The sequence below is a fragment of the Saimiri boliviensis genome, chromosome 1 (assembly GCF_048565385.1).
Source record: "Saimiri boliviensis isolate mSaiBol1 chromosome 1, mSaiBol1.pri, whole genome shotgun sequence".
NCBI lineage: Eukaryota > Metazoa > Chordata > Mammalia > Primates > Cebidae > Saimiri > Saimiri boliviensis.
Window position 1 is genome coordinate 160,901,281 of NC_133449.1, and position 288,358 is coordinate 161,189,638.

General features: G+C 44.9%; 4 protein-coding genes, 1 long non-coding RNA gene and 1 pseudogene across 11 annotated transcripts in view; 1 reads left to right on the forward strand and 5 right to left on the reverse strand.

Moving 5' to 3' along the window:
• Positions 1-13,323, reverse strand: part of PCYOX1L (prenylcysteine oxidase 1 like) — a 13,371-nt gene extending 48 nt beyond the window's left edge. Inside the window, exons 1-6 of the mRNA XM_003934001.4 lie at positions 13,178-13,323; positions 9,044-9,250; positions 7,493-7,667; positions 5,269-5,480; positions 3,453-3,593; positions 1-2,682 (exon numbers count right to left, since the gene is read on the reverse strand). The exon at positions 1-2,682 is cut by the window's left edge and continues 48 nt beyond it. Of these exons, the coding sequence (XP_003934050.1) occupies positions 2,021-2,682; positions 3,453-3,593; positions 5,269-5,480; positions 7,493-7,667; positions 9,044-9,250; positions 13,178-13,265 (1,485 nt within the window). The 5' untranslated portion in view covers positions 13,266-13,323 and the 3' untranslated portion in view covers positions 1-2,020. The remainder of the gene's footprint in view (positions 2,683-3,452; positions 3,594-5,268; positions 5,481-7,492; positions 7,668-9,043; positions 9,251-13,177) is intronic.
• Positions 13,324-16,802: 3,479 nt separating this feature from the next.
• On the reverse strand, positions 16,803-25,666 carry GRPEL2 (GrpE like 2, mitochondrial). Its single transcript, XM_003934000.4, has 4 exons — positions 25,505-25,666; positions 22,726-22,879; positions 21,556-21,637; positions 16,803-20,368 (listed from the first exon to the last, which is right to left on the reverse strand). The coding sequence occupies exons 1-4, from the start codon at positions 25,579-25,581 to the stop codon at positions 20,004-20,006; spliced, it is 678 nt and encodes a 225-aa protein (XP_003934049.1). The 5' UTR covers positions 25,582-25,666; the 3' UTR covers positions 16,803-20,003.
• Positions 25,667-29,447: 3,781 nt separating this feature from the next.
• AFAP1L1 (actin filament associated protein 1 like 1) lies at positions 29,448-102,115 on the reverse strand. 2 transcript variants are annotated; one of them, XM_074379515.1, is made up of 20 exons: positions 101,961-102,096; positions 89,870-89,963; positions 73,882-74,010; positions 73,177-73,260; positions 72,018-72,115; positions 70,736-70,844; positions 66,656-66,754; positions 65,435-65,646; positions 63,085-63,264; positions 61,055-61,147; positions 57,132-57,225; positions 56,746-56,895; positions 55,117-55,328; positions 53,032-53,177; positions 52,305-52,377; positions 49,858-49,969; positions 42,495-42,659; positions 38,705-38,883; positions 35,728-35,856; positions 29,448-31,225 (listed from the first exon to the last, which is right to left on the reverse strand). In XM_074379515.1, the coding sequence occupies exons 3-20, from the start codon at positions 73,922-73,924 to the stop codon at positions 31,202-31,204; spliced, it is 2,202 nt and encodes a 733-aa protein (XP_074235616.1). In that variant the 5' UTR covers positions 73,925-74,010; positions 89,870-89,963; positions 101,961-102,096; the 3' UTR covers positions 29,448-31,201. The 2 variants fall into 2 exon arrangements, with proteins under 2 accessions (XP_074235616.1, XP_039324982.1); XM_039469048.2 differs by lacking the exon at positions 89,870-89,963 and having other exon boundaries at positions 101,961-102,115.
• A 10,758-nt stretch (positions 102,116-112,873) lies between these two features.
• On the reverse strand, positions 112,874-228,410 carry ABLIM3 (actin binding LIM protein family member 3). Of its 6 annotated transcripts, none has more exons than XM_074379555.1 (23): positions 227,786-228,172; positions 186,903-187,040; positions 173,772-173,955; positions 171,764-171,876; positions 165,090-165,216; positions 161,449-161,542; positions 155,352-155,439; positions 141,767-141,825; positions 139,157-139,228; positions 134,985-135,140; positions 133,341-133,370; positions 132,734-132,863; positions 131,878-131,976; positions 130,431-130,478; positions 127,961-128,095; positions 126,450-126,511; positions 125,078-125,225; positions 123,441-123,470; positions 122,780-122,838; positions 121,896-121,956; positions 121,098-121,105; positions 120,444-120,524; positions 112,874-115,025 (listed from the first exon to the last, which is right to left on the reverse strand). In XM_074379555.1, the coding sequence occupies exons 1-23, from the start codon at positions 227,796-227,798 to the stop codon at positions 114,912-114,914; spliced, it is 2,049 nt and encodes a 682-aa protein (XP_074235656.1). In that variant the 5' UTR covers positions 227,799-228,172; the 3' UTR covers positions 112,874-114,911. The 6 variants fall into 6 exon arrangements, 1 of the variants encoding a protein (XP_074235656.1); XR_012512141.1 differs by adding an exon at positions 228,244-228,410 and having other exon boundaries at positions 114,936-115,025; positions 120,444-121,105; positions 227,786-227,885; XR_012512142.1 differs by lacking the exon at positions 131,878-131,976 and adding an exon at positions 228,244-228,410 and having other exon boundaries at positions 114,936-115,025; positions 120,444-121,105; positions 227,786-227,885.
• On the forward strand, positions 189,937-206,626 carry LOC141580105 (uncharacterized). Its single transcript, XR_012512153.1, has 4 exons — positions 189,937-190,007; positions 193,418-193,590; positions 205,856-206,019; positions 206,121-206,626. It is a non-coding gene; the product is annotated as an uncharacterized LOC141580105 (long non-coding RNA).
• A 53,994-nt stretch (positions 228,411-282,404) lies between the features above and the next one.
• On the reverse strand, positions 282,405-283,200 carry LOC101035496 (translationally-controlled tumor protein-like; annotated as a pseudogene).
• Positions 283,201-288,358: the final 5,158 nt, after the last annotated feature.

The following is a 288,358-nucleotide window of genomic DNA, read 5'->3' on the forward strand; positions in this document are numbered from 1 at the left end:
TAATAAAAACTTTTTTTTTTTTTTTTTTGGAGATAAGGTTTTGCTCTTGTTGCCCGCGCTGGAGTGCAATGGTGTGATTTGGGCTCTCTGCAGCCTCCACCTCCTGGGTTCAAGCAATTCTCCTGCCTCAGTCTCCCAAGTAGCTGGGACTACAGGCATGTGCCACCACGCCCAGTTAATTTTGTATTTTTAGTAGAGACAGGGTTTCTCCATGTTGGTCAGGCTGGTCTCGAACTCCCGACCTCAAGTGATCCACCCGCCTCAGCCTCCCAAAGTGCTGAGATTACAGGCGTGAGCCACCGCACCTAGCCACAAATAAACAAACTTTTATTGCTTAAGTCAATTTGAATTTGGTTTTCTACTCCTTCACCAAAAGTCTTCTTACTTGGCCGGGTGCAGTGGATCACCCGAGGCTAGAAATTTGAGACCACCTGGCCAACATGGTGAAACACCATCTCTACTAAAAATACAAAAAGTTAGCCACGTGTGATGCCTCATGCCTGTAATTCTAGCTACTTGGGAGGCTGAGGCATGAGAATTGCTTGAACCTAGGAGGCAGAGGCTGTAGTGAGCCAAGATCAGGCCATTGCCTTCCAGCCTGGGCAACAAGAATGAAACTCTGTCTCAAAACAACAAAAAAAAGCCTTCTTACTGATGTGTTAATTTCATAATTTCCATAGTTATAAGTGCATACTACTTGTATTTTCTTTCAATGAACTACCCATTACCATCACCCTGGCACAGTAAAAATCACCTCAGAGCCAGTTTGGGCCTCCATCAACTGGAAGGGTATTTTGCCCATGCATTTGGCGGTGTTGTTACTCTGGGCACCCAGGCCCTTTCCCCTAAAGCCTGATTTAGCGAGTCTTTAAGTATCTGCACCTTTCTCAAGGCCCTCTACCCTTCCCCAGGAGATTCTAACGTAGTGGTTGGTCCCTGGGCGCCTAAGACTTAGTTCTTCCATTACAGAAAAGGACGGGTCCAAAAGGAATGAAAAGGACTTTTACTTTCTTTTCTAAAATGAGTGATTTTTAAAGGTTTGTAGAAAAAGCAAAGCAAAACATAATTTTCCTCTTATTTCAAGCTACTGTCTGATGAGCAAGTACCAGGCTAACCTCTGAAGAAGCCTACCCTAACACCTTCTTTTCTCTTTCTTCTGCTGGGATGAACACCTAGGGGTGAGATAGGACCTCTCTCTCTACCAGCTGGGGACTCGTCTTCTTTGCATGGCTGCATTCCTCAATCTCTGCAGAAGGAAGAGAAGAGTCAATTCCTCCAGGTGCCAAGGAAGAGCTTCCCTGTTCCTACAGCCTCACAGGTTTCTCTGTTCCCACTGGTTCCAGGAAACTTGGAGATACGCTGATCACTGTTCAGGCACACATCTCTTCCTTGGGTCCCACCACAGTCATCTCCTCCAATATGCAGTGACGTTGACAAGCTTGGAGATGGTGACTAGTGAGTTCTGAACTAGGTACCTCAAATCTAGCAAGTCCACACAGTAAACAGGAGCTATGGTCATTTCTTAGGGTTTCTGATCTTCTCTTTGACATTATTTGTAACCCTCTGGTTGTAAATGTTTCACTGTAGGTTGCCTCAACTGATTGTCCACTGTGGGAGCATGTAGTGAAAAGCAGTAAAAAAATTAGACTCATAGTTCTCTGCTTTATAATCTCTCCCGAAGTCTTCTGGTTCCTAGTTAAAAAACCAAGTCTGAAGCACCTTGTGAAGATGAACTTTTATTTCTTCTTAAAAAAAAAAAATAAATAAAACAAATATACTAGCTTGGATTTCCTTTCCTTTTTTCACTTTCCCCCTTAAAAAAAAGCAGCAGCCATTGTGAGGACCCTTAAGTTAGGCAGACAGTAGGTCAACCGGACCCACACTGGAGGGAAAAGATGCTTGATACATGAGGGGTCAGAGAGGCCTGGCGGGCGAGCATGGCTTATTCAGTCCTGGGCTGCTGTGGGGCGTGATCCATCTTCAGGGGGGGCTGAAAGTTCCTAGGCTTTCCCTGGAGCCCTCACAGTTCAGTCTTGACCTTGTGCATCAAATCTTTTTGATCAATCTTATCTAGGTCCTGGTACCAGCGGTTGTAAGCCAGCAAGGCCACATTCTTGGCAGCCACGGCCATCACCTCCACGGAGCTGGCTGCCCACTCCAGGGCATTGAGGTAGAAGAGCTGGTCATGGAGTGCAAACCTTGGGAGCGTGGGGCGGGAGCCATAGAGGGGATGGGCTTGCCACTCAGCTATCTGCACCGAGTAATAGGAACGGAAGAGGGTCTTCAGCTGGGTTCGAAAGAGGGGCTTGGGGGACTGGACTCGCCAAACAGCTGCCTCCTGGGGCTGCTTTCGCCGGAAGCTGGTAGAAATGTTGACAGGGCAGATGTTGTCCAGAGTGCAGAAGAAGCTGGGGAAATCTGTGGTAAGGATGTTGGCAAAGGGGAAAAGCTTAGGGTCTGGGAAACCGAAGTAGGAAGAGTTGAGGTAGCCATGGACCAAGGAGACAACGGTGGGCTGGAAAGAGCCCTGCACGTCATCAATGGGCGGGTGGAAGCCTTCAAAGGTTAAGTTGCTGCTGCTGTTGTCCAGGTGCAGGGGGGTGGCGATGACCACAATGTCATAGAAGTCAGAGCTGCTGCCTACCTCATTCTCATAGGCCACCTGGTACAGGGCTTTCCCCTCTGGAAAGAAAAGAGCACAAAGTAAACTTTCCCCAGCTGGGTGTAGTGGCTGACGCCTGTATTCCCAGTACTTGGGGAGGCCACGGCGGGTGGATTACCTGAGGTCAGGAGTTCAAGACCAGCCTGACCAACATGGAAAACTCCTATCCCTATTAAAAATACAAAATTAGCCTGGAGTGGTGGTGGGTGCCTGTAGTCCCAGATACTTGGGAGGCTGTGGCAGAAGAATTGCTTCAACTTGGGAGGTGGAGGTTGCAATGAGCCGAGATTGCACCACTACACTCCAGCCTGGGCGACAGAGGGAGACTGTCAAAAAAAAAAAAAAAAGTCAACGTTCCCTTGGCTTCTACCCACTGAACTCCCCACTGGGGCCCAGCATTGAGGGTACAAGACCCTGGTGCCCAGGGTGCAGCGGGGCTGCCTAGATGGTGGGTCCTGTTCTCTCCACGCAGGTGTGGCTGCAGAGGAAGCAAGGGACCTGTAGTCCGGAGACTGTTTCTGCTCTGCCTCCACTGCAGACCAGCTGGGGATCTTGGGCAAGGCTGTCATTCAAAGTCCTCATGAGTCAACAGAAAAAGGCTGGGTTGACGCAAGTCTCAGCTTTTTGGAAAACAGCACCCTCTAGTGTCACTGGCAGGGCTGGGGATTCTCAATGCTTTTCTGTACTACTCCCCAAGGGAATCACCGACCAGGGCTGAGGTACAAAGGAGGCAGGAGTGTCCAGTCGCCGGGAATTGGCATGCGTGCCCACTCCTGCTCTGTCTACGCACCTGTGCTGTGCAGGGTCACAGAGGTCACTGCGGCATGGATCACATTGGCCTTGGTGAGCTTCAGCAAACCGGAACAAACCAGCTTATTGCCTCCTTCCACAGACCACAGGCTGCCTTGGGCCCCGGCTAGTGACATGGCTCCTGGGCAAAGTGGGAAAGGGCTGCTGAGAGGTTGTCAGGGCCGTGGGGCAGTAGGGCTGGGGAGTCCAGTACTATTCGACTGGGCAAAACTCTCCCAACCCTGGGCATGGGAGACGGCAAACATACAAATAAGTACAACAAAGTACACAGTGCTTTGGGGGGAAGAACTGTGCTCAGTGAAAGAGCCAGCTCCCGGAGACCACGTATTGTGAGGTCTGTTTTATGCAGAATGCCCAGACGGCAATCCACAGAAACAGAGAGCAGATTTGTGGTTGCGCAGGCTGGGGGGTGCTGGGGACATGAGGGCTAAAGGGCAAGGGGATTCTTTTTGGGGTGATAAAAATGTCCTAAAATTGATTGTGGTGATGGTTTCAGAACTCCCAATGTGCTAAAAACCACTGACTATACACTTTAGATGGGTGAATTACACGGTATGTGAATTCTATATATCTCTATACAAAAATGCTACAAGGAGACACACAAGATACCGAAAAAGTGAGCAGCGAGGTCACACTGAGGGAACACTGAGGCAGGGCCTGAAGGCTGAGAAGGAGCCAGCATGTGCAGAGCCAGATGAATAGTATCGAGGGTACCAGGGAGGTGCTTGCTATTGTAAATCTTTTCATTCATTTATTTAACAAAAATATACTGAATGCCTAGTATGTTATGGATTAAATTATGTCCCCCTGCCAGAGGTGTTGAAAACATTATCCCTAGTACCTGTGACTGTAAGCTTTATTTGGAAATTAGTTAAGATAGGGTCATCAGGGTAGATAGAGCCTAATCCAGTGTGACTGGCATCTTTATAAGAAGGAAATTTAGGCACAGAGACTGACGTACGCACAGAGCGAATGCTAAGTGAAGATGAAGACGGTGATCAGCGTGACGCGGCTACAGGCCAGGAATGCCAAACATTTCCAGGAAATCACCAGAAACGACACAAGACGCATGGAACAGATTTTTTTTCACAGCCCTCGGAAAGAACCGACTTTGCCAACACCTTCACCTCATACTTCTATCCTCTAGAACTGTGAGACAATAAATTTCTGGTGTTTAACCAACCCAGTTTGTGTTACTTTGTTATGGCAGCCCTAGGAAACAAATATAGTCCCTATTCTTCTTTTTTTTTGTCTTCATTAGGCAAAACCTATTCTTTTTTAAAACAACTTGAGTTCTGTGTTTGGGATGTTATCAGTGAACAATAGGCAAGGATTCCTGCTCTTGTGAAGCCTACCTTCTCCACTCTTGTGGTCTGTGCCAGCAGAGAGTGAGCTATACACAGGCCGAGCCACCCCCGTCAGGAGCTGGGAAGAGGAGGTGCTCTAACAGTGGCTCGAAGGCCTCAACGGTAATTCTTGAAACCAAAGAGAAGTGAGCAGACCATCATCTTAGCTCTAACACTTACACACATGCAAGGGATGATGAGGCAACTGGGAGTGGTAGAAACACACTGGACTTGTGATCTGAGCTTTGCTTTCACTGTCTGTGAAGTGGGGTGATACTGTCTCCTGCCAACTCACAGCCAGTGCCAGAATCAAACAGGATGGGGGAGCAGAGTGCCTAGGTGACTGTAATGAGCTGGATAAAGGGGAGGTTATCATGGAGACCTCCAGCCCATTATGAGCACCCTGGGCAGAAGAGGGGCAGGCGGGCAGGTCAAGGGCTGGATGCTCACCTGCAAAGGCAGGCATCGCTGCTGACTGGCCATAGCTGGCCCGCAGGACAGCAGAGACGACGTCATCAATAAAGCGCTGTGTGACGCCCACCTGCAGCAGGGACTCGGCAACAGAGTGCTGGGTCATGTTGACAAAGGTGGCCTCTCCCAGTGAGTAGAGCAGCTCCTCCACACCCGAGAAGGCATAGCCGTGGGCCTGGTACTTATAGATCCTAGAAGACACATAGAGCTGGAGTCCTTGTGGAGGAAGGCTTTTTGCCTGACCACCTGCCCCTGGGTCATAGTGCCCGGGAGGCCCAGCAGGAACCCATCACTTCCTCTACATGGAGCGGTGGGAGAGGAGGCTGGTTATGTTCCCTGGGGCCTGTTCACTGCCTGTGGTGGGCCTATCCCACCTAAAGGGAGTGTGGAAGTATGGAATCTTCACATCACGGCTGTGCCGAATAACAACTGTATCACCTCTCTGAGCTACTCCCTGCCTGAGGTCATAGTTCAGAACCCTTTCTTCACTAAGCTGGGAGTGCCAGGCAGTGGGCTATGGCCCACTCCTGCTGGCACATCCCCACTCCAGTAGTGTCGGCTCTGCCACAGCTTCTAGGACTCGATGGCATGTTGCAACTTCATGCTGATATTGTCACCGTCTCTGCCAGTCCAGCCTGTCCTCTCCTCTGGCTTGATCTGACAGGGCTCCCACTCACCCCCAGGCTCATGTCTTGTCCCTCCGTCACTCATGTAATCTCATTAATCTCATTAGCATGGATTAGAAACATCGATGGATTTCCTGACTGGCGGGCCTTTGAAATGCTGCCCATTCTAGGGCCACTTTTTTTTTTTTTTTTTAGACGGAGTTTCGCTCTTGTTACCCAGGCTGGAGTGCAATGGCATGACCTCGGCTCACCGCAACCTCCGCCTCCTGGGTTCAGGCAATTCTCCTGCCTCAGCCTCCTGAGTAGCTCGGATTACAGGCATGTGCCACCATGCCCAGCTAATTTTTTGTATTTTTAGTAGAGACGGGGTTTCACCATATTGACCAGGATGGTCTCGATCTCTTGATCTTGTGATCCACCCGCCCTGGCCTCCCAAAGTGCTGGGATTACAGGCGTGAGCCACCGCGCCCGGCCTAGGGCCACTTTTAAAAACATGTTGAGTTTGGTTATCAATAGGACACCACAGGGAGGTGTCTACAAAGGAGAAATGTGAGTCTGTAACTGAAGAGGAAACTAGAGTTGACAGGGAGAAGTCATCTCCCATAAAAGGTAGAAGTCAACATTATTGATCTGGATAAAATTGACAAGGGAGAAAAATATCAGAAAGAAGAGCGGTAAGGAAATAAGCTTTGGGTGACATCTGGAGAATATTAGAAAGAAGGGCTATAAACAGCAGAGTTATAGAATGGGAAGGGAGTGGAGAAGTGTCAGGAACCAGGGAAGGAGGGCACAGGCCACACTTAAGTGTCTGACACTGAAGGGAGGCAGACAGCGATGGGGTCTGAGGAACAGCACCTGCACCTGGGGCTGGAAGCAGTGAGCACCTTCGGGAAGGACTTTGAGGAAAGGCGGAGTGACAGCTTGGTGAGTGAGTGAACAGGGAGAGAAGGGAACACCTGCCCTCCACATATGGGACCAAAGGTGATGGGGAGGGGGCTGGAGGCCAAGGATAAGAGGAGTGGTGAAGAAAAGTGTTTATTCTAGATGGAAAAGTGGGGACAACACAGTTCGCAAATGCAGCCCGTGGACTGAAATGGCTGCCAACGTGGAAACACTGAAAGATTTCACACACGACTCTGGATTCTAGCTTGTTCTGAACAGTGAGGAGATCTAGCCACATGAAGTGGGCCTTGTACGCAGCTGGCTGTAGATGGCTGCGGCGGAGGGCTGCCTGCCTCCTTCAGAGGGGGCCTGGTTCTGCTCTCTTCTACCTGCTGATTCACTGACTCACATCCCAATTCAGCCCTTGTTAAGTGACTGAGGTTGCAACCCATGCTTTTATTAAGTGTAGCAGAGGGAGGGTAAGAAAATGAGTGCCAGTGTGACAATACTAGAGAGACCATTACTGGGCCAACTATGGCCACTCCTCATGCCAGGGCTTGCTCTGAGCCTGCATTGAATTGTGCTGGCCCAGCAAAGACCTTTTCCTTTTTCACAAAGTATAGTCGAGCTGGTTCCTCCCCCACCTCTTCTTGGTACCCCCGGGAATGCCATCCCCACAGCTCCACCAGCCCTACCTCATGAACTTCTCCATGACCTCCTCCACCCACATCTGCAGCCTCAGGAAGCTGATGCCATAGTGCCACCAGAGGCGGAAGAGGTTCAGCAGGTACCAGTCGGTCTCCTCCAGCACAAAGTGCTCCCCGCCGAAGATGGCGCTCCTGCCCACCACCTCACGGCGGTGCCTCAGCCCTGCAGAGACAAAGAGGAGCCCCTCAGGTCCCCTCCAAGACTTGGAGCCTTCTTGATGCAAATGGACTGGCTCCATCAAAGGAAACACCCACACTGTGGTTTGTTCATTTGTGCCGCTCGTTTATAAACAGTGAACAGGTGCACTGGGAAAATGGCTCGACTACCTAGTCGATAAATGAATGAAAATGAAAATAATGTAACATTTTACATTTTTTTTTTTCCCAACAGGATCCACAAGGGAGGGAAACTCAGATTTTATGCCCAGAATGTCCAGGGGCTGAGAGCCACTGGGCTTGTTCAGAGATGGTGGCCTTGGGCACTGAGATCACATGGAGGTTATCCTAGCTTCTTACAGCCATCCTGCATGCTACAACTTACAGAGCAGTGGATTCCTAAATACAGATACAGCTACTATGACTTGTTCCTTCCCCACCCCCACAAACCTCACGTGGCACATTGCAACTTCATGCCGATACGGTCACCATCTCTGCCAGTCCAGCCTGTCTTCTCCTCTGGCTTGATCTGACAGGGCTCCCACTCACCCCCAGGCTCATGTCTTGTCCCTCTGTCACTCATGTAATCTCAATAGCATGGACTGGAACCATCGATGGTTCCAATCTGCTCTCCACCTTAACAATATACTTTATCTCGGAGATTGTCCTGTATCTAGGCATAAAAACTTCCCCATTCTGACTGCTGAACAGCCTATTGTGTAGTTAGACAATAATTTGTTTAAACCCAGGTCCTAGCGGATAGGCAGATAGGATACGCTCAGCCTTTTGCTATTATAAACAATGCCGTAATGAATAACTTGGTATCTATGCTACTCTGCACATCTGTAAGACCACCTGCAGCATCACTTCTGAGAAGTGGAGTTTCTGCATGAAACAGAAGGTGTATTTGACAGATGCTGCTGGGTTTCAATGCCAGCTCTCTTGCTGTAATGGCTTTAGCTGAGATCTATACATTATCTGAGCCTCAGTTTCCTTAAGAGGAGATCTAACACTCATCTTGCAGGTTGGTAGGGAGGATCTGAGGTGATGCCTACATACCACCCAGAAGAATGTTGGGTGTCTGGCAAGCACAAGCATGTGGAAGGTGATATGATCACGATTATTTAGAGGCAGCAAATTGAAAGGGCAAGAAACTGGCCTAGGAGTCAAACCTGAGTTCTAATCCCGGCTCTGCAACTAACTCACTGTGTAACCTCAGGCAAGTTCCTTCCCCTCTCTTGTCTCTGCTGCTGCATCTGTAAAACGAGGAGATTGGGCCACATCACCTTCAGGCCTTGATGGTCTGGGAAGTTTGAGAAGGGGCCCAATGCTGTCACCAGCCCCAGGGCGCTGGGCACTGGAGCCCCAGGACTGACCACTCACCCAGCAGCTTGACGAAGTCCTGCATGTGCAGGCTCAGGGAGTGGAAGGAGGCGGCCCCACTCTCGTAGTGCTGCTTGTTGACGGAGATGGTGGCCAGGCGGCCACCCACGGTTCCCTTCTCATACACGTCGATCTGCACCCGAGGTCCAAAGTGCTGCTGGAGGAAATGGGCCACAGCAGAGCCCCCAATCCCGGCCCCAACCACGGCTGTCAGCAGGCCCAGGAGGCAGGGAAGCAGAGAGACAGAACAGGAGAGTGAGACGCTGGGGCCCACCCTTTGCAACCTCCTGCGCTGGTGGTTCCCAGGTGCTTAAATGTTGCAGGCTTATAACATTTCCAAAAGGAAATTTACAGACGGTCAGTGGAGCTATTAATAAGAAGCAAAGGCAAACCTGAAAACTAACATTTACTATAACCCGCATTTCATAAAGAAAAAGGCATTTCAGCAGCAAAAGATGGGCAAAGAACATTGAAAGTCAGCCGGGCATGGTGGCTCACGCCTGTAATCTCAGCACTTTGGGATGCTGAGGTGGGCGGATCACCAGGTCAGGAGATCAAGACCATCCTGGCTAACATGGTGAAACCCCGTCTCTAAAAAAAAAAACAACAACAAAAAACGATTATTGAAAGTCAGATGACCATTTAAAGAGAATAAATTTAGTTTTATACAAACTCACTACTTTGCTTCTAGTTTTCTTATTTCACTATGAATTGGTAAAAAGTTACTGACCAGTTCTGCTCAGTGATCAGTGTTTGGAAACCACTCCTTAATCCAGGGATTGGCAAACTACAGCCTGCAGGCCAAATCTGGGCAGATGCCTGTTTTTGCAAACAAAAGTTTTATTGAAACACAGCCATGACGCCCTTTCTTTTATTTATTGTCTATGACTGTTTTCATTTTAGGTAGAGTTAAGTAGCTGCAACAGAGACTGCATGACCTGAAAAGCCTAAAGTATTTACTCTCTGATCATTTACGGGAAAAGTATGCCAACCCCTGGTCTAGTCCAACCTACACCGGACACTTAAATCATCTCTGTCTGTGTTTGTCAAGACTGGAATGTACCCACCGGGCGCGGTGGCTCACGCCTGTAATCTCAGCACTTTGGGAAGCAGAGGCAGGTGGATCACCTGAGGTCGGGAGTTCGAGACCAGCCTGAACAACACAGTGAAACAGGCAGGAGCCACTGTGCCTGGCCTGACACTAATCATTAAACAGTCCTGTGAGAACTGTAAACAGCTATGAAGCTACTGAATTGGACTACCACTCTACCTATAATTTTTCCCCATCATGTATCTGTATCTGAAACACTACTTTCTTCTCATCAGACAGTCCAGAGGCCTTATCCAAAAAGAAAATGGAATAAACCTATTGTAATTTATCCTTACTGGACCCACTGGGACCCAGAGTACCAGCTGCTGCCAGGAAGTGACAGGCAATCCTCAGATAGCACCAGGTTCTCTATGATCTGGCCTCCGTTTACTTACTCCACTTCCTGGCCTACCCTTCCAAGATGCCACCTTCTTGTCTGTCTAGGCTTCTCTTATTGTGGTCGTACAGCTTTTGTCTTATGCCTGGGCCTTTGCCCAAGCTGTTCCCTTTGATAGGAGTACCGTCACCCTGTGTCTCACTGGCTTTAACAGCACTCAGATGTCACCTATAGCTTGGCTTGACTGACCCACCTGAGGTGAGTCAGGTGTTCCTCCTGTGCATTCCCCACGGCACACTCTGCTTACCCCTAGCCACACTGTATTCAAGTTATTTAAGTACAGAGAGAGAGCGGATGGCCACTATGCCCCCAGATCCTGGCAGACAGTAGAGTTCATGAAGTATTTTTTCTGTGTTGAAAGAATAAACCACTTCCTCTTAGTACTTACAAAGCCACTTCCAAGGCAGCACATAACCTTTTTATTTTAACCACTGTGCTCCCGTCCCCACCATGTGCAAAGAGTCCCAAATTACCAACTTCTCCAGAGAAACTGATATTAAGGCCTAGGAGCTGCCCAAGATCAGGAAGCAGAAGACACCATTTCATTGTGAACCAGCTCATTTAACACAACTGACACTCACTCTCTAATTTACAGTAAGATGTCCTCGGGGACAAAGATAAATCAAATAGGCTTCTGTCCCCCAGGAGGCCGGCACGGAGTGGGCAGACAGACTCCTGCACAATTAGCTACAACGAACCGTGATGAGGTACAACAGGGTACCAGGGAGTCCTGGAGAAAGCAGTGAATTCTGTCCCCGAGGTGGGGACACAGGCTTCTCAGGGAAATAAGATTTCATGCAAGACGCTGGAGGACAATCAGTTTTGTCAGCGAGAGGGCATGCATGCTCTGCAGAGACCAGCATGAGAAGGGCAGCATATGGAACTATATGGGTGGGTTTAGAGGGTCCTGATGCCACATGGCAGATTTGATCCTGCAGGAGCACAAGGATTAAGCCATCCTAACAGGAAGGTATGCATTCTTGTGGGTAGAGTCCAAACCACCAAGGGCGGACAGAGGCTCCTGTGAGAGGGCTGAGGAAAATCTAGAAAGCTAAAGGGCAGCGTGGCATTGCCAAGTGTCCTGCCCTGGATGATTCTTGGGTGGGGCCAGAAGGGTCAGCTGAAAGGAGGCAGGCAGAATGCTCCATGTTGCCACAACGCAGCAATTCTGCTGGCTGGAGGTCCTATCCCTTCCCCAATGGTGAGAAATGTCCTGTCCTGTTGCCTGTTCCAAAGAGAAAGGGGAGTGCCCTGCATATTCCCACAATACACTCCGCTTACCCCTAACCACACTGTATTCAAATAATTTAAGGGCAGAGAGAGAACACATGGTCACTCATGGATACTGCCTGCCTAACTCTTCCACATCCTTCAAAGCCTGGCTCAAACGCCACCTTCTCTCCATGAGGGCTTCTCTGCCTACTCTAGCCTCAGGATTCTCTTTCCATGGAAAGCTCTAAATTCTCAGTCTCAAACTGTTTCCTGGCATGCTTCAGTCTGTCTTAACCCTGTATGGCCTGGGTTGCGGTTCTAGACCCTGTAAGTTTGCGGTGCTTCTATGAGATGTTCCAGGCACTCCTGCCAACTGGGGCGCATGGAGGGTAGCATAGTGGAGTAGGGCCTTTGTCCTCCCACCCCGAAGCCCAGCATCTCTGCCTGTGCGAATATTATGTGCCAGGGACTTGAAAATCTCCACGAGTCATGTAGTTAAAAAGACAATTGTTGAGGGAAGGGAAAAAAAGCTACTGTAAACACATATGGAACTCTAGTCAATGATATGCACGATGAAGTATTTAGTGAAGTGTTCTGATGTCTGCAATTTATTTGGAGATGCATCAAAATGCAGGATGGATTCGTGGATGTCTAGAAGGGTGAGTGATAGTTACGTGACATAGCAAGTATAGTAGCAGTTAATGGCAGAATGTAGGTGGTGGGTATACAGATGACCACTATAAAATTCTTGCTGTACATGGGAACATTTTCAAAATAAAGTATTGGAGAAACCACACACACAATGAACAGCATGACTGTTGTTAAAAGTTCCCTGTTCTGTCAGCAAATCTCCAGCAGACCTAGTGTTCTGTCTCTGCCGGGACTGTCTCCTATCGACCTGGGGTGGGGGTTTGGCTTAGATGTTACTTCCAAGAAGCCCTCGTGGGGCCGCAAAGAGAGATGAAGCGCCCTTCCTCTGCATGCACTGTGCTTTCTCAGCTGAGCACGGGCTTCCCTGTACTGTGAGGGCTCTTCCCACAGCAGGAACTAGAGCACCACATCTGCTACACAGACAGCCCTCAACCAACCTCCGTGAATGACATCGCCCAGCCTCTCTGTCTTCCGTCACCCGGCGCCTTGAAAACAGCCAGGTTCACGGCAGATGCTCAGTGATCCTGGACCTCCCGGTGAGATCCGTGACCAGTCCTGCTCAGGCCTCTTTTCCGTCCCCGGTGGCCCTCTTCACCTGCCACGCCCCAGCCCCATCAGGACCTTCCCTGCCGCGTCCCCTTCCGCCCTCTCCTCCACCCACCTCCTCTCCCGAGGACCCCTCCCTCACCCAGCTGCCCTCCTCTACCCCCACCTAGCTGAGAGCCGAGAACCCTTTACTCGCCGGCCCTCCCCAGCTGGGAACCCCATCGCGTCCTTCCCGCACCGATTTTGCCCGGCGGAGCATCTCCGCCAGCAGCGGCGGCGGCGAGAAGCGCGGTTAGCGCGGCGAGCAGCGGGGCTGCGCGGGCCATGGCGGGCGGCGAGAGGGCAGCACGCCGGGTTCGGCTGCTCGCGGGTTGGCGCTCGGCTCTCCGCCCCGCCCCGGCGCCCCACTGGCAGTCCCGCCTTCCTGCCGCGCCGGACCCAGCCCCGCATTGGACGAACAGCCGTCCCTCTCCAGCACGAGGCCTTCATTAGCTCCGTGTCTCTCGGGGTCGGCTCTCTCATTGGCAGCTTTCCCGTCCCGCCCCCTGCGTGCGGGCTCCTCATTGGCTGGTGCATCCCTGCCCGGCGCAGGTGTGCGCGCCTCGGGACCTCAGCATCAGGACCAGGGCCCAGCTGCGGCTTAAGGGTGAAAGAGGCAGAACTGAAGCTTTGAAGACCTCAGTTATGTCCAGCCTCTGCGTTATTGACTCTGTCTTCTCTGTGTCTCACTGTTTCCTCTTTTGTAACAGAGACGAAGAGTCCTGCTCCACCTTTCTAGGTGGTTGTAACCATCTTGTAAGATAAGAGGTGTGAAGCCCTTTGCAGTGTCTGCAAGTGCTGGAAATTGCTGACCAAGCATGTGGCCAGGGTGGGAAGGCGCTAACCTATTCATATGCTGACATAAGCCCTATGCTTTCGTGATGGCTGTTATTTATGTGTTCGCAGTTTTTATATAGTTGCTATTTCAGACTTGCTAGTTTATCATGCTGTGAAAAACGGATTTCCTCTGGCAGAAAATAAAATTAGGGATGGGTTTCAGAATAAAGAAAATCCGGAGGCTGGGGGTGGCTCAAGCCTGTAATCCCAGCATTGTGGAGGGTCAGGCAGGGGGATCGCTTAGGCCAGGGGTTTGAGACCAGCCTGGGCAACATAGTGAGACTCAGAGACCCGCTTTCTAAAAAAAAAAAAAATTCGTCAGGAGTGGTGGTGCACACCCTGTAGTCCTAGCTATTCAGGAGGCAGGGGTGGGAGGCTTGAGACCAGGAGCTTGAGGTTACGGTGGGCTATGATCGTGCCACTGCACTCCAGCCTTGAGTGACAGAGACCCCGCCTCTAAAAATAAATATATAAAAATAAATACAATCCGTATTTACTCAGTCAGATTATGGCTAAAATAATAAACTGGGCCGGGCGCAGTGGCTCACGACTGTAATCCCAGTACTTTGGGAGATCACTTGAGGTCAGGAGTTTGAGACTAGCCTGGCCAACGTGCTGAAACTCCATCACAACTAAAATGCAAAAATTAGCTGGGCATCGTGGTGGGCATCTATAATCTCAGCTACCCAGGAAGCTGGGGCGGGAGAATCGCTTGAACCCGGGAGGTGGAGATTGCAGTGAGCTGAGATAGGGCCTCTGCACTCTGGCCCGGGCAACACAGTGAGACTCCTACTCAAAAAAACAAAACAAAACAGAAACAAACAAAAACCTGAAGGGATTCAGAGAATGGTGAAAGAGCTTATAGCTGGGGTTCTAAGTCAGCACTGAGACTTAATTTACTTGGGCCAAACTGGATTACTACTGGTAAACTGGTAGATGAATAGTCATGCATTTGTCATAATCTTAAAATTTTCTTTTGGCACTGTCAGGATGCAACACCTTTTAAGTTCATTTCCAGGTGGGAGGTGGGCAGGCCGGTGGAGGTGGTCCAGGCACAGGGCAGTACAGTGCCCCTGGGGCTGGGAAGCCTGTGCTGTTCAGAGTGGCCTCTCTGGGGTGACCGGAAAGCCAGGATGAAGGCTGACATGGCCGGTGCCTCGGCTCCCAGATCTTTCTGGATGACAGCAGCTCCCTCAAAAAGATTCCACATACTCCCTTCAGGCGTCCCCAAACTACGGCCCGTGGGCCGAATCCGGCCCCCCACCGCACTTCAGGAAGGGGCACCTCTTTCATTGGTGGTCAGTGAGAGGAGCACAGTATGTGGCGGCCCTCCAGCAGTCTGAGGGACAGTGAACTGGCCCCCTGTGTAAAAAGTTTGGGGATGCCTGCATTAAACAGCTTTTAAAACAAGCATTCATGGAGCATTGTGTGCCAAGTTCTCTTATGTACTGATGTACTCTGATTGTCATTTTTTTGTAGGGTAAATCATGTTAGTGTTCAAATTCATCTTCTTGACTATGCTTGTAATTTTAGGGTCCTTTGTAATTCTTGAATCTAGAGCTGTTTTCTTCTGTTAGGAAGCCCTTCTAACCCTACCAGCCCATTGACAGAGTGTGTGCTCATCATCGTGAGAGAAATTCAAAAGAGCTGATAAGGGAAAAAGCAGGTAGGCACGATTCTTGTGGCAGAGTGCCAGACTGGGAATGCAGTGGGGAGACTATCGTTTTATCTGCTGTTGTGTAACAAACCATTAAAAATTTAGTGGCTTAAAGTAACAGTCATTTATTTTGCTCACACTGCACCTTAGGCAGGACTCAGTAAGATCAGCTCATCTGTTCCATGTGGTATCATTTGGAGCTGCTCCACTGGGTATGGGAAGATCCACCTTCAAGATAGCTTACTGGCTGGCTGGCAAGATAATGCCGGCTCAGCTGAAAGCTCAACCAGGGCCCTCAGTTCTATTCCACAGGCTACTCCAGCTTGCTCTTGGCATGATGGTAAGGTTCCAAGGGTAAGCATCCCAAGACAGGAAGTGGGGATACCAGTTTTTTAAGGTTTGCATCCAGAAAATGGCAGTGTTACTTCCACTGTATTCTGTTGGTCAAGCAATCACAAAGCTCCAAGGAGACTTAAGAATGGACATAGGCCCTACTCCTCAATAAAGGCATCAAGGAATTCTGGAGCCGTTTTAAAACCACTACGGTGAACTTGAAAGCATGGGCAACATCTGAGTGGATAGGAATAATATACTCATTGACTAGCACTGGGAATGTGGGAAAAATGGTTTATGGAGCTACAGTATACAGACAGGATTGGAAAGACAATGAAAATGCAAGACCAAATCCCAGGAAAGGCTGGCCCAGCAGAGGGCCATTCAGCCATGAGTCTAGGTACATGGAAGCTAGCTGAGAAGCAGAGGTAAAGACGAGGCCAGGCAGTCGGAAGGTAGGATGAACATGGGGAAGCTGAAGGTCAGAACAAGGCCAAGTGTCTGTAATCTGGTGAGAATAGTCAGTAATCCAGCAGTACAAGTGCAGTAGTCGAAGGAAATAAGACACCTAGAACCAAGAAGCAAACCCAAGAAAACAAGTCAATGCTAGAAAGGAAGGCAGAAACGGGACCAGAGGCAGTGGCTCAAGCCTGTGATGCCAGTACTTTGGGAGGCAGAGGCAGGTGGATCACCTGAGGTCAGGAGTTTTGAGACTAGCCTGGCCAACGTGGTGAGACCCCATCTCCACTAAATAGGAATTCAGATTTAAGAAATACATAGGAATCAGAAAGAGGCAAGTCAAGGAGTAAGAAAACACACAAGACTTCAACACTGAGGCAGGGTGTGGAAAGCCCACTCTGCGTCCACGTGGCTGTGCTGCTGTGAGATCTTGGCATACCTTTCCAGAGCATCAACGAGGCAGGTCAGCAGTCATGAAGTACCCATAACATTCCATGTACAATATGAATAGGCAGACAAAGACTCTAAACAGCTGAACTGCGGTTATTTCAATTCGGGTTTTATTAAAGTTGTTTCTGAATATTTTTCTCAGTGATCCTTGTTCTGATGAATATTACATTTCATCTTTAGTTCTGCCCATTTGATTTTGTTTAGTGTTTTAAGAATCTTTATTCATTTATCAAATCCTTTGCCATGAATGAGAGCACCAAATAACATATCAATACACAACTGCCTGATTCCTTTTCAGCAGTAAGAAAAGTCAGTACAAGATTTGTACAATCCAAGTACGAAAACACCAAGATCCCACTTTCAAGTGAGAGTGAGCCAAAGCTTCCTTAGTATCATCTGCAAGCCAGTGTCTTTTCACTATACCATTAAGGTGAAAATAAGAGCACTGAAACAATTTTTTTGCTGTTTCTGTCCAAAAATGTGGGTTTTGTGTGGTGTGGCTAATTTAAAAAAAAAAAGGTGGAAGGAAAATAAGTCAGTGAATGATTAGCTTACAAGCTTTTTCTACTCATCATTAACCAGTCTTCCCTTTTCCCTAGACTTCAGACAGCCATAAAAAGGCAGGAAAAACTATATGCATAATAAAAAAATAAAATAAATATCCGAGAGCCTACTGTAGTAGGCATTTAACACATTCCACATAATTCTCACAATGTTGTGAAAGAATCAAGTTCAAGCCTATGCTCTATTATGCTGCTTTGGCAACCCAAAGCCCTTCAACTTGAGATTCTTACTATTATAGCTTCATCTTCTAATTCTAAATTTACACTTTTAAGTCTGCAAAGCTACTGAATAATAGAAAAACCTAAAGTCATTCTCAATTTACTTGCCAAAATGGGAGGTGTAAAAAGTATTAGAAAATTCTTCTAGCTTGGGCGATATAGTGAGACCCTCCCTGCCTGTTAAACACAAACAAACAACCCCTACCCAAAAAAAACGTAGCCGGACGTGGTGGTGTGCTTGCCTGTAGTTCTGGCTACTTAGTAGGCAGAGGTGGGAGGATCGCTTGAGCCCGGAAGGTAGAGACATCTCTTTAGGTAATCATAACATTCCATGCCTAAAATTATTGTTAATTCTAATTAATAATTCTAACTAGTAATGATAGCTAGCAAAAAAAAACAAAAAACAAAAACACACATAGAGAGCAATTATAATCAGCTCATTTTCTTATTGTCACCATCTGTCAATCTCATAGAAATGAAGGCATAAAAAGACAACTTCCTATCGTGAACCTTGATTGTTCCTTAAATTTACAATATACACTTAGCGGAATGCCAAAAGATGTTCTGGTTTTCAAAGCTTACCACCAATCTTTTGATTGCATTTTAAAAGTGCATATTTACTTGTTTTTTTAAGTGTCTAAATCTGATGAAGATGGTAGGGCCCACAAGGAGATGGCTTTATTGATATGCTTGTATGTTGTCTTATAGTTACCCATAATGTATAAGAGGACAACTTTTTACCACTCCACTGATTGAGGTCATAGAGTTCCAGTGGAAATGGATTTTATGAGTAATAACTTACACCTAAACCTATACAATCTGGATATCCAACATCTGTCTGCTGGGAACTTATCTGCATGCCCAATGATTGACATTAATATCTAGTTGTTCTTTATTCATATTCTCACTGAACTTTAGTCAAGAATCCTTGATTATTTTATCAAGGATTTCAATAATCTTGAAAATAACCAAAGATTATTTTCCTTGGGTTCAGTCCTAAAAAGACTAGATTTTCATACTTCAGAAGCAGAAAGGGTGAGATTCGATCATTAAGTCCTCTTCCAACATTAAAATAATCCATAATCGACTGCCTTCCTAAAGTCTGACTGATGTATCATTCATTCATTAAGTCATTTGTTGGACAAATCTTTTACAAAACACCAGCTGTAAGACTTGAAAAAAAAAAAAAACAAAACAACAATACATAGGCCCATTAACTCTAGGAGTTTAAAATATAAAGTGAGCTAGATGTTTACACAAATGTGACCTAATAGATACAAAAAATAGGAAATAAAAAGCTTGTCAGTATAACGGAGGTAGTGATTTGTGAGTACCAACTTAAAAAAAAAAAAAAACAAAACTTCGTGGGCGCAGTGGTGAACGCCTGTAGTCCTAGCTACTTGGCAGGCTGAGGCAGGATTGCTTGAGCCTAGGAGCTGGAGGTCAGCCTGGGCAACAAAGAAAAAAAAATTGCTACGAGGAGAGAATACTTAAGTGTTCTTATCACCAAAAATAACATACAGCAGGAGGAAACCTAAAAAAAATTTCCACATAATTATTAATAAATAAGAAATCCTGGGAACCTAACACTTTTGTCCTGATCATCACCACTTCCCATCATCTAATAAAGGATTATAAGGCAACATTGACAAAGGGACAGAGAAGTAAAGGCTGGTGGAACCAGAAGTTGTAGATAAATTACCTAAATAGAGCCGTGTGGGTCATTAGCTGTTAGTGCTGCCTCAGTCTGCCTGAAATGATTATATGACAGGGAGGCTGAAAATAATTTGAAGATAACTCATAGTGAAGACAGCACAAGGCTGTTTGGCCATTCTTGCTTGAAAAGGTCCTGGGTATCTCAAATTTCCTGATGCTCCTTGCCTTCCAAGTCTCACCTAGACCTTTAGCCCCAGCAAATGGGGATGAGAAAGGAGTGGGTACGGGGTATCGATGTGAGCATAAAGCCTATCTAGTTGGGATTACAAGGACAAAAGATGGCTAAAAGGAAAAAAAAAAGACAAAAGGTAAAGTTCTGAAAATCTGTATGTATAAAAATCAACAAAAATGATATAAATTTATACAACTATGAGGCTTTATCCCCTCAGTACCCAAATGTTGAACCAATCCCTACTGTATCCTTTATCCACAAAATATAAGATACTATACAATTCCTATTATAGGGACCGCTAGGAAGGAACATGTAGTTGAAAACATATAGTCAAAAGGACTTTGGATTCAAATTCATCAGAGTACCAATTTTCCCGAACATGTTTTGATAAAGGCCATGGGAACACTTGTCACACTGTTCAAATGCCCAATGGTAAGACTTCTGATGAGACCAAACAGGTCATATTAAATCAATAGAATATCTTAGAAATAAAGCCAATATGACTAAATCCAAAACATATCACATGAAGTACCTCATGTACAATACAAACCTAGTTTAATAAATAAAAGAAACATAGGTGACTGCACTCTGGGAGAACATCCAGTTCCTGATGGCCTCTTCACAGTCTTCTCTGAGACTCCACTGCCACTTCCACCCGGGCAAGTCTAATGGTGCGGCCATGAAGTTTGTAGCCATCTTGTCTCACTAATGCCACAGTGCCAGGCTGCACCCCAACGCCAGCTGGCACATGACAGATGAGTTCATGCTGATGGGGGTCATATTTATCACCAATGGGTGTTAGTTTCTCCAGGCCATGCTTGGCAAACACACTTTTCAGCTTTGCTTCTAAAAGCAACAACCCTCGGAAGACCTTCTCCAGAGTGAGCTTCTGGTCCCCTGGCTCTGACTCTTCAGAGATGCATTCTGTAGTCTTCTCCAAAATGTCGGCCACTTCCACCAAGTCCTTACAGAAACTCTGGATTCCTGCAGAGAAGCCAGACATTTTAACTGTTTGTGAGGAAATCACTCTGTCCTTGGGCATAGAGTTTGGGTAATGCCTAGATAGATGGCTAGTATACAGAGCAGTCTAGCAAGTGGAAAGGTTGCCACACAGGACTCAGAGATCATCACTGATTACCACCCCAACCCAACTGACGAATCAGCGTCCCTTAGAAGGCAAATATGACAGGAACCTGACTTGGAAATGGAAAAGACAGAATCCAAGAACTAGGTAAGACTATACCCAGAAGGCTTAAACCTGTCCTTTAAAAACAACTATTTTTATGTATCATGAATTTATGTTGCCATTTGCTTGTAGCATTGACTTATGTACATTTTGAAAATTCCTGCCTGTTCCAGTTGTGCTAAGGCATTACATTCTCAACAGGGACAAGACATGAATTATTTCATGAGAAGGAAAGTAACGATAAAAAAAGAAAGTCAATGACACTATGCTAAGGGGTGCCAAGAATGGTTTATTCTTGAGGACTGGCTAAATAGGGACATGAAAGTAAGATACAGCCATAGATGAGGTAAGTTGGCTATGAAGTTGCTGGAGATGGACCACAAAACTTGTCTGATTTTTTAAGAGTCATATGAACTGTTGCAAAATAAAAGTAAATTCAGTTGTTGAGAAATCCCAATACTCTCAATTCTAAAACTTGATTTTTCTTACAGAAATGAGGGTAAGCAATATCATCATTAGAGACGTCTATGGCACAATACCAAAGCTCCAGTGGGGCAAGGACTTTGTTAATCTGACTTTAATCCAGGGACAGGCTTAAGGGCCTGTGTCAAAACAGGTAGCTACCTTAAAGTCAAAGACATGTTTTTCTTTCTTTTTGAGACTGAGTCTCTGTTGACCAGGCTGGAGTGTAGGGGCATGATTCTGGCTCACAGCAACCTCTGCCTCCTGGGTTCAAGCGATTCTCATGCCTTAGCTTCCAGAGTAGCTGGGATTACAGGCACCCGCCACCATGCCCAGCTAATGTTTGTATTTTCAGTAGAGACGGCAGGGCGGGGGGGGGGGGGTGTCACCATGTTGGCTGGACGGGTCTTGAATCCTGATCTCATGTGATCGGATAGCCTCAGCCTCTCAAAGCGCTAGGATTATAGGCATAAGCCACCACACCCGGCCAAAGATATTTTTTATTGTAAAATAAATCTCTCACCAAATATCTTGGCATCTTCCACACATCTCTGGGTTCGCCTCCTTATGTTTTCACAATCAGCTACAGCTCTCTGGTATCTCACCTGAACATCAAAAGCAAAATCAAAAGGATGAGAAAACAAATGCCTATTGGTGGAAGAGAATGTTTTTGCTTACTTTACAAATTTCACCCTCCTGATAGGTTTTCATAAAACAAACTAGGAGTTACAGAAATCTTAAATCAGCTACTCCAAACCCCTAGTCAAAGCAGAAACCTACTCTTTAGCAGCACTGCTAGGTAGTCATTTAGCCTGCTAGTTCAAACTCCTAATAGTCTTTAACCTCATTATCTTGAGAAAAAGCTTTGTTTTTCACCTTCAGCCAACACTGCCAACCTCCAGCTTCCGTTCATTGACTTGAACTTAGGAAAACTGAGAATAAGTTTTAAAAGTATGTCATCTAGGCGGGCATGGTGGCTCATGCCTATAATCCCAGCACTTTAGGAGGCCGAGATGGGTGGATCACCTGAAGTCAGGAGTTCAACACCAGCATGGCCAACATGGCTGAAACCCCGTCTCTTATAAAAATATAAAAATTAGCTGGGCATGGTGGCAGGCACCTCTAATCCTAGCTACTTGGGAGGCTGAGGCAGAAGAATCACTTGAACCCGTCTGGCAGAGGTTGCAGTGAGCTGAGACGGCGCCACTGCACTCCAGCCTGGGTGGCAAGAGTGAAGCTACGTCTCATTAAAAAAAAAAGTATGTCATCTATTTGGAGGCAGTTATTTTACCCTCTTTAGTCTTTTTCTTTCTCATTCTTATTACAATTGTTGGTTCTTTTAATTACTGTCATAAGGTATGCTTTCCAGCCTCCTTACCTTTTTAGGTGATTTTGCTTTGGAATTCCTCTGGTTTATCTATCTCCCTGTAAGTGTGTCTAATGTCAGATATCTAAATGCTGTGACATAACAGGAAACTGAAAAGAGATGACTATCTTTAGCCAGTGGTGTTTTTGAACTACTACGGTTTTTTTTCTGTCTAGTATACCTAGAAAGAGAGTGGAGGAGGGATGAGGGATAGCACATACAGAGCCAATTAGAGAAAACTTCATTTTAAAAATTGACATTAAAAAACATTATGTGGATATTTAAACTAGAGAGAGGATATGAAGAACAAATAGAAAATCAACTCACCGTTAAATCCTGGACTTCCTTCTCCAGTTTAACAGCTTTTATCCTTAAGGCTCGTTCAGCAAGAGAGGGCCCAAGCTCATCAGGAGGGTCCTCAGAACGGCAGTCCTCACCAGCAGTTCTCTGGATGGCAGTGCTGAATAGAAGTGGCCATCCCCTAAAACAGGAAGGAGTTGGCACATAATTCAGAAATGCTATCATAAGCCAAAATCACAACCAAGTTTAGAGACCAGAGATCTTTCCAGATTGAATCTCTGGAGAAAGTGTTTTCAGTTATAGTAACAAATGAACACTTCAATGAAGTCCTTACTATGTACCAGACACTAGCATCTTTTCTTTTCACAACAATATGTGAGATAAACCCTACCACCATCCCTATTTTACAGATGAAAAAAATGATGCTGAGAGGCTTAAGGCATGATGACGTGCTCAAGATCACATAGTTGGTATTCTGCTGGGTCAGGACACTGAGCACCAAGCAGCAGAAATAGCCAGAACTAGGTATATAAAAGTCAGCATAAGGAAACCAAATGCTAATACCCAGAACCAGAGGAGCATTATCAGAAGTGGGCATTCAAAAAGTCGTAAGTTCTGGTTCAACCTTCCATCTTACAAATGGGGGAAATTAAGCCCAGTAAAGGGACCTTATCAAACTAGAGTTAGGCTTAGAATTCTAAGCCTTCTTCACTACAAGTTATAAGGCTTTTAGGAGAACCCGTTCTGAGAAAGAAATTCCCACCTATATATAAGATCAAGTCAATGAAATACAACACTGTAAGTTACTGTTAGTGAACTATAGACACAGGTGAAAACAGGTCTTTGCAGTCAACTCATTATGTAATCTAGAATTTTGTACACCTAAACTGTTCGAGTTCACACAGAAAGAAATTTGGACTAGGGGCTAGTTTACAGCATATCTTGGACCGTGGCAGTCCTGACCTCCAGGTCAAGGAAGTTTCCAGTGTACCTCTTGGATCTTCGTAATTTGACTTTAAGTAAAATTGTCATGAAAATCAATCTGAGTACAAGAGTTCTTTAAAACCATTTATATGGACTGGCATATACTGTAGAGTGGTCCTTGAGGAGACAGCTGAACAAAGGCTTAAAGTGGGTAAAGGAGTTGGCTTTAAAAAAGGGGAGAGCGTCCTAGGCAGAGCAAACAGCTAGTTTATATGATTTTTTTTTTTTTTTTTTTTAGACGGAGTTTCACTCTTGTTACCCAGGCTGGAGTGCAATGGCGCGATCTCGGCTCACCGCAACCTCCGCCTCCGGGTTCGGGCAATTCTCCTGCCTCAGCCTCCTGAGTAGCTGGGATTACAGGCATGCGCCACCATGCCCAGCTAATTTTTTGTATTTTTAGTAGAGACGGGGTTTCACGATGTTGACCAGGATGGTCTCGATCTCTTGATCTCGTGATCCACCCGCCTCGGCCTCCCAAAGTGCAGCTAGTTTAAAGGTGTAGGCAAGAGGACTTTTATCTCCTTGACTTTCCAAGCCAGTCTTAAATTCAATTATTATAATCTGGTGTGTGATTTTATAGACAGTTCCACATTTTGGGGTCAGAAAATACGGTCACGGTGGATCTGGGGCTAATTACACACAGTGAAACACCTCCTTCTCCCTAAAAAAGTACATTTATCCAATGGAAAAAGCAGGTCAAAATAGTCTCAAAGCCAGTTCAAAAGGAAAATAGCCAAAGCTCAGGCAAGAAGTAGGGGTGGCAGTTGTGGCCAATCTCAATTCCTACTGCTTCAGAACTGGAATAGGGAGACAGCTTATCGAAAGGAACCATTTTTCTTCTGATCATTTCCTTACATGACCAACAAGCTGCCAAAGACTTGAGAACGGAAAACAGAACCAAGTCCCGAAACCCTGAATGCAACCTCTCACTCAGGTGCTAGCGGGTAGGATGTTGGGTCAGGTGTGTTAAGATAAATAGGATTACATATACAGTTAAGCACATTTACCAGATTCTCCCGTAGCTTACTTTACCATTCAGAGGTCCAACCCTACATCCTACTCAACCATTTTTATTCTCTTTCCCAGGAAGAAACAGTGTGTGGGCAACAGACTTTGAAAAAAATTAATTAACATGTCTCATTAAATAACAGCGCCGATTCTAACGCCCTGACCGGTTTCCAGTCCGGGTTCCACCACTTTCCGAATATTTAAGTTTGGAAAAGTTCCTCAACTTTTCTTTTCTAAACCTCAGTTTCCTCAATTATTAAAAGGGGAATAATAAAAAGGACCATCCATAGTTCCGCAGTCGGTCTCGTAAGCGACCAATAAAAGCCGCGGATGGATAAAGGCAGCAAATGGAACTTGTCTCCCGAAGGCTGATGCAATGGCTGTTTCGAGAAACCAAGTTCGGCGGCCTTCTTTTACTGACAGGTACAACAGTGCCCGGGTAACGGAGAAAGGACCGGCCTAAGTTCCCACGGAGTGAGAGAAGAGAACCCCAATTTACCCACAGGTACCACAGACCGGGAGAAGCAGCTGTGAGAGCGGTACATCCCTCCTTGGGGGCTTAGAGACTTGTCACCTTCCAGGCCATGCATGACCTCGGATCTCCCCACCTTCCTCGGCCTAGGGCTGAGGCGCGGCTGGGGGCCTCAGTTTCCCCGTCTGCAAAATGGGGCCGTGAGTATATGGTCGTAGAGGGAGAGGCTTGGTCCCATCGCCTACGCTCAGATAACTCTCGCCTTCCAGCCCACAACTACCCGGCTGGCTCGCTAGCCCCGCAGAGTCCTCACGCTCCCGACCCCTCGCGTGCAACGCTTACTTGCTCTCCCACGCGGCAGTCGAGGACAGTAGGCACTGCACCCGCAGCCGGCCCGCCCACAGCAACCGCACGGCCATGTTCCCGATCTGGGCTGACGGAGGCAGCGCACGCGCACTTGCTGCGAGTGAAGAGACGCTCCCGCTTAAAAACCAGCCTTTGCGGGCGTTTCCTTCTAAGGGCTTCCGGACTAGAACGCTACACTTCCGGTTGCCCTGTGGCCCGCGCCGTTCCCCATCCGGTGGTCCGGAGCGAACCCGACGCTTTCGGCTCTCAGTGTGTTCCGCTAGTAGGCGAGGTCATAGTAGTTACTACAAAGGCTCCGTGTTGGGCGCACGGCAGATCATAGCTGTGCCCGCATGGAGCTTACTTGATGTTATGAGTGATAAACAGGTACAAGCGGGTTGTAAAGTCAGAACGTCGGCGGTGTTTCAAGGTGAGGGGCAGGTGCTGCGGGAGCCTAGAATACAAATCTAGCCATGTGGGAAGTTTTCCCAGAGGAAGGGGTATTTGAGCTGAGCTGAAGGAAGGGTTCAGGCAGAGGGAACTATCTGCAGAAAGCCTAGTAAAGAGAGAAGAGTATTGCACGTAAGGGACTGAAATATACAGAGGCGGGAGGGAAACAGGACTCGTGGTTAGGCAGGGCTAGATCCTACGTGAGCGGTTTAAAACTTTGCAGCCTGAACCATTGCCCATCACTCCTCCCAGACTTTTTCCTCTAATGCCCTTCTTATCGACTTGTTTTTTAAATGGTGTGTATTTTCTCATTTCTTCTCATTAAAATATAAGCTCTTTTAGGGTAGAGATATTGTCTGTTCATTCCTATTCATTGAGCAGTGTCCTAAGGTGTTCAAAATTATTATTTTTGAGATAGAGTCTTAGTCTGTCATCCAGGCTGGAGTCAGTGGCAAGATCTCGGCGGCTTACTGCAACCTCCGCCTCCCAGGTTCAAGTGATGCTCCTGCCTCAGCCTCCTAACTGGGATTACAGGTGCCCACCACCACGCCTGGCTATTTTGTATTTTTAGTAGCGACGGTGTTTCACCATGTTGGTCAGGCTGGCATTGAATTCCCGACCTCAGGTGATCCGCCAGCCTCAGCCTTCCAAAGTGCTGGGATTGCAGGCATGAGCCACCGCCCCTAGCCTCAATTTTTTTTTTTTTTTCCTGAATGCAATTTAGTCTGATTCTGATTGCAATGGAATGTGAAAATAAATAAAATGTAAAAGCTGTTGGAACTTCCCAAATACTTTAAGCTTTGAGAGAGATGTAGTTGTGGTCTGAATCCATGTAGCATGTTTTGTAATGCTGCTTCTTAGAATTATAGCTTAATTCTCTTCCTCATTGTTCTTGTTCTATAATGACTAGGAAAGAGCAGAGACCAGATTTCTCCCCTCTCAATCACTGATGTTTGTAATAGATGGCCTCCTGTATTGTCCTGTACCTAACTGAGACTAAATGGTGCACTGAACAGGGACCCCAAGACAGTTACATTTTCAGGGTGTAATGTGAAATACACCTTTCTTGAAGGAAAAAGACCATCTTAACTACTCAGTTCATTGAAATTATGCATTAAGCATTGCATAGGAAGATGTTGAAATTGTTGAACCTAACAGACTTCTACAGTTTGGAACACTGATTTTCATCCTGTATAAGACAAGACACATTCTTCCCTTCTGGGCTTCCTAGGCAGGCCATCCTCAACCTTTGTGTTTGAATGAACTCTCTTTAAATGAGATCCTGACCTTTTAAATTATTTTAGATTGACAGGGAACATGTGACAAATGCTGTGTTTAAAGAGTCACTTTTGCTGTGTGGAGCAGATTGCAAGGTGTAAGAAAAAAGTTAGGGCAGCCAGTGTGTTCCAGTAGCCCAGGCAAGACAGGGCTGTGTTCTCTCCTGGGAGAACAGAGAGAGACCTTCCTAACCACTCGAAAGTAACTGTGTCCAGCACTATTTTGTGTCTTAGTATTTTATTTCTTTTGCTTCCTTGTTAAAGATTATTCCCTCAACTAGAATGTGAGCTTCTTGAGGTATCTGTCTTACCACTGATTTCTGGTATCTAGTATAGTAGGTACTCAATAAATATTTGTTGAATACATTGGATCATATCAGTGAATATAGGAAGATATGGATGAATTTGAGAGATTTAGGATGAAAAGCTGACAGACTTGCAAGGATGGATTGGTGATTGGGGTCCACGGCACTTGGAGTTGTCAGCTTAGTTAATAGATAGTCTCTAATTTTTTTTTTTTTTTTTTTTAAAGGAATGAGAAGTGTTCCTTGAGTATTCTGAATCTTGTCGTAACATGGGTTATGCGTTTATTGTACTGCAGTTATTTGGGTCATATTTTCTTTTCTGTGTGTCTGTGAGTTTCATGAAGACAGAGCTGGAGTATTTTCATCTTTTTCTCTAATCTGATGCCCAACTCAAATGTGTCATGACCAGTAACTTATATTTTCTTTTTGGCCTTATGAAAAAGGTGACATGGTTTAGGGAGGTATTATGATTCTCTTTTACGTATGAGAAAATTGAGGCTCAGAAAGGTCGGTAAACCTGTGCAGGATCCTCGAATAAGGAGACAGTTACAGTAGAATTCTGATGGACTAGACACTTGGCAGTGTTGGGAAGGATGGAGCTTCAAGTCTACCTTAGACCTGTGGCTCACACTTTGGAAAAGCACAACCAAACAGGGTTTTTTTTTTTTTTTTTGAGATGGAGTCTTGCTGTTGCTCAGGGTGGAGTGCAGTGGTACAGTCTTGGCTGATTGCAACTTCCGCCTCCTGGGTCCAAGAGATTTTCCTGCCTCAGCCTCCTGAGTAGCTGGGATTACAGGCATGTGCCACCATGCCCAGCTAATTTTTGTATTTTTGGTAGACATGGGGTTTTGCCATGTTGGCCAGGCTGGTCTCGAACTCCTGCCTCAAGTGATCCACCCACTTTGGCCATCCAAAATGCTGGGGTTGCAGGCGTGAGCCACTGTACCTGGCCTTTTTTTTTTCTTTTTTTGAGGCATTTTAACAACCAAGAACAAGAATTGGCATCTGCGCCTTAGCCATTTTGCTTACATTTCTCCTAGCTGCCCAACGTTCACCAGGTTGCTGCTTGCATCCATGCATTCACTCATCTATTTATTAAGTGCTAGTGTACTTCTGAATGTTGCAGTACAGGGGGAGGGAGATATATGGATGACACAGAGCTTTAAGAGTAATGGTTCTAAGGTCAGACTTCTTATATTCATGTGCTGGTTCCACCACTTCGTATGTGAGCTTGGGCAAATTACCTATCTGGGCTTCCATTTCCTGAACTGTGAAAACTAGGATAATATAACTTATCTCAGGGTTTTAGTGAAGACTAAAGGGATCGTGCCTGGAAGAGTGGCGAGTTAGCACCAGGACTGGCTACATAATTTAGAGGGCAAAAGGAAAAGCAGAACCCCATGTTTAAATATTATTAAGGCAATAATAGAGCATTAAACTAAGCACAGGGCCCTTTTAAGCATGGGGTCCTGCGTGACTGTACAGGTTGCCTGCCTGTGAAGTTGGCCATGGCTGACACAGTGCCTGACATGTGGTGAGTGCTTGATAAATGTTAATTACTAATTACCCACAGCCACTCCTCTCAAAGTCCAAGATCTGTTGGTGAGAAAAGACACTTAACCCCAAAGTAACTGCATAAGAAAGAGTATGACAGACACTGAAGACACAGTTGGAGTGTTGGGTGACATTCCAGGCTCCACACTTTAAAAAAAACACGGAAAATCCAGAGTATGTGAGCCCCTTTCACTGTGAAAACACAGGTGGAATTTGGATGAAAACTCTCTGTTATGTATTGGTTACTTTTTAGCTTTTGGTGGCTGTAATTATCACGTAAAAGTAATTTCTTCAGTGGGAAGAACACAGGCTTGTGAGTCAGACATTTCTCATATAGCTAATAATAACAGCCACTTTTTTTTTTTTTTTTTTTTTTTTTTAATAGATGGGGTCTTGCTATTTGCTTAGGCTGGAGTGCAGTGGCGATTCACAGGGATGATCATAGTGCACTACAGTCTCAAACTTCTGGGCTCAAGTGGTCCCCCTGCCTCAGCCTCCTGAGTAGCTGGGACTACAGGCGTGTACCACGATGCCTGGCTAGTGAGAGCCATTACTGACTAAGCATTTCCTATTTCTCAGACACTCTGCAAGATGCCTACTATGTATTATCTTATTAAATCTTCCCAAAAATCTTGGGAGAAAGTACAATTGTTAACCCCATTTCACAGATAAGGGAAACAAGAATCGGAGCAGTCAAGTGCCTTTCCCAAGGTCACCCAGCTGGTTATCGGAGGCAGGGCTCAAACCTACCCCTATCTGGATCTGGGCTTATAACCCTTAAGTCCTATGCTCTGCCACTAATCAGTGAGTGATCACTGGGTCAGGTGATTTTTCCTGCTGTGGTCTCCAGCTACTTCAGAGGATGATAAAGTTTGGGCAAGGCTAAAGTCGGTAAAACCTTAAGTGGGTTAAAATATGTAAACTCTATAGCAAGGTGTCCAAGTTTATTCTGAGATTTTCCTTCTTTCTTCTTGAGCTAAGCTCTGGCTTTTAAGTGGTTATATCTTTTTTGGAAGGAAATGTGTTAAAGACAGACCCAGAAAGTACCTAGAGTTGAGACAGTAGTGAGTAGCACAGTAAGGAGACTGCCCAGGACTTGAGGTCCATACTCCCCTTATAAAAGTATCAAGTGTTTATAAAAGGTTTAGCACCCATGTGAGAGAAATAAGCCATCATCCTCTTAATTTCTCTTGGTTTTACTTAATATATAGAAGGGCAGACTAGCGGGCTTCTGAGTGCAAGGTGAGGACTTCATTAGAATAAAGACACATTGCCTCTTGGATTTCTAACCCATAGCCCCAAGAGCCTCAACATCATAGAAGTTAGGTAAGGGACCTGATTGAAAGACCCTGCCCTACAACATCCTGTGGACATTAGAGCTATGTGCTCCTGTCACTGAGTATCACTGTGAGCTTAAAATATGTCAGCTGCTCCATTTTTCATTCCTTTTGAATATTCAGAGCTCTAATTTTAAAACACGCAAATCTGAAAGATTCCAGTAGCTGCACTCTGTGTAAAGCAAATGAGGAATGACTGTAGAATCTGCATGTCCTCTATAGCTTTTGTTCACATGTATGCAGGTAGGGATAATGATTATCGATTGTTCACAACCTCTTTGCCTTGCCCAGGGGTTGTCAGTATTGCCCAATATGAATCCAGTTGTCCCAAGTGTGATCGGATGATCAGGCCTTGTCTCTTTCACTGCACCACCAATGCTTGAGTGCTGCCTCCCTTTGCCTTAAGGACTGGGAGTATGACACTGTGAATGGGAATGGAAAGGGGTTATTCACATGTGCTTTTCATTTCTTCTTCAGAAGGGAAGGCCAAGACACTACAAAACCCTTAGGCTGTGCAGACATCTGTCCCTCTCCATCTTCATTTCCACCCTTTCAAAGTCATAAGGATGCTCTCAATTTCCCTCTTCCCTTCTACTTCTTCCCTCCCCATATCCCCTAAAATCATGCAGACAATAAAGGCTGGTTTTTTGGGTGCCCTGGAGAATGAAGGCTACTTCCTAGTCTTCTCTTGGTGTCTCCTTGTGAAAAAAGCATTTCTTCCTCAGGTGGACAAGCTGATATTTCCTTTGGAATGAAATCCTTATCCTCTTCCTAGGTCTTCTTCATTTCCCATTCCTGAAGCACAGAAAGACAAGACAAATCAATTTGTTGGATGGTCTAGTGTGAGATGGATAAAGACACCGCGCGGCACCTAGTTAGATGAAGATCTCCACTGTCCAGGTTGCACTGGGTTCTAGCCCCTTCTCTCTCTTTCTGTGGCCCTCAGTAAGTCACTTCTCCATGTTGGTCTTTCTTGTCCCTTCATTCATTCTCAACATAGTTGCCTGAATGGTCTTTAAAAAATGTAATTCATATTCAAAACCCTTTGCTCAAAAGCTTCCATCATGTCACAACAAGACTCATTATGTTAGAACAAGTTCTGTGGTTCCTCAGTGGCCCGTAAGGCTTTAGATAAAAGGCTGGTAAATGATAGTCTGTGGGCCAAGTCTGGCCTATTGTCTGTTCTCATATCATCCATCAGCTAAGAATGATTTTCTTATTTCTAAAAGTTTGAAAAAAAAAATCCAAAGAAGATGACTATCTCATGACACATGAAAATTATATGAAATTCAAATTTTAGTGTCTGTAAATTTTTATTGAGACACAGCCGTTTTCATCATCATTTACATATTGTTGATGGCTATTTTCATGCCACATTGGCAGAATTGAGAGGTTATGGAACAGATCATATGGTTCAGAAAGCCTAAAATATTTACTCTCTAGCCCTTTACAGAATAAGTTTGCTGACTGCTGGTCTAGATGATCTGGCCCTTCACTGGTTACTTCTCTGATCTCAGCTCCTAATGCTCACCCTTTTTTCCCTTCACTGGAATCATCTAGATCTTCTTGATGTTCCGCAAATATATCAAGCTTTTTCTCACTTCAGGGACTTCACACTTGCTCTTCTCTCTGCCTGGATCATCCTTCCCTTAGCCTCATGCATGGGTCTCTACCTCACACTCTATTCAGGTCTCTGCTTTTGTGTTACCTTCTCTAAAAGGTCTTCGCTGTCACTGTGCTTAAATCCCTTTGGAAGGTTCATCTTCTCTGGCATCACATTTTTTATTTAGGTGTGGTATTTAAAGTCTTGTCTTCCCAACTCTATGTGACCAGGGACATTTTTGGGTTCCCTGTTATGTAACCAGAAACTAGAATAAGACTGGCATATGGTAGGTCTTCAATAAATATTTGAATGACTGACTAACTGTTGGAAAGAATAAAGTCTCTTCCCTCTCAGGCTCTGAAAGTCAATTACAACTTGAGGATGCAGCTCCAACCTAGACATAGAGCCATGCTTTATATTTTATTTGTTTTTTGAGACAGGGCATCACTTAGTGTCATCTAGGCTGGAGTGCAGCAGTGTGATCAGGTCTCACTGCAGCCTCACCCCTCCTCCTGGGCTCAAGGGATCCTCCCACCTCAGCTTCCAGAGTAGCTGGGACTACAGGCATGTGCCATCAAACCCGGCTAATTTTTTTGTATTTTTGTAGACACAAGGTTTCACCGTGTTGCCCAGGCTGATCTTGAATTCCTGGAGCGATCCTCCCACCCTGGTCTCCCAAAGTGCTAGGATTACAAGTGTGAGCCACTGTGCCTGGCCAAGCCATGCATTTTAAAAGTCTGTGCTGGTGTGATCCTAGATAAAATTCTGCTAATTCCCGAAACAGTGTTGATATGAAGCTAATAAACAGCTGCTTTTTAAATGTATTCTGATATGATATGCAATTTCAGGCCATAAATGATCAGGCGCTGCCTGCCTCAATGGGGAATTCCATGCTCACTCTCCCTCTCTGTGCTCCAGCTGCCCTGGCCTCCACCTGGCCATCAGGCACACTCGACAGCTTTTGGACCTGCTGTCTCTTGCTGGAAAGCTTCTGCTCTAGATCTTCTCATGATGGTCCTTCTCATCATTTGGGTCACTGCTAGGAGAGGCCCTTTCTGACCACTATGTATATTGCTCCAACCCTGCCCCTAGTCTCTGTCCCTTTCCATATACACACACACACACACACACACACACACACACACACACACATATATATATACACACACACACACACACATTACACACATACACACACACACACACACACACACACACACACACATATTTTGTAGATGTATCACTTTCTGGAATTATCTTCCTGTATCAACAGGATGCTTATGTATTATCTGATCCCTTTCACTGGCTTGGAAGTTCCTTGAAAACCAGACCTTGTCTGTCTTGTTCACTGGTTTATTCTACCTCTTAAACTTCAGTCTCTTCTGCTGTGAAATGGGGCCAAGAATGCCCACTTTACTTGGTTATTGCAAAGATGGAATGAAGGAACATGTTCAAAGTGTTTAGCGAAGTGCCAAGCATTTAGCAGGTGCTTAATATATGTTTCTTGAATGAATGGAGTTTTCCATTGCTTTAAACAGGATGTTCTCCTTTTCATTATTTTACTAATTTTTAACTTTTATTGTTTGTTTTGATTTGACTTACTGTGAAATGATTATCACAGTCAACTTTAGTTAACACCCGGTTATCATTTATGTGTGTGTGTGCGTGTGTGTGTGTGGTGAGAACATTTAAAAGCTACTTTTTAAAGCAAATTTTGAGTATACAATATGGTATTGTTAACTGTAGTCACAATACTGCATAGTAAATCCCCCGAACATAGTCATCTTAAAACTGAAACTTTGTATCCTTTGACCAACATCTCCCCAATTCCCCCAGCCCTCAGCCTCTAGCAACCACCATTCGATTTAATTTTAAATTAAATTAAATTTAAATTTTAAATTAATATAGAATTTTATATTTTCATATTTAAAAAAGAGATTGTTCCTTGAAAAGTCATCAGTTTCCACATTTCTTAGCTTAGGATTTCTTAGCTCAGGTTTTTCTATATCACACTATCTTTCCAGTCTCTTCTCCTACCAATTTTTCTTTTTCTTTTTTTTTAAAATAAAGACGGGGTTTCACCATGTTGGTCAGGCTGGTCTTGAACTCCCGATCTCAGGTGATCCACCTGCCTTGGCCTCCAAAGTGCAGGCCATCTCCTACCAATTTTTATTTATTTATTTATTTTTTGAGATGGAGTTTCGCTGTTGTTACTCAGGCTGGAGTGCAATGGTGCGATCTCGGCTCACCGCAACCTCCGCCTCCTGGGTTCAGGCAATTCTCCTGCCTCAGCCTCCTGAGTAGCTGGGATTACAGGCACGCGCCACCATGCCCAGCTAATTTTTTGTATTTTTAGTAGAGACGGGGTTTCACCATGTTGACCAGGATGGTCTCGATCTCTTGACCTCGTGATCCACCTGCCTCGGCCTCCCAAAGTGCTGGGATTACAGTCGTGAGCCACTGCGCCCGGCTTCTACCAATTTTTCATATATTCTGTGCTGCTGCCAAACAGGTCTAGCAAAGGCTTCCTGAGCATCTCTGATGTGCTAGGCATTTGTTTTTCAGGTGCTGCTATGATTTGTGCCTTCCAAAACTGATGTTGAAATGTAATCCCTAATGTGGCAATATTGAGAGGTGCAACCTTTAAGAAGTGATTGGGTCATGATGGCTCTGTCTTCATGAATGGATTAATCCATTCATGAGTTAATGCGTTAATGAGTTATCATGGGAGTGGAACTGGTGGCTTTATAAAAAGAGGGAGAGAGACCTGAGCTAACATGCTTAGCCCCCTCACCATGTGATGCCCTGGGGCACCTCCAGACTCTGAAGAGAGTCCCCAACAGCAAGATGGTCCTCACCAGATGTGGCCCATCAACCTGAGACTTCTCAGCCTCCCAAACTCTAAGAAATACATTGTTTCTTTATAAATTATCCAGGTTCAGGTATTCTGTTATAAGCAGCAAAAAATGGACCAGGACAGGTCCACACTTTATCTGCAATTCTGAAATCCAGAAAGGTGTGAAACCAAAATATTTCTCCACTGTTTTGGTACAGACTTATTTGGTGGCAGAACCTGACCTGACCTGATATGAGGCTGTTTATAATCTTTATTCGCTCCATGTGCTATAAATATTCCGATGTCTTGCTGTGAATTACTAACATGTTTGCATACGTGATACCACCTGAGGACCTGTTGGGGTTTTCACCATATATTAGTGTAGGTACCATATTACCTTTATAAAATCCAAAAAGTTCTGAAACACAGCTGACCCCTAAGTCACACAGAAGGGACTGTGGACCAGCATTCTGGAGGGAGCCATGGTCTTAGAATTGGAAGAGGTGGGTTTTCTTCCCTGCTTTTGCAATGATAGCTTGCATGGCCCTGGGCAAGTCCCATCATCCTCGATTTTCAGTTACCTCATCTATGAAATGGGACCTGTCCTGTCTCAGAATGCACTGTAGGCTCAGAAACCAGACAATTAAGCTTGCTAGAAATATGTGTTAACAATGAGTGAATAGGTTCTGAATAAGATCTGAGGGTTACTCCCTCTGAGGAAGGTTCATGAGTTTTATTGCATAAATTTATTGGCAGTTCTCTTTTTTTCTCACTAGTTGATTTTTTGGTTTTGGGTGAAGTTCCACAGAAGGGGGGCTACCAGATCTCTGATTTGGATGCGCTGAACTATTGCTCTACCTTGGCTTTCTGTAGCACTCTTCCTTGGTTGGCGGCTACGATGGATGGGCTCCTCTTCCTTAGCTCAGAAACACAGTTGACAGGGAGAGATTGCTCTGGAACGCTGTTCTGCGGTTTATTTGCAGTTTCCTGTTGATGACAAGAAATAATTAGATAGGTGAGATCTGGTGATGGCTACCTACACCCAGGCTGCCTTCAAAAGCATGAGGATACTTTTTTATTTTTGAGACAGAGTCTCTTTGTCACCCAGGCTGGAGTGCAGTGGTGCGAGCTTGGCTCACTGCAACCTCTGCCTCCTGGGTTCAAACGATTCATGCACCTCAGCCTCCCAAGTAGCTAGGATTATAGGTGTGTACCACCACGCCTGGCTAATTTTTGTATTTTTAGTAGAGACAGGAGTTCACCATGTTGGCCAGACTGGTCTCAAACTCCTGACCTCAGATGATCCAACCATCTCGGCATCCCACAGTGCAGGGATTACAGGTGTGAGCCACGATGCCCGGCTAATTTTTGTATTTTTAATAGAGATGGGGTTTCAACAAGTTGTCTAGGCTGGTCTCAAACTCCTGGGCTCAAGCAATCCACCCACCTTGGCCTCCCAAAATGCTGGGATTATAGGTGTGAGCTGATGTGCCCGGTTGCATGCGGAACTTTAAAATAAAAGGCACCTGGCAAACATGACAACATTGAACAAGGTGAGAGGAGAAGATACTTGAGGACCTCAGATAATGATAATGACAACTAAAAGTACTGAACCTCACTATGTACAAGCATTGTGTGAATTAGCTCCTTTAGCTTTTCAATAAGCCTATGAAGTAGGTACTATTATTAGTCATTCCATTTTATAGTTGAGGAAATGGGGAAGGTCAAATTGCTGTCCAAGGTCACATGGCTGGTGAGTGTGAGAGCCAGGATTCCAATTCCATAGCCCTACTTTGTGTGTGTGTGTGTGAGACAGAGTCTTGATCTCTCGCCAAGGCTGGAGTGCAGTGGTGTGACCTCAGCTCACTGCAACCTCCACCTCCCAGGTTCAAGCGATTCTCATTCCTGAGCCACCTGAGTAGCTGGGACAGGCATGTGCCACCACACCCAGTTAATTTTTGTATTTTTAACAGAGATGGGGTTTCACTGTGTTGGCCAGGCTGGTTTAGAACTGCTGGCCTTAAGTGATCCACCTGTCTTAGCCTCCCAAAGTGCTGGGATTACAGGCATGAGTTACCATGCCTGGCCCCACAGCCTGACTCTTAACCTCTCTCCTGTATTCCTTCTCAGTTTTGAAATTACCTTTACCCCCTACATTTTCCAGATAATTGCTTAGTGTTAATACCTTACTGGATGTAATTTTTTAAGGGTGACATCTTAACTGCTAAGCCTGCAAGGAATTTGGATAAGGCTTTTATCTCCAAAGAATGTCAAAAGGATTCAAAACAGAGGGAAAAGTGCTCTGGAATGGGAGTATCAGGCCATGCTGGTGAGAGGAAGCAGCTGGGATGAACGAACCAGTTCTAGCTCCTCCACCAGCCCTCTGTGACTCTGGGAAGTTGTTTATCCTTGGCTGTCATGTTTTTCATCTATACAATGAGGTTGGAAACACCCCATGGAAAGGAAGTATAGGGGTGTAAGAAACAGCACTGGCTCAGTCAGCTGTGGTGTGACCAGGAAGCGTGACCGGGGACAAAAATAATAATGACACATTGCCTCCCACAAGTCATACTTATCAGACCAGTTATTTCATCTCTTTGAGTCTCAATTTCCTCACCCAAAAGCAGGCAAAACATTTATTCATTTGGCAAATATTTCTTGTACTCCTGCTATTTTTCTGTAAAGGGCCAGGGATTTAATGATCAAATGGATGTAGTCCAATTCTTAACAAAAATACAATTTAGTGGAGCAGACAGACACTGGACAAGCAAGGACACAAATATATATACACGCATGCATACACACAAATTGTGGTTACGTGCTACAAGGAAGAAGAATAGAGGGAACTGTTGGTAATTTAGACCAACTAGGGTCAGTTTTGCTCTCCCAGGGGACATCTGGCAATTTCTGGAGATATTTTGGTTGTCATTGGAGGTTGGGGTGCTACTGGCAACCAGTAAGTAGAAGCTAGAGATGCTGCTTAACATGCTACTTGATATCCTTAGGTGGGACCTTAACATCCCTAACATCCTGCTGATGCATAGAACAGTCCCTTATGAAAAGGAATTACTGGTCCAAAATGTCAGTATGCTGAGGTTGAGAAACCCTGATGTAGATGAGGTCAGAAAAGTTCTCTCTGAGAAAGTCCCATTGCAGGTGGGAGTATCTTCTCACAGAGTTGCTGGGAGCATTTGAGACAATGGATGCAGAGCCCTGAGGACAGGGCCCGGTACCCTGGAGATCCTAGGAGAGGGTATGTGAAACCATTGTATTTTTTGTAGAGACAGGGTTTCGCCATGTTGCCCTGGAGGGCTCTGGAGCAGGGCTCTGGAGTTAGACTTCCTGGGTTTGGAATCCTGTCTTTCACTTCACTGAGTGACCTTTAGCAAGTCATCCCACATCTCTGAACCTCAGTTTCCTTGTTTGTCAATAACTCCTGTAATACTACCTCATAGGACTGCCATGAAGATTGTGTGAGATCATACAGGTTAAGATGCCTGTAGTAATGGGTCACACATGTTTGTTACTCAGCATATGGTGGCTACCATTATCATCAATAACTCCAAGGCCATCTCTAAGATCACCTTCAGGGTAAAACGTCAAATGGTGGTGCTGGCTGTGGAGACAAGAACAGGCCTGCAAACCAAGATAAATTGCTCCAAGAGTCCTCTTCTTAGCTGTGGTACCCATGGCATGCCCTTCGCCTCTTGGACTCCATTTTCTTGTCTGTAAATAGGCATAAACCCTACCTCCAAAGAATGATCATGAAGGCGATCTGTAGAGAGTGAAGGGATATAGGAGCAGCTGCCTCTGGCATGGAAGGCCCTGGACTCACCACACTCTTGGGCTTGCTGCTCATGGAGAGTCCCAGGGCCGGCCCCCCAGCCAGGGACTGCTGCAAGCGTTCCTTCACAGCCACCAGCTTCAGCTCCAGGTCAATCCGGCGCTCCTCCTTTGCCCGACACTCAGCTTCCAGGGTGGCCACGGCTTCTTCCAGAGCCTTTAATTTTGCTCCTGAATCAAGAGACATTGAAAAGAAACAGCTGAACCTAATCTGAAGTGTCAGGGAATCTGGCAGGGCCTCGGGCATTTGTCTGCCCCTCCTGGAGGGCCTTTCCAACCCCCTGTCTTGGTAAAGAGATGGACTCTGGGCTTGGGGTTCCAGCTCCATGCTGGGTAGTGTAGTTTTTATATGTTTGGTACCCATTTCACCATCTCCTGGAAGTAGTACTCTGATTTTTCACTGGGAAACCACCTTTCCCCTCTCATTCTGTCTCTTCTTTTTTTTTTTTTTGAGATGGATTTTTCACTCTGTCACCCAGGCTGGAGTACAGTGGTGTGATCTCAACTCACTGCAACCTCCACCTCCTGGGTTCAAGTGATCCTCCTGCCTCAGCCTTCCAAGTAGCTGAGGCTACAGGCGCACACCGGCACGCCCAGCTAATTTTTGTATTTTTAGTAGAGATGGGGTTTTGCCATGTTGGCCAGGCTAGTCTCAAACTTCTCAAGTAATCCGCCAGCCTTGGCCTGCCAAAGTGCTGGGATTATAGGCGTGAGCCACCACACTTTCCCCCACCCCCCACCACCATTCTCTATAGTTTGGGTGGGCCTGACTCTACTTCTAGTTCAAGGGTCTGGCACATAACTTAGGTCTGCCCCATAATCACAACACATCTTCTGGTGACAGTGATTGGATTAGGGATGAAAGTGGGACCAACCATAGTCAATCCAGAGGCTTCTGTGGTGGTCATTGGGAAGAGAAGCTCTCTTTGCTTGGGTTGGCTGGGAGGGCTGGATGAGGGCTAGCACTGTGCAGCCATTGTGCAATCACAAGGGGAGAATGAAACCAAAGGAGAGAAGGGCAGAAGCATAAGTGTAAGAAATAAGCTTCCTGGTAACATCATTTAAGTCCCTGGACCCCACTACACCGGATCTCTCCATTTTCCAATTACATCTTTCTTCTTTTCATTTCTCTGCCAGTTTAGCTTTGGTTTATGTTACTTGTAAACAAGGGTCATAACACAGTACTTTACAGACACCAGAGTTTCCAGTAGGATTTTGCTGCTTATTTAATTTATTTTTATTTTTAAATTTTATTAATTTTTTTTTTTCTTTCTTAAAAAAAAATAGAGACAAAGTCTCATTATGTTGCTCAGGCTGGTGCTGAACTCCTGCACTCAGTCCTCCGGCCTCAGCCTCCCAAAGTGCTAGGATTACAAGTGTGAGCCACGGCACCCAGCCTGCTTATTCGATTTAATCCAACAAACATATATTAGTACCTTTCTCATGCTAAGTACTGTGTTGGGTCTTACCAGGTTTAAAAATCAGTTCCATTCTTTGCCCTGAGGGACGCTGCACTGGAGGGTTTTCCAGTAATGCTGAATTCTTTTTTTTTTTTAAACACCTATTATGCCGTGAATTCATAGAAAATAGGTTTCAGCAGCTTAGGCTCCCTCCCATTGGTTCTCACAAAGTGTGCTTCTCTGGGTGGAGCAGGCTGGCGCTTCAGTTGAACCCAGGTACCTTTTTCTTTGGCTTCATTTTCTGATCATTTTCCTTCACGCTTTTCAGGAAGCTTTCTCGGCTCTTAGAGTGCTTATGTGCTCAATACGCACATTAATTCTCTTGGCAAGAATCTTGGCCTTGTTTGTTTACAACAATGCCAGTGGCATGCTGGGCAACATAGACTTCCAGCTTTGCCATGGTAACTCGTGAGGGGCATTCCTTTTCGAACAGCACCTATTCCCTTGATGTCTACAGTATCACCTTTCTTAAAGATTTGTGTATAATAACGTGGCCAAAGGAACAACTTCATGTTTTCTAAAAGACCTAGAGAACACATATTGGGTGCCTCTCCTCTTTCCCTTGGTGTTCATCATTTTGGCGAATTACTGGAAGATGGTGGTTCCCAAATTCCTTATATTCATCATGCACCACGTATTTAATGCATGCTTACCATGTATCAGGCATTGTCCTTGGCTCTGGATATATCAGTGAACAGAGCAGGCAAAAATCCTTGCCCTTATGGAGCTTATATCTGTGTGTGTGTGTGTGTGTGTGTGTGTGTGTGTGTGTGAAACAATAAATAATAAATGTAATAGATAATCTGATAGGTTACAAAGTGATAGTGCCACAGGGGAAAAAAATTGAGCAGGACAAGGGTAGTCAACTTGCTCCAAATCCTGGTTCTGACTCTTAGAAGCTTCTTCTTTATATGGAAACCAAACTGCCTTCTTCCTGTTGATTCTGGTTTTGGCCACACAGAACAAGTCTTTTAAACCAGAAGTTCTCAATCTGAGGCTCACGGAGTCGTAGGCAATCCACAGATAGGCTCCACAGGCAGCCACATGAGCGCCTGAACTTTTTTGCAGCTTTGTGAACTGTGGTGTTTCTTCTTAACCAGATTCGCATAGGGCTACATGTTTGTGGACATGTTTTACAGAAATAGGACTTCTGCTCCCTCCAGCATGTGGAGAAACTTTAGGCTTAAAGTGTGTGTCACACTACAGTTAGAGAGAATGCAAAGGAAACACAGGAGACAATAGGGTGTGGAGAAGCCCAGAGCAGGCAGGGGCTGCTGAGGTCCCTGGGTTTCAGAAGAGGATCCTGGGAAAGTGTCATGTCCATCATTCCCTGCATCAGGACCAATGTCTCACACATATCTGTGAATGAATGAAGGTGGGGTTCAGAATGACATTTCTTATTTCTTTGATTCTAAGACACACTTCTGTGCTTCCTATTTCTTTTTTTTCTGTTTTTAGAGATGGAGCCTTGCTCTGTCGACAGGCTGGTACAGTGGTGCCACCTAGGCTCACTGCAACCTCCACCTCCCGACTTCAGGCAATTTTCCTGCCTCAGCCTCCCATGTAGCTGGGACTACAGTGCCCTACCATGCCCAGCTAATTTTTGTATTTTTAGTAGAGATGAGGTTTCACCATGTTGGCCAGGATGGTCTTGATTTCTTGACCTCGTGATTCACCTGCCCGGCCTCCCAAAGTGCTGGGATTACAGGTGTGAGCCATCACACCTGGCCTTTTTCTTTGAGATGGAGTCTAGCTCTGTATCCCAGCTGGAGTGCAGTGGCGTGATCTCGGCTCACTGCAAACTCCGCCTCCCGGGTTCAAGCGGTTCTCTTGCTTCAGCCTTCTGAGTAGCTGGGATTACAGGTGCCTGCCACCACGACCAGCTAATTTTTTGTATTTTTAGTAGAGACGGGGTTTCACTGTGTTGGCCAAGCTGGTCTCAAACTCCTGACCTCGTGATCCACCCGCCTTGGCCTCCCAAAGTGCTGGGATTACAAGTGTGAAACACCGCATCCGGCCTGTGCTTCACACTTCTAAAGTCAGGTTACTTCTTACCACATGAAGTACACACATTATGATGATGCTTTTTCATCTCTCCAAAACAGGTATTAAATTGATGGCACTTCCTTTAATTAGGAGCAATGACGATGATGATGATGATGATGATGCAGAGAAGAGGAGGAGGACGAGGAGAAGGAGGAGCAGAGAAACCCACTTCTCTTGGGTAGAAAACCAGGTGACCCGTGCAAGAGACCTCCCCTTACTGTGCCCAGTGATGAGCCGGCCACCCATGGGTGCCCAGGACCACTCCCACACAGGTACCTGGGCTGCTCCGAATGGCTTCCCTCAGCTCCCTCTTCTCCTGTCTCAGTGCTATCAGCTCTGTCCGAATCGTCTCTTTCTCTTTCTCCAGCTTCTCTTTTTCGACCAAATACCTCCGGGCATCCTCCTCGGCTCGGTTCTTGCCATACTTGTATTGATTGGCACCTGCAGAGATGTAGGCAAGGGAGAGGCCCTCAGTTCTGACCTCTGGCAGAAGTACTTGGGTGGTGTCAGCTTCTCTCTCAGCCCCAACTGCTTCATCTATAAAATGGAAATATTTAGATCTAGTACCTTAGATATAGTTAGTGTGAATCCTCTAAGGAAAGAAGAAGCAAAAGGGAGGCTATAGAGCACAGGAAGTAAGATCAAGGGCCTTGGAACCAGACGGTCTGAGATGGGGGTGTTTTTGCCCTTCCAGGTTGTGTGACGTTAGGCAAAAGTGACTGGTAGTGTTTTTCGGTGTGTTTCCCCCTTGACCTTAGTTTCCTTATTTGTATATAAGGATATGGATACAATTTACCTCATAGAGTTGTGGTAAGGATTAAATGAGACAATTAATGAAAAGCACTTAGTGTAGTACCTGGCAAATGATAAGTACTTAGTAAGGGTTGGATAATAATAATATTATTAAAAAACAAATTTGTGATGCATAACACACTTGGATTGGGTTTTAAAAGAGCATGTTTTATAGTCAGTTTTCAGATATCTATAAGACGAGACTGTTCCATATAACTCAGATGTCCAGAGATTCTACACTTTGGGCTACAGTCAGGCATTGCCCATTTTATTGCTGGGGAAGGGGTTGGGGGAGGGAGGGACCTGGCAATCTACTGAAGGTTCAACACTGTGGTGGACAATAAAAACAAATAATTATGGCAAAAATTTATTATTTGCTATAGTATACACTACACAGTATATGCTAAGCCATTTACTTGCATTCCCATTTAGTCATCACAAAACTTTTTTTTTTTTTTGAGATGGAGTTTCGCTATTGTTACCCAGGCTGGAGTGCAATGGCGCAGTCTCGGCTCACCGCAACCTCTGCCTCCCGGGTTCAGGCAATTCTCCTGCCTCAGCCTCCTGAGTAGCTAGGATTACAGGCACGCACCACCATGCCCAGCTAATTTTTGTATTTTTAGTACAGATGGGGTGTCACCTTGTTGACCAGGATGGTCTTGATCTCTTGACCTCGTGATCCACCCGCCTCGGCCTCCCAAAGTGCTGGGATTACAGGCTTAAGCCACCGTGCCTGGCCAAAACTTATTTTATTTGTTTATTTTTTTTGAGATGGAATCTCGCTCTGACCAGGCTGGAGTGCGGTGGTATGACCTCGGTTCACTGCAACCTCTGCCTCTGGGGTTCAAGCAATTCTCCTGCCTCAGCCTCCCGAGTAGAGTATCTGGGACTACAGGTGCACGCCACCATGCCAGGCTAATTTTTGTATTTTTAGTAGAGATGGGGTTTCGCATGTTGGCCAAGTTGGTCTTGAACTCCTTACCTCAAGTGATCTGCCTACATCAGCCTCCCCAAGTGTTGGGATTACAGGCATGAGCCACTGCACCCAGCCCACAAAACTTATTATAATTAGTTCTTTTTTATTGTTGAGGAAATTGAGGCACACAGAGGTTAGGTCTCACTGCTAATGGTGGCAGAGCTGAGATTAAACCCATGTCTCCACATCTCTCTAACTCTAGGGTCCATGCTGTGCAGTACTGTTCCAGCTGGGCCAAGGCCATAGTGCAACTTCTGAGGGAAAGTTTTACTTTGTGTGTGTGTGTGTGCGCACGCTATACAGAGCCACACACAGCTCTGTGTAAGTTGGTGCAGAATGAGTCCTGCAGTTTGAAGATAATTGGGGGTCTTGTCTACCCAGCTGTGCTGGGATTGCAGTGGTCACCCAGTTACCCATGCAGAAGTCAGTTCCTGACACAACTACTCTGCAGTTCAAGCCTGATCGTAAATACAGCATGGAGGACCTTCTGACTTCCATTGTTACTGATGAGAAGTCAGCTGTTAAATGTTACTGGGGTTCTTTTATACATGATGACTTGATTTTCTCTTCTGCCTTCTAGATTTTTTCCTTCTCTTTGGTATCAGCATTTTTAACATGATGTGTCTTTTGTAGATCTCCTTGCCTTTATCCTACTTGGACTTCACTGAGCTTTGTGGATGTATAAATTAATGTTTTTCAATAAATTTGGCAAGTTTCAGCCATTATTTGAATATTTTTAATGCTCATCTCTCTCTCTCCTCTCCTTCCAGTACTCCCTATACATGTATGTTTGTTCACTTAATGGTGCTCCACAGTGCTCCGAGGCTCTGTCATTTTTCTTCACTTTTTTTCCTCTCTGTTCTTTGGTTTGCATAATCTCTATTTTTCTATTATCAAGTTCACTGATTCTTTCTTCTACCAGGTCAAATTTACTATTGTGCCCATTGAGTGAGTTTTTCATTTCAGTTATTGTATTTTTCAGCCTTACGATTTTCATTTGGTTCTTCTTTTTACAATTTCTATCTCTTTATTGGTAGCCTCTATCAATATATTATCAGTAATATATTTCATATAACTATAGTATATAGTATAATATAATATGGGATAGTGTATAGTTATATTCCATATAACTACAGTGTAATTCTATATACCTATACTATAGCGTATAGTATAGCGTAGTATAGTACTCAGTGTAGTCTATTTCTTCCTGCAGTATGAAGCCAATTTCTCTGGAACAATGAGAAATACATTTCTGTTGTTTATACATTACCTAGTTTATGGGACCTTGTTATAGCAGGAGGAATGGGCTATTATCAATATATTGATAGAGACTACCAATAATATAGGCTGCTAATACACTGTCATCTTCCTGTAATAACCGTACTATACTGTACTACACTGTAATAACTATCTGTTAATACACTGTCATCTTTCATTCCTTTATTCCTTTAAGCATGGTTTCCTTAAGTTCTTTAAATATATTTATAATGGCTGCTTTAAAATCTTTGTTAAATTCTACATTTGGGCCCTCTGGGGTAGTTTCTGTTGCTTGCTTTTTTTCCCTTCTGTATGGGTCCCATTTTCCTGCTTCTTCGCATGTCTCATAATTTTTTGTTGAAAACTGGTCATTTTAGAGACTATATTGTAGTATCTTTTGATATGCATCCCCCCAATCAGGTTGTTGGGTTATTTTCTTATTTGTTTAGTGACTTGTCTGAACTGTTTTAGTGTAGTCTATTTCCTCTTGCAGTATGAAGCCACTGAAGTTCCTCCTCAGAGGCTACAGCCTTGGCATGTGTACAGTCACTCTGGGGTGACAGTGTATTAGCAAGGATTTCTCTGACTCTTTCCATAATCTCCTGTTAAGCAGTCTGCCTCTGTTGCTATTAGACCCAGCTGTTAGGCTCTACTAATTGTCAGGTGTTTGCTTGATTGCTTTTGACAATGCATCAGTTACTCCACAGTCTGATCCAATTAAATTCAGCCCCTTTATGGGGTAGTTTTAGAGACTCATCTTTAAGATTTGTTCTAACCCCAGGAGGGTTCTTTTTATTAAAAAAAATTTTTTTTAAAGTGTTTGAGACAGGGTCTCACTCTGTCACCCAGGCTGGAGTGCAATGGCATGATTGCAGCTCACTGCAACTTCTGCCTCTTGGGTTCAAGTGATTGTTGTGCCTCAGCCACCTGAGTAGCTGGGATTACAGATGCCTGCCACCATGCCTGGCCAATTTTTGTATTTTTAATAGAGACAGAGTTTTCCCATGTTGGCTAGGCTGGTCTTGAATTCCTGGCCTCAAGTGATCAATCTGCCTCAGCCTCCCAAAGTGTTGAGATTACAGGCATGAGCCATCATGCCCGGCTAAGGGCATTTTTTAGCTCTTTCTGTGGTTCTCTCTGATAAGCTAGTTGGCCTATGGTTTAGTTTATTGTTCTCATGGAGCTACCAGCCTCCTCCTATTTACCACCAAATCTCCATTGTTTTTGAGAGCACCCTTTGGTTTAAACTTTCCCACACTCTGTTCCAACTAAAGTCAGTTCTTTTGAGGAAGAGCTCTGGAGTTCTCTGTTCTTAGGACCTGCCTTTCCCTACTGGCTAAAATCACTGAGTCACTGCTCTGGATCCAGGGGTGGGAACAATGGCCTGTGCTGTAGGTTGAATGTTTGTCCCCTACAAAACTCATGTTGAAATTTAACTGCAATTGTAACGGTATGAAAAGGTAGGACTTTGAGGTGATTTAGGTCATGAGGGCTTTGCCTTCATGGGTGGTATTAACCCCCTTTTGCCTCTTTGCCCTTCCATTTTCTGCCAGGTGATGATCCAGCAAGAAGGCCCTTGCTAGATGTCAACCCCTTGATCTTGGGTTTTCCAGTATCCAGACTGGGAGCTAGTAATTTCTGTTCATTATAAATTACCCAGTCTCTGGTATTCTGTTATAGCAGCATAAAACAGATTAAGACAGCCTGTTTCTCTTGCAGTGACATTCCCGGTATGAGCAGGGTGCTGGGTAGGGATAGTAACCTTTGGTCTTCTCTGCTTGCCTCTCCCAGCATGGAACCTCTGGCCTACAAGTAAGCTAGGATGAGGGCAATCCGGGCCCCAGTATTCTTGGCTTACCCTACCTGGGGCAAAGCCTTTGCTCTATACTCTGGGTAGAGGAAGGGAACTTCTTACCTCTTGACTGCAATCACCTGAAATTTATCCTCTGCAGCATGGAGCTGAGTATGAGAAGAAATACTGGTAGTCTGCCCTTTCTGGGGAGATACTATAGCCCTTGACTGGCAGCTGCAGGAAGAGGGAGCCCTGTTTTCTTGTTCAGACCTGCCTGGAGTGGAGATTCTTTCAAACTGAGTTGAGGAGTAAAGGGGTAGGTTGTGGCTCAAATGCTACAAACTCTCACTGTTCTGAGATTTAGCAAATTTTCTAGAATAAATGTTTCTTCATTTGCTCTTAGGAAAATTTCCAAACTTTAGATAATTGTTGGTTTCAATAAATTCCACCAGCTACAACTGTTTTGCTAGGGAGTGGGTCTATGTGGCTTCTCACACCACCATTTTTCTCAGCAAGCTACCTGATCTCCATGACTCTGGCTTCTTGATATTCATGCCCTTCTGTAGTTCCCTCCCACACTGAACAATGCTGACCTGCGTCACCATTAGGACACTGCAGAATGACCGAGTGTAACTTCTAACCATACGTCATAAAGGACCTTGCAGCATCAGTCTTGCTGTTCCCTCTTGGGTTGCTTGCTCTGGGGGAAGCCAGCTGTCACAAAACAAGGACAAGCAACTCTATGAAGAGATTCCCATGGCAAAGAACCGAGGCCTCCTTCCAACAACCAGCACAAACTTGCTAGGCATGCAGTGAGCCATCTCAGAAGTGGATCCTTCAGCCTGTCAAGCCTTTAGATGACTTCAGAAGACCAGCCAACATATTGAGATCTCATGAGACCCCAAGCCAGACCTACTTATCCAAGCCATTTGGGATTCCTGACCCACAGAAACCATGTGACATAACACATGTTCATCATTTAGAGGAGCTAAATTTTGGGTAATTCCTTATGTAGCAATAGGCAATTAATACATGATCATGGACAAGATTATTTGGCTGTAGACTAGATGTTTATATCTCCCAAAATTCATATGTTGAAACCTAACCCCCTATTGATGGAGTTGGGGCCTCTGGTAGGTGATTAGGCCATGAGGGTAGAGCCTTCATGGGTGGGATGAGTGCCCTTAGAAAAGAGACCCCAGGGAGCAAAAACATGGCCATCACCAGGAAACAGGCCCTCACCAGACACCAAATCTGCTGCCACCTTGATCTTAGACTTCCCAGCCTCCGGAACAATGAGAAATACATTTCTGTTGTTTATAAGTTACCTAGCTTATGGAATTTTGTAATAGCAGGAGGAATGGATGAATGTATGTTCCCTTTTATTTTCTTCAGTTTCTTCATCTAAAAAACAAACTTGTTGGAATTCATCAGTAGTTTTTCACTGTAGTTTCCCAGTGCCGGCAACTTACGACCTCACAGTGATGGCTAACAGGAAAAGTGGAGGCCCAGTGGGCCTCAGTCAGAGTAGCTCCACTTTTACTTTCCTTTTGTAAACTGGGCTTTCATATACGATTTGATTTGAAGAAAGGGTCTGCTTTTTTATGTGTGTTTGTTAGTTTTTTGTTGTTGTCATTGCCATTGAGTGATTTCTTTAATCTTACATGCTTTTTTTTTTTTTTCAGTTTAGATTTCCATTTAAAAATGGTCATTTCGCAAGGCCCTGTATTTCCAGTGCCTCTGAGGGTAGAGTGCAAAGTTACACAAGCACCTTCTGATTGTTCAGAGAGGAAACGCAGGCCCAGAGAGGGGAAAGAACTTTTCCCAAAGTTGCACAGTAATTCAGTGGTCGAGGGAGGAATGAGGAGTGGAATACACATTTCCTGATCCCAGAAGGGATGATCGATACAAATGAAATGGAGCTATAATATAGAAAAGTATTTTTAAAAATAGATAGTAACAAATAAAAGTAAGTTTTCAAAAAGCACAACACAGGACTTGACTCTGTTGAGACGCAGGGGGAAGAAACGTAAAGGAACAAAGAAGAAACTCTTGGAACATGCTGTCCCACAGGAAGCTGGCTTGTTCATAAAGCTAAATCACACAGGAGCACAGATTACTGCTGGAAGTAAAACAGAATTTACAACAGAGTTGCCTGACATACTTAGTCATTATTGCGCAGTGTGGCAATCAGGCAATTCCCTGAGCCCCTGTGGGGGATACCACAGAGCTAGGGTGGGATACCATGGCGAGCTCTGGCTTTCATGGCAGCTGGCTCCAGGGTACTTGGATGGATTCAATTCTCTCTTATTACCCCAGATCAGAAATCACAAATCGTTAGCCTCTGAAACAGATACAGCTTGTCAGCAATCTCTCTCTCTCCTTTCTATTTGGCCTCATTCAGTGCTAAATTAAAAAAAAAATAGTTGCTGATATTAAAAAATAATTAAATTTCACCTAAAGTCTAGATTTGTGGCCTGTTTTAAGTAATCGGCAGATGTGGTGTTAGGGGCCTGGTACTGCTGCATGCGGATTGTCTTCTAGAGCTGTGCAGCAGCCTCCCCTATAGTTGGGACCTGAGCACTCCAGTTTCCCACAGTTCCCCCCGACCCCCAGCTCCCTGTCTTTTTCCCTCTGAGGCCACATGCCGACTGCCCTTTATCATTGTGCTTGCGCTGCGATTTTTCTTAGGGTAGGTATTTCCTGGCATCTCACTTTGCTCATTTATTTACCCATCAGAGGAACTGATTTTGAAATCCCTCCTATAGACTGGTTCCTTCCCTTCCCGCCTAGCCAGCAGGGGAGGCTCACACACAACTCACTGGAGGCGTGGCGTTTGACTTTGACCTGTGGGTCCACGCGATGGGACTTCTCACTGCAGGAGGAGGCATGGCGCTTCACCTGGGCCCCTGTGGGGCGCTCAGGCTCCCCATCCTGGTGGGAGATGGAGGAAGACAGTCAAAGGCAGGCAGGCGCACTCATCACTGCAGAGTATACTGTGGTCTTTGCTCAGCACGGGCTCTTCTTGCTCTGAGATCTTGGCCTTACAGTTTTAGACTTGCACAGCACTCACAAATCATAAAGCAGTTTTTCTAGCAGTATATCATTTGAACCTCATACTTTTCTGCTGGGAAGCAGCAGAAGGCAACCCTAAACTATAGTATCTGCTGAGAGGAAAATTAGAAAGTCTCAAAAGACCGTGGGTGGCTATAATTTATTTATCATAGATATTTTTATCTTTAGAACATTTGGAAGTATCCTGATTTTCTGAATTGCTAACAGAGTCTTCCCTCAAGAAGAAAAGTCTTGGATGAGATCAGCCAGTGACAGAAGTGACATAATTTAATAGACCAACTATACATTGGAGCATGAAGAATATTTACACTAAAAATCCAGTCAAAGCTTAGGAAACCATGAGTTTAAAAATGATAATAATGTAATAAAATAATGATGTTGTCAACAACAGTACTATTTACTCCTCTTTACAACACTTGCCAATGTCTAGACCAGGCGTCCCCAAACTACAGCCCGCGGGCCGCATGCAGCCCCCTGAGGCCATTTATCCAGCCCCCTCCGCCACACTTCAGGAAGGGGCACCTCTTTCATTGGTGGTCAGTGAGAGGAGCACAGTATGTGGCGGCCCTCCAACGGTCTGAGGGACAGTGAACTGGCCCCCTGTGTAAAAAGTCTGGGGACGCCTGGTCTAGACACTATGCCCATTTTTTCTTTTCTTGAGTGCGGTGGTGTGATCATGGCAGCCTCAAACTTTTGGACTCAAGTGATCCTCCCACCCCAGCCTCCCAAGTAGCTGGGACAACAGGTGCACAACACCATGCCGGGCTAATTTTTGCAGAGACAGGGTTCCGCCATGTTGGCCAATCTGGTTTCAAACTCTTGGGCTTCAGTGTTCCACCCACCTCAGCTTCCTTAAGTGCTAGGATTACAGGTATGAGTCACTGCACCCAGCCTAAATGTTTATTTTTTGAGATAGAGTCTCACTCTGTTGCCCAGGCTGGAGTTTGGTGGCATGATCTTGGCTCACTGTAACCTCTGCCTCTCGGGTTCAAGTGATCCTCCTGCCTCAGCCTCTCGAGTAGCTGGGACCATAGGCATGCACCACCATGCCTGGCTAATTTTTGTATTTTGTTTTAGTAGAGACAAGGTTTCACCATGTTGGCCAGGCTGGTCTCGAGCTTCTGGCCTCAAGTGATCCTCCCACCTCAGCCTCCCAAAATACCAGGATTATAGGCATGAGCTACTGAATCCAGCCCCTACCTAAACTTTTTTACTTAAAGTATTATTTAATTCTTGCAGGCATCCAAGAAGGTAGGTTTTACCATATCCTTTTGGAGTCAGCAAGTGAGGACCAGAGAAGTGAAACTCAGCCCTAGCCCTGAGTCTGGGTCTCCAACCTTTATGTCCTTAAGTGCTAAGCTGTCTTGTTACTAAACTCTGCAACTGAGAAAAACCTCAAGCTGCATCCACAAGTTTCTCTCTCTCTGAAGAAAGACCATATGAACAGAAGGATGACTGGAGAAATTTCAAGAAAAGGGAGTCCTGGAGGTGAAAACTCAGTGTGTCATCCAGCACCATCCAAGGCAGAGGCCCTGTCTGCAGACACGTGTGTTGTCCTAGGCAGCTTAATTGCCTCTCTCCTGCTAGCTGTAAGGCCTGGCCAACCCACCAGCGTCTGACTGGTATGTGGCTCTCCTCTCACTTTCTGAGGGAGGAGACAGCACAGGGCATGCTGCCAAGAGCATTCCAGGTCATGCGATGGCTACACAGGACTCACTGTGAATTAATAAGCTGGTATCTCCCTGGTTTAGCAAGCAAAACATGGAGACTGGCCTGGGAGCTGAAGTTCCCAGATTATGAAGGTGACCACGTGAAGGCTTGCAGGTGGCCCCACAGTCAGCATGCGCCCCAGACACCACGGAATCAGTAGGATAAGTTCACAGAGTGGTAAATGGGAGGAGGGCCCCAGCATCTTGCTCAAACTGGAAACGACGCCTCACCTTTCTGTAGTGCTTGACAGTCTACAGAGCCCTTTCTTCCTCCCAACCTGGGGCTCTTCCCACTGCACCACCCAGCCTCCTGTGCCAGGGATTCCTCATCCGGAGCCATGCTCTATGGTAAGAAGGGCTCCCCTTCTAGCTGCGGCTGCTTAAATGAAAAGGATCTCTCCGAGGCAGAAGATAAAGGGAACAGAAAGAGGGAGAGCTAATAAGTGGCCTTTGCCACATTCCTGGGCAGCCCAAGGAAACTGTACCTGCATCTTTTCATAAGGAACATCATCATAGACTCGGGGCTCAGGCCACTGATTCTGGCAGGATCTTGCATATCTAGAAAATAAAAGGGGCAATGACAATGACAGTGATGCTTTGCAGCTTACAGTACTTTCCTGTCCACACTCTCATTGATTCTGGCAGAAACTTTAAGGCAGGTTGGAAGATTACAAAAGCAAGATGACAGGCAGCATTGTGTCCTGGGCTGTGTTAGGGCGTCATAGGCAGGACCAATGTGATTCTCATTCAACGTGCAAGGCAGGTAATTCATCACCACCATTCTATGAGTCAGAAAGCAGAGATCCTAGATGGCAAGCAACCAGCGCAAGCTTCCACAGCTGGTGGTGACAGATATGGGACTCGCATCTGGCTCTTCTCATACCGAATGCCATATACTAGCCAAGTGTCCATGCTCACGTGTGTGAAAGCTTAAAGTCCTGTGGCATGAGGGCAGAGCCCAGGCCACGACTTCAAGGCTTCTCCACTTTGTCTCCTTCCATTCACAGCTTGCCTCTGACCCTGGGCCACCTCCTTCAGCCAGCTCCCCACTCCTTACTGTAAGAGGAAGACACCCATTCCAACTTCCCAAGGAAGCAGAGCTTTCCTTAGCTCCTCCCTTCCCTCCCAGTGCCCAGGGCTAGACTCAGCCTCTGAGAGGGATGGAGACAGGAAAGGTCCTGGGCAAGTGTGGCGGGTGCAGCTGACCCTTACAGGAAGGAGTTGCGCCCAGCACTGACGATGCTGGTTAAGGTCTCCACGTCCACGTAGTCATAGTGCAGCGCCTCCGGGGTGACTCCGGAGCCCATCTCCACCAGCAGCAGCCCAAGCCAGCGACCCATGTCCTCCGAACAGCTTGCCTGAAGGACAGGAGGCAAAGGTGGAGTTCATTTTCACACAGTCAGGACTTCTGGAGATCTGTTGACTTCAGCCAAACCCAGAAATATCTGTAAGTACTGACTATGTACCCGATACTCAGGGGTCAAAGAGGAATAAGATCACAGTACAGATCTAGAAATTCAAGAAGCTTCCTTCTTCCATCCATTCAGGTTTCCATTCAAATGTCACCTCCTTAGAGAGACCCTCCGTGATGACCTCTCTAAGACAGAAGCCTCCCTGCCCTCACTTTCCATTCTCAGAGCCTTCCCAACCATTAGGATATAAAACCACCATTGGGTGTTCTCTGAATTTTTAAAAAATATTTACTTTTTATTAGAAAAGGCCATTTCATATATAACTCAATCAATTTTTTCCTTGCGTTATAATTGCCAAATAATTAAAGTACCGTGTATTCAAAAATCTCCAAGAAGTTGCCAGTCAACTAAACACAGACTTATGTTAATTCCCATTTAAAGAACATCTCATAAAATCAGATTGGCACACAAATGCTAAACTTCAGTAAATAAAGCACATTTTTTGTTAGAAAGCTTCATGTATAAGAGAAATAAGAGACTTAAACTACAAAAAATAACAGTGAGTTAGAGAGGCAGTCTTTTTTGAAATTTAAGAACTGAGAGAGGAAATGGTTCTTGGGCAGAAAACAGGACCAAGAGGTCAGGTTCTAGGACAAGACCAAGAAACCACTGGCTCTCTGTGGACCCCTGGATAAAGTGCGTGGCTGCCCTGGCCTCAGTTTCCTTGTCCGTGATGGGAGAAGTTAGTTTTTGGTTTTCCTCTAGTGTTAACATTTTAAATTTTAAATCGCCAAAGGGTTGCTATGTGGAAGAGAGAGACCACGTATTCTGCATGACCTCAGAGAGGAGGGCTAGTCCGTGGGTAAGAAGGAGAGTGAACTGGCGAAATGTAATCACACTTCATGCACTCATTTGTTCAACAAATATTACTAGAGCCCACAGTAGTCTAGTGCTGGACATCATGCAGAGTTCTGGAAAAACAAAAGTATGCAAAATAGGCCTGGTTATTGCCTTCCTGGAGCTTAAAGATTTCCACTCAGGATGGGGAAAATCTTTCTAAAATTTGAATTGCTCAATGGGAGGGGCGGGCAGCGGACCTCCTCGTCCAGCAGAGGAGGCTACGGGGGGGAGGTCTGAGAGGAGGTTCCAAAATGTGAATGGGTGACACTGGACTAGGTGCCTTTCAGACTTGAGATTTTTTTTTTGAGCTGGAGTTTCGCTCTTGTTACCCAGGCTGGAGTGCAATGGCGCGATCTCGGCTCACCGCAACCTCCGCCTCCTGGGTTCAGGCAATTCTCCTGCCTCAGCCTCCTGAGTAGCTGGGATTACAGGCACACACCACCATGCCCAGCTAATTTTTTGTATTTTTAGTAGAGACGGGGTTTCACCATGTTGACCAGGATGGTCTCGATCTCTTGACCTTGTGATCCACCCGCTTCGGCCTCCCAAAGTGCTGGGATTACAGGCTTGAGCCACCGCGCCCGGCAGACTTGAGATTTTAACGTAAGGAAAAAGAAACAAACCTTAGTGTTCTGGGGCTACCAGATGTAGCAAATAAAATGCAGAATGTTTGGTTTAATCTGCATGGTAGATGAACAACGAATACTATTTGAGTATTGATAAAGCCCCAATCTTGCATGGGACATATCTATATTATTATGAAAACGTGTCAGGTAATATTCGTGGCTTACCTGAGATTTAAATTAAGTGGGTGTCTGGTATGTTATCTTATAATCCTACTCGGGTCACCTGACAGGAATGGGGCTTGCTTTCCTTCCCCTTCAGTCCCCGGGCTGTCAGTAGCAAGGGCTCCCTCACACAAAACACAACACTCAGGCCAGAGTCCCCAGACCAAGCAGCACCTGCCTCCCCCACGTCCTCTCACCTCCAAGATGGCCACCTCCTGCCGGTTGCGCAGGATCCTGAAGGCAAACGGGTGTCGGGGCCCAAAGCCCGGGGCCACCTCACAGCCTTGCAGGGCGATGGCGTTCACATGGGTTTGCAGGTCCGTGTGGTCCTTGTGGAAATACAGAGTGTTGCACTTCAGGCGGCACCAGCGTTCCTTCCAGCCCTGGTTCACCAGCACGTTCAGGTAGCCTGGAGGAGACAGTGGCGTGACGTTCCCACAGCCTGCCCTGGGACAGCATGGGGATGCAAGCCAAATGCATGTGTCTGCTGGAAAGAAGGTCTTGGGGTTCTGGTCAGCTCTCTCTCCCCCGTGGCCTCTGGTGACTTGGGCCTGCTTTTCTCTGAGTTTGTTTCTTAGCTGTGAAATACAGACTGTTAATGGCATTCATACATCTCTGCACAGCCTTTGGACAACAACAAGCTTGATGAAAAGGGCAGGAACTACTGCATAGGATATATAAAAGACACAACTCTTTTGCTTTTCTCACCAAATCAAAACTGTTGCTGAAAGATGGAAAATAATGGACGATGCTGACATCCAGTGGCAGCGTGTGGGAACAAAAATGTCTCGCTTACATAATCCTAAAATTGACCAAGGCACAGCTGCTGTATAGCTAATGACCCACAGGTTTAGAATTCCCTCACAATGCTTTAGACTTAAATTTGTTTATTTTTGCCATAAAAGATTCTGATTCGCTGATTACAAAATATTTCTTTGTAGCCATGTATTTACGTATTTATTTTTTGAGACTGGGTCTCCCTGTCATCAAGGTTGGAATACAGTGTCTCTATCATGGCTCACTGCAGCCTCGACCTCCTGGGCTCACGTGATCCTCCCACCTCAGCCTTCCAAGTAGCTGGGATTACAGGCATACACTACCATGCCTGGCTAATTTTTGTATTTTTGGTAGAGACAAGGTTTCATCATGTTACCTGGGCTGGACTCAAACTCCGGGGCTCAAGTGATCCTCTGTCCTCAGCCTCTCAAAGTGCTGGGATTACAGGGGTGAGCCACTGTGCCTGGCCCTGCCATGTACTTTTATAATATATTTTTTAAGGGTTAGAATAATTACTGCATATCCAAAATATATGATTTTTAAAAACTGGGTTCCACTACATGGAACGCTACATTTACGTGAGCAAAATAATGTTTTCCCCTTCAAATCACTTTTAATTCACATTGAATGCATTTATAACTAAAAGTACCTAAATATTTTTCTCCAAGAAATTTCCCTATAAGATGGATTGTAACTTATACACCTGGCATGCCCTATGCTGGGAAATAAGATACCCCTGTCTTGTTATAGTAGAAGAAACTGGGAAACTGAGGCCCAGAGATGGGCAGTGATTTGGGCTAAGGTCACAGGGAGCATAGAAATACAGTGGTCGGCGGGCTTTTCCTCTCGCTGAGTGTCAGAGCCTCTGGGGAGGGAAGTGACAAGAAGGCCTAGAGTGTGAATGGAGTGGGGTTTAGCCTCCTAGTAGGCTGGGATTCTCTCCCCGGCCTGGGGGTGAGGTGGATGAGGCACGGGGTCTCCTGAACTCTGCCCCAGAAGCCCGCACCCACAGGTCCTGAACACCCTTCCTCCCTGTGCTCTGGACCCACCACAGCAGGGAATCTCCTCGGCGGAGGACGTCTGCAGGTCGTCGGCCAGTTGCTTCTTCTTGGAGAAGTTGATGATACGAGTGATCTTGCGGCCCGCGGCCCTGCTCATTGAGCCCTTCAGCTCTGCCAGGCTGCTCTTCTTCCCTTTGCCTGTTTGGAAAATGGGTCAGGGCAGTAGAGGGAGCTCCAGGTCCCACCCACCCTTAGTCTTCCCCATGGCCTTTTCAGCCTGCACACAGGGATGGACCTGCAGCTCCAGGTATGGCAGGCCAGGCCACTGACGCAGGTCTCCAGAGTGGTCAGGACCTGCTCTGCCACTGTATGCCCATGGGCAAGGCCCCTCCCAGTCCCAGCATTCCCCAGCCTGAGATCCCAGAGGCTCCTACCGTGATCACAGGCCTCCCGGCGGCCAAGGCTAGAACAGTTATCGCCTATGCCCATGCTGTCAGAATCTGAGGTCTGCTTCTCTTGGGACAGCCTCTGAGGAGGGACACAGACAGTCCCCCATAAGAGGGCACATTCAGCAGTACCCAAATGTCCCTTTATTGGTTCAATCTTCCTCCAACTTCCCCAGCACATGACAATTAGCTAACAAATGTTTGTCAGCAACTATTCTGTGCCTGATACCATGCCTGGTATTGGGAAGACAACCATGACTTAGATATAGTTGTGTCTTTGGGCAATTCAGTCTGTTTGGTGAGGGAGGCAATTAATTATAACACTTTGAGATGGATGTCTTAGGAATTTGGACTGTATTTGGCAGGTGACAGGGAGCTGGGAAAGTAAGTGGAACACTAATGTAATCCAAATTGGTTTAGGAAGTTACTTCTTGTGGCATTGTGGGGACAGACAAGAGGGGACAAGACTGGAAGCAAAAGAGCCACTTAAGAGAGTGTCATCTGTGTTTATTGTGGCAAATGTTTACAATAGCAAAGACGTGGAACCAACCCAAATGCCCATCAATGATAGACTGGATAAAGAAAATGTGGCACATACACACCATGGACTACTGTGCAGCCATAAAAAGGATGAGTTCATGTCCTTTGCAGGGACATGGATGAAGCTGGAAACCATCATTCTCAACAAACTGACACAAGAACAGAAAACCAAACACTGCATGTTCTCACTCATAAGTGGGTGTTGAACAATGAGAACACATGGACACAGGGAGGGGAACATCACACACTGGGGACTGTTGGGGGTGGGGGGCTAGGGGAGGCATGGCAGGGGGTGGGGGAATTGGGGAGGGCTAACATTAGGAGAAATACCTCATCTAGATGACGGAGGGATGGATGCAGCAAACCACCATGGCACATGTATACCTATGTAACAAACCTGCATGATCTGCACATGCATCCCAGAACTTAAAGTATAATAAAATAATAATAATAAAAGAGAGTGTCATCCTTGTCATGATAAGACTCAACAAGATCATGAACCAAGTGACAATGAGGATGGAGAAAAAGAGATGAGCTGGCAGACATTTTCAAAACCGTCTTGGCAGGACTTGACTGTTGTGAAGATGTCTGCCAGCTTATCTGGAGTCCATTATGATCCTAACTTCGGGGAGAGGATGGGAAGGGAACACATACCCACACACCCACACATGACATGTCGACAATTTCACTGCCAGCCCAAATTAGTTTTACTCATTACACCAACTCTAGACCATTTATCAATTCATTCATTCAAGGTCCCATGTATACTAGGCACCATGGGATGTACACTGGAAGCAATGATGACTTTTACCACTTATTAGCTGTGGAAATGTGGGAAGGTCCTTCTATTCCCCTCAAGGCTGGGTTTTCTCACTTGAATTCCACCGACTTCAGAGGGCTGCTGTGAGGGAGCCAGCCCAAGTGAAGGCCCACTGACTGTATCATTTCCAACACCTGTGTAGTGTGCTGCCATCCTTCTTCAAGGAGCTAAACTGTGCCAGCCACACTTGGACCAGGATTAAATGACATCCACCCACTTGAGAAGGTAGAATTACAGAGCTCTGAGGTCCCAAAGCCTTTCCTGCCAAGATCCTCTCAAATCAGGTTCAGGGATGCTTCACCATAAGCATAGCACCAGGGGAACAGGGAGGACGGGAGAGCATGTACTCCTCTCAATTTCCGAAGGGCTTCAAACATGACACGTGTCAGAAAGGGGACAGAACCATCAAGTGTAAAGAATCACCTCTTCAAATTGTGAAACAGAAGTTATGGCTCCATGTGTTCTGCAATGGTGTAGAGATGGCAAGGTTTTCACCAAGATAGATAGCAAATACAAGGAAGTACTGGGAGCCCTTTGGAATTAACTGGATGATGCTGCTGCAATCACACGATTCCATGGAGAAACAGACCCACCAATATCATGTCCTCAACCTCACTCTCCACCCAAAATCACACCCTGAACATTCTAGTTACCCTCCCCGTGGACACTCAGCCACAGGAAAGCTCAACTCTACAAGCTTGCCTCTTCTTCCTCTCTACAATTCCTCCAAACTGCACCACAGCACGCACTGGCGAGTGTGTGCACACACACTCATGCACACCGACACTGCTAATGCTGCTTTCCCTCTGGCCTCACTAATGGCAAAGGCTAAATGAGGATAGGGCTGAGCTTCTCCCCCTGCAGCCTGGGCACATGAATACTCACCTTCCACTCCTGGTGACTCCGCCTGATCCCGTACCTTTGCTTCTGTTTCCTCCCCTCAGTCCACCTCTGCCTCAGTGAAATCTTGCCTGTGCTTCAAGACTCAACATAGGTGCTTGTCTTCCCTCATCCTTATCATCCCTACAGCCAGTGAGAGCCCCTGTTCCCCTCATTGTAGCTTTCTGGGATACTCTAATAGGCTGGTGGACTCTCCTTTCTCTCTGAACTCAGCCACACTGGCTGTTTTCATTGCCAGGCTTCTTCCTGCTCCTGCGCCTTTTCCCTCTGCTTACAATACCTTTTCCCTCCTCTTCCCTGCTAATTTTTCATCTTCATCTGAAATGTCACTTCCGCAAAGAAGCCTTCCTGGAGCTCTGAGGCAGGAGCAGGGTCCCTGACACACACTCTCAGGGTACCTGGTACTTTTCCCTCCTGGCACTCACACAGCTTGCCATTTTTAAGTCCGTGTGACTATTTGATTCATGTCTGCTTCCTACTGGGCTGGAAGGGCTGTGAGGGCAGGGCTTGCATCTGTTTCTGTTTAGACTGCATCTCAGTGGCTAGCACAGTTCCTGGAGTGCCCCAGATACTCAACGAGTACCTGTCAATCAGGTGCTGAGGATCCTGGCCTCGAGAGGTGGCGCGGCACAGTCATCAGGAGCTAGAGTATCTGGGTTCAAATCCTGGCTATGTTTCTGATTTACTATGTGACCTTGAGCAAATCTCCGTCTCAGCTTTCTCCTCTGAAAAGGTAACTACCCAGAGAGTTGTCCTGGAAGTCACCTGAGTGATTTAGTTCACTGCAGCGCATGCAGTCACAGTCTATAAATACTAGCCTTGATTATATCATGTAAGGCGTGTGTCGGTGGTTCTTAAGCCTTCACCTCGACTGTCATGCCCATTAAGGGGAGGACTTAGGTCCAAGGCCCTTTGTTACCCACAGTAACCTGGCAATGTGCAGGTACTGGGACATATTTGCCAACAGCCTGACCAACTGGCTAATGCCTGCTTCTCTCATCTTCCAAACAGGAGCAGGCACACTCCTCTTTCTTTCTTCTCTCTCGCTCTCTCTTTTCTTTCTCTTTCTTTTTTCTGAGACAGGGTCTTACTCTGTTGCCCAGGACGGAGCGCAGTGGTGCAATCATGGCTCACTGCAGCCACCACCTGCCAGGCTCACGCAATCCTCCTGCCTTAGCTCCCTGAGTAGTTGGGACTACAGGCACATGCCACCACACCTGGATAATTGTTTTGTAATTTTTTTGTTTTAGAGATGAGGTCTCACTATGTTGTCCAGGCTGGTCTTGAACTCCTGGGCTCAAGTGATATGCCCGCCTTGGCCTCCCAAAGTGCCGGGATAACACACCTTCCTTTTCTAGTTGACAAATTTCAATTTATTTGTCCTGGCACAATTGAAATGTGACCTCCTCCTGTCCTGGCAGGGTGAGCCACTTCTTCTCTGGCTTGTACTGCACCTTGGGCATGGGCACTCATTTGTTCATGGATTCAGGAGACATTTATTAAGTACCTACGGTTATGCCAGCTCTGTGCTGGGCACCTACAGTTTGGCAGGTGCCTGGCTTTCCCCCCAGCCAGTGAGTTCCCCTGGGGTTAAGCCCGTGTTAAGTGGCCACTGCCTGGCCCCGGGAGGACCTAGTGGAGACAGATATACCTTGTCCAGGTCCAGCTTGCACAGGAGAACAGGGGATCTGGGGCCCTCCACTCCTTCAGCTCCCCCAACTGGCTTGCCCACTTCTCGGATGACCTGTGAAGAGGACACACAGCTGTGAACGGGTGGGCAGGGAGGCTGTGGCTACAAAGGAAGAATGGGGTTTATGTGGTGAATGGAGGGTCAGGGCCACTGTGGGGAAGAGAGGGGCTGACACAACACCAGCACATGTGTGGGGCACATCAGGGTTTGTAAAGGCTTTCTCCCATATCTGTCCCCTGGGTTGAAAAGATACAAGGATAGGGACCAAGAGGTTTACTGCTACTTAGTTGTGTGGTCTTGGAAGAGCTACTTCCCTGCTCTGGGCCCTAGTGTCCACATCTGTAACATGGGAATGACACTAGTCCTCTGCTTCCCTCCCTGGGTTACCTGAAGACAGTGGGACCGTGGATGTGAAGAGTGATGGGAGCCATAAACCCTCACAAGGGCGAGGGACCTGCTTCTGTGACCATGTGCACCTTTACAGCAACCTATAGGGCGGCTGGAGTTATCACCTCCATCTCCTAAAGGCATCCACTCGCTCGCCAAGGCCACACAGCAATAAGCATGAGATCAGGAAATAATCACAGCCATCATTTGTTGCTCGCCTGTCTGGTGGCTTTTTGTGAAATTATCTCATTTTATCCCCTAGCAGCCTTGTGAGCCCTGAGTTACAGCTTAAGGATGATGAGCCTTGTAGAGGGAAAGCCACCTGTTAGTTGGGCAGCAGAGCCAGGAACTAAATGCAGGCAGGGCGGCTGCCCACTGTTAACCTCTGGGCTAACGGCCACCCAGGATCGATGTCAAGGCAAGTCTCTTTTAACTCCAGTCTAGGGCTCCGTGTGCCGACCCAACCAGCCCCTGTAGTGTACAGGCTCCCCCAGCAGGCAGGTTCTCTCCCTTCCTTCCCTCCGGAGACAAAAGAAACACCAACTGTTCCATCAGGAGGGCCGGTTATCACAGGAAGGAAGGGGCTGGGTGGGGAGGGAGGTGTTTGGTTTCATTGTTCCAGCAGGAAGATCAGAGGAAGAGAGGAGGTGTCAGGGTGAAGTAGAGGCAGTGCAGGGATAAGGGAATATGGGTGGGGCATTGCTGTCATCCAGCAGTAATTACTGACAGTTACTACGCACTCACTGCCTGGCAGGCACTGTGCCAAGTGCTCTCCAGAATCCTTCCAAGGACCATTTCACAGATGAAAAATACAGGCACAGAGAGGCAAAGTCATTTGCAGAAGGTCACACAACCAGTAAGTGCCACTTAGGCCTGGGGCTTGAACCCAAGTGTGGGTGCCACAAAGCCCCTCCTCCCATGGCATCACTATGGCATCCTGCCTATGGCCTTTGGATTTACTTCTTAGCTTCAAATCCACGCTCCAGGCACTTTGGTTGTGTGACCTTTGGCAAATCACGTAAGTTCTCAAAGCTGTGTCTTAGTTTCCTCATCTGTGAAATGGGGACAATAATATTTTGTCCCACTTTGAAGCATAAATGAGGTCATGCAGGTAAAGTTCTTGGCACAGTGCATGGCACAAAGTAAGTGCTCATTACGTGGTAACTCTCATTGTTTCATGTCGCTGCAGAGGCAGAAGCTGGCCCATGGGTGCTCATTACAAGATGTACATTTCAGGCAAGGAAGGATTTTTCTTTGTTGTTGTTGTTTTAAGAATTCGCTTGTCGAATGATGCAATCAGCTTCTTTTGTAGATACTAAGTTCCCAGTTCTAGGAGGTACACAGTGCAGGCTGAACAAGCCCACAGTAAGGATTTGGAAAGGGAATTCAAATAACTAAAAGGAACACAGGCCTCCAGCATGAAGTCTGCCTCTTGGAGATATCTGAGGCCCATTTCCATACATAAGCTGTATCCACGCACAGGGCACTTGGGCTCAGCTACTGAGCAAGGGTTCTCCCAGGGACAGGAGCCAGCTCTACTGAGGGCTGGCTTGGGGAAGAGAGAAAGGGCGGGAAGGCGGGAGTGTCGAGTGCAGGCCACACACCTTCAGCCACTCCTCGGCCTGCTCTCGGCTCTGCAGGGCCAGCACCAAGACCTCGGTAGCCCCCTGGGTGAAACGCAGCTCGTGCCTCTTGTGCCGGCTGTCCTTGGGCACGTAGATGACGCTGCAGGCATCCAGAGCCAACCTTAGATGCGGCTGCCGGTCCTTGGAGCTTTTGTAACACTGTACAGGGAGAGAAAGGCATCAGGATCTTCTGAAGTAGAGGGTACAGGAAGGAGACATCCTCACACAAAGGCTCCGGGGGAGGCCCGACCTCCCTTTAGAGACTTCCACCACCCAGCTGGACCATTCAGCTGAAGGGTCCAGGCCATTCACCCTGAAAGAGAAGCCTGGTGGGAAGAGGCATCTTTGGGTAATCTTCAGTCACAACTACCTATTTAGGAAGAGGCAGACTGTAGCACAATCCTAGGAAGACCAGGCTAGCCTAAAGAACTAGAGAAGAAATGGGCTGGCTTGGGAGGAAGCCAATTAAAAATCTACCTGGCAGGAACTTGGGAGACAGAATTCTAGAAGAGATGGAGGATTGGCCTTGGGAAGTCAATCGTTTATGAATAATGACTCTTACTTCCCTATTTTTTTGGTAATGAGGCCAGCATTACCTTCATACCAGAACCTGACAATAACTTTATGAAAAAGGAAAATTACAGGCTAATTTCTCTCATGACACAATTGCAAAAGCACTGGACAAAATACTAGCAAATGGATTCCAGACGTATATAAAAAGCAGCACCATCAAGGAACAGTTTCGTCTACAAACAACCCACAGCAAACGTCATTCTTAATGGTAAATTATTGTTATTATTATTTTTAGAGACTGGGTCTTGCTTTATCACCCAGGCTGGAGTGCAGTGGTGTGATCACAGCTCACTGCAGCCTCAAACTCCTGGGCTCGAGCAATCTTCCTGCCTCAGACTCCTGAGTAGCTGGGACTACAGGTGGATACCACCATGACTGGCTAATTAATTTTTTTTTTTTTTTTTTTTTTTGTAGAGATGGAGTCTTGCTTTGTTGCCCAGGCTAGTTGTGAACTCCTAGCTTCAAGTGATCCTCCTGCCTCAGCCTCCCAAAGTGCTGGGATTATAGGCATGAGCCAACATAACCAGCCTTAACAGTAACTTCCCTTTTGAACTCTAGACTGAGACAAGGATGTCTGCTCTCCCACTTCTGTTTGCATTGTGCTGGACGTCCTAGCCACTCTAATATGTTGAGAAGAATATAGAAGGTGTAGGAATGGAAAGAGGTTTGTCATGTCTCTTGGACTGGTGCTGTCTTGGAGTGAGAAAAGGCCATGTTTCAGATGCATACATGTTGAGCAAGGCTTGCCAACAGATCTCTGGGGAGAGGAACTACTCTTTCTGAAATCATGTTCATTGTCTTACTTTGCAATTATAGGAGCTTTTCCTTTTATGACATGATAAGCTGAGAGATGGTAAATATAAAAAAAAAACCCCTTTTTAAAAAAGCAAGTAACAGAACGATGAGTCTTATAGGGGGTTCCTTTGGTAAAAGACAGATGTTGGAAATGAGGGTGGAAATGTGTGTACTTAATAGCGGTTTTCTCTTGGTCAATGACATTATTGACCTTTGGTCAGTAGTTTTTTAAACCACTTTTCTTTTGTTTTTCTGTAGTTTTATAAATAAGCACATTTACTTGCATAACGTAAAACAACACAGATTTAATGATACATTTTTTTGACAAAACAAAAACATGGTAAAGCCTATATCAGGTCTTTTTTTTTTGTTTTTGAGACAGAGTCTCACTTTGTTGCCCAGGCTGGAGTGTAGTAGCACCATCTCGGCTCATGCAACCTTGGCCTTCCGGGTTCAAATGATTCTCCTGCCTCAGCCTCCCAAGTAGCTGGGACTAGAGGTGTGTACTACCATGCCTGGCTATTTTTTTGTATTTTAAGTAGAGATGGGGTTTCACCATGTTGCCTAGGCTGGTCTCAAACTTTTGACCTCAAGTGAGCCAGCTGCCTTGGCCTCCAAAAGTGTTGGGATTACAGGTATGATCTACCGTGCCCAGCCGAGGTCTTTAAATTAGAGAAACAGAGGGGTGGGGGGGGAGGGAGAGAGAGAGAGAGAGAGAGAGAGAGAAAGAGAGAGAGAGAAAGAGAGGGAGGGAGGGAGAGAGAGAAGGGCTGTGTGTGTGTTTAAATTCTGCTCCAGTGGGGAAAGTCCTGTTCTCTTAGGAGCATGGCGGCTTTGAGCTTCTGTGCACAAAGTCAAGCCGGTTATGCCCAAGGCAGACACATCCACATGTATGTAGAGACCTATCCGTATGCAAGACCACGTGAGGCCAAGAGGCGCACGGTTGCTGCTGACCACTCACCAGGAGCTGGTCCTCCCTGATGACCGTCAGCTGCTTGGCCCACTGCCCGAAACGTTTTTTCCGCAGCAGGAAGGCACATATCCTGCATTCCCTCACCAGGTGCATGGAGGCCTCCTCTGAGGGCCATTGGTGTCGGGGCTGCAGGCTCTTCCCTTCCTCCTCCTCTTCATCATAGGACTCATAGGAGCTGCTCATTGCGTCAGAGTCATTGTCTGCAGGCGTCATGGGAAAGTTTCGTCACTGTGCCATCCTGGGGAAGCACTTTCTCACCCCTCTGAAGCCATCCCTGTGCTGGGGCCTGGGGTTAGGAAGGTGTGGGCATAAGGCATGACACTGATAATAACTAAGACCCCTACTTTTTTTTTTTTTTTTTTTTTTTTTAGATGGAGTCTTGCTCTGTCACCAGGCTGGAGTGCAGTGGTGTGATCTTGGCTCACTGTAACCTCTGCCTCCTGAGTTCAAGTGATTCTTCTGACTCAGCCTCCCAAGTAGCTGGGACTACAGGCACCCACCACCACACCTGGCTAATTTTTTGTATTGTTAGTAGAGACAGAGTTTTACTATGTTGGCCAGACTGGTCTTGAACTCCTGACCTCAGGTGATCCACCCGCCTTGGCCTACCAAAGTGCTGGGATTATAGGTGCGAGCCACTGCACCTGGCTGGCCCCTACTTTTGCACTGTGTTGTGCTGATTTATCCCTTGCTTTGCGACTTGGTTACTTCCCTTCTCAGAGCTTCATTGTCCTCGTCAGTTAAGTGATCAGAATAACTGATAGTCCTACTTCAGCTGGCTATTTGAAGACCAATGCATGGGCAGCATTTAGCCAAGTGTTTGGCACCCAATAAATACTCAATAAATTTCTGCTATTGTCATTACCCCTTCATCTTGACCTCTCTTGTCTCTGGTTTTTCTCACAACAACCCAGCAAATCTCCATTTTATAGATCAGGAAACTAGAGACTCAGCGAAAAGAAATTACTTACCTAAGATCAGACTAAGAGTCAGGGAAAGGGTTAGATCCAGGCCTCCTGACTCCCATTCCAGTAGTCTTTCCACTGAGTGCTGGGGTCACTCATAACAAGGACTTTTGGGCCTCTCTGGTGAGGCCCATGGCCTGGGTGAGAGGCTGGTGGGCACATGCACGTGAAAGGACAGGGCAAGTCCTGCTCTTTGCAAGGGCAGAAGCCCTGCCCAGCATCTGGACACCCACCCGGTACTTACAAGAGCTCTTAAGCTCGCCGTTCACCCTGGTTGCTGGGTAGCTGCTGTCAGCATCCTCATAGTAGCCATCCACAATCGAGTGGGTGGGGCTGTAGCCATCTGTGGATTGTCAGAAAGCTGTATTTTGGAGAAATGCAGGCAGACTCCAGGGGGGCAGGACTAGGGGAGACCCTGACACCCACGCTCCTCCTCAGGGAAGAGACAGCAGGTGTCTGAGCAGCTCTGGCCAGGGCATGAGGCCTCTTCTCTGTGTCTCATCTGTTCTAGCTCCCCACAGTCCCTCTGCTCCTGTCACCAGAAACTGCCCTGCTGGGCTATCGTATCTCCCGGCCTGTGTTCATGTTGTTCCCTGTGCTCTCTTATCTTCTACTGAGGACTTCTACTCATCCGTTAAGACCCAGATCAAAGATCTTTCCTCTGACTTTCTTAGGCAGTGAGTGGTCAGCTCCTCCTCAGTGACCCCAGAGCATAGCATTGTGCATGGTGTGTGTGTGTGTATTGGTCACAGCTCAGATTTCTGCACTGCAGGGAGTGATGTGCCAGCTGCCTGGGCTGAGACCTCGCTCCCTGTTCCGCCTTCTCATCTTGTTCCACCTCAGCCCTTCCTCTCACTTCCTAATACATCTGCTCCCTCCTCTTGTGAAAATCATTCACCTTCTAAACCTCTGGGACTGCAAAGAAAACTGGACTAGAGGAGATAATATTGCACATAATAGTGATTGCAACAACGATCTGTGTGGATTTTCACAACTTCCATTTGGAGCTGGGAGGTGGTACGGTGCAGTGCCAGAGTTAGTGGGATGTCTCAAGCTGTATTCTGTGTCAGAATCACCTGGGAGTTGTTTGAAAATGCAGACCCTTGGGCTGTATCCTCAGAGATTCTGGTTCACTGGAGTGGGCTGGACTGAGCAATCTGCGTTAAAAATGACTAATAGGAAAATCCTAAACATACATAGAAACTATACTGAACTCCAATGAGATGGGACAAATTTATTTAATAATTATTTAGAAAGGTTATTTTGATGCAGGCAGTCCCTGGAACATACTTTGAAGTTCAGATGGTTAAGAGCATGTACTTTGGGATCACTCAGAGTTGAGTTCAAATCCTACCTTTATCATTTACTGAGTGACCTCAAAAAGAAACGTCTCTCCTCATTTCAGATTCCTGATGTGTAAAGTGACCTGAGCAATTCCCACCTTGGCTTAGTGATACAATGCATGTCAATACTCAGGACAGCGCCTGGCACACACAGCATGCTGAACAAATGCCAGCTGTTATTACTGTGATTGTGGTCTCCTGTGATTCCCACAAGGCAGGGAGGTGGATATCAGTTCCATTTGACAGATAAGAAACAAGCCACACACAGTTTGCTGGTGACAGAACCTGGATCAGAACTGAGAGTGCCTGCTCAGGGGATGGCGTACACCCCCCACTCCAGGAAGCCTTCCTTCACCCAGTCTAAGTCACTCTCATAGCACACTGCTCTTCAGAACGCTGCTCTGGGCTCCTAGCCCCCTCTGCACATCTGTTTCCTGAGGACAGCTGCACTGACATTCTCAGAGACTGGGACACCCAGTTCTATCTCCCAAGTGAGGCTCGGAGCCCACCTTTCTAGCAGGTACCCTGAGGCCTCAGACACTGGACATCTCTGGGAGGTGAACAGGGGTGTCAGGGTTAGAGGTGTGATGTAGGGAAGGGTGAGGGGGCATGGGAACACATTGCTAAGACACCTAGTAGGGCTGGATGCTGTGCGTGTGAGGAAGGATACTCCCTGAGAGGCTTGGCGTGCTCTCCCCGGACAGGGTTCCCTGCCCTTCCTGAAGCCCTCCCTTTCCTTCTGCCCCAGGATTCCAGCTGCTTCTGGGAGGTGGCTTCTCTGCCTTGTCTGAGAGGGAAGTGAGCTCTCTGGGGAGGTGAAGGAGCCCCATCTAGCCAATAGGCTTGATCTGGGATTTGAGGCCCAGCAGTACTTTGTCCCCCGTCCTTGAGTACGTAAAATAAAGTTACCGGCTTTATATCCCAACAGCTGTTTGCGGTAACACAGAACCTCAGACTATCAACGCGGAAGAGGGCTGTGGATTACCTGGTCCAAGCACCCCAGCCAAAAGGTGCAAACAGCCCAAGCTCCATCAGCTGAGGAATGGATAAGGACAAAGTTGTCTATCTGTACGGTGAACTAGTGTTCGGCCACAGAAAGGAAAGAGGTTCTGAGGTATGCTACAACGTGGATGAACCTAGAAAACATGCTAAGTGAGAGAAGCCAGACACAAAAGGCCACAGATTGTACGATTCCATTTATGTGAAATGTCCAGAATAGGCGAATCCATATGGACAGAAAGTGAATTTGTGGTTAGCAGGAGCTGGGGATGAGCAGGGGCCGGGGGTGGGATGGGGAATGGGGATAACTGCTTAGGTCATTCCCTATTAGGTGTCTGGGGTGATGACAACGTTTGGGGACTAGAAAGGAGTGGTGGCTGCAAACACTGTGAATGCACTCAATGCCACTTGTTGGACAGTTTGAAATCGTGGAATAGTTAATCTTACACGTATTTTACCGCAACAAAAAAATTCACCCACGGTAAAAAGCATAAACAGTAACACAAAAGAGTATGAATGAAAAAATATGTTCCCTTCACCCATAGTTCTATTAATTTCCCACAGGAAAATCCTATTAATAGTTCCTTGCATATCCTCAAAAAATTGTTAACATGGATGCATGCGTGTGTGTATGGGTGTATGTGTGTGTACCCTATTTTAAAAAACAAATGGAATTGTTGTATACAGTATTCTGTGTTTGATGTTTTCAATGACAAATAATAAAACAGATCTGTCTATGCTGATCTGTCTGTGCTCATCAAGCAATTCTCCTGCCTCAGCCTCCTGAGTAGCTGGGATTACAGGCACACACTACCACTCCCAGCTAATTTTTATATTTTTAGTAGAGATGGGGTTTCACCATATTGGCCACGATGGTCTTGATCTCCTGACCTCATGATTTAGAACTGATTAGATCAATTCTAAAATGAATTCATCAGCACAGACAGATCTATTTGATTATTTTTTGGCAGTTGGAGAACATTTCACTGTGCTGCTGAATGACAGAGTAGCAGCATACAAACGTTATCTTACACAAATTCAACTACTCATTCTGAGCCGTCCAAACACGAGCATATAGTTTCTTATATGTAATGTTAAGTTCTTTTACCCAAACAAGTGACTTCATCTGCTCTTCATTCAAAAGAATGTCCATGTGTTGCAGTGCTGGAGGAGACCAGTGAAAAGATCACAGGCTCTCCTTTATGGCCAGTTAAGAGATTTTCAGTGGTAACTTGTACCAGTGCCCACTAAATCACTGTATTGCACCCAGCTCCTAGTAAAAATATATACATATCTTTATTTTTGTAAGTTATATATGTATATGTAATTTTTTTTAAAACAAATATGCTATTATCAGAATATAAATACTACAAAACATTTACATGGAATTTATTAAAAGATGTGTTGAACTCAACAGAAGTAAAACTTCTGATATTTCTGCCTACATCATCTTATGAACCCCTGGGTCCCCCCACTCTACTCTGACAACCTGTGGTTTAGACCACCTGCTTTTTATTTTATGCATTGACCTGACAACCGAATCCACCTATAGGATGTGATTCTACTGAAACGATTTCACCACCCACTCTAGAGGAGCGCTTGGGTTGGCAGTTTCAGTAGGGGGAGCAGTATAGTGGTGGTCATCTGGGTAGCCGTCTCCTAGCACACTGACATGGGTTTATCTGGTTCCTCTTTTTTAAGGGTGGAAGAACAGAGATCCAGAGAGGGCAAGGGGATTTTCCAAGGCCACAGAAATCTGGGACTAGAACCCAAGCCCCCAGCCCCTGGGGCCACACCCAATGGTCCACCCAGACTGTCACTGAGGAGGCCAGGTGCCCAGGGAAGCTTCTCCTCAGCCAGTGGTGACATGGTTGGGACGGTGACAGGCTTGCAGCTCCAGCTCCCGCAGGACACAGAGGAACTTAGATCTGGCTTCTCAGGGAGGGGAAGTCCCCAGCCCCACCAAGGGGACCAGAACTTACTGTGGGAGCTGATGTACTCAGGGGCCTTGCCGGGTCCCAGAGGAAGGGCCTCTTCATAGTAGTCCTCAGGGGGAGGCTTGTTGGGGAGCGGTGGAGGCAGGTCGGCTGCCTGCAAGGGAACAAAAAAGAGGGCTAGGAGAGCAGAGCAGGGTGGGGAGAGGGGGGCTGAGGGAGAAGAAGGCAGGAGCTCGTGGAAGGCAGGAGGCAGTCTGAGTGTGAAGCCATACTTTTTAATAGAATTGCAGAGCTGGCAAAACCCTAGGGCATTTTTACCCAGTGCTTTTGAACCCAGTATTTTTAATCATCAGGGTTCCCCTGGAATGTCTGCAAGTTTTGTGGACTGCCAAAGAGTAGTAGTCAAACTATTTATGGAGCACATACAGAATTACCAAAAGCTACTGTGAGCCCTGCACTACTCTGTAACCACGTCTACACACACACGAGGTGCAGCAGGACAAGCAAGCGTGAGCCCTGTTCTTTAGTGAGGCAGGACCACCTGCGGCTGGGTGCTGAGCGACTGGGCCAGGGGAACCCTGGCTTTACAGCTAAGTTCTGCCACATGTGAGTTGTGGGACACGGGGCATATCACTCATTCTCTCTGAGCCTCAGTTTCCTCATCTGTAAAATGGGGATAACAATCATGCCAACTTCACTGAGTTGCTGTCAGCATGTAAAGGACTTAGGAAGTTGTTAGTGACTGGTACCATCGCTGGTGATGATACCAGTGAATTATACAGTTGACAAAGCTGCTTGTGATTATGAGCCCCTTGCTGTACTTCCATGGCCCCAAGGTTGGGCATCCTACATCTGGTCCAGTCTTTCATTCTGCAGGTGAAAAACTCAGGCTCAGAGAAGAGAAGCGACTTGCCCAAGGCTACACAGCAGTGTCGCAAGGCGGGCAGAGGTCACCCAACTCCTGGTCCGGAGCTTTTCCTATAGCCCGGCTTACGTTATGCAACAGAAGTTGGGGTGGTGATGTCCTTTGGGCCTGAGGGCACAGAGAATTTCACCACATTCCCCCTGCTCAGCACAAACACAGTGACTTCCCAGTCAGGAAGGTGGCAAAATACAAAATAAAAGAAACAAGGAAAATAACATACAGTGAACATGTCCCAGGCCATTGAAATATTCACACAGTGCTGCCTGTGCCCTCACCCAAACCGGAGAGAGACAACAGGGTCCGGAACTGCCAGGAGGGCACCCAGCATGAAGGGGAGAGCTTCCCTTGCCTCTTCCTGAGGGACAGAGGCCCTGAGGTATGGGAACCCAGGTCATGACTCACATTTCTCAGGCACGGGCTCTTGGCTGGCTCAGGGCTGGCTCCTTTGCTGGGCTCCCCCTCATCCTCCGGCATGTTCTGAAGGTCACTCAGGTCACAGTCTACACATGGTTAGGCCATTGAGCAGAGAAAGCCACGGATGAGCAGCCCAGCCCAGGGGAAGAGGGCTGGATTTGGGGTCAGGAGTCCTGAGTGTGAGATCAGGCTCTACCATCCCTCCATTAATAACCCTAAGCAGATGACTTAGGTGTCTGAAACTCATCTGTATGCTGGCTGCAATGATGTCTGCCTTGCCTGTCTTCCAGGATCGTAGGGAGGATCAAATAAAATCCTATTTGTTATGGTACTCTGGAAATCTTTGAGGGTTATGTTACGAAGGCACAGTGTGCTCCCTGTCTATGAGTCCCAGTACTCTCTCGCTGAGGCCCGTATCTTTCTTTTTTTCCTTTTTTTTTTTTTTTTTTTTTTTTTTTTGAGACGGAGTTTCACTCTTGTTACCCAGGCTGGAGTGCAATGGCGCGATCTCGGCTCACCGCAACCTCCGCCTCCTGGGTTCAGGCGATTCTCCTGTCTCAGCCTCCTGAGTAGCTGGGATTACAGGCACACGCCACCACTCCCAGCTAATTTTTTGTATTTTTAGTAGAGACGGGGTTTCACCATGTTGACCAGGATGGTCTCGATCTCTTGACCTCGTGATCCACCCGCCTCGGCCTCCCAAAGTGCTGGGATTACAGGCTTGAGCCACCGCGCCCGGCCTGTATCTTTCTTTCTATGTCGAACAGGGCCGTCTTCCCTCAGGAAAGGGCTGGGACGGCAGGTACTCTGCGTGCAGCCATGCAAGCTCTCATTTCTGCTGAGCCACTGCACCGCTCAGCCTAGTGTCTCTGGTGGTGATCACCTGGGCGTGGCCGGCAAGGAAACAGCCATGGCTTCTCTGGGCTGCATGGCCATCCCGACCATTCCTCAAATCTCTAAGACGAATTCCTATTCCCATGCAGACTTTGATTAGACTTTCAGAGCTGGCAGAGCCCACAGGGGCCAAGGACTTGCCCAAAGCGAATTAATGATGTTAGAGCCAGGCCCAGCCCTGTCGTGGGACCCTGCCACACACACGGGGAGAAAGGGATGGCTCCATAGCTGAGGCTGGGAGAGGGTCGCTTACCAAATTCTTCAAAAAGGGACTCCACGAAGCTGGGCCCCGAGTGGAGGTCTGCTGTGTTCACATACAGGTAGGAGACCTCCTTTGCTGTGAGGACGAAGGGGGACACACCAGCTGTGAAGGTGGAGGGGTCAGGTCTCCCCCACCCCACTCCTATTTCCAGCCCACACGGGACACAGTGCTCAGTTTGCAAAGTGCATTCACGTCCTAAATTATTTCACTGGTTTTCGAACTTTCAGTTTTTATAGTGTTATTGAAGATCTCTTTCTCTAAGTAAAAGGATGCCCAGAAGCCCAGCGTGGAAACAGATTACTGGGGCTGCCAGGCTTACGTGAGGTTGTGTGTGTGTGTCGTGTGTCAGGTGTGGTGGATGTGTGTGGGGCACGGGAGCATGTAGAGTTGTGTGAGGGGCTGTGTGTGTTGCAGATCATGTATGTGCATGTGCGTGTGGAGGGCGGGGGTGAAGAAGTACAAAGAGCACAGCCAGGGCTGTCGGTGGGGAGGTGGGGCTCTGGCGGAGGGGGACACTGGGCAAGAGCATGCATAGAATGCATTGGTGGCTGTGTCCAGGGCTTAGCTTTCCTTCTGCAGCAGCCGCTGGGGTGGGGGTGGAGCAGACGGTCCCTGCATGTTCTGGAGTCGGGGTGAAGGGAGGTTTTCTTGTCCTGCATACGCGGCACTCTCCCGGGAAGGCTGCTGGTGGCTGACCTGGAAGGGGCTGCAGGCTCTGCAGGATGGAGGCCACGGCCATCTTCTTCTCCAGGGCAGTATCGCTGAGGTACTCGTGGTCCAGGAGGCTGAGCAGTCCAGTGAGCTCTGGGAGCAGCTGCTCCAGCACTGCGGAGGAAGGCAGATGGACACAGTCACAGCTCTGTGTCTGGGATCCTGGTCCCCACCTCCTAGAGGAGGGTGGCAGGGGAGAGAGGGCAGGTCCAGGTGCGCAGGCAGACCCGAGGGCTCTCAGCTGTCCCAGCACTGGCCACCCAGCTCCCATGGGAGGGTCCTGCTCAGGTAGTCTTGTGGTGTTTCTTTGAGTCTCCTCCCCACTCTACCTCAGATGGCCTTGGCCCAAGGACTGGACCTCCCCAGGCTCACCTGGCAACGCTGAGCCCAGGCAGTCCCAAGCAGTGGCTCTCAGGCCTCCCTCTGTTCCACATTGCCCTCTACTTTGCTGGACCAGGGTCCTTTCTCACTGCAGCTCAAAGCTCAGCACAGGTCTCAGGTCGGAGGCCCTAGCCATCCAGGGCACAGGCAGGAAAGGGAGCCTTCCTGTCCCATCAGTTGATGCGCTTCAATCTCTGGAACCTTCTGTTTCCGGTGCCTTGGCCACAGCCAAACTAAACATTAACCCTTCTCACTCCATGCTACCACTGCCATTCTTTCTTTCCATGTGACGCCAGTGCTTCTCAAACTTGAGCGTGTGTAAGAATTACCTGGGGATTTTGTCAAAATGCAAATTCTGGTTCAGGAGGTGTGGGGTGGGATCTGAGATTCCGCATTTCTGACCCGCGCCCAGCTGCAGCTGATGCTAGCGGTCCAGGACCATGCTGAGTTGCAAGAGCACAGAGTCCTTTAAGGACTGCGACGTGCCAAGATCATGATGTCATTGATGTCTCCCTGTCCCAAAAAGTAACTTGGGACTTGGTTTGCCTTAGAGCCAAACAGCAGCTTCATCACAGTAGTATTGTCCTGCTTTGCAACCCGCTTGATACGCATGCTAATAGAAGCTAACCTGAGCCGAACAATCATTATCAGTTGTGTTGAGCCCTTTTACATTTTCTTGTCTTATTTAAATCTCATATCAAGCAGTTTATTAGCTCCATTATATGGAGGATAAAACTAAAGCTCCAGGAGGTTAAATACCTTCTCCAGGATCACACAGCTAGCAAAGTCTACAGTGAAGCTGCTTTCTTCATTCTCTTCTTTTAACCACAGAGATATACTGACTCCCAGTATTTGCCTTGCTCCTACCAACAAGCTTTGAGGTAGGTCTCATGATCACCCCTCCCTTGTAGATGAAGCCCTCCCTAAGGCTCAGAGAATATGAATAACTTGCTTGAAGTTACACAGAGGCAAGAAGAAAAGCAAGGACTTCAGCTCCAGCCATGACTCCTAACTCCACGTGCTGTTCCCCACCCTGGGCCCTCCTGAGGGAACAGGACACACTGACCTGGAGCTGCAGGGCCTGGAGGTGTAGCAGGAGATACAGCTCCACACGGAAGACAATAGGCCCCGGAGCCAGATTGCCTGGGTTCAAATTCAGGCTCTGTCATTCATTAGCAAATCACTTAACCTGTGGGTGATTTAGTTTCCTCCTTTAAAGGGGGGATAGTAACAGCATCTGCCTCATAGGGTGGCTGTGAGAGTTAACGACACCAGGCATGCAAAGGGCCTTACCCGGCACAGAGCGAATGCTCACCAGAAGTCAGCTATTCTTGCTGTCATTGAAGAATTTACTGCACTGATCTGTGCTGATCCCTGAGTGCCTGCCTCCCTTGGCAGGCTGTGAGGCTCTAGGAGAAATGGACTGGACTGTGAATCTCTGCTTCCTTATCATCTAGTCTGGGGCCTGCTCAGTGTGGGTGCTCTTCATGTGTCTGACAAGAGACGAATGGACAGATGACACACTAGGACCTTCTTTTAAATATAAACCTGAGTCTAGATAGTGATCCTTGTTAGGAAAGCACGATGCTGCCGTGTCTCTGTGGCAACCCATCACCACCCAAAACTTGTTGACAATGAGCTGAAGGCCGATATGGGCAGCTCCTATCTCATGTGCACTCTCAGCTGCTGGGCACTGAGGGAGGAGGGGCTTTCTGTGCATTTTCCCATCCAATCCCCAGGGCACATCTGTGGATAGTCCAACTGGGACTGCCAATGTCTATTTTTCAGAAGATAACACCGAGGCTGGGGCAGCTATGGGATGGTGGCACAGCTTGAGAGGTGGAGCCAGGCTGATTCCAAGTCTGTGTGATCCCTAGGGATCAGAGTGGCAAAACTCTGGTGGGGGCGCTGCTCCCCTCCGGAGCTCAGGCGAAAGGTCCCTGGATATCCTGCAGCCTCCAGGGCCTGAGCCCCCGCCATGCCACATATACATGGGTTCTGGATGGATATGTTTCCCTCTTTAAAGCAGGTAATCATTTAAAATCATTTTAGCCAAACTTTAGCTGTTTTCAAGGAAATCTTTTCAAATGGAATCACAAACCTCTCTGGCGCCCTCAACAGACACACTGATATGGCTTGGCTGTGTCCCCACCCAAATCTCATCTTGAATTGTAGCTCCCATAATCCCCATGTGTCATGGGAGGGACCCAGAGGGAGGTAATTGAATCATGGGGTCAGTTATCCCCTTGCTGCTGTGATAGTGAGTGAGTTCTCATAAGATCTGATGGTTTTATTAGGGGCTTTTCCCATTTTTGCTCGGCACCTCTCCTTGCTGCTGCCATGTGAAGAAGGACGTGTTTGCTTCCCCTTGATGGTAAGTTTCCTGAGGGTTCCCCAGCCATGCTGAATTGTGAGTCAATTAAACCTCTTTCCTTTATAAATTACCCAGCCTCAGGTATGTCTTTAATAGCGGCATGAGAACAGACTAATAGCACACCAAATGTTGGTTAACTCAATTCCGAAGCATTTACTGGGCACTAATTATGTGTCAGCCTGGTCCCTGGGTAGGGATTAGAAAAAATAAATAAGAGATTGTTTCAATTGTCCCAATGAACATTCTCTCGCTGTCTCTTTTTTTTTTTTTTTTTTTTTTTTTTTTTTTCTTGAGACGGAGTTTCGCTCTTGTTGCCCAGGCTGGAGTGCAATGGCGCGATCTCGGCTCACCGCAACCTCCGCCTCCTGGGTTCAGGCAATTCTCCTGCCTCAGCCTCCTGAGTAGCTGGGATTACAGGCACACGCCACCATGCCCAGCTAATTTTTAGTATTTTTAGTAGAGACGGGGTTTCACCATGTTGACCAGGTTGGTCTCGATCTCTCGACCTTGTGATCCACCCGCCTCGGCCTCCCAAAGTGCTGGGATTACAGGCTTGAGCCACCGTGCCCGGCCCTCTCGCTGTCTCTTACACACACATGTCTTCTCCCTCATAGGTAACTACTCACAAGCGAGGCCACAGCAGATGCAAGAAGGCAGTTGCGGGTGGCCTGGGAACACTCCTGTGGCCTGCAGCCACGACTCACATTCAAAAGCACATGATATCTCTCTGCTTTCCCACAGGATGTTATGGCTCAGGGGTGCACTAGACTGTTTATCCCTATACCAGTCATTCTGGAACTTTTTGCTATCATGGTCCTTTTATACTTTTAAAAATTATTGGGGCAGGTGTGTTGGCTCATGCCTGTAATCTCAGTATTTTGGGAAGTCGAGGTGAGCCAATCACTTAAGCTCAGGAAATTGAGACCAGACTGGGCAACATGGTAAAACACCGTCTACAAAAATATACAAAAAATGAGCTGGGAGTGGTGGCATGTGCCTGTAGTCCTAGCTACTGAGGAGGCCGCGATGGGAGGATCGCTTGACCCTGAGAGGTAGAGGTTGTAGTGAGTCCTGACTGTGCCACTGCACTCCAGCTAGGGTAAAAGAGCAAGACCCTGTCTTTAAAAAATTGTCGAGGGCCCCAAATTGCTTTTGTTTTCTATGAGTTGTATCTATCAATATTTACTGTATCAGCATTAAAACTGAGAAATCTATGAAACCTAAGAACACACAGATACTTATCCCACTAGCCTTCAAAATTACCCCTTCATCACCAGTTGTGCTTGGAAAACTCCACTGTAAACTTGTCGAGAATAGGAGCCAAAAGGTATATAATGTCAGTACTACATAGAAGTTGTTTGGACCTTACAACCCCCTGACAACACCTTGGGGACTGCCCCCAGGCAGCCCCCTCATCCCTAGCTGCACTTTAAAAACTGCTGCCCCCCAATGACTAATTGCTCAACTTTTTGGGTTTTTTAGATCTGTCCCCCTACCTTTTTCCTTCCTTCCTCTCCCCTTCCCTCCCTTCCTCTCTCCACTCTCCCTTTCTTTTTTCCTTTTGTTTTTCCCTCCCTCTCTTCTTTTGTTTCTTTCTTTCCTTCTATCTCTCTTTCTTTTTGCTGTGAGGTTCCAACAATTTCTTGTTGCTATCAGTAAATGCCTAAGTGTGGCCCCTTTCTGGCTTCTAAATGCTATACTGTTTCTACTTTAAGGTTTGCTACAGTTGTTTCCAAAGTAAGAAGGGTTAGGTGCTGTGTGAGTGCTCTGCATTTAAAAACCTGAGCTTTAGCACCCAAGCTTTGTAATACCTTGTTTCCTTCCTGGTCTTTGATGAGATTTTTAACACTGGACCTTGACATCTAAGTGCTCTTCCTTTAACTGAGATTTGATCACCGAAGTTCAAACAGACCAAAGGAGAAGAAAGGGATTGAGTGCATCTGAGAGAAGCAGACGGACAATGAGGGGCTGCCAGGCCTGGTGGGGTTTCTGAGACCTCAACAGATCTGGCAGGCAGCGGGGGCAGAAGGAGGGGAACATGATGCAAAGCGCAGCTTGCACTGAACCTGCCAGAGTCTTTCCCTGGAACTGAGCAGTGACCCTGAGCTAGGCAGTTAATGCACATTATCTCATTTAATCCTCCAATGCTCTACAAAGGAGGAAATGGAGGCTCAGAGAAGTGAAGTTATTCAGCCGTAAGCAGTAAAGCCTGGCCTTGAACCCCTGCCTGTCTGACCTTGCACCTGAATGCTCCATCAGAAGACTTCAGCTCAGCTCAGTGCAGCAGAGGTCAGCAGAGGCTGGGCTGGGAGGAGGTGGGCAGATGTGAATACTGGGCTTCCTCACAGCCCTCCAGTGGAGCACTCGGGACTATGACTTCATGAGGCTCCTGATCTGGGGATACCTTCACCTGTCGGTGAGACCCTCACATGGGGCTGTAATTCCTGCATGCAGGCCCTCTTCTGACTGGGACTGTTTGAACTTTAGAGCTTCAACTGTGAAGATCTCATAGAAGAAAAATAAACTACTCAAAGCAAATACCCGAATTAACAGCAGGGATCTCATCCCAGAGAAAACCTGATATACATCACGGATATAAGAAACCTTTCAGCCAGTGCTGGGCTCTTCCAGAACAATACAGAGCTCACACCAAGCAGCTAGCTTTCAATCACAGTGAATACAGAAGTTTGATGATAGCTTCATCTTTAATGCTACAGAATTCAAACCACAGAGATTTAAAACATCAGAGAATTTAAACAGGAGAGTTCATATGGGTATAAGGCATATGACAAGTGACTCTGCCAGGGCTCATACAGACCATCAAGACAAGAGCCTCAAATTTTAGTAAGAAAAGACTCCTCCAGGCTGGGCGCGGTGGCTCACGCCTGTAATCCCAGCACTTTGGGAGGCTGAGGCGGGTGGATCACGAGGTTAAGAGATCGAGACCATCCTGGTCAACACAGTGAAACCCCGTCTCTATTAAAAACACAAAAATTAGCTGGGCATGGTGGCTCGTGCCTGTAATCCCAGCTACTCAGGAGGCTGAGGCAGGAGAATTGCCTGAACCCAGGAGGCGGAGGTTGCAGTGAGCCGAGATCGCGCCATTGCACTCCAGCCTGGGTAACAAGAGTGAAACTCCATCTCAAAAAAAAAAAAAAAAAAAAAAAAACCTCCTCCAGTGGTATTGTTGAAAATGCACAATCCCAGACTTCCTTTCCAGAGAGTCTAATTTGGTAGGCCCATCCTGGGTCCAGGTACTTTCCTTTTTACAAGTACTCCTGGTGATTCTGATGCGGGCAGTCCCAGGTTCAACCTCTGCAAAATACTCCACCAGAACAAAATGCTACAGAGGACATCTATGAACACAGGGAATATGGGAAAACCTCTCCTATTCCTTACAAAATTATCTTTAGACATCCTCTTCTAAATAACTGAGAGTCAAGGTGGGAATAAGAGCCCCTGAAGATTATAAAAGATGGAGCGTGGAGTCTTGCTTAGAATAGTGCGGTGGCTAGGGCTTTGGGGCTGCACCCATGGATGCTGGCATTCTTGCACTGCCACTTCTGAGCTTTGGAATGATGGCCACATGAGCAATTTTGAGCCCTGGTTTTGTCATAGGCAAAATGAGAATAATAGGATACCAACTGCATAGGCTTGGAAAACTAGGTAAGGCTATGCTTATGAAGCACTTCACGTGGTACCATGCCTCGAACAGGCATTCACGAAATGATAGCCATATTGCATGTTGTTTCTTCATTGTTGTTATTTTCTAATACTCCCCAGAACTATGCAGACTCCAGAGTATTGATCAGATAGCACTAGGAACAGATTTGCTATCGTTGTAACAAGCTCCGCAAGGACAGGGTCTGTGTCTCAGTCAGCACACAGCAGATTCCCAATGAACATTTACTCAATACAATATTTTGAGGGCCTATTCTAACCCTCTTGTATTAAACCTGTAGCAAGTGAGTGTCCAAAAGGTTATTTGACTTAGTTATTCACACAACCAGCTGGGGGAAAACTATTTTGTGTTAAGTTCACATAATACCTGCACAAAGCTTGATGCTTAAGCTTAGTCATAGAAGAGTGGCTAAGAGCACAGGATTGCACAATTTGGGTTCCCCTTCCAGCTCTGTCATTTTCTAGCTGTGGGCTTCTGGGGGAAATTTCTAAACTTTCCTACCCTTCTGATTCTTCATCTGCGAACAGTGGGGGTGATCACAGTAGCTGCTTCACAAGCTCATGGTGAAGATGAAATGAACTGATGTGTATGGTGCTCAGGCACTCGATGGCTGCTCTCTTCATTCATCTGTGACTGCCCCGTGGAGTTTCAGGTGCAGTGGTAAGGCATGAAGGAGGAGGGTATGGGGACAAGAGGGCATGGTGGGATTCTGCAAGCCTCATCCTGTGGACTATTGATGGCTCTGGCCCTGACACTGAGCTTCAGATGGCTATGGCACAAGGAGCTGGCAGAGCTCCTTCCCTCAGGGTGCTGACATCCCAAGGACCCCCTCCATGCAAGGTGAGGAGACAATATCTTCTAGAGGGAGGCGCAGTCATGCAACCCAGGAATCCTGGGTCCCTGCTGTCCCCAGTCAGGAAAAATGTTGTTCCTAGTTCCTAAGCTGTCCCCCTTCTCCTGTCTTTGCTCTTGGTTCAGGTCATCTGTGCTTTCTGAGGGCAGACTCGGGCATCAGGACAGAACTGTCTTTATGTCTCAAGTTTATCAAGAACCACGAATACATTCCATCTATCTTGCTTGGTTTAGTTGAATCCTAGGGAGGTGAATTCCAATGATGGGAAAAAGATACACCAGGAAGAAATGGACTGATCATTGTTTATAAGTTTTCAATCTTTTAAGTGAGACAGAGAGGCTCAGAAACCCAAGATGAGAGATAATTATTTTCTGGGTAGCAAGAAAGTTTTTCAAATAAATTTAGAAACCTACTTAAAATATATCTAAGATTAGACTGCTAAGTCCTTATTGTTCCTGGTGAGTACCCAGCTGGGAGTAAGATCACTTTTCTATCTTCTCCTCATTCCTCCCCACATGACTGAAATCAAAATAAGATGTTAGATAGTAGAAATTAAGCTACCATAAAAAGTACTACCACTTGCTACCTGGTTCACATCCCTGCTGCAGCCTGAGTGAAACCTTTAAGCAAGGGGTATTTATCCCAGCCAGTAAGGACACTAGCACACAGAAGGTTAGATTGATTTAGAAATCACAAAGATAATGAGTTCAAAGCAAAAGACAAGTGAGGAACTAAATTTCAGCAAGTCACAAGAATAATAAACCCCATATTGGCTACTGTCAAACTGGGCCCAATGCTGGGCACCTGGACTCATGAGCTCATTCCTGTGTACCTTTTAGGCGCTGGAATGTCCAAAAATGCTTGGGAAAAGCTTGTAAATTACACATTGATTAAATGCAGAGCAGCAGGAAAATATACAGCTTCTTTTTCCCCCACCTATGTGACCAGGCTCTTTACAGAGATCACAAAGATAACGTATCCTTCTTTGTTTTCCAAGTCAGAGTAAATGCAACCAGCACCGTTTAAAAATGGAAAAGGGGAGCTGTGGGACTGTGGTTTTATGAAGGGTCTACAATTTTTCTTGTGGTTTACCCGCATTCCCTTTCTTATGCAAAGGAAAATGACTCAATTTCCATCTCATGAAGGCCTCTGTTCTGGAGAAAGAACCAGTGCGTTACTTTGAACATTTTTGATCGTGATTTTAGAGATGACTTTCTGCATGCTGTGTTTTTAACAAGTGAGATATTAGTGGGTTATGACCCATCATACCAGAGGGGAGGCAAGTCACCCTGGAAAGAAAGGCAGTATGCTGATCAGATGTGAGCTCAGCGCTTGGGTAGGACGAAGGAAAGGAAGAGCAGCCTTTCCCATGACTTTCAAACCCTGCAGGCTTTTCTAGAGAGACCTCTTGCCAGGCTGTCCCCACGCTCTGTTCCTCAGCTTCTTAACTCAGGACTTGGATGAGCTGTTCCCTTTGCCTATCAGAACTGCCTTCCCCTGCCAGCCAGTAACACCTTCTTTAGCTCTCTACTTAATCCCGACTTCCTCAGGGATGGGTACCTTCCTTGTCCTCGTCAATGCACTATTCCTCCCATTTTATGCCATGGTAGCATCAAGTATGTCTCCCTGTGACACTTCACATGGTGAGATTTTGTATTTACTTATGTATTTTTTAATGACTGTCACTTTCCACAACTTAAGCCTGAGCTCCTTGAGTGCAGGAACATTGCCAGCTTTAGCTAGCGCCAAACATAGGGCAAATGTTTAAGTATACATGGGACAACAAATTCTTGGAGGAAACTTTCTTTTAAGAGTTGATAAAGTCTAACAGTTCATGTGATTTAAAAACCATGTCTGGCCTCACAGTGGCTCAGTATAGTAAACAGATGCTTGAAAAAATAAAGGCAATCAGGCAACAAAAAGTACTCCTAGTACTTAAAAGAAGGCAGAAGCCCGATTTTTCACTTGGCTAGGCTCCTACACGCTATTTTCTTGAATTTGTATCCCTCATGTGAATATAGCTGGCAATTGATTTAGTGATGTATTTTGTAGTTGGTGGGTTTTAATTCTAACATACACATTGAGACATAATGATAACAGATATTGAGCAACCTAAACCACCTGAATTTAATTCCTGTTTCCCAATTTCCAAACTGCGTACCTCTGGGGACACTCACATAACTACCCATGCCTCATGTGCACCATCAGTAAGTGAGCATATCTGCCTCACCAGCAGGAACGGGCCCCGACACGCGACGGTGCCTGGAACACGGTCTGGCACACAGTAAGCTCTCAGTCAATGTTAGCTATCTCCATTACTCTTCCATGACTACTGTAAGTCATACTCTGCGTTAAGTGATTTACATGTATTATTTATATGGATTAAGTCTTACAAGGAGGTGGGTTAGCCCCATTTACACATGAGACGACTGGAAGATCTAGTTGTTATGCCTTCCCCAGTTTTCCTTCAGGGTGCTGCTTCTGTCTGTGTCCAGCTCTGGGCGGACTCTGCAGAGAGGTCACCAGCTCCTCAGGTGAGGCTGGCAGAACTGCCCCTTCACTTCGTGGGTTGAGAAATCTCTTCTTACCCCGTCCACAGACTCTGCTAAGTTGTTGCAAATTTACCCAGACGGGGCCGTTAGGTCATCTCCCTTCCTCCCTCTGAATTTACAGGCACTTCTCTCTGAGTCCAAAGGGAGGCCAAACAGTGGGCAGAACGTGGAAGGAGATGGCACTGATTGGCCTCGCATTGTTTATCACTAAGACAAACACTTCCTGTTGTCCCAGCTTGGACAGGGACGTCCACTGTGCATGCGGGCTGGAAAAGAATGACAAGGGCGGAAAAAAAGCCCAGCTGCAAAGCCAATGCCTCCGTCTTAGTGCTTTCCAAGAGTTAAATATAGCCCCTGTGTGAGGGAGGGCAGGGGTAGTGAGGTCACCTTGGAAGACTTTTGCGTGTGTTCATTACAGCGATCGCAGGAAACTGAATATCCTTTGATGCTTAAGAGAATAGTACAAACTTGACGCCACAGGGTAGAAACACAGACACGTTCATAAAGGGAGAGGGCAAAAAACAGTGGGAAGAATTCGGGACTTAGAGGACTTGGTTTGGGCTCCAACTCCTCCCATTTGCCGGGATGTAATTTGGGGTGAGTCATTTAACCTCCTCAGAATCATTTTCCTCTTCTGTGAGAAGGGGCTTAGAAAGCCCATGCACAGGTTCGTGTGACGGGGAAATGAGGAGTGGCTGGGACAAGGCTGGCAAACCGTAGGGATTATGATTAGAGATGGTAGAGGGCCAGTCTCTGACGTACTGTTATTTCAGGAAGACAGGGAGGTCACCCGGTGCCACTCTTCCCAGGAGTCAGGCGAGGGTGACAGGCCCAGGGAAGCCCGCATCCTCAGTGGCCTTCCTCGCAGCAGCTGTGCCCGGGTTCCCGTCCCCCAGCAGGAGGGCCATCACTTGGGGCACTTGGTTTCTCAGCTCTGGGCCTCCAGGGAAGCCTTAGCTGCTTCTCCCCAAGCCACTTCCAGATCCCATGGGAGGGGGTGGGGGAGGGACACCCGCTTCTGAGGAAATCGCTTTTGGCTGCGGGGCTGGGCTCTCCCAGAATTGTTCCTTTGTCTGCGGATTCCTCCGGGCTGAGCTCACAAAGGAAACGGGTCCAGGAGGAAGTGGAAAACTGTGACACACACGCGCAGTCCACACACAAGATGGCAGCTGTTTCCGCATCCAGCGGCCTGCACCGTCTCCTACACCAATGGCGTGGGGAAGGTCTGGGCTGCCTGATAGTAAAAGCAGGTAGTATTTTCAAGCTCTAAAGTGATGTTCCAGATGTTCTGCTAAGCATTTTGCGTGGAGGACTTCACTTACTCTCCTCATAATGTCCCTGTGAGGTAGGTTCTGTTTTTACCTGCTATTTACACATGAGCCAAGCGAGGCTCAGAGAGGCACAGTCACTTGTCTGAAGGCACACAGCTAGCAGGCTGATTGAAACCTCGACCTCACTCCCGAGCCTAAGTTTTCAATCACAGCAGTAGCTACTTTCTGGCCTTCTTCGTATAGGTGTTCCCTACCTGCAGAGCTTGCTGGAACCAGCAGTGAGTTCCTCTGACCATTCCCTAACTGCTGTTCATCCAGGTCAGGTGCCTGGCCTGGGGCCTAGATAGGGCTGGGGATTTCTGCTTTTGAGATGTCTGAGTTTGAGGACCCATCTCACTAACCTCCCTGGGCTCACAGCAAAGCCTCTGACTAGGGGGATGTGGGTTATATCATTAATAATATTAAAGATAGCTAATAATAACAGCCAACCTGTATTGGAACGCTTCCTACATGATGGGTACTGTGCCTAACACTTTCACTTCTTTTAAAAAATAGGACCTTATGGCTGGGTGCAGTGGCTTACGCCTGTAATCCCAGCACTTTGTGGGGCTAAGGTGGGCGGATCACTTGAGGTCAGGAGTTCAAGACTAGCCTGGCGAACACGGTGAAACTCTGTCTTTACTAAACAAAGACCCCCAAAACCAAAAAACTCACATGCCTGTAGTCCCAGCTACTCTGGCGGGGGGGTGGGGAAGGGGGGCTGAGGCAGAAGAATTGCTTGAACTCAGAAGGCAGAGGCTGCAATGAGCAAAGATCGCACACCTGCACTGCAGCCTGGGCAACAGAGCAAGACGCCATCTCAAAATAGAAATAAATAAAAATAGGACCTCAGGTGGACAAAAATGAATCCTAATCCTTGCTTCATGAGATACTCTCATCATTGGCCCTTGCATGCCATATTTTTAAAATTTATTTATTTATCTATCTATTTTTTGAGATGGAGTCTTGCTCTGTTGCCATGCTGGAGAGCAGTGGCGCCATCTTGGCTCACTGCAATCTCCGACTCCCTGGTTCAAATGATCGTCCTGCCTCAGCTTCCAAGTAGCTGGGATTACAGGCACATGCCACCACGCCCAGCTAATTTTTGTATTTTTAGTAGAGACATGGTTTCACCATGTTGGCCAGAATGGTCTCAATCTCCTGACATCGTGATCTGCCAGCCTCAGCTTCCCAATGTGCTGGGATTACAGGAGTGAGCCACTGCGCCAGGCCATAGTTATTTTTGATAATGGTGTAAGCACCCACAAACCTACCATTCAAAGCAAAAGCCAGTATCTTGACACTATCTTAGGTCTAACTTTATGATCCCACCCTCCTGCCTCCCCGGCCCAATCTCACTGTGTTTATCGCGTCCTTGCTTTCCCTTGTATATAGCTTTAGTACTATAGCACACAAGATGTACTCTTGAAAATATTATTTTAAATTTTTAGTGTTAAAATATATTAAAATAGTATAGTGCTAACAGGTAACCTTTTCTGACTTTTTTCTTTAATATTATGCTGCTAAGATTTATCCATATTGCTGTTTGTCCCTGTGTTCATTCATTTTGACTGTTACATGCTATGCCATTGTGGGAATATTCTCTGTGTCTAACACTCAGTGCCTGTTACCTCATTTGTTCTTTGCAGCAACTCGATATGGTGGGAACTCTTATCCCAGTGTTCCTGACAGGAAACTGAGGCCTAGCAAGGTCAAACTTGCCAGAGGCCACAGGAGCCAGAGTTGGGATCTTTCCGCCTCCCACAGTGCGCTAGGCTTTGGTGCTCTGGAGAAAACACAGGCACTGGAGCCAGAATCTCAGGGTTCAAGCTCCAGCTCCACACTTATACTGGTCGTGTGATCTTGGGCAAGTCGCTGTGTGTCTCTGAGCCTCAATTTCCTCAACATCAAAGTGAGGTGATCATAACCGCCCTGCCTACTTCACACACCTATTGTGAGACCCAAGTCTGATGACGCTGGCGAGAAGCAGGAGCACCCTGTACACTGAAGTTTTGAAAACCAGTAAATCGTGATGGATATAAATGTGCCACCCTCTTACCTCCCACTTCCAATCAAACAACAGACTCATTTGGAGTTCAGAAGAGACTGAATAGTACCTCATTCAGAAAGGCAAAGGATTAAGTGGACAGTTGGCTTGCAGAAACCTCAGTGTGATCAAGGGACCAGAAAATCATCAACAGATGCCGCAGGCTACACTAACAGGAGTATGTGGTTGGCTTTGTTCTATTCAATAGAGTTTAAAAATTATTTTTTACTATTTCTGACCTATTTGCAGTATCTGAGACCCTACTCTGGTGCTGTTTGTTTGTGGTGTTTCCTCTGGATAACCTGTTCCCCAACTGCTACCTCTTAGTATCTGTGTGACTTTGGGCAAGTTACTTCTCTGTGTCTGTTTCCTCATCTGCAAAATTTGGATACTACTACTTATTCCTCACATGGCTGTTGTGAGGATCCATTGAGGTGTTATACAAAGTGCTTAGACAAGTTCCTGATGCATACCAAGTTGATGATATGATTATTATCTAAAATCTTCCCCACACCCCAGAAAGTGCTCGCTTATAACTCTGACAGTTGGTTTAAATGCCGCTTCCTCCAGGAGGCTGATCCAGCCTTCCTGGACAGGTGAGATTTCCCTGTTCTATGCGCCAGAACAGATGACTTGTTCGATGTCCTTCTCCTCGAACTGTGAGTCCATGAGGACTGAGAAGCTGCCTGACTTTGTATCTGCTCAGTGCTCAGCACAGTAGTGGGTACACAGCAGATGCACTGGGGAGGGGCCAGTGACAACCTGGAATTCATTGCAAGGACCACAGACTAGAGAGGCCCCATGAATCCTGCCTCTGACAAACGTCTCGAAGAACAGAAGGGCTCTTGGAGAGTGGGGGAAAAGAAGGGGTGGAACAGATGTACTCCCTGGGGAACTGGGGCCTTGGGGAGCAGAAATGAACCCATGAGTGACAGCTCCAAGACCACAATATTAGGTTTACTGTATAGAAGAACTTTCTGGCAGTCTGAACTAAGAGAGGCAGATAGGTGTCCCTTCCAAGGGGGATGGAGCCCAGGTGGGTCAGTCCATCATCAGGAAGGCTAGGGAGGGGTCAGTTCAGTGGGTAGTTGTGGCATTATGAACCCAGGTGAGAAATACCCAACAGCAAACCTGGGATTTGCCTTCCCTCACCCAGGCAGGTTTCATCACTTCACCAAGTCTGTTTTTTCAACTGTAAGACAGAGATAATAAGAGTGCTTACCTCAAAGGTTGTGGGAAGAAGAAAGGAACCAGTGTATGATGGCTGCATTCATCATGCTAGGTTCCTATGAATCATGCTGTTAAGCGTTCATTGTGATTGCTGCTGCTGCTGGGGTTGTCAGTGTTGAAAGGGAAATCAACCGGGGCCAAGGCTAGATATTCCAGGTGAGAGGCTGAAAGCTGAGCTCAGATGGCCACTCTGACTGTCTGCCCAGGTAAGAAGTCTTCCCTCCCTCCCCTCTCACCTGCAGAAACCTTTCAGTGTTAAACCTGGATTTGGTTCTGGGACAGGCCCCCATGAAACTGTCCCGCAAGAATCCACCCCTGAATAGGCTCTAGGAGACCCCAGGGTGCTTCCTATCTCCATCATTGGGGTCGAAGACCCAAGAAAATGTTGATCAAAGGTCATGGAAATGGATGTTTGGAGTTTTAAAATGCCCCAAATATCTCCTCTGCATTAGACTAACAATTCTGTACAATTAACCCTAACTCAAAGTGGAGAGTTTAAAGTTTTATGTATCTCAGCTTTTAAACATCAAGGTGAGCTGGTCTGATAGTCTGCTGCTCACCTGAGATATTTGCTGCACCTCCTAACCGGCCACCTCTTTCCAATCTCTCCCTTTCCATTCTAATGCGAGCTCGTTGTTGGCTTTAATAATCTCCCCAGATTGCAACACATCGTCATCTCTTCCTGCTCACAACTCATCCACTGCTCCCCAGGGCCCATAACACCAGTTTTCCTTTGTGACACAGATGATGAAAGATCCTCACGTGCTCCATACACTCCCTGTGGCTTATCTCCAATGTCTCTGTAATCTCATCCCTTCCGAGGATGGGCAGGCAAGGAGTGAAAATGAAAGTGTCAGAGACGTAACGTGGATTCCTTTCTAATTTATTAAGAAAGGCAATCATTTCTACACCAGAGTTTTAGGCATTTGCTTTCTTTTTTCAAAAAGTTGACTGCTTCTTATGTGCTGAGTGCTTTTCCTGTAAGAATCCAATGATCCCTCGTTGTAGATAGGAGACTGTTATTTCCATTTTTAGTTGAAGAAACAAATTCAGGGGGTTAAGTGAAAGGAGTAGAGCCAGGATCGAAACTCTGGGCAACTTGACACCACGGTCGGAGCCTTTAGCTCTTGTACTACCCTGTCTCTATTATTAGTAACAGATTGCAAGCCGTACAACCGCCAAGGACTGGGACATACCCAGTTAGCAACCCTGAGAATAAGGCCCTACTCTTTGGAAGAACATGGAGGCCCCATTTCACCTCCACCTGCTCCTCTGGGCTCTCAGCATGTTGTCCTGCTTTGCTTTCTGAACATGCTTCTGGGCTTCTCTTTCCACGGTTTTCTCCATCTGGAATGCTAACCCCGCAGTGCCCCTGGCTAGGAAGTGTCCCTTGAATCTCTTGGTCCTTTATATATTCTCTTTGGTGGACACTGACTAGATATGACCTCGTGTTCCAGGCACGGGTGACCAAGTTTCACTTTCTCTGCCACGCTGGGAGATTGAGGCACCCTGAGCTTCCCCTCTGGAACCCCTGAGAGCAGCACCTGGTTGCTGGCTGGAGGTGAGGAAAAGCCATCAGGCTCTCTGGCTTCCTGGCACACTCCCAGGAGATCAGTTTTCTTCTTGGTTCAAGTGGAGCTAAAAAAAAAAAAAAATCCCCCTTGGTTTCACATCAGCAGGATCTGCTTTCAGCAAACCCTTCAACAAGAACGGGCAGGAAGAGTAAATATTTATTCTACAAATGAATAAATCTGCTTCCATCTTCAAAAGAAAGCCTTAGTATAAATTATCATAATTTCTCCATTTTAAGATGCCACTGATTTGAAGATATTTTCATATTGAACAACAGCTTTTTGAAAGAAAAGAGAACAAAATGAATAAATTAAGATGTCAAGGCCGGGCGCGGTGGCTCAAGCCTGTGATCCCAGCACTTTGGGAGGCTGAGGCGGGTGGATCACGAGGTCAAGAGATCGAGACCATCCTGGTCAACATGGTGAAACTCCGTCTCTACTAAAAATACAAAAAATTAGCTGGGCATGGTGGCACGTGCCTGTAATCCCAGCTACTCAGGAGGCTGAGGCAGGAGAATTGCCTGAACCCAGGAGGCGTAGGTTGAGGTGAGCCGAGATCGCGCCATTGCACTCCAGCCTGGTTAACAAGAGCGAAACTCCGTCTCAAAAAAAAAAAAAAAAAAAAAAAAAAAAGATGTCAATTGTAAGGTATGTTCTGAGTTTTTAAAAAATCTATCTTTGTATCAATGAAATAAAAATACATATGGTCTAATTTAATTTTTATTTTCTTCTTTTGGCTTTGGTGCTGTCAGAAAAAAAACAAAAAAAGCCTCCAAAACTCTTACTAGGCCGTGGTGAAACATGGGCAGATATCAATAATGTGTCCCGGCTAAGTTCCAGCCCCAAACCTGGCTACTCCAGGTCAGCAAGGGCACTCCCTGGTCACCTGTGCACTGTGGCATCCCTGAGGCCCTGCAAAGGCTTTCTCTTTAGCAGAAATATGTCTGTGCTCTGCTGATGCCTGATAACCACATTAGTGACTTGTGGAAAGCCAAATGGGAACCCGTCAGGTGACCATAGGCAAGCCACTACCCCTTGTACCTGTTTCCCCAGTTACAGAATGAATGAGATAGGATTAGATAAGTACTTTCCCAAGGCTCTTCTGATGAAGCCGATGGGATCTGCATAGTTTCCTTAGCTGCTACCCCGGGAGTAGGAGGGATGGAGTGGGCAGTGCTCAGTGTTCTTATTCCCACTTCGCCCATAGCAGCACTGTTGCTTAAGATTTTGTTTGCAAAAGGATTCTGAGGCCAAAAGTAATTTGAAAAACACGGGTAAATGGCATTCTGGGGTCCTCCCAATACTACTCTTGAATACACACTCTTGTATGGTTTAAGAACAGTGCTTCATTCCTCAGTTGGGACACACCCTCAGAATCCTTCTCCCCACAGTGCTCCAGGCAGACACTCCCAATCTCTCTACGGCCTAATCCAGCGGTTGGCCAACTTTTTCTGTGAAGGACAAGATAGTACATATTTTAGGCTTTGTAGGCCTTTGTTTCAAGTACCCAACTCTGTCTCCTTATAGTGAGAAAGTAGCCACAGACAACATACAATGAATAGATGTGGCTGTGTTCCAATAACACTTTCTTTACAAAGACAGGTGGAAGGCCAGATTTTGCCCCCAGGCTGAGGTCTGCTGGTCACCTTAATGGTGAAGGAACTGAAGCCCAAGGGGGGAATTCAGGAACTGGGTTAGGATCCTTATCTCCCAGCAGTGAATTTCTTCCACCATACTACGCTACTCACTTAGCTGTGACTCTTGCCCTAAGTTGAACTGCAGGCATGTGGGGACTACATGGTTGAGGGAATGGTGCCTGGAAAATGCACGTGCTCCATTTCTCTCAGGAGATCAGCTTTCCTCTAGGTTCTTAGAGGGCTATAAAAAGCCCCCAAGCTTGCCTCCTGTGAGGCATGCTGCCCGTCAATTCCCCAGAACTGGTATGACTGCAATGTGGTGCCACATTCTGCCCCTGCCGCAGCCTGACAGCTGTGCCAGGGAGAAGAATCACGCCAGGCCAGCTCTGCACCTCCACTCCCTACTTGGGGCGAGGCTGGGATTCCCCGAGTGGAATTTTAGATGGAGGACAAACCCCGCCTGGGCCCTCCTGGGTCAGTCTCTGTTAATTCGAGGAGAATGAGAGCTTCATGAATGCTGAATACCAGAACTCCAAGGGCCACAGTGGGAAGAGTGTCAACGATAAGAAATAAAACCTCACACGGGCTGCCTGGCCTGTAATTCCCCAATATTCATGGAGAAGCAGCAGATAGCAATGGTAAAGAACTCAGCTATGGAGGTGAGTTGGGCTGCGTAAATAAACAGACCTTTCAAAACGTCAGTTTCTTCATCTATAAAATGGGATTATAACAGTATCTATTGAGTCATGGGGGGCTTTCAGTAATAAGTATACTTGACTATAACGATTAAGCATTTGCTCTGTGTTAGACACTGGCAATATGACACAGAAGATAGTCCTAGACCTCAGGACTCATACACACAGAAAACAGATATTTCAACAAGTATGGTGAAAACTCCTAAAAGCCCAGTCTGAGGAGGGTGATGGTAACTCAAAGTCAGGCAAGAGCTAGAGGTGGATGTGGCAGGAAGACAGATGATGCTGAGCTGCATCTTTCAGGAAGGAGGAGGAGCAGGGTCATCTGTTTAGACCTTTGTTATTGCATCTGTCCAATAGGGTGAGTGTCTCTGCTGTGTACTTCATAGGGCCATCACCAGGTTCAAGAGATGCCACAGAAGAGAAACTCAGGGCTGGAAGGGTCTCCAGAAAAAAGACTTCAGTGGTCAAGTCTCTGTCTGATGAGTCCCCCATTACACAGGTGCCTTCTTGCCCACAGCAGCCACCCAGTGACCGGCTGCTAAGTGAGAGCATGTATGATCACATGGGCAGGAGTTGCCCAACCTCTGCACAAAGCACTCTGTGGATGATGCGCAATGTCCCTGAAGCTCAGCTGAAATGAAGATAACTGGTGAATGTCAAAGTGCTTCTAAAAGTTAAAAACTGTATAAAAATGTGTGTTCTCATAACACGGAAGCGAGCGGCTGAGCCAGGGCTCAGATGTGGGTGTTCTGCTTCCATGTCCAGATCCATTTCCATTCTGGCACTCTGTGCTGGGATGTTTATTGGAAGCTGGAGTTCACATCACCTGGGAGTCCACAGTGGAGGGCAGGGGAGGGGAGGGGAGGGGAAGGAGAAGCCAAGATAAACACAATGCATCTCGGAAGGTCCATTTTGTACAAAGATATTTTAAGGGGCGACAGATGAAGTTAGATATATTATGAACTATAATAAAACATTTGCATTGCTTTTTAAAGATAAAATGAGACATGTCATGCTTTTGAGGTTGCTTTGGGTAACAGACGCAGACCCTAGAGTCCCATTCAGTTGAAAAGTGTGAAAAACAGAACTAGAAGCAAGTGTTTGAGCAAAGTCAAGGGTCAAGATAAAAACAGTGCCTGAAAACAGTAATTATTGCCCTTGTGTGAACATCAGAATCACCTGGGGATTTGGAAAAAAAAAAAAAGCAGATTTCCAAATCTCTGACCCACTCATCAAATCTTTGTGGGTGTATTTTTGGTAGGCTCCAAACGGGTTGATTCTGAGCCCAGCTGGATTTGAGAACCATTGCTTTAGACCAGGCGTCCCCAAACTATGGCCCGCAGGCCACATGCGGCCCCCTGAGGCCATTTATCTGGCCCCCGGCCGCACTTCAGGAAGGGGCACCTCTTTCGTTGGTGGTCAGTGAGAGGAGCACAGTATGTGGCGGCCCTCCAACGGTCTGAGGACAGTGAACTGGCCCCCTGTGTAAAAAGTCTGGGGACGCCTGCTTTAGACAAATAGGGAGTGGTCCTTAAGGCAGGCTGGAGAAGGCAAGAGCAGAAACAGGAAGCTCCTATCCGAGGCAACAGGATACAGAAGCCATCCAAGATATATTTCCCAATAATAGTCAACAGGATTTGAGATTTGATTGTATAAAGGATGAAGGCAAAGGAAGTGATGGATAATGATGAAGGCTACATTTCTGTCCCTAGAGTGAGTATCACTGAAGTGGAGAATCCTGGAGCTGAGAGTGGCCATATCCAACTTCTACTCTGTGAACTGTGTACTCTCACTTTCATTTATTCATCATCTCAACAGACATTTATTGAGCACCTACTGTGCATCCAACATTACATTAGGTCCTGGGGGATGGGCAGAGAGCAAGGAGAGAAGAGCCCTGCCCCAACAGAGCTCATATGAACAGCTAATTCAAGCCCACAGTGAACTGTGATTGTGAAAATGTAAATTCATGAGAAGCGCAGGATGCTCTGAACATCTACAACAGGCATGCAGCTTGGGAGACTGGGAAACATTGCCTTGAGGAAGTCATATTTGAGCAGTGAGCTGAGGAAGAGCAAGGGTGAACCAGGAGAAGGCATAAAGTACTCAAAGCTGCAAGGAGCAAGGCCAGGGTGAGGAGAGCCCAGGGCAAGAGGTAGGTGGGGGTCCAAAGCCAGCTAGTAAAGTGGGCAGACAGCAGAGAGCGCCGGCCCGAGGCAGCACAAGGACAGGAGCTGATGCCTTACAAACAATGAGAAACCACTGAAGGGTTTAAGCATAACCAGACCAAAAGCTGTAAGTAACTGTCCTTAATTGCATCAGGCATTCTCAAATTCCATCCTTAAGCACAGATAATTCATAAGTCCTATTAAAAGTTATAATATACTATACGTTTAAATAGAAGAATGATTTAGGTTGAAACATACACTCCTAGGAGTCCTGTTCTCTACAGTGTGCAAAAGGGTCAAGCTGTGAAAGTTTCTTGAATTTTAGGTGACAGTAGTCCTTAACCTACATATTAAGTAAGCTGGCTGGGCGCGGTGGCTCAAGCCTGTAATACCAGCACTTTGGGAGGCCAAGGCGGGTGGATCAGGAGGTCAAGAGATTGAGAACATCCTGGTCAACATGGTGAAACTCCGTCTCTACTAAAAACACAAAAAATTAGCTGGGCATGGTGGCATGTGCCTGTAATCCCAGCTACTCAGGAGGCTGAGGCAGGAGAATTGCCTGAACCCAGGAGGCGGAAGTTGTGGTGAGCCGAGATCGCGCCATTGCACTCCAGTCTGGGTAACAAGAGCGAAACTCCATCTCAAAAAAAAAAAAAAAAAAAAAAAAAAAAAAGTAAGCCATTCTATGGCTTCCCTGATCTGTGGCCATTCAAACTGACTCACTACATCCCTGGGCAACTCAGATTCTACCATTGAACAGTTCTTTTCATTTGTATACTTCTCTTAGATTGAGCCCTAACTGACCTCTGTTTAATCTCCTTCTGGAGAATCTTTCTATTACCTCTTCTACAGGACAACGGATTTGAGAACTGATTCCATGTCCTCACTTCAACTTTAGTCTTGTTCACAAACATCCCCATTTCCTTCAATAACTTCTCATGTGTTGAGTTGTTAGCATAAAAAGGGAAACAGGAAGGGTCATCCGATTTAGTGGTGAGTAAGATGAGTTCAAAATTGGGTCACCCAAAGGCGGAGTTGACCTTGGAATGGAAATGTACTACAGGTAGGAGGTCATGAGGGACTGGTGATGGATATCTGAGAGGTACCCTTATAGAGGGGTTTCGTTCTTCACAGGAGTGAGTGTAGTGAGAGGGCTGAGATGGTCAGGAGATCAGAGGAGAGAGAGGGACAAGAGCCATTCAAGAAGACAGAGCAAGAAGATAGAGACAGAACAAGAGGCAAGATAGAGCAAGTGGGAGAAGATGGGAAATAACAATTAGTAAGCACCTACTATGGGCCAGGCACTGGGAGCTGGGCAAATATTATTGCACTTCAGTCTCCCAACTACAGGTGTCATTCTTCCTGCTTTACAGACTGAGGGAACAGCTTGGTTGGGTAACTTGTCTTAGTAGTGGAGAGGCTCAGAGGCTATGAGCACCGATAACAGAGGGATGGGGAGGGGGAGGGCAGAAGAGGCTTCCTGGAAGGACGAGGCAGTGGTTATTCAACCTAGACTTATTTGACCCCCAAATCTGTGATGTTCCCATCTCTGCAAATTATGAGAATGCATCAGAAAGGGGTAGAGGCTCAACAAAGCTAGAGCCCAGGAGGTGGGACGTGATGGGGGTGAAAGGCTTACTTTGGTCCAGTGGAAGTGGGAGCCATTCGTGTTCCTTCAGAGAGGGCTCTCAGTGGAGGATGTGATTGGAAGTGTGGTCGCAGGAGGTAAAAGCAGTGTGCGGGAAGAGTTGCTGACCACTTATTTGAGATGTTTGGCTAGGAAAGGAAGGAGGAAAAAGCTGGGGTTTGCGGGGTGGTGTTGCGCAGATGGGTTCGCCATTTTGTTTCATTCTGAGGTTTTCTTGAAGATTAAGAAGGGTATGATGAGCTGATGGTATCTAAAACCAGGACTGTTTTTCTGGACCAAAGATGAGAATGGAGTAATGATACGTTCTTGGCAGAGGGCTGAGAGGGTGGAACTTACTTGGCAGGATGTTCACTCATGTGAAAAGGGGAGTTTGAAACTGGTATTTGAGGGAGAGACAAAACTCTGACAAAAATGAAGAAACCAAACAGCTTTTGTGGGGGACCAAGAAATGGAAGCAGTGCCCACTGACCAGGAACAGAGTTAAGCCCTATGGCCCCATATGACTATTTACACCCATTGCAGAGTGTGCTTGAATTCCAGGTGTTAGATTACATGTATTACTTTTCCCATGACATTCTAAGGGAAGACACTGAAGGGTCAGAGAAATTAAGTGACTTGCCCAAGGCCATGCAAAAAGTTGCAATCAAAACTCAAACCCGAGTCTGTCCATTCTCTGAACCACTCAGCTCCACTGAGTCCCAACACCGACAAAGATGATACCATGAAATATGTTTGGATGAAAAAGTTGATTCGAATATGGATAAGGGTTCTTTTCAAAAGACTATTATCAAAGAAGGAGTAGGAAATGAACTTGGATATCAGGGAAGAGGTATGTTTGCTTGGAAATTCATAGCTTTGGGGACAGAAGTTGGGTCGCAAGTCCCTCCAGGGGAGCACATCATATGGATTAGCTACAGGCTGCTTGGTTAGTGGATGCTGTAGGGAAGACACGGCATTCCTAATTTGGATCTCAAAAGCTGGTTCAAGGGAGGCAAGACACAGTCAAAATGGGTTCTTAGATCATCTGTTCAGCAATGAAAATCTCATTTCGTGAGAAGAAGAGCATCAGATTATTTCTTGAGTTGCCCAGTAGACAACACGATCTCCCCAAGAACACAGAATGCAGCCAAAGAAACTGCTGTCTTGGGTTCAATTAAACCGCAGTAGTTGAAAAAGAACTAGTTGTGAAGCAGACAGGGAAGGAACCCGGGGGGAAATCGATCACGCCACATGACACAGGGAGATCAGACATAATGTTGTTGGGCATATTAAGAAGGCAAATTTTAAAAAGTCAGAAAAAATTCAGACCACAGCCTTAAAGAGATGATGGTTCAAGAGTGATGAAAACTGTGATGACATAACCACAGTCAGTAGGCCTGAAGAGGGAATGTATAAGGGAAAATGAACATTGCGGTCACTGAGAGTGGTCATTTGGACAGTGGTCCAGTTATTGAAGGTCATAAGTGGATTTTCAAGAGACAAGCACCGTTAAGGGATCACCATGATAAAAACAAGAAGATAACGTGTTCCCTGTCTTTGAGGTGTACACAAAGCTGTCAAATTCAGCACTTAAAACAGCACAGGGACTCAAAAAGCAACATCGGAGTTGGAGTAGCTTGTGGAAAATGCAAGTGAAGTTCTATAGGCAGTCTTATTAATGATGAGTCTGGTAAAAAAGGTTGTAATGATTACAATAGTCAGCATTTATTGAGTAGATCCCTTATGCTAGGTATTATTTGTAGATTATTTATAAAAAATTCAAGAAATAGGTGTTACTGGTATCCATAATTTATCCTCATTTGAGGATGGTGCTATTTGCTTTAGATGTATGATATGGGAGGTAGAAACAGAGGTAATTAACTTGTCCTGTAGAAGGTGGTGTCCACAGTCATTGGCTTTACCCGTGTGTTCCTTTCACTGATGGTTGATTCTCTTTGTAGGGTATTTGTGAACCAGGAAACCCTGCTGGAAGGATTGTCATTATGATGTGGTTTCTATGTCTGTTACTGTGTTATATGAATCCTTTTTCTTCCCCCCTGGGAAGACATATACACTGTTAGAAGAGAAATTCTACCTTCCAACTTTTGTTTCCATTCTCAAGTCACTTGACTTTGATGCTGAGCTTTTTATGCTGCAATTGCTTTGAAAGATCTGACTAGTGCAGCTTAAGTGCCATGGAGATGCCTGGGGCCTGAAGCAGGAAGATTTGGCATCTAGGTTCTGTTCTAAGGCTTGGCCTGGTCACCTGCCACCAAGGAGGCAGTCAGCAGCAAGCTTAAGATCAGGACTTTGATATGGAGAAAGCTGGGTTTGAAGCCCAGCTCTGTGTTTCACATGGGGAACGAATCACGGAGCAAATTAATGTCAGTGACCTAAGCTTGTTGTTATGGCCTGAATTGTGTCCCTCCCAAATGCATATGGCGAAGCTCTAACCCCTAGTGTGACTGTATTTGGAGACAAGGTCTTTATGGAGGTAATTAAGGTTAAATGAGGTCGTAAGGGTGGGGCCCTAATCCAAGAGGACTGGTGTCCTTCTAAGAAGAAGAGACACCAGAGATCTCATTCTGCATGCACAGAGAAGAGGTCATGAAGGGACATGGCAAGAAGGTGTCCCTATGAGACAGCAAGAGAGGCCTCATGTGACACTAACCCTGACTGCACCTTGATCTTAGACTTCCAGCATCCAGAACTGTGAGAAAATAAATTTCTGTTGTTGCAGCCACCCAGTCTGTGTATTCTATTATTGTGGCGAATACACAGGCAGAGCCCGCTTTTCTCTGAGGTACCATTAGGATAGCAGGCCCCATCCGATGGGTTGTTCTGAGAGGAGCCACATAAGAGGCTGAGGACAGTGTCTGGCACATGGCAAGAGTTTGATGATTTCAGTTACTATGGTGAATACCGAAGTGTGGTTTTCTCCCCAGTCTGCTGGGCATGACAGTCCCACGTCTCAAATGGTAGGCAGGAGGCCCAAATGAGACCTGTGCCTTTTAAGCCTTCCCTGATGACAGAAGAGAGTACACATCTACCTGGGACAGGGCTACAGGAAAGGTCTGCTGGAATCCATTATTTTTGTGAGACTGAGTTTTACTTGTGTGGCCCACAGTGGAGTGCAATGGCTCAATCTCCGCTCACTGCAACCTCTGCCTCCCTGGTTCAAGCGATTCTCCTGTCTCAGCTTCCCAAGTGGGTGGGATTACAGATACCCACCACTACGCCTGGTTAATTTTTGTAGTTTTAGTAGAAATGGGGTTTCACCATGTTGTCTAGGCGGGTCTCAAACTTCTGACCTCAAGTGATCTGCCCACGTTGGCCACCCAAAGTGCTGGGATAAAAGGCATGAGCCACCGCATCCAGCCTGGAAGACTTTTTGAAGTCTCATGTTTTATCTTAAAATGCAGGCAGACTTTGCATTCTGATTCATAACATGGTTGTGTTTACAATTATTTATCAGAGTAGAGAACTGAGGATCCAGGCAGTTAAACCAATCTTGTGCGGCCCAGCCTCAAGACCACTTTACTTGAGATGGCCTTTGTAAGTCACAAAGAACTGATCTGATGTGAGGAAGTAGTAGTATTCACTTTTGAAAAATCAACATTGCTGTACAAGTAATCCATTTGAGGTGCACTATAAAGTGTGTTGTATTTTACTAATTAAACCACAAACCACTGCTGGAGCTCCTCAGCAGTGGTTTAATTGGTAATATACAGCACACTTTTTGTGCGCCATGTGCCAGGCATGGTGTCTGCAGATCGATCACAACAGATCCACTCCTTGCCTTCCTGAAGCTTACTTCTAGGTAGGGAGAGACTGAACAGTCAGATAACTACATCTATAAAGTTGTGACAAGAGGTGTGAAGGACGATAGTAGGCCAGAAAAGCCTGCAGGAAGAGAGCAGGTTAGAGTCCTCCTAAGCTCTCAGCACCAAGGGATTCCTAGGAAGAGTGCTCTGGAGGCAGCGTTCTGACCTCGAGGTGTTGGTTACCAAGCATTTAAAGTGAAGTGAACTATTGTCACCCTCTATCTTAGGATGACACAGTGCACTTTCCACAAGGCTGAGTAGGCATAGGTATAGAATTTTTTTTTTTACTGGAGATCAGACAGGGTGGTATTTAAAAACTGGCAGGGAGAGGGGTGGTGGAAGGGTGGCGGAGATGGGGCGGCAGGTAGGAGTGTGAAGGGGAGGGTGGATGGTGCCATTTGCTTTAGACATATGATGTGGGAGGTGGCAACAGCATGAATGGGGGGCAGGAGAGGTGCCTCTTCTCTTTGTTTTTCCTCCCTGATGTACACTCTCTGCACACTTGCCTAGAAATCAGTTAACAGGTGAGAACAGCTTTACAAATCTAGGCCTCAGTTGCCAAAGAACCAAACAGAAGGCCCCTCTCTTTCCTGCCTGCACTTCCCAGCCCTTCAAGAAGATGAATGTGGTATTTTGCGATGGGGAGGGTCAGGTGGGGAGGCTGAACTGGAAGCCAGGAGTCCCCTCTGGCCCTCTGAGCTCGCCAAGCCCGACTCTCCCTGTAACAGGAGTGCGGGAGGTTATCCTACACCTGCTCTGGGCTCATCCCTGCCCCGGTACTTCCTAACTGTTCCCATGCCGCTGTTTCCCTCCTTTTTCCTCCCTTGAAGGGCTCACTCAGCACAGCAAACAGGCAGATGGGGGAGAAGCGTGAGATTATCATGGGGAGGAGAGGGAATTTTCCATTATCAATAACAACACTTCACCTGTTGGCACAGCACTCACTGGTTTATCTAGTGCCTTCACACCTGTGATCTCTTTGGATCCCCGAGGCGCAGAGTGAAATCCTGGGGTTCCGATTCCCAGCCTTTGACACTGTTTCCATGTCCAAGTAGGCCCCTTCTTTACAGACACACACACTCCCATCTGGCCACTTTACTTAAAATGTGCTCTGCGGAAGCGGTGGCTCACGCCCTTAATCCCAGCACTTTGGGAGGCCAAGGCCGGTGGATCACCTGAGGTCAGGAGTTTTAGACCAAGAAGGTGAAACCCCTTGTGTCCTAAAAATACAAAATCAGTTAGGCATGATGGTGCACGCCTGTAGTCCCAGCTACTTCGGAGGCTGAGGCATGAGAATCGCTTGAACCCGGGAGGCAGAGGTTGCAGTGAGTCGAGATCGAGCCACTGCACTCCAGCCCGGGCTACAAGAGCGAAATGGTCTCAAAACAAAACAAAAACAAGCAAAAAGAGACGTACACTGGCCTCCAACGAATGCCGCCCTCTTGGCTCACGTCAATCTCAATTTCAGAAGTCCCTCCACTTCGGTGAAACGTCTACCAAATACACTGGAAAAGAGCCGGCAAGGTGCCTGGGAAACTGACTAGTCCAACATTGACGCCGGTCAGGGAGAAGGGCCTGGGCCGAGGACACAGCTGGTCCGGGACAGAGCCACCCACGCCTCCTCCCCCGCTCGCTCGCGCACCCAGGCACACGCGCGCCTGCTCCCGGCGCTCTTCCTTCTCCCACTGCCCCGGGCAGCTGCAAACTTGGGTGCCCTGGGGCTTCTCCCCAGGGGCTTCTCACGGCGGGTGTTGAACCTGTAAACCTTGTCTTCCCCGTTAGAGTGGAAGGCGGCGGGAGGAGCTCGCGGTGCTCCGAATCGAGAGGGGGATCTTTTACGAAGTTACAAATCCTCAGCCTATGAAAACTCCGATTTCACACACGGGAGGCGACTCGACCCCAGGACTCGGGCATTGACACGCACTGGGTCGTCCCGGCAGCCGGAGGCACCTGTGCTCCAGCGCCGCGTCTCCCAGCGCCCTCCGGCCGTTCCGCAGCCCCCGCCCCACCGTCCGCCTCTCTCCCTCCTCTTCCTCTCCGGCTTCCGATCGCCCGGTCTCCCTTTCCCGCCCCGCGCAGCAACAAGTGCGGGCGCCGCGGCCCCTCTTACCCCGGCCTCGGTCCATGGCGTCGGCCGGGCCCCCGGGGCGGGGGCAGCAGGGCGCAGGGCTCCGGCGCGGCTGGTGGCGACGGGCGCGCGGCGCTCTCGGGCCCGCCCTGCGGCCGGCGCTCCCCGCGGTCCCCTCCCCCCGGCAGGATGCTCGCCGGCCGCCCCCGCCCCGCCCGCGCCCGCCCCTCCGCGCCGCTCCCGGAATAGACCCGAGCGCGCCTCTGCCCCCGGGCGGCCGGCCGCTGCCCCGCGGTCCCGCACACGCCCGCGCCGCGCCCTGCCGCCCTCCCTGGCCCTCCGCTGGGGCCGCAGGACCCGCTTCCCCGTCCGCACGCGGTGGTCCCCGCGCCGGCCCGGACCCAGGTGGTGTGCGATTTTGCCCGCGCTCTGCTTCCGACGCGGGCTCACCACCGCACCCCGCAGCCCGCCCCATCCCGGCCCGCGGAGGCCGGCGCAGCGCGTTTTCATCCGATCCCTGCAGCCTGCCGCCTCCGGTTTCCTGGCTTTGGGTTTGTCTTCTTTCGCCGCGGGTCTTTTCTGAGCGCCTTCTAAGCCAGACAGTGGGCCCGTGGCGATGCCGGTGCAGTGTCAGTGGTGTTGCGAAAGGAGAGTGAAATAATAACAAAGATCTTCAGAAAGAAAAGCACCTAGGAACGCGAGAGAGGCTTGCTGAAAGGTGGACAAGGGCTTGGGACACTTTCAACGAAAACGTGAAAACACGCGAGGATGTGGGAGAATTCAGAAAAAGAGTAGAAAAATAAAACGTGAAAACACACAAAACAGAGTGATTAAAAAAATGTGGAAATGAGCACTTTCAGCATACAAAATACAGTGCAATGGAAGTGCAGGCTTCCCAAGATTGTAGAAAATATCGCTATGACCCGTGTGGAACAGTAATGGGATTTAAGTTAAAAGCTGTATGAAGAACGTCAACTTCTTCACCTTATTAGGATATCCCTGTGAAAACAGGTCTCACTCATTTATAGATAATATCAAACGTCTGACTTTGAGACCCTTTGTAAAGTCCAGGACCAATTGTCCTCCCAGACACCGCTCCTCCCACCAAGGGCCAGGCCATGGCTTTCAGCTTTGAGCAGGCCACTGTTCCCTTCTTAGAACATTCAGGAATGGGGAACACCAACCACAAGGCATGGAGGCAAGAAAAAGCCTGGCAGAGAGCATCTTGTACTTTCCCGGACTGGAAATATTTTCTCTATTGGTTTTATGGGTAAATTGAAATTAACATTGTCTTTAAAATCAGTAATTTATGTATTGTGTATGTGTGAGAGCGCTCAGACCAAACGTGGTGTTGTGAACATATGAAAACCTGTGCATGGGCTCTCTTGTTCTATTAGTTTGGTGCAAAAGTAATAGTGGTTTTGCCATTTAAAGTAATGGCAAAAAAAAAAAACAAAACAAACAAAAAAAAACGCTATTACTCTTGCACGGATCTAAATACTACGTAGTATAATAACTTTCCATCAGGGAGGTTTTCTTGCTCATCCGTGTTATGGGAAGCCTCATACTCTAAGTACTCACAGGACTGTTGATAGGGCAAATGAAATGATGATACAGACCCTCTTTATAAACCACAAACAGCTATAAAATATGAGCCATTATTATTTTCTAAGTTCCTCTTTGCTGCTGTCCCCTTTTCCAATTTGAAAAGGTCAGTTTAAATTCTAAAGCAGCCAACCAACAGTTTACAAGTGGATTAGGTTTTAAAAGTTTATTGTTTGAACTCTGAAACACGGAAACAAGTCCATAAATTGTATTTAAGTTCTCAGGCTAGCTCACTAATTCTTCTAAAAACATAATATTTCTTTGAAATGGTTTAGGAAAACAGTATGAGATGTTACTGTTGCAAAAACAGAGACTTTTGTAGAGATTTTTATTTTTATAATATTAAAAAAATATTTAAGATAGAGACGAGGTTTCACTATGTTGCCCAGGCTGGTCTTCAACGTCTGAGCTCAAATGCTCCTCCCGCCTCCGCTTCCCTAAGTGCTAGAATTACAGGCATGGGCCGCCACGCCCTGTAGAGATTTTTAAAGAGAACTTTAAGAAACTTTCAAGGACTTCGGAGATATACTCAGAGAATCGGAACAAAAGAGTAAAAAAGGCTAAGGAAAATTTATGTGTGTCCATGGAATAATTTATGGAGTGGAATTAACTGAGTTGTGGTCTGGGAAGGATATAGAAATAGGAGACCACGGTCTGTGAACAGTTCTGAGAATCAACAAAAAAATTGTTGCCGGGAAGGCAGAGTGGTTCTGGTTTAGGTAATTACTCATAATGTCCACTAGATGGCAATGTTGACTAAGTTGTCTACAGCTTGGTTGCTGTCAAGAGTAACTGAGATGGATGAGAAAGTTATTTGTGGGTTTGGACAAGGAATAACTATTTTTTTTTCCCTGTATGTTTCCTTTAGTGAGGCCTATATTTCTCATAAAAGCTAACAATCCACATTGTCCATAAACTTGCTTAGGCAATATGATTGCGCTCTGTGCAAGTTGCTATTGGAAGAAGAAATGCTAAGTAGGAGTGATTCCCACCCTCAGGGAATCTATAATCTAGTAGAGGAGATAAATATGTACAAAATAATATAATACAAATTATTATATGAAACGTACCAGAGGAGAAATAAAGTGTTCTTAGAGTCCATCAGACAAAGCAAGACTTTTTTTTATTTTTACTAATCACGGAGGCAGTAATGGATGACAGATATTTGGAAGGGGGCAACTAAGAACGTGTAATGAGGGGATGACATTATGAGCAAAGAATGATGAGAGCAAAGACGTTGAGCTGAAAGGCGGCAGGACGTGTCTGTGAAGCAGTTCAGGTTGGCTGGATTGTGCGTTATTGAGGGGCAAGCATCAGGGCAAGGATGGGAATGAGGGTTGTTGGTATCCCCTTTCCATTTCATTTTGAGTGCAACTCTCTGGCAAGGATTTTTAGGAGCTGCCTCATATCTTCCCTTTCACTACCTACTTTGCTCACTTCCAAGTTTTCCAGGTTTGCCTGGTGCGTGTCTGAAGAATTCTGTGGGGGGAGCTCCAGCTCTGTGAGAAGATATCAGATTTGGCCCTAGTGAACAATACCAGGAAGCAAGCTTTCAACTCCCTCCTGCTCCTGGTCTTGTGAAAACAAATGATACTCCCCAGTCTCATTCTTAGCTTATCAAGTGGAACTGGGAAACCCTGGGAAAGAAAAATTTGGAGGCTCAGGACTGTTTGTTCCAGGGAGAGAAACATAACTCTAGCCTCTTAACCTGTCACCTTATCTCCAGGGACTCCTTTCACCATGGCCACCAGAGTGACCATTCCGTGATCCCAGTCAGACCATGCAACTTCTCCCTTAAAAATATTCGATGGGTCCCCTTGGCCATCAGCAGAGAGTCCAGATTTCTTATTATGGTGTTTGGGGTGCCTTCTTCACTGAGCCTGCAATGTGATCTCAGGAGACCTCAGGAAGAGTATGAAAAACAACAGATGGGTGCTCAGATCTGGGTTCCTGAGTCAGCTTTGTTGCTGTGTGAATCTCAGGTCAGCCTGATATATTGGGTCAATAATATATAATTCCTTTATGTGCTTCTTTCCCTGTGCTCCCCTGTCCCCCACAGGACCGCAAATGCTATGAGAGCAGATGCTGTATCTTACTCATTGCCAGATCCCTAGAACCTAGCACACAGTGCCCAGCACCTAGTAAGTGGTAATAAGTATTTGTGGAATGAGTCAGTGAAAACATATGCAAGGATGTGTGAGGCCTGCCAGTATTGGCTATTATTAATGCATGTGTCCTGGGGATCCTGTTTGTCCTCTGGGATTGTCCTATTTGCTTATTGATTTGCAGGGGAAAATGAGCTTGTGACTGGGCATTCCGGAGACATGCTGCTGTGCTGCCCAGACCCTGTGTGCTGCTGTGGATGTGCGGCTTCTCCTTGGCTCAGGGCCCCTCTCCCATGCTCCTTTGTGTGGGGTGAGCCCCAGAGCCCTCTGATCGGGTGTCTGCCTGATGTTGGCTGCCAGATGAAAACCTCTCTTGTTCCACTCAGCACAATGTCGCCATTATAGCCCCTATCCAGTGAAATGACACACGTCTGCTGGTCCACCCTGGGCCCTGGAAAGCAGATAGAGATCTCAGTGGCTGTTTCTGGGAGAAAGAGAAAGAGTTTCATGGATGGATGAAAATTCCTTCTTCCCATGCACCTTCATGTTTCTGCTCCAGGGCACAGGGCTCCTACCTGCGCGGGGCAGCTAGGCTCAGCTTCCACACTTGTTAAAGCCAAGCCCAGTGCTTGTGTCTAAAGGAAAAGGAGCTTTTGTTTTTGTGCTGAAATGCTGCATGAAGCTTACTCCCTTCCTTTGGATTCTTCATCTTAAGTGAGACCTTAGGCTCCTTAAACGAGGCTCGTGCCCTGAAGCACCTACAGGGCTGGGCAGGGAAGGGTGTGCAGGAAGCAGGCCATGGAGGTGGAGGGGCCATGGCAAAGTGGAGCCCTCATCTGAGGGACCAGTCACCAGTCAGCTCAGCTCCGGAGTGGCCAGGTCTTCAGATTTTCCAGCAGAACCCAGAAATCTAGATTTTAGTAAAAAATCTCTTTTGATTTAAAAGTGTTGGTAATGAATTCCAATTGTTTTAAAACATTGCAAAAAACACCCCTGTGGACTTAATCTGGTCTATAGCCCACCCAGAACCCCATGTGGAAACTTGAGGGGAAGTGTGGACCCATGAAGACTTCTAGAGGGTCTTTCCAGCTGGGGGCCTCTACACTGAGGCCTGAGGGGGCCTAACACTGCAGCGTGGACTAAGTCTCTTCTGAAGATCTGGGCTGCACGCGCCCAATTTCAACCGTGGCCGCAGGCTGGTACCAGGTTGCTGAGGTCCAAAGTGGGTTTTATAACCTGGAGCTAGAAAAGCTTTAGAGCCCCAACGAGCCTGACACATTAGCCCATCTGGTTCCTTCATTTGTCAGTTAGGGAAACTGAGGCTGAGAGAGGGGGAGAAATCTTCCCTGAAGTCACATAAGGCTTTAGATTCAGAACCAGGAGTGGTGATGCTGACATGAGGTCTCCTTAGCCCCTCTGTTCAGTTTGTGGGATGCAGTGGTGAAGAGCATGACTTTAGGACAAAGTAGATCTGAGTGTTACCCAGTCCGGCCTCTGCACAGCCAAGGCATGATCTTCAGTCTCTCTGAACCTCAGATTCCTCAATTAATAATTGGGACTACAAACACCTTCCCCACACAGCAGTTGCGATGCTTCAGTGTAACTGTGTATGCAGAGTGTAGAGTGGCTGGTGCCCTGCTGGCGCATGGTATATTTTCTTCAAATGTCAGCTGACACTCTATTCAGGGAGGTGATTTTGTATGAGACAGCCAAGCGCACGGGCATCTCTAAGTTCAAGTCCATACAGCTCTGCCACATACAGCTGTGAAACACTCGATGAGTTACTTATCAAGCACCCAATTTCCTCATCTGTAAAATGGGGATGAAAGTAGTCGCCGGAGGATTAAATGAGATCTGTAAGGTGCTTAGCACAGTGTCTGAGCCATCATCAGAAGTGTTGGTTATTATGTAATTGGTGTGGGTTTCCTCTAAAGAACTTGTCAGATGTTTAAGGAAATATATTAAGGGATACTGAAATCGTGGCCACATACCCAGGCTGCCCCCTGCAGGGAGTTTTATATAATTCCAACCCCTGGAAGTGCAACTGAGTCTATCAGGTTCCTCCTTCCCTACAGAGTGCCCGATGCTACCAGACGGGAGGACTACCAAGCTTCCAAATGCTGCTACCCATGGAGTCCTCTAAGGAGTGGCATTTTGTATGCACATGTAAAAACATTGCATAGTGCTGTTATTTTGTTAGAAGGACAGATTGCTAGGGCCAGATGGACAATTTGTCCTGATCCAGGTGGGCAAGACCCTGTGCATTAGGGAGGCAGTCTCATTTCTTTTGTATGACAAGGAATTCTGTATCCATAAGGAGGTTTTGGAAAACCAGAAGGCTCTAGGTCTGGGCCCTGTGAACACTTTCCAGTAACAGATTGAAGCACGCTTTTACCCTTCCTATGTGTTCCCTAGTGATTCATGTCACACTGCATGCTCCAATCAGGGCAGATGCCTGCTCTGTTTACGTTGCGGGCACTCTCCCCCACACAGACAGCAAGGGAACGCATTCAGGATTTCACTGCCAATATCCATCCACTCCGGGAGCCAGTGTATCTGTCATGACTGCTTTGATGGCAAGTGAGAGAATCACAGCTCCAACCAGCTTTAACCGAAAAGCTGAAAGGGTAGCTGGGTAGTTGAAGGCGTGAAGCTGGCTTGAAGGCAAGCTTGGATCTAGGAAGGCAAGCCGAGAAGTCGCTCTTTTCTCTCCAGCTCCTGGCTCTGCCCTCCTCTGTTTAGTCTTCATCTTCAGGTGATCTGTCCCAATCTGTGGCAGAGAAGGCCACACAGCTGCAGCCCTGAATTCCCTACACCTGGAGATTCCAGGTAGGAAAGGCAGCCTATCTCCTTGTAGTTCCAGCAGTGGCCCACAGGGGGCACTCATAGTCTAGGTAAACCACAGGATCTAAGCCCAAGGTGAGCAGTCAAATGCCTGCTTCCCCTGCAGCCAGGCGCGCACCTGCAGCACACCATCGTTCCTTCCCATTCTATCAAATAAATGTCACGACTTCTATTTTGCACGTCTCGCTTCATTCTTTTACTAGGGCTGGCTGCGACAACAGAATTTCTGCCAGCAGAGCTGGTTTCCTCTGCGGCCTGCCTCCTCGGCTGGTAGATGGCTGCCCCTTTGCTGTCTTCTCACGTGGCTGTCCCTCCATGCATGGCTCCCTGGCCGTCCCCATATGTCCAAATCTTCTTATGAAGACACCAGCCAGATTGGATCAGGCCCTACCCTGACAGCCTCATTTTAATCTAATCACCTCTTTAAAAACCCTATGTCTAAGTAGAGTTACATTCAGAGGTACTGGGGGTTTAGGGAATCAAGATATGAAATGGGAGTGTGAGAACACAGTTCAACTAGGAAATGGCAGGGCTGAGACTGTCCCGAAGGAGGCTGTGTCTAACCCTTACCCATGATGCTTACCCATGACGCTGTACTGTCCCTTCTGGAGCTCATGGCAGCATACCCGGAGGCAAAGGCTTTACAACGCTCAGCAGTGGGGAAAACGAGAGGCTGTAGCTACTGAAAACCTCAGCGAGGTCCAGGGACACCCTGTCTATATGATGCCCCAGGAGGATACCACTGGTATGCGAGAGTCTTGGCTGTCAGTCAAGCTGTGGTTCAGCAAGCCCTGTTTGTTGTCAAGGAGTCTTGGGTTTTCCTATCTGTCTGCAGCATTTTCAGATTGTGTCTCTTGGGCTCCCCAAAGATCAGGTATCATGAGGACTTTGAGAAAATGTGAATCGCCTTCTCTCCTCCCTTTTCCATCCGGTAGAACTGTGTTTCCCGAAGTGTGGAATTCAGACAATTGGTGAAAATGTGAGATGTGTTTAGATGTTACACAAACCAACATATTTGGAGAGTTATGAATTTATGTGAATTTGTATTAAAAACATGTAGCCAGGTGTGGTGGTTCATGCCTGTAACCCCAGCACTGTGGGAGGATGAGGTGGAAGGTTATTTGAGGTGAGGAGTTTGAGACCAGTTTGGGCAACATAGTGAGACACTCCCCCATCTCTACAAAAAATTAAAAATAAAAATTAGCTGAACATGGTGGCACATGCCCATAGTCCCATCTACTCAGGAGGCGGAGGTGGGAAAATCACTTGAGTCCAGGAGTTTGCAGTTTCAGTGAACTATGATCACACCACTGCGCTCCAGCCTGGGCAACACAGCAAGATCCTGTCTCTTAAAAAAAAAAAACAACAAAAAACCAAACAAGCTAACCCAAACAAAAAGACCCATAGAAACAGTCCTACAAACCTGCACTTTTCACTGGCATTAAAACAAAAACATCAGCTACATGTCATTTGAAAGAAAAATATTGAGTAAATAGTATTAAGAAAATAAGTAATTTGACAAAATAATGACAGTGATGCTTGAATGACTCAAATCTGGGAAGCTCCGGATGGTTCCCCTGAGAAGGAAATGCTTCTGACTATGGACATAGATGTCATGCAATTTTAAGCCTTGTGTATCTGCACATTTAGGTCTAATTTTCCCTGAGGCTGACCATAGATGGTGACTTCTTGCCTTTGGCTTCTCTTGTCTGTGTCTCTGGACCAATCATATTGGACGAAGGCAAGTACAGAGGCGAAAGGCTTGGGGGTGGTGGGGAGAGGCTGACCCTCTTCTGCGCAGCCCCTGCACTGTATTCACTTGGAGTCTTGTTACAGGGCTTCTGAGTGGCTTGGCGCCGCCTACAGCTGAGTATGTAGGCAGGTGTTTATCACTGTGCAGTCAAGGTTTTTAGCAACTCAAAGTCTGATATGGAACAATACCTTTAAAACTGAATTCCACATGGAACTGGCATAATTCTGTGAGGTTAATTACTGTTAATTTTAGTAGTGCTTTTGCCTCCTTAAATTTTGCTAACAGTGCTGAATGGCCTTTTACTCCACATTTGGCTCTGTGGCCAGCTACAACTGCTGATACCTTCCACGGCTGGCACCCATGTCCGTGAACTGTATCATGGCTGCAAATTACAACTATGGTATTATTGGCTTTAAGCTCTGACCTTCTGTGGTTTCTGTGGCCTCCCAAATCATAATCTGCTTTACTGATTCAAGGTTGATCTCCAGTGTCCAAAGGGGTTGCATATGTGAGGAAAGGCCCACTTCTAGAATTTCAGTCTGACTCAAAATGTTCTGTCTGTCCATGAAAGGAAGGTGGGTGAGAGCAGGGCTTCTTACTTCACCATGTGTGTGACTCACCTGGGGATCTTATGAAAACACAGGTGCTGATGGGGCAGGTCAGGTGGGGCCTGAGGTTCTGCATTTCGCACAAGCTCCTGGGTGATGCTGATGTTCCTGGTTAGGAACTACACTTTGAGTGTCAAGGCCTGGAACAATTCTTTCTCCACCCAGCATGTTGACAACCACAGTGCAAGCCAAGCACCCTCCTCAAAGCCTGGATGCATGAGCAGTGTCCTTCTAGACTCTGTGCGTGGCTGGCCCCTGCCTTCCCTCCCACCTCTTCTAATCTCACTCTCCCCTGCATTCGCTTCACTGCATCCTCATTGGTATTTTTTGTTCCTCCAAGAAGCCAAGCTCTTGCTCACCCCAGGGCCTTTGCATCCACCGTTCTCTGTGCCAAGAATGCTGCCAACCCCACTTTTCCCCAGGTACTTGGCTTTCATCCTTCGATTAGCATACAAAGTGAGTTCCTTTCTCATGCTACCTATTTGTTGCCTCTGTAGCAGTTATCTTCAAGTGTCATCTCTTTTTCTGTTGCCTTATTTATAATTTGTTTCTTCTCTAGACCAGAGTCCATGAGGAAAGCCCATACCTGCCTTCCACACTGTTGTATCCTCCGTGCTCCTGCCCGGTAGGAGGCGCTTGCTCATGAATATTTGTTGGCTGCATGTGTAGGCATGGGCAGAGATGCATTCTTGAGTATCTTTTTGCACATTTGCGCCACCTGTCTGGGGGGAGCTGTGTTGGGGCTGAAAGTTAGCATTGGTTTTTATTGAAGAATCACAGAACAAGAGCTCCGAAAAGGAGCTACTTTTAATTCTAAGCCACATCTCATCTTCAGAGATGTCGAAATGTGAACAAAGTGTGCATCTGTGAAACAGATAAAATACAGTAAGTCTAGCATGTCTTAAACAGAAGTCACGTCAAATTCATTTATAAAATATTGGACTAAACAAAGGTACTGTGGTAGGACTTCTCAGGACTTTTGGCAATGTGCATCATGAGTCTACGGGAGAAGGGACGGAGTTTGCTCTTTCACGGCACAGTGGCTGCGGCAGAGGCGCTGTGATTCCCTCATCCAGAGGCCACTCGTTTTCTGCCCAGCTCTCTTCTTTGTTGCTAGAGGACCTGCCTCCCCCTGTTGAGGCTGAAAATGCCAAACGCCCAATTTCCCAGCCTTCATTACAGCAGGAGCATGGACATATCCCTAGATTTGGCCAGGTGGGATCCGAGCAGAAGTCTACTGAGGACTTTGGAAAAAGTTTTTCTGACTACAATAGACATGCAGTAGACTTTCTTGTTTTTTGATGTGATTGTGTGGGGACATGATGTCTGGAGCACAGCAGCCTCTTGTAAACATAGGAGACGTGCTGGCTGAGGACAAGAGCTAACATGCTAAGGATGGTGAGCTACAGAGATGCGAACCACCTGGGCTCTGGACCCCATTCCTGAGCTGCTGAATGTACTAACTCTGCACCTTGGACTTCTGGTTGTGCAAGACAACATGTGATCTCACCATTGAAGCCATTTGTAACAAGATGCTCTCTTTACCTGCAGCTGGAGGGATCTTGCTTAATAAGAGTGTTAAGACGGTCTCTCTGAGTCAGGCTGGAAATAACTCTGGGCTCTACCAGTGGCAATTATGGTTTTCTTCAAAGCTATTTACTCAGTTAGGAGATGGAGACATTAATAATGGCACTTCTTGGGTTGTTACAGAAGCTTCAATGAGATAATGGGTGTGAAGTGCTCACATTGAACTTGGAACATTGCTGGTGCTTAGCAATAAGGAACTATTATTATTATTAATTTTGATCACGGAACATCTTTGTTGTTGGAACATCCTCTACCATCTTGAGAGATCCTGCATTCTACAGAAAACAATCTGAGTGATATTTACTTTTACCCAACTTTTTTTTTTTTTCAGGAGAAACTGAGGCCAAAGGAGTGGCTGCTGTTTCATGCTCTTATTTTGAAAAATGTGCAGGGTTCAGCCTTTTCCCATGTGTCATTTCCACACCCACACAAGGAACAACAGAAGGACACAGGTTTGGGGTTGAAATGATGTGCTTTTATGGGAAACAAAAATATCCAACAACAATAACAAAATCCCTCCAATCTCGCCAAGTTCTTAACCACTGACAGTGAGGCAGCTTCAGTGTTTGCATCTTGCTGGGGACGTTTCTAAAGGGTCAGGAGAGTGAAGACATTGGCCAAAAACAGAAGTTGCAGGGAGGGCTGACGTCCTAAATGAGGGCACAGCCAACTTCCCTCTGGCCCTTACCCTATCATCCCTTCCACTTAGAATCTCCTCCCAATCTACAAAGATCCTTCTGCTGAATTTTCCTCAGATGCTGTCTCTTCCAGAAGGCTTTCCTTGGTCTGCTCTAACTGCATATGACTCTTCAGTAACATCACGTACACCTTCTCATTCCTTCTCCGATCACTTTCTGCCTTACATCCGTTATGTTTGGGTACAGCCTTATGATACCCACTGTTAGTAGGCATGCCCCTGAGACCCAGTCCCAGGTAGACTCACCCTGGTGCTCCCCTCCCCCTCCCCCATTCAGTGCTCAGTATTCAGCAGGTGCTCAACATCAGAGGTGCTCAGTGAGGGTTTGTTCAGTTTAAGTCAGTTCTACATTTGCCATGTCACATCACCAGCCTCTTGAGAGTCATTATTGTCATTTTCAGTTCTTCATCCTTCCTCCATGACCTCAAGATGGTCCAACTCCAGGCATCTCCAAGAAGGAACAGCTCCCACCTAACATCGCCCACTCAAGGTGAAAGGTTTGGAGAGGAGAAGAGAGGTTAAGCCTTCTCTCCTGTTCAGGGAGGTGAGCAGGCAGGAAAGGAAGCCACCGGGGAAATCCAAGATGGCCGTGAGTGCTGTTGGCCAACACTTCAGTTTGAAATCTCATAAGCAGCCACTCTTCCAAAAGTTTCCCGGGGAATTATGGCTAACTTTTCAGCACAAGCCGAGGACTGGTGGAGGTATGGTATGGTTGTCCTGCCAGCCCACAGACCAGAGGCATAGACCAAGAACCTTTCTTTGGGACATAGCCTATTTTCTCTCTGGAGGGTAGTGAGAGTTATCTGTCTTGGTTGTTCAGTTGGAGCTCTGGTGGGAACGTTAGCCCTGCGGTGTTGAGTTGTCAGGCACGTAGATTGTAATAAGGCTCAAGAATACAGGCTGCCATCATGGGCCTCTCCTTCTAAGAGGGAAGGGTCAGGAGGTGCTGGGAGCAGTGAGGGAGAGAGGAGGATCCCAAGAAAGCCTGCAGCTCCGATTCTAATAGGTGCCCTGCACTATCTCCCACTTCCGCTCCCTCTCCTTTCCTCTGGTTCTCCAAGTCCAGGTCAGGCAAAGGGGCCAGCTGGAAGTGGTAGAGGGAAGGGAAGGGCCTTTTTCTTTTCCTACCATGAATCCTAGATTTGGACCAGGGAGAGGCTACAATCCAGGGCAGAAGAAGGAGGGTTGAGGAGCTGAGAAGAGGCCTAGGCCCTGTCCACTTCTGTTGACTGGTATAATGACCAGATTTGAGGCTCACACTTTTAACTGCATTGCCCCCAGAGAGCACTGAGCTCCTAATTGGGGGCGTTGAGAAAGTTCCTCATGGGCGCTTAAAGGCGCTCATTGATTTGGGGAGATTGCTGCAGATCTTCCCATGGGAGGGCCCCCCTGGGGCCAATAAGGTGTGGAAACCACGTGGTCAGCATGAGCCCTAGAAGTTTAGGAAAGGGGCCACAAAGCAAAGAGAAGAGAGACTTCTTCAGGCACCTTCTTTAGGAAAGAGAGTTGGACCTTAGGGCACTCAAGTTAGGACAGATGTTTCAGTATAAAAAGGATCCCCAATAAAAGGACAGAGTCCCCTCAAATCCCTTCCCAGAGCCCACAGCACTTAGAAAAGAGAAAGTAGAGAGCATAAAAATATCTCGATGATGTGGGCTTGCCTGACAGCACAGAAAAGCAAGTCTCATGGCAGGCAGTGTGTCCCATTACACAAGAGAGGATTATACCGAGCTTCAGTAGAGAGATTTTACATATATCTTTATATAAATGCATATATATTTATAGAGCCTCTGCCTAGAACAGCCGGGCTTGCTTCTTCAGTTCATTCCTCTTCCAGAGGGCCAGCCGGTCAAACTCGGAGATGGTCATGCCAAAGACTTGGTAGAACTCTTCCTGGGACAGATGGCGCTGAAGGAGGTGGGGCGGGCGAGAATGGGGGACAGAGAGAGAGAGAGAGAGCAGCATGAGGGTGGAAGATGTGGGGGCAGGCGGAGGTAGCAGTGGACGCTGAATGTTCCTTCCCATTTGTGCCTTGCACGGCGTCTGAAGCAGGGGCATGTGTGATGAATACTTGTGAATGGGTGAATATGGGAATGAATGCTTCCCCAGGGAGGACTCTGGAGCTGATCTGTCCGAAGAGGCCTCCCCTGCGCATGACTCAAGTGGGACTTCTGCTTCCACTACACACCCCTTGGTGCCCCTTCTTGACCCCTCCCCTTTATGCATGCCTGCTTCATGCATTTGTATCTGGAAGTGTGTGTGGCTTCATGCTATCCCACTCCCCTTTGAAAGAAAAAGGAGGCATGTCCAAGATTTTAGGGGATATTTCCTCTTACTTATATTTTAACAAATGATCTGGAAAGCTGTTCATCAGGCCAGTCAATGAAAAAAATGACTGCTCATAATTTTTGAAGCAACAAAATATCCTTTTATCTTTTTGTGATATGAAAACAAATATGCTTTATAATCAAGCCCTCGTCTGCATTCTAGAGCAGATTTTCCCCTCTTTCTGGCCTCCTTTCCTTCCTCCCTTGTAAGCAGCTTTAAATGTGTGATACATTGTCAAGAGCTTTTAGTTAGAAATATACAGCAGTTAAGATGTGGCAAAATGCTAACAATTGGTGTATTCAGTGAAGGGTAGATGGATGTTCATTTTACTATTCTTGCAACTTTCCTGGAGGGCATAATATTTTTCAAAATGAAATGTAAAATTAAGTTTAAAAAGAGAAATACATGCAGAAATATATGCATATATACTGCCGGCAAACTTAATGGATTCACTTGAGCTGGCTTCTTGGTAGCAATTACATGAGCTAATTGGGTACTGAAGGAGATTCCGTGAAAATTATGTATGTGACCACACAATAATTAGCCAGTTCTCTGGCTTGTTGTCACTGTGAACTTTTTTTTTTTTTTTTTTTTGAGACAGCGTTTTGCTTTGTCACCTAGGCCGGAGTGTAGTGGCACAATCTCAGCTCACTGCAACCTCCGCTTCCTGGGTTCACCCGATTCTCCTGCCTCAGCCTCCCAAGTAGCTGGGACTACAGGCCCGCACCACCATGCTGGGCTAATGTTTTGTATTTTAGTAAAGACGGGGTTTCACCATGTTGCCCAGGCTGGTCTTGAACTCCTGAGCTCAGGCAATCTGCCCTTGTCAGCCTCTCAAAGTGCTGGGATTACAGGCATGAGCCACTGCGCCTGGCCATGTGAACTAACATTTTCACCATACCTTCAGAATTTCAAGCAAAGGTAATATTGATAATTTTTGGTCAATAATTTTTGAAGTAGTAGAGCTGGGACCAATGTCTAGGCAGAATGCATCACATTCTCACTGCCACTCTTAGCCCTGTTAAAAAAATTCGTAAGTCTTTCTATTATGAAAAATGTCAAAACTACACAAAAGAGAGAAAATAGGACAAAGCCCATGTCCATTATCCGGATCCAGTTATCGTGAGGTTTTCCGTATTTGCTTCATTTATCTATTTTATTTGCTGAAATATTTTAAAGCAAAGCCCAGACATTGGGTCAGTTTATTCCTATGCACTTCCGAATGTGTCTCAAAACACACTGGATGTTTTGTGGTTACACAATGCCATGAACTAACCCAAGAAAATTTAACAAGAATTCCTCGGAATTCCCCGATACCTGTCCATTACAAAGTTCCTGTCTTGCAAATGTCTTTTCACAGTTGGTGTGTCTGAACTAGAACCCAGGCAATGCCCACACATCACATTTTCTTGTTAGATCCCTAAGACCCCGCCTCTTTCTCTGTACCATTGACTTGTCCATGTTTGTGCCACTCAAGTGAGTGATGAAAGACATTTGAGATAGGAGAGATCCCATCTCTGCTCCTTCCATGGTAAAGACTGAGGGAAACTGCACTTTGGAATAATTTATTATTGTTGTTGGAGGGTGATAGTATTGATTTTCTAGTGGAGTTTCTCTACCGTGTTCAAAAATCTTTGTTATGTGGCTTGATATAAAGGAATAGTAGACTCAACCTCAAGTAATGTGTTCACAATAGGACACATTGGAAGGGCTTATCTCCTCTAGGGGCGAGCTGGGGCCTCCTTTCTCCCTCCAGTTCTCAAGGCCCCTAATGCTACTATTGTCCATCTGACTTTTGCCACAGAAAGGTGTTAAAGCGGGAGGGTTAAGAGTGCATCTCTTAGAGCCAGGGAGATGTGGCCATGTGACCATGGACAAGTTACCTGACTCCTCCTGAACTTCAGGTTCTTTTTCTGGGAAATGGGAGCATCCTAGTCTCTGCATCATGAATACCATGAGGGTGAATGAGCAGATACAGGTCCTGTGCTCAGCACTCAGGGGCACACGGAAAAGCACTGTCTGGTCACTCTCATGATCACAGTGATCTTTTCATGCACCTCTTACACCATGTGATCTGTTCCCAGTTTCCTTTAACTTCATTTTCTCCTCCTCATCTTTTTTGTGTGCATTTGACCCTAGACACACTCACCTTCTGCTATGGCCAAACACAACAAGCTCACTCCTGCGTCAGGGTCTCAACACTGGCTGTTCCCTCTGCCCGGAAAATTCTTCCTTCTTATAAAAGCATGCCCGACTCCCTCAACTACTCCGAGTCTTCGCTTAAATGTCATGCATCCAATGAGACCAACTCTGATGATGCTATTTAAAACTGCAAACCCCCTTCTCTTCTCTCCTTTTACTTTTTTCCTTAGCACTTATTACCTTCTAACACACGGTGCCATTTCTTCTTTTCTTTGTGTCAACGATATTGACACAAATAAAAGAGACACATCTTGTGTCTCCTCACACAAGAATGTAAGTTCCAAGAGGGCAGGGGTCTCCTGTTTTGTTCATTGCTATATTGCAGGCATTGCAAACAGTACCTGAATGCTTCCGGGGGCATAGGAGGAGAGCTAGATTTGCTTCCTGCTCTCAGGGGTCCACAGTCTCAGGATTATCCATAAAACTAATGCTTGTAATGGGGGAAGAGAGGGGAGGCAGCACTACATCGATAAGCAAGGCTCAAGGTAAGCTCCCTTGGTTCAAACTGATTCTGTCATCACTAAGTGATCAGATGTAGCCACATGACAGCCTTGATGACCCTCTATTTTCTCCTCTGTAAGGTGAGGATGATTCAACAAATATTTGTTGGATGAATGAATATCTATTCTCTGAGCTCCTTGAGGACAGGGCCACAGTTTTCCTTCTTCAGTCCCCTCCTGGAACTAGTGCAGGAGGCTGGGGCAGTGTCTTTAGCCCGTGTACCTCAGCCCAGGCGATATTTTAGACATCACTGGGCACTTTTGAAAAGTTCTGATACCTGAGCTCTTTCTCTTTCCCCAAATCGTGATTGAATTGATCTGGGGTGGGGCCTCTGTATGTTATTTTTACAAAGCTATGTGGGTGATTCTGATGTTGGGTGATTCTGAAAAATGTTTCCATTACTGAAAACTGGCTTCACTGAGCTGCCCTGGGAGCTGTCCCCTTCAGCACTGATGGTCACTCTCATTTGGAGACAGTGAAAGGAGGAAGCCTTTGTTAAAATGTGAGGAGAATCACCTGCTTCTCGGGGTGCTAACCCAGCGTGCTAGCACTAGAAGAACTCGCAAAGCTTCCTGGCTCACGCGCATTCCCTTCTTTCTGCCCCAACCCTCTACCCTGGGCCAATTCCATGCCATCAAGTCAAGGGCAGCTCATATGCTCTTCCCGAGGAGTGCTGAGCCTCCTCTTTCAGAAGCCTGCACTTAATCCCACAAACGTTTCCTGACACTTCTCCCAGCCCAGACCCTGTGGAAGGACAGACAATGTTTGCCCCTAAGAAACTCAGGGTCAGGCAGAAGAAATGGATACATCCATGATCTGATACACAGGGGAGTGAGAGGTGCTTGATGTACTTTGTATAGAAGGCTGGAGGAGGCCAGAGGACAAGGGGAGTGACCCCTCCTGGAGGAGGGTTGGAGGAGGTTTTGGGGCACAGGGATTGCTTGTGTGGGGCACCGAGGAGCAAGGAGGCTGGTGAGATGGGAAGGACATTGATATGGTTTGGCTGTGTCCCCACCCAAATCTCATCTTGAATTGTAATAATCCCACCTGTCAGGGATGGGGCCAGATGGAGATAATTGAGTCTTGGGGGCATATATTGTTCTCCTGGTAGTGATAAGTCTCATGAGAGCTGATGGTTTTATAAAGGGCAGTTCCCCTGCACATGTTTTCTTGCCTGCTGCCATGTAAGATGTGACTTTACTCCTCCTTCACCTTCCACCATGATTATGAGGTCTCCCCAGCCATGTGGAACTATGAGACCATAAAACCTTTTTTTTTTTCTTTATAAATTACCCAGCTTCAGGTATCTATTAGCTGCACGAGAACAGACTAATACGGACATTCTAGGGAGAGGGAGAGGCAGAGAGAGGCACTAGGCTGTAAGGATCAGAGTGTGCTCCAGCACCAGAGGAGGCCAGAGACTGGAACTCCACAGCAGGTGGTCTGGAGTGCTCGAGTGCCTGGCACCATGCTCAGGCCCACCTCTGCACCTTTGTTTATGCCGTTCTCCCCTCTGTCTCCATCAATCCCAAACTCAACTTGTCTTTCAAGTCTATCTACACCCTTCCTTTTCCCGCAAACCTGTGTTGACCACCTCAGGCCTTAGTGGTCTTCCCTAGACAACAGTAATCTAATGTTCATTGGGCACTTTATGCTCAGTACGTTGCCAGATTCTATGCTAAGGGATTTATGGGTATTGGCTCACTCACCTCTGTTGGCAGCATGAGAAAAGCACACCAATCAATCACCCTCACTTTACAGAAAAGAAAACCAAGGTTCAGTGAGGTTGTCACTTGGCTAAAGCTGCCTACCTAGTGATGGCAGAATCAGAGTTTGAACCTTGGGAGTTTGACTTGAGACTCATTTATGCTTTTGTTCCTTCTACATAATGCTGCCTTGCCCTGTCTGCCATCACAACCACTAGTTTTCTGCACAATCCTGAGACTGAGGGCCCCTTGTGGGCAGGGAGCAAATCTAGCTCTCCTGCAATGCTGCAGAAGCATCAGCCCTAGGTGAGGAGTTACTGTCTCTGTGCACCACAGACGCTAACTGAATTGAAGAGGAGGCAGCAAAGAACAGCATGGGGTGGTTTTGGGGGGGACAGCATGGCGCAATTTTGGGGAACAGCATGGGGAAGTTTTGGGCTGAGGAAATTGGCTCAAGTTCCTGCTTTTTCAAAGAGCTGTGTGATCTTAAAGCCACTCATTTCACCCAGCCTTCTTGAGCTAGGTTAGACCAAGAAACCTCTGAAATTTCTTCCAAGCCAAGAGCTCCTGCTCAGTTTTCTAGACTTACCTCTAAACGGGTCCGGTCTACATCCTTGGGCAGTCGGTTTCTTCCTCTTGTAGTCACCAGCAGCAGTTCATAAGGGTAGATCTAAGGAGAAAGGAGGGTGGTCTCCAGCTTGGGTGAGGGTGGTGGGCTTGTTCCTTTCAGGTATGTTTTGTGTCTGGTCTCTTTGTTCTATCCAGAAAGGGCCAGAAATGAAGTCTAGAGGAAGGGCTGGATCCCGTCCTCCTTGGGGTTGCCCAGAAGCCTTAAGATACCTTCTCTCAAAAGGTAAGGATCCACAGAGTCCCCTAATACTGCTAGGAATAAGTTTGGAGGTATTTGCCATGCAATATATTGCCCATGCAATTATGTGCCCATGCAATAATATAGGCACATGACCTCCCCAATGTAAGTGTCTAATATTTGGTGACTGGGAAGCCACCAGAGTGTCTCTGAAGCCCAGGGAGGGTATGTGATTTCAGTAGGCAAGAGACCTAGGGCAGGATTCAGGGAAAGTGGGCCAAGGAGGGACAGGAAATGTTGGTCTTGAAAGGACCCTTGAGGTTATTTATCTATGTTCCCTTCCCTGCATAGACAGTGCCGCCATCTTCCTGCTGATCCCCAGTGTAGCGGCTCCAAGAATCCTGGAGACCCCCAGGGTCTATGCATATCCTTTACCTTGTACTCTGCAGAGAGAAAAAGAGACATATAGAGAATGGAACCCATCAGTCTTTGCTTTGCATCACTACATGGGCCTCTGTCCTACTCTCTCAGGGGTTCTGGCCTCTATTGTCTCCTCCTCTTGACCACCAGAGACCCTGTCCTTGCCGAATTCACCCTGAAGGATAATCAAGGCTGGTCTGCGTACAGTGGAAGGCTGAAGATAGGGGTTGGGCTGATCTTGAGATGGTTCTAAGGGAAATACAGCCTTTGAGATATTTAGAATAGAGATTAGAAGAATCTGCAATCTGAAACACATGGGCAAGATCCTCTGTCTTCGGTGGGGAATCCTCCGAGGTTCTGATGTGGGCCCCTTCTGCCAGAGCTTGTTTGTAGGAGCTGGTCGAGGTCGGTATGAAAGCATCACTGGCAGAGAGCAGGAAGCTCATGGAATTCTTACTGGGAACAGTGTGCATTTGGCTCTGAGTGCTTCCCTTCAGCAGGGTTGGCAGGCAACCCTTGCTCCACAGTCCAGGGAGAGGAGAGCAGCACTGTGTGATGACTCTGGGAACCCAGATGGGACAGGTGGCCTGGAGATCACCCAAGGCCAGGACTTGAGAGGATGAGGGAAAAGCAGGGGAAAAGGGAGGGGGTAGGAAGTGAAAGGGAGTAAGAACTCGGGGTCGGACACAGCCCAGCGTGGGGACAGAATCTGTAACCATCATTTGCCGAGGATCAAGCAGCAGTTTTGAGTGGTATGTCTGAAGCCCTCTCCCCTGCAGACCCCTTGCAGACCCCCTGCAGGCCTGCACTCACCTCGCATGCCCCAGTTGACCGCGTTCATGCTGTCGTAGTGGAAGAGGTCTGCGCTGGGCGTCTACAGAAGAGACAGAGCCAGGGCTGGCCTGAGTTACGCTCACCTCTGCCTTCCTGAAGCACTCACCTATCTCCAGAAAGTAGACTGGCGCTTGTGGGACCTAAGGCCCTCTCAGCAACCTCCATCTCAAGTTAGGAAAACATAACTCGCTGCTATGTCCCTGTGCTTTGTCCTGGCATACAGTGGATACTCAATATATATCCATTTATTTGGTGAATTTCACTTCAAGCTTTCTTTCCTTGTTCAAATATCCCTTTTTCTAGATTTGCCCTGACAACCCTGTTGGAAATTGCAAGTTGCTCCTTCCATGATTCTCAGTCCTCCTCATCCTGCTCATCATCTTTCTTTTTCCATAGCACCACGCTCAGGGGGCTCAGAAAACTTACAGGCCACGTTAGAGGCCAGTGGGGCATAGCAGTTGGGGGTGGGCTGAGGGGCCAGCTGGCCTGGGCTTGAATCCTGGCTCTACCACTTCTTGTGGAAGAGTGAGGGTAAGTCACCTCACCTCTCTGTGCTTCTATTTCTGCATGATAAAGTAGGGTAAGTGATAGTAACTATCTCTTTGGGTTGTGAAGGCAAAATGAACTAGTGCTTGTAGTGTTTAGCTCAGTCCCTGGCACAGAGTTATCACCCAGTAAGTACTGATTGTTCCCAAGCCTCTTCTCACTAAGGGGTCTCCAGGGAGGGAAGCAAGTCACTGCCATGCAGTTATTTCGGTTAATCCATTACTAGCCCCAGGACCTTTGCCCAGGACTGATGTTGGATTTATTAGCATTTTGGAGACAGTGTCCCCACCCCCCCACCCTGCAGCACAGCTTCTTACCCTATGCAGCCCATTTCTTCTGTAGGCAGGCAGGGAGGCAGATTTGGAGATGAGAGGATCTGAAAAGAAGGAGCCAGAGCAATTACCAGGAGCCTGAAGCCATAGGTCCCTCTCCCCAAGGTCATCTGGCCATCAATGGCCAATATTGCTCCCAACCTTGTAGGAAGGGGTGGAGGCCAGAGGCCACCAACTCCTCCTGATGCTCTCCAGATTTGCAACTTGACTGTCTCAGGGGGCACTTTGGCAGAATTCTAGGTATCCGTCCAAGGCACCCACTCACACACTCTTCTATCCTCGACCTGCACACCTCTATCTTCCTGTGATAGACCCCTGTGTCCTGGCCACAGGCTGGCTTTAAACAAAGGCTCTGGCATTGAAGTCAAGCCCAGAATCCAGGTCAGACGGCTCCCAGGTGGGTGGAAGAGGTGTGTGCACTTTCTTTCTTTCCGGGACCACCTGTTGGGATGTCAATCCTAGTTCTAGAACCCCGCATGGAGACCCACAATCTGACAAATACAATGGGGTGGACTATTAGAGGTCAGGAGCGTGCTGGGACATTGACATTGTATGGTCATTAGAGCTGTGGGGAACTGCAGCTGACACAGTTCTGTTCCTCATGGGACATGATGGGCTGAAGGTAGGGCAGGCAGGCAGAACTTACCACTGTCAGCCAGGTAGTGTGACCGAGGAGCTGCAGGAGAGAAAAGCTAGAGGTCATTGCTCCTGAAGACAGATGAACATGGTGGAGACAGTTCATGGGGACAAAGAGATGTGGCTTCCAAACCCAGTCCCCCTGGCTGGCTGGGAAAAGGGACCTCCCTCAGCCCCTCCTTCCTCACTGGTCAGTTTTCAATTGCTGCCCTTGCACCCCATCTCCCTCCCCTGCCCAGCTCCTCGTCTGGCAACTGGCACAAGGCAGGTGCTCCGTGATTTTTGTGGCACAGGTGTGGTGGAAGAGGGTTGAATTTCAAACAGCACTGGTGCACTGCACAGAGTCCAGGGGCAGGGTTTGAAAACGCTGGCCCTCAGCGGTCAGGCAGGGAAACAGGCTTGGCCGTTCACCTTGGCTCTGCCATTAGTAGTTATTTAATCTCAGACAATTTACTTAATCCAGGTTCGGTTTTCTCATCTGTAAAATGGGGAGTGATAGCGTCTCCTTTATAGGATTATTGTGAAGAATGTGTGACACAATACAGTAAGATACTTAGCGTAGTGCCTGACACATCTATAATACTCCATAAAACTGCCCTTATCATTATTGCCACCAACACAATCATCTTCAGTCTAACTGAGAGTCAAGGGGTAGTAGGGGAAAGAGGGAAGAGCTTGTAGCCTTGGGGCTATTCCAACTTGGGTCTGATCCTGGCTCAGTCACTTACTGGCTTTTGACATGGAGCAAGTGGCTTAACCTCAGTTCTGTTATCAATAAAGTGGGTGATGATAATCCCTCTACCTTGCGGCTCTACCGGGAGCGTTAACGTACCTACAAATGCCTGGCACACAGAACTGTAATAAATGATGCATTTTATTAGCCATAAAGTATTGATCTGAGATGAGATTTCCTGGCAGGACGGCATCCCCCAGTAGTAAGAAAAGCAGGATGCGAGTAGAGTATGTGTGTATGTGTATGTGTCCAGGAATAGGGAGGAGCTTGCAATGAGATTTTCGAGAAGTGTTTGAATAAAGCCCCTGCTTCCATTACTTCAAGTCATGGTAGGCTCACTACCTCAGGAGGCCATCCCTTGCATCTTTCAGCCATTCTGATGATTATAAGATATTTTCCTTTACAGTGAATCTGATTGTAAGTCGGAGCTTCAGATGCCCCAAAGAAATGGGAGTGACTGCTCAGGGCAGAGCATGGTCTTACATGGTGCCCCATACAGCCCCTTCCCAATCTGTATTCTAGACCTCGATGAAGCTCCCAGAGTGGGGACTGTAGGGTTTGGGGCTAAGCTTTGTGGCCAGCCTCTTCTGATTTTTTCATTAGCCCAGGGGATTGAGACTGGGCTGGCTATGTTCCAACAGAACCTAATTTATAAAAACAGGCAGGGAAGCTGATTAAGCAAGCTCTGTTACTGATAAGTTGAGTAATCTTGGGCAAGTCACCAAAGGCTTCCATGCCCTCACTCCCCATCTTTATACGTAGGGTGTTAAGGGCACCCCCTCCCCCCAGGGCTGCTGTGAGGAAGAAGAGAGGAGGCATGAGCTATGCCTCAGGGGAGCCTGGCTCAGCGTGAACAGCTGACACTGGCAGTCAGGGGCGTCCCCGCCCCACTGGGCTTCCAGAGCAGTGCTTACAGCCATTGAGGGACATCTCATAGCCAGATGTGTGCAGGGCCTCCCGGCTGCTGGTGGAGCTCCGGGGAGGGGTCCAGGGGTCTGCATAGGAGCTCGACCGGGCCTTCATCTCTTCCTTCAGAATCAGCCGGCCAATTCCACTCTGGAGCTGAGGGTGGGGGAAGAGCAAGATGAAGTTAGAAGGAAAACAAAGGACACTGAGACGGAATGGGCTTGGGCAAGGCCGAGGCTCGCATCCTCTACAGCAGCCTGCTATCACGTTTGCCTTCCCAGAGTCCCTCCCTCCTTGTGGCACCCGTATGTCCCATTGGAACCTCATCTGGCCTTCCACAAGTTGTCCTGTGGTCTGGATGGGGGTCTGGTGGTGGGCACAAAAGAGCAGTCCTGGCCAGTGACAGGATCCCATTGTCCTGACACAGCGATTGATTCAACCATGGGCAGATAGCCATCTCTTTCTCTTTAACTGAGGTGAAAATCACATGACTTCACATTAACCATTTTAAAGGAAACAATTCAGTGGCATTGAGTGTATTCACGATGTTGTGCAACCACCACCTCTCTCTCGTTTGGAAACACCATTGTTACCCCCAAAGGAGATCCTATGCCCATGAAGCAGTCACTCCCCCATTCCACTCTTCCCAACCCTGGTAACCACCAATCTATGTTCTGTCTCTCTGGATTTGCCTATTCTGCATATTTCATGGAAATGTAATCACATAATACGTGACCTTGTGTCTGACCTCTTTTATGAAGCATAATGTTTTCAAGGTTCATCCACATTGTGACACATATCATTACTTCATTTCTTTTTATGGCTGAATAATATTCCACTGTATGGACATACCACATTTTGTTTATCTGTTCATGAGCTGGTGGACATCTGTATTGTTTCCATATTTTAGCTGCTGTGAATAGTGCTGCCATGAATATGGGTGCATACGTATTTGTTTAAGTCCTGTTTTCAATCCTTCTGGGCATATATGTAGGAGTGGAATTGCTGGATCATATGGCAATTTATGTTTAACTTTTGAGGAACCATGAAATTGTTTTCCACAGGGGCTGGAACAAGGGTTTCACCAGCCATGAACAAGGGTTGCAAGCATCTGCTTACTATTATGTGAAAATAGCTTGCCTGAGCATGAAGCCAGTGCAGAGGCAAGCCCCACAAGAGAAGAGACAAATTTCCCATGGCTGTTTTTGAGCAGTTGGATCTAGTCGTACTTTAAGCTAATTCTACCATTTGATTTTTCAGTTATGCAAAAAGCTATGCATTTCTTTTTTCTATCATAGCGGGCTTGAATTTGTTTGCTGTCACTTGCAGATGTGATCCTCAGTGATAGAAACATCTTATTCAGTGGTGTGGTCTGCTCACCTTGTGCATGCTGCGGTCAAAATCATCCTCCTCTCCAGATGAGAACCTTCTGGCTCGGGGCACTGTCAAAAGATAGATAAGACCAGCTCCAGGATGTGCGCCCCACTCAGCCTGGCTTAAGGCATTTTTTTTTTTTTAAAGAAAAGCCACTTTTCATTGTTTTTAATCTTATTTTTCAGTGGAAACAGTCTCGTCTAAGCTAACCTCCACATCAGCTGAAAGTGGTCTCTGCTGCCTTTGTGGCCTCTGAACACTCATCTCCCGTGGGGACAGATCACTGCCCACTTGGTTATAGTTGTATTTGTGTCTTATCTCCTTTTCTAAATAAAGACTTCTTCAAGTGTAACAGCAGAGTCATCTTTTCATTAAATTTTTAAATTTGTGACACAGGGGCTCACTCTGTCACCCAGGCTAGAGTGCAGTGGTGTGATCGTGGCTCATTGCAGCCTCAAGCCCCTGGGCTCAAGGGATCCTCCGGCCTCATCCTCCCATGGTTCCTGGGACTACAGGAGTACACCATTATGCCCAAAGAATTAAAAAATTTTTTTTGTAGAGACAAAGTCTAGCTATGTCATCTAGGCTGCTCTCAATTTCCCAGGCTCAAGAGATCTTCCTACCTTGGTCTCCCAAAGTGCTGGGATTATGGGCATGAGCCACTGTACCCATCCCCAAAGAGTCATCTCTGAGCTTCCATGAAGCTTTGCTCAGAATGGCCATTCAATTAGTAAAGACAGTGAATCAGAGTGGATCTTGAAAATATCCCCCCATACTTGAGAGGAACAGCTTGGATTGTCTGATTGGGTAAGGTGGAATGTGAGGACCACTAAGACCCCTTACCAGGGTACCTACAGGGGCCTTCCATCTTCCCACATCCTCTCTTTCTCTATCCTCCAAACCATTTTTTACCCTACAGCCAAAGTGTTCTCTCAAAAGCACAAATATGATCATGCCACTCACTGCTTAGGATAAAACCAAAATCCTTACCTTGGTCCACAAAACCCCAGGGGACCTCCTCCCTCACCCCTATGCTTCTCTTCCTCTCTGAGTTCAAAGTTTAAGTGGGTAGCCTTGCCTTTCCTCCGATGGAACCTCCCTCACATCTTGGGTCTTTGCAGAGGTATTGCGACACTCTCTGCTGTGTTACGTCCTTGCCACCCTCCCGCTGGCAGCTGAGTGGCTGCATCCGAGAAGCTTTTGTCATCTTCAGGCTGGACAGCAGGCTCCTGCCATCAGCTTTCCTACCTTCTATGCATCACCTCTGTCTCATGGCTGGGACCCGCGCCTTCTCCACAAGGGCAGGCACCTGGTCGGCTTTGCTCCCCAGTGTATTGCGAGGGTCCATGGCCAGCGTTTAATACAGATTTGTTGAATGAATAAACACCCTCAGTTACAAACCCTCTAAGCACTCTGATTCAGAATGATTGTATAAAGGAGTGGGCAACTGTTCTGAACACCTGTGTCCTTGGCATAGGTGATAGGGTCCTGGCCCCAGGCTCCTATGGGGGTGCTACCTTTGGGGGACCCATGGTAGGTCCAGTACTCAGACTCCGAAGCATAGTAGGGATCTGGCGAGTAGGCGGGACTGTACTTGGAGGCCTGGCTGATGTCTTCACTTGTTTTGCTCTTGGTTGCTGTAGACAAATCACCTGCAAAGGACCCAGGGAGAGTACTTCAGGAAGGCAGAATGCCCTGGCTGGGACTGTGTACCCTTTTCCTATCTATATCAGGCTCTAGACCAGGGGAGTGAGGCCACTTCAAGGTCAGGGCTCTCTGTTAGGATGCGACCTGGAGCACCGGAGCTGGAAAAACGCTGGGGCCAAACCCTCACTTTGTATTTAGTAATCAGAGCACTAGAGAGGGGAAGGGGCTTGCCGAAGACCACACGGCATGTGAGCACCAGAACTGGATCAGAACCGAGCCCAGGGATCTCTCCAGCACATTCCATGGATTCCCAGGTCTGTTCCAGAGTGACCTTTAAGGGTGTAGTTCCTCAATTAAGCTCCTCGACAGGCCCCAGGTGAGCCCCAGCCCTTACCTTCCCGGCCCTTTAGAAGCCTGCCTTGTTATGAATTTGAACTCCATAATATCTCACAACCTGAGATGCCACATTCTGTTCAGGGACTACATGGCCTGAGAGAGGGAGTGCTAGACAGGGACTCAGCAAAGCTGGGTTCTGGTCCCAGCTCTGCCACTTTACTCAGTTGTAACACTGGGCAGGTCCTAACATCTCTGCCTCACTTTCCTCATCTGCAACTGTCAGGATTGGTCTGCTGGCTCAGGTGCCATCCAGCTTTAAGCTTCCACCTGAAGTAAGCCCAGGACAGGGTGACCAGCAAGACCCACTGTGGTCACAACTACTTACAGAGCAGTGACTTCTAGTGGCCCAAACGTGGGTGACAGTCTGGTAGGGCAGAGCGGGGGGCGCTGGGGAAATGTGTGTGGCTACATGACCATTTCCCATGGTCAGCTACAGGAAGCTTTAGGGATAAGCTCTATGCTCTACGGAGCCAGAGTGGCAGTGGGTGGGGGGATCAGCTTCAGCTAGCCCCAGGCTATGCAACCCCACAACAGCACTTGCTTCCAAAGCTTTCAAATTCTCTTTGACCTGGCTCCTGGGAAGCGCCTCCTGGCTGATTGCATTTAGCTTTTTCCTCTGCCCTCTTTTCCAAGCCCAACCCACCTCCACCCCAGACTTCCCTTGAATCTGCTTTAGTGCCACCCCTCAGAGCCCACCTGGAAAATCCCATGAACTCTTGAGAAGCTTGCGATCTGGGGGCCTTTTCTAGGTAGAGAGCCAAACTACTTTTGTCAGGTTTGTGCCTTTCTATGGCTACTCAGGGGACATAGTGTGTCCTTCATGGGCTGGTAGATATGTGCACATGCTCAGAGACTCACCTTGGACTCCCTGCTCAGCCTCCTCTGGAACCAAGGCTGTCTGTCTAAACTGTAGAATCTTAGGCACCCAGAGCCACTATTTAAACATGTACTGCCCCCTCCACCAGCGAAGTGGTTCAGAACCTGGTGCAGGACTGCCTCACTCATCTCCAAGCGCCACCGATTCTGGGCTTCCCTTGGTTATCCAGCTAGACCCTTAAGCAAGTGAGGGTGCCCAGGGTGGCGGCTCCTCTTCTGCAGCTTCAATGGAAGGGATGTGCTTGCTCAATCAAGGCTTAGTAAGTGCTTTGCACAAAAATGAACAAGTGGTGTGAGTGATGAATGACTTGGTGGTTCTCATACTAAGTGCAGGTAGGAATCATGAACAAAGCCAGTTATAGTGCAGATTCTTAGTCCTCACTCTCCATATTCATAACTAAGGGAATCTGGGGCAAGGAAGGGGCCAGGAAAGCCGCCTTTTAAATGTCTCTCAGGTGCAGATGGTCCATAGATCCTTTTTTGAGATACACTAAATCAATGAATGGATGAAAAAAGGAAGTGACCCTCTGCTCCTTACTCATCTACATCTCTGCAAGTCTCCATCCACTCTCAGGAGACTGTGACTGAGAACAACTTAGAGCAGGGGCTCTCAAGCTGGGCTGAGCCTCAGAATCACTTGGAGAAACTGTTACAAATACAAAATTCGAATTCAGTAAGTCTGGGGTGCGGCCCAGGAATCTGTATGCATCCCGTGTTATTCTAATGAATATTTTGAATATTAGCACCTTGGTGTGTGACTCTCCCGGGGTATGTGCATTTTACAAAGATTTTACCAACCATGGAACTTCGGATGCCAGAGAGCAGGTAAGGGAGAGATTGAAAAGGTGGTGGGAAAGAATGGAGGGGACATGAGGCGTTTGTTCTTTTGAAATGACACCAAACTCCTCCTCAATGTCAGCCTGTGTAATGGGGCAGTCGACCAGAAAGACCAAGATGCAGCCCTGCTGCGTTTTGTGGCTCCTGGCGGCCTGTGCAGGGCTGTCTGCATAGATGGTTCCCCTTCCCCCTCTCCTTGTGTGGCCAAGCCCTATCTGCTTCTGATCATACCATGCCGTTTGTAGATTGGGGGTTTCCGGTAGATGTTACTGTCTCCAGCTGCCAGACAGACCAGGAAGGGACAGTGGGGAGGGGGAGAGAGAGAGACAGGAGAAAAGGAGACAGTACTTGGTCACTTGATCTCGGAAGAGAGAGCTAGGCAACAAATCTTTCCAAGGGGCCACTATCTTTCCCCTGGTGACTTTCTCTTCCAACGTTGAACTTCCAACCTCGTCTCAACAGGTTCCAAGTAAGGTGCGGGGAGAGGAATGGATGGATCCGAGTGGTGCTGAGGAAGGGACCCGGGGCTTGAAGGGCGAGCATGCAGTCACAGGGGTGTGTGTGCTCAGCAGAACCCCATGCAGGAAGGTGTCCACTGCCTCCACCAGTGGCCACACCTCATACCATGTGAAAATCCCCAGGATGCTGCAGCCGAATTTTAGCTTGTCCCCCTCCCCCTCCCTCAAAGACAGGATGGGACCCGTCTAGGGCAGCTGAGGAAGGTGTAGATGAAACAGCAGCATGAGCTCTTGAGGGGAGAGTGAGTGAGGAGTGAAAAACGGAGCTTGGTGTCACAAGACTGGGGTCCAGGACTGGCTCTGCTGTGACTCAGAGGGAGACCCTGTCCAAACCACACCTACTCCGTCATCTAGCCCGTCTTCCACTCAGTTCCTATCGCGACCTGCAGTCGCATGACACTATAGTGCTGTTCCCTCTGCCTGGGATGTCTTTCCTTGGCTTCTTCACAAGCTGGCTCCTTCTCATCTTTCAGCTTTAATGTTACCTCCTCCAGGAAGCTGCTCCTGACTGCCCCATCTAGCCTGGCCTCTCTCAGACCTGTCATCTCTCAGGATGGCCTGTTTCATTTACGTTTATGGCACCTATCATTACCTGAAATTATCCTCTAGGTATTTGTTTACTCTTTTATGATCTCTCTCCCTGCATTAGTACGTAAATACCAAATACCACGAAGGCAGGATCTGCTGGGTTGAGCACAGCTGTAACCTCTGGGCCCAGAACAGTGCTTGACTGTGCAGAAGGAATAACAGAAGCTTGGGAAGCCAAGTCACTGGCCCACAGTCATGAGCTTATAAGCGGCAGCGGCAGATTCCATCCCAAGGGCTTTGAAGCTAAAGCCTGTGGCCTTCACTGCTGTGTGCTCCCCCTGCGCCCCTCACAGCCCTCAGACATTCAAGACATCTCACTCGAGCTCCCTGCGTCTTTTCTCCCGTGGACTGCTTCTTTGAGGTCCTAATGGAGATTGGTTCTGTCAAGTGGATGAACTGAAGCCCGCGGCTGTGTTGGGGCTGGAGGACAGGGTTGGTGCAGGTGATTGGTTAGGGAGGGTCCCTCAGGAACCAGTTTCTTGGTGCCTGTGTGGCATGGAGTGGGCGACTCAGGCACCCGTCACCCCATGGAGCATGCATCCGTCCCAGGAATCCGGGCTGGCAGTGCCTACCTGGGATGTGAAAGTGCTTGGGAGCCTGGTAAGAGGTTGGAGTAGAGGACCTCACATCTAATTGGCTATGGTATGGAGAGCTCCGGCCACTCTCGGGCCCTGGAGCACGCAGGCAGTGGTCCCCAGAGAAAACAGAGGCACAGAGAAAACAGGCATTAACGCAGTGGCAGTTAAGGAAGCGGTGAGGTGATGACAGCAGGGATGGGATGGGCTGGGGTGTCCCAGCGTGCTCAGGCTCCGGGGCGGAAGCAGCATGTGCTCTCATGCACCACGTCGGCAGAAACAAGCTTGACTTTGCTTCCTGGCTTGGTCCCAAAGTCAGGTTTTGTGAGGTGTAAAGATCAACTCCACCCAGCTCCAGGAAGACATCTTAGTCTGTCCCTCTTAACCATCCCTGAACCTCCCCGTTCCAGACCCTCTCTTAATTGCTCCTCCATCCAAGTGCTGGCTTCACCCCCAACCTCAGGCGAGTGTGGATGGCCTGACTGGATTGGCCCTCAGGTGAAGGCCAGTCCATACCCACACTTCGGGTCTCTGGGTTGTGCCCTCTGGATGGGGCAGGGCATGAGGATGGTGGAGTCTTCTTCTAGCCAGGGCCACAGGGCCACCTGCCAGCCCCCTCTCCTGGAAGCTCACCACCCACCTGCTGCTTCTCAGTACCACACCCTCCTCCATCCCTCTGCCATCTGAGGGACTCAGAGAGGCCCAGCTGGTCACCTGGGTGGCCAGAGATCTCTAGAGGGCTACACTGTGACAGAGATCTTGGGGGAGCCTTGTGCTCTCTGCAGCAGGGACCCAAGTCACTGCCTTGTCTCGCCGCCTCTTCCTCTCCCTTCAGGGCTTCCCACTTCCTTACCAGAGCGGTAGTAGTGGTGAGGTGAGCGGGAGAAGGTGGGGGACATGCCCTGCCGGTTGTAGGTGGGGGAGTCTATGTATCCCGGGCTGGAGGCCCGTCTCTGCCGGAGATCCAGGTTCTCGTAGATGTCCTGGGGGAGGAAATGGGGCTGTGAGCAAGGCTGGCCGTTAAGTCGGCCTGTGGCCCGAGGGTCTAGCAGGCGGGTGGGCATGACATGGTATCTGGGATTCCAGGGGTTGAGGCATGAATACAGCAACCCCTCTTCCTGAGTTACCCACACAGCCCGAGGAAGACGGCAGGGAATTTCCAGGGCTTTCCCCTATCACTTGCAGGCCCTTGAATGGAATCCATGGGTCAATCCCTGGAATCCTGACCAGGGATCCCAGGAGCCTGAGGGAGGCCATCTCTGGGCAGGAAGGGCATATTTCCATCCTTTACACACTGCCACTTCCTCTGCGACATGCACCCGAGTCTCTCCAGTGCTCCCCTGCTTGCGGGGAGCACCTTGCGCAAGGGCTCATACAACTTGGGGGTGGCTGGGGATGGGTGAAGTCAGCATAAAGGAGCACAATTTTATATCAGCTTAATTCTCTATCATCTGAATTACCTGGGAGTAGGGAGATAATGTTCCCAGCGACTTAGAAGTGAAGAGTTTAAAGGCAGTTGTGGAACCAGCAGAGGGAATGAGAGGAGCAGGAAAGAAAGGACAGAGCATGGTTAGACGTCTCCGCAAAGAGCCTGCTGCATATCCCCTTGGTACCCCTCCCCAGATAACAGTCTCGCTGGGAACTCCAGAGGGTCAGACTGCTGATAGAAGGCAGAAAACCTCAAGATTATGCCCGCCTTTTAGGAAGGGAAAAACCAACGCCCAGAGAGGGAATGCGACGGCTCAGGGCCGCTCAGGGCAGAAGTGGCAGGGACTTGACTTGGACCCAGGCTTCTCTACCGCACACTCAGGGCTATTGTCAGCACACTTCCCTGTCTCTCTACTGGTTCATGACCCCTCTGCAGTTCATGAGGGCAATGCCCAGCACAGGGCACCCAAATATACGGCTAAGCAGGGGTCAGGCTGCTGCCGTCAATGAGGGAGTTGAGCTGGTGGCTGGTGCAGCAGCTGGAGATAGGATGTCTCCACTGAAGAAGGCAGTGGCTCCTCAGCTCCGGCGGCTGGAATGCCTGCCCAGCATTGACACAGCATCTTAATTTTCCAAGGAAGTCAGAAATGCAGATTCTTATGTGAAATCTCCCAGTGTTTACATGTTGACAACGAGTTTTCCTTCTCAAAAGGCACTTTGTGAGTGAAACAAAAATCTGAGGGCTGGCTGCAACTTGTGGTGGGTCCTGGTTTGCCATCTCTAACTGAAGGGTAAGTGACTTCTACTAAACACTTGAGAATCTAAAGACCAGAAACCAGAGAATCTCAGCATTGGGCTCCTCAACCAAATGGAACCTAAATCCCTTAGAGAGGAAGGGGACTTGCCTGAGGTCACAGGGCTAGTTATGGTGGAGCTGGGACAAGAACCTGGCTCCCTGCCCACCAGGACAGACTTCTGCTGCCCCAAATTAACTCAAGGGGCATGTGATAAGGATAGAAATCTTCTAGGATATAGACTGGCAGGACCTCCAGAGTAATTCTGCCCTCCACCCCCCTGCCATCTTCAGAGAACACTTTCTCTTATTTAGCAACCCTTTAATTATTTCAAAAGCCATTTGTTAACCGAGTCTTCATAAAAGTGTCTCTTCGAGGGAAGAGACACAGGGACTAAAGGCCAGGTGAGAAAACCAGAGAACATGCCGAATCAGGGATTATAAACCTAAATGGCCATTGAGCCTGGCAGGAGATGAGCGCCTTGGGCTGAGTACATGAAAAATTCCTACAGGACAAGAAATACAACAACTTGAGTGATAAATGGTCACAGGCTCTCAGCTTCAATGCTGGGATTAACAGGGAGTGGGGCCGCTGGGGAGAATGGGAAGCTCATGTCCTGTCTATAGAGGGTGCTGCTACCCATCTCCAGATGGTGGAAATATAGGTTTAATGTTGTCAGCTCTGATTTTTCAAAAGAAGCCAGAAAGCCAAATTTTGGGATGAAATCTCTTCATTTTAAAAATACTGGTCTTAAATCCCCGTTTAGAAGAGTCTGGGAGCCAGCACTGTGGAGGATAAATAGTCTGTGATGGAGAGGGCTGGGGACCCCGGTGGAACCTCCTTTCCTACAACAGCCCCAGAGAGAAGGGCAAGATGCGATACCTCTCCATAGCCACATCTCTCCAGCATCTCGTCGGACGTGTATCTGGAATGAGGCTCATAGGAAATGAGGTCGGGGCGTTGTACCTCGTAGATGGACTTAACCTTGGGGAGAGCCGCCAGGTCTTTGTAATTAAGGATCTCATTATCCACTTTAGCCTAGGGAAGAGGGAAACCGACAGGAAAGGAATAGAAAGATAAGAGGGAAAAGGGAATGGAGAGAGGAAACAAAAACAAGATGTAGAAGGAACGAGCGTCTCCAGTTTCCACTAAAAACAGAAGATTAGGATCCAACTGAAGAACAGTGGAATGTTAGAATGAGAGTGGTCTTAGAGGTCATCCGTTCCAACAGGGCTAACATTTACTGAGCACGTATTGTTTGTGAGGCCCTGTGCTTTGCAAGAATTATCTCCTCTAGATGTTGTAATGCTATCATTTCTATTTTCCAGTTGAGGAAACGGAGGCTGAAAAGGTAATAAAATTTGCACCACTAAGTTAATAAGTTTGAATGCAGCCTGAACTACACAGCCTGGGTGCTGACTGCCTTCCAGTCCCACAGAGTGAGGAAATCCCAGTTCACAGCATCCTTGAAGAAGAAGATGCAGATCATAAAGACAAAAATAATCATGATAGTATAACACTAGCTAACATTTGGTGAGCACTTATTATAAGCCAGGCTCTGTACCAAGTCCCTTTATAGATTAACTCACAACTCTAGTAGTAGGCACTAATATTATCGTCATTTTGAATAAGCAACCAGAGGCACAGAAAAATCAATTAACTTGCCCAAGGCTACATAGCTAATAAGGTGCAAGAATGCAAATTTCAAAACAGAGAGCGTGCCCTCTTCAGCAGCCTCTCCTGTCTTCTTGGGACAGGGAGTTCGCTGTCTTACACCACCAGAAGTCTACCCTCAGAAAGCTGCTCCTTCCATTGAACTAAAATGAGCCTCTACCTTCTGCTTGACTTTGGCAGCATTCAGCTCTCTAGAGCTGCACAGGTTGAAATATAGCGTCCCCTTGCATGTGACAGCCCATGTCTCATGGCTTCTGAAGCCATGTCCTTTCTATGACCATGTCCTCCAGCTGTTCCCTCTGTGACATGGTGTTGGCTATGATCAACCAGGATCTGTCTTGCAAGATCCTGACGTACTGTAAATTATGACAGAGGCTGCTAGATGGAGAATCCAGAGACTATATTAGTCCGGTAATGTTCTCCCAATGCCATTGGAGCCAGGTACAGTCTGAGGGCCAAGACTACTTTACAGGCAGCGGCATTCGTAAATACATTATAAGCTGTGCTATTTAGAAAACCTACCAAGGCCTTTCTCTCTGGCTTTCAGTTGGGTTTAGCCAATGGGATGCACCAGCAGAGACTAGAGGGCGAATGGAGAGAGAGGCTGGCGTATTTATTCCCCTGGCAACCTTCTTGTCTGGCTGTGGGCTGGGCCCAACTCTATCGGGAGGCTGGGCTTCCCCAGCTCTTGCCAGCTTTGGTAATGCTGTTCCCTTCCCTTGTCTCTTTAGGTCCAGCGTGGTAACGTCATGCTGCTATAGTCCCTGGACACCTCATTATCTCCTGTGGGTCCACGTAACTCTGCCCACACCTCCATCATGAAACCCTCCTCAGTTGAACTCTTTGAGGTAGGCCACCTGATTTCTGCCAGAGCCTGCCTGCCACAGATGCCCACATCTGCACCAGTTCCGGGGGTGTGTAGGTAAAGGGAGCCTTTATTAGCTGAGAGTTCACCTGCCGAAGTAATTGTTGCCTTTTGTCTTGGGTGTTAGATCTTGACCTTGAGAGCTCTTGGCATCTTCCCAACTCGTCTCCACCCGTAACTATTCATCTTGGCGCTTTACCCCAAACCTCAAAAATACTAAATTTATATTTCTTCCTATAGCCACTTTGTTTACAGGGCTATAAAGGAGCCTCAGGTCTGGAGGCATACCGATTGATCAGAGGCATCCTAACATAATTAGCCAGGAAGGAAGGAAGGAAGGAAGGAAGGAAGAAAACACGTGGGTCAAAGCCAAACCACCTGAAGATGATTCTAGAAGTCAGTGGAGACGGAGTAAAGTTTGACAGTTTGAAAGAACCTGCTCATTTCAGGTTCACTGATAATTCTATTTGAATATAAAATCTCAATTATCAATGAAAACCAAATTAAGATCCATCTTTATGCCTGTTATTGCATCTCTCCGAATCAGGTGAATGATTTTTTTTTTCTCCAAATTTGGAAGCCATGCTTGGGATGGGCTGACTGAAAACATGGCTTCCATGACATATTCAGTCATTCCCCACAGCAGCTGAGCATGAGGCACCATAAACGGTGAGAGCAGGAGAGGCTGGAAGGGGAGACACAGGCCAGTGCTGGGATGTGAGGGACAACTGATCTCAGTGCGTAAGCCCCTAGTTGGAAGGCACGAGCACAGGTGTTCCCAGCTGCCATCATCAATTCCATGCTGTAATGGAGTTGCTTCTCAGAGGGGCAATTCTGGGAAACTTTCTCTAGGACTCCAAGGTGGACATCATCAGGGCTTAACTTATTTCACAAAGATTAACAAGGCTCCTCCATAGCACCGGGAGACCGGCTCGTGGTGAACAGTATTACAGTGCAGCAGCTTCCTGAGGTCTCCTGTCCTAGTAACTCTCTTCTGGAAACATGCTCACATTTGTCAATAACATTCTCACTGTGCACACCTGGAAACTAAGCCCATTAATCCTGCCGTGGTCTGGTCCCATTCACAGTGCCAGGGAGACTATCACCTCTCTTGCTTTAGACGGGAATCTTCAATGAGTACAGCCTGTGATCAAAGCAGCTTGCCTTTTTTGACAGCCACATGGTAGTATTGACCCATGTTGAAATTTCAGTCAGTTATAACTCTTAAGTGAGTGTGTGTGTGTGTGTGTGTGTGTGTGTTTTTTTTTTCCATTTGACCAGAGAAGAAAGGAAAGGTGCACATAGTCCTGTCAATGGGCATTATCCAGGGATCAGAGAGGAGCCTTGATGTGGATTTGAAGTAATGATCTAGCAATGGTGGTCAGGGCCAGGAGTGGCTGGTTTGGTGACTGTATCTAGAGCTTCTTGTTAGGAGTGGGTTTTTTGTTACAGACCATTTCCCCCACATTTCTGGTCATCGTGCCTCCTTTGGCTTGTGGAAGGCAGGAACAGTCCAGAGTCAATCAGATTGAGGTTTGTTGCTTGTTTCAGTTCTCCCTGGCTCTGCGTTCCCCATCTCCTTTAGCTTATTTCTGTTTATCCCTCTGCTATGAGTTTAATGTTTCTTTCTTAGGATGCCTTCTCCCAACCAGTCTTAGATTGTCAGATCCCTCTGTTTATCTGTAGCATCATCAGAAGACCCTGTGCTTCTCCTTTCTGGAATTTGTAACTGCAATTGATGATTCATGGCATTATGTGTTCAATGTCATGAGGATAGACAACAAGTCTGTGTAGTTCATCACCATTTCTCCAGAGCAAAGCACTGTGGTCCGCAGAGCAAATGCTTGGCACAGGTTTGTTGAATGAATGAAGAAATGAATTAATGAAAATACAAGGGGCCTCTGAGACCATCTAACTCAACTTCTATCTTTCCTTCTACACCCCTCACAAATGATGAGTCTCTCTGTGTTTGAATGCCTGCAGAGGTGGGAACTCAGACATGTGAAGGTGGGTCTACTCCATCCCTGGACTTCCTACATGATTAGAAAGCTCTTCTTTACATTTGCAAATTATTTACAACCATGTTTCCACATGTGTATGGCTTACTTCTTTCTGCCTCTTTTTCACACACCACTATCTCCACATCGATAATCCACCCAATACCTATTCAGAATACCACTTTGACCCTCAGTTTTTTCTTGCTTGTCTCAGTTAGGTAGTGGGAAAGGAGGTGACTTGTGCTGGTCACAAGGGCTCTTGCTGTCATTGCATTTTCTTTCTCGTGTGCCATGGAACTCTGGGTTTACTAGACTGTGTGCTTCATAAGGGCAGGATCTATGTCCTCCCTGTACCGCACTGAATCCTCAAGACCTGGTACAGAGCCTAGCACATGAAGAGCATGCACCAAATGTCAGTTGGATGAAAACCCGACAGCTCCCTCATCCTTAGCGACTCCCCTTTAGATACCAGGTCAGGAATAAGAAAGGCCCTTTGGTGGTAGAAGAGGGATACATACGCAGATGACTCGGTTAGGTGACCCAATGCTGGATCCAGGTGGTGAGATGGAGGTTTCAGATGTCCGTCTATGCTGCAGGAGAGATGAAGACAGAAGAGGTGAGAAGCTGCAACCCCGGCTTGGTGGGAGGGTGAGACAGGGGGTTAAGAATGCAACATTAGCAATGCCATTAAAGTACTCTCTGGCTACTTCTGTACTTTCTCCTTATTCTCTGCTTTTTAAGTCAAGGTCTGAGTGTGAATGAGACCTAAAATGCAAGGACTTTGGGCTGTCGGGGCGGGATATGGATTTATTTTCTAGGTATTTGCAGCTAGCACTCTATATAGGAAATTACTCATAAAACTTTTCATTTTGAGTTATCCCAGTCAATGTATTTGCTTAAAAAAATAAAATAGGTTAGCATTCATTCCTTGGGAGTTTGTTTATTCAAGATGTGAAAGCGGGTTAAACTTCATGTCATTGTACAACATGCTGACTCTTTACAGTGTATTAATTATGAACTGACATCAACTTAAGTGATAAACTTAAAAAAAAAAAGCTGTCTCTGAACAATAGCCATGATGGATTAATAGCTTCCTTAGCAGAGCAGCATGATGTCAGTCTTAATGCATAGTTGGGTGCCTGTATGATGTAAAGGGATTGGGAATCAAGGACCCACGGGCGAAGTGTGTGGTCTTAGGTATCCTGGATTCCTGATTGTAAAATGAAGATGCCGAGCTTCAGGATCACTTGATTCTCTCCCAGTTTTCTCATTTTACAATTTAAATCATTCTAAGTGGGGCTATAAAGTTTCCTAAACTGTGGATTGTGAACTAGTGGTGGTTCTGGGAAGAAGAATTTAGGTGGAACATTTGATAATACTGAATCATAGAGCTAGAGAGTAAAATCTTTCAATCCCCTTGATTAGATCAAGGAGGTAGTCTCCATTTGGTGCTAACACATTTCAACAACTCTCTCAACAATTGCTGAATTCCTATTTCATTTTATTTTTTATCTTATTTTTGAGACAGAGTCTCGCTCTGTCGCCCAGGCTGGAGTGCAGTGGCACAATCTCGGCTCACTGCGACCTCCACCTCTCGGTTTCAAGTGATTCGCCTGCTTCAGCCTCCTGAGTAGCTGGGATTACAGGCATGGGCCACCATGCCCAGCTAATTTTTGTATTTTTAGTAGAGATGCGGTTTTGCCATGTTGGTCAGGCTAGTCTCGAACTCCTGACCTCAAGTGAACTGCCTGCCTTGGCCTCCCAAAGTGTTGGGATTACAGGCGTGAGCCACCATGCCCAGCCCAATTCCCCTTTTTAAACAAAGAGTGTGCAGGCAACATTGTCTAGCTAGAACTTAAAAGATTTATTCTTAAGAATTATTTCATTATCATTGAATTTATTTTATCATTACCTTCTACTTACAGCAAGTATTACTGGTTTCCACACGGCGATATAAATTTTTATTTTAAAATACGTTTAGTTAATAAAAAGTAGTGACTTGATTTAAAGAAAAATATTAAGTATATAATGAAACAGGTGGTGCCCAGATATGGCAACAGGCATCGGGGCTGTAGAGGATGACTGAAGTTTGGGAAATGCCGCCCGAAAGGAGGAAAATGAAGAAAGGGACAAGTAGGTCTTATATCTTAAATGGAAGAGGTCTTGAAAGAAACAGGAAAAGAAATTCAGGGCTCAAAAAAATAGTTATGCATCAGCCAACCGGCGTTTCAGAAAACTTTCATTAAGTGGATGAGATAGCAAAGAAGACATGCTTAACCCGCCGGTCAGAAGTTGTACACTTGCTTTTCCAGCTGGGGAGACCCTCGCAGGTAGCATAACAGAGTCCCAAGGGCTCAACTTAGTATCAGGGGACCAGGATGTAAAGGCCCCATTCCCCACACCCCAACACACACCGCAGGTGTCCCCTCACGGCTTCAAGGACCCAGAAGCTGGATCCCCCCTGCAGCTGGGGAGGCTCAACCCCTCTCTGCAGTGTCAAGAACGCAGGTTCACAAGCCTCCCTGACATTTGTCAGAGCACAGTCATTCAGAGGGACGCAGGAACTCGGCTGGCCCAGCATGTACCCGAGGATGTCGACTGTGCTCCTCTGCCTGGCCATGCTACTGCAGGCAAACCATCACCTCTTTAGATCTGGTTTTCTCACAGGCAAGGCAAAGATAAAATTCTTGCCCATCTGCCTCACGGGGTTAAAGAAATAAAATCAGACAGTGGCTGTGAAGAAGCTTTGTAAACTGTCAATTACTGTGACATCATTAGCTATTACTATTCACAAATGACCTCAGGCTGGGAAAAGCCATGGTGGGAGCTCCTCTGGGAGGCCACCCTCTTGGTCAGCAATGATAGAGTTACAGCCTTACCCTAGAAACACAAAATTCACATGAATACAGTGCTTTACAGTTTCAGAGTGCTTTCACATCCAGTGCCTTAACCCCCTCAAAAACCCCATGGGGCAGGTGTTACCATTAAGAAAATCCAAGGATATAGGCACATATTTGGGAGCGTGCACACTAAGGAATGCTGACCCTGTCCCAAAGCACAGCTCTCTTAACCTGCGGCAGAAAGTAATGAAGTAGGAGTGCTGGTCTGGGATCTACTAGCTCGCTTACCTTTAACTTCTTCTCTGCCCGGGCTGCCTGTTTGCAGATGGGGTGCCAAACCTCGGAACCTAAGGGGTCAGGAAAATAAAGAAGGCTCAGACCTTTCAAACCCGCCAGCATTCTGAGTCTCTCCCCAGGCCTCACCTTGATTTCCTTCGTGGTCAGCGTTTGTCCCTTACACATCTGCCAGAAGGGCCCCTTTGGCTTTTCCAGCTCCCTCCTGGAACCTCTCAGATCTTTGCGACCACTCCTATCCTTTTGCTGTGTGTCTAAATCCTACCCATTCCTCAAGGTCTAGGGCTCACATGACATCCTCTTGCAAACTTTCTTACCTGCCAGTTGGGGGTGACTTCTCACTCCTCTGTGATCCATAGTTCTTTGTCTTTCTTTCTACACAAACAGCCTTAAAGCACAGTAGCTTACAGATTTTTCATTCCCACTAAACCAACAGCTTCTTCTGGGCAGGGACTGGGCTTTATTCATTGCTACATCTCCCACAGTCCCCGGCACGGGATTTTTTTCTTAGCAGAGAATCTGTACACATTTGTGGGGTGAAAAGATGAGTGGATGATTGGTAGTGAGTGACACATAGCAGGTGGTCAATAAATATTTGTTGAATGAATAAATGGCAGCGTGGATAAAAAAGAATGACAGAGCATGGTGAACTCCAGCCTTCTTTTCTCTTAAAGACTTATGACAGTCTACCAGAGCTATCACATTTGAGGGGGAGGAGGTGTCATGGTGTATATTCCGCTTGAGAGCATTGCCTTGACCTGCTAATTCCTCAGAGACTCCAGACTCTTCAAATTCACTATACTGCTAATGCCCACATTTTATTGAGGGTGGGGGTCCAGTTGGCCAACCCCAAACCCAAAAGGCCAATTTGGAAAGGCATGAGCAACAGGTGGCTGGTCACATGTTGAGAAGCAGCCCCAAATATGACACATTCCCCAAAGAAGGGACAGGTGTCCTGGATTAGAAGGAAAAATAGGAACATATTATCCCTCTGGAGCCATTCCCCTTGTAACCAGCCCTAAAAGGAAAGGAGCCAGCAATGGCTGGATTCCTGAGCACCCAGATGGCATTTGTTTGTCTGACTTTGTTTCTAGGATATATTTTCTATTATGTTTTGTTGCCTGGAACCCCCAGGACTGGAATACTGGCTAAGGGATGAGATGGTGGCGAAAGGTCAATAATTCAAGTGAAAAAGAGAAGAGAGGCCTGAAGTGAGGAGGCTTGTGTTTTTTGTTTTTGGTCAGTCCCTAATGCATCCTCTCTCTGGGTCCCAGTTTCCTCATCTGAAGAACAATAAGGTGGGATTTGGATGCTCTTGAAGGTTATTTTCATAGGATTCTAATTCTATGGGCCGTTTTGTTTTTTTTTTTTGGAATGGGAATCTTTGAGTTTTGTCTGCTGACATTCTTGGGTGTTCCTAATTATTCAACTGAGTTTAATTCCTTCTAAAGTAAAATGCAATGGTTCTCAGAGCCCAGTAGAGGGACTCCTGAGTCTGTGGCTTGATTCAGTAATCACAGGGTGTGTCCACTATCAAGCTGTGTGCGGGGATCCTTACTTTAGGGAGTTATTAGAGAGAGCATTTCCAGTTCCTCTCTGAGTTGCTCCTGAATCTACCAGGAATTGTTTATGACTGTGGCTCTGGCAGGAAACACATGTTACAGGTCGCTGTAGGAAATGGATGAGATGGACTCAGAGGTCTGAGGAGGTCATGAGCTTAAGATACAGAGGCATAGGAAAGATCAAGAGGGCAGAAGTCCTCATGGGGGGAAATATTGTGTCAAGTGAGGGGGTCAGACTAGAGGGTCTCTTTTGCTTTCTAACTCCATGACATTGGCATATCCTTCTGAAATAAAACTGAGCCAAAAATGGTCATTAGCTTTAGCCCTCTGCATAGAGAAAAACATATTTACATAAGAATCGAGGAGGGGAAAATCAAACAAGAAAAAAATTAGAAATGAAAAAAATCAGAATTTGGGAGTTGGCAGTAGTCTACATGTAAATAAAAGGCTAAAAAAAAGTTAGTTGGTAGCTAGCAATAAACTTAGATAAAGAATGCAAGAAAAGATGATTTGTTCATGAAGACCACTGTGAAATTATGGTCTTCTGAGCTTATTTCCTTGGCCAATAGCTCAATCATGTGACATTAGCAAAAAGACAACATCATGGTAAAGAAGATGGTTATTCTCTTCCGCGGATTTTATCCCCAGAGCCAAAAACAGTGCCTGGCCCATGTGTGTTTAATAAAGAAATGTATGTGAATGACTCATTAGACCCTACCTTTTTTTTTTTTTTTTCTTTTTTCAAAAAGATGCTAGGTAAATGCACCCACAGGAGGATGGTGACCATCTTAGGAAGGGGACTCAAATGCAGTCCTAAGGCTGGGTCTTTACCTGAAGAAGAGACTGAACAGAATGGTAAAAACTGGTTTTGAAGGTTTTAATGACTCTCTGTAGGAGGAGGCATTCGTTTGTTTTGCAAGTCTTATAAAGTAGAGCTAGGACTAAGGGGCAGAAGGTTCAGGGAAGGAACATTGAACACCTAAGAACTGAATGGCCGTATTCAACTGACAGTGAGCCCCTTGTTCCTAGCAGTGTTTAAGTACACATCGAACACATAAATGCTCAGCAAGGATATCAGGAAGGAGACTCAGCACACGGTACTTACACTAAGGGATTAAACATCAGTCCCCCAAATCCCTAGAGATTCTGTTTCTATCTTAACAGGTTTTACTGTACAGAGAAGATAATTATTTGCCCCTATCCATTTATCCTGATAAGAATGTAAATTCTATGAGGAGAGGGATTCATGTCTGTCTTACCTACAGATATATCTGCAGGGACTCCAGATTCTCAATAAATACTCACTGAGTGAATAAATAAACAAAAGAAACATGGCATTCTACCTTAGGCAGTTGGCTTCTCTAAGCTGGGCTCAGAGATTTGAACACGTAGTACAGTCTGGACTCTGGGAAGACAGCGAACACTCCAGACTGAGTCTACAAGCATATTCATTATATTGGGGTGTGTCAAACTGTGACCTGTGGACCACCTGTCTTGCGGCCTTGTAAAATTCAGATTCCTGGGCCCCCTGCAGAAGCCACTGATGCCAACTCCTGGAGGTGGGTCCTGGGAATCTGTGATTTAACAAGCTCCCCAGAGGTGATTTTATGACTCCTAATTTGAGAACCACAGGGCTAAATACCAGATAACACTCTAACTTGGAATGTTACGTGACAAAGAAACCAATTTTACAAGACAGAACTCTAACTTTTTGTTAAGAGTACAACATTTTCTGCTTGTTCAACCCTTGGTTCCATGAGTCACATTCTCCTGTCATCTGAGATTGTCACCCACACTTCCAGGCTCTGCAGTTAAAACCTACTATGAAGGTTACGGAAGTGAAGGATTAGCTATTTCTGTATCAGCTGACTCAGAGACAGAGATGTGAATCTCTAAAACTACCTCTCAGCCAGGTATTAAGGCCATTTTTAATCCTAGCAGAGTCAGCAGTCAGTCTTATCTCTCTGACTGGTTATAGCATACACCACACCTGTAACATTTGGGGCTGATGTAATACTGGGGAGGCCAGTGCTTTCTGTTTTTCTTTCTTTTTTTTTGAGACGAAGTTTCACTCTTGTTACCCAGGCTGGAGTGCAATGGCACGATCTCCACTCAGTGTGATCTTGGCTCACTGCAACCTCCACCTCCCGGGTTCAAGCAATTCTCCTGCCTCCAATTACCGAATAGTTATAATTACAGACATGCACCACCACACCCAGCTAATTTTGTATTTTTAATAGAGACGAGGTTTCTCCATGTGGGTCAGACTGGTTTCGAATTCCCAACCTCAGGGGATCTGCCTGTCTCAGCCTCCCAAAGTGCTGGGATTACAGGCGTGACCCACCGTGGCTGGCCAGTGCTTTTTGTTTTTTAATGCCAAAGCTGGAGCTGGTATCACAGTCTTCTCGAACGTTGGCATTTTAGAGGTTACAAGCACAGTGGCTGAAAGTGGTCCATTGGAAGGTTCTGTTTGGTGAGCGCTATGATTTTAAACAGTCTGAGTCTGAAGGTTTTTAAATACTGCAGGTCACCAGTGACCCTCCCAAGTTTCGGACTCCCAGCCCTTCCCACTCCTTGATGTGGGCATTTGAGTTTTTGGCCTTGACCCTAGCTAGGGCATTCTCTTACAGCAGGTTTCCTCTCTGGATTTCTATTCATCAGAGCAGGATGAGGTTTCTCAGACCTCTGCCTTTATGACTGCAGCACTATCTTTGTGGCAATAGACTGGGAGGAATCTTGGAATTGCTCCTTTAAAATCTCCATGCACATAAACCAACCCAAATGGCCATCAATCAATGAGCAGACAAAGGAACTGTGGTATGTGTGTTTACATATATATATGGTGGAATACTACTCAGCCATAAAAGGAACAACATAATGGCATTTGCAGCAACCTGGATGAGATTGGAAACCATTATTCTAAGTGAAGTAACTCTGGAATGGAAAACCAAACATCATATGTTCTCACTCATAAGTGGGAGCTAGGCTATGAGGATGCAAAGGCATAAAAATGACACGATGGACCCTGGGGACTCAGGCAGAAAGGATGGGAAAAGGGTGACAGATACGAGACTACAAATTGAGTGCACTGTATACTGCTTTGGTGATGAGTACACCAAAATCTCACAAAACACCACTGAAGAACTTACTCATGTAACCAAACACCACCTGTTCCCCCATTACCTAGGAAATAAAAATTAAAAAAAAAAATAAAATAAAATCTCCGTCCACACAAACAAATGTGATAGATCCAAAAACGGAATATTGTTCAGCCATAAAAGGAATGACCTACTGATACGTGCTATGACCTGGATGAACCTAGAGAGCATTATTCTTAGGGTAAGAAGCCAGTCACAACAGAACATATATTGTATGATTCTGTCTGTATGAGATACACAAAATCGGTAAATCCATAGAGACAGAAAACAGATTAGTGGTTGCCAGGGGTTGGGGGAGAGGGGAACGGGAAGTGACTGCTTCATGGCATGTAGGAAGTTTCCTTTTGAAGTGATGAAAACGATTTGGAACTAGATAGAGGTGGTGGTTGTACCGCATTGTGAATGCATTAAAAGCTACTGAATTGCATACTTTAGAATAGTTAATTTTATGTTATGAGAATTTTACATAAACATAAAAAATTCCCCACTCTTCTCCTCCCAGCAGGTGAACTGCTTCTGGAGACCAAGGCACTCTGTTCCTCCTTTGTTACTGAATGTGCCAAACTAGGCAGGAGAGAGGACTGAGCACTGCTTTTGAAGCTGCCCTGTAGTAACAACGCGACCATTATAATCTCAGGCGTTAGTAAATCTTGACTGGTACCAGGCACTCTATGCATTATTTCATGTAATATTCTTAAGAGGTTCCAATCCTGGCTACATCAATCACTAGCTTCATTGTCTAGAGCAAGTCACTTGCCTCTCTGTGCCTTAGTTTCCCAATTTATGACACAGGGATGACAACAGTATCTGCCTCATAGGTTTGCTTTGAGGATTAATGCGTGAATCCATGCACAGCACCTGGAACAGTGCCCGCCTATGTCAGGGACTATATAACTGTTGGTTATTGTTGTCCTCCTCCACCTACAAAGATAATCTGTGTGCCAGGATCTAATCTGGATAAGGGGAGAGCAGTAAAAGAGAGACTTGAGGGCAGCAGGGAACTGGGGACTGGGTGAGCGAGGGGGCTGCAGCACATGGCAGGCTGGCTGTGCAGGTGGAATCACTGAACAGAAGCCTGGCTTGGTTGCCAGCGCACCCTCCTGGGAGGTTGGGCTTGTGCCCAGGGATGAGGGCACCTCAGGAGAAGTGGGAAAGACTGGCTTGCTTGGAGCTGATATGATGAAGTGGGCTTGAGGCTTAATAAAGAGGTTGGGGGGAGCAAAGTGCTTAGTTACCATGAGGCTGGTTACCATGGAGGATACTGGGCAGGATGAGGAGAATGGTAATTGCGAGGTGCTGAATAATTCACGAGCAACAATAGGTGTGAGTAATAACAGTTGGGACAGTAATTAAAGTGTTTTGAGTGCTTAGTATGTGCCAGGCCCTAAGTATTCTTATTATTCCTATTGTTACTATTATATCTAATATTTGTAGAGTATCGATGCCAGGCCTTATATCACACACTTTATAACAATAGTGCTTAAAGATAAAAAATAATAACTGCCATTTATTGAGTACATACGCTGCACCTTATACTAAGTATTCTTAAAAATGATGATGGCCAGGCACGGTTGCTCACGCCAGTAATCCCAGCACTTTGGGAGGCTGAGGTGGGAGGATCATGAGGTCAGGAGATTGAGGCCATCCTGGCCAACATGGAGAATCCTTGTATCTATTAAAAATACAAAAATTAGCTGGGCGTGGTGACAACTGTCTGTAATCCCAGCTACTCAGGAGGCTGAGGCAGGAGAATCACTTGAATCTGGGAGGCAGAGGTTGCAGTGAGCAGAGATCGCGCCACTGCACTCCAGCCTGGGCGGCAGAGCAAGACTCCATCTCAATAAAAAAATGATGATATTGACAACAGCAAGCACTTATTAGTGCATTGCATTATGGGAATGGCCATTTCTATATAACCGGGTGTTTATTGTGAGCTCAGACTGGCAGAACCAGCAGTGCTAGGCCCTGTGCTGTCTTTACCACACATTCGTTAGCTCATTTAATCTTTACAACAGCCTTGAGAGATGGGCCCTAGCTTCAGCCCTCTTTACAGGTGGGAAGTTGGGGATTAGGGAGCTTGGATTTCTAACCTGCTTGTCCATCTCTGTCTCCCAACCCTGGCCTGGGTGTGGGCAACAGGTCCTCAGACACTCTGGAACTTCTTTGCTGAGCCTAGTGGGACATGCTGCCTGTCTGTACTGATGGTGGCTGGGGACTGGCCAGGCCTTCCATCCTGCTGCATGGAGGCAGCCAGCCTCGGGAGGAAAGCATAGGGACACACACACACACACAAACAGGGAGAAGAACCACGTGATGACACTCACAGGCCCTTCCACTCAGCTGTGCCGCTCTTAGACACGTCTCAGTTCTGAGAGTCGATCAATCTTCTTTTGCCTAACATAACTTGAGTTGGGTTTCTGTCACCTAAAATGTCTAGATTAATAAAATATCTCATCGAGCTAAAACCTGAGTATCTGACAAGTTCTTGACTTGCCCGGCAGGCAATTATGCTTCTCAGAAAAGAGAGGAAGCAACCTGGGAAACTGCTACTTTGGACCTAATTCGGACCAACATGAACAAATTGACTGCTGAAGTCGGTGTGACGTGCGATAGGCGAGTAAACGGCCATATTGGCTTGAGTTTGTGGTGGCCTGAGAGGAGAAGCTGGAAACAAACTTCAGAAATACAAACCTTAAGCTACTACTCTGTAATACTTTCCGTATGATTCAAGATGCTTGGTAACCCTTAAAATAAAAAAAAAATGGCAGCTCATCAAAAATTAAAATATATTCTATTTAAAATGAAATATGCTTAGTAGAGTCAGACTTTAGGAAGTATCAACTTAGTATGGTAACAGAATATGTCTGAAGAATCTAAAATTAGGTAGCAGGATTGGGGAAACACAAGATTTAAAGTTTTTAAGCATAACTCCTACAACCTAAGCTGTCAGTAGAGAGATCCAATTTAAAGTAATAATGCTAAATTACAAAATTATAACAATCAATACTACAACAGTGTCTTTTAGAGGGTGGTTTCATGAAATGCATAGATGGTGACTGAGGGCCGGCATCCCACAACCCATAACAACGGGAGGCCCTCACTGGAACATCTCTTAACTTAGGACACCTTTTCTGAGTTACATCCCAGCCGTGCCAGAAATACACAGCTACTGAAATCGGGACCTTGTATCCTCTGAGCTAAAAAAAAAAAAAAAAAGTACTCTGAACTAGATTCAGTTATACAAGAGAAGGGTTTGGTGTAATTATCAAAACAAGCCTTCAGGACTCCGTTTAGGACTTGTGTTGACACAGAACCAGGGTTCTTCACTTTATTTTGGACCAGGGACACTTCTGAAAATCTGATGAAAGCTATGGACCCTCTCCCTAAACAAATACAGCTAGCATGCAAAATTTGGCAAGCAATTTCAGAAGACTCATAGAACTCAAAAGGCTGACCATGAACCAGTTTAAGAATTCTGGCAATAGATACAAGAAAATTGCCTCCAAGCAATTTCAGAAGATTCATAGAATTCAAAAGGCTGACCATGAACCAGTTTAAGAATTCTGGTAATAGATATAAGCAAATTGCCTCCAATAACCCTAGCAAGACAGGCTAGCTAACCTTGGCCAAGTGGCGTATCCTCTGTAAACTTTCATTCTCATCCTCTAAAATGAGGATATTAATGGTTTTTAGCTGACAGGGTTGTTGTGAGGATAAAATGGGATGCTGTGTTTGAAACTCTTAGTATAATACTTGGCACACAGTAAATGCTCAACAAATACCAACAAATAGTAATTATATTATTAAAAATAATAAAATTATGGTATTTTATTATAAATATTTTTATTATTAATATTATCATGATTATTGGTGAGACCTACAACTTGTTATAATACTTTTCTTTAGCGGAGCAGGGTTTGTCCAGTATTTTATAAATGATTTCCTGCCTTGTGGGTTTTAGTTAAATATACAAATGATAATAGAGAATTGTTTAAAAAGGTGCAGCTGAACTTGCGTAATTCCAGGGTTATTGTCTCAGGTCTTAGAAAGGGGGGTATTTGGTGTAGACAGAAGGGTAGAAGAGGAATCTATTTTCTCTATTTTCCTGGGTACAGGCACATTTAGAACAAGAACAAAATTTATCTCATGAATCACATTTGGGATTTTAAAAACCTCTCACTGATCCAGTAACTGCAACCTTTGAGATTTCAGTATAAGTTTGGCCTGAACCTGCAGCGTTTTGGCCATTATTTTGCTGCACAAAATCCGTGACCTAATTTCCTGGTGAAGCCCAAATGAAGAGTTTGGATAACAAACAGATTAGATATTTGGCATCTTTACAAAAACAGTTAAAAGATTGAATACACAACGGAACTTAAAACAAATAAAACTTGCTCTTGTCTCCTGGGGCCCCAGAAGTTCTCCTCCAGACAAACGTCAGACTTCTCCCAATTAGAGCCCATCAGAAAGCCATCACATAGCAATTAAAACACAAAGAAACTCACCCAAAGAATCTCCCAAGGACCATTTGCCAGTATCATGCTGTTTCCAGCTCCAGAACTGACAAGGCTGGGTTTGTAAGCTTTGCAGGCATCCCGACTCTCTCTCTCTTATATAAGTTGCTTTATGGAGTCCCCAGTGCCTTCATATTCACTCTCTCCTCTAATGTTCATGAGAACCTTGTGGCATAGGCTCAGGTAAGTGGGCCTGCCTCAGTCTCTCCACCTTGTAATGCTCCCACCCACCCAGGGAGGACCTTTGCACTCACAATTCTCGCTGCCTCCTCAACCTTCCCGCCCTTTACAGCCTCCCACCTCCTACTCATTTTCAAGGTTTGGGCTTGAAATGTCCCTTTTATTAGGGGCACCTTCCCTGGCTTCCCAGACTAGAGTAGGGGCTTTTTATAACACATGCCCATTGTTCCAAAATTTTCTCTTTGCGGCACTTGTCACAGCTTGTCACTGAATGTTGACGCTTCTATTTGGCACTGTCAGTTTCTCTTTCCGGAGAGTGAACTCCACCAGGGCAGCAAGCACGCCTGCCTCGCTCATCTCTGAGCGTCCAACATGTAGCAGAGAGCCTGGCAACTTGAGTGGATCAATGAAAGACAGTGATGTTATCCTCATTTTACAGGTGAAGGAAGAGATCTGGAGAAGGAAGTCACGTCTCAAGGTCACAGCCTATTAGTGGAATTGCTGATGCTTGAACCCAGGAATCCTGGCTCTCAGCCATTTCTTTACACTCCTGAGCTGCCCAGGAGCAGAGTTTTCTTGTCGCTTCTAGGGGATATCATATTGAGTGCTGGTGCCCCCATTTGGTAAGGGTGTCCAAAGTCCGGATCTCATTGGTAGCAGAACCCCCACAAGACACCGACAGCCCAAGAGAGCATGACTCTAGCACTGCTTGACCGGGTCCCCCTCATTCCAGGATCTCTTAGCATCCTTTGAGGTAGGTCCTTGAACGCCCTGCAATTACTCCCACTCTCCCAGGAGCCAGAAGGAGAGGAATGGGATAATTAATGAGAGGGCGACAGGCCTGTCTTCATTACCAAGAATATCTCCCAGCTCCTGGAGGCATTTCCGCATTGGGTTTAATGGTGCATCCTCTCTCAGCATCACAAAGCTGTTCACTTTACTTCATCGCTTAACTCTTTCAGCACTTGCGTGAAGTTCGATGAGTGAAGACATTAACCAGTGAGGCTGTGAGCTCCATGAGGGCAGGGCCTTTGTCGGATTTGGTCACTGCCACATCTTCAGTTGTGAGAACAGCAGCAGGGATGCAGTAGATGCTCAATAGATATTTTTTAAATCAGTGAACTGGGAGCTTCCCAGTTGTCAGGAAATTATTACACCCATAGCTCATAGCAACTGTTCCTGATCTATTTTACACATTAGGCAGCCAAGTTTCAGAGAGTTATTAGACTTGCCCAAGGTCAAAAACTTAGTAATCAGTGGAGCCAGGATTGCCCCTGAGGCGTCTGGGTCAAAGCACCAAACGGGGAAAGATTAGGATTAGGAATTCAGGCAGAGAGGCAAAGACATGGTTTATTCTAGTGATATCCAGGTAGGGATGAGAATGGGAGGGCAGTTTAAATACTAGGAGGTGTGTTCACTAGGGAAGGGGGAGAGGAGTATCATGCAACAAGTTTCCAAGTCAAGTGCAAACTCCAGGTTCCTGTGGCGGTCAGGGTGAAGGCATGATGCAGGTTGCCGAACCTCGTAACACTGGGTCCTGCAGCAGGAATCATCCAGGAAGCCTGGCAATGAGGAATTACTGTGCACAGGTAGGGGCAGGGACCTGAGTATCAGGCAGGGCCTGGGTCCCAGGGGTAAAGTGGAAAGAGCCCTGGAGGGGAGTCACAAGGCCAGGCCCTGCTCTGCCCCCACACGCTCCTGCTCTCATACAAGTCTCTTTCTACTCTGGGTCTGTTTTCCCCATCTCTGAAATGAGGGTTGGCACTTTACAGTTTAGAGTGACTCTGGGATCCTTTCCCCTCCAGCATCAGTTCATAAAGTAAGTAGACTGCATCTCATCTCAGAAATGGTCACTTTGTTTAATCCAACATGGGAATTCCTCCTCCAGGATTCTTAGCAGATGGCATAAGTTTCTGTTGAGTAGCTTTAGGCCAGTGGTTCTCCACTGAGGATGATTTTGACTCCCTAGGGACATGTGGCAATAGCTGAGACATTTTTAATTGTCAGTGGGAAGAAGCACACTGTTGGCATCTAGTGGGTAGAGATCAAGGATGCTACCAAATACCCTACAATGCACAGGAAAGCCCAGAGTGTCACCTGTGCTGACGCTGAGGAACTAGGCTCTAGGCACAGGTGACTGACTGCATCTTGAGGGAACTCATGGCTGTGGGCATTGTGGCTAGGACAAGCTGATACTGACATGCTCCCTGTAACTGCTGCCCTGGCCTTAGATCTACCTGGAGGAAGGGCCCTCATTCCTTCTCAAGACGTCCATCCAATCACATTGATTCTACCAATGGTACTCACCTGTGGAGGGAGTATGCATGGGCCAGTGTCAGGGCTGAGGGACCAGTGCCAGGAGCACAGGACCTCAGGGAGGAGGCCAACAACTCTCATACAAGCTGGAAGGGACCAGGGGCAGACAGAGGGCTGTGGGGATGTGGGGAGAGGAGACCGTGTTAAATTGTGGGTGGGGTTGGGGAATCTGGGGTGTCTATGAAGCATGTAGTGACTGAACTGGGCCTCAAATGATAGGATTTCCAAAGGAGGACACAGGAAGGCAAAGGGAAGGGCTGTGAGTTCTTTTCAAGGCCAAACAAAGTCTTACCACAAGGTCCAGCCTGTCTGCCCAGCTCGCCTCCCAGGCGCATCTCACATCCACCTGCACCCCGGCCACACAGGCTCCTCTTGCCCTCAGGCACTCGCTGCTTCTTCACCCACCTCAGTCCTGCAGGCTCCATCTTCTCAGTTTGGCGTATCCTATTCCACTTTTTGGTCAGATGCTATGATCTGAATGTTCGTGTGACCCCTACATTCACATGTTGAAATTCTAAGCCCTAAGGTGATGGTCTTAGAAGGGAAAGCTTTTTGGGAGGGGATTAGGTCATGAGATCAGTGCCCTTATAAAAGAGGCCCCAGAGAGCTGCCTTGCCCCTTCCACCATGTGGGGACACAGAGAGTAGGTGCTGTCTCTGAGAAGGTGGGCCCACATCAGACACCAAATCTACGGGACCCTTGATTTTGGACTTCCCAGCTTCCAGAACTGTGAGAAATACATTTCTGTTTATAAGCTGCCCTATCTACAGTATCTCAGTCTGCTCAGGTTATAGCGGTGTTGAACTACACCACCAGTTAACACCCACTCATGATCTGGATCAGCTCCTGGCCCTTCTTCAGGGAGCCCTCCTGGATATTCCTCCTACCCCGTTATGTGCTCTCAAAGCCCCACGCTTCTCTCCTTCATGACACTTGCCATGGCTGATGTTTATTTGTGTGATTATGAATTAATGCCTTTCTCCCCCAGGGGACTGTAGGGCTAGGTGGGCCTCACCATGGATGCTAGCACAGCCTGTACATTCCAGTGCTCAAGAAACAGTCGTTGAGTGGATGAATAAATGATCGAAAGTTGGCTTTGGCAGCTTAGGTGTCGGGTATGTTCAAGGCTACGAAAGAAGTCTGGGACCTCGACAAGAATTTAAATGCTGGACTGAAGTGTTTGTAGCTAAATAGGCAGACAGGGAGGGGCCCTGAAGAGCAGGATGGTGTCAAGAGCATGTGATGCCCTTGGATGGTGGCCTGGGGCAGAGGGTAGAGGACTGAGCAGAATCTGGAGAGTAATTAGAAGGCTGTTGTAAGAGTCCTGGGGCAAGAGGGCTGGGAAGCAGCCGAGGGAAAGCGGCCCTAGTTAGCTTTGTGGAGACAGTTGGCACTCCTCATCCCTCTGTGCATTCTGAGAGTCCCTGGGAAGCCCCGAGCAGCAGCCTGGCGTGATGCTCTGAGATATGGGGAGAAGGAGGTGAAGTCGAGGCTGTGATGCTATAGACACTTTGCAGCCCAGGCATTCTCCTGAGGCTCTCTGACCCCTTGGTCCTGTGTAGCTCAGCTTCCCACCCCCAGGCAGAGCCAGGAGAGTCTGCTCAGAGTGCTGCCAGGGAAGCAGGCCAGCTGGGCAGTGGGTGGAGGTGCACAGAGACGGAAGGCAGATTACATGTCACTTTATATTAGCTACACCGGCAACCTTCCTGATCCACCCAGAGAGGGGCCAATTAGTTGCAATTCTGAGGAAAAGCCAAGATCCAAGATAGCGCTGAGCCTGAAGGAGGCTGTACCTCCTTTCCAGCCATGAGCAGATCGGAAGGCCTTGCAGAGGGCTAGATTTGCTCACCTGTGAGGTACATCTCCTCTCCTTCAGTGAACATCTGGTGGCAGCGGACACACCTGGCACAGGTTGGGTGGTAGTGCTTCCCTCCTGCCTACGGAAATGAAGAGATGAAACAGGAGGTCAGAGTCGGGGCTGCTGTCTAGTGGGGCAGACTGGGTTTGAATCTTTCTTAGGTACGTTAGTGTTGTTCGCATCTTCACGGCCCTAAAGTTGGTTGGAGCTACCCAGGAGAGTCCACAACCATCTAAAAGTCCACTCAGGAAGCTTCATGATTCACTCCATGGGTCCCTGATGGCAGTTCAGGGGACTTCCCTGAACACCTGCACTTCTCTTCTGGCACTGGGAAGGGTCCTTCAGAGGCCACTGGTCCAACTGCCTCATTTCCAGAGGAGGAAATAGGCTTGCTCTGAGGACATCCAGCATCTCCCCAAGTGAAATGCACTTACCACTAATGGTACATGAAATGATTTTAAGTGGCACATGAACTTGGGATTGAATAACATTGGACCAATGGAAAAAAATGATCCTTTCAGTCCTCTATACATTCTTCTGATTTTGTCAAGGAAGAAGTACTAGTTTGGTGCTTGTGTGCCTTTAATCTATCCAAAACTTACCAATCTTCCTTTTAAAGAATGTGAACAGGTGTGAGGCTTGGAACCTTCACATGCAATAGAATCTAGCTAGAGCTCTATTTATTTTCAGGTTACCTGCAATATGGCAAGTGATACTGGTTTTCCTGTTATGCTGCATATAAGTTTCTTACATATAAGAGAGACAACTTCAAGACAACTGAAAGTATTATGGAAGAATGAGCACACAAGGTTCACAGACATGACAAAAATTGTGAGACTGGCACATAAACAACAGATTTTTAGGGCACAACGGATGACTTAGGACCCACTGCAGAGACCCGGGCCCGCATGCCAGTCCCGTGACTATTGCACCTGGGTGTGTCCAGCCCTACCCCAGCTCACCCTAGAGTGGTTTTGGTGAGTCCCCTTCCCCATTTTTACTTTCCTTCCCTATCACTACTTAAATTAAAAATGAAAACAATTTGCAGCTGCGAAGACTTCCATCGGGGGAAGAAACAGCCTCAGAGAAGTTTGTGCCTCAAGGGTTCACCACAAGCCAGCAGCAGTGTTTGGCCTGGATCTGTGTGAGCCAGTCACCAGCTCAGCACTCGCTTCTGCAGCCACAATTCTGACATCAAAATCCCAGCCAAGAGGGCTTGTTGCAAAAGGGCCCTTCAGTGGCAGCTCCAGCATTTGTATATGCAGGAGCTTGGTGCAGCCATTGGGTTGAAAAGTGGGCCTTGTTTGAAGAAGTATTTTGCAACATCAGGGCAGGGTTTTCTTTGGGTGAGGGTAATGCCCAGGGGAAACTGATGGCTATTAGGAGTTCTTAAAGTTCCCTGTCCAAGACATCACTTGATCTGATGCTAACAGGTTCCTTCCAATTCAAAAATTATAATTGCATAATAAGAAGATCTATTTTTTTTGTGGGGGGGGGGTGAGGGTGGAAGATTGTTGGAATGGGCTTGCCTATTCTTGAGATATTCCCTCTGTTCGAAAAACTTAGCAAGAATGTGGGAAAGGCCGACTCTTACAAAAAGAAAAAAAATCTCCAATATCCCCTTTTTCCCTCCCGTTTGGTTGTTTACATGGCCTCACACCAATGAGAAAGTGTCCTTGTCATCACCAAAGCAAACATGTTCAAACTTTGGAATGAGCCTGCTATTTTCCCAAGCTGGAATGTCGTGGGACTGATTCTTTTGTACCATGACAAGGATAGTCGGTTTAATTAGCAGCCTCTTCCTACTCTGTGTCTCTTTATCATTTCGATTATAGACCTGTTTTCCAGTGTGGCAACAGTGCCTTGGCAAAACTGAAGCTTAGCATTTTCCTAAATGTCATGCCCTACTACCTCGCCCCAGCTGAAAGAGATGAGATGCCCCAGCTTTGTGCCCATCTCAGCAACCCCAGTCTTGGATGGTATTAAAAACGGTTTGAGCAAAGGGAGGCTATCAGGCAGCCTGCACCCAGAGTAAGAAAAAGCCACGTCCGCTAGCTAAGAGGAACCATTTTGTCTATTAACGAACCCAAATCAGGAAAATAGGAAAGAAAAATGGCAAAAAACTGGTACCCTCAAAACAGAGCCCTATTTGAGAGGACTGAAAACGGCAAAGCAGGTTTGAAAATGTAGCAAGTAAACCAGGTTGTGGTCCTTTTTGGTGAGGAAACAGACAAGGATGGAAGGAGTGAGGCTGACAGCACACTGAGCCCTGTCACTGAGGAAGGGATCATAGGGTGGCCTAGGGAGGTGACGAGAAGGGAGAGGATGAGAAGAGAAGGAGAAACAATTTAATTAAATGCCTGCAGTGTGTCAGACGACGTGCTGGGCTCTGCCCTGGGCGACTGTTGTTCCTGCCTGACCGACCTTCCCTCTGTCTTCCAGAAACAGCCCTAAGCCTTTCCTTGGTGGGACTACCTCTCCTCCATACCAGTCCACAGGGTTAAGTAGTGCTGATCCCACCAATGAGCATATTCAAACTCTGTGGGGATAATTATCAGGCCAGGCATGGGCCTGAGACTGTCCAATGAGAGTCAGTCCCAGAATGCTTGCTGATCTATTAGAAAAGAGAAGCTCATTTTCCACTGGGGATACCGGCTAATAGAATCTAAGCCTGGGGCAACTAGTGTCCAACTCAACCTGGAAGAAAGTAAGCCAAGGTGGCTGCAGATTTTGCTTAAGCACTAGATCCAGCTCCTGGGCTGTTTGTTATAGGAGCTGACAAATTTCCTTTCTGTCGCAGCCCAAAAGGTCCTGACTAACATATTCATTAGGAATTAAATGACAGTAGTACTGTCTATTGACAGATACAGACTAAGAGGAAATATCTTGCTTAAGGCTTTGTGGCTAGAAGTGGTAAAATCTAAATTCAAGTCTGACTGCAGCCACGTCTATTTCCTGACATCATGCTCCCTCAAAGACCCCTGAGTGGCTGAGAGCTGTGGGCATCAGTGTGGATACAGGAGCCTGGCGTCCTAGATTTTAGCTCTGTCTCTACCAGAAATACTGCTTGTGACCTTGGACAAACACTGCAGATCTTGGTCTCGCTCTTCTCATCTGTAAAATGAAGAGGTTGAACTAGGTGATTGCTAAAAGTCTCTTCCAGCTCTAAGAAAAAAAATCAATATATCCAAGATGCTAATGGGGCCTCGTAGAAATGGAATCAATGGAAACTCAGTCACAACAGCTGCCTGGGAGGAACAGTCCACCACAATGCTAAACAGTGGTAACTCTTGGGGAAATAGCAGCCGCCACCAACAGGATTTCAAAGCAGCTTGGAAATGCTGAACAAATTCCCATCCGTGTCCCTGTCTGTAACCTAAGTTCTTTCTTTCCGGAAAGAAAAGTCTGCTTTTGTGGTATCTCCCACCCCTTTGACCCTTCAGCCCACCGTACTCTGGACGCCTCTTCCCCACAGTTCTGCAGAGCCAACAAATGACTTCTGAAGGTGACCTTTCCCACATCCAACAGCTTTTCCACAGCCTGTGTAGTCCTTCACTGCTCTGCAGAGTTTGATCAACATTCTGACCTTGCCATGTTTTCTGAAGCTCTGTCCATTCACTGAATCCTCAATTCTCCTCTCACATCTTCCTCTGCTACCTCCTCAGCCTCTTTCTGAGTTGCTTTCACTGTAAGCAGCTACTTGCCAAGATTGGTGTCAGCCTCTTTCCTTTTCTCTGTTTTGGAAATCCCGAGGACTCCGATGGTGCTATTATTGAAAGCCTTGTGTTTTTCAGTTTGACTCCTCCAGGCCTGAGCTTTGTTCCCGAGCTCTGATCCATATTTCTCTCCTTTTCCCCTTTTACTTGCCTGAGGTAGGGTCTTGCTCTGTTGCCCAGTCTGGAGTGCAGTGGTACAATTTTGACTCCTTGCAACCTCCACCTCTCAGGCTCAAGCAGTCCTCCGGAGTGGCTAGGACTACAAGTGTGCACCACCATGCCTGGCTAATTTTGTTTATTTTTTGTAGAGATGAAGTCTCACTATATTGCCCAGGCTGGTCTTGAACTCCTGGACTCAAGTGATTGTCCTATCTTGGCCTCCCAAAGTGCTGGGATTACAGGCAACAGCCACCATTCCCAGCCTCGGATTCGTATTTCGGACTCCTAGGATGTCAATCACAACTCATCCTAACTGGCACTCACCATGTTTCTGCCAGGTCAGCTTTATCCCTGCTGTCCCCAGTTCTGCTGATGACACCAGGCTTCCTATTCCCCAGAAATAGGTAATTCTTTGGTGCAACTTTTAGCTGCTCCTCCTTCAATCCCCATCTCCACATGCTACCCCTCAGTTGCAGAGTGATTGAAATTCCACTTCCATAGGCCTGGGCACAAGGGTGACTGCCCTCTTCATTGCTACTGTACCTCTCGAGTCCTTCCTGCCTGGGTCATGCCAGGGCCTCCTCACTCGTCCCTTCTGGCTTCCTTCCTTCAAATGTAGCCTGTGTACATTGTCACGTCCTCCTCCCGGAAGCGCAGCTCCAACCAGGACATTCCTGCCCAGTCTCTCCACAATGCTCCCTTGCCCAGTGAGTCACATGTAAACTCCACCCTGGTATCCCAGGCCCTCAGAAACCCACCCCCAACAACCCTTCCTGGACTCAGGCCTTGTCTTCTGCATCGAACTCCTTAGAGCTCCCTGGAGATGCTTAATAGTTTCCCAGCCCTGTGCATTTGTTTATCTCATTGGCTCTGACGCTCTCTGTCAATTCTCCACATAATAATCAGAGAAATCTTTTAAAAAACATGATTGTATCATGTTAGTCCTCGGTTAAAAACTCTCCAATGGCTTTCCATTGCACTGAGTATAAAACCCAAACTTCTAAACATGATTTACAAAGTCCTACATGGTATACCATATATGATATCCTACTATAGTTCATCCTTCTCTACCCTCAATTTATAGAATTCAACCACATTGGCAGACCGGGTCAGCTATTGTGAGCAGAATCATTAATTTTGCCAGATCTGGCATCTTGGTTGTGGTTACCGTGAGTGCTGTGTTGAGAAAAAAATCTGTAGCTATGTGTGGGTTCTCTGTTCTTTGAATGGGTAAAGCTCATTCTTCCTATATCTCTTCCCACCTCAGGGCTCTCACAGATGGCTCTTTCATCCTCAGGGCTCTGCTTCACTGCACATCCTCAGAGAGTTCCTGGTTGCCACATTCTCTCCTGCTGAGTCCACATGTGGCTGCAGAATTGTTCTCAGCAAAGCACTCATGGTAACCACAACCAACTGGCCAGAATTGGCAGACAGAATCATTCTGCTTACAATACCTGACCCAATCCGATCTTCCAGCTATTGTCAGATGGAAAAACGGAGGCCTTGAAAAGCAAAGATAACTACCCCAAATCTGAGCAGGGGTTAGCAGTAGAATCAATATTAGAACTAAATTATTCCTGTTAGGCTATTATTTTTCCTTTCCACTGAGTCCTTTCCTGTTTCTAATTCTTCAAGGTGGGTGGTCCCAAAGTATAGGAAGATAGCTTTCAGGCCCACAGGATATAGGAAGGAAGGCCAGAAAGACCAGCGCACAGGGCTCCGCAGGGCCTCAGCAAGGGTGCTGCAGGTTGTCTGTTACTGCAGGAGTCATGCATCAAAGGCTGGGGAGAGGTGTTGCCATGGTAACGGACCCACCAAAGAAGGGCTTAGGGAGCAAGCTGCTAGACAAGCTGGCTCTTATATCAGCACATTACCAAGTACTAAAAAAAATAAAAAAGACTTCCATCCTCTGGCAGGGCTGGGAGGAAAATCTTAATGTCACTCTCTAGACATCTGTCTGGGTCCGAATCAAAGATGCAACTGATTTTCCCAGCACAGCATTTTTTGAACCAGGAAGAATTTTGTCCACCTTTTCATTTTGGGGTTTCCCAGAGATCTCAGCAAGATTATCTGCTCAAGGTCATGTAGCAAGCAAAGCTGGAGGAGGTAGAGGCTACGGAAAAAAGGCGTGGGGTGACTTTCTCCTTCTGTGATGACTTTTTGGAGGCAAAGGTCACCCTGCCACATCTTCACAGTTACTTATACCCACTCACCTCCAAGACTCTGCCACTGATGTATCGGTCACAAGTCTCACATTTAATGCCAAACTGGGAGTGGTAGTCGGCTTCGCAGTATGGAACACCATCCCTGCAAGAAGAAGTTCACAAGTGGTGAGGAAGTTAGGGAGGATCAGTGAGGGTGTCACATGGCAGTTAGATTCAGGAACCTGCAGCCCGTGGTGGCTGAGCCAAAGTTCGAGGCTCCTCCTTTAATAAACAATTTCATCCGTAGTGAAAGAATCATCTGACAGTGCTCCCAGACTAGTAGATGACAGGAAGCCTCCTGGGACCACCTCCTGTGTGCTCCATTTTTACCCAATTCTTATCACTTAGCGGACAGTGATAAGATTGTTATCACTTATTCATATGCCACCCCTTATGGCTAATAGCCACTAACATTTACTGCTGGTGTATGCTGGGCTCTTTGATGGTGTTTTACGGATTATTTCATTTAATCCTTCCGACAATCCTATGAGTCAGAATTATTAGTATCCCCATTGCATAGGTGATGAAACCCAAGCATAGAGCACTTAAGTAACTTGTCTCAGGCCACCCAGGATGACCTAGAGCTGGGATTCAAACCCAGGTGGTCTAGTTTCTCACCCAGGTTGTCATGAGAATTAAAGGAGATGCGTCTAGGGTACCCTAGGGCTCAGGACAGTGCCCAGCCATACTGAGTACTCAGTAAATGGCAGCTGGAGGAATCGCCATGATCACGGAGAGGCGTCTTTGAGGAGGATGTTTGGTTTTCAGTTCTTTAGGACTGATATAAAGATAGGTGGAGGCATCAGAGAGCTCAGCCTAGCTTCTGGTCCCCGCCTCGCTCTAATGACCAAGTCTGAACTCTGAGGAGAGAGAAACCTGTCCTTCACTTCTGGGTGTAAGAGAACTTGGCTCAGACACTGAGAACCCTAAAGGAGGGGCACATCACTTTTCCATCTTGAAGCTGTTGCCATGCTGAGGTTGCTGGGGGCCCACCCTGGGCAGCATTTTCCTGAAGGAGAAGCAGCAGTGAGGACTCACGCCTGACCAAGGTCTGGAGGTATGACTGTGCTCACAAGGCAAGGACTTGTTTGTGATCCCATGAGACACACCTTCCCAACCCTTTCAACTCCACCCCGGCTAAATCAGGTTCTCACTCTGTGGGTGCGGGAGGGTGCTCTGCGGGGAGAAAAAGTCATTTGTCAGAAGGTGGATGTAAAAGCCAACAAAATTTGGGTATAAATGCCAACACAGTCTCTTTTGGATCCGTCGTTGGTGAAGCCTTGGAGAATTAGAAATATGCAATTCTAAAAAGGGGAGGATAGTAAAATGAGTATTTACTGGGCACTTATTGGGGGCTAAGCACAGAGCTCTGAGCCCTTACCCAACCCTATGGGTAGATTATCTTCTTTCCATTTTTATAAATGAAGAAACTGAAATTCTGAGCAGCGGAGTCCCTTGCCAAAGTCACATAGGCTGGGCTTCCACCCTGGGCATCCGGTGCCTGAGCCAGGGCCTCTGAGCCCCTGCCACTCTGCCAGCAGCCAGGTCAGGGGCCCAGAGCTAGGCTGTAGAGGCACCAGGTGTGGTGGGCAATCTGGGCTGGGCCTCCTTGAGAGAAGCTCTGAACAACCCCTTAAGTCCCCAGAGAATTCTGATTTCGGTTTCCAGACTCGAGCACTTCTGGCTGGCAACATACTAAAGGCACTCTTTGCTTGATGGGCATAGAGGGGAATGCCAAACTCCCACTAGCATGGCATCAAGAGCGCTTGGTGATGTGACCTCAGCTCACCTATGCAGCCCAGAATCCTCCTTCACCTAGGCACATGCTTGAGCTCCTACACAGGCTGGAGGCGTCCAACGCTCCCCTAGCCCTGGTCTTGCCCAGGCTGGCCATTCTGCCTAGAAGCTCTCCTCCTTTGCATTTTCGAATCTTAACCCCATTCCATGGAACTCTCAGAAACTCAAGATTCTACTTCATGCTACTTAGCAGTCATCCTCTTTTTCTCTGAGTGTTCACAGCCCTTTGCTTGTTATCTTGGACATAGGCAGCTGTTATTTGGCCAGGATTCATTTCCCCTTCTGCTGGTAATAGTACCTCACTTGGATCAGGAGCCTCCCTTTGGAAGCCACCCCTTCCCAGTTGAGGTCCCTGTGTGTCAGTCACCAAGGGCTGCTCTCTGGCTCTAGGGTTCAGATCCTCTGGGCCAGTGATTGAACACGAATGGGCATGTGGCCGAACAATGGCCAAATCAGAGGCAGCCCTGGGACTTTTGCTGGAGTTCCATGGGAAAGAGGCCTCTTTCTCTGCTAGGCATGGTAAACTGATGGAATGAAAGCCTGGAGCTGTTGGCTATCTTCTTTGCTACCACTTGGGGAAGGCCAGGTTGAGAACTAATCCACCATGAAGACAACAGAGAGAGAGAGAGAGAGAGAGAGAGAGAGAGAGAGAGAGAGAGAGAGCAAAAGATAGAGAAAAGCAGAGACTTCTGAAGTACTAATGACATCCTTAAGCCCCCGGATTCATCCGTGCCTGAAGCCAGCCTGAAGCCAGTATGCCTCTGGTCTTCCCATTTCTATGAGTTAATAAACTCCTATTTTTGCCTTTAATTGAGCTGGAGTTAGGTTTTCTGTCACTTAGGATCAAACAGGTCTTAAGAATAAAGCCTGTCTGAGCTCCTGATCACACATTCCCTGGTGTCACAATTCTTCATGAATGCATCATATCTGTTTCCTGCATTACACTGCAAGGTCTTGACAGCAGAGGTAGGTGTGGGCTGCAGCTCTGCGTGCTTGCCATTGCCTGACATCAGGCCAGAGAGTGACCACCTAGAAGCATCTGGGGTCTTATGGTGTCAAAGCTGTGACAAAGGTCTGTGCTGAGAATTGCTTTCAGGTACTTGAGTATATAAATGTGGTCACTGGAGCCCAGCAACAAGGGGACACTTGTCTAATAGTGCAGTGTGTGGGTCACTGGAGGTTGGCCCCTCTAGATAACTCTATGCACCCATCACCTCCTCTCCACTAAATTCACTCAGCAACTATATTATTGAGAGGGGATATTGCAGTCATTAAAACAAAGCCCCTGTCCTGGTGGGAACAGAGCTTAAACACTATTATTGGAGTAAGTTATTTACTCCCTCAAGTCTGAGTATTCAGAGGTGATAAATTCTTCAAAGGGGCAGTCATGAGGATTTAAAGTGATACTTCATGCAAAGTAGTGAGTTCCTTCTACATAATTAAAGCTTGATAAATGGTAGTTAGTATTATTAGCATTATTACAAAGTTACAAGGGACAAATAGGTAATTACCAATGGTGGTAGCCAGTGTGAAGGAAACAAACAAGGTACTCTGAGGGCCCATAATGGGCAATAAAGGAGAGATGGCCTAAGGAGAGGGCATGGGGACCAAGACCAGGAGGGAGAGAAGTGGCAGCAGGGGTGCGAGGAACAGGGAGGGCATCTCAGGCAGAGGGAACCTGCCGGGAGCTCCCAATGGGGGAAAGAGGCTGCTGGGAAAGATGCTGTTTGGCCGGAGTGCAGCAGATGATGGAAAGGAAGGGAGATGGCTGGAGATGCAGGCACAGACCCGATGGGGCAGGACCCACAGAATGCGGAGGCCCAGGCAGCTGGGGCGGGAGCAGGGGGACCCACTTGCTGATGTACTCCCCGGTGAGGATGACGCTGCAGGTCTGGCACTTGAAGCAGCTGACGTGCCACTGCTTGTCCAGCGCCAGGAGTGACTGGCCATGCTTGATCTCCTCCTTGCACCCGGCACAGTCTGCAGAGATAAGAGGACACTGCTGAAGACTCACCCTGGGCCCTCTGACCCCGCTATCTCAGGCCCACATCGAGGAAACCCCTCCCTGAACGCCAGTGTTCCCATAGTTGCTCCCATCCTGACACTGGCAGATGCCCAGAGGCTCTCGCAGGGGAGAGGAAAGGCCACTGGAGCCCTGGCTTCTTGACAAGGGGTCTTGGTGTAGGAAAGAAAGAAAGACCTCCCTGCTTGTCATCAAGACCACATTGTTCACTGAAAGCAGACCCTGCACTGCTTCCGGCCCTGCTCAAATGGCTAACTAAGCTCTGCTGTTCTCCATGACCTTGGCATCTGCAGCGTCAGCATCACCTGGGAGCTGGCAGCGTACAGCATCACAGACCCCACCCAGACCTCCTGAATTTTACCAAGACCTCAAAGTTTAAGAAGCATGCCTCCTGGGGGTGGGCTAAGCATACAATTTTTCCAACCCTTAGGCTATATACTCAATGGCAAGGACTGTGTTTATATTTTGTGCTTAAATCTTTTCCCCTGCCTAGCACAAAGCATAGCCGTTTCATAGCAGGAACTCAAAGCATATTTGCTGAATGTGTATGAATGGTTGGGCCTGATGGGACCCAGGCAACAAACAGAATTACCGCAATTACCCCTTCCCCATTCAAACGTCGAACATGCGACTTCTCAGGTGGCAAGGATTATAGAGTCTGATGAGACTGTCCCAAACCAGAAAGGTGCCCTCAATCCCTGTCACGGTCACTCTGGAATGTGAGTTGGGGCCAGCGGGATGTGGGCCAAGCCTAGCATCAGCCTATTGCTCAATGAATGTCTGGGGAGGGTCCGGAAATGGAGCCAATGTCCAAGGCACTTGGGAACTGCTGGGAATTCAGGCCTAGCCAACTGGATGGCTCACTTTGGAGGAGGAAAGGGTCATGGGGCAAAGTTGACCAGAGGACAAATTTCCCTGTTGGCACCATAAGACAAATGTACACTTTGGAATAGTGAGGAGAGCAGAAACTGCATGTAAATTTGGGGGATCCTGACTGGACAGCCTCTACATCCAGCTGGGAGCCAGTCCTAGAAGAAAAGATGATGTGTCTGCAGATCCAGGAAGGGTGGTGGGCCCAGCAGGCTGTGGGGAGGGTCTGGGGCCCTGATGAAGTGTTTATATGTGTCAGTTCCCATAGTACTACGCCTCTTGGCTGTTGTGTGTCTTTCTAACATCCCTTAGTGCAAGTTGGGGGCAGAAGGTCTCTGCTTGCAAAATGCTTCAAGCCTCAGGCCTGCAGATGGGGGCTGGGAGAATAAAGAATTTTGAGATTTATCTCTTTTTTCTATTCTCCTACGGTCAAGTCTGTATGTCTACTTCCACCCCCTGCCCAATAATTACAGACTTCGGAATGCAATAATTTAGAGAGGTCAGGTACCCTCTTCTGTTTTCTAGATAGACGGGGGTCTGAAATGACTTGCCACAGCTCAGTTTAGAGGAACCCAAGACTGTAGACACATGCTCAAGCTTTCGAGGCCACTAATTCTGAACTTGTATCTCTATGGGCCTCCCCAACAGGGCCTAGAAATTCCATAGGGGTTTGGAGTTCACAGAGTATTTGGTCAAACATCCCACCCAATTCAGGAATCTACAGCATTCTTGACAAGTGGGCACCTCTCCTCTGCTTAATCACCTCCAATAGCACGCAGGTCAACCCCTCCTGAGGAAGTCCACTCGCCCTTGGACAGGTGTGATTATCATGACTGTCTTCTTTCTATGGAGCTGAGACTCGACTCCTGTGACTACTCCCATTGTTGTGTGTGTGTGTGTGTGTGTGTTTGTGTGTGTGTGTGTGTGTGTGTGTGATACTAACTGTGGTCTGTATTTGAGTGTTCTTGTATAATGCTCTGACTGCTCCTATTCTTATGCATCGGGAATAATCTACCTCTTTCCCATATGACAGTTCTTTCAAATAATTAAAGACGACTATGGTTTCTCTCTTCTTTATTCCTTACACTTTTTCTTGCTTGACATAGTCATCCACTGATCAAATTTACTTGTGGATTCCACGGAGAGAGACATGTTATTGGCAAACAGAACAATTCTTCACTTCATCAACAAAGCTTATTGCATAGCTGTATCCTTTCATGGCCACATTCTGGTAATGCATCCTATCTCTCCACATTTCAGTGGTACATCTGACATGAATTTAGCACCTTGAGTTAAGCTGTAGGAGATAGTACGGCACAGTGGTTAGAGGCTGGACTGAGGGTTGGAGTGAGTGGTGAGAAGTTGGCCTAGGAGAGAATCCCAGCTCCTACCCTTATGAGCTGTATGCTCTCTAAGTCCAGACTTGCTCATCTGAATATCTCCCTTATAACACTGGTGTGAAGGTTAATTAAAATCAGGCCCATAAGGCCTTAGCACAATGCTTGGCCCATATGTCTCAAATAAGTGGTTGTTGTCATATTCTTTCACATTCTTCTGTTTTTAATCCACATTCCGTGCATTCCCCAATCTCTGTTCTGAAGTCAGGAGCGATAGTCCTGTCGTAGGGAAGCCTGCTGATTCCCTGTGAGAATTCAGGGACGTTTTCCCCACGTGCCTTTTCTTTTCATGTCATACTGCTGCTTCCCCATTACATCAGCTTCTTATTTATTAGGACCTTTTCTCTCTCTTTTTCCTCCTTTCACTCTCGACCACCAGTGGAGTCTCAGTCATGCCACTTGGGAGCCTGTGGGTCTGGTGTAATAAATAGAATCAGGAAAACCACACCCTGTTCCAAGTTGGTGTCTGCAGAGCCAGCTGTCCACTCCTCCATATGTTCCTCTCTATTCCAAAATTACAATCGTCAGCTGGCAGAATGTATGATGCTACCACCTGTCCCTCCCAGATGCCTCCATTATAAACTGAGGCCTCCTAAAGACGCTAGACAGCCATTTTTAGCCTTTTTAGACTGTGTCATTCATTCTATTTAAATCAGAAAAAAATGAGTGGGTTTTGTGAGTCATAGCAAGCTCCCTACCTTGTTTTAGGCAATGAATCCAGGAAGACCAGATACTTCCTAACTTGCAAGTCATGTCTCTGGTACAGGATGTTAAGAGAATAGGATCTAAGGCCAGACTGCCTGGTCTCACATTCTAGTTCCATTACTCATTATCTGGGTGACTTTGGACAAGTCATTTATGCTCATTGAGTCTCAGTTTTCTCATCTATAAAATAACTACTCTTATCTCCTTCATCCAATTATTATAACAATTAAATGAAATATTCTGTATAAAACACTTACTGAAGTGCTTGTTAATAGTAATAATTGATGTTAATGATGGTGCTGGTGGTATTGTTGGTGATGACAGTGTTGGTGATGGTGGTGACAGTGGGTGATGGTGGCAATTATAATGGTGGTGATGGTATTGATACTGCTGGTGCTGGTGATAGTGGTAATAGTGGTGATTACGGTAGTGTTGGTGATGGTGGTGATTGTGTTGGTGGTGACAATGGTATTGATGATGATGAGGGTGGTGATGGTAGTGATTGTATTGGTAAAGACATGGGTGTTGGTGGTGATGGTGGAGAAGGTGATGGTGATGATGGTGGTGGTGATGGTGCTTCTGATTGTTCTTAATGAGCTTTTTGCAGTATCTGGCAACAGTAACAGTCAATCAGTGTTAGCAATGATGGTGGCTATTGTGGTAGTAGTGATGGAGGTGGTGGGGATGGTGGTGGGGATGATGGTAGTGATTGTATTGGTGGTGTTGCTGGTGATGATGGTGGTGGTGGCATTGATGATATTGGTCATGATGGTGGTGATGGTGAACATAGTGGTGGTGATGATAGTGGTGATGACGGTAGTAGCGATGATAATGATAATGTTGGTGATGTTAGTGATAATGATGGTAAGGGTAGTGGTGTGAAGGTGATGGCAATGGTAGTGATGGTGGTGATGTTATGATATAATGGTTATGGTGGTGGTGTGATGGCAATGGTGGTGATGTTAGTGATGGTGGTGGTGGTGGTGATGTGAAGGTGTTGCTGGTGGTGGTGCTGCTGCTGAGACTGCTGCTGATTCTTTTCACTGAGGTCTGTGCAGTGCCTGGAAATAGTAACGGTCAATCAGTGTTTGCAACGATGATGGTTATTGTGGTGGTGATGGTGATGGTGGTGGTGATGGGGTTTCTGCTGCTACCATTGGTGATTCTTCTTAGTGAGATTGGTGAGAAGACATTTCTTCTTCCTGTGGTAGGTAACAAAATTATTTCCTCTTGACAGTTCCTGAATATTTTTCTTGGTCTCTTTGGAGTAGACACTGCTCTTGATTTTCCAGAATATCTTTATTTACTCTTCAGAGATGAAACATCACACTTACAGCTTAAAAAACACCCAACTATTATGTCCTTCTTTTCCTTTTCCATGATATGTTCTTTTGCTTAGCAATCCCTTAAATCTGGCTTTGGTTTCCTGCATCCCATGGGTGCTGAGAAGACCTTCCAACACCCTGTCTAGTCAGGAGCTACTTGGCATTTGCAGCATGACCAGTGACCACCTCTATAAAACATACCACTGTAGATCTACGGATTGATGTCTTTACTTTGTGAGTAACAAGATAAGCTATAATACTAAGTATGCCCCCATTGGAAACTGCCTGTGTGCTCATATGCTTCTCTTGACTCACTCTTTCCTCACCTTCTTCCACCTCCTAATCATCCAAATTATGGTGGAGACATTTGGGAGCCTCTCTTTGAAAACATACTCACACGTGAGACTCCCACACTCAGCTGAAGAAATCTCCCACCTAACAGAGTAGGTGATGGGTGTAGCACAAAGGCACACAGTAACATACAACCCAAACCAGGGGAAATAACAACAGACCTAGGAGTCTCCTTCTCAACCTCTTTTGGTGTGCTTTCTATATTAAACCTCCATGCCAACATCATCCCTCACTCTGTATTTATAGAGCATTTTACACACTGAAATATGTGTTAATTTGATTCCTGAACTAGTACATTTGCTTTCCCCAACACTCCTGTGAGGAAGAATGGAAATTCCATCCCTCTTTCATACTGGGTAAACTGAGTCTCAGGGAGGCTTCATGACTGCTTTGCAGCATGCAGAAGTTTGGCAGCCTTCCAACTTGGGCTCATTTCTCCTTCTCCTGCCTCACACGTGATCTGTCAGTCTCTGGGGTCCTCAGTAGCATTGGCCACAGGGTTGTGATCCCATATCCCAGCCTCCTTGTTTTTCTGTCACTCTGGATGATGCTTTCAAGGAGCTGTGAAGGATAACACTGTATGCATTCAGCCACCTTGACATGGAAACCTGGTTGGTACAGCAATCTATTCTTGAGCATCATCAAGGACATCGAAGGAAGGGCTCTGCACATTTCAGGAATAGATCCGATTTGGCTGAAAGGAAGAGCAGGCAAGGGAGGGAGCCTTCCCACTGTCTTTCTCCTCAGCTCACCATGGCTGGATGCACTCCAGGGGAGCCTCTGTGAGCTGAGCCCTGCTGACTCGGGGTGATCTCTGCTCACTCTCTCTGGCTGGATGCAGCCCAGCATGCTGACTCTGCTGGTGCCATGGCCAACAGCACCCCGCACCCGCACAGTGCAACATAGGAGGCTAATGGGTTTTCATTGATTCTCTCATCGAGGCCAGTGAGAGTGTCATATAACATGAAAGAACACTGGAGCCTAGCATGGCTGACTGAGACCCAGGGAGCTGGGTCTATGTGTGTGTGGGCATGTGCAGCAGCAGCCTGACAAGGGCGTCTGGGAACAGTGATTTAGACATCTTATCACTAGGTGCACTTAAGTGGAATGGACATCCCACAAATTAGAATGACCGTTCTGAGGTGCATTCCTGATCCTCAGTTTTCCTCCAAATCTGTGGTTGGTGATAAAATATAATATTCACCATGGTATGACAGATGCTCCCCTTATCCCTAGATAGTGGTTCTGAATCTCAGGAACAGCAAATGAATCACCCAGGAAGCTTACTAGGAATGCTGATTCCTAGGTTCCATCTCTAGAGGTACAGGGTGAGCTCAGACACCTGCATTTTTACAAATCGTGCAGTGAAGCTGTTGGAACTATGGTTCTCTAGCTGATTGTCTATGGAACACTCTAAGAGGCACTAACACAGCTCTGTGGTTTGCTCCCAGGGAACCCCATACTACCTCTGCTGTAAGTCATGTCTACAAATTCTTCTCAGTGAAGTTGGTAAAAATTGAGAGCCACTGGTGAAAAAACACTTGATCAGCCCTATTGAGGAATCTGTGGGACATAAGATCAGGAACTCAGCTCGTGCCAGAGGAGACATACCATGTGGCAGATATGTGGCACTGGCTGCTACTGTTTATGGCCAGGCAGCCTCTCTTCCCTGCATTGTGCGTGTGAAGCTTGTGAGTCTGGGCCACATGTCTATAGGGTCATGATGCAGGAGGCCTCCAGGTTGAGAACCTTCCCGACTACCCTCCAGGCCCATGGGAGCAGTTGGCAGTGCTAGGATAGGGGAGCCCAGGGAGATCACACCCATGGACAAGGAGATACCCGCGGGAAGGACTCACGACTTGGTCCACGAATCTTGATGGGCTTACTGCTGGCCATGGACTGGGAGCACGTTTGGCACACACATTCTTTACCACTGAAGGTCACCTTGTCTCCAATGGGGAAAGGCTTCCTACAAGTGAGATGAAGGAGAAATTCAGCACACTCTCTTCTGAGGGATTCCACAGCTGATCACACGTGTGCTCAAAGCACTTTGGTAACACATACAGCTTGACTTCTAGAGCACCATGCAAATTCAAATGCTGTTCACAATGACAGGCCAACTAAACTGCTCAGTTAGGGGCCTGGCGGCCGGAACTGGAGCCCCATTGGGCTGCTTGTGTATTTTGGCCAGATCATGATGCTTATCTGAGCTTACATGTCTCGGCTCTAAGAAATAGAGGTTACTAACTCCTCATATACTTGTTCTCTCTTGGAAGGACTTTTTCCATCCCAGTTTGATCTATCCCCATATGTCAAGAATTCATTCACCTCCCAAACTTACCAAGATTTCCTCCTTTTACTACTCAGGCATTTTTCAAAATCTCCCTTCTCAATAGGAAGTGTGTAAGTCTGTAAATAATCTCTTCCTCTCCTCCTCTGGATTTGTTCAGTTTCCACAGCTGAGGAGTCTCAAATTTGTACACGCTCTGCCTCCTCAACTAAATTATGAACTGAATATAGAATCCCCGGCACCACCATGCCCACTGTTGAGTTGCTCTTCCCGATGCAGCTGGGATGCCTGTTACGAGGACTCTGAGCACAGCACCTAACATCGGCTCCCAGGGGCTCCAATGTCCTTGTATTAGCACTGTGGCATGATGGAGAGATCACTGGGGCAAGAGTCAGGGGAGCTATGTTCTTATGGTGGCCTGGCCACTAGCTTGTGGTAGAAAGACATCGCGTGATCGTCAGGAGTCATCTCATCTCCGTGGGGCTTGAAAGAAACCCCATCTGGTACCATAGGACTCCTCCGTGCTAACCTCTGATGGGTCTGGGATTCCAGGGCTCAGGGCTCAGGTTTTAAGAGCTGGGTAGCTGAGTGAATTCCATGAGGGGATTATGTTTTCTTACGTGCTCTGTCATTAGTCTCAATTAGAAACTCTAACTAGTTATTCTAACTGGTAACTGACTGGTGGTTATTTTACGGGGGAGAATAATCAATCTGTACGTTCCTTTCCCAATTAAAAAATACATATATACTCTAATCATGCTTTACTTATGATGTAATCAGAGCTGTCTGTTAAAATTTAATGTATTTGTGGGCAGGGCCGAGCTTCCTTCATTTTTTCATCTCCTTAATGTGTTGCTTGGCATTCAGTGGAGTCTTAATGTCCACTTGCTGAATTAACAAGTGATGGAGATGCGGAGGGTGAAGCAGGAGGCAGGGATGAGCTCTCCATCCCTGGAGATGTCCTGAGAGGAGGTAGATGACTATCATCATGCAATAAAAACAGATGCTCTCACATACTGGTTACTGAGCTAATGCCTGTATCATCATCTCATTGATCTTCAAGAAAACCCGATGAGGCTGGAATGGCTTTGGCCTCCATTTTACTGGCCAAGAAGCTGAGGCTTGCAGAGTTGAGGATCACTTGCCAGGGTCACTCCAACAGCACAAGGTGGTGCTAGGATGACGGAGGAGGTATAAACAGCTATCCCTGTCCCATCTGTGGATGAGGGTGTGGGAGGCTGGGCCAGGTCCATGGTTTCCAAACTGAGTTCTGAGAGACTCAGTGGTTTCTTTGGGGGCCTTTTGGGACGGATTGGGAGGCTGAGTTTGGAGATGCAGATCCTTACTCTGCCTCTATCATAGGACAAACAAGTGCTTTAGATCAGATTGTATTTTTATAAGAAAGATTCAGATGCTACAATGTTTAAATCAGATCCTTTCACACCTGAGCCTCCAGAAATCTAAATGCCCAGCATAAACCTTGTAAACCCCAGGACTTCCGGGAAAAAGCCAGGTCTTCCCCTGCCCTGGGGGCTTATGCAGAGGGTCTCAGCCCCGGCTGGTCACACTCTCACCTGCACAAGCTGCACACGAAGCACTTGGGGTGGTAGGTGCGGCCCAGGGCTGAGATGACTTCGCCTGTGATGAAGTCCCGGCAGCTGTCACAGCGGGTGCCATAGAGTTGCTGGTAGTCCTGGGTGCAGATGTACTCCTGATTCTTGAAGAAGAAGCCTGACTGGGCCAGGCCACAGCCACATACTTGAGGAAACAAGGAAGGAAACAAGGGCAGGATGAGTCTAGGGAGGGTCTGCAAGCAGAAAGTCCTCACTGGGGGAAAGGCTGGTGTCTGTGTCATGAGCGGCCAGAGAATGGTAGCATGTCAGACTTCACAGGCCTGTGGGGCCAGTATTCCTTAAAGAATGGCCAGTAGGCCACTAGCATCAGAATCACCCCAGAAGCTTCTTACAATGCAGATGCCTGGGACTCAATCAGACTCCCTAGAACTGGGGCCTGGACATCTGCATTTGAACAGCACCACCTCCCCAACCCCAACCCCACTAGGCTGATTCTGATGCACACTAAGAAGCACTGATGGTCTACAGTCCTCTCAATACATGAATGAAAAGTTTAGTGCCATGTGGCGCACGTAAGGCTGCACAGCTGGTGGAAATATGAATGTAATAAAAGAATCATTCAGTTAAACGTTTCCTGGGTACTTCCTATGTGCATGATTCTTTGCCAGGTGAAGAGCAGTGTGGGAACCATATGCTCCAAATCCCAACCTGGAATCATCTTAGGATGGCAATGGGATGGGTGATTTGAAGTCTAGAATCTGTGCTCCCCATAGCCGTAAGAGGGGGTGGGTCTGTTCCCAGGTAGGAATAATAAAAAGCAATCCCTGAATTTCAAAGAGCTAAAAATGCTGCAGAGAGAAGATCATACAGAAAAAAAAGCCCCATATCATACGTGATGGGCCACGGAGCCGGTGCAAGCAGTAAGGACTGTGAGTGAGGTGGAGACTTGCCAGTTGGAAGGGATCATGAGAGGCTTTCAGAGGAGGTAGCATCTGAGTTGAACACTAAAGGAACAGAATGAGCCCAAGCACAGAGGCAGGAAGGTGCAAGTGATATTTGTATGAGGGCTAGAGGTATGTAGGGGTGGCGTTTGTAGGAAGTGCTGGGAAGCAATGCAGGAAAAAATTGCTCAGACCAGTTGGAGGAGGGCCTGAATCCAGCTTCAGATTAGGTTTTGCAGGATACTGAGGAGCCATGGATGGTTCTTTTACCAATTCTAAAAATTTAGAAAAAAAACCTCAAACATATACAAAAATGGGAGAAGATTGTAATAATTCTCCATCATTCAGCTGCAAAAATAATCAATTGCATTGATGGCTTTTGAACAGAGACGCAACAGGATTTTACAAGGCATTTCATAAAGTCTCTTGGAATATTCTTTTGGATGATAGGGAGAAATAAATATAGGACAAAATGGAAAAACAAGTAGATTTATAGGTTTTTGAACAATTGAATTATGTGAGTTCCACCCCCACTGAAGGACTTAGAAATATGAGAAATAAGATTTTCCTGTAAGGAGCTTGAAATCAATGCATGATGGGCAGAGCAGAAAGAGGTAACATTTCTTCCAAGGGAATAAATGGCTCCCAGGGCCAGCAGAACTGCAGTAACCCACCGAATGTACTGATCAGCTAAAGCAACGATGCACCGGCCAGGAAGGGGGCTGGTTAGCAATCGGAGGAAGGCAACTGGGGAGCCCATTCAAATCCTGTCACCAGCTCCCCTGGTTCTGAGGCTGCTCTCTGATGGACTGACTTTCCACCTAGATTGCCTATCAGAGGCCAGGTGCTGGCCAGGCCACCACGAAACAGTCCATCTGAAAGTCACCCCTCTTGTCTACATTGATGAGCATATATTCTGGGTTTCTACATCATTTTCCTGAGGACTTAGTACAAGTCAGCTTTTTCAAGGGTGATCAATGATGGGGAAACCAATGAGATAGTTGCCAAGCCCGTAAGTCTTAAGAGTCAGCCTGGTACTGAGTGAAAACATCCCAGCAAATACTACCTCACCTTTAGCAGGGAAAGTTGTTTTGCAAAAGCAGCCAGGTTAAAAATGGGAGAGACTGCCAGGTGAATGCCAGAAATATTTCATAAGTGTGTGTTCACCTTTGGGGCTTGGTGGCTTAAAGGGTGAGGCTGAGTGAGGAGGAGGAAATTCCAGAAGTCACTGCATGGAGGAGCAGCTCAGGACAGTGGGAGACACGGTGGTCTGACAGTCAAACCACCCAGCCTCTGGTCTCATCACAGCCACTGAGTTTCTGGACAACAGTGAACTTTACCCTCTCTTCTCTGGGGCCTGTGCTCACTTCTGTGCAGAATGAAGAGGTGGAACTTTTCTTTCATAATTGACATGTTATAAGTCTATGAGAATAAAAGCTTCCTTTAGGGCTTACTCTATGCCTTAACATTTTTGACTCAGTGTGGAGTATTGCTTGTGACCCCTGACACCACCCCTATGAAGAGGCAGGAGTATGGGGGAGTTGGTGGTGGTGTCAGAAGTCTGGGAAGGGGTCATCTTCCATCAGGCATTATGAAAATTCATCACATTGAATCATGGCTGGTCTCATGAACAGGCAAAGCCAGAGCACAGGCTGTTCTGGGCTGTGCAGATGGTGGAGCAATTGACTTCATGGCTGTGGAATCAGTTAGGTCATGGCCTACAACCTCATTGGAAACAGTTCCTGTTTTTTCCCTTTTTTTCCCTCTCCTTTGTCTCTCTTGCCAACTCCACCCCCAGAGACACCTCTCCCAGTGGAGTAATCCAGGAGACCATAGGAAAACTTGGAACAATAAGTCCTCCATTTCCCCCAAGGAGCTAAAGGAGGAAGTTTTTGGTAGAAAGGATGTAAAGGTTGATATGTCTCTCAGGGGTCCCTGGAAATACAGTGGGGAACACAGGGATGGAAGGCAAGCTGGACCAGCATGACGGATGGATCCGAGGTGGAGTGGAGCCAGGCATTCAAAAAACAGGAAAGTCATGGAGTGGGTTTGTAGTATGGAAGTGACATGAAATTAACACACCTGGGGCTGTCATTATTCTGTGAATTAAAAAAAGATGAATTCTATCAATTAAAAAAATGCAGGCCATTTGGATGGACAATGGAATGGAATATTCAACATTAAAACTGCTTTGAGCAAATTCAGAATAAATGCTCAGTGTCAATATAAGGCTCAGAAGGAGGCCTTGCACACAGCCCCGGCATGTGTCAGTGAACAATGTACTGCTTCCTAGGTTATTGGACCTTTGTCCACGGTCCTGTTCTAGTACTCAAGTGCTGGGAGATTTTGAAAAAGTTACCCCAGCTCTCTGGAGCTCATTTGTAAGATGAAGGGGCTGGTGGCTCACTGAGGACACATCTAGATCAGAAAGCCCAAGATTCGGTCATACAATTTCAGTGATTTTCAACTTTTCGAATGAGACTGGATTTTACGGAATTTCAAAATCTAAGAGTTAGAAGGGCCCCCTGAAGGTGATCTAATTCATTATTCAGAACATTTTATTGTGAAACATATTATACATGAGAAAATGTATAAAATGTATCTGTCTAGTCAAAGAAGAACAGTAAAATAACTCCCATGTACTCACTACCGAGTTTATGAAACAGAACATCACCAATTCCTTGGAAGCCTGTTTTCCTCTCCTTAAGAGCACCCCTGTCCCATACTGTCCCTAATTATGTGCTTATCATTTCCTTGCTTTACTTTATAGTTTTAGCACCTGTGATGTACCCATAAATAATATTTTGTTTAGTTTGGCCTATTTTTGAACTTGATGTTGATGAAGTACTACTGCATTTAGCCCTTGTCTGCTTCATTCCCTCAGCTGATGCACATAGCCGCAGCTCACTCATGGTCATTGCTCTGGTGTATTCCATTGCCTGAATACATCACAGTTGGTCCACTCCACTGCTGAAGGCCATTTGAGCTACTTGCAGTTTTTTGTTTTTATGAAAATGCTGTTGTAAATATTCTTGCATTAGTGAGGTAATGCCTCACTGTTTTCCAAATAGCTTTTCCTATTTACCTTCCCACCAGCAGTTCTCACTAATATATATAAATAGTACTTAGTAATATCTAACCTATTTGGTCAACACAGTGAATGTGAAATAATATCGTTTTGTGATTTTAAATTTCGTTTCCCTAATGATTAATGAAATTGAGAATTTTTTCAAATGTGAAAATACTTGCTAATGTTTTTTGCTCATATTTTTTTTTTCTTTTAGATGTGGAGAAATTCTTAATATATTTTGGAAATCAATCCTTTTTTAGCCATTTATTACAAATATCTTCTGCAATTTGGGGCTTGCTTGTTGCTCCTCTTTTCTTGTTTTTGGATAAGCCGAAGTTCTCAGTTTTCATGTTGTTGAATTTGTGAATCTCTTCCTTTATGGATCGCCCTTTCTGTGTCATGTTTCAGAAATTATTCTCTACCCTGAAATCCTAAAAAGATATCTCTTACATTGTCTTCTTAAAATGTTATTGAGTTGCCTTTCACAGCAAAGCCGTTAATCCACCTGGAATTGACTTTAGGGAATGGTAATACAATAGGTATCTGATTTTCTCCCACATGGATAATTAATCGTCTCAGCATCACTTATCAAGCAGTCTAATCTTTCCCCACTGATCTGTAAAAAGCAAGTTTCCATATATATTAAAGTTTGTGTTTGGTTCTATATTCAGTTCCATTGGTCTATTTATCTGTCCTTAATCCAAGATCATACTTTTTTAATAGCTTATAATAACAAATGATGATATCAGTAGAATAGTTCCCCTTGCTTTGGCATTCTTTAGGAATGCTTTGATTATTCCTGGCCTCTTGTCAAGAATATAATTTTAACTGATTTCTTAATTTCTATGGAAAACCATATGGGATGTATTAGAATTGTTTTGAATATTTAGTTTAACTAGAATAGAGCTGTCATCTTTTTTATATTTCTATCTTTCTATCAGAGAACTTAGCATATTTAGAAAAATTATTTAGGTCTTTAATGACATTTAAATAAATTTAACAATTTTATAATTTGTTATGACATTTAATAAATTTAACAATTTTATAATTTGTATCTTATACAACTTTATAAAATTTATTTCAAAATTAAAATTCTTTTCTTATTGAGGTAAATGGTGTCTTGATTGTTAATGGCGAATACAAATGCCATTTTTCCCTGTATTATTCTGTATTTAGTAACCTGAATAAACTCTTACTGACTTTCTTTTTAGTATTATTATTTCAGAATGTATCTCTAAAGTATTAGGACTCTTTAAAAAAGCCAACCACAATAATCTAAAAGCATTGAAAATAATATCTACTAAGTCATTATCAAGTCAGTGTGTTCAAGTTTTTTTCAATTATCTTGTCATTTTTTCTTTTCTTTTCTTTTTTTGTTTTAGTGATTAGTTGTTTGAATAAAACTCTATCAAGGTTCACACATTGCATTTGTTTGCTGTACCTCTTCAGTCCCTTAATTGCTAGTTATTTTTCCTTTTTATTTTCTCCTTGCAAGGTATTTATTAAAGACACTGAGTCATTGTGCCCTAAAATTTCCACAGTTTGGATTCTGCTGATTGTATCCTTATGGTATTAACTTGTTCCCTTCTCTTTTACGTTTTCTATAAATGGTGGTTATATTTAGAGACTTGAACTTGAACAGGTCTGATTATTTTGTTCTTTTTAGCAATAATACCACATTGATATTCTGCACTTCTATGACTTGGGAGGTAGTGTTGGTGAGTAGAAATGGCTATTAATGATCATTACCAGGCACATTATTTCATTAAAAGTTTGCAAAATTAAAATATTCTAATTACAGGTGGAGTGTTTCCTTAGAAACTTTCATCAGCCTTTTGCTTTTTTTTTTTTTTTTTGGAGAATTCCTAAGTCTCATTTTTTTAAAGCGGCCCTTTGCTTACAGTTAAATACTAAACAGTTTGTATGATAGGTTCAAGTTTGGATTCTTTGCCTATAGTATTTGTGTCAAAATAATTATTTCATCAGCATTATCTAAAAGTGACCAAAGAGTTATTTTCCTTTCTTCTTATTGTAAACAAATTTTCTTATTAATTTTACTTATTTGTAGATTCTTTTGGGTTTTCTAGGCAGACAATAATATAATCTAAAAATAATTACTTTTTTTTTTCTTTTCAAACCATATAACTTTTATTTCTGTATCTTGCTGGATTGTCTAGGATCTCTGGGCCAAATGTTGAACAGAAGTCATGACAGTGAGCATCTCTATCTGGTTCATAATCTTAAAGAGAATGCCTTCAACATTTTACCATTACATTTGTTTCCTTTATATTTTTTGTATACATAATCTATCATTTATGACAGCTTTCTTCAATTCTTTCTAGTTTTTAAAATAACTAGGTATAAATAGGTGTTAAATTTTATCTAGCATTTTTTCTACTCTATTAAAATAATAAAATATTTTAATCCCTTCATATCTTTATAGCAAAATATATTAGCCAGTTTTCTAACATTAAGCCAATTTTGAATTTCTGGAATAAAAATAGTCAAATGTTTTTATCCCTTCATATCTTTATAGTGAAATATATAAGCCAGTTTTCTAATATTAAGCCAATTTTGAATTTATGGAATAAACTCAACTTGGTCAGTTATACTATATTTTTCACACTTTTCTAAATGTGGTTTGCTAATATTTTTTCTAGAATTTGAAAATTCATATTCATGCATGATATGGACGTATGATTATTTTTTCTTATTTGGTATTGTGCTGGCTCAAACAAATGAGTTGGGAAGTGTACCCTTCTTTCTAATCTCTGAAAGAGTTTCTACAAGACATAGATGATCTGTTTTTAAATGCTTTGTAGAACTTAAAAGAGTTGAAGAGTTTTAACTACAAAATCACCAATTCAATATCACCAATAAGATTTATTACTCTAAAGTTGTTTATAATATTTCTTATTATATCTTTAATTTTAATAGCAACTACAGCGATGTACCCATTTTAATTCTTAAGATTGTTCATTTGTATATTTCTCCCATTACTTGAAACTTTTGCCAGCATTTTGTCTACTTTACTTGTGTTTTTAAAGAATCAACTTTTGATTTGTTAATCCTGTCCACTGTGTGTTTTTTCTTTGACTAATGCCTGTTATATTATTTCCTTCCTTCTATTTTACTTGGATTCATCCTGCTCTACAAACTTTTTGAGTTGAACACTTAGTTCATTAATATTCAAACTTAATTCCTCTCTATTGTGATAAATTAAGGCCATACATTTTCCTCCGAGTACCACTTTAAACTACATTTTGTAGTGCAAATTTTTGATTCATAGTATTTTTGTTATCTTTCAGTTTCAAGTGTTTTCTGATTTTCATTAAGATTTTGCTAACCATGCCATCTTTCATCTCAGTTCTTCCATCTGGGGATGATTTTTCCTCTGCTTATAGAACATAGTTTGTAATTTCATTTAATGAGAGTTTGTTTTTGGTAAATTAGTTAAAAAAACTAAACATGTTTTTACTTTATTTTGGGTCTTTTATTTTAACAGTTTTTGTTTTGCTTTGTTTTGAGACAGGGACTCGGTCTGATGACCATCCTGGAGTGCAGTGGTGTGATCAGAGCTCACTGCAACCTCCACCTCCTGGGCTCAAATGACCCTCTCACCTCAGTCTCCCAGGTAGCTGGGACTACAGCCATGTACCACCACACCTGGCTAATTTTTGTATTTTTTTTGTAGAGAAGAGATTTTGCTATGTTGCCTAGGCTGCTCTCAAACTCCTGGGCTCAGGTGATCTGCCCACCTTGGCCTCCCAAAGTGCTGGGATTACAGGTGTATGCCACTACACCACTCCATTTTAACAGTTTTAATGAGATATAATTCACATGTCATATATTCCAACAATTTAAAATGTACAATTCAACCATTTCTTTTTAGCATATTCACAAAGTTGTGCAATGATTATGATCACCTAATTCCAGAACATTTTCATCACCTCCAAAATAAGCCACAAACCCATTGGAAATCACTTCTTATCTTTCTCCAACAACCCCCAGCCCTAGGTAACCATGAATTTGCTTACGGTCTTTATATAATTTGCCTGTTTTGAGCATTTCATACATATAAACTCATACAATATGTAGCCTTTTGTGACTGTTTTCTTTCACATCTTTTCTAGGTTTATTCCCAGTGGGGCATTTATTAGTATTTCATTCCTTTTTATTGCTAAATAGTATCCCTCTGTGGGGATATATCACATTTTATTTATCCATTCATTGGTTGATAAGATTTTTCTACCTTTTGGCTATTATAAATAATGCTGCTGTGAACATTCATGTATATATTTCTGTGTGAACCTATATTTTTCTTCTCTTGATTATATACTGAGGAGTGGAATTTGGAATTGCTGGGTCATATGGTAACTCTACGTTTAATCTTTTGAGAAACTGCCAGACTATTCTTCCAAGTAGCTGCATCATTTTACATTCCTTTCTACCAGCACTGTATGAGAATTCTGATGTCTCCACATTCTCATCAACACTAGTTATCTATCTGTTTGATTATAGCCTTTCTAACAGATGTGAAGTGGTATCTCATTGTGGTTTGATTTGCATTTCTTCGATGGCTAATGATGTGGAGCATTTTTTCATGTGCTTATTGGACCTTTGTATAACTTCTCTGGATAAATGTCTGTTCATATCCTTTGCCCATTTTGAAACTAGGTTACTTGCCTTTTTATTATAAAATTGTAAGACTTCTTTACATAGCCTAGACACAAATGTTTTTTCAGATTTATAATTTGCAAGTATTTTTCCCCATTCTATGGGTTGTCTTTTCACATTCTTGATGGTGTATTTTGAAGCACAAAAGTTTTAAATTTTGATAATATCTAATTAATATATTTTTTTCATTTGTTGCTTGTGCTTTTGTGTCACATCTAAGAAGGTTTTGCACAACTCGGAATCACAATAATTTATTCTTATATTTTTTTCCTAAGAGTTTCTCAATATTAGCTTCTACACATTAGGTCTTTGATGAATTTTTAACTTTTATGTATGTGTAAAGGAAGAGTCTGACTTCATTTTTTGCTTATGAACACAAAAAATTCAGTTTTCCAAGCACCTCTTGTTGAAAGGACCATTCTTTCCCTCTTGCATTATCTCGACAGCCTTGTTAAAAATCAACCGACCATAAGTATAAGAGTTTATGTTTATATTCTTGACTTTATTCATTTCTATGTCTATCTTTGTGCTAGTACCACCCTAGCTTGTTTATCACAGCCTTATAGTAAATTTTAGAAGTGGGAACTGTGAGTTCTCCAACTTTGTTCTTTTAAAGATTGTTTGACTATTCTATGTCCCTTGCAATTCCATATGAATTTTAGTTCTAACAATTCTGTAGTAGTTTTTGGGATTTGCTATACAAGATCATGTCATGTGCAAATAGAGATAGTCATACTTCTTTCTGTTTAATCTGATGCCTTTTGTTTCATTTTCTTGCTTAATTAACTTAAATGCAATGTCAAATAGAGGTGGTGAGAGCAGACATCCTTGTCTTGTTTCTGATCTTACAGGAAGAAAACATCCAGTCTTTCACCATTAAGTATACTCTTAGTTGTAGGTTTGTCTTTGTTCTAGAAAGATAGTTTTGCTGAATACATAATCTTTCCTTCACAGTTATTTCTTTCAGCACATTAAAGATATTCTTCCGCTGTTTTCTAGTTTTCTTGTTGCTATTGAAAAGTCGGCTGTCAGTCCATTTACCATTTACATGCAGATGATTTGTCTTTTCTCTCTGGCTACTTTTAAGATGAGCTCTTTGATGATTTGAGGTTTTACTCTGGTATATGTAGGTGGAATTTTAAAAATTTTTCCTGCAGAATTTTATTAGGTTTTCTGGATTCAAGGATATGTGTCTTTTAACAGCTCTAGAAAATTCATAGCTGTTGTTGCTTCAAATATTGTCCTCCCACTCATGTTCTCTATTATATAGCCCAGAACTCTGATTAGATATATATATGTCAAGACCTCTCACCATATTCTCCATGTATTAACTTCTCTTTTATTTTTACCAACTTCTCATATTTTTTATCTATTAGCTGTATAATTTTTTTGGATGAAATCTTCTGGTTTATTAATTCTTTAGCAACATCTAATCTGCTATTTAATTTATACATTGAGTTTTTAATTTCAAAGATTATATATTTCTACTTTTAGAAGATTTATTTGTTTCCTTTTCAAATCTTCTGTGCTATTACTTATAATGTGCTGTTGGGTTTTTTTGCTCATATTTTCTAGCTTGTTTAAATATATCAATATAGTTATTATGTAATGATAGAAAATTTCAATATACAAAGTCATTGAGGTTCTGCTTGCTCTCACTCCATTATAATTTGTATGTTTTTGACTGACTATGAGTTACCCATTTTCCTAATAACACTATCTGTGGAAATTCTTTGAGGTCTAGAATAAAGTTGAGTTCTTCCAAAGAGGAGTATCATTTGCTTTTGCCACTTGCCAAGTGGGAGACCACTGTAACTTAAATTTTCTGTTTGACGCTATAATTATTTTTATTTATACCAAATATAGGACATGAATGTAGTCATGAACCCATGTATATGGTGAATTATGGACAGGTATTTTCATAAAAGTTTTATTCCCCTCTACCCAGTGCCAAAGTTGGAACAGGCAAGTTTCCTTGCTCTCTCCTTCCCCAGAGCCAGTTTATTTCTCATCTATCATACACTGAGAACATGCTTTTTTCAGGGGGAAACAGCTTCACACATAGGTCTCCTATTAGATTCCCACTTTGACTAGGTGCTAAGCTTTGCCTCCTGTTCTCTGTGATCCATTTAGACAACAGAGTAAAAGCTCAAAGTCTCTAAGGTTTAATATAAACTATCAGGATGAAATATGGCATTGGTAGTCACAACAGGGTTTCTGTTTCTGTTTTTAACCTTTGTAGATTCCTTCCTTTCATGTCAGCACAGTAGTGGATGTTAAAAGAGTTGTAAAAGAAATTCATAAACATTTTAGATTCTTTAGATGACAAAGCTATCTAATAGGGTACTTAATTGCCATGTTGATTACTGTTGGAAATAAAAATCCTCTCATTTGTTTTACCTTTAAGCAAACAAATATTGAAAATATTCAGAAAAATACTGGTCTATTATTTTTCCCTTAAAATCTCCATTGAAAGAGATTCTACAATCTCCCTGTGCTAAATGCCAAAATGCCCACATTATTCCTTTTTGCATTAACATCCTTGAAATCTGATGCTTCAGATCCCCCTAAAAGAGGCAAAGTTTATTTCTCTGTGACCTTGAATCTGGGTTGTCCATTTGACTTGTTTTGGCCAACAGCAGGACATTAAGCTGAGGTTTGAAAAGGTCTTACTGATTAAAGCTTGTTCTCTCATTGTATTTGGAGCTCTGAGACCACCATATGAACAAGTCCAAGCCAGCCCACTGAAGGATGAGAAGCCACGTGGAGGCACTGGAGTTAGCAGTCTGCCCATCACTGCCAGCAGACCGACCTGCTGACTACATATCATCATGATGAGACTAGTAGAGATAAGCAGAGCTAGAAACTGGGAAACACTGCTCAGCCAGCCCAGAGAATCATGAGCTAAATAAACAATTGGTTTAAGCTATTAAGCTTTTGCTTTAGTAAAAGGTAACTGATACACTCTCTTAAGAATATAATCACATAATTACATCCCAAACCACTTTGAAACAATTTTCTTGTCTTCACCCTTTGTCCTGCCTCAATTTCAGAGTGTCAAAATAATCATGCACCAAGATAATCTTGCAGTTCAACTTACACTAAAGGAGTTTGCCAATTCTCAATATAAAATTAAAATCACACCAATTAAAATGTATCCTGTATATGCAACTATAAACAAATTAGGAAATACGAATATGTAATTTGTTTGCTAAGTGCAGAGTCTAGTTAGATCATGAAGAAAGAAGTCCGGGATTTTCTCAGTGGCAGGGGAAGTCACTCTTAGGTGCATGAGACTGAGGCAGTTACTGATATAAAAAGAACCGGGGGCTTCAACTGACCTTAAACTCAATATAAGCCGGTGGTGTGAAGTGGCTCCTCAGGAAGTCAGTTCAATATCAGTTACATCAACAGAAATGTAGTCCTTTGTATTTGCCAGACCTTGAAAACTGTGATCTGTTCTGAGTATCATACCTTTAGGAACGACAGTGACACACTAAAATGGATCAAAGAGGAAGACTCCAGGACAATGACACCGTTGGAATCATTTAAGATGAGACCCAATTTAAGGACCTGTGATATAGTTTGACATGGGGAAGACCTGGCTATGAGCATCGGAAGAGCAGTCACAGGGAAAAGCAAATACAAATTATTCTTCAGACTTTATCAGAACAAATTTGAGATCAACAAAAAAGTTACAAATTTTGGGTTAAACATTTTCTAAACCCATAGGACACTCCAACATTAGAATGGCTACTCTGTGGAGCCCGGAAGTCCAAATGAAGAGGTCAAGATGCGGAGGCTGGAGAGAGATTTGTAGGGACATTGTGGAAGGGTGTGATTTCCCCGGGCCAGAGGGCTCTCTGTATTCTTTCAGCTGAATCCCTTTTCCTGCTGCTAATTATCTGTCTTCTTTAAGAACTCTTGGCTCAGTTGAGTCGAGGATTACAAAAATTAGCCTTGTGTAAGCTGTAACAATGAGCAGTGACCTAACAGCTATGTGCTCCCAAAGTCAAGATGTCTCTTCGTCCTTATTAAACGTGACCTTTCAGGATTGCTACACTGTCATAGAATAAGTACTCATCTCTGAGCCATGCTGAATTTTATCCAGGATAGTTTGCACTTTCATTGGCTCTTCCATTGATTTATAGGCACAAGCCCAGAGTCTTTTCGGATGAGTAAGTTAAGCTTGCAGAATAGTCTTTTTCCTTCTGGATCAGCACCTGCCCCTCCAAGGTTACCAGAATACTTGTCTCCCTCACGTACCAACACTGCCCTCACTCTAAGGGAGACTCTCATAAGAAGAGGCTCAAGGAAAGCCTCTGTAGGCCTTTGCAGATATTCCGGCTGCCTATGTATGTTCTTCCTGCCCCTGTGGCATGACCTGGTGGTGCAAGAATGGTCAGGAATCTGAGAAGAGAGTGGGTTAGCTGAGCCTCCTACCTTGACAGGTGAAGCATCTGATGTGGAAGTGGTTGTTGTGCACGCGGACCACTTCCCCTTTGCAGGTGTCTCCACAGCGGTAGCACTGGATGACGCTGGAGCTGCCCCGTGGGTTGTAAGGATTCTGCTGATAAGGAACTGTAAGAGAAACAAAGAGATCACTATCCAGAGGCCCTGATTCTTTACATAGTCTGCTGCAAGACATTATCATAATTGTAGCTGGAAGAAGAGGTGGAAGGGGAAGAAATGATGGGCAAAGTATCTTCAATTCATCATCAGGATGACTGCCAAGCTAAGGCAGCGCTGAGTGGTATGAGACATGTCTGTAGACCTTCTTAAGCAGGCAAGGAGTTTTGAGTGAGCATAGCCTTTCCTTATGTTCCTTGCAAGAACACAAGCCAAATCCCTGAATGAAGACACATAAGATGACAGAGTATTTCAAGGTAAATTGTCAGAAATACCATCTTTTGAGTAAGCTTTCAATTAAAATTAGGCCCCAAGCTTGTCCAAGGGAATCTGGGGCTTGCAAATGACTCAGAGATTCAAAGAAATGGGTGGCTGACCCTGTCTCCAAATGGCTTTTGAGTTAAACAAGTTCTAGCCCCTCTCTGGGCCTCAATTTTCATGTCTATCAAACGAGATTGGTCAAAGGTGGCACCAACTTTCATAAAGAAGGCATGAAGGGAGGCACTCTGGCTGGAGGGAGGCTGACAAAGGTACCATTCTCAAAGCTGCCTTTGAATGGCACTTTCCATAAGACTGGGAAAATGTTACATGTATATAATTAAGAAAAAAATGCTGGTGGAGTTTATGAAAGGGTTGAAGTCACTGGGAGCTACGGTTGAGTGGCCAGCATTTGATGATGCCTAAGAGTTCTACTAGCTTATTGGGTCTATTATTTTTTCCCTAAGACCATCTCCAGTTTTGGTATCTGTGCTGCTTAAGTGAGAATGCTCAGACCACCTCGTGGCTACTTTTCTAGATATCCTTTTCCTGAGATACACTTGGCTTGGCCATTCTAAAATCTAGTCATCTGATTTATTTAAATGGTAGGCACCTGCCTAGAGCACAAAATCTCACGAATGGAAGGAATATTAGTAGCTCTCTGGTCTGATCTCATTATGTATTAGCTGTTGACGTAACTTTGCCACTGAGGAACCTACTTTTCTCTCTTATAGGAAACCCCTGTGGCACTGGGGAGAGAATTACTCACTTCTTCAATTCTCACTCAAAGTTGAAGGAATAGTCCAAAAACTTCTGCTCATGCCTTATTAGGAGAAGGCTCACTCTTGTCCTACTCATAAAGATAACCACCTGATTGAAGAGGAATTAGTGCCTATCATTTATACATGTAGACTTCCTGGATAAACTCTGAATAAGTATATCATAAATTAACCTGGACTCACAGCAACCTTGAACTACAAAAGAATTTAGAGGTCACCTACTTTGGGGATTCTTGACCCTGTGTGGTAGTTATGTCTGTTCATTGGAAATTTGAACCTTTTCTTCCAAGCACATGGAGGATTGCACATGGTGACTTGCTTGGCAGTGAAACGTGAACTGAAATTGTGCATGCCCCTTCCAATTGGAAGCCTTAGGAGCCAGTATGTGATCTGGTACATTGCCTTTTCCTTACCCCAGCAATGAATGTTACCCCAGATGGTGTGCAGGATGCATCAGCTTGGATCCTGATTGAGGAGTCATGGAACAGAATTTCAAACTAACCCATCATAAACCTCTATCAGGAGCAAGAACAAATGTCTGTTGTCATAGTCTCTGAGACTGCAGCAGAGCCTGGGATCTGACACTGCTCTTTAATTAGATTTGGGTTATGTACATTATCTTGTAGCTTTGTTCATATTCTCAGAGGTCTATGATCTCCAAAACTGATCTCATCTGCCCTCCTCCTTTTAAAAAGGAACGGGGAATTGGAACTTCTGATCATCTCCCATTTACAGGTATCCTGAATCACAAGCATGCTATAGGACAAAGAGCTGGTTACTTAGCACTGAAACTGTGGCTTCTGACAACTTTGCTAACTGAGGTGGGAGAGTAATATACTTCCTGCAGTCTTTCTTTCATGGTGTTTTTGCACATTGTTCATCTATTTTTCTTTGTCTTAAATTCAAGACAAAAATCAAACAAATCAGTTAGTTAACTAAATCATTAACTAACACATTAAATAGGTTAGTAAATGTAAAATATTTCAAAAACTGCATTAAGTGCTCCACAAATGTTTACGGGTATCATGGCCATCACGCCCTTCCTACAGCTCTGAGCAATCCTTCCCCACCCCCAAAATGTTCATAAACATTCCCTTTAATCTTATTCTCTTTTCTTTTTCTGATTCCCACTCAATGTTCTCTGGAAAATAATTCACTCTCTCTTTTGCCCTGAATATGTGAGAAAAATATAGATCCTGTTTATATGAGCAGTGTGGTGATCTACCATTGCCAAGGGATACAAAGCTGTGAGTCTGAAAATAAAATAAGAACGGATAGTACAATCATCACCATTAATGATGAGCGCTCTTGGAGGTCTCCAACAGTCCCCTCCAGGATCACTGCACAAACTTTCATCTACCTCTTCTAATTCAACCTGTCTTATTGTTCAAGAGCCAATTTCTAAGATCAATTTGATTTTCCCTAATTGGATTTGATTTTCTGGGAAAATCGATTTGTGCGCATGGTCCTCCATCACAACTCAGTCTTTGAATCACTTGGATAAGAAAGCACAAAATCAGTATGAGGGGAATGGATTTGGAGAATAAATTTTCCTGGGGCTGAAGTAGTGACGGGACCCCAGCCCTAACCCTGCTGCATCTCCTCAAGAGAAGGATGCTGCTTTGGTAATGCTGCGTGTGGCCAGAGCTCTAGAAATATCCGATGTGTGTAAGTAGTCCCATAAGCAAAAATTCATGCATTGTTGGTGTGAGTTCTTCCAGATTGCTGATGTAAGCTGTGATTACAAAAGAACAGTGGTGTAGCAAGATTTGAGCTCACAGGTGTGGCAAGACCTTTCCTCATGAAGACTGGCAGTAGGAACTCTGGGTGTCAAGGGATATGTCACATCTCTCCTCCTGCCCTGGAAGCCGACTCATTTCCAGTAAGATTTTATATTCTTGGCTAATCAAGTCAGAAACTCAATCTAACATTGTTCTGTGTGTGTGGGCCTGTGTACTGGGTGTGTGTGTCACTTCTTCCTACTAATCTATAACTGCCCTGAAACATTAAAATTTGTTGATTTTCTGCTGGTTTTTATTTCCACTGATTTTTATTTCAGAAAATGCAGTTTCAATCACATGATTTATATAACATTTCTTATGGGTGAATGTCTTTTGAATTCCAAATTGACTTACGCTTGAATATTTGAACAACTTCTTATGTTATAAACTACCTACCCTTGAGAGCAATATTTGAGACACAAGCCTCAAAGGACATTAGCTCTGCTCATTTGTGAGATAATCCATGAAACTGCAATGTTTAGACCTTATGGATTATATGATCAATTTCTGAAACCTATGCAGGAACCTCTGGCTTCTTTTATCATTACTGACCAATAAAGGGTGCCCAAGACAGACATTCCCAATTACTAATCCTTAGTGCCATTCACTGGAACATTCTGAGATGATAGGCATGGTCTAGAGATCTATGCTGTCCAACACAATAGTCACAGGTGACCACTGGCCACTTGAAATGTAGCTAGTGTGACTGAGGAACTAGTTTCAAATTAAATTTAATTTTAATTTATATAAACCTACATTTAAATAGTCATATCTGGCTACTGGTTACCATAATGACAGTGCAGCCCGATAGTTAAAATACAACAATAACAATAAAAACAACAAAACACTAGGCAGAGGGAAAAGAAATGAAACTTGGTTGAATCCTAGAAATATAAAAATAACATGTAAAAATTAATTTAGAAATACCAGCTCAGACTAAAATGATTCATTTTTATCCCTAAAGAGTTTTAAAGTTGTTCTTAAACAATTTGCAATTGGAACCAATGATGCACATTCACCCATCCTGAATTTGATCTGGAAACAAAGATCATAAGCAGTGAAATAAATGCTGATTTTTAAGGAAATCACATATTTTCAGGCAGGGAAAGACTGAACAATCCTAATCTTTTCAAGAACGAAAGCAAGTAAATCAGTTGGCAATGGCTGCTGGTATAATTTTTTAAGACAAAAAAAAAAAACAACAAAAAACAAAAAACAAAAAACCCAAAAAACAAAAAAGCAAACCCAGTTTGTCAATGCCTCTGAGATTAAAAATTAAGGATCTGAAACATGAAGCCCACTTTTATATGCCTATCAAATCTTCAGACTTCTATGAAAAAATACATCTTAATCCCACAGCTAAATTTGTAAGTAAAGCTCTTCCCAAATTTTAGAGGTAATTTCACATTGTTGGAGCAAACCAGCATATTGGAAGGGGAGGTGTGACTGACTTCCTCATTTTTCTTATGGGTAAATGTCTTTTGAATTCCAAACTGAAAATGAAAAGGAGCCTGTGAGTTGACTGCAATGGTAAACAAATCCAGCATCCAGTTTCTCCACCTGAACTTCTCCTCCCTCTCTCGCCTGTGGTTCTTTGTCTCTGTGTGGCTGGGGTTACCTGGGTTCCAATTTCCTCTCTGCTGTTACCTGGTGTTCCAATTTTGGGCAAATCACCTAACTTCTTTGGCCCCAATTCCCTCTTTAGAAGAGATTGAACAAAATCATCCATACATGTTCCTCCAATTACAACATGATTTTGCCTTGTGTCCTCTTCTGCGATTCCTCCTCTCCCTCCACACTCTCTCCTCTCCATTAACTGGTCTCACTTTTAAGCTAGACTGATTTTAAGTTATCAGATTTATGAGTATCTTTTGAAAACAGATAATGGCATGATTCCTCTCCTATAAGCAATATGACCTGAGTTATACTCTTTTCACTGATGTGCTGCCTGCACATTTTTTTTTTTTTTACTCTCCTGAGAGTCGTTTGACCTTGTAGATAAAAATGTTCCCACATTTTAATAGTGTCTTTAAAGTAGTCTTTAAAAGGTAGGAGCACCTACGCTGTGCTGGAGTATAATTAAAAGAGTGACAATACTGACTTGAAGCTGGCATAACAACTGTGAATAATTGGCTGGAAGTGTAATATAAACAGTAGAACTTCTGGTTGAAAGGTGAAACATCAAGCAGAGAATCCCCTGGCTCAGCAATGCGTGCACAGCAGCCCAGGGCCCGGGGATGCCACACACAAGCATGCAGGATGCAGCTGCTTTCACACCTTGGCTTCTCGATTAGAGCCCCCAAATCGGAGTGTGTTCACAGGTATCCACTAAATACCAAGGAAGATCCAAATGTGGGTCCAGGCCTTTCGCAGGTAGAAAGCAGCTGCCTGAAACATAAAGGTGGGACCTGTATGTGAGAGGATCTGGTACTCCACAGCAGGGAACTAAGGTTTGATTTCAGAGTTGAGCCAGGGCCCAGACACTGATCCTGTTTCCTACAGTGAGGACACAGAGTCTTGGGATCGTTGCACTGAATGGGGTGAGAAGCACAAAGCACAGAGGGTAAGGAATGGATGCTGGAGTCATTGGGCTGGGTTAGGATTCCAGCCCTTCCGCTTGCTGGCTGTGCGATCTGGAGCAATTTACATATCCCCTCACCTCAGTTTCCTTATCTCTAGAGTAAGAATAACTGAAGTAATTTGTGAGTATTAAACTACTTAAGTTATATAAAACTGCTGAGTGCATTGCTTGGCCTCAATAAGCAATAATTAATATTAAAAGATTTTTGAATCCGTGTCTCCTCACCTCCAACCCAGTGCAGGGGTTTTTTCTAAATCAGCCCTGTCAGCTACCCACTGAGCTTTGCTCAAATATCTCTCAAATTCATTTTTGGACAAGTCCAGCAAAGATTTGCTGGTTTTTCCTTTTTGCTGACTGCCAAGGAAAAAAATCCTTGGCCGCAGACCATTCAACACTATAAGCAACCTCTTCTTTCTCCCACTCTCTCCAGAGCTCTGTTTATGGGTTTGTGTGGGCTGCAGAGGTAGGTGGCTGACATGCTTTCGATATATCCTGCAGAGAAACGTGTGAATTGGGTGTTCCCCTTTGTGAGGAAGAGGGACTATGATCTATGTTATCCTAGGGCGTTGGATTTTGGGCACATCTGCTGTTTCCAGGGGGAGGCACTAGTGTATTTGTTGTGCGTGCTTACTTAGAATAAGTGAATGACTTGTTTTCTGAAAACTCTGATGGGGAAATTATAAGAGCTGCTTCTGGTAACTTCAAGGGCCAGGCACATGTCACCTCATTGTGGCATTAATCTGCATTCATTATATAAATACCTGGAACTAGACTTTCAAGCAGAAAGGGCCTGGGAGGCTATTTATATACACAAGACTGTGAGCTCCATGAGGGCAGGGACCAGATTTTTCTGGTTCACCATTACACCTAAGCGCCGAGCACACAATGAGTGCCTATCTCATTGTGTCATTGTTTCATTCGTACTTGCAGAATAAAGAAAAGGATGGCTGAACTGGTCCACTGATTTCACTCAACAGATGAGAAAGCTGAGACCTAGAGGACAAGATAGAAGATGACAAGATAAGCTCACACAGCAACTGATGCTTGCCTCAGTGCATGGAAGTATCTGTTCTTGGACCACAGAATGAGAGAGGGCAATCAGGGTGAGCTAGGGAGAGGGTTCACAAGAGGCTAAATTATCCTAAGTCTAGAGGTCATGCTGAAGTTTAGGGTTACAGTTGGTGGGCTGGGGGTGCATGCTCTGAGATGCAGAAGCATAGGGGAGGGTTTGGAAGTGAAGCCATGGATGAAGTAATAGGAGCAGTTAATGCACAAGGAAAGGTCTTGAAAGATAATAGATAATATTTAGAGGGCGGGTCCTCTGTGTCAGGCAGTGTCCTCAGCCACTTACGTATGTCATCTCATGAAGCTCTTGTAACTCAAGAGGGGATACTATTATCCTCATTTTACAGGAGAATGAAACTCAGAGACCTGAGGTCCCTTGTCCAAGGTCACACAGTTAGTAAATGGCACAGGCAGAATCTGAACCCAGGCAATCTGACTTTCAAACCTGGGCTCTTACCACTAAGCTCAACTGCCTGCAATGCAATAGTGCCAGTGGAATGGCTACCTCTGGGGAGGAAGTGGGAAGTGGGGGTTAGGGGCATGTAACTTTTCCCCAATAGTAGTCCTCCATTACCCAGTTGTTTCAAAAAATAGTTTAAGAAGATGTAAAAATAATGATTGGAGGTGACTAGAGTACAGGCCAGGAAACAGAAAGGGCAATTCAGCATCCCTGGCAGGTGATGAAGAAACAGGGATTGCGGCTCCAGGGCCAGGGATGTGAGCCTTGGGCCACACCCCTGGCACGGGCAGGTAAAGCCTGACAGGTGTGTGTGCTGGGTCCCAGAGAGATGTAGGCGCTGCAGGTGTGGGCAGCTGCAGCAGCGCGGAAGGACGCGTCCTCTGGGAACCCCTGGGTCCTTTCCCAGATTGGCCCCAGCCTGGCTGCAGTTGCCCGTGTCAGCAGGTCAGTAACACAGCCTGTCTTCCCAGAAGGATGTTGTAAAACCTTTGCTGCAACAGAAACTCCTCCGCAGCTTCTCTCTGCCAGGCTCATCAGCATGTTCCGTGGTCATGGTGTGTTGCTGGCAACATGACTCGTGCTGCCTTCTTCAGAAACGCGTTGTCAGGACATGTGTCAGAACGGCATGCTCTTGGCCAGCCAGACTGCTCTTGTCTGACAGCCAGCTGCCACATGGCAGCTACAGCAGAAAGGGTTTGGGTTAGATAGACCTAAAGGGGCCTTCACTGCAGCGAGTTTCACAAGCAAGGAGGCCTGAGTGGCAGCCCACAACATCGGAGAGTTCCTTATTTCTTATATTTCAACTGGTTCCTATTTCAAGATAAGTGAAAGTGAAGTTTCAGCTGCCAGGTTGCCCAGCCCAACCTCCTCTCCTCTTTCCTCCTCTGCTGTTGACTGTGCCTGTGTCTGCAGGCTCAGCACAGGGCCTCTTTCTAAGTAGTCAAGTAGATGATCTGTGTTCTTGTTTCTTTCCCTGAGATTCTCCTCCTTACCCCTGGGCCAGGGAACCATCCTTATTAGCTGGGTGCAAAGGAGGCCTTTCTGCCTTCCTTAACTTATGCTTTCTCTAGAATACTTAGCTTTGTTGTAAATTCTTCCGTTCTTCTAAAGGCACAGGCTTTTAAAGTTCAAAAGCTAGGAAGCCACCCTTTTGTCCCTGTTTTCTGCTGCCCATCCCAGCCCGAGGCCTTGCTCAATGAATAGAGGGAAAGGCACAGAGTGGTGGGTAAAGGACATTGCAGATAAGATTTCAAAAATACCATCTGGCTACACTTGGTCATGGGTTTTAAGAGCGTGATGTACACAGTGGTATCAAAAGTGGCTGAGGAATAAAGAAGAGTTGATAGGAAGGGAAATGTCCCTAGGGTGTCTACCAGTCTGGGCATTTTTTCCACTTTGGAGTGGGCTCCTGCCAATCACCACAAACTCCATTGTCACTGCTGAGTCAGTTCCTTGAGATCTTTACAAAGCCCCCAGTCAGGAGGAGCCTGTAAGAAGAGCTAAAACAACTGCCATTAATTGAGCGATTACTATGTGCCAGGCATTGTGCTATGTGCTTCCTAAGCATCCTCTCATTTAATGCTCACGACTTGATGAGACAGATACTGTATGCTCCCCATTTTATTATGTGAATTTGAGGCACAGAGAGGACAATTAATTAGCCTGAAGTTACACCACATGTAAGTTTTAGAGGAAGGGTTCAGACAGGCATCAGTAGTTTTAGAAGGGGCTCAATTTCTTCTCATCTCCTTCTCCCCAGTGTATGCTGAAGGAAAGAGGAGGGACTGCCTTGACCCAGCAGGGAGAACGGGGTTACCTTGCACTGGAGGCCTACAGTACCCTTTCCAGCATCTCTCCAGCTTATCTGAAAAATACTATTTGGGTTTTGTCTGGGGCCCTGGAAACTATGTGGGAAATAGAGGAACTTTAGGAAGCCAGCAATTGTCTTTGTGCTATGAGTGACTCAGTCCCCTGGCCTCTGAGCCAGAGGTTTCAATACGAACACAACACTTGCTTCCTGAGATGCTGGCGGGCCATCGGGCGCCGATGTGGGGAAATCCAAGGAATGTTAACTGTGAACCCGGCTTTCCTTGACATGGCGGGGAACTGTCAGAGTGGACGGAATATAGAAAATATCTAGTCTAGAGGTTTCAGAATATATTTTTTTTAAGCTATGAAGGCTTTCTTGAAATAAAATGATGACATGCCCTCTAGGTTATACTGTTTCTGTTGCAAACTATGCATGGAATGCGAACCTATGACACCCTGGTCATCATTCTGGGAAATTCCCTAGACCAGGGGTGGCTTGCATTGGATGCGGCTCCCAGACGAACTTTATTTGGATGGCCTGGAGTTTGTTTCTACATCCTTGCAGATCACCATGGTTCCTACCACTTCCTTTTGCCTTACCCCTGGCCGGCTTCTCTCCTGCACTGCTAGGCACCTTAAGGCTTTGGAGTTATAAGCCCTACCTGGAAGCCAGGCAGATGAATGCAGAGACACAGTGACTGAAGTAGGGTAGGGCCTGCAGTGCCACCCCTTGTGACCCCATCTCACCGCAGGGCAGCTTCCAGGGCCCCTTCTGTCCCATCTCATCCACTTTCCCATCTCGACAGGTGCGGCCCTGTGGCTCAGGATCTCTGATGCTAGCCACACCAGGATAGGCAGGACACACTGGAGAACTTCCAGTGTCCGATCAGGGACACTTGCCTGAGGGCAGGCCAAAATGAGTGCTGGACAACGCGAGTCAGGGAATTCCTGAAGCTATGGCAAGCACCCTCTGTTCTTCCAGAGCCGAGGTCTACTGGAGGCCCGTTTTCGGTGTCCAAAGTGCTCCTCCCTTGCTCAAAGTCCTACAGGACTCCCCACTGACGGCCTCCGCAGTCATCACTCACTAGAAGCTCATTGGAAGTGATCACATCAAGTGACAGGAACCTCCTCACAGAAAAGTGACCTGCTAGTCCGTGCTCCCTTCCCCAGGACTGTGAGGATGGCCCAACCACCATTCCAACTCCCTCCCTTCCCCTTGCTCCTCTCTCTCTCTCTCTCTCTCTCTCTCTCTGTTCATTCCCTCTCCTCCCTTCGTTCTCTTTCTGCCTTCCTATCTTCTTTCTCCTCTGTCATGCTGCAATTCTTACTAACATCTGGTTCTTCCTTGGGAGAGAGAAGCAGTTCCTCGCCTGCCATTCACTTTTCGCGAGGCCTCAGGCAGGACACTCCCCATCTCGAGGCTCTTGTTTTCCCATTTACAAAGTTCAAGAGTTGCATTCTATCATTTCTGCTTCCTTTCAGTTGTAATATTCTATGCGTATTAAACACAGTTCATGACGTGACAGACTTTCAGGGGCCAGGCAGGTAACGTAAATGGAAAAATCGACCCAAAGGGACCAATCTGGAGAGTCTAGGCCACCTCACGGGGAAAAAGTTACTGGGCATCAGGGGATTATGGCCATGCACAAATAGGTCAAGGTCTCAAGGAGACCTATCTGTGGGGGCTGGATCCTGCCTGTGGGCCACCAATTTGGGGTCTCTGCATTCAGACAGATAGATGACCACAAAATCACTTTCAATCACCGTCTGAGGGAAGTCACATGCTCACCACATGCCCGTGGGATCTGGAAGAACAAAATATTCTGAAATGAGGTCTTGCAGAGCCCCTGGGTGGATGGGGGTGCATCAGAAGTATGACACTCTCAAGGTCTCAGTGATATTACTCAAAGGCAGGCAGTGGTTTTCAAACTTTTTTTCTATGACCCACTGGATGAAATTAATTTAGCATAATGATTCAGTACACAAATATGTAAAACAAAAGTTTCATAGTCAAAACTTTAGTATAATCAAAATTTTGTAGTGCACGTGACATGTACTGATATCTTCTTTTCTTTTCCTATTCCATTCTGTTTCATTATTTTATGCCATTTTATTAAAGAATGTTATTTGCACCCCCACACATCAACTTCAGGATCTGGCAATGGGCTCTACCATGTAATTTAAAATATACTTCTCTAGGGTATGTAAAAGATCGCAAGTTAAAGAATGATAAAGATTCTTCTAATTTTATCCTATCCAAAGTGGTAGCCATTAGCCATCTGTGATTACTTAAATTAAAATTAATTAAAATGAAAAGTTCAGTCCCCCAGTCCAACTAGCCAATTTCAAGTATTCAGTAGCCACATGTGGTGAGTGGCCGCTCTAGCGAACAATGCAGAAATAGTGTTTTCCTTCTCACAGAGCATTCTATTGGACATCTAGTCGATGTCAAACTTCACCATTTTGCTAATGAGGAAACTGAGGCACAAGGCCCTTCAAAGAGATATATTTGAGATTGGGGAGGCATGGGCTGGAGCCAAACTGATGAAGCCTCAAGGATGCCTGTCAGTGGTCACAAAAGCAGTCAGGATAAGATGTAGATGTGGGCCTTGCAGATTGATCCTCACTACAAGATTGATCTCAACTCCAAGTCCACATTCTGCATTCCACACGCAAGCTATCAGATCCTAACCTTAACCTTCACAAAAAGGAGAAGCCAATTTCAATGTTCTACAGGGCATTTATGGGAAAGCTTATGTTGGCTGGAGAGCAAATAGGGTATGGAACCTGTCAGATCGGGGTTCGAGTTCAGGTTCTGCCTCTCACAGTCTGTGTAAGTATGAGCAAGGTGCTTTGTGTCACTGAGCCTTAGTTTCTCCATCTGTAAAGTGGGGATAGTCGTATTTTACCTTTCAAGATTTTTGAAAGAATAAGATGTAATATACATAAGGCACTTATCACATTGTTTGGCATATGGTAAGTGTTAAGCAAAAGCTTACTATAATAATAATAGTAATACTACTAATAAAATGAAGTTAAACACTATGGAGATGTAAAGATAAAGTAAATACACTTTCTACCCCAAAGGAAGTTCCGGGCTAGGGTAGGGGGAATTGTTCTTTTTTTATTGCATCTAATGCTAAGCCCACACTACCAGTAGGCATTCAATTTATATTTTTCAAACAAATGACTGACTAAATTATATCCATAAGAAGCTATAATCTAAGGTAGAACTTGGCAAAAGAACCAGAGAGGACAATACGTTAAGTGAAATGGTTTTTATGACTTATTCCTGATTAGAGAGAGGAGGAGAAAGAAAGAAAAAGTGGGGCAAGCACCATGGAGAAATGGCATTTTAATTTTTTTATTAGGTTGTTCATACATGACACGTAAGACTAAGAAGTCAAGACACAATAAGTAACCAAGAAAAATATAGAATAAAAAGACCAAAAGATAGTATGAGGAAGGATAAGGAGTATTTTGAGACATCCTTTGAGAGAAGAGGATTTAAAGATCCTTCCCCCAAATCAAGGGACAAAGATTCCATTTTATCTTTAGGAAACAAAGCATCATTCAAAGCTTCAAACTGGATTTGTATAGTCTGGGGAAAATATTTAATCTCTGTGAGTGTAAGCAAGGAGTTCTCAGTTACGGTTTGGCCCATGTATAACGCCCTGCAAACAGTTTTTTTCATCCATAAATGTAGTGGACATCTGTTGTTTTGCCTGCTCAGCATCTGCTCTCTGCTTCATCTGGCAATAGAAACTCTTTCCTGTAGGGAAGACATTCCATGGAGTTTGGGTGGGGCCTGGCCCAGCATGAGGTGGGCAAGTAGTGGCTGGGCCAATTAGAACAGCCCAATCCTCTTTTCATATGATTGGCAGGCATACGACCTAATTCTCAATGAGGCTTTTCTGCAAGAACTCTTAGAAAAGCCATGTGGTTGCTAAGCCAAGAGGAGGTAGTCTGGGGCTCCTTTGCCACCTTGCTCCACATGTTGAGAGAACCTATTAGTGATGTGGGGGGGCGGTGGGGGGAAAGAGAGAGAACCGAACCCTAAATGCATGCATCATTTAAGTCTGTGGATTCTCTTGGATCTGAAGCCACTGTGCTTCCCAATATACACACCAATACGGTACTCTGGAGGGTGGGAGGAGGGATCAGGAAAGACAACTAATGAGTATTAGGCTTAGTACCTGGATGAGGAAATAATCTTTACAACAAACCCCGATGACACAAGTTTACTTATATAAGAAACCTACACAAGTACCCCTGAACTTAAAATAAAAGTTAAAAAAAGAGATAGGAGCTAGTTTGAGTTGGGATTTTCCGCTTGGAATGAACTAATTTATGTCCTAATTACTCATAATTTTCCATCAAAATTACAATCTTACATTAATTTAAATTAAACAAACATTTCAGGCCCACTTGATGCTGGTACACTCCTGTATCTAACATAAGCAAGAGCATCTTGCTGGAGATATGATGAAGCAGGTGAACATCGCCCCTCCCTCATGTGGCTCATTCTCCAGTCAGGGAATGGTAGAGAGGAAGAGGAAGATTGTGGTAGACACAGTTGCTTCTAAGCAGCCACTCTTTCTGTGAACAGAATCACTCTCTCCTGGAGGACCAATGTTTGTTTACTCTCCCCTGAGCAGCCATGTCTTTTGGAAAAGGCTGTGACCTTTCTTGACTTGGGGAAGGAATCTTGATTGGTGAAAACTAATCTTAGTAATCTTGTTCCTTTGCCAATGATTTGATTTGTGAAATACTCCTGGCTAATGAGACACCAGGCAGGTTCTCTGGAGTGGGAGAGGGTCTTAGGAAGGTTTTCTTGGATAGAGGTTGTATTTTAACAGTCCTACTCCCCACCCTGGTGATTCTAAAGCAGGTGATCAGCTGACCACTTTGAGAAACACTCATGTGAAAAGCACGTTGAAGGAATCTGTTATTCACATGTAACGCTGCAACTGCAGCCCTGGAATTCATGATGGACTCAGGGGAGAGCCCCTTAACATGGAAAGAACTGCGGTCTTGATGAGCCTCTGAAGTAACCTACCTTGGAATTGGCCCTCTCTGGGTTTCCTGTTATGCTAAATAAACGTTATCCAGATTGTTCAACCCAGTTTTAGCTGGGCGCTGTTGCCTGCCGCTGCAAGCATTCTAGCATCTAAGCAGTTGGGAAAACTGGCTGGAGCAGCCCTAGATATGAACAAATTAGCCAAGCAGAGTCAGGGTGAGATGGGGGGCGTGGAGGGATCCTACGCAAAGTCAGTGGTGGGAAGGAACTGGAACAGATTCCTTCAACGTGCTTTTCACATGAGTGTTTCTCAAAGTGGTCAGCTGATCACCTGCTTTAGAATCACCAGGGTGGGGAGTAGGACTGTTAAAATACAAATTCCTGGTCCCCATACCAGACTTACTGAATTGGGCTTTACATTTTAAACAAGCTCTTCTGGAGATTCTTTTTGTCACTAAAGGTCGAGAAACCTTGGGCTAGAGACTAGAAATAAGATCTATAAACTCTTCAGCACTGAGAGGAGAATTTTAGAAATCTTGATATCTGATACTAACGTGTATCAAAAGCGCTGTCACCATATAATGTGCCAATATCCTTCGAATATTACAAAGTGTATTTTCTCTGATGTGTTTGCCAACTTTCACAAATGTTTAAAAAAGTCAACTGGCATTGAAAAAATGTCCCAATACAGCTAGATTAAACACACACTTAATGCACTCAGCCCTGGCAGATGGTTTGTCTTTTCTAAAGTTGTTCCTTTTAGGAAGAGCTGTTTTTGGTCTGTCATTAAAGCCATCTCCCATCAGGCAGAGATGAACAACCCAGGTGGTTATGCTGGCAGAGAGATGGGCAGATGGGCGAAGGTGTTTTTCCTCACTCTGTTGTGTCTTCTGAGCTCTGTCCCTTCAGATTTCAGAGCCAGCATGTGATGGTGTCACTTGTGCAAAACAAAGTCAGTCCTTCGACATGACAAACTGAAATTCACCCTTGGCCCCTCATATTCCCCTTCCTGGCCTACCCATTACCAAGCCATATAGACCAATCCCTCACAGAGGTCTTGAATTCAGCCTACTCTCTTCATCTCTTCCAGCTGTAGCCCAGCAACAGGCATCTTTCACCTGGACTACCACAGTAGCCTTCTTACCACACCTCTTTCCTAGATCACCAGTTCTCAACTGGGGACAACTCCCTGACCCCTATCTCTTGCCCAGTAGTCATCTGACAATGCCTGAGGACATTTTTGGTTGTCACAACTGTTGTGTGTGTGTGCTATAGGCATCTAGTGGGTAGAGGCTGGGGATGCTGCTAAACATTCTACAATGCACAAGACTGTTCTTCCTTCTCCCCTCAACACAAAATTATCTAGTCCAAAAGTCACAGTGCTAAGTTGAGAAATCCTGCTTTCAATGAATTCCCTCCATCCCACAGATCTCAGGTCAAAGGACCTTCATTAACCTCCCTCAGGAATAGAAACCCTACTTCCATTGGTTCCCATAGTCCTGGGTACTCTCTCTTGATTGCATTGCATCAGGCATGTACTTGTATAATTAGTTGTGATTATTTGCTTAATGTCTGTTTCCTCCATTGAGTTCTAAACTTTTTCCTCCATTGAGTTCCTCCATTGATGAGGTTAGGGATGGTATCTCTTGAGCTTATCTCTCAGTCCTAATCCTGAGCCATAATACCTAGCACATTGCGGTTTACAAGAAACATCTTAAAAATAATTTACTTTGTACAATTCATGTGCAATTAAGAAACACAATGATTAGTATAGCTCTTGTCTATAAGAAAATGACATCCTTGTTGGAACCATCTGAAAAATCCCTATTACAAGATGAGAAGGGTCTTGTCGTGTAAGAAAAGCAGAGTCAGGAGACTGCAATGTTAGCAGTTCTGAAACTTTTTGGTGTCAGCACTCCTCTGTACTCTTAAGTTTTACTGCAAAGTCTAAAGAGGTTTTGTTTAGATGGGTCACATCTATAAATATTTATCACATTAGAAATCATATCAGATATTTTTTAAAAACAAAAATACACAAACACAGATTCCAATAGCCATCAGAGCGATGACCTCATCACACATCACCTCTAAAAAAACTCCGCTGTAGTAAAACAATAAGAATGAAAAAGGCAAATAACTTCTTAGAATTATTATGCAAATAATATTATCTTGTGGACTCCTCAAGGTATCTCAGGGACTTTCAGGGATCACTGAAACATCTTCAAAAGCTATTGTATTCCAGAAATGCTGATGGTATAGACATAACATCTTGAAGAGGAATCAGAGTAAGCTGCATGGAAATGCTCCATCTTAACTGGCTCTTGAAATATGGGTGGTGTCAGGACACTCCTCATAGATATACACCTAGTCTGCTGGCCTACTGAATGGTTCCATAGCTAGAGTAGGCGAGCTATGGCTCAGGGTCATTTCTGTCCCACTAACTGTCTTTGTAAATAAAGTTTTATTGGAACACAGTCATGCTTACATATTTACATATTATATATGGTTGCTTTCATGCTACAATAGTGGAGTTGAATAGTTGCAACAGAGACCACATGACTGTAAAGTCTAAGATACTCACCATGTGGTTCTTTACAGAGAAAGTTTGCCAACTTTTGTTCTTTGGAATGTTTGCAAAGGCAAAGAATTCAGTAAAAACTAAATGATCTCAAATGACTTTTTAAATCTACTCCTTGTCTCTAAATTAGACCGAGGGTTAGTGAGTGAGGAAGAAAGGTGGGAAAGAACATAATTCCATCAGGTGGGGTAAAAAGGTCACTAGCTTGGTGAGCCACACTGAGACTTCTAATTCTCTAACGTACTGGGAGACCTGGGGCAAGTCACTTACCCATATTGGAATGCTGAAGAGGATGGAACATACAGGTGAAAGTTTCCCAATAGCCAGAGCTGCCCAAGGATGAAATAACTGCTTCACTAGATAGTGCGCTTCCTGCATGTGGGAAGCTGGCAGAGGCTGCATGATCACTATGCCAAGACAGATGGGAATCAGACCTTTGAGAATCAGATGCATAACTGTATTAAGTCAGGGAGCACTGACAAAGTGCTCAAGGGTAGGTCATGCAAGAGAGTGACATCAGCTGGGGTAAGACAAAGGGAGTAGGAGATTGTGGCTGAACAGGCACAGCCCCTACTTGCTTCCAACTGATTCCTGCCAGGTGGGGACACGGGGTCAGTGAAACCAGAAACATGGATTTTAAAGTAAAACTCCCAGTTTTTATATCTTGGCTCAAATGTTTAAAAAATAAATAAAAAGAATACTATGTGAGCCAACTAAAACACATTTATGAATCATTTTCTCACCCAGGCCATGAGGATAAGATAAACTTTGGTGCCACTGCCAGCTTAAATGTGCTTAGATTCTAAGAAAATAAAAGCAACCCTTAAAGAAGTCTTTGATTTTCAAAGTATCTTAACATCGTATCTCATATTTTTGTTATTCAATAGTCAGGACGAGCACTCGGGACTTGTGACTCCAAGCCTAGTGTTCACAAGATGGCTGCCGATGCCGCCACACCAGAAGAAAGATCTGCACTTAGAGGAATGGGTGGGATGGAATGAAATAAATATGAGCAGTGAAGGGAGGAGAATTAATCAGAATGAGTGAGCAGGGAGAAAGGTCTTTCCAGAAGGTGTGGTAGACATGACTAGGGCAGCGTACATACAGAAGACAATTCATTTGGAACCACACGCATGATATCAAGTGAGCAGCTACCCAGGAAGACCTTCTTTTGACTTCAGAGGTTTAGGAGCCAGTAGATTCATGTTTCACCTGAGCTAGTTTGAACTGGGTTTTGGTTACTTGTACTCTAAGAGTTCTTACTAATACAAAGTCTTAAGGAGGAGATGAAAGGTTTGCACTATGATTGTGTAAGAACAACCATAAACAATACATAAATGAATAGCCATGGTTGTGTTCCAGTAAAACTTTATATACAAAGATAGGTAGTGTGTCCGAATTGATCCTGGAGCCATAGTTTATCCACTCTTCCTACAGAATCATACAATGGGCTAGGGAAGTGTGTGCCTATGCAGGGGTGCCCTGAAGCTGCCTATATCACAAAGCTTGCTCCGAGGTTATCTGCTCGGGTTATTAGACTAGATGACCTATAAGGTCTTTCCCCTGTGAGATTTAAGGATGCTTTGAATTGATTTTGTCTTAAGTATATAGAGATAGAATCTCTATCTTCAATTCAAGCTATGTTCAGAAACTATGTTTGGAATGAAATGTGTCCTCCAACAAAAAGCCTCCAACCATAATTACCAGTTCTACAACTGAGCATATGTTGATGGAAGCCTCGATTCACAGTGAGCCAGTTAAAATGCAATGAAGGGACAGCTAGCAGATCTTTCAAGCTAGAGTCCAGGCTGTTAATTACTTTTGTAAAAGGAATACATAAACATACAGATGGCAATTACAGTAAATATGATCATCTACATATAAATATAAAAATCCTACCCACTCCTCAAGGCCTATCTCATATGCAACATACTTCTAGAGATATTTCCTACTTCTCCCCTCCTCCCCCTCCAAATATGAGCTTTCTTTTAAAATCTCATGGCATGTGCTTCTTATGGCTAAGCAGTGGGTCTCAGACTGATGCATTCTCAATTCTGATACACTCTCAAGTGAGTATGCATCAGAATCCTTGGATGTCTTATTAAAACACATGACCCAGGATTTTTGACTCAGGGGGTCCAGGGTAAGGACTGAAACTGCATTTCTATCAAGTTCCTAGATGATGTTGATCCTGTGGGTCTGGAGACTACATTTTGACGACCAGTGACCTACAGCGCAGTTTACCTATAAGATACTTACTTTTGCATTTATTTTATTTCTCTATCAGACTGCAAATTACTTGAGGAGGGATGCTACTCAGGTCTCTGTACTCTGGAGTATTCTCTGTACTCAACAAACATTTGGACACACTCATGGGGTGTGCTGAAGAGTTAAGGTTTTGGTCAGCATAAACCTGACAGCTGTTTCCTACAACAGGTATTTCTTGAACCCACAAGGAAGGCAAATGCAACAGACTTGGTCCCACGAAACAACCAGCACAGGAAATTTCTGTGGCTAAACCACGCTGTAATGGAAGTTACAACACAGTCAAGCTCACCGTTCTGGTGGAAGAACGAAACCCAGATGAAACCTGTCAAATGGTTATGCAACTTTTACTACATACAATGTGGTTACTGTGATTACTGGGGTGGGCAATAAAAAATAATAGAAATACTAAAGACTATCTAAATACCCTTTTTAGGAAATCCAAGAAAAAAAGTATGTTGGAAATACAAAACTTTGACTTGTTGTGTGGCCAAACAAGGAGGGCTCACCTCGGGAAAGACCATCCATTCTTCCCTAAAAGCAGCAACAAAGGAAGCAGAGACACCTCCAGACGGTGACGGCGAAGCACTGCCTTGAAATTAGGGCAGAGGAAATGTAAGGAGGGACTCTGTGATGGGCTGAATTGTGTCCTCCTGCCCCTCTCTCTCTCACCCCCCAAAATTCACATGATGAAGTCCTCACCCCCAGTATCTCAGAATATGATTGTATTTGGCAATAGTGTTTTAAAAGAGAAAATCAAGTTAAACTGAGGTCATTAGGGCAGGCTCTAATCCAACATGACTGATGTCCTTACAAGAGGAGATGGGACACAGGCCACGGGAACTCACAGGGGGAAGATGCCCATATACAAGCCAAGGAGAGAGGCCTCACAAGAAACCAACTTTGCCCACACCTTGATCTTGGACTTCTAGATGCCAGAACCGTGAGAAAATAAATTCTTATTGTTTAAGCCACCCTGTGTGTGGTATTCTGTTACGGCGGCCCTAGCTAACTAAGATAGACTATAAATCATTATTTTAAATAACATAAAGAATATAAAAGCTGTGAGGGAATCATGACCATGCAATGGCCCAGGAGTAGAAGGTGCCCTGCCCTATCTACACAAGTCCCAGCCCCATCATCTGCTGCTTGCAGGATCCCAGTAAGTTCTAAGGAGTGGTCTCCTTTCCTCACTCATTCTACACACAGTAGCCAGAGGGGTGTATTCGAAAGATAACTCCGATGATGCTTAACCCAGACTTACCACCTCCAGTGGCAGTTTAATACCATTCAACGACTTCACTCCACTCTTGGGATCAAGCGAGACTCCTTGCCATGGTCCAGAAGGCCCTGTGTGATCTGGCCCCCGTTGGCCTGCCCAGCCTGTCTCAGACCATGCTCTTCTCTGGCAAGATAAATCAGCCTCACTGGTCTCCTTTCTTTTCCCTCCAATGCATCCTGCTCCCTCTCCACACAGGGAGGCTCCCTCTCCACACTGTGAGATTCCAACTCCAAAACAGACATGCCAGAGATGCTTCCTGTTCAGCTGGGTTACATGTCCTAGAAAACACATTTCGAGGCAGGTGGCTTTCAGCAGGGAAAGTCCTGCCTCCTCATGCCCCACTGCCCTGGTCAGGTTAGCCATCAGGAGAAACTGTCTAAGCAGCAGCTGAAAAGTGTCAAGAACATCAAGCGAGGGGACTAGTAAAAAATGAGGCCTGGGGAAGGGCACACTGGATATTCTTCCCTATCTAGACACTGATGAATCCTGGTGACAGCGCTATTCGTCTGGGAGTTGCAAAAGGACCTGAAAGGTGAAATTGTGGGCCTGTCGGCCAAAATGAATCACCTGCTCTGATGGGCATGATGAAAGGTTTCTTTCTTTCTGGTCTGAATTGCTCACGCCCTTCCAACACAAAGAGTAGAAGCAGGGCCTCTATCTTATGGTCGCTATTCAGTGTCTCTTTTGATCATCATTTTATTGTAGAGACTATGCTTTTGGAATGAGATGCTGAAACACATGAAGGGATGCATGGTTTAACAGTGAGATGAAGCATTTTGAAATTAGAACAACTGTATATAAGGACACTAGACCCACAATGAACAGTCTTTTTACCTTGCCCCATTTACCTATAACCCAAATAAATCTGTGTTTTCCTTGTGCTCAATTTCTGTGTCAAGTTGTATTAAATTTTAATGATGGAAAGAAACATAGCCAGCAACCAAAGTAATAAAAAAGCAATTCAAATCTTTTCTGGCTTCACTCTCAAAGAACAGTCAAGGGAGGAAGGCATCTGTTTCATAACTAGCAAAACAGAGGCTAACTCAAACGTTTTCTCATTCATTGCCTCATTTGATCATCACCAACCACGAATCAGGTGAGGCAGGGATCACTCCGCCTATTTTATAGATGAGCAAACTGAGGTTTGGGGAATTGGGGAATGTGCCCAAACTTCAACACAGGCCTCCTGACTCTTAGTTCAGCAAGCTTTCTTTTCTCCACAGGTACACACGCACACACCACACACACACACACACACACACACACACACACACACACACACACTCTAGACCTCTTTCTACCATTCTGTGCCCTAAAATGTTGGCTTTTTTCCTTGGTACTAATGGCAGAAAAATGATTATAACAATGTAAATTCAAGAAACCCCAAGAGATTCATTAACGTTTGATTCTCAAACCCCAGCTAAGTGTTGCATTCAAACAGGAAAGGAAAAAATATCAAAGGAACACACAAGGATGTTCACTTGCTCAGCCTCTCTAAGCCAGATTAATGCCTCAGAATAAGTACTACCAGAACACCCCCCTTCTAACCAAAGAGGCACTCTGTCCCCAGTCGATTCCAGGAATCCTGGTACAATAATTAATGTGTGGCCAGAGGCCCAAACTCACTGGCACAGGGCAGATTTTCAGAAGAGAAACAGAGAAGCCCCAAATCCTACTCACATAAAGGGCTTATTGACATTATCTATTGAAAAGAATACAGATTTCAAGAGAGACAGCCAGGCAAACAGAAAGCAAAATTTTGGCCATGGAGGAAGCCTTTCCCAAAGCATTCTCTAAGTGTGTACCCTCAATTGGACTTTGCTATTGGCTAAGGAGCATTTCCCATAGCACTGATGTCACAGACCCAATATAATCCAGGTCAGCAAACACTTTCCACTGCAAACAGAAGGTTTCAGAGGACTCCTGCGGGCAGATGAGCTGTGGGTGATGCCCAGGTGCCCTAGGCTAGACGGCAGGCTCTGGACCTGGGGCTAACTCAAAGGACAGAAATGGCCTCGGTGAGGGCAGCCACATTCACATCCAGAAAACCCAAGGAACAAGGTGGTCTGATTATTGGGAAGAGAGAGAGGGAGGGGATTAGGGTGAAGAAGCCCCATGGCTGGCCAAGAGATGGGAAGGGAGCTGAATAAGATGATATAAACACAGACATTCATTGCACTTGCTCCTGGGGCCCTGCTGGGCTTGGGCTTAGGAGGGCAATTCCCTCATGCTAGACAGTTAGCCTGGGTATGCTTCAGATTCTTCAAAGCCTGGAGGTACACACAGAACCCCCAGCTTATAGCCCAACAGAGGGACCATCAAGTGTAGTCATAAGTAGAAGGTGTCTCTGTCTTCCAAAGCACAGGATGTCCTAAGCCTTCCCCGAGTCCCTTGACATAAATAGTTTTTCTTGAGTGAGCACACTACAATGACACCAGCTTTAATCTGGGGTCATTTTTTGGTACCCACCACACCCTAAGGAAGACCTGGCTCCAAGCAGAAAGGTTACAAAGTTTATACACCAAAGTTCATGTTTGTTGGTACAATTATTTATTCATCAATATTTACTAGGTAATTTCTTTCTTTCTTAATTTTTTTTTTTTTTTTGATGGATACTCACTCTGTTGCCCAGGCTAGAGTAAAGAAGTGCAGTCCTGCCTGGCTCACTGCAACCTCCGCCTCCCTGGTTCAAGTGATTCTCCTGCCTCAGCCTCCTGAGTAGCTGGGATTACAGGTGTGCACCAATATGCCAGGTTATTTTTTTATTTTATTTTTTATTTTTTTGTAGAGACGGTGTTTCACCATGTTGGCCAGGGCTTGTCTCAAACTTCTGACCTCAAACGATCCAACAGCGTTGGCCTCCCAAAGTGCTGAGATTACAAGTGTGAGCCACCATTCCTGGACTTACTGGGTAATTTCTATGTGCTAAGAACTGGGGACACTCTAGTGAATAAAACAGCCATGTTTGCTATGCTTTGGGAGTTTATGATTCTGTGGAAAGCATCTGTGACAAGTAAACAAACAGATATTTACAAAGTGTGACAAATAGAATGAAAGAAATAAATAAGGGGTGTGGACAGGTAATCTGAAGGTAAAACATTTCAGCTGAGACTACAAGAATGGGAGGGGGCTGTCTGTGGAAGACCAGGGAGAAGTACAGTTGAGGTGGAGGAACAGCATGTGCAAGGAAGGGTCCAGAGGCTGGAAAGCACATGGCGAGTTCAGGGAGGCCAGTGCCGCTGGAACATCAGGGCCAGGGAGAGACTTGCACAAAATAAGTTGTAGAGGAGGATCTTGAACTGTACAATACTTAAAGATTTACGAAATGTTTTTACAGGTGCTATTATAGTTGAAGTTGTCCATATATATGTATATAAAATAACAGGTGTTTTTATAGTTGGTTACTTTGAGGTAAGCAAGGGTGGTAGGAGAGACCCATAGAACCTATAAGGATACTGGCCTCAGAGGTCACTGAATTAGTAGGAGAGCTGAGATCTGAAGTTAGTTCTTCTGTTTCCAAGCCTAGGACTCTATTTAAGGGGATATGCACATATACACATAGTCTGTTTAAGGGGATACACATATATATGTTTAAATTGGGCATGATTTGCAATAAATGAAACATATAGATTTTAAATACGATGAGTTTTGACAAATGTATAGCCCACAACAGTTTAATTAAGAGAAGGTACATTTCTATCACTCTAGATAATTTGCTGCAGCCTTTTGCAATCAATCACCCCTCCCCCAATCAAAGGTAAACTCTTGTTACGATTTCTGATTTCTGTCCACATAGATTAGTTTTGCCTGTTCTTGAACTCCGTATAAATGGAATCATATACTATGCCCTCATTTATGTCTAGTTTCTTTTACTCAGCGTGTCTCTGAGATTCATTCGTGTTTTGGCATGTATCAATAGTTTGTGCCTTTTTATTGCTGAATACTATACCACTGTGCAAATATAACCACAAATTGTTTATCCATTTGTCTATATATGAACATTTGGGTTGTTTCCAGCTTTGGGTTATTATGAATTAAGCTGCCAGGAACATTCTTGCATGAATCTTTTTGCAGACTTATGTTTTCATTGCTCACAGGGAAATATCTAGGAGAGGCATTGCTGGATCATAGGTAGGTGTATGTTGAATTTTTATAGAACTGTATCAGTTTTCCAAAGCTGTTGTGCCATTTTACATTCTCACTAGAAATTTAGCCATTTGGGAGGCTGTAAAAAGGTGATTTTAATTTGCATTTAACGTGACTAATGATGTTATGTGCTTATTAACCATTTGTACATGTGATGTGTCTGTTAGAATTCTTGCCCATTTTTACTAATTTTAGTGTTCTAGGAAGTCATTGCCTCCCTTGAGGCTGCGAGATATTCTCCTACATTTTCTTCTAGAAGCTGTGTAACTTTAGCTTTTGGTTTATTTAGGTCTGTGATCTATCCGGGATTAATTTTGGTGTTGATATTCTAGTGATGATTGACTAGACTTGTCAAGTATAAGGACTCCTTATTTTTACTTTTCATTGTGGCGTAACTTGCACAGAGTCAAGTATATAAATCTTAAATATACAGCTCAAAATGTTTTATGTATATATACATCCATGCCACCACATTTAGATTGACGATTCCTTTTTAACATAAAAAATATTTGTTAGCCTCTGTATATTAGTGTTACATTTAAGTAATACCTACATGGTAGCTTTTTGCCATACTGAATTTTCTCCAACACATGTGTCTGACAGGTATTATGCATTTGAATTAGGAGCACACATGGATTTATAAGCTCCAGCAATAATTCCATGGTTCTGCAGTGGTCTTTGGCTTGCAGCTGGGGAACAAATACATTATACCCCACTGACACATGATTTCTATCCTCAAGGATCTCATAATCTAAAAGAGGGCACTAAGAAATGCACATGAGTAAATTATGTTGACTCACAGCAAATGACCTGTAATCATAAGAATGTTTTAAACTAAGGGCCAAGGACTTCAGAAGAGGGAATAAAATCACTTCAGGAGTGAATGAGAGGTAGCAGGATGGAAGAGTATTTAAGCCTAAAGATGGCTGGGCTATTGATAAACAGACGTGGTTATAAGGGCAACTGCCAACTGGAAATAATGGTTTTTAAAAAGTGCCATTGTTGGTACTCTTTACAGTTGTACTTTACAGAAACCCAGTGGAATCCAGTTTCAGCAAAAAGAGAATTTGTTGGTTCTTACAACTGGGAAGTCTGGGGTCTGGGGTGGCTCTGGCTTCAGGTATGGCTGGGTTAGGGGCTTTCCTATATGGCCAGAGCTAAGACTTTATTTTGAACAGATGGCTTCTTCGTGTTCAACAATCATAGTCACTGGTATTCCCAAACTCGTTTCTCCTTAGCTCAGCAACCTCAATGGAATAAATACTTCCTCCGAATATCTCCCTATTCAATTCCAGAGAATACTCTGATTGGTCTATCATCTTGGGTTTAATTTCCCCTGATGAGCAAATCCTTGTGGCCAAGGTGGATGGGAAACTCCGATTGGCTAGCATAAGTCATATGGCATTCTTAAGGGCAGGGGGTGGGGGACAGTCCATTACGATGACAAGGAGAACACCAGGGTGACAGTCCATTACGATGACAAGGAGATGGAGGAAACTTCTTATAAAGAATCAGAAGGAGGAAGGATAAAACATGTCGGGCACACATACCCTGTCTATCATATTAGGCTACAAGGCATGTAGGCTGTGAGTAGGAAATGTGAATGGGGAGCAAAAGGGGAGGATTTGCTCCGGATACTGACATGCTGGCATAGAATATTGTCCTGTATGTTCCTTCCCAAATGTGAAAATCTCTGGTCTGTATCATTCTCTACAGCTGAAGAACTGTTTACTCTGCAGATCCCAGGGCAGCCTGCACAGCTTGGCATTTAATGGCCACTTGAGAAGACTCATATGATACCAGAGTGTGAGTTATGGGGTGTGCTGACTATGAAGGCGACACAAAGAATGGAAAGCTTTCTGGTCCTTTCTGCGTCTATTCCTAATGATCTTCTCTATCATATTTGAATTAACATCCTCTGTGATTACAAAGTTGAACTAAATTAGAAGAATTGGACATTTCTTTGTTATCATTTTGGTCTCAAAGTTGCAAAAGACCTTCGCAGTCATCTAGTATAGGCATCAGCAAACTGGCTCATGGGTCAAATCACCCTCCACCTTTATTCTTGTAAATAAATTTTGATTGGTACACAGCCCTACCCATTTACACATTGCCTGTGGCTGCTTTCATGCCACAGAGACTGTGTGGCTTGCAAAGCCTTTTACAGGAAATGTTTGCCAGTCCCTGGACCAATGTGGCATGTTGCCCTCTCCAACATTCATTTCACACCTGACTCATGCCAAGAACCAAAAGAGATAATACATGGAAAATGTTTGAAAAGGGTCTTACAGGTAATAAAGGGCTCCCTAAACGTTAGCTTAAAAAGTCCTGTGTTACCAATATATATTACTCTTCTTTCCCACTGGAATGATCAAGCAGCAACTATATCATAACAATACCATGTGTTGGTTATTTTGTATCTTTAAAAGAAGTTTTCCCAATATAGTACATTCAAATATGTTTCATTACTTATCACTATTAATTATCATTATTTTCCATGTGCCAGGCACCATGCGAAGCATCTCACATATATTCTCTCACTTAAACTTCACCTATTGTCCGGATCTTGAGAAGAACCTGAAGTTTGGGGCTCTGGTATAAAGCAACTCTCTGAAGGAGGCACAGCTGATAAGGGTCAAGCTAGAATTTGGACCCAGGCAGTCTGATTCTGTAGCTCAACTTCCTATCAAATATACAATATAGCCTTCTCAGTTTGGTCAGTAATCTAATTTTCAAAGTGCCAGTTTTCACAGTCCCAGAAATTGGAGTATACAGCAAGCCCACCCAGGGGTATAGGTGCCGAAATGCACAGTGGGGCTGCAGAAGAACTGGGAGCTCATTCTCTTTGCATCCCCATGCTCCCTCTCATCCACTCACAACTGCACTTGCTGCCCCAGGCCTACCCTCTCACTGCCTCCAGGCTCTCCAGGTATGTGTTGCTGGGGAGATCTTCCTGAATAATGCACAGCTCTGGGCAGGTCATTACCGGGCTCCAAACCTCTCCTGACTCCTCATTGGCTACAGACTGTAACAAATACTGTTTAGCATGGCATCTGACACTCTCAAAGATCTGCTCCTCACCGACTCCCAGCCTTTTCTCACTGTCCACCTACCCATATTCTATAGCGTATCCAAACTGGACTTCCTAACAGTTTCTAATGAGCTTTCTGTCTTTATTTCGGTTTCCGTTCCAGTTCCCAGACAAAGGCCCAGGACTCAGGAGTTGTGCATTAGGGTGTGTGGGATGCCTGCCTAGGAATGAGTAAGCCCATCTGGACTGTTCCTTCTTTTCCTTCAACCCTACCCAACATAAGTTTGTTCCCTGTCCCAAGGACCAGGTTGAATGGAAGCTTCTCCGAAAACATTTCCAGGCCTTCCAGAGGAATTTGGCCTGTCTTCTTCTGTACCCTTCCCTTCCCTGTCAGCACTTGCCATGGTTTCCCTCACATCACAGTCATGCATGCTGGTGTCTGCCCTTCCAAGGATGCTGATAGAAGCAGTGTGAGGTCCGGTTCTCTGTCCTGCGCATTGCTGATTCTGTGTTGCCAGGAATGCAGAAAGTCATTGTCTCATGGGGTGCAGGTTTGTTCCACTGCCTGAGTGAATGAGTGAATAGTGCTGGGACATCCAACAGCAAGACTAGCCATCCCAATTGGTGGTCTCCATCACAGTAAAAATACGGAAAGATGGTAAAGAGGAGGAGCAGAGAGGAGGGAAAGGAGCCCTCAGGATCAGACCAACACGGTTTAAATATCTGCTCCTCTGCTTCCTAGCTCGTGGGACTTTATCCAGGCAATTTACCTTTGAACCTCATTTTCTTTTATGTAAAATAAGGATGTTTAAGTATTCCTCTTTAAATGAATCCATCCATATTCACTCAAGGCACCCTCACTTTTCTTAACTTTGAGATTTGCAGCCAACTATCTCTTCTCTGGTGCTCAATTTCTTTCTTTGTAAAATGAGAATCATGTCAGTATCCTCTTTATAAGACTTTTGTGAAGCATAAGTGGGCTCATTAATGTGGCCAATAAATGCTGTTTTAAGTGATCACCATTCTGCGTCAAACACCATGTTGAGTGTGCAGGACTCAGCAGTGAACAAAACAGACAGGGTTTGTTACACAACCATCATGTGGCTTATAGTCAAAGGAGGATGACAGACAGAAAATGAGCTAATGAAGAAAATCACTGACTGTGGTAAGCTCTGTGAAGAATGGTGAGAGCAAATATAACACGGGGGCTATTCCTTAGACACAGAATTCAAGGAAGGCCCATATGGGATTGTTGTAAGGATTAAATAAAATAATGAATGTGAAATATTTGCATCCATGCTGCAGTTGGAAAAGAGTCTCTTGATTAGGAGGAGGAGGAAGAGGAGGAGGAGAAAACATTAGTCTGAGGCTAAGGAATTTCTGATGGGGACTGGGCTTCTCTTTGTTCCTGAAATGCTGCCTCTCAGGTTCCTTCGCCCTATGTGTAACAGGCCCAGGCTCTGTCTCTGCCAGTTGAAAGGGGGATTTATGGTCACTTGAGGTTCCCGCATCATATAATTCTGACATCATAGGCAATTCTCCTTCGAGAACAACTCATGCTGACTGTGAAAATATCTAATTTTATGGTTGCTTTAAACCGTCACCAGACAGGCAGGGCTGGGATCCCTGGGCTGTCTCCCCATATCTTGAAACGCAGGAATAGACCTCGGGCTGCCCCTGCTCCTGTACGCTGAGTGTGGCTTGCAGCGGGAAGATTGGCACTTGATAGAGTGTGCTTCAGGTGGTTAAAATAGATCAACTGTGTCATTAGACTATTGCAAAGCAGTTGCTTCGCTGGCCCTGCTGGTCTGGTGAGGGCAAGAGACAACAGCCCATGGAGAAAGACCTGTGCTTTGCACAAAATTAAGCGGATGCGAGGAAGAAGTTTGGGAGTGATAGAGGCAGTAGAGAGTAGAATTCTGCTGTGTGAGAAGGTGGGGCTGCAGCACAGGTACACGAGCAGCCACCACAGCCCCTGGGAACAGCAGGGCAGCACGTGGAAACTGTATGTACCCCTTGACTGGCGGGCAACACCCTTAGAAAAAAGGCCTAAGAGATGTTTAGGAAGCCAGGCAAAGCCTAATCTGAAATCATTGAGGGACCATCCATACTCTCAGGCATACACAAAACCAGCATGTGGAGCTGCCTGGTGTCTTCCTGCTGTTCCTTCAACCTCCTCTCCCTAGCATGTTTCAAGTCCTTCTACCGTCTGGTCACTCTTTCCTGGGAATATATCTGTTGATTACTGTCCTCCCTCAACATAATGCTTCAAACAGAGCCTGATCAGGATCTGCAGAGTGGGGCTGTCACCTCCTCCTGTCCATATGGCCTGACGTCACATTTTTCCAGTAGACCACACTGCTCGGTTGCCTCTTTCTGAACTTGAGACCAGCTCCTGCTCCCCTGACCTCTTCCTCCAATGGCTGCCATGCCTGATGTAGGAGACATTAGGGAGTGGTGGCAGTTGAGGAGGGGAAGAGTTTAAGTCATGTTTGGGAGGTAGAAATGACCACATGTGAGAACAGATGGAACACGGGAGAGTGGAGGAAAGAGAAGTGTCCCAGAAAACTGCTTTCTAATCACTGACTTATGAATGGGTAGACAAAGGTTCTATCGATCAACTGGGACAAAAAGCTAAGGTAGGCTTTTTGTTTTTATTTTTTAAGAGAGTATGTTTATTAAATTTTAGGTTGAATTTGAAGTGCCTTGGGAATATTCCAGTAGACATCTTGGCAGATGATCACAGAGATGACCCTAGAGCTTAGGAAAGACATCTTTATGTCTCTTTATCCTAGGGCTTAGTAGAGAGAGTGGGTTTTTCATGAATGCATTAATTCATCAATTATCTTTTGAGTACCTGCTATGTGCCAGACACTGTGCTTTGTTTCCTGTGAGTTATTTGCCACCTTGATTTCTTCCAGAGGAATGAGGAAGAATCTGCCCTAGACAGAAGAAATTCTGTTGGCATTATCTACTTTCTCAAGCACGAGGTCTCTATGATGACAGAGGAAAGGTTGTGAGTAGATACACAAAATCATTGTGGCTTTTCAGCAGTTACCGCTTAGGTGGGTGTCTTACCCTAACTCACCTAACCCATACGGATCTTATGCTGCTGACTGGATGTTCTCAACTGGACCAGGCATATCCTGTATGTCAGAACATTCTCTGGAACAGTTCAGCCTCCTCGGATGCCCTCTTTTGGGTTAGAAAAGATACCCAGAGCTGGGATCAGTTGTCCAGAATTGCCCTCCTTTGTTCTGTGCCCTACTCTCTTTTACTAGGTTCCCTGAAAATAAAACTGACCTCCAGGAGGTAGGGGCAGGACATTGTTTGTCCTGGTATTTGCCTAACTGTATCCAACAGGATATGACATCACTCTTCTGGGAATGGGTCACTTGAGGGAATAAGGACATGTAGCAGGGTTTTGTTCATTACATGAGAACTTTAATAGCATAGCAATGTTAATCAATTGCTAACTCCAGACAGGATTTTCTCCCATAATCATTAACAGATGTACAGCAGTTTCCGCAGCTCTGTGTGAAGAATCACTTCTATATATTGGATAATTTACGGATTATCTACTGGACTACAGGAGTAAGGTGACATAAAAATATTAAGCTGGCCGGGTGCAGTGGCTCACGCCTGTAATCCCAGCACTTTGAAAGGCCAAGGCAGGCAGATCATAAGGTCAGGAGTTCAAGGCATGCCTGGCCAACCTGGTGAAACCCTGTCTCTACTAAAAACAAAAAAAATTAGCCAGGTGTGGTGGTACTCACCTGTAGTCTCAGCTTCTCAGGAGGCTGAGGCAGGAGAATCACTTGAACCTGGCGGGTGGAGGTTGCAGTGAGCCGAGATTGTACCACTGCACTCCAGCCTGGGCAACAGAGCCAGATTCCATCATTAAAAAAAAAAAATTTAAGCTGTCACTGCATAATTTAATAGAAAGTAATGGCAATTGTGGTAAGCCAGAGACCAAGTATATGCCCCATCCAAAGCAGGAAATTGCTGTTAGGAAGAAAAATTGGGTCAGGATTGCAAAATCTTTCGATTTCGTCTTGTTTTTAAGAGAAGCCAGAAATCCCAATTTTAATTTCCCAATTTCCCATTGTTGGCCAATAATTCAAATTCGCTAAAACCTGGCATAGGGCAAATAAGACGTGTCCCTTTACGTCGGCCACCAGAAGGCACATTTTGCCCATCTGTGTGACCCATGATGGTAAACGCCGTGCTGGCTCTATTTACTGCTGTGTCTCCAGCATTATGCTTGGTGCAGAGCTGGTGTTCAGTAAATACCGGATGAATGAACAAATGAATAATCCAATTCGTATTCCCTGTGTCAGACAGGCCCAGGAACTAGGAAAATTGGAAACCAGCATCATGACTAAACTCACTGACACTATTGAAAACCACAGTTGTGAGAAATGACCTGGCCGCAGGTGTGGGTGGAAAGTGTGGCAAATAGACTGGCTGTAGACATACTAAGTTACTGGGGTCTTCCCATGTGGGGACCTCCTACGTGTGAGCACTTTCCTTCAGGTTCTCAGGAAGAGAAGATCCACCTCTGTGGGTCAGGGAGAGCAAAATGAGGGTTTAAACACCAACACTAGAGAGATAACCTTAGTGACACGCATTTAGTAACCAACTGTCAGCATCCCACGCTAGCACGGAGAGTGGCTAACATTCAGGGGAAACCAAACCATTAGAAAATCTCGAGAAGTCATTTCCCTAACAAACACTACATTATGGATTGACTTGTGTCCCCCCAAAGTCGTATTCGAGGCTCTGACCCTCTATACCTCAGAATATGACTGTATTTGGCAATAGAGTCTTTACAGAGGTAATCAAGTTAAAATGAGATCATTAGAGTGGGTCCTAATCCGATGTGACTGGTGTCCTTGTGGAAGGGGGAATCTGGACACAGAGATACATATGGATAAAGATGATGTGAAAAGACATAGGGAGAGGGCATCCATCTCCAAGCCAGGGAGAGAGGCCTCAAGTAGACATTTGTCTCGTAGCTTTCAGAAGGAACCCTACTAACACCTTCATTTTGGTCTTTTAGCCACCAGAGCTATAAGACAATACATTTCTGTTGTTTAAGCCACCCAATTTGTAGCACTTCGGTGCAGTAGCCCCAGCAAACTAATATATACTATTTTTTTTCTTTAATTTTATAAACCTTTGTTATGTACCATGCACTGTTTCACAATTAACTTATTGATCCTTTATAACTTCTCTGTGAGAGAGGCACTATTATTATCCTCCTTGTAATTATTAGAGATGAGGAAGTGAGGCACAGAGAAGGTAAGTGATTTGCCTACGGACACACAGAAAGTACAAGCAGGGCTAGAATTTGAATCCAGTGACCTAGCTTCAGTCTGTGCCCTTAAGAACTGCAAAAGAAGAATTTATCTGGCAAAATACCCAGAAAGTCCAAGGTGTGCACACACTTCTGGTTGTTTTCTGTACTTTTACAATGGCTTCTGCCTAAAGTTGGGTAATAGCCAGTTGTTGACCATTTACCACAGCAGATGCTATCTCAGCAAGATAAAGCTTTTGCCAGATAGGAAAGCTAGAGTTCAGAATTGATATCACTTCCTTTACGCAATCCAAGTGCTCTTGAAATCACATTGCGATTTTCTGAGATGTGTTATATTCATTTTGGATGATTTTAAAATTGTTCCTTACACGATTCTTCTAACCCCTCCTTGGCCTCAAGTAATCATTTGTCAACAATTGCTTAATTCATTTGGGAAGCACAATTTTAAAACAATCTCTATCCATGTAGAGTAAATAATCGCTTCTACTTTATCTGTTTTGCAGATGTAGAATTTCTAGAGAGGGCATCCTACTGTGTTCTTGTGTGTAAGGAATCCTGTTCTTTAGGGATCCTTAGATTTCTTGATCTGGGCAACAGCATTAGCAGGGGAAGGTCATCACGCCTGTGTGCTGAGTGTCTTCTATTCTGAACTCCCTCACTTCTCCAGAGCTGTTCTGCCTGCTTTCCTACTCTGAATTGTGCCCTGGGAAGCTGCTGACCTTCCTTTCCCTCTGGCTTCTGACTGGATTTGACCAATGGGAAGTACTCATAGGAGATAGGAGGAAGAGGGAAGAGCAGGGTCAGGATATTTATCCTCCCGGATCTTTTCTTGGAACTAGGCTCGTTGCCTTCCTGAGGCCACAGCCACAGTTCCAGCCATCACCCCACAGTTCCAGCCCTCACCCCATAGCCAGTTGGGTCTCTGGGTCTGGCCCAGGGCAGTTGTGGTAGCAGTGGGTCATGGGCCATGGTTACCAGGCTTCTAGTACTAGGCCATGCTTGCTGCTTCTTGTTTGTTTCCTAATGTACTTCTCACACTTCTGTGAAGACTCCTTCCATTTAACTCCTCTCGAACTGCCAATCTGTTCTCTGCCAAGACCCTACCTAATAGAATCCTCTTTTTCCTTTTTGCCTTATAAAACAATCAGGGGCCAGGCCATGCAGTTTTTATTTTCTAACGGATCTTTCCCCTTATTTCTAGTTTTACAACCACCCAAATTTTGGCCCTCAGACATTTTTGGGATCCTAACTTTCTGTCTTCCCCTTTGCAACCTACACCAGGCTAATAAACTTTCTATAGGCTTCCTGAGAGCTCTGATGTGCCCATGTAGAAAATCCAGCGCCTACTGTAATACCAGAAGAACAGACTAATTTTTAATCAGAGAATTTGGTTTTAATCACATCATCTTTTCAGAACTTTGCTTTACTCAACTCCATTGAGTAAAAAGTTGCCAACTCAACTTCAGACTCAAATCCATTCACTGAGACCCAATCCCTGTGAGTTTCTAATGTGATTTCACTTAATCCTCACAAGAACCCTGCACCTTGGCATTTATTGCTCACATTTCATACATGATAAAATTCAGTTCAGAGGCGTGATCTATTCTGTCCAAGACCACAGAGAGAGTACATGAAAGATCTTAAGTTTGAACTCAAGAATACATACCCCGAAGCTCAGGTTCTTGCTGTCCCAGTGTGGTATCTACTTATTCTATGACATCTTTGTGGGAGTTATATGACCCTTCAATACTCTATTCAACAGAACAAAGTCTATTCGAAAAAAGTAATTTGTTAGCATACCAGTCCATGGTAAAGACTAATGAAGGGGCCAGAGGCAGGAGGAAGCCTATAAAATGAGTTGGAATGGTACATGGTACCATTGTTCTTGGTGCACTTGATGCTCTGGAGGGTGAGGAGGCCAGCCTTGGAGAATTGTGAAGTGTGGGAGTGGGCAGAGGGGCTGGTGCTAGCAGGGAAAGGGCTGTCTGGGTAGAAGGAACCACGCATGCAAAGTGGGCAGGAGCAAGCCTGCAGAGGGAATGGGGGAAAGCACATGTGACCAGGACACTGAGAACTGTGCACTGTAGACAAGATGGGGCTGGTCAGCAAGGCCAGGAGCAGCCCACGTGGGCCCCTATAGGCTTGCTGAGGAGTTTCCTTTCTCATCCTAGGAGCATGCGAGCCTTGCTTTAAGCAGAGTGTGATACAGAGCGGGGATGTGGCAGATGACTGAATGGGGCTGGCGTGGATGAAGGGAAATCAATCAGAGGCTGCCCCAGTAGATCAGGAGACAAATGAGAGATCCTTGGAATAAGTTGGGAGTTCACAGGGGAAAGAAAGGCTGGATACTGGATCCACCCTACAGAAGCCAAAGTGGCAATGATCGGCCAGTTTCCCTCCTTTCCTCTGAAGTCCTTCACCAAAGCGAGTGTACTGACTCAGTATGAGCCCAGGCCTTCCCGAGCCTTGGGTGTCCTGCGCACATGTTTGCTGTTTATTTTTTCCTGAAGGAATCCTCCCTCACTGACTCTGAGGACCGGGCCCCACCTGCTGTGCTCTACCCATGTCTGCCCACTACCTCACTCCAGTATCTCCAAAATTACCCCTTTCTTAATGTCCAGCTAGATTTCAGAAGGAAGGATTCTGACGAAACTAGAATTCACACTGAAGAGTCACTGACTAAGCATTCTCTTGTTTTTGTAATCTAACAAATATTTTTTATTAGTAAAAAAATTTGCTAAATGTTTATAAAACATCTCATAATCCCATTGAATCCTTAAAAAATTCATACTTCAGGTGTGCTTCTCAATTCATGAGAATGATGTGACTGAAGTCTGAGAGGTCGAGTGACCTGCTTGCTAATGTCGTAAAGTCCACAATGACAGCCACAGTGATGCCTACAGTGATCATGACAGTGTGACCACCCGTCACTGACATGATGCCAGTTGTGCCCATAGCCAAGGTACCACACTCTGCATAGTACACAAAACTTTAACATTTGGTTTCCATTCCCAGTGGAGATATGCCTCATCATTTCTATTTTTGCAGATGAGACAACCATACTGAAGACCATACATCTAATACATAAAAAAATGAGAATTGGAACCTGGAACCATCTGATTCCAGGGCCTGCACTCTAACAACACTTATCACTGCTCAAGACGACAGCCCTGTGCACCTCTTCTCCAGCTGAAATGATTAGGAATTTCTTATACGGATGAACCTTGAACAACATAGGTTTGAATTGTGTAGGTCCACTTATACACAGATCTTTTTCAACTAAAGGCAGATCGAAAATATTGTATCTAGACAAATTAAAAAAAGAAAATGACAGGCCAATATCCCTGATGAACATAGATGCAGAAATCCTCAACAAAATACTACCAAATCAAATCCAACAGCATATCAAAAAGTTAATTCACCAGGATCAATTAGGCTTTATTCTTGGGATGCAAGGTTGGTTTAATGTATGCAAATTAATAAACGTGATTAACCACATAAACAGAATTAAAAACAAAAACATATGATTATCTCAATAGGTGTGGAAAAAGCTTTTGATAAAATCCAACACCCTTGATGAATTCAGTGAAGTTTCAGGAACAAAATTAAAGTACAAAAATTAGTAGCATTTCCATACATCTATAACACTCAAGCTGACAGCCAAATCAAGAACATAATCCCATTTATAATAGACACACACACACACACACATACACACACAGAGAGAGAGAGAGAGAGAGAGAGAGAGAGAGAGAGAGAAAGAGAGAGAGAAAACCTAGGAACATATCTAACCAAGGAATTGAAAGATCTCTACAAGGAGAACTACAAAACACCACTGAGATAAATTGCAGATGACACAAACAAATGAGAAAACATTTCATGCTCACGGATTGAAAGAATCAATATCATTAAAATGGCCATACTGCCCAAAGCAATTTATAGATTCGATGCCATTCTTATCAAGCTAGTAATATCATTTTTTACAGAATCAGAAAAAACAATTCTAAAATTCATATGGACTCACAAAAGGGCCCAAATTATCAAAATAATCCTAAGCAAAAAGAACAAAAGCCAGTGGCACCACATTACCTGACTGCAAACTATACTATAAGGCTACACTAACTAAAACAGCATGGTACAAAAACAGACATATAGACCAATGGAATGAAATAGAGAACCCAGAAATAAAGCCACGTACCTACAGCCAACTGATTTTTGACAAAGCTGACAAAAACTAAGCAATGGAGAAAAGATTCCCTATTCAATAAATGGTACTGGGATAGCTGGCTAGCCACATGCAGAAAAATGAAACTGGGCCCCTACCTTTTATCATATACAAAAATTAACTAAAGATGGATTAAAGATTTAAATGTAAGACCTCAAATTATAAGAATTCGAGGAGAAAACCTAGGGAACGCCATTCTGGACATTGGCCTTATGACATTGGCCAAGAACTTATGACTAAGTCCTTGAAAGCAATTGCAACAAAAACAAAAATTGACAATTGGGACCTAATTAAACTAAAGAGCTTCTGCACAGCAAAAGACAGACACTATCAACAGAGTAAACAGACAACTTACAGAATGAAAGAAAATACTTGCAAATTACATATCCAGCAAAGGACCAGTATCTAGAATCTATAAGGAATTTAACTCAACAAGCAAAAGCAAAAACAAAACCCAAAAACCCATAAAACCATTAAAAAGTAAGCAAAAGCCATGAACAGACACTTTTTAAAAGAAGATATAGAAGTGAGCTTGGTGCAGTGGCTTATGCCTGTAATCCCAGAACTTTGGGAGGCTGAAGCATTTGAGATCACAAGTTTAAGATCAGCCTGGGCAACATGGCAAAACACTGTCTCTACTAAAATAAATATACAAAACTTAACTGGGCATGGTGGTACTCACCTATGATCCTAGCTACTCAGGAGGCTGAGGTGGAAGTATCACTTGAGCTCGGGAGGCTGAGCCTGCAGTGTGCCATGATTGCACCACTGAACATCAGCCTGGGCAACAGAGCCAGACCTTATCTCAAAAAAAAAAAAAAAAAAAAAAAAAAAAAAAAAAAAAAAAGAAAGAAAGACATACAAGTGGCCAAAAAAAGTAAATTAGTTCGGCCACTATGAAAAGCAGTTTGGAGACTTCTCAAAGAACTTAAAACAGAAATACCATTTGACCTAGCAATCCCATTACTGGGCATATATCCAAAAGAAAATAAATCGTCCTGCCAAAAAGACACACATACTCGCATGTTCATTGCAGCACTATTCACAACAATAAAGATATGGAATCAACCTAGGTGTCTATCAACAGTAAACTGGGTAAAGAAAATATAGTACATATACACCATGGAATACTATGCACCCATAAAAAAGAACAAAACTATGTCTTTTGCAGCAATGTGGACGCAGTTGCAGGGCATTATCTTAAGTAAATTAATTCAGGAACATGAAACCAAATAGTGTACATTCTCATTTATAAGCGGGAGCTAAACACTGAGTACTCAGACATAAAGATGGCAACAATAGACACCAGGGACTACTAGACAGGGAAGGGAGGGAGGGGAGCAAGAGTTAAAAAACTATTGGGTACTATGTTCTGTACCTGGGTCATAGAAACAAATGTATCTCAAAGCTCAGTGTCATGCAATATACTATGTAACAAAATCTGCACAGGTACCTTCTGAATCTAAAATAAAAGTTGAAATTTAAAATAAAATAAAGTATTTGCAGAATTTGAAACCTGCCTACACAGAGGGCTAACTCTTCATATAAGCCGGTTCCACAGGGCCAGACGCAGGACTCGAGTATGCACAATTTTACCAGTCCCCATGTGTACAAAGGGATGACTGTAATCTCACGCTTTGCCTCTATTTCAGCGTTGACATTTGAACCATTGATTAGGAGTTGTACTCAGTGTCAGATGTGTTATACATCCAAGTAGCTTTCACAATCCAACAATTAACTGCATGACTTGAAGAAGCCACTGAGCATTAGCTACGTTTCTGAACACAGCTTCAAATTTTTGCCCATAAAATTGGTGAAGTTTTACCAAATTTTGCCAACGCTGCTAATAAATACCCATCTCACAGGTTCGGTGGGACAGTCTGGTGAGCTCAATCAGGGGAGTGCTTAGCATGGTGCCTGGTAGAGAGCGAGGACTAAACTAATAAAAGTGAAATAAAAACAAAGCAAGAGTTTCTATTAGGAAAAATATCAGGCATGAGGATTAAGTTAAGAATTTCACACATCCACGGGGAGCTTTTTTGCTTAGTTACATCACCCAAGGACCCCCTGCTAATGCCCTATCCTTATCACCCTATGACTCTACTGCTCCTTTTGTTATGAGGGCTGATGTCTGTTCTCTGCACTTGCAGACTTCTGGGTTTGGGAGGTACGTCCATGATGATAGAGTTAAGCCCCCAAAGCCTTGGGCTTGCTGTGTCCCCCAGGTGTCTGTTTAGAGAAGCACTTCCCCTTAGGGGGAACCTGGGGCTTCCAAGGCTACCAAGCCATTCCCCTCTGCTCATTTTCCACTACTGCAAAATACACACTCCCGCAGCTTAGAAAAAGTAGTGGCATTTTTGCCAGTCCTCATCTTCTGCCATATTCAACTCTATTGGTTATTTCTTTTTTCTTTTCTTTTAAAGAAGGATAGTCTGTGTTTCCTTCTTTCAGGAATACTCAGTATTGCTAATAGGACGCGAGTTCCTTAGCATTCCAGGGAGAGAAAAGGGTAGAGTCAGTTGCTTGTTTCTTGTCTTAGGTTCTTGAAAAATAGATGAGCCATCTTTCTCTTCTGTCACTTAGTGGGAAAGGACTCTCATAAATACATTTTTTCCCTAGAGATAGTGAGAAGTGACAGACAACTCACATCTTTATTTGCCTGAAAACATGCAAATGCAAACATGTGACCCACTAGATGATAGGGGCTACAGGATTTTGCTCTTTTCCTGAGCCCGGTACGAAGCCAAAACACCATTCCAGCCTGTCAAAATCAAAAGAAAATTCTTTGGCTGTAAGAGGCAGAGGGAGTCCAGCCACACTCACTTGCTTAGCATCGATATGTAATACACAAAGGAAGACAGAAGAGAGATGAGTCATACAAATACGTAGTAAATAAATATATTTCATTTTCATCTCAGTAGCTTTTGCTTTTTTTTTTTTTTTTCTTCTTCTTTTCTATGCCAGCAGTCTTGAAATGGAGGTGGGGGTGGGGTGGGGTATGTGAGAAAATAGTAGGTTTTGGCTGGATAGTTTCAATAAGGTCTTGACAGTTCTGGCCTTGCACTCGGCTCTAGCTTTTTAAGAAAAAAATCTTGTAGATTCTTAGATTAGAAGGCTTTCTAATTTGACCCCTCTCATTGTACAGATGAGCAGTCTGAGATGAGAGAGGGGACTGACAACAGTCACAGACCCGGAGGAGTGACCGTGTGTCGGGGTTCTCTGGTTCAACAGCCCCATGCGATGCTGCTGGCATGACCTAGACAGGTCAAGCTGACAAGAGGGCAGGAGAGTGAGCCTGGAACTGAGACGTGCCCTCCCAGGTCAAAGCACCTCTGCTGTGCCCACGGCTAAAGGGACTACACGGAAGAGAAACAGCCTGCGCCTTCTCGTGTTTCGGACTGCATTCTCAGCAGCTGAGGCCCAACCTGGCAACAAAATATCTGGTCCCGGCTCTGCAAGCAGTTGTTGCCTCTGGCATGTTAGAGCCCTTGGCCAAAGGACTGTTCCTGTCCTCTTGTTCTCAAGGATAGCTAACCAGCCTGCAGGAACGCAGAAACCAGCCCTGGGCCCACCGGGCTGCAGGCACACGGGAGCTTTCACCATCTCCAGATCCCAAGGTGGCCTGGTGATGATTTGTTTATCAAACTGTAGATTCCCAGCCCACTGCCAGCCCACACCCACCTACCCACCCGCCTGCCCACAGGCCAGCCTCCCTGCTCTTGCCACCTCTGGGGCAGGCAGGGCCCTCCACGGTTTTCCAGATGTGTGCAGGGAGGTCTCCTCAGAGTCCCCGCAGTCAGACAATGGCCACACACTGCTTCCTAGGCCTTCCCAGGCAGTGCTAGACGGAGACAAGCAGCCTTCCCAGCAGAGGCAACCGGCGCCGCTGGTAAAATATTGGCAAAATGATCACGAAAGCCAGAGTCATAAAGCTTTCCCTCTGCCAAGGAGCACAGAAAGCACCAAAAAGGAGCCTGAGGGTCATGTGTCCAGAGATGCCAGGCTTCCTTCCTCCTTCCAGGCGGCCCGAGCGCAGGATCCCGCACCTCCCGCCCCCACCCCTGTTCCCATGGCAAAGGAGAGGAGGATCCACTTACTGCTAGTGTTCATGGTGATGTCTCCGCACTGGGTCTTTCATTCAATACGGAGGCCCCGGCTGCTTTTAAAATCTTCCGGTCTTCGAACCTCACTCATCACCTAGGGGGTGAAAAGGCAGTCCGGTGCCAGCTCTGTATCCTCAGGTGCTCTCTCTCCCTCTGCTGGCCCTTCTCTCTCTGGGCTGTAGCCACCGGCCTTGAAGGCGCGTGGACTGATACGCGCAGGTGAGAGCCAGGAGGAGGAGGAGGGGGCAGGACACCGGCGCCCCGCTCCTCCTGCTCCTCAGATCCGAATCCCGGGCAGAAGTGGGGTTGGCAGCGCCTGCTCGCGCGCACCCCGCACTATTCCTGCCCAGCGGCTCCGGAGCCCAAAAGGGGGTGTGGACCGCAGGGAGGCAGGGCGGGGGCAGCGCGTCCCCGCCCGGCCTCAGGGAGCAGCGACCCGCCCCGGAACCCACCTCTCGGCCAGTGTCGGGAGCCAGAGGCCCCTGCCCCGGCCCCTGCGACCGATTCATGAATCCTGGTCCTCGTCTGGGGTCTCGAATTCCAGGGCGAGCAATGCGAAATAGGAGAGCTCGACATCCATGATGCGGGCTCGCGGGTCGGCAGCGCGGGGGGCGCGGCCGCTCGCTGCTGCCACCTGCTGGACGCACCGGCGCGTGTCCGAGGCCCCGCCCCGCCGGGCTTCTGCCTGGGCCCTGGGGTGCGATGGGGGATGGACGGGACCCTGTGTCCTGGGACCAATGACGGGGTGCTGGAGCGCTTGTTTTCCCTCCCTTGATCCTGAGGTCTAAGGGCTCGACAATGGCAGGGAAAGAAACATCATTGTGGTGGTGGGGGGGTGCCGTGAAGGAAAGCCTGGCTTTGCAGGGGAACAGTTTCCCAGTTTCCATCCGGCCCTGCTGCTGGCAAGCGTGGTGCAGTCTAGGCTTGAGCGGCCACGACCCTCGCTGCCTCGTCTTCCTCACCTGTGAATGTGGCGTCCGGACAAGTGGATGAGACAATAAGGGGGCTCCTCCAGCCTCCCAGCCTGTGTCCCCTGTTCCCTCACTGATTCCCTTTATCCCCTATCACCGACTCATCATTAGAATTGTTTATGACCTCTCTTACCCACGAGAATGTTAGCTCCATGAATGAATGGGTCTGTCAGTAGGGTTCACCTACAGGGCCAGGCATGGGGTAGCCACCAATAAATATTTGTTGACAGAGCAACCCAGACATTTTCTGGGTTTAATATTACACAGCCCTAAGAGTAGACTGCCGAGGCACCCCACCCTGAAACACTTCCCCATCTGAGGAGAACAGCAGGTATGTGGTCTCACAGGTCCACGCCAGCTTTCGTATGGTAAACCAACTCTTCCCACAAGGTTTTTTTTTTTTTTTTTTTTTGTAATTATATCTTATAGGGGTGTATTTTAGAAGTTTATATTCTAAAGTTTTTAGGTCATAATTGATTCAGTAGGGTAGGGCTCTTGACATTCCTGTGACTACTTACTCTGTCACTTTCTGAACCTAATTCATGATCATAGAAGCATGACTTTTGAGTGCTGAAAAACAAGACTGAGAGGACACACAATCCTTGTCTATAGCGTGACTCCAATTAGAGCATGTGCAGACTCAAAAGGCTGTGAACACTCACAGCCCCATCACAGCCCCAGCTTAGACAAGGAAACAGTGGGTCAGAGAGGCTGGGCAACCTGCCCTAGGACACACAGCATCTTGGTGGCAGAACTGGACCACATCTTCTCACTTCTAGATTAATCCTGTGTGAGAGTGGCTCAGTGCACTAGAGTCTGGGATGTTAGTGTACGATTGGGTAGCTGCCCTATTAAAAGTGGTGAAAGAATACCTTTTAGGTAAATACAATGTTTCTACTTTATGCAGGGAGGAAAAAATTGATAAAATTGATACGGCTCATGACCACAAGAGGTGATCACCATTAAAGAATCTTTAGGTAAACTGAAGGATCAATGGATTTGAAACACATTTGATAGCTTGTTAGGAATTTTGTCCGATGGGGTGGAGGTAAAAAGAGCCCTAACGTCCTCACAGATATTCTCAAAATTTTGTATATGTAACAGACACCTGAGATATCTCCAAAAATGCAGATTCTCAGATTCTGGACTCCCTTGCACAGCATTTGAAACAAGCATCCCAGGTGATTCATAGCTCTTTGCTACTGAAAAGGGCAGAGGCCTAAAATAGCTTTGAGAACATAAGTGATTAGCAAATATTTAAATTATTCCACTTTATGTGTCCCCTACATTATAAGATGGAATTTCCTTATTCAGTTCCCAAGTTGCAGGTAACTTACTAGGTTCTAATGCTTGGAAAAATATATTTTTCTGAGAGAAAGTTCAGATAACTTAGACATGTAAAATTAGCAGTTGTTGTCCATGAACATATTTAGTTATCACCCAAAGCCTCAGTGTTCAGAAAATTTCAAATTATAGGACATAGTCAAATAAAAGCATGATATTGATTCATTAGTTCATTCACTCAGCAATTATTTATTGAGTGTCTACTTTGTGGTAGTCCCAGGGCTGGCTTCCGGGGATACTTTGGAGAGCAGGACAGACAAGAGCTCTACCCAATAATGGATGATTGCAGAAAAAATAAAAAAATAAAGAAATAAAAAATACTCCACCCTCATAAGCATAAATCCAGTTCTAGGGCAGCAGGGAGACAATTAACTGAGCAAAACATAAATTAGCTAAACCCAATGGTGTGCTGGGGAAAGCCCAGGTGCCGTTTTCAGCCTTCCTGACTTTTAATCCCAGCTTCATCACTTTCTAGTAGTCTCACTTTGGGGAAGATAGCCTCCCTAAGCCTCAAAGTTTCCATCTGTACAAGGGTACAGTGCCTATCTTTCGGATTGTTGTGTGTATTCAAGTACTTAGGGTAATGAATGACAAATGAAGGCTTGATGCATGCGAATTATTAGTATCACCCCTCACTTATACCTGCCCTCAGTGACAATGCTGTCCTTTCCTACTTATGGAAATCTGTTAGGCTTTTCCACAGAATGGTGGCCATGAAACCACACCTGAACATTTTCTAACTAATGGAGATAAATTGATGAATTCTTCTTGTCTGGGGTTCTCTTTGATAATATATCCAGCTAGATGCCGAAGAATTCAGCTCTTAGAAGAGATCACTGGGTCTTGGACCACTTTGTAAAGCCCAAATCGCATCTGCTGGGGGAACAGTCTTATTTTCTCTGCATAGTTTATAAGGATAGGAAAAAAGGGGTTAAAATAAGCTAAAAAAGCTATGCCCTTGAGGATGTCCACAACAATCAGAGGCAGCGGGAAAGACGCATGAGGAAGCTGGGGGTGGGATTCTCTGTGGATTTGGCTGTGAAAGTCATCAGGAGATCAGTGTTGTTGGCCCTGTCTTTGCAGGAGAATGGAGCTGAGACCCACAGAGCAGAGGATCCCTTTGTTTGGAAGTTTGTTTTGAACGTTAAGACTCCAGAGTAGAGATAAACAAGTCTCACCAGGAAACTGGCAAAGGCTCCGGGTGTTGAAAACCATGTGGCAAAATCACTGGGAGGCAGACCTTCCAACTTCTTTGAGGGGAAAGAGAGGAAAGGTTTTGGGGCCAGTTTCACCCATGGCCATGGCCTCGCCCCTCACGGGCTGCTGCTGCGCTGCCGTTAGTGGGCTTTTCCTCTCCACAAAGAGCTCCCGTCTTGTCTGACTCCCTGTCCCTAACTGGGGTCATCTCGAGCTCTCCTCACTTTCTGCTCCCTGCCTCCCGTTGCTGTTAATGACTAAGGCAACTCTCGGCCCCTAACTTTTTTCTCCAGTTGCCTTTCTCTCATTCCAGTCCAGTTGCATCTCTGCTTCCTCCTCATTTTGCTCCTTTCGTTTACAAATAAATGCTCACTTGAATATGGACACAAAACTTTGAATGCAAAGTTTTTCCTTTTTTTTCAAGTTTTTGCATTGATATATATTTTCTTTTTTTTTATTGCATTTTAGGTTTTGGGGTACATGTGAAGAACATGCAAGACTGTTGCATAGGTACACACATGGCAGTGTGATTTGCTGCCTTCCTTCCCCTCAGCTATATCTGTCATTTCTCCCCATGCTCTCTCTCCCTACCTCCCCACCGCCTCATCCCTTCTCCATTTCCCCCCAATGGACCCCAGTGTGTAGTGATGTCATCTCACACAAGTTAGAATGGCGATCATTAAAAAATCTGGAGACAACAGATGCTGGAGAGGGTGTGGAGAAATAGGAACACTTTTACACTGTTGGTGGGAGTGTAAATTTGTTCAACCATTGTGGGAGACAGTGTGGCGATTCCTCAATGACCTAAAAATAGAAATCCCATTTGACCCAGCGATCCCATTACTGAGTATATATCCAAAGGATTATAAGTCATTCTACTATAAGGACACATGCACACGAATGTTCATTGCAGCACTGTTTACAATAGCAAAGACCTGGAACCAACCCAAATGCCCATCAATGATAGACTGGACAGGGAAAATGTGGTACATATACGCCATGGAATATTACGCAGCCATCAAAAACGATGCGTTAGTGTCCCTTGTAGGGACATGGTTGAACCTGGAAACCATCATTCTCGGCAAACTGACACAAGAGCAGAAAGTATTTCTAGTCTATAAGATGTGGGAGGGGTGGAGAGGGTGCTTGTGGTTCCATAGTTTCTGCTTGCCTTCCTTAGACTATCTGAATATCTCACCAAAGGTGACTGCTTGTTTTTTCAGTTTTGAAAAGTAACATGCAGTTGTTAGCAACCTGAGACAGATCTATGTGTAATTATGGGGGAGGATTTTCATAGCACGTGACTAAAAAAGAAGAAAATTACAGAAAATATATACAGTATGTTTTTTTTTTTTTTTTGAGCCGGAGTTTTGGTCTTGTTACCCAGGCTGGAGTGCAATGGCGCAATCTCGGCTCACCGCAACCTCCGCCTCCTGGGTTCAGGCAATTCTCCTGTCTCAGCCTCCTGAGTAGCTGGGATTACAGGCACGCACAACCATGCCCAGCTAATTTTTTGTATTTTTTTTTTAGTAGAGACGGGGTTTCACTATGTTGACCAGGATGGTCTCGATCTCTTGACCTTGTGATCCACCCGCCTCGGCCTCCCAAAGTGCTGGGATTACAGGCTTGAGCCACCGCGCCCGGCTTACAGTATGTTTTTAAAGGTAATGTGTAGATGAGGGCAAATGCTGTTGAAGGATTAGACTGGATGATGCCTGCAATTCCTTTCTCTGTAGTGTTCTTGGTTCTAAGCATAGAGCGGTTGAACCAAGTTTGAAGTTTGGCAGATCTGACCACCTTCTCAGTTGGTGTGGGGACCTTTGCTCCCCTAGGGACACCACCGGTTTGTGCTGAGCCCCAGGCCCTGAAGGCAGAGCGGACTTCCCACAGGGGATGGTGCTTTGCCTGAAGCTCTCTGCATTTCTTTCCCCTTTCCTCTCTGGCTCTCTGGGGGATCCCTGAAACCTAGGCGGAATTGACAGAACTCAGACCTGTTTTTCTGGTTGAAATAGCTTTGTGACTGGGCCTTGCTTTTCCTCTTGTTCCTCACATTGTTTTGTGGGGGAAATGTTAAGAAAACAAAACAAAACAAAAATCAAAGTGGCTCCCAACATCGTTGGGAAGTTTCTGGGGGGAATAAAGGAACTGGCTTTGAGATCAGAGTGCCGGGGGCTGCAGCATGGGCTGCAGGGGAGCTCCAGGCAGGTGGCCCCACCACGGTGTTCTGCTGAGGCCTCACACTCAAGTCTGGCTGCAGCGCAAACCTCCTTCCTGATGGTGACTCTTCCAGCAGAAGGAAGGAGCTAGGGTGGAGCCAGATCTGGATAGGAATTTGGGAGATCTGAAAATTGGACTCAGCGCTACCACTCCCTTGGCTGACCTTCCTGGGCTGTGTTTTATTTTAATGGTAGAACCATCTATAAAAGATGTCAGGGAACATTCTATCCTACTGTTCCATTGTACAGATTAAGCATTGAGGGGCTCACTGTGCTCCTGGGAGCTCCCCTGGCCATTGAAAGCTTGTCCCTTGACAGGTTTTATGAGTTCCTCATTATTGACTCACTTTTCCTTTTCCGCCTTCAGTTCTCCTGCTTGTAGTGCTCACCTTGAATAAAGGTTTCCCTTGAATAAAGCTGGTTATTTCTTCAAGATTCCTTTAATGTCCTCAGAGTTCTCTAGCACTGACTAACCAGGTCAAGCATTGAGAAGGCTCACTCTGTCCCATGCCCCCAACCCCAGGCCCCTTTGGCTTCCTGAACAGAGGAAATTTGCTTGCCTTCCAGTGAGTTTGTCCATCTTGGGAACCTTGCACTCAGAGCAAACCAGGTATAGCAATAACAGGATAACAGTTTAGGAATCCAGGATAGCAGCTGGAGCCTCGTTATTCTCTAGATCTTACCTTAGTTGTCTCTGTTCTGGAAAGGCCTGCCTTTCCACGACCATCTAGCTAAATCATACTGAACAGATCTTTCATTAACCTTCGGAGTAAAAGCCTTTCAGACAACATGGGCTTATTCATTTCAGCTTGGAGTTCAGCTAATTAATTCCCCTGCTCTCTTCTCCAGTGTTTGACCCTCTTTTTATTTACTTGGCTTTTTAAGACCCAAATTTTGTCTCTATATATGGTCTTCCAATAAATTCTTTAGCATTTGCTGAGAATGTATGTCTCTTTTAGTTATTAATAATTACAAATGGGTTCACAGCCACACAGCAGCGAAGTCCATTGTTGCCCTGTGCAAGAGAAAAGAAATCGGAATCAGAACCTCTGGGCTCCACCTTTGCCCTTACTTCCTAGCTATGTGACCTTGGGTAACCAATTCATTCTTTTGTTTCAGTCTACTAGGCTGTAATGAATAATAATATTCACTGCACATTGTTATATATTATAATTATCTTTTCACGGAATACACCTCAGGATTGTCCTAGGAATATCATGAGGAACTATGTGCTTTGTAAACTTAAGTCTGTGCCAAGCAGGTTGTGGTTATATCTCATTGCAAATTATGGATTCAGGCTCAGGCATTTCCACAGAATTTACACAAGCTGACATCATATCCGCTAATATCCAGGAAGGGCATGGAAAAGGGCAGGCAGAAGTCAGTGGCTATGTGTGTGCTGGTCATTTCCCCAGGAACACCAGTACAGTACGTTCTAGTGCCTACAGTGGAACACTGTGATCTTGATGTGTTGCAACCCACGGCAATGCCTTCCTGCAAGTGCCCTATAACCTTGGAATGAGAATCAAGCCTCTACTTGGGAAAGAACCCCACGGGTTTAATATCCCAAATCTTGGAGTTGTAGGAGGCAAGAACTGTAAGAGTTCTTAGAGTACATCAAAACTAAGTCTTCCCTTGTACAGAGTCTCAAAGAAGTTGGGAATTGGGTAAAATCATGCAGGGAGTCCACAATGGCAGTAATAATAAAGACAAGCCTCCCGCCTCTAGACAACCACTCAGTGTTTAGAAATTTCCGTGATCAATTAGGTCTACATTTGTGAATTACACCTAAGAGGAAAATCTTCCATCTACTCTAGAGATACACTCACAAAAATGTACCGAAAGGAAGTTTTATTTCGACCTTTTTTTTTTTTGTAATAAATAAGATTGGAAACAGTCTGAACTACAATTCCCAGGGAGATAATCTGTGGCATATTTTACTGAGGAACATTACACAGCAATTTGCAAAATGGGGTGGGTATTTATCTAGTAACCTGGACTATTCAAGACTTATTGACTGGTGAGGGATGCCTTTTATGGAGTAAGAAATGGTCTGGAAGGCTATACTAATAGTGAGATAGGGGTTGGGGGTACTCATAAGATGATAGGGTTGGAGAGGAGTCTACGGGAACATTAGCTGTAGGGACCATGTTTTATTTTATGTATTTATTTTTTTAACCAGGAAAATGTATTCATAAGTTCTTGTATAATTAAAAATTAATAATAATGATTATAAAATTAGCCTTAGACCCTATTGAGCCCTTCTTCTGGGCTGGTAGGGCTGATTCATGAGTGACTAAGCTTGTATGAGTCATGGTGGCTAAAGGAAGAGGGAGCCACTCTCCATCTCAATACTGTCTGGTCACTCTGCTCCTGGGGGCTCCCTTGGCCTTTGAGAGCTTGTCCCTGGCCACGTTTTGAGTGTGAGGACAACATGTCCAGAGGCCGGTGTGGCATCTCCCATAACTGACCTGGTGACTCAGCATAAGGTCTCCAGGATGGAAGAGCCTGCACACCATGACTGACACAGAGCGCAACAATTGTGAGCCTGGAGGCTCCAGTTCTGATCTCAGTCCTGTTTCTACCTTCCAGAGGCTCCAGGGCAAGTCCCTGCAACCTCAGCATCCTGCCTCTGCCCACTGCTCTGACCTCCCCTTCTAGCATCTCCCCCTTGCCCACTCTGTTCCTTTCTGTGCACACTGCATCCCATGCTGGTCTAGGGTGTTCACAGGGGCTGTTCCTTCCGACCTGAACCCTCTTCCTTCTGAATTCCACGTGATTGGCTCCTTCTCATCGTTCAGGTCTCAGCTGTAGTGAATGCTGCCTCCTGGAGAGGCGTTCCCAATTGTCCTTTCTCCCTCAGTACCTGTCACAATGATCTATTTTATTTTCCTCAGAGCACAGAATGCTATCTGAAGTTGTGCTGTACCATTTATTTGTGCACTGTTTTCTTTTTTTTTTTCTTTGGAGACGGAGTTTTGCTCTTGTTGCCCAGGCTGGAGTGCAATGGTGTGATCTCAGCTCACTGCAACCTCCGCCTCCTGGGGTCAAGTGATTCTCCTGCCTCAGACTCCTGAGTAGCTGGGATTACAGGCACGCGCCACCATGCCCAGCTAATTTGTGCACTTGTTAATTGACATCGCCTACTGGAATGCGTGTGCAAAGGGAGCAGGCATCTGTTCTGTTCTAGCCAGAGCTTACCGTGTGCTCAAGTACAAGAATGGCATCTGGCACATAATAAGTGCTCATAACTATTGCTTGAGAAGATGAATGAACTTCACAAGCCCAGAGAGAGGAGTGCCCTTGGAGCAGAACAACTCCATGTTTCCTTTTAGTCCTATAGCCCAGGAGTCAGAGGGGATTCGACAAAAGGACCAGACCCATGGCTCTTCCTCCTAAGTCAGCCGCTATGAGGCTGCTGGTGTGCAACCTGTTACCTCATTCCCAGGTGCTTCAGCTTGCTCGTCTGGAAGATAAAGGGATTGGACTAGATGCTTCTTTCCAGCTCTAAGCTTTTACTATGCTATGAAATATAAATGGCTCGGGTCTCCATGCTCAAATCAAGACATATGTGTGAACTTACTTTCTTGAATACTCTCCTAATGTCGGTTTGAAAATGTCCCCCATTTTCGTCTTTCTCATAAAAAATGGAATGTGAAGTGCGTGGCGGTACGGTCTCTGGTGCACTGGAATGCAGAGTCCTTTATGCAAAATTCATGATTGAATCAAAGGCCGCAGTTTTCTTTCCTCATTTCTTCCTTTGCTTTCCAAACAATTTTCAGCGTTGACACCTTTTTTAGTGTCCTTTGGCCTTGTAGTAGAATGAACATGCTAAGCATCTCATCATTTGGGCTGTATTCCAAATATGACAGAGCAGGCATGCAGGAGAGCACGTATTTGGAATACGTATTTCCAAACCCCCTGTGAGGAGGGGGAGCTCCTGACTTTCCATCCAGCAGAAAGGAGCTGGGTCAGCTTGGTCTCTGGGGCCAGGTTCTGGTTTCAGCACTGTGTCGCTACCCCTCTTTTGAGAGGTAACTGATCAGGTGCCCTTGATTTGGGGGCTGGAGGCCAAAATCATAATAAAGACTTCTTTTACGAAGCGTGTGCTGTGTGCCAGGCACTGTGCAAAGGGCTTTGCATACATTATCTTGTTTAATTTTAATTCTTTCAAGAGCCCTGTGAGATAAGAATTATTATAATCCTCATTTTTCAAATGAAGAAACTGAGATGTAGAGAGGGTAAGTCAAATGTTTCAGCTCATGTTGGAGGGTGGGGGCTAGGATTGGAGACCAGGTTATACTAGAGATCACAGTCTTTCCCACAACTGTATACCGCCACGTGGACAGTACAGGATCCTATACATATCCTGGAGTGCAAGCTCTGCTCTGCCAGGGGAAGGCACAGCTAGTAACAGTAATCCCTGAAATTCAAGTCTCTAATCAAGATTTAAAAAGTGATACTCACCATCAGATTGAAAAACTTATGTTGTAAGTCAGGCATCGTTTGTTTCATTGATATATACACAAGTGCTTATTAGGTGCCAGAAGAATGTATATACTTTGCTGCCCCAGAGAAGGGCCCTGCTCCTGTTGGGCTTGTAGTCATTTGATGCTTGTGGAAGTCAAAGCTGAGAGACCTAGAGAAACATGTCCAGTTCCATCCAGCTTGTCAGTGGGAGAACGGGCACTCAAACTCAGTCATTGGGCTCCTTGACCACTAAACTTTTCTGCCCAATGGAAAGCAAGGCCTCCGTGGCTTCTGTTTTGAATGGCTACCTAGAATCCTCTTCTTACCCTGACGTGTGGAAATATCTTTAAAAAGCATTCAGTAAGTTGCCAAAGATATTGATGATTATGAGTTGACTAGAAGACAGTAGAGTTTCTCAGAAATGGCATCATTGACCTTTTGGGCAGGACACGTCATTGTTGTGGGTGTTGTCCCATGCATTGTGGGATGCTCTATTGGGTAGAGGCCAGAGACGCTGGCCTCTACCTACGCCTCATCCCAGAGATGTTGGCCTCTACCTATGCCTTATCCCAGAGACACTGGCCTCTACCTATGCCTGTCCCAGAGACGCTGGCCTCTACCTATGCCTTATCCCAGAGACGCTGGCCTCTATCTATGCCTCATCCCAGAGATGCTGGCCTCTACCTATGCCTGTCCCAGAGATGCTGGCCTCTACCTATGCCTGTCCCAGAGATGCTGGCCTCTACCTACACCTGTCCCAGAGACGCTGGCCTCTACCTACTCCTGTCCCAGAGACACTGGCCTCTACCTACGCCTGTCCCAGAGACACTGGCCTCTAACTACGCCTCATCCCAGAGACGCTGGCCTCTACCTATGCCTTGTCCCAGAGATGCTGGCCTCTACCCACTAGAAGTTAGTAGTCGGTCGTAACAACCAGAATTGTCTCCAGATATTGCCAAATGTCCCGAAGCAGGCAAAAATCATCCATAGTTGAAAACCACTGGAATCCAGTGAATAAAATTAAAACAAAACAAAACACAAAAATGCTTCCTCATGCTCTAAGGCAATGATAGTGTTGCATATGTGAGACTCACATCATATCGGGAGCCAGAAGCTCAAAATCTCACTTAGTTAAAACAATTCTTGGAATGCCTAAGCAATCTGGAGCTATGGAATGGTCACTATTTCTTCAGGTGAGTATGAGATTAAACAGTGGGTATGGTTTAGGGGCCGTGGATGAAAAATACGTGTCTTTAAACTCTAGAATTATCCTCTAAGGGGAGAGATACTCACTTAATAAAAGGAAAGAAACGGAGTGGTCTGCACTCCACTGTTCTTATCTCATGCCTGCATCCAGGTAGAGAAACGGCAGAGGCTAGATGCTGACATAGGCTCTGGCCTTACAACTCAAAGTATGGTTCATGGACCAGCTGCCATTATGTCACATGGGAGCTTGCTGAAAAATGCAGAAACTCAGGTCCTGCCCCAGTCCTGCAGAATCAGTCTGCATTTTAACAAGAGTCTCAGGTGGCTTGTTTGTACTTTGAGATTTGAAATGTAGTAGTCTATGGTATCAACATGCATTTTAAGAACTGAGAACTAGCCTGGGGTATTTAAACGGTTCTCTCACTTTTGCTGACTGTGCATGTAAGTGTGTGGATGACAAGTTTCACTTGTTTGCAGAACCTCTATAAGAATGTGGTTCTGTGTAGGTTGGAAGCATCCTGGACTTTAAAATTAGGCAGGGTTGTTGAAGGTGGAAGTGAGGTGTGGGAGTAAAGGTTGTGCTGTGGTGTCTGTGTGTGTGTGTGAGTGTGTTCTCTCATAAGTTTTAAAATATGAAGCTACTATGCATAATTCTTCCTCTGTCCATTCCCCTCCTGGAATGTGTGAGAAACCCCATCACTGCCAATTATTAGAAATAAGGCTTTAGAGATGTCACTTGACTTCTCTCAGATGACATGTTTCTCCTGTACACGAAGGTAGACCAACACCTACTTTGCAGACATGGTGCAAGGATGCAATGAATCAGTGACTTTGGACAGGGACTTTCTGTACAATTAAAGGTTATTTGTCATCATCATAGATGTGAGGAATCCAAAAAGGTCACTGCAGATGATCTTCTCTGCAGTCCAAATGCCCTGCAGATGCTGCCCCCTGCTGGCTTGGAGTGACAGTGTAAAGAAGGTTGGGATGATGAAGAAAGGCAACTCCGGCATTAAGGACCCCTGAATCCTATGACTTTCCCTCATCCTTGTGAAAGCAAACTGTGAGGTAGTGTTTGCCAATATTTCAGCTAATTAGAATCACCTAGGAAGTATGAATAAAATTTCCAGGGATCTTGCCTTCAGGGATTCTGATTCACTGGTTGAGAAAGGTCTGATAATCTGTGTTTTGTTAAACGCGTCCAAGTGATTTGCAAATGCATTCAGTTTCACTGGCCCATGTGTGTTTTCAAAGTGTGGTCCTATGACCATTTCCTGACTTGCTGGCTGATGTGGATGTGGCCTAAAATAGGATAGGCAGTGAAACAAGTAAGGGCCAGTACCTTCCAGTTGTGTATTAAACACCATCTACCTGGAGCTCTGCCAAGGTCGTCAGAGGAGCAAGATCAAAATAGTACAGGGACTCAAAGCTACATCATGTAAGAAATCAGGAAGCAATCGAAGAGGGAAATGTTTGATTTGCTCAAGGCCACCCATTGAATTTATCAATAAAAACACACAGGAAAAAGAAGGAGATAGACACCTATTTTTAAATCATTAAACTAGATTATTAGGCTGGGGTTGCTGGCTCATGCCTGTAATCCCAGCACTTTGAGAGGCTGAGGTGGGTGAATCACCTGAGGTCAGGAGTTCGAGACCAGCCTGACCAATATGGCGAAACCCAGTCTCTATTAAAAATACAAAAATTAGCTGGGTGTGGTGGCACACACCTGTAATCCCAGCTACTCGGGAAGCTGAGACAAGAGAATTGCTTACTTGAACTGGGTAGGTGGAGGTTGCAGTGAGCTAAGATCGCGCCACTGCACTCCAGCCTCTGGTCTGGGTGACAGAGTGAGACTCCATCTCAAAAAAAAAAAAAAAAAAAAAAAAAAAAGATTATTAGATAATGAAGCCAAATATTATAAAGGTAAAATTAATTGAGTATATAACTTCATTTTTTGTTTCTAAGTAAACAGCTTTTAAAACTGAAGTCTATAGAAAATGCCAGCCAGTTGAGGAGCAAGAGGCAAAAAAAAAAAAAAAAAAAAAAAAAAATGCAGCCAGGTCACTCTTGGTGTGAGGCAACCGAAAGGAATCCTTGTGGTGATCTCTGAGGACAGTCAGATCTGGTTTTACTGGGAGGTATTTCTGTGTACACTTCCTGGCTGGAACTGAGATTTTATCTCTGTTGTGGGTGTTAGGCGCATTCTGCTATCCTGGGCACCTCTTTCTCTTCCGCGTTCTGCAAAGTTCAGGTGAACGATGGCACCTGAAGCCAGCAGAATGGAATGCAATCATGCTCACACACCAATGTTAATAACAAAACTCAAGCACTTGTAAATGCCTCTTTTAATCCTCATGGCTATTCTGTGAGGTAGGTCTTTTAATTCCAAATTTAATAGTAATACTTTCCTGCATAGGAGTTAATATGCCAAAGGCAATATATCTTGAAACTTACAGAACCAGAATTGGAATGGAGAGCTGTGACTCCAAATCTAATAATCTAGTTTATTATTAAGAGGAAAGAGCACACTGAATTAGGGGCAAGATTTTTGCTTCCCTATCCGCCAATAGCTTATCTTGCCAATTTTCCTGTGCAGACTGGAAGACAAGTCCAAGGACAGGGTGGGGGTCAGGTTGGAAGGTATGTGCCTCTCTCTGTGATCTGCTCTTAGGTAGTCTGTGTGGGCTGCAGAGTGCAGCTTCAAAAAGTAAGAATTGGGAGGGACTCTCTAAGCCACTGGCTCTCTACAGAGAACACGCGCTGGGAAGAGACGTGCGACCAGGGAGAAGCCAGTGCAGAGGCCATGTCTGCAGGTAATGACATTCTTGAAGGATGATGTCAACGGCACTCTGCAGGGGCTGTAACCACCTGGCGGTGCTCTATGGGGGTCACCAGGAGGCAATGGGACGTGTGGAATCTCCAGTTATTGGAATATGCTTGTTGCAGCAAATGTATTACTTGACTTCCTTCCTCTACTTTCCAAGACACTGTGGACCTAGTACTTGGGGTGGGGAACTGGTGATACCACAGCCTAGAGGGAGAGGCCCCAGCCTCCCTTCCACGAGCACCTCTGACACTTTGCACGTAGCCATGCATTTCTCCTTCCCCTTCTCTGCTTCCACCTTATTCTTTTGTCTATTCACATATTTACACATTTTTAATGACGCATTCAGGCATAAATTATTGTTGTGAAAACTCTGGATAACCCAGAGTACTTTAAAAAAAAGAGACAATGTCTCTTTTCCCTTTGCCTCATCTCACTGTCCTCCCTCATCCAGCCAGTAGAGGGCAGGGATGAGGTGTTGCTTGCTCTGCACCCTGCTGAGTTCCTCTCTGGCTTCCAAGGAGAGGCACTCAGTGGACATTTGCTAGGGGAATAAATGTATTAAAATCGCCAGTCTGGGCTGGGCGCGGTGGCTCACGCCTGTAATCCCAGCACTTTGGAAGGTCGAGGCAAGAGGATCACGAGGTCAGGAGTTCAAGACCACCCTGACCAACACAGTGAAACCCCGTCTCTAGAAAAAAAAAAAAAAAAAAAAAAAAAAAGCCAGGCTGAGGTGATTCTCTTTCTATACACACACAGACACACACAAATAACCGGGATTTTTTTTTTCCATAAAAGGGTCAAAATGTATGTGTTGTATTGCCAGTTTCTTTTGCTTCTCTGTCTTCCTCTTCTTATTATTCTTTGTGTAATATGTTTTAAAGCTGTTTCCTTGACTCTATGAATACCTACTTCATAGAGATAGGTCTTTTTAACTGCTGTATAATCACTTCTGTGTTGATGGGCATTTGAATTCCTTCCACTTCCTGCCACTTCCATTTCTTGTGATGCTGCCGTAGATTCCCTTTCACAGGCCCATTGATACACAGGTGTGAGTGTTTCTCTAGGAAAGACACCTGAGCAGGACTCACTGGATGGCAGGGCTCCTCTTTCCTATCCCATTCACTGGGTCAGACGCCTGAAATCTAAATTTTCCTGAAAGAGACACTGAGCTGCAGAGAAATTCCTTTCCCTGGGAGTGGCAGGGAGTGTCAGTCCTGGGCTTATTTCATGAACCTGGCAAACATACACACACGATCCTATTCTAGCCTGCTTGCTAGGAAACCTAGTTTCAAAGCATTAGCATGTTTTGTGGAAGCACACTAATCATGAAAGCCCTGAGATTTGAGTTCTGTTGTAGGATTTGTCACAGACATTCCAAGAAAATGTAGAACAAGTAACAAAGCCTCCAGGGTCTTTAGTTTCCTCATCTCTAAAATGGGATTGGAGGAGATGAGGCGATGAGGAGTAGGCACATTACTGTTCAAGGACACTTTCAATGCGACCGTTCCAGGGCAAGGCTTCTGTTGCCTTCCCTTGATCCTAGGTTTGCTGTGGAAGCCAAGAAAAGGGGAACTGCTGCTTTTGGAAAGAGCGGTAGGCTCTTCCGGGTGCGTCAGACCCAGCAGCTTGGTGACCTCTGCCTGGGTCAGCCGCCCCACCTCCTCTTCTAAAGCTGCTGCTGTAGGTTCCTCAGCTGACTCTTGGAGAGGGCACATTTCACATCCCACGCAGAAGAAAGTCTGGAGAACATCTCTCCCTTGGCTTACTAATCTGCATTTCTGACGGCTGCCTGGCTACTCTCCCACAGATGCCTGGTTTGGTGTTTCTGACAGAGCAGCAGAGCAGAGTGGTAAGGACAAAGGCCCTGGGGTCATACTTCCTGGGTTCCAATCCTGCCGCTTATAGAGCCAGAGCAAATCACTCACAGACTCTTAATTTCCTTATCTTTAAACTGGGGATCATGTTAGTACAGCTCTTATGAGGCACTGCAAGGTTTATTCATGGAGTGCATGATTCGTATCCAATAAATGCCTTTATTATTAATGTTCAGAAAGCAGCACAGCCCCTAGACCAAGTAGGTGGTCAATAAATGCATGCAGAGTAAATGACAAATGCGCGAATCAGCTGGGAGACAGGACCATGTTCTAGTTCTATTTCTGTCTCTGACTTCCAACACCAAGCTTACAGCTCCTCCCCATTCTATTGGCCTCCCTGAAACATTCCTCCAATTTCCTGTCCTAGCACATTTACTAGTGCCTTTTTTTCCATTTGGACTATTCTCATTTGTTTCTGCTGTCAAAATTCCCTGCTTTAAGGCCGGGCGCGGTGGCTCAAGCCTGTAATCCCAGCACTTTGGGAGGCCGAGGCGGGTGGATCACGAGGTCAAGAGATCGAGACCAACCTGGTCAACATGGTGAAACCTCGTCTCTACTAAAAATACAAAAAATCAGCCGGGCATGGTGGCATGTGCCTGTAATCCCAGCTACTCAGGAGGCTGAGGCGGGAGAATTGCCTGAACCCAGCAGGCGGAGGTTGCGGTGAGCCGAGATCGCGCCATTGCACTCCAGCCTGGGTAACAAGAGCGAAACTCCATCTCAAAGAAAAACCAAAACAAACAAACAAAAATTCCCCCCTTTAAGATGCAAATTACATGTCACCTCCTCCATGGAGCTTTCTTTGTTTTTCCCATTTGGAAGTGACATATTCCTTCTCATATTGCTTTGTTAATGATACCCGCATTTCTATTTTAAGTCTCTATCTTTCTTATGAATTCCAAGTTAGTGTATCTGTCTACTTGGTACCTTCAATATGAAGTACTGAAGAGATCCAAACGTAATATGTCCACACCCACCAATCCACTCCACGAAGTCAGCTCCATCTGCAGGCTTTCCCATCTCAGTTAAAGATAACTCCATTTCCAGGTATTCAGGCCAAAACATTTGGAATTATCCTTGATGTTTCTGTATCTCTCACAACCTTGTATCTAATCCATTCAGAAATCGTGTTGGATCTACCTAGATATAGCCAGTAGCAGAACACTTCTCACGACCTCCGCTGCTACCATTGTGGGCCAAGTCAGGGCCAATAAATCCACCCCTGCTCCTCCCTCACCCACAACAGCTTTCTATGGAGCAGCCAGAGTGTTCCTTGTAAAACAGAATTGAGTCATGTCATTCTTCTGCTCAAGATCCTGCAGTAGAGCACATTTTACTTAGAGTAAATGCTGGACTCTGAACGCAGCCCAACAGGTTTTACAAACCGCATACTTCTCTCTCTGACTCATTTCCCACTGCTCTTCCTGTCCTGCACATTCTTCGTTTGTCCTTCCACATCCATGTTCCAGCTTTCCTTGCCATGCTCGCATTCCTAGGAGACTGGCCATAGAAATCTTCAGACCTTCCCTGCTGCCCCTTTACTTGCAGTTAGACCACCCGATGGGAGGCACTGGTATGGGATGGGAGATGGTTGCTGGGAGAGGTCGGGTTATTTGCGTCACCGGTCCCTTCCCTGGCAAGCCGTGGCTGTGTTCCTTTACCAGGAGAGACGCAGCCCCGTCCTCCACTCTCTCTGTCAGCCAGCTGTCTCCAGGTTCCGGTAATCTTGCTCTTTGCTGGCCCCTTCTGGCCTACTCATGCTAAAGACATTTAGCTATTGCCAACTCGCGGGTACCTGAACCTGCTGATTTACCTGAACTTTTCCCACAGCTTTGCAGACCAGTCTCTCTCTGTCTCTGTCTGTCTGTCTGTCTCTCTCTCTCTCTGTTTGTCTCTTTGTTTCTCTCTCTCTCTCTCTTAAATGCTCTTTGATTACGCATTTTTTTTTTTTTTTGAGATGGAGACTTGCTCTGTTGCTCAGGCTGGATTGCAGTGGCTCAATCTCAGCAATCTCGGCTTACTGTCACCTCTGCCCCACCAGGTTCAAGTGTTTCTCCTGCCTCAGCCTCCCAAGTGACTGGGAATACAGGTGTGCGCCACCATGCTGGCTAATTTTTGTATTTATAGCAGAGGTGGAGTTTCCCCATGTTGGCTAGGCTGCTCTTGAACTCCTGACCTCAAGTGATCTGCCCACCTTGGTCTCCCAAAGTGCTGGGATTGCAGGCATGATGATTACTCCTTTTTAAAAGGCACCCTCTATTTCCTGTATAACTCCGATCAATCCACTTACCCCAGCTCACTCTGTTCAAGCAGCACTCTCTACCCTGGCCTTCCTTCAGCGTGCTGAGCACACTCCTTCCTCAGTGTCTTTACACTCCTCTCCTATTTTCCTAGCATGCTCTTCGTCTGATGTCCGTGGAGCTCTTTTTCTCTCATGTTCAGCCTTTGCTCAGCTGTCACCTTTTCAGCGATCACAGATCTCTCTGAACTCATAAAAATTGTAGCTCTTTATGGAATCTCTATACTGTTTTCTGTAGTGGTTTTACTAGTTTACATTCCCACCAGTGGTGCAGAAGTGTTCCCTTTTCATCGCATCCATGCCAACATCTATTATTTTTTGATTTTTTTGGTTATTTATGACCATTCTTGCAGAAGTAAGGTGGTATTGCATTATGGTTTTGATTTGCATTTCCCTGATCATTCATGGCATTGAACATTTTTTTGTGTTTGTTGGCCATTTGTATATCTTCTTTTGAGAATTGTCTATTCATATCCTTAGCCCACTTTTTATTGGGATTGTTTTTTTCTTGATAATTTGTTTGAGTTCCTTGCAGATTCTGGACATTAGTCCTTTGTCAGATACATAGATCATGAGGACTAAAAGTAGAACTACCATTTGATCCAGCAATCCCACTACTGGGTATCTACCCGGAGGAAAAGAAGTCATTATACAAAAAAGATACTTGCACACACATTTATAGCAGCACAATTTGCAATTGCAAAAATATGGGACCAACTCAAATGTCCATTAATCAACTAGTGGATAGAAATTGTGATACACTGATACACACACACACACACACACACACACACACACACCATGGAATACTACTTAGCTATAAAAAGGAATGAATTAATGGCGTTTACAGCAACCTGGATGAAACGGGAGATTATTATTCTAAGTAAAGTAACTCAGGAATGGAAAACCAAACATTGTATGTTCTCACTCATCAATGGGAGTTAAGCTATGAGGATCAGAGGCGTAAGAATGATGCAATAGACTTTGGGGACTCAGGGGAAAGGGTGGGAGGGGATGAAGGATAAAAGACTACAAATGGGGTTCAGTGTATACTGGTCAGGTGATGGGTGCTTCAAAATCTCACAAATTACCACTAAAGAACTTATTCATGTAACTGAACACCACATACCCCAGAAAACCTTTGGAAATAAAAAATGTTAACAAACGTAGCCCTTCTACTCTGGTAGTTTCAACATTTTAAATAGTACTTATCACCTTGTAACTCACTACATTATTCATTTGTGATTTTTACAGTCTTTATTTTCTCACTAAACTGTAAGATCCCTGAAGCAAGGAGTTTGTCTTGGTGCACTGATGAATCCTTATTACCTAGAATAATGCTTGGCATATAGGAGGTGATAAATACATGCTTGATAAATAAGTTTCAATATTATCAGACTTTATTCTTATCTCTAAGTGGATCCCACCACATTTCCCCTTGAAATGTAGAATCCAAGTGCATGTTTCATTACCCCAAATAGATTGTGAGATCTCCAAGGGGAAGACCACTGTTTACACCTGAGCTTGCAATGTGAAAGTCCTCAGGCTGGATTTACTTAGCCTGCAGGCAAGTTTGTTTGCTCTAAAATATTGGCCCATACAGTGTTCCAAGTACTATTTTAATTTACCTTTCCAACAGTAACAAATGGAGATATTTCACTTAAAGATGTGAATTTCTGATTTTCATGCCAAATCAGAAGATATGGTCGTATTTTATGGTTTTTTTTTTTTTTTTTTTTTTTTTTTCTCATTCTCTAAAAGCTGAGCAGGGCCTTTTATCTTAGACTGGGCATATCCCCTCCTGAGCATGGCTGTGCCTCTTCCTGTTGTTTCCCCTGCCTGTGCTAAAACTGGGTATTATCCAGCCAACTCCACTTATTTACCCACCTGCTTGGCCCTTGCAGACCTAGGAGTTTGCAACCCCTGATGTTTAAGCATATACCAGGGAGCAATAAATGCTTGATAATGATGATGGTAATGATGAGGACGATGATGTGATACTGAAAATGGAGACATATAGATTGAATTTCTTTTACTCTTTTCTCTCACAACATCTCTTCTCTAACTACTTGTTCTCTCAATTAGTATTGATGTCTCCAAATATAATGGAGGATTTGTCTATTTCTTCTTTTAGTTACATCAGTTTTGCTTTATGTATTCAGAAACTTTATTATTAGGTACATACATGTTAAGACTGCATGATCCTGAAGAAAACCTCAAGGACACTAAATGGCCTGAAGGATATTGAGGACACTCACTCAACTTCTTGCTGAAGATCTGAAGGATGCTATGAATCAACTGAACTTAATTAACATGTATAGAACACTCTACTTAACAATAGCAGAATAATAATTCTCTTCAAGTATGCATAGAACATTCGCAAAGATAAGTCATGTTCTGGGACATAATCTTTACAAATGTAAGAAGACTGAAATCATACAAAGGCATGTTCTCTGACCATGATAGAATTAAACCTGAAGTGAGTAAAAGAAAGATATAGGAAAAAAACTCTAAATAATTACAAATATTTAAAAACACACACTTCCAAATAACCCCTGGGTCAAAGAAGGAATCACAAAGGAAATTCAAAACCATATTGAGTTAAATGAATAAAAGCACAACATACAAAAATGAATGTGCTAGGCCAAGCTTGGTGGCTCACACCTGTAATCCCAGCACTTTGGGAGGCTGAGGTGTGCAGACAGCTTGAGTCTAGGAATTTAGGACCAGCTTCGGCAACACGGTGAAACTGTGTCTCTACAAAAAACACAAAAGCTAATTGGGTGTGGTGGTGCATGCCTGTAGTCCCAGCTACTGGGGGGCTGAGGCAGGAGGATCTCTTGAGCCTGAGAGATTGAGGCTGCAGTGAACCAAGATCATGCCACTGCACTCCAGCCTGGGTGACAGAGCAAAGCGCTGCCTCAAAAAAAAAAAAAAAAAAAAAAAAGTGCACCATAGCTAAAAAAATGGTTAGAGAAAAATGTATAGCGAGCATTAATTACTTATTAAAAAAGGAAAATCTAAAAACTATGATCTTATGAAATTACAAAGATTGCAGAGGGGAGTTGAAACTTGAAAGAAGGGGAGGTAAGAGGTGTGTTTCATTTTTTTGGAAGTTCGAACTCATTGCCTCACATCGAGTGACTAAAATTCTGGCAGAACAGCTGCAGCCATTATGACCTAAAATACCAAAGGAGAGAGTTTGGAGTAATCAGTTACTAGAAAGTGAGGAGTAAACTATAAGAAGGAGAGACCCAGAGAAGGACAGCTCCAAATTCTGTGTATAAATTCTTCTTGTCTCTGGTTGACCCCCCTCTGCACATATGGAGGGATAGTCCTAGTGCCTTACCCTTGGGAAAAAACCCTGAACTTAAACTTGAATTAACATTCATGAGCAGAGCTTACAGTTTGAGTCTAAAGAAGTTAATTCACTAGCAAAAGAAAGACACAATTTTTCAGAGGCATATAACAGAATCACCAGTCTTTACAACCTAAAATCCACAATATCCAGAAAACAGTCCAAAATTATTTGACATATGAAGGCCAGGAAAATCTTAAGAGAAGAAATCAACTGAGACAAATCCTGATATGATCCATAAGCTACAATTAAAAGACAGGAATTTGGAAAACAGCTATTATAATTATTCTGGTTGAAGTGAAGAAAAGTATACTTTTAACAAATAAAAAATATATTCAAAATAATAATGGACAAACATAAACTAAAAAACTGTAAAACTGTTGAACACTTGACTGTGATGCACAAATTCTTTACATGTAAAGAGTCTATGCATTTTACAGTAACTTATTTTATGATTGGGTAATGAGACAGTTATACATTCATCTGCCATTAGTTTTATTAAGTGCTTTCATTTTTCACAGTTATTACAAAATTATATTTATTTTATGCAGATGGGTTTTCATTTTCCTGATGCTGTAATGTTTACTTCAGCTTTTTGACCGTTCTTTGTATTTATTATCTGCATGTTGTAACACGTGATAAGAATGAATGTAAAGGCTGTGGCAACTGTAATTAATTTTTGTAAAGGGCTGGTCACATGTGGATCTGGTTTATGAATGCATTTGGGATGATTTTAGTAACCAGATCACCTTTTCAGAAATTTAGATGTGAACACCAAAAGAAGCATTTTCTCAACAGAAATTAATAGCTGGTTCTATTTTTTTTAACCTAGAAAAATAAAGTTGATTTTTTTCAAGTAAAAAAAAAATCTAAAAAAACTATAAAAATAAACCAAATGGAGGCTTTAGAATGTGAAATGCGATCTCTAAAATAAAAATTTGCTAGACCTTTTATGAGCAGAATAGAAGTAATAGGAGATTTAGAGAACTTGAAGATGGATTAATAGAAATTATCCAATCTGAAGAGGAAAAGAAAATTTTTTAAACAATGAATAGAGCCTCAGGGATATGTGAGAAAATGATGAAAGATCTAACATTGTGTAATTGGAACCGAAGATGAGAGGAAAGACAGAATTGAGTACAGATTTTTTTTTTTTTTTGAGATGGATTTTTGCTCTTGTTGCCTAGGCTGAAGTGCAATGGCGTGATCTTGGCTCACTGCAAACTCTGACTCTGGGCTTCAAGGGATTCTCTTGCCTCAGCCTCCCAAGTACCTAGGCTAATAGGCACTCACCTCCACGCCCAGCTAATTTTCGTATTTTTGGTAGAGACGGGGTTTCAACAAATCCTAAAGTGCTGGGATTACAGGTGTGAGCTACTGTGCCCAGCAGATTTTTTTTCAAAGGTACAAATTCAAGAAACTCAGTAAACCCTAGCTTAGGATAAATAAGAATGAAAGTGACCCTAGTCACATCATAGTCAAAGTGTTGAAAACTATAGGTAAAGAGAAAATATTGAAAGAGCCAGAGAAAAAGACACATTACATAAAATAGAATATCAATTCCAAAGATCTCTGACTTTTCATCAGAAATCATGGAGTCCAGAAGAGTGTGAGACAGCACTCTAATTAAAATGGACAGGCTATCAGAATTTATTTTTTAAAAGGAAGATTTAATTATAGGCTATTTAGAAGAGTTATAATTTAAGTATAAGGACAGATTAAAAGCAAATGGATTGAAAAAGATCTATCATGTAAACTATAGAGCACAAGAAGGTTAAAGTGGCTATATTAATACCCCCAAAGACATATAATTATGAAGGTATGTGCTGAATACTAGATGTTCAAAATATACAAAGAGGATGTGAGGGCAATCTGGCGGCGACATCTGTCACCCCACTGATCGCCACGGTTGATTTGGCTGATCTGGCTGGCTAGGTGGGTGTCTCCTTCCTCCCTCACTGCTCCATGCATGTCCCTCCCAGAGCTGCGTGCTTGGTAGAAGAGGACCTTTTTTGATAGAGGAGGACGGGTCTCGGGTCAAGGGTATATGAGTAGCAGGGCTGACAAAACCTCCAAATAAGCTCTTAAAATATACAAAGAAGCAGTTGAGAAAATTAAAGAAATAGAAATTTCACAATCAGAGGCTCTCATCTAACTGGTCTGTGAGGCCAGGGCAGCAATAATGGTAAAAGCTCCCTAGTGGGGCTGGTGGGCAGCCAGGGTGAGAGCACTGCTCTGAATCCCCACTCATACTACCGCAGGGGAAGTGAGGACCCCAGGGGTGAAGGGGCTGAACCCAAGGCCTTCCCCCTGGAACCTCAGATTCCTGACATCAAATCCAGTGAGCTCTGGTTAAACGCCCTGGTGATTTTAAATCCTGACATTAAATCTAATGAGTTCTAGTGAGAGGTCCCAGTGAAAGGGAGAGAGAATAAACAGAATGAAAAACAGGAATGGGGCGGGGGGAAGAACCCTGGAGGATGCCTTCATTTACATACAGAGCAGGGGAAGTGAGAATGCAGAGAGGAGACAGAGGAGCAACAGAGGAAGACACAAGCTGCAGGGGAGGCGGGGCTGACACCTGTGCTGTCCTCAGAGACGCACAGCAGGGCCAACTGAGGAAAGGCCTTTGGGACCAGCCATTGGGAGGTCATCCAGAGACACAGTAGCTAAATGGCTTGCAGAGTTCCAGAGTCAGGCTGTCCAAAAGGCATTCTTGACCATGTGAGCGCAGCTTGTGCCTCCATTGGCTTACCAGCTCTGCGACTTTGGACGCATTCATCTATTTCTGCATGGCTCAGTTTTCTCATCTGCACAGTGTGTAGAATGTTAGCACTTGCCTGGGATTGCCATGACTTTAAATGAGTTAATAATACACACAAAGTTGTTAGAATGGTGCCTGGCACAGTGTGTGTGTGTGTGTGTGTGTGTGTGTGTGTGTGTGTGTGTGTGTGATCCACAGGCACTAGCACTTACTACTGTTGTTTGTGTTGTTGCTATTGTGGGTGGTGATCTTGAGAGGCAGTTTTAACAGGATATTGGGGACAGGTGTCATTTTCGTGACTTATATTTGGACTTCTGCACCTCACACGAATTTACCTCAAATGACAGCAAATCAGCACTACTGAATTAATTCAGTCATCACCTTTTCTCTGACTTAGTTATGAGGGTCCTTTCACACTGAAGAGCAGCATCCCCCATGCTGTGTGAGGTGGACTACTATGTTTCCTGTACCTGGTCAGCTGTGGGACCCAATGCACCAGAGATTGCGCAATTGGTACAGAAGGGGAAAATGAGCCAGAAAACAGGGAGGGGTGGCACAGGAAGAGAGGAGCTGGCTCCTTGTATATCCCCAAAGCACTCTCCAGATAGTGGAGCTTCTTGAATCCCAGCAACCAAGGGATGGATTTTGAACTCAGAGGAATGACCCGACTCCACGCAAGCAAGCAACCAGGGAGCTGAAGTCTCTGAACTCTGCCTTTGGTCTGGCCACTGGGTGTCACTCTTCATCTGTATTTCTTTGGGGTCAAAGTTCTGAGAAGAAATGTAGCCTTTGCTGAAGTCTCCATCCTCTGCTACATAGCTTCTCTCCTTGTGCTGCAATATTACTGCTAGAACCTTCTGCTGGCCACAGAGGCAGTATATTGAGAGTGAAATTGCCTTTAGGAAGCTGACTTCTGATCCACACATGGGAAACCAGGCTGCTTGTCATGAAAATAAGGAGATTCCAGCTTCAGTAACGAATTCTATGGCAATAGCAGTTGAAAACTAGCGCTTAAAAGCATTGAGCAGACATTCCAATGAAGTAGATATATTATTGAGCCTGGCCAAGGTGGCTATGGGGATCTTACATCTTTGAAGGTGACAGGACTCGCTTTTTCATATTGACATTTAAGAATATTTTGTCTCCAGATTTTTTAATGATCGCCATTCTAACTAGTGTGAGATGGTATCTCAATGTGGTTTTGATTTGCATTTCTCTAATGACCAGTGATGATGAGCATTTTTTCATATGTTTGTTGACCTCCTGTATGTCTTCTTTTGTAAAGTGTCTGTTAGGATGTGGAGAAATAGGAACACTTTTACACTGTTGGTGGGAGTGTAAATTTGTTCAACCATTGTGGAAGACAGTGTGGTGATTCCTCAATGACCTAAAAATAGAAATCCCATTTGACCCAGCAATCCCATTACTGGGTATATATCCAAAGGATTATAAATCATTCTACTATAAGGACACATGCACACGAATGTTCATTGCAGCACTGTTTACAATAGCAAAGACCTGGAACCAACCCAAATGCCCATTGATGATAGACTGGACAGCGAAAATGTGGCACATATACACCATGGAATATTATGCAGCCATCAAAAATGATGAGTTCGTGTCCTTTGTAGGGACATGGATGAACCTGGAAACCATCATTCTCAGCAAACTGACACAAGAGCAGAAAATCAAACACCGCATGTTCTCACTCATAGGCGTGTGTTGAACAATGAGAACAAATGGACACGGGGAGGGGAGCACTACACACTGGGGTCCATTGGGGAGAAATGGGGGAGGGATGGGAGCGTGGGGAGGTGGGAAGAGATAGCATGGGGAGAAATGACAGATACAGGTGAGGGAAAGGAAGGCAGCAAACCACACTGCCATGTGTGTACCTATGCAACAATCTTGCATGTCCTTCACATGTACCCCAAAACCTAAAATGCAATAAAAAAGAATATTTTGTATACAAATGTGTTTGTGTATCCCTGTGTATGTGCGTATGAATGTGTGTAGTTACATAAAGGAAATAGCAGGTTTCAGATATAGTTGAGGTCTCCTTTACCTGGTCACATTCTCCTTCTTGGTCATATTCCCCATCTTTCCACCCTAGAGGCATTCTCTCTTCTGATGTAAGTGGTCTCTCTCCTGTCCATATTCTGATGCTCTTATTAAATCTATACATGTTCATAGATATTTAACAGTATGGCTTTGTCCCTTTAAAAGTTTATACAAATGGTTACCCAGTACCATTTACTTGTGCTGTCTGTATAATTCCATTCTGTTTTTGTTTCTAATTTTATTAGAATTTTGCTGTTAGCTTGTCATTTCTTTGCAATTTAGTCTACGTTTTCTCTCTCTTTTTTAAAAAAAGTTGTGATAAGAACACTTACTATGAAGTCTACCTTTTAACACTTTAACATGATCATTCTATCTCTTTCATTTGCAGTTTTTTAAACTTTCTCATCCTTGCAGTGCTGATTCACTGGTTAGCTGCATCTGCTGTTTTTTTCTCTTGATATTTAATTTTCTCATTTGATTTGTATCAGTTTTAACTGTGAACTACTTTGAACTACAGTCATGCATTGCTTAACTCTGGAGTACATCCTTGAGAAATGAGTCATTAGATGATTTTCTTGTTGTGTGAACATCATAGAGTGTACTTTCCTAAACCTAGGTGGTATAGCCTACTGCATACCTAGACTATATAATACAGCCTATTGCTCCAAAGCTACAATCCTATACAGCATGTTACTGTCCTGAATACTGTAGGCAATTGTAACACAATGGTAAGGATGTATTTATCTAAACATAGAAAGGTACAGTAAAAATACAGTATAAAAGATAAAACATGGTACATTTGTATAGGGCATTTACCATGAATAGATCTTGCAGGAATGGAAATTGCTCTGGGTGAGTCAGTGAATGGGAACACCTGTATACTGCTGTAGACTTTGTAAACACTGTATAGTTAGGCTACACTACATTTATTAAAAAATTTCTTTCTTCAATAATAAATGAATTTTGGCTTATTGTAACTTCTTGACTTTATAATCTTTTATTTTTTTTAACTTCTTGATTCTTTCATAATAGCACCTAGCTTAACACACAAATGCATTGTAAGCTATACAAAAATATTTTCTTTCTTTATATCCTTATTGATATGGTTTGGCTTCATGTCCCCACCCAAATCTCATCTAGAATTGTAATCCCCAGTGTTGGGGGAGGCACCTGGTGGGAAGTGATTAGATCATGGGGGTGGATTTCCCCTTACTGTTCTCACGACAATAGTGAGTGAGTTCTCACAAGATCTGATAGTTTAAAACTGTGCGGCATTTCTCCCTCTTGCTCTTTCTCTCTCCTGCTCTGCCATGTAAAGAAGGTGCTTTCTTGCCCCTCGCCTTCTGCCATGATTGTAAGTTTTCTGAGGCCTCTCAGTCATGCTTCCTGTTAAGCCTGTGGAACTATGAGTCAATTACAACTTTTTTCTTCATAAATTATGCAGTCTTAGGTAGTTCTTTACAGCAATGTGGAAACGGATTAATATATTTATTCTATAAGACTTTTTTTCTATTTTTAAAATTATTTACTATTTTTTAACTTTTGAAAATTTTGTCAAAAATGAAGACACAAACACTTGCATTAGCTTAGGCCTATACAGGGTCAGTATCATCAAGATGTCACTAGGTGATAGGACTTTTTCAGGTCCATTGTAATCTTGTGGGATCACTGTCATATTGTGGCCTGTCATTGACAAAAATGTCATCATGCAGTGCATGACTGTACTCTTCAACATTTTAAGAAAATGGGCTTCCTGTGAATCCTGCACTGTGAAAATATCCTTAAAGAGTTGTTTTTGCCAATGTTTCGGTTGTATTCTTAGAGAATCTACATCCAGAAACCTGTTTTTGTCACTAATACCTCTGAATGGGGCTCCTGCACAGTGCAAGGTAAATTCAGGTTCTATACTTTTTAAAGTTGCAGGCCTGGATCTTTGACTTTTCCTTATAAGGACTCTAACAAACACAAAACTTCTTCAGGGTGTTCTCAGACTGTCAAAGGAAATTTCCCAATTCCTTTTTGGTGGAACATCAACCCTTCCAGGCTGCAGGCTTTCTACAGGGAGCAAATTTCCCGCTCCCTGGCTTCATACAGGCCCAAGGTCATTGTTTACAGGTGGGGGCAACAGAAGGCCAGCCTTCAGCTTTGTGGACCAGTGTAGGCTGAGAAACTCCAGGATCGCCATGGCATCTACTTTTACCTCCTGATCTACCAGGCTCTGATTTCTGCTTTTGTTTCTGGCTCTCAGGGTTTTTCTTTTCTCTCTTCCCTCCCTCCCTCCCTCCTTCTCTCCCTCCCTTCTTCCTTCCTTCCTTCCCTCCTTCCTCTTTTTCTTCTCAGAATCTTGCAATGGCATAATTACAGCTCATTACAGCCTTCACCTCCTGGGCTCAAGTGATTTTCCCACCTCAGCCTCTCAAGCACCTGGGACTACAGGTTCACATTGTCATGCCCAGCTAAGTTTTTGATTTTATCTAGAGTTGGGGTCTCCCTATGTTGCCTAGGCTGGTCTCAAACTCCTGGGCTCAAGCAATCCTCTGCTGTAGCCTCCTAAAGTGCTGGGATTACAGCTATCAGCCATTGTGCCCAACAATTCTTTTTTTCCTTAAAGCTAAATATGCATTAAAATATTTATGTTTGTCACACTTTATTGTGCTTTGACCTTAAGCAATTCTATTTATATTCTTTTTTTCTTATCAGTGGTTTTCAAGAAGGGTCATCTGTGCCATAGGAAGAATCAGTGGCAGGATGGCAGACTCCTAACCTCTCCTCTGCTTTAAACAGGGCAGCTCTTCCTGTGTCCTGCTCCATGACAGACCAGCTGTGTGACCCTGACAAGTGCTTCATCTCTTTATGCCTGTTTCTCCACCTGTAAAAAAGGGACAATGGTAGTGCTTGCTTTGCAGGAATGTTATGAGGATTAAATGAGATAATACATACAAAGCACTCAGATTAGTGCCTGGTTCAAAGTAATCACTCATTAGGTGATCCTTGTGGTTACTGAGCTCCAAGTTTCAGTATTTTAAAATAATTGTTCTGAATGAAAAAATGTGTTTTTAGATCTAAAAATGGCTTTAAAGCACCGCGCTTTCTAGACTGGCTATTATACTTCCTAAAGGACGTTCTGGATTGAACATTCTTTATTTCTATGTCAACTCTATAGTAGGAAAGTAGTTTTAGCCAAGTTTGAAGGCTACTAGAGTGCGTATAAAGATCTCTGTTGTGTATAATTATCTTTTTCCAGCCCCCTGACATTCTCTCAACCCCATTTTCCATCCTTTAGCAATTATACTTTTTCTTAAGGATTCACAGTGAGTTTGTTGTAAGTCATGGAATTAAATCTTAATGGTTATGCAAGCTTCTACCTGACTGAAGTCAGACTTGCTTCCTGGTTCTCCAGCTTTGTCTCACCTGTCTTTAGATTTTATGCTGAAATCACCTAACCATAAAGGAATCTTATTTGATGGTCTCTTTCTAACCTTTACATTTATGGCAACCTCTTCTACATTTCTCTTGCAAGCGGGGTCCATGTAGTCTTACTGAAATGACAAAATTTAAGGGAAGGGTTTGCTTTGTTTCATGAGAGAAGGTGCTATTGAAAGAGGCATTTTTGGCTGGGTGTGGTGGCTCAGACCTGTAATTCCAGCACTTTGGGAGGCCAAGGTGGGCAGATCACCTGAGGTCGGGAGTTCTAGACCAAGCTGGCCAATGTGGTGAAACCTTGTCTCTATTAAAACAGCATGGTACTGGTACCAAAACAGAGATATAGACCAATGGAACAGAACAGAGGCCTCAGAGGAAATACAACATACCTACAACCATCTGATCTTCGACAAACCTGACAAAAACAAGCAATGGGGAAAGGACTCCCTGTTTAATAAATGGTGTTGGGAAAACTGGCTAGCCATGTGCAGAAAGCAGAAACAGGACCCCTTCCTGACACCTTACACCAAAATTAACTCCAGATGGATTAAAGACTTAAACATCAGACCTAATACCATAAAAACCTTAGAAGAAAATCTAGGCAAAACCATTCAGGACATAGGTGTAGGCAAGGACTTCATGACCAAAACGCCAAAAGCAATGGCAACAAAAGCCAAAATAGACAAATGGGACCTAATCAAACTCCACAGCTTCTGCACGGCAAAAGAAACAGTCAGTAGAGTGAATTGGCAACCAACAGAATGGGAAAAAAATTTTGCAGCCTACCCATCTGACAAGGGGCTGATATCCAGAATTTACAAAGAACTAAAGCAGATCTACAAGAAAAAAACAAACAAGCCCATTCAAAAATGGGCGAAGGATATGAACAGATACTTTATAAAAGAAGACATACAGGAGGCCAACAAACATATGAAAAAATGCTCATTATCACTGGTCATCAGAGAAATGCAAATCAAAACCACATTGAGATACCATCTCACACCAGTTAGAATGGCGATCATTAAAAAATCGGGAAACAACAGATGCTGGAGAGGATGTGGAGAAATAGGAACACTTTTACACTGTTGGTGGGAATGTAAATTAATTCAACCATTGTGGAAGACAGTGTGGTGATTCCTCAAGGACCTAAAAATAGAAATCCCATTTGACCCAGCAATCCCATTACTGGGTATATATCCAAAGGATTATAAATCATTCTACTACAAGGACACGTGCACACGAATGTTCATTGCAGCACTGTTTACAATAGCAAAGACCTGGAACCAACCCAAATGCCCAACGATGATAGACTGGATAGGGAAAATGTGGTACATATACACCATGGAATATTACGCAGCCATCAAAAACGATGAGTTCACGTCCTTTGTAGGGACATGGATGAACCTGGAAACCATCATTCTCAGCAAACTGACACAAGAGCAGAAAATCAAACACCGTATATTCTCACTCATAGGCGGGTGTTGAACAATGAGAACATATGGACACAGGGAGGGGAGCACTACACACTGGGGTCCGTTGGGGGGAAATGGGGGAGGGGCGGGGGGGCGGGGAGGTGGGAAGAGATAGCATGGGGAGAAATGACAGATACAGGTGAGGGGACGGAAGGCAGCAAACCACACTGCTATGTGTGTACCTATGCAACAATCTTGCATGTTCATCACATGTACCCCAAAACCTAAAATGCAATAAAAAAAAAAAAGAAAAAAAATACAAAAATTAGCTGGGTGTGATGGTGGGCACCTGTAATTCCAGCTACTGGGGAGGCTGAGGCAGGAGAATCACTTAAACCCGGGAGGTGGAGGTTGCAGTGAGCCGAGATCACGCCACTGCACTCCAACCTGAGCAACAAGAGTGAAACTTTGTCTCAAAAAAAAAAAAAAAAAGAAAAAAAAAAAAGAAAAAGGCATTTTTATTCCCATGCAGCAATTATTCAGCACAATTTTCTATTGATGATCTGGTGGTAGCTCTTCTTATCTGAAAGTGTGACTGCATTTTGAACCAGTGAGAGAATGAGTCGGGGTTTGACTGCGATCAATGAGGGTTGAGGATCTCCCCAGGATTTTCACCACATCACAGTGTGATGTGCAAATACTGGAAGGTATCAGGCCTTGAACCTTTATTTTCTCCCTTGGTCTTAATTCTGGTGCAGAAACTCTATATTTTCAGTACCAAGATCAGATGCTCTCTTTGGATTATGGAAGTGACAAGAAGTCAGAGTGTGCCACCTACCTGGCACGATGCTCATGTTCTGACATAACATCTGCCTACCAGCTGACTATATATTCCTAATATCTTCTGGAGATCCAAGCTCATCAAGATTAATAGTTTTTCTAACTGGGAATAGCATGGTTCAATCTGAACTAGAGTTTAGGGCATCCATGAATTTGGGGTTATGGTCACGATTCAGCTTGATGACTTTCGTAGCATTTGATTGGTATAAAAAATCCAGGATTACATAAAGCATGTCTTATGTCCTCTTGAAGTAGGGAGAATAATGGGCCAGGCCTGCCCAATCTCTTAACTCTATTTAAGAGTTGAGAATACAAAGTGGCTGAGAGTAGGACAGGGGTCACTAAGAAAAAGAAGCCTGTGATTATTTTAGCTCAGGGAGGTTGGTGATCACTTCAGCTTACTATAAAGCTTTTCCACTCACAGCATAATCTCTGCAGCCATCTTGACATTCCATTATTTGGAAGGGGATGGTCAGGGCCAGTCCTGGGATGTTATAAATATGTTAAGGGCAGGACCACAGGGAAAATGTGTGCTTTTTCTTCCCAGTCCTTGTAAGAGCCAAATGCCTGACACTTTCTTCAGAAGGTTGACATCTATTGCCTTGTCAAAATGAATCAGAGCTTTATTAGTCAGTCGATGCTATGCCTCCATCACTGTGCACAAGGTAGCATGGGCGCTGGGTTGTCCATGATGAGATGATAACCACATTAGGTAAGGTCCTCCTATTTGTTCATGAAATCAACTCATGACTATCCGGGGTGCCTATGAGACTGCTGCAAAAATAATCACAAAAAGCCAGACCCATGTTCCTAAACCCCTTGGAATCTCCAGAGTAATAAAACTGTCTTAAGCCCCTAGATAGTTTCAGGGTGGGGGCTGGTTGGCAAAAGGACATGAAGGCATGACTAGAGGGTTGGGACTTTCAGCTCCAGCTCCCCACCTTTAGGGTGAAGAGAGGGGCAAGGGGCTGGGAGCTGAGTTGATCACCAATGGTGATTTAATAAATTATGCCTATGTAATGAGGCTTTCATAAAAATCTGGAAAGATTAGCTCAGGAGCTGCTGGGTAGCTGAACACGTGGAGGTTCCTAGAGCATGGTATACCTGGAGAGGATATGAAGACTCCATGCCCTTTTCTGCATGCCTTGCACTATCCATCTTTTCATGTCCATTTAACTTTATCATTTATTATATGCTTTATTAATAACTTAGTAAACATAAGAAAATTGTTTCCCTGAGTCTTGTGAGCCACTCTAGAAAATTAATGAAACCCAGGCAGGAGGTCCTAGGAACTGCGACTGGTGTCTGAAGTCGACAGTCTTGTGAAACTGAGCCCTCACCCTATGGAATCTGACATAATCTATGAGTAGATAGTGTCAGAATTGAATAAAGGGACACCTAGCTGAATAATCTTCTGGATAATGGACTAGCTGCTGGTGGGGAGAAATCACCACACATTTTGCTGAACAGAGATGTCTGAGTGACTGTGTGAGAATAGGATAAAACATTTTGGTTAGATTTTTTTTCCTGTATCACAAGAGAGGCAAAGAGACTCCAGTCACACTCCCTAATTTTTCTTGGGTTTGCGATACACACACACACACACACACAATATTATTTTCCATCTCAGTGACTTTTGCTTCACTTTCCTGCCCTTCATGCTGATAGCTTAGAATTGAGCATGGGGAAATAGTGGGTTTTGTCTGAATACAGCCTTATAAAGTACTGATTTTTCTTGGAGTGCTGCACAGTCCTAGCAATTTTTTAAAGGAACCTACAGCTTCTTTGAAATGTAGGGACCCCCAAAACTATTCAGCCCCTCTCATCTTACAGATTAGCAGTCCAAGATCCAAGATCCAGAGAGGGACTGAGCAAAATCATAGACCTAGATTGGGTAGCTTAAATGCAGAAATTTATTTCTTACACCTCTGGCGGCTTGGAAGTCCACAGCAAGGTGCTGGCAGATTCGGTGTCTGGTGAGGGCCCACTTCCTACTTTGCAGATGGCCATCCTTTTGCTGTATCTTCACATAGCAGAGAGCAGAGAGGAAGAGTTCTCACCAGAGTCTGTTATTTTGTTGCCTTTTTAGTAATAGCCATTCCAACAGGGGTGAGATGATATTTCACTGTGGTTTTGATTTGTGTTTCCCTGGTGATTAGTGACACTGAATGTTTCTTCATATACCTGTTGACCCTCTGCATGTCTTCATTTGAGAAATGTCTATTCATGCCTTTTACCTACTTTGTAATGAGATTATTATTATTTTTTAATGATTGAGTTGAGTTCTTTGTATATGCTGGACGGTAGTCCCTAGTTAGATGAATAGTTTGCAAATATTTTCTCCCATTAACAGGTTGTCTCTTCATTCTGTTGATTGTTTTCTTTGCTGTGCAGAAACTTTTTAGTTTAATATAGTCCCATTTGATACGTTTTGAGACATATCAAAATGTGGGTCTCAAACATCTTGCTCTGTCACCCAGGCTGGAGTTCCATGGTGCTATCATAACTTCCTGTAGCCTTGACCTCCTAGGCTCAAGCGATACTCCCACCTCAACCTGCTGAGTAACTAGGACTGCAAGTTCATGATGCCAGCATACCTGGCTAATTAATTAATTATTATTATTATTTTTTGTAGAGATGGCACTTCTCTGTGTTGCCCAGGGTGGTCTTGAACTTCTGCCCACAAGCAATCCTTCTACCTTGGCTTCCCAAAGTGCTGGAATTACAAGTGTGAACCACCATGTTGGCTTTTATTTTTTCTGTAGCCATTGTAAGTGGAATTGTCTTCTTGATTTTATTCTCAAGTGGTTTACTATTGGTGTGTAGAAATGCCACTAATTTTTGTATGTTAACTTTGTATTCTGTAACTACCAAATTTATTTATATCTAAGAGTTTTTTGGTGGAGTCTTTAGGATTTTCTAGACATAAGATTGTATTATCTGCAGGATCAATTTCACTTCCTTTTTTGCAATTTGGATGCTTTTTCTTTCCTTGTCTGATTGTTCTGGGCAGAACTTGCGGTACTGTGTTGAATAGGAGTGGTAAAAGTGAACATTCTTGTCTTGTTCCTGTTCTTAGAGGAAAGGCTTTCAGCTTTTTCCCACTTAGTATAATGTTACCTGTGGGTTTGTTATATATGGCCTTTATTATGTTGAGGAATGTTCCTTTAATGCTTGGCTGATTCAGAGTTTTTATTAAAAAAAGAAAAGTCATGTTGAATTTTGTCAAGTGTTTTTTCTGCCTCTATTAAGATAATCACATGAGTTTTGTTCTTCATTCTGCTAATGTGATATATTATGTTTATTGATTTATGTATATTGAACCATCCTTGCATCCTTGAGATAAATCCCACTTGATCATGGTGTTTATCTTTTGATGTGTTGTTGGATTCAATTTGCTAGTATTTTGCTGAGAATTTTGCATCTATGTTAATCAAGGGTATTGACTTGTAGTTTTTGTTGTTGTTGCATCCTTATCTGTTTTTGGTAATAGGGTAATGATGATTTCACAGACTGAGTTAGAAAGAATTCCCTCCTCTTCAAGTTTTTGGGAAGTTTGAGGAGAATTGGTCTGAGTTCTCCTTCGAAAGTTTGGTAGTATTTGGCAACGAAGCCATCATTCCTGAACTTTTCTTTGTTGGGAGATTTTTATTACTGATTCAATCACATTAATTGCTATTGGTCTGTTCAAGTTTTAATTTTTTTTCTAATTTAATATTGGTGGGTTGTATGTGTCCAGAGTATCCATTTCTTACAGGTTTTCCAGTTTGTCAGCTTATAGTTGTTCATAATAGTCTCCAATGATCTTTTGCATTTCTTTGATATCAGTTGTAATGTCACCTTTTCACTTTTGATTTTATTTGGGACTTCTGCCTTTTTTTCTTGGTTAGTCAAGCTAGTGGTTTATTGATTTTGTTTATCTTTCAAAAAAAAAACATTTGACTTCATTGATTCTTTGTAGCTTTTTCTCCTGTGTTTCATTTACTTCTGCTCTTATCTTTATTTTTTTCTTCTACTAATTTTTGGTTGGTTTATTCTTGCTTTTCTAGTTGCTTGAGGTGCCTCATTTGGATTGCTTATTTTTTTTCTGGTGGGGGATGGAGTCTCTGTTGCCATGCTGGAGTGCAGTGGCATGATCTTGACTCACTGCAACCTCTGCCTCCTGGGTTCAAGTGATTCTCCTGCCTCAGCTTCCCAAGTAGTTGGGACTACAGGTGTGTGACACCATGCCTGGCTAATTTTTGTATTTTTAGTAGAGACGGGGTTTCATCATGTTGGCTAGGCTAGTCCCGATCTCTTGACCTCGTGATCTGCCCGATTTGGCCTCCCAAAGTGCTGGGATTATAGGCATGTGCCACCGTGCCCAGCCTCTACTTTTTTGATATAGGCATTTATTGCTAGCAGCTTCCCTCTTAGCACCACTTCTGCTGTGTCTCGTAGGTTTTGGTATGTTGTTTTTTGCTTTTCATTTGTTTCAAGAAATTTTCTTACTGCCTCATTAACTTCTTTCTTGACCCAGTGGTTATTCAGGAGCATGTTGTTTACTTTTTACGTATTTGTAGTTTCCCAATCTCCTTTTATTACTGATTTCTAGTTATATTTCACTGTGGTCTTATCAGAGAGTTGATATAATTTTAATTTAAAAAAATTTGTTGAGACTTGTTTTGTGTCTGAACATATGGTCTATCCTGGAGGATGTTGTGTGTGCTAATGAGAAGAATGTGTATTTTGTAGCTGTTGGGTGAAACATTCTGTAAATGCCTGTTAGGAAAATTTGGTCTAATGTGCAGTTTAAATCCAATGCTTCTTTGTTAATTTTCAATCTGTATGATCTATCTAATACTGATAGTTGGGTGTTGAGGTCCCCAACTATTGTTGTATTGGAGCCTAGCTCTCCTTTTAGATCTAATAGTATTTACCTTATATATCTTGCTGCTCTGGTGTTGAGTGCATATATGTTTAGAATTGTCATATCCTCTTGCTGGATTGATTCCTTCATCATTACATAATGACCTTTTTTGTCGCTTTCTACTGTTTTTGATTTAAACTCTGTTTTATCTAAGTATAACTATTACCGCTCAATTTCGGTTTCCATATTATTATTGATATGTGAGGGCTTATTTCTGTCATTTTATTAATTGATTTCTCGTTGTTTTGTATATGTTTTGTTCCTTTCTTTCACTCTTATTATCATTGTGTTTTTGTGGTTTTCTATAGTGGTAACGTTTGAGTCCCTTTTTTTTTTTTTCTTATTTGTGTTTTCATTCTGCTAGTTTTCATAGCTTAGCTCCCATTTATAAGTGAGAACATATGATGTTCGGTTTTCCATTTCTGAGTTGCTTCACTTAGAATAATGGTCTCTAACTCCATTCAGGTTGTGACAAATGCTATTATTTTTTTCCTTATGACTGAGTGGTATTCCATGATGCATCTGTGTCTATATATATATAACACATTTTCTTTATCCATTCATTGATTGCTGGGTATTTGGGCTGGTCCCATGTTTTTGTGAACAGTGACAGTTTTACTTCCTCTTTAACATTTTGGATACTCTTTATTTCTTTCTCTTGTCTGATTGCTCTGGCTAGAACTTCCAGTACTATGTTGAATAAAAGTGGTAAGAGTGGGCATCCTTGACTTGTTTCAGTTCTCAGGGGAAATGCTTTCAACTTTTCCCCAGTGAGTATAATGCTGGCTGTGGATTTGTCATAGATGGCTTTTATTACCTCAAGGTATGACCCTTCTATACCAGTTTTGCTGAGGGTTTTAATCATAAAGGAATGCTGGATTTTGTCAAATGCTTTTTCTGCATCTATTGATATAATTATATGATTTTGTTTTTGATTCTTTTTATGTGGTAAATTGCATTTATTGACTTGTGTATTTTAAACCATCCCTGCATCCTTGGTATGAAATCCACTTAATGATGGTGGATTATCTTTTTGATATGCTGTTGTATTCGGTCAGCTAGTATTTTGTAGATAATTTTTGCATCTGTGTTCATCAGGAGTATGGTTTGCAGTTTTCTTTTCTTTTCTTTTTCTTTTTTTTTTTTGTTATATCCTTTTCCATTTTTGGTATTAAGAGGATACCAGCTTCATAGAATGCTTTAGGGAGGAGACCATCTTTCTCTATCTTTTGGAATAGTTTCAGTAGAATTGGTAGCAATTGTTCTTTGAAAGTCTGATAGAATTCAGCTATGAATTAACTGGTCCAGGACTTTTTTTTGTTGGCAATTAAAAAAATTACCATTTCAATCTCACTGCTTGTTATTGGTCTGTTCGGAGTTTCTAGTTCTTCTTGATTTTATCTATGAGGATTCTATATATCCTGGAGTTTATACACCTCCTCTAGATTTTCTAGTTTTTTGTGCATAATGGTGTTCATAGTAGCCTTGAGTGATCTTTTGTATTTCTGCTGTATCAGTTGTAATAGCTCACATTTCATTTGTAATTTAGCTTATTTTGATCTTTTCTTGGTTAATCTTGCTATTGATCTATCAGTTTTCTTTATCTTTTCCAAGAAGCAGCTTTTTGTTTTATTTATCTTTTGTAATTTTTTGTTTCAATTTTATTTAGTCTGCTTCGATCTTAGTTCTTTCTTTCTTTCTTTTTTTTTTTTTTTCTGGGTTTGGGTTTGGTTACTTCTTGTTTCTTTAGTTCCTTGAGATGTAACCTTAGATTATCTATTTATGCTCTTTCAGACTTTTTGATATAGGCATTTAATGCTATGAACTTTCCTCTCAGCACTACTTTTGCTGTATCCCAGAGGTTTTGATATGTTGTATCACTGATATCATTCAGTTCAAATAATTTTTAAATTTCTATCTGGATTTCATTGTTGACCCAACAATCATGCAAGGAAAGTTATTACATTTCTATGTATTTGTATGGTTTTGAGAGTTTCTTTTGGAGTTGATTTCCAATTTTATTCCACTGTGGTCTGAGAGAGTGGAATAAAACACTGATACAATTTCAGTGTTTTAAAATTTATTGAGACTTGTTTTGTGGCCAGTCGTATGGTCTATTTTGGAGAATGTTCCATGAAGTGATGAATAAAATGTGTATTCTGCAGTTGTTGGGTAGAATGCTCTGTAAATATCTGCTATGTCCATTAGTTCTAGGGTATAGTTTAAGTTCACTGTTTCTTTGTTGACTTTCTGTCTTGATGACCTGTCTAGTGAAGTCAGCAGAGTATTGAATTCTCCCATTATTGATTTGTTGCCAACTGTCTCATTTCTTAGGTCCAATAGTAATTTTTTTTTAAAATAAATTTGGGAGCTCTAGTGTTAGGTGAATATATACTTAGGGATTGTGATTTTTTTGTTGAACTAGGCCTTTTTATCACTACTTAATGCTTCTCTCTCTCTCTCTCTTTTAATTGTTGTTGTTTTCAAGTCTCTTTTGTCTGATATAAAAATAGTGAATCCTGCTAGTTTTTGGTGTCCATTTGCATGGATTATCCTTTTCCATCCCTTTACCTTAAGTTTATGTGAGTCCTTAGTGTCAGATAAGTCTCTTGAAGACAGCAGAGAGGTGGTTGGTGAATTCTTATCCATTCCACCATTTTTTATATTTTAAGTGAAGGCCGTTTCATTTTTAGGCCATTTACATTTAGTGTTAGTATTGAGATGTGAGGTACTATTCTATTCATAGTGCTAGTTATGGCCTGAATACCTTTTCTCTCGTTGTGTTGTTGTTTTATAAGCCCTGTAATATTTATGCTTTAAGGAGGTTCCATTTTGGTGTATTTTGAGGTTTTGTTTCAAGATTTAAAACTCTTTTTTAGCAGTTCTTGTAGTGCTGGCTTGGTAGTGGTGAATTCCCTCAGGATTTGTTTGTCTGAAAAAGACTTTATCTTTCCTTCATTTATACAGCTGAGTTTCACTGGATACAAAATTCTTGGATTTTGTTTAAAGAGGCTAAAGATAGGACCCCAGTGCCTTCTAGCTTGTAGGGTTTCTGCTGATAAATCTGCTGTTTATCTGATAGGTTTTCCTCAATAGGTTACCTAATGCTTTTGTCTCACAGCTCTTAAAATTTGTTTTTTTTTTTTTTTTGTTTTGTTTTGTTTTTGGTCTTAACTTTAGATAACCCAATGACTATGTGTTTAGGTGACGATTTTTATTATTACTATTATTATTATTATTTTCGAAGACAGAATCTTGCTCTGTAACCCAAGCTGGAGTACAGTGGCACAGTCTCAGCTCACTGCAAACTCTGCCTCCCAGGTTCAAGCAATTCTCATGCCTCAGCCTCCCTAGTAGCCAGGATTACAGATGTGCACCATCACGCCCAGCTGACTTTTGTATTTTTAATAGAGTTTCACCATGTTAGCCAGGCTAGTCTTGAACTCCGGAGCTCAGGTGATCTGTCTGCCTTGGCCTCCCAAGGTGCTGGGATTACAAGCATGAGGCATCATGCCTGGCCTAGGTGATGATTTTTTTGTGGTGATTTTTTTTGGGTGTTCTTTGAGCTTCTTTTACTTAAATGTCTCGGTCTCTAGCAAAGCCAGGGAAATTTTTCTTCCATTAGTACCTCAAATAAGTTTTCCAAACTTTTAGATTTCTCTTCTTCCTCAGGGAAACCAATTATTCTTAAATTTGGTCATTACCTTAAATTTGGTAATCCCATACTTCTAGGAGACTTTGTTAATTTTTGCTTATTCTTTTTTCTTTGTCTTTGTTGGATTGGGTTAATTTGAAATCCTTGTCTTTGTACTCTGAAGTCTTTTATTCTACTTGTTCTAGTCTATTGTTGAAACTTTACAGTGTATTTTGTATCTCACTAAGTGTGTCTTTCATTTCCAGAAGTTGCGATTGCTTTTTGTTCATGATGTCTATTTCTCTGGAGACACTGTGGTTCATATCCTGTGTTATTGTAGAATTTTATTTAAGTTGTTTTTCACCTTTCTCTGATGACTACTTGAGTAACTTAATGATCAACCCTCTGAATTCTTTTTCTGGCAATTCAAAGATTTATTCTTTGTTTGGATCCATAGCTGGTGAGCTAGAGTGATCTTTTGGGGGTGTTAAAGAACCTTGTTTTGTCATATTACCAGAATTGTTTTTCTGGCTCCTTCTCATTTGGGTGAACTATGTCAGAGAAAATATCTGGGGCTCAAGGGCTGCTGTTCAGATTCTTTTGTCCTAGGGGGTGATGCCTTAATGTGGTGCTCTCCCTCTTCCCTTAGGGATGGAGCTTCTTGAGAGCTGGACTGCAGTGGCTGTAATTGCTCTTCTGGGTCTAGCCACCCAGTGAAGTTACCTGGCTCTGGGCAGGTACTGGGGTAGTTCTGCAAAGAGTCCTGTGATGTGATCTAACTTCAAGTATCCCAGCCATGGAGACTGGCACCTGCTCTGGCGGAGGTAGTAGGAGAGTGAAGTAGGTTCTGTGAGAGTCCTTGGTTGTAGTTTTGTTTAGCGCACTGGTTTTCTTGAATCCTGGTTATGCTAACAGTAAAGCTGTCATGTGGACAGATCCAGGACCTCTGGTTAGCCAGGATGTTTTAGGTGGTGGAATTGGCTATTGTCTTCTCCTTCCTTGGAGTTGGGTTGTTCTGTTATGGGTTGCTGTAATGGCTTGAGTTGATTGGTTTCCAGCCAGGAGGTGGCACTTTCAAGAGAGTACCAGCTGTGCTAGTAGAAGGGGGATACAAACTTGCCCTAAGGTCACCTGGATAAGCTTTTGGGTTTCTCTGGTGATGGTTGGGGCCATAGAGCTTCCACAAGTTTATGACTTTTGTCTTTGGCTACCAGGGTTGTTGGAGAAAGACCATGAGGTGGGGGCAGGGTTAGGTGTGTCTGAGCTCAGATTTTCCTTGGGTAGAGCTTGCCATGCCACTGTGGGGGATGGGATTGTGGTTTTCAGGCCAATGGAGTTATGTTCCAAGTGGGATTATGGCTGTCTCTGTTGCTCTGTACAGTTTGCCAAGGAAGTGGGGGAAAGTTGGCAGTGACAGGCCTTACCCAGCTCCCATGCAGTCAGCAAGGCCAGTCTTACTCCCACCATGCTCCCTGCAGAGCTGAATTTTTATCAAGGCCTCCAGTGTGCAACGCTGAGATCTTGCCTCAGGCTATAAGCCTCCCTGCTGAGAAAGTAGGGCATTCAGGCCTTGCCCATCCCTGCCTGCCATGGCTTCTGTGCTCATAGCTACTTTCTGTTCATCACCCGGCCCACAAATTCTGCCCAGGAAAATTCATGTTTGGTCAGAATTATAGCTGAAAGCCTCCTTTACCCTATGGCCCTTCCCTAATTCCACTGGCTGCCTTCCCCAAGGACCCCTGTGAGATAAAGTCAGAAATGGCTTCCCTGGGGACCAGGAGTGCCTACAGATTCTTCTTCTGCTGTTGCTTTTAAATTTCACTTGACTATCTAAATTTGCTTCAGCTCTAGATAAGGTTATATCCTTAGTCCATGATCTGGATTTTCAGGTTTCCCAGTGAGGATGTGTGTTTGGAGGCAGACTCTCCCCCTCTCACAGTTTTTTGGCTATCTCAGAGTTTGCAGCAGCAAGCTGCTTCTTTCAAAAGGTCTGTGAATTCTTTTGGTTTTCCTGGTATGTTCCTATGGTGGTTCATGGAGCAAACACTCATGGTGTGATCTCCACAAGCTGCTCTGTCCATCTAAGTAGGGGCTGCATAGTCTTGCCTCCTATCTGCCATTTTTCCTTCTACTCTAACATCATTATTTTGAATCTTTTATTTGGGATTTCATAGATTTTTGTTTGAACTCTATTGCTGGAGAATTACTGTTTTTCTCTTGGAGGTGTCTCTTTTTTTTGCTTTTTCATGTTTCTTATGTTTTTACATTGATATCTGTGCATCTGGTTTAACAGTTGTTTCTTTTAATTTTTGGAATTTGCTTTCATAGGGGATGATACTTTTTTGAAGATGTATCTATAGTATTGGTTGGGTAGGACACTTTGCCTTTGATTTTGAATGTGTGCAGTAGTGTGGTCTCCGTATGATTTCTTCAGTTGTAAACATTGTCAGCGGCGTCTGTGATTTCATGAGTGGCTTAGGGTGCAATTGTTAGTGGTGTAGAGATGGTGGCAAAATTTTGCTGGATACAGCAATGCCAGGTGGTCTTATCTTTATGCCCCTGGGGTGGCAGCAGTGGGCTGAGTATGCCTGTTCTTGGGCTCCAGGGTGGCATATATTGGCACTGGTTCTAATGGTTCCGGATAGGCCAGTTCTTGGGCCCCCAGGTGGCTTTTTCAGGTGCTGGTAGTGTCAGAGGTGGGCCAGGCAGATGGGTGGGTTTTCAGGTCCCTAGGCAATGGTCGTGGCATGGGTGATTGTAATAGCAGTAGATGGACTAATCTCTGGGTCCTAAGTGGTCTGTATTGTGTTGACAGTGGCTGTGATGGGCTGGGTGGGCCAGTCACTAGGCCTATAGGTGTGTGCCCACTGTGGTGGTAATGGCAGGTTGGGTGGGCTTGACCTCAAGCTTCCAAAAGAAAGGCTTAAGTGCCAATAATGGTGGACTGGGCTTGGTGGACCCTGGGTCCCTGGAGCACATGCTCTGGTACTGGGGGTAGGGAGCAGAGCAAGGCTGAGCAGACTGGTCCTCAGTCCTCCTAGGGGTACTTGCAGGTACTAGCTATGGTAGGCAGGGGCAGGGTGAGTCTTAGGCCCACAGGTAGCATGTATGGGCAAGTACCAACTGCAGTGGCAGTGGCAGGCCGAATCAGCCTCACTTCAGGCCCCTGGGAGAAGTGCTCAAGTGCCAATGGTGACGGACTGGACTAGGTAGTCTCCAGGTCCCTTGACTGTATGCTCCGGCACTAGGAGTTTCGGGTGGTGGAGTGGGCAATGCAGTTCTGTCCTTTAGATCCCCAGGTGGTGTTTGCAAGTGCTGGCTGTGGTTGGCAGGGGTGGGGTGATCTCCAGGCCCAAGACGGAATGTTCAAGTGGGGACTGCAGTAGATGCACTGCAGCCCTGCTCAGCGGGGTATGGTTGTGGGAGGGGCAGGGTTGCTTTAAGTGGTAGGAGCCATATGCAGGTGGCTGGGGAGTATGCATTTTGCTTATGCTTCAATCCTGGCAGTGGCAGCCTTAAATAGCTAATGAGGGTAGGGGGAGTTTGTCATTGTAATGCATGAAAAGGTATAGTGGCTTCATTGTGCGAGGGAGTGGGTTTTGCTAATGGCTTACTCTTTGTCCTGGAGTCTGTAGTCTGCTGGAGGCTGGGCTCTCAATATGACATTTTGCTGCAGCTGCTTAGGGCTTTGGGTGTTTGGGGCCTAGCATGAGCTCCCTTTCTGGAGCAATGCCTTTTTGTGGTCTTCAGGCATCTTTTGATATTAGTCTTGAAGACTGCAAGGGTCTAGGGCTTTCCCATGCAGAGGATGCAGGAGTCTACAGTGGAAATGTTGACTTCTTAGAGTCACTCGCTTATCCTTTCCCTGCATTGTGGAGCCTCTCCAGGCTCTCAGCCAATCCTGGCCAAGCAGTCTGCCTGACTTCCCCCTCCTTCCTTTCTTTGGGTGTTTCCTGTCATTTCACTGTTGAATTCCAGTGTCGTTTCTTAGATGATATATTCAAAGTATTCTACTCTATTTTGGTTCTTCTTTCTGGAGGAGGCAAGTACCAGATGCCTTTAGACAGCCATCTTGAAGCCTCTTAGTTCACATATTTAAAGTGTACAGCTCAATGATTTTTAGTATAATCACACTGTTATGCAACCATCACTACCATCAATTTTAGAACATTTGTGACATGTCATGAAGAAACCCTGTGCCCTTTAGCTAACACTCTTCAATTCCCCCATCTCCCCTGCTCCAAGCAACTACTGTCTGTGTGTATAGATCTGCCTGTTCTGAACATTTCAAAGAAATAGAATCATACATACAACATGTGGTCTTTTGTAATTGTCTTCTTTCATTTAGCGTAATGTTTTTAAGGTTCATCCATGTTGTACCATGTATTGGTATTTCATTTATTTTTATTGGGGAATAATATTCTATTGTATGAATATATCACATTTGTATTCATTTATCCATAGCCAGGCATTTGGATTGTTTCTATCTTTTGGCTATTATAAATAATATTCCATAAACATTCATGTGCAAATTTCTGTGTGAACATAGGTTTTCATTTCTCTTGGGGATGCAAAACTAGCAGCAGAGTTTTTGGATCAAATAGTTAAGTCTATGCTTAATATGATTGTATTAGACCATTTTCCTGCTGCTGATGAAGATATACTTGAGATTGGGATGAAAAAGAGGTTTAATTGGACTTATAGTTTCATATGAATGAGGAGGCCTCAGAATCATGGCAGGAAGCAAAAGATACTTTTTACATGGCAACAGCAAGAGAAAACAAGGAAGATGCAAAAGTGGAAACCCCTAATAAAACCATCAGATCTCGTGAGACTTATTCACTACCACAAGAACAGTATGGGGGACTCCACTACCATGATACAAATCATCTCTCTCTGGGTCCCTCCCATAATAATGGGAATTATGGTAGTATAATTCAAGATGAGATTCGGTTAGGAACACAGAGCCAAATCATATCATTCCACCTCTGGCTCCTCCAAATCTTATGTCTTCACATTTCAAAACTAATCATGCCTTCCCAACAGTTCCCCCAAGTCTTAACTCATTTCAGCATTGACCCAAAAGTCCACAGTTCCAAGTCTCATCTGAGACAAGTCAAGTCCCTTCCACCTATGAGCCTGTAAAATCAAAAGCAAGCTAGTTACTTCCTAAATATAACACAGGTACAGGTATTGGGTAAATACAACCCTTCCAAAGGGATAAATGAGCCAAAACAAAGGGGCTACAGGCTCCATGCAAGTCTGAAATCCAGCAGGACAGTCACATTTTAAAGCTCCAAAATGATCTCCTTTGAATCCAGGTCTCACATCTGGGTCATGCTGATGCAAGAGGTGGGTTTCCACAGTCTTCAGCAACCCTGCCCTGTGGCTTTGCAGGGTGCAGCCTCCCTCTCAGCTGCTTTCACAGACTGGAGTTGAGTGTCTGTGGCTTTTCCAGGCACAGGGTGAAAGCTATAGGTTGATCCACCATTCTGGAGTCTGGAGGATGGTGGCCCTCTTCTCACAGCTCCCCTAGGTAGTGCCCAAGTAAGGACTGTGTGTGGGGGCTCCAACCCCACATTTCCCTTCTGCACTGCCCTAGCAAAAGTTCTCCATGAGAGCTCCATTTCTGCAGCAAACTTCTGCCTGGGCATCCAGGAATTTCCATACATCTTCTGAAATGTAGGTGGAGGTTCTCAAATCACAGTTCTTGACTTCCATGTACCTGCAGGCTCAAGACTACATGGCAGCTGCCAAGACTTGGGGCTTTCACCCTCTGAAGCCATGGCCTGAGCTCTATGTTGGCACCTTTCAGACGTGGCTGGGGTGGCTGGAACATAGGGCGCCAAGTCCCTAGGCTGCACACAGCATGGGGACCATGGGCCTGGCTCACAAAACCATTTTTTCTTCTGAGACCTCTTGGTCTGTGATGGGAGAGGCTGTCACAAAAGTCTCTGACACACCCTGGAGACATTTTCCCTATTGTCTTGAGGATTAATGTTCAGCTCCTTGTTACTTCTGCAAATATCTGCAGCCAGCTTGACCATCTCCTCAGAAAAAGGGGTTTTACTTTTCTATTGTCTTGCTAGGATACTAAAACTGAATGTTTTTAACAACACCCAAGTCACTTCTTGAATGCTTTGCTGCTTAGAAATTTCTTCTGCCAGATACCCTAAATCATCTCTCTTAAGTTTAAAGTTCCACAAATCTCTAGGGCAGGAACAAAATGCCGCCATTCTCTTTGCTAAAACATAACAAGAGTCAGCTGTGCCCGAGTTCCCAACAAGTTCCTCATCTCCATCTGAGACCACCTCAGCCTGGATTTCATTGTCCATATCATTATCATTATTTTTGTCACAGCCATTCAACAAGTCTTGAGGAGATTCCAAATGTTCCCACATTTTTCTGTTTTCTTCTGAGCCCTCCAAACTGTTCCAGCCTCTGCTTGTTACCCAGTTCCAAAGTTGCTTTCACGTTTTCAGGTATGTTTTCAGCAATGCCTCATTCTACTGGTACCAGTTTTCTGTTTTATTCCATTTCATGCTGCTGATAAAGATGTATCCAAGACTGGGAAGAAAAAGAGGTTTACTTGAACTTACAGTCCCACATGGATGGGGAGGCCTCAGAATTATGGCAGGTGAAAGGCACATTTTACAGGGTGGCAGCAAGAAAAAATGAGGAAGATGCGAAAGCAGAAACCCCTGATAAAATTATCAGATCTCATGAGACTTATTCGTTACCACAAGAACAGTATGGGGGAATCCACCACCATGATTCAAATTATCTCCCACTGGGTCCCTCCTACAACACGTGGGAATGATGGGAGTACAATTCAAGATGAGATTTGGGTGGGGTCACTGAGCCAAACCATATCAATGATGAAGACTGGGTTTTAAAAGTGACTGCACAGTTATACATCCCCATCATCATTGTATGAAGGTTCTGATTGCTCCACATCCTTGCCAATGCTTATTGTTACCTGGCTTTTGATTGTAGCCATCTTAGTAGGTATAAAGTGGTATCTCATTGTGGTTTGGATTTGGCTTTCCCTGAGGACCAATGATATCAATCATGTTTCTATGAGCTTATTGGCCATTTACATATCTTCTTTGAAGAAACATTTATTCGGATCTTTTAAAATTGGTTATTTTTACTTTGATTTTTAAATTGTAAGCATTCTTTATATTATATATACATATATGCTTACAATATATGTATATACGTATATATTGTTCCATATTGTATCAGATATAAGATTTGCAAATATTGTCTCCCTGGGTTTTCTTTTCAATTTCTTGATGGTGTTCTTTGAGGCACAAAAGTTTTTCATTTTGAGGATGTACCCAGCATCTCAAAATTAGCAAAATGCTTCCAAGGATACTTCTGAATTTTCTCTCACAGCCATTCTGTAAAGCACATAGGGCAGAGGTTATGTTTCAGTTTCATAATTGATTAATGCACCCTTGGACAAGCTGCTCAGCCTCTCAGCCTCATGATGAGACAGAGGGGTGGAATCCAGACTTAAATGTGGGCCCCTCACCATCCTTTGTCTAGGATTCATTTTATCTCATCCAGCTGAATGGTGATCAATTCTGGTCTTAGGTGAGACCATGAAACCTCGGGTCATCAAAAATCCCCCCCAAATAACTTCTATTAGGAAAACAAGCTTTTTTCCCCTGCATAATTATGAGAACATAAATAGAGGGGTGTGAAATGTTACACCCATAAGGATGTTCATAACAATTGGTGGCCACTGGCAAGGTGCAAGAGGAAGGCCTGGGGTGGGATTCTCTGTGGGGCTCGCCTGGAAAGATAATCACAAGAGTAGAATCTTGGCTCATGCCTCTCAAGGGAATGGAGTTGAGAACCATGGAGCAGAGATTCCCTTTGTTTAGGAGTTTGTTTTGAACTTGTTTAGATTCCAGGAAGGGAGATACAACTCCCACTGGAAAGAGGAAAATATTCCTAGATGTTGGGAAAACACTGATACAACTTTTCTGCCTCTAGCAAAAGGAAAGAGACAACCTTTCTGGGCCAGCTTTGCCCATGGACCTCACCCTTCACAGGCTGCCATCTAGGCTACCCTCAGGAAAGTTCTCTTTTCTACAAAGAGCTCCCATCCATCTTTCTTACTTGAAAGACCCAGTGACAAGTCAAGTTAAACAGGCAAAGTCAGAGTTGACATTTTTATAATGTGGAGCAATTCCAGCGAAGTCAAGCATGAAGCCCTGAGCAAATTAATATACATTATATAATAATATACTATCATTTAATTATATAATATATTTATAATTATATACTACTGTATATAGTATGCATATATATGGATATGTTTGATTATTATATGATTAATATTATCTTAAGGGTGTTTGTGTATATATATATTATATATATATGTAATATATATAATCTTTCTTCTAAAAATGGGATCACATATTCATGTGTCTAGAATAGAGCCAAAGATCTGGAAGGTCACTCCAAAATACCAGTGGTTGCCTTTAGAGAGGGGGCTGAGCTTGGGTTAGGGCTGAAGTTGTTTGAGGGGAAACTGGCTTTTTTATTCACTATATAGTTTGAACTTTTTAATACACATGTTTCTATTGTAATAACATCATTTAAAGCAGAATACATTTGGTGGTTTTGGGACCTGCCTTCCCTGCAGGATGGCACTTCCCTCATTACCCTCATTAGGGAGCAGGGCTCCTTCTTACTCTACAGCATTACAAACATGATCTCTGACGTTCCCCTCTACACCATCCACTTTGTCTGCTCTCCCACTCTGTGTTAGGCTGTTCCTGTATTGCTGTAAAAAAATAACTAAGACTGGGTAATTTATAAAGAAAAGAAGTTTAATTGGCTCACAGTTCTGCAGGCTGTACAAGCCTCTGCTCATGTTCTGGGAAGGCCTCAGGAAGCTTTTACTTAGAGAAGTTCAAGTGCAAGCAGGCACATCATCTGGTGAAGCAGGAATGAAAGAGAAAGGAGAGGAGAGGTACCACACACCTGTTTTGTTTTTGTTTTTGTTTTTTTTTTTTAAAAGTAGAGATAGAGTCTCATTCTGCACCCAGGCTGGAGAGCAGTGGCTCAATCTTGGCTCACTGCCAACCTCCACTGTCTGGGTTCAAATGATTTTTGTGCCTCAGCCTCCCACCACATCTGGCTAATTTTTTTTTTTTTTTGTATTATTTTTAGTAGAGACAGGGTTTCACCATGTTGGCCAGGTTGTTCTCAAACTCCTGACCTCAGGTGATCCACCAGCCTCAGCCTCCCAAAGTGTGGGAATTACAGGCACAAGCCACTGTACCCTGCCTGTCACACACTTTTAAATGACCAGATCTCATGAGAAATTGCTCACTGTAACAAGGACAGCACCAAGGGGATGATACCACACAATTCATGAGAAATCCACCCCCATGATCCAATCACTTCCCACTAGGCTCCACCTCCAACATTGGGGATTAAATTTCAACATGAGATTTGGATGGGAAATATATACAAACTGATTCCTGAATCTGCTGGACAGTCGTCTTATGACCTTATGCCATGGATCATTCTTGCTGTAATTTCCGTTACCACCCACTTGGGCCTCCTCAACCAGTCTGACTCCAAGGTCAACTATTTCAGTGACTCTATCACCAGCTTTCTGGATTCTGTTACCCCATTGTCCCCTGGCCACCCCTACATTGCCAGCTCAGAACCTTCTGCTCTCTCTGCTGTGTTTCAAGTCTGCGGGAAGAGAGCCATAAATGTCCATGACTGGGTCCCCTGAAAACTCCCAACAACCAGCCCACTTGCCCCTCACTGCCCCAAGCAATCTTATTCCTTTCTGTTGACTTCTTATGACACTGCCCTCCCATGTACACCTTTTCCCTTCTCCTGGTTTATATGGAGAACACTGAGACTTCCATCCAACAACTGCTCCAAATGCCCCCCTCCTTCTCTCAAACTCTTAACAGTTTTGTGTATCACATTCTCCTTGTGGCCCATCTCAGAAGAGCTCTGTCTCTGAGACAGGCTGTTTTTATATATCGTCAAGTCCATCCTAGTTTTCTTTTGGTGCTGTCCTCATTATAGTGAGTAAATTCTTGTGAGATCTGGTCATTTGAAAGTGTGGGCAGAAGAACCTCCCTCCAGAAAAACAAACAAATGAAAACAACAACAACAAAAAAATCCGGTGTTTTTCTTCTCCTTCGCATCATTGGTCTATTTCTCTTTTGTTCATATTAGTGTGTCACACGTCTCTATTCTGGACTTAGTTCATTTAATAGTTCCCTTCACAAAATGGTTGGAAAAACAGGCATGCATACAGAATGTTGTGGAGGCTGCTTGCATTCCCCTCGCATCAGGACTGACTCACTTATCCCCTGGTTGCTGGAAGCTTTCAAGGTTGACAGCTCTCAGTGTAGTCCCTCTCTAGAGCTTGCCTAGAATTGAAGAGAACAATCTCCTGGGCATGGCCCCTTCTGAAGCAGCATGACTCCAATGACTGGTTGTTATAGGGGTGAAAAGGTTGGGCCCCCTTACCTCAATTCAGGAACTCTGAAGGGGGTACCCACTCTAGAGCTCTCCGTAGGAACCAACTGAGGCCTCTGTTGGATCTGTATTGCTGCCCAGCAACTCTTCCTGCCTGATCTTGTTTCTCTCACTCCATTCACTGGTGTGGCTCCCAAGAGCACATTCTCATAAATTTCCTGCCTGTCACTCTTCTTCTCAGAGTCTGCTTCTAGGAAACTGACCAATTACAGCGGGCTTTTCAAATCTGGAAAGAAATCTTGAACATGGATGGGAAGAATCAATACTCAAATTGATTTCATCTTCTTGGAACACAGAGCCCAGTCTAAGAAGGTAAACCTCCTTGGATCGATGTAAACTTTCGAATTATGTAGCTTAAAGAAAAATACAGTTGTACAAATATAAGATGTAGGCTGGGAGTGGTGGCTCATGCCCGTAATCCCAGCACTTTGGGGAGCTGATGTAGGAGGATCAGTTGAGTTCAGGAGTTTGAGACCAGACTGGGCAACATAGAGACAGCCTATCTCTATAAAGAATGTAAAAAGTGTGGTGATGTGCACCTGTGATTCTAGCTACTCTGGAGACTGAGGCAGGAGGATTGCTTGAGCCTGGGAGGCTGAGGCTGCAATGAACTGTGATGATCATGCCACTGTACTCCAATCTGGGCAACAGAGTAAGAACCTGTCTCAAAACAAAAACAAAACAAAAAACCAAGTATAAGTTGTGAGAGATTTCGGCTCACATTTATTTGAAAACTAAACAAACAAACAAAAAACCCCCCCCAAAACCCTAAGGGATCCCTTCATTCTTTCATCTATGTATTTATTTATTTACATAGAAGTACATATTCTGTGCTAGGCACTTGCTGCATAGAAGGGGTGGGGGGCAGAAATGTGAGGAGGCAGAAAATAAACAAAAACCCAGATTTATGATTATACTCCATGTAAATAAACAGAGGGCAACAAAAACAAATAAAAGGAGTGTCTCTCAGGTGAGGTGACATTGAAAGCCTGGTGAGAGATCCATGCCAGTTTCAGTGGGGCAGATGTTCAGGCCATCAAAGGTAAGGAACTATGGGCTCTGCAGGGTTCCTGCTCCCATGTCATGCTAACTGGAGGCTCCAGTCATTGAAGGAAGGGCTGCAGGTGGAGTTACCTGTGGTCTTGCTGCTCAAAGCATGGTCTGCAGACCAGTGGAACAGGTACTACAGGCAAGCTCCCATTAGCAAGGCCAATCTTCTGGTCCCTTCCCATCCCTCAGGATCAGAATCTTCACCTTACTGGTTTCCAGGTATGTTAATTTCCCGTGGCTGCTGTAATGAATTACCACAGACTTAGTGCTTAGAACAATACAAATTTATTTTCTTACAGTTACAGATGTTAGGAATTTCAAAGGAATCTTTCTGATTATCTTTGAGGACAGGTGGATCTGGTTTTGCATTTCTGGATATGCCCTCTGATTGAAACTGAGATTTTGTTTCTGTCATGACTGCTTGGATCTCCTTCCCTGTAGCCCTACGTGTTCCAGATGCTTGAAGAACACGCACAAGACAAGTAGAACAGTGATTGCACGTGTCCACCCATGCGCACAAGCTTTGCATAAGTAAAAAAATAAATCTTTTCAAATTGCCATCATTATTTAGTGAGGTATAAACTTTTTTGTTATCTTTATTTAATTATTATTATTATTTACAAAGGGGGAAATATGCCAAAGAACATACAACTCAAAACCGGTAGAGCCAGAATTTAATTCAAGTCTTCTGATCACAAATCTAATGCCCAAATTGACCACTGAGAGGTACAAACACATTCAAGTATTGGTAGAATTTCTATTACCTTCTTGGATAGCAGCTGGTCTGGCTGATTTCTGCACCCAGAGAAAACAAGCCCAAGAACGGGGAAGTGTTATGGGGGAAGGGTATGTTATTCTGTGTAATTCATGTAACTCTTTAGTCTGCTCTCTGTTAGATCGGATGAACAGTCTGTGTCATCTTCAAGAAGAGAAGAGGCTTCCTCTGCTATTACCCAAGGCTCCCAGCAAGAGTGGGGGCACTCTGAATAGATTGCTGGTTGAATGGAGGTTACTTTATCAGGCAGGGGAGAGTGCAGAGGTCATTCTTGGAGGGTGGCCACATTCATACAAGATGGTGCAACTCCTGCATGACATCTTTCCCAGGTCCTGGTATTATAAAGTTGCTTCACCCAGGACGCTGTAATCAGCTATAGGCAGTGCTCTGTGAAGGCCATCAAGAAACTGGGGAATTGAGGGACCTTCAGTTACTGGAATATGCCTGTTACAGAAAATGCTTCTTGTTCTTCTGAGTTGCAGTGGAGATTGTGTTTGGGACTGAGATCTGGTATCTTCGGTGATGCTCAGTATGAGGGGCCATCTCTCAAGTCAGGTCAAGAGTATAATAGCCTGGGAGACACCCTGGACCTTTCTTCCAAGAGCACCCCCGATACAACCTGATTATCTTAGAATTTCTTCTCGTTTTCTTTACCCTTCTTCATCTCCTTTTTTTATATTTTTAAAACAATACATTTTATTGCACATATTTGAGGTTCAGAGCATGGTGTTACGAGATATATACAGATAGTAAAATGGTTTCTATAGTGAGGCAGCTTAACATATCTATAATTTCATATAGTTAGTTTTTGGGTATGTGTGACAAAAGCAGCTAAAATTTATCTGTTTAACAAAAAGTCCTAATACAAAACAATATTACTTTTATTGATCTATTTATTTATTTTTGAGCATGGTCTTTCCCTATATTGCAACTCAGAATCAAAACCTTTGATTCTTCTTTATATTCCAGTCCCAGAAGTAGTTTCCACTGTAGAAGTTAATTGATGAGTCTTATTCTTTTTTTTTTTTTTTTTTTTGAGACGGAGTTTCGCTCTTGTTACCCAGGCTGGAGTGCAATGGCGCGACCTCGGCTCACCGCAACCTCCGCCTCCTGGGTTCAGGCAATTCTCCTGTCTCAGCCTCCTGAGTAGCTGGGATTACAGGCACGCGCCACCATGCCCAGCTAGTTTTTTGTATTTTTAGTAGAGACGGGGTTTCACCATGTTGACCAGGATGGTCTCGATCTCTCGACCTCGTGATCCACCCGCCTCAGCCTCCCAAAGTGCTGGGATTACAGGCTTGAGCCACCGCGCCCGGCCGAGTCTTATTCTTTCTAGTAGTAGCTTACAACCAGGCTGTAGCTTTTCCAGGAACATTATAGGATGAATTTAGTTTAAATATGTATTAAACTAAAAGGCATTCTCTCAAATGAGTTTAAATGCATTTTACTTTTAGACAACCTACATGGCATGTTTTTCTTAAAAACAATGCTTCCACTCCAGACAAATCACGGTCAAAATAAATGAAGAGCTCGAGATGACATCAGTCTCATTTGTCTTAAGTCCTGGTGTTGTATGGATGACAAGCCGAAGCCAGTTATGATGACAGGTGATAGATCCAAAGTAATTGTGAAATTTGTTAACATTTTCCCATTTCTAAGCCATCCTTAAAGAAAATTACATAGGTGGTTCAACATCCTCATGGTAGTCCAATAGAGCAACCATGCTATCTGGATTCATGTTTTCGCCAACACAGAAGTAATAGATTTTGAAATGAGCAAGAATGTGTTTGATTTGTTCTGTAGCCCCTGTCATAAAAGGTTTTACTTTTTCTGATCTCTGTTCTTCAAGTTTGCCTTTGATTGATTTCATGTAATCTTTGATGTGCTTCTTGTAGGTTTCTTTTGTGAAACTTGTTTCCTGCAGGTAGGTGATGGTTCACGACAATATGGACACCAGTGATTACTGTGCTTTGGGTACCTTCGCCCTAGGGGCCTTCAGCGGAGGCATTTCCACGGATGAGTGAGTCATCAATGTTACCTTCTGTCCTGCTGACCATCTTTCCCTCACCTCCAGGCACAGACTGTCCGCAATCACCTAGATCTTGTAGATGTCGGAGAGCATCTCATCGTGGCTGATGAGGTCCCGGTAGATAATCATGATGACGGCCGAAGGGAGATGAAGGCAACCCTAGCTTAGCAGGAGCTGGAAGCTCTGAGCAAGGTCGGTGCAGCCTGAGCAGCGCTAGCGGGCAGGTAGGAGCAGGAAGAAAAGCACTTTTATTTTATTACTATAGTCATGTTGCACATTAGCGCTCTAGACTTGTTCATTCTACATATCTCCTACTTTGACATCTTCCTATACCCCTCACCTTAGTAACCACTGTTGATTCTTTAGCCCTGTATATTTGGTCTTTTTTTTTTTTTTTTTTTTTTTTTTTTTCAGTGTCCACATGTAAGTTAGATCACACAACTTTTTTCCTTCTGTGTCTGGTTTATTTCACTTATCGAAATGTCTTCCTGATCCGACTATGTTGTGTCAAATAGCAGAATAATCCCTCAGACTGAATAAAATTCATATATATATTTACATTTTCTGTATCCATTCGTCCATTGGTGGACACTTAGATTGCTTATCTTAGCTGCTGTGAATAAGGCTGCAACGAACATGTGGGTGCAAATATTTTTATGAGAATGACGATTTCTTTTCTTTTCTTTTCTTTTCTCTTCGTTTCTTTTTTCAGACAGCATCTTGCTCTGTTGCCCAGGATGGAAGGCAGTGGTGTGATCATAGCTCACTGCAGCCTCAGACTCCTGGATTCAAGTTGATCCTGCTGTCTCAGCCTCCAAAATAGTTGTGATTGCAGGCACCATCACACCTGGATAATTTTTTGGTTTTTGTAGAGAAATGGTCTTGTTATGTTGCCCAGGCTGGTTTTGAACTTCTGGGCTCAAGTGATCCTCCTGCCTCAGCCTCGGAAAGTGCTAGGATTGTACGCATGAGCTAACACACTCAGCAGTGGAAGTGGTAATTTCATTTTCTTTGGATATCTACCCAGAAGAAGGGTTGCTGAGTTATATGGAAGTTTTGTTTTTATTTTCTTTAGAAATCTCCATACTGCTTTCCATAATGGCTTTACCAAACTGCATTCCCAACAACAGTATACTAGGTTTCTCTTTTCTTGACACTCTTACCAACATTTATTCTCTCTTAACTTTTTGGTAATAGCCATCCTAACAGATGTGAGCTAATATCTCTTAGTGGGTTTAATATGCATTTCCCTTACGATGAGTGATGTTGAGTACCTCTTAATATACATTTTAGCCATTTTTACATCTTCTTTAGAGACATGTCTGTTCATATCCTTTGCCTATTTTTTAATCAAGTTATTTGTTTATTTGCTGTTTAGTTATAAGGTTTCTTTATTAATTTTGGAAATTAATCCCTTATCAAACATAGAGTTTGCAAATATTTTTTTCCCAGTCCATATGTTGCTTTTTCATTATGTTGATTGTTTCCTTCACTGTAATGAAGATTTTCAGTTTGATGTAGTACCATTTATTTAGTTTTGTTTTTGTAGCCTAAGCTTTGGTGTGATATTAAAAAAAAAATCGTTGCCAAGACCATGTCAAGGAGCTTTCCCCCTGTGTTCTCTTCAAATATTTTATGGTTTCAAATCTTTCATGTTGGCCTTTTATTCATTTTGAGTTGATTTTTATGTATGGTGTAAAGGGTCCAATTCAATTATTTTTGCATTTTAAAATTTGTTTTCCCAGCACCATTTGTTAAAGAGACTACCTTTCCCCCTTGTGTCCTCTTGGTGCCTTTGTTAAAAACTAGTTGAAAGACTTTAAGAGGTATCGACATGAATTCTTCCTTGACTGTGTGGTAGAATTCAACTGTGAAGCTACTGGAAAGTTTTTAATTGCTTCTTCAGTCAATTTATTTGTTTTTGGCCTGTTCAACCTCTCTATTTCTTCCTAATTCAATCTCAGTAGTTTATTTATTTCTAGGAATTTATTGATTTCTTTAAGGTTAACCAATTTTTTGGCATAAATGTTCATAGTAGGCTCTATGATCCTTTTAATTTCTGGGGTATTTGTTGTAATGTCTTCCCTTTTCTTTCTTTCTTTCTTTCTTTTTTTTTTTTTTTTAAGTCTTTTTTTCCCTAGTCTAGCTAAGGGTTTGTAAGTCTTATCTATTTTTTTAAAGAACCAACTCTTAGTTTTATGAATTTTTTTCCTATAGTTTTTCTGTTCTTATTTCTATTTCAAACTTCATTATTATTTTTCCTTCTACTAACTTTGAATTTGGTTTATTTTAATTTTTCTAGATAATTGAGGTATAATGTTAGGCTATTTATTTGGAATCTTTCTTTTTTTTTAATGTAAACATTTATTGCTAAACTTCCCTCTTAGAATCTCATTTGCTGCATTCCATAAATTTTGGTATGTTGTGTTTCCATTGTCATTTGCCTCAAGACGTTTTTGAATTTCCCTTTTGATTTTTTTCTATGAAACATTGGTTGTTCAGAATCATGCTATTTAGTTTCCGTTTAGTTTCCACATATTTGTGAATGTTCAAAGTTCTTCCTGTTATTGATTCCTAGTTTCATACCAGATACATAAAGCAAGTTCTTAATGAGTTACGAAGAGACTTAGGCTCTCACACAGTAATAGTGGGAGACTTAACACTCTACTATTAATATTAGATAGATCAATGAGACAAAAAATTAGCAAGGATATCCAGGACCTGAACTCAGATCCGGACCAAGCAAACCTAATAGACATCTGCAGAACTCTCTGCCCCAAATCTGCAGAGTACACATTCTTCTCAGCACCACATCACACCTACTCTAAAACTGACCAAATAATTGGAAGTAAATCACTCCTTAGCAAATGCAAAAGAATGGAAATCATAACAGTCTCTCAGACCACAAGATTAAGAAACTAACTCAGAACCGCACAACTTTATGGAAACTGAACAACTGACTCTTGAATGTTGACTGGATAAACAATGAAATGAAGGCAGAAATAAAGATGTTCTTTGAAACCAATGAAAATGAAGACACAAGGTGCAAGAATCTCTGTGATGCATCCAGAGCAGTGTCTAGAGGAAAATTATAGCAATAAATGCCCACATGAGAAGTTAGGAAAGATCTAAAATGGACACCCTATCATCAAAACTGAAAGAGCTAGAGGAGCAAGATAAAAAAAAAAACAACCTCAAAATCTAGCAGAAGACAAGAAATAACTAAGATCAGAGCAGAACTGAAGGAGACAGAGACATAAAAAACCCTTCAAAAATTAATAAATCCAGGAGCTGGTTTTTTTGAAAAGATCAACAAAATAGACAGCCCATCAGCCAGATTAATAAAAAAGAAAAGAGAGGAGAATCAAATAGATGCAATAAAAAACAATAAAGGGGATATCACCAGAGATTCCACAGAAATACAAGCTAGCATCAGAGATTACTACAAACAACTCTATGCACGTAAACCAGTAAACTTGGAATAAATGGATAAATTCCTGGACATTTGCACCCTCCCAAGCCTAATCCAGGAAGGAGTCAAAACCCTGAATAGACCAATAACAAGGGCTGAAGTTGAGGCAGTAATTAAGAGCCTACCAACCAAAAAAAAAAAAAAAAAAAAAAAAAATGACCAGGTCCAGACGGATTCATAGCTGAATTCTACCAGACATACAAAGAGGAGCTGGCACCATTCCTTCTGAAACTATTCCAAACAATCCAAAAAAAGGGAATCCGTCATAAATCATTTTATGAGACCAACATCATCCTGATACCAAAACCCAGCAGAGACTCAACAAGAAAAGAAAACTTCAGGTCAATATCCATGATGAACATAGATGCAAAAATCTTCAATGAAATACTGGCAAACTGACTGCAACAGCACATCAAAAAGTTTATCCATCACGATCAAGTAGGCTTCATCCTAGGGATGCAAGGCTGGTTCAACATACGCAAGTCTATAAGTGTAATTCACCACATAAACAGAACCAAAGACGAAAACTACGTTATTATCTCAATAGATGCAGAGAAAGCCTTTAACAAAATTCAACAGCCCTTTATGCTAAAAGCTCTCAATAAACTAGGTACTCATGGAACATATCTCAAAATAATAAAAGCTATTTACAACAAACCAACAACCAATATCATACTGAATGGGTAAAAACTGGAAGCATTCCCTTTGAAATCTGGCACTAGTCAAGGATGTCCTCTCTCACCACTCCTATTCAATATAGTATTGGAAGTTCTAGCCAGAGCAATCAGGCAAGAAAAAGAAAGAAAGCGTATTCAATTAGGAAAGGAGGAAGTCAAATTGTTTCTATTTGCAGATGACATGATTGTATATTTAGAAGACCCCATTGTCTCAGCCCCAAATCTTCTGAAACTGAGAAGCAACTTCAGCAAAGTCTCAGGATACAAAATCAATGTGCAGAAATCACAAGCATTCCTATACACCAATAACAGACTCAATGAGAGCCAAATCAGGAACAAACTGCCATTCACAATTGCTACAAAGAGAATAAAATACCCAGGAATACAACTGACAAAGGATGTAAAGGGCTTCTTCAGAGAGAACTACAAACCACTGCTCAAGGAAATAAGAGGACACAAACAGATGGAAAAACATCTCATGGTTAGGAAGAATCAATTTTGTAAAATGGTCATACTGCCCAAAGTAATTTATAGATTCAGTGCTATTCCCGCCAAGCTACCTATGACCCTCTTCACAGAACTGGAAAAAACCACCTTAAACCTCATATGGAACCAAAAGAGAGCCTGTATAGCCAAGTCAATTATAAGCAAAAAGAACAAAGCTGGAGGCATCATGCTACCTGACTTCAAACTATACTGCAAGGCTACAGTAATCAAAACAGCACAGGGCTGGTATCAAAACAGAGATATAAACCAATGGAACAGAACAGAGGCCTCAGAGGCAATGCCACACATCTACAACCATCTGATCTTTGACAAACCTGACAAAAACAAGCAATGGGTTAAGGATTCCCTGTTTAATAAATGGTTTTGGGAAAATGGGCTAGCCATGTGCAGAAAGCAGAAACTGGACCCCTACCTGAAACCTTACACTAAAATTAACTCCAGATGGATTAAAGACTTAAACATAAGACCCAACATCATAAAAACGCTAGAGGAAAACCTAGGCAAAACCATTCAGGACACAGACATAGGCAAGGACTTCATGACTAAAACACCAAAAGCATTGGCAATAAAAGCCAAAATAGACAAATGGGATCTAATTAAACTACAGAGCTTCTGCACAGCAAAAGAAACAATCATTAGAGTGAACTGGCAACCAACAGAATGGGAAAAATTTTTTGCAATCTTACCCATCTGACAAAGGGCTAATATTCAAAATC

What these genes read in the sequence shown, in the direction of transcription:
- GRPEL2 (XM_003934000.4), bottom strand. Translation starts at nt 25,581, where the DNA reads ATGGCCGTGCGGTTGCTGTGGGCGGGCCGGCTGCGGGTGCAGTGCCTA. An exon ending in ACTGCCGCGTGGGAGAGCAA is followed by an intron (nt 22,880 to 25,504) that starts GTAAGCGTTGCA and finishes TTCCTGTTTTAG; the next exon opens with GGGATGGCCACTTCTATTCA. An exon ending in AGGAAGTCCAGGATTTAACG is followed by an intron (nt 21,638 to 22,725) that starts GTGAGTTGATTT and finishes TTTGATGTTCAG; the next exon opens with GTGAGATACCAGAGAGCTGT.
- AFAP1L1 (XM_039469048.2), bottom strand. An exon ending in CGGCGAGCTTAAGAGCTCTT is followed by an intron (nt 65,647 to 66,655) that starts GTAAGTACCGGG and finishes TGACGCCTGCAG; the next exon opens with ACAATGACTCTGACGCAATG. An exon ending in AGTCAAACGCCACGCCTCCA is followed by an intron (nt 42,660 to 49,857) that starts GTGAGTTGTGTG and finishes ACATCTCTGCAG; the next exon opens with GTGCCAATCAATACAAGTAT.
- ABLIM3 (XM_074379555.1), bottom strand. An exon ending in CAAGCACTTTCACATCCCAG is followed by an intron (nt 130,479 to 131,877) that starts GTAGGCACTGCC and finishes TCTGTCTGGCAG; the next exon opens with CTGGAGACAGTAACATCTAC. An exon ending in CCCAATCTACAAACGGCATG is followed by an intron (nt 128,096 to 130,430) that starts GTATGATCAGAA and finishes GGTCCTTTGCAG; the next exon opens with GTGATTTGTCTACAGCAACC.